This window comes from Theobroma cacao, chromosome 4 (assembly GCF_053813885.1).
Source record: "Theobroma cacao isolate CCN51 chromosome 4, ASM5381388v1, whole genome shotgun sequence".
Classification (NCBI taxonomy): domain Eukaryota; kingdom Viridiplantae; phylum Streptophyta; class Magnoliopsida; order Malvales; family Malvaceae; genus Theobroma; species Theobroma cacao.
The window spans coordinates 34,258,675-34,496,511 of NC_142642.1; the positions used below are offsets into that span (position 1 = coordinate 34,258,675).

General features: G+C 34.1%; 26 protein-coding genes, 1 non-coding gene and 4 pseudogenes across 43 annotated transcripts; 13 read left to right on the plus strand and 18 right to left on the minus strand.

Annotated features, from left to right (window-relative positions):
* Positions 1-3,766: 3,766 nt before the first annotated feature.
* Positions 3,767-23,474, plus strand: LOC18602553 (putative NAC domain-containing protein 94). The gene is made up of 4 exons (XM_007034014.3): positions 3,767-3,911; positions 4,444-4,697; positions 6,271-6,537; positions 23,373-23,474. The coding sequence occupies exons 1-4, from the start codon at positions 3,767-3,769 to the stop codon at positions 23,472-23,474; spliced, it is 768 nt and encodes a 255-aa protein (XP_007034076.3).
* LOC18602554 (NAC domain-containing protein JA2L-like) lies at positions 14,512-17,505 on the minus strand. Its single transcript, XM_018119085.1, has 3 exons — positions 17,361-17,505; positions 16,647-16,900; positions 14,512-14,949 (listed from the first exon to the last, which is right to left on the minus strand). Exons 1-3 carry the CDS (start codon positions 17,503-17,505, stop codon positions 14,512-14,514), a joined length of 837 nt encoding a protein of 278 aa, XP_017974574.1.
* A 2,243-nt stretch (positions 23,475-25,717) lies between the features above and the next one.
* Positions 25,718-29,626, minus strand: LOC18602555 (ATP-dependent Clp protease adapter protein CLPS2, chloroplastic-like). 2 transcript variants are annotated; one of them, XM_007034016.3, is made up of 4 exons: positions 29,236-29,623; positions 28,375-28,473; positions 27,999-28,108; positions 25,718-26,162 (listed from the first exon to the last, which is right to left on the minus strand). In XM_007034016.3, the coding sequence occupies exons 1-4, from the start codon at positions 29,477-29,479 to the stop codon at positions 26,082-26,084; spliced, it is 534 nt and encodes a 177-aa protein (XP_007034078.2). In that variant the 5' UTR covers positions 29,480-29,623; the 3' UTR covers positions 25,718-26,081. The 2 variants fall into 2 exon arrangements, with proteins under 2 accessions (XP_007034078.2, XP_088662109.1); XM_088805983.1 differs by lacking the exon at positions 25,718-26,162 and adding an exon at positions 26,187-26,916 and having other exon boundaries at positions 29,236-29,626.
* Positions 29,627-31,440: 1,814 nt separating this feature from the next.
* Positions 31,441-43,419, plus strand: LOC18602556 (uncharacterized). Of its 6 annotated transcripts, none has more exons than XM_088805708.1 (11): positions 31,441-31,607; positions 32,270-32,474; positions 33,074-33,635; positions 35,047-35,314; positions 36,385-36,495; positions 38,309-38,678; positions 39,367-39,591; positions 39,864-39,933; positions 41,511-41,689; positions 42,662-42,748; positions 43,023-43,419. In XM_088805708.1, exons 2-11 carry the CDS (start codon positions 32,337-32,339, stop codon positions 43,041-43,043), a joined length of 2,031 nt encoding a protein of 676 aa, XP_088661834.1. In that variant the 5' UTR covers positions 31,441-31,607; positions 32,270-32,336; the 3' UTR covers positions 43,044-43,419. The 6 variants fall into 6 exon arrangements, with proteins under 6 accessions (XP_088661834.1, XP_088661831.1, XP_088661833.1 ...); XM_088805705.1 differs by having other exon boundaries at positions 42,662-42,728; XM_088805707.1 differs by having other exon boundaries at positions 32,293-32,474; positions 42,662-42,728.
* Positions 43,420-43,936: 517 nt separating this feature from the next.
* Positions 43,937-55,320, minus strand: LOC18602557 (cell division cycle protein 48-related / CDC48-like protein). 2 transcript variants are annotated; one of them, XM_007034022.3, is made up of 11 exons: positions 55,151-55,320; positions 53,240-53,522; positions 51,921-52,022; positions 49,975-51,810; positions 49,701-49,889; positions 49,386-49,528; positions 48,683-48,928; positions 47,683-47,869; positions 45,969-46,034; positions 45,628-45,874; positions 43,937-44,569 (listed from the first exon to the last, which is right to left on the minus strand). In XM_007034022.3, the coding sequence occupies exons 2-11, from the start codon at positions 53,462-53,464 to the stop codon at positions 44,187-44,189; spliced, it is 3,624 nt and encodes a 1,207-aa protein (XP_007034084.2). In that variant the 5' UTR covers positions 53,465-53,522; positions 55,151-55,320; the 3' UTR covers positions 43,937-44,186. The 2 variants fall into 2 exon arrangements, with proteins under 2 accessions (XP_007034084.2, XP_007034083.2); XM_007034021.3 differs by having other exon boundaries at positions 43,937-44,572; positions 55,151-55,319.
* A 511-nt stretch (positions 55,321-55,831) lies between these two features.
* On the minus strand, positions 55,832-58,248 carry LOC18602558 (protein NRT1/ PTR FAMILY 3.1-like). Its single transcript, XM_007034024.3, has 4 exons — positions 58,125-58,248; positions 57,798-58,015; positions 57,134-57,696; positions 55,832-57,019 (listed from the first exon to the last, which is right to left on the minus strand). Exons 1-4 carry the CDS (start codon positions 58,246-58,248, stop codon positions 56,113-56,115), a joined length of 1,812 nt encoding a protein of 603 aa, XP_007034086.1. The 3' UTR covers positions 55,832-56,112.
* Positions 58,249-60,357: 2,109 nt separating this feature from the next.
* Positions 60,358-64,827, plus strand: TIF3H1 (translation initiation factor 3 subunit H1). Its single transcript, XM_007034026.3, has 11 exons — positions 60,358-60,567; positions 60,660-60,776; positions 60,879-60,982; positions 61,235-61,301; positions 61,985-62,118; positions 62,201-62,249; positions 62,797-62,868; positions 62,963-63,064; positions 63,147-63,214; positions 63,626-63,778; positions 64,403-64,827. The coding sequence occupies exons 1-11, from the start codon at positions 60,478-60,480 to the stop codon at positions 64,458-64,460; spliced, it is 1,014 nt and encodes a 337-aa protein (XP_007034088.1). The 5' UTR covers positions 60,358-60,477; the 3' UTR covers positions 64,461-64,827.
* A 460-nt stretch (positions 64,828-65,287) lies between these two features.
* Positions 65,288-68,990, minus strand: LOC18602560 (Leucine-rich receptor-like protein kinase family protein). The gene is made up of 2 exons (XM_018119238.2): positions 66,993-68,990; positions 65,288-66,882 (listed from the first exon to the last, which is right to left on the minus strand). Exons 1-2 carry the CDS (start codon positions 68,549-68,551, stop codon positions 65,406-65,408), a joined length of 3,036 nt encoding a protein of 1,011 aa, XP_017974727.1. The 5' UTR covers positions 68,552-68,990; the 3' UTR covers positions 65,288-65,405.
* Positions 68,991-72,876: 3,886 nt separating this feature from the next.
* Positions 72,877-79,573, minus strand: LOC18602561 (putative WD repeat-containing protein C2A9.03). Its single transcript, XM_007034030.3, has 10 exons — positions 79,433-79,573; positions 78,801-78,934; positions 78,524-78,691; positions 78,343-78,429; positions 76,339-76,473; positions 76,094-76,204; positions 74,695-74,786; positions 74,504-74,609; positions 74,126-74,212; positions 72,877-73,504 (listed from the first exon to the last, which is right to left on the minus strand). Exons 2-10 carry the CDS (start codon positions 78,915-78,917, stop codon positions 73,091-73,093), a joined length of 1,317 nt encoding a protein of 438 aa, XP_007034092.2. The 5' UTR covers positions 78,918-78,934; positions 79,433-79,573; the 3' UTR covers positions 72,877-73,090.
* A 1,094-nt stretch (positions 79,574-80,667) lies between these two features.
* LOC18602562 (zinc ion binding/nucleic acid binding/hydrolase) lies at positions 80,668-90,263 on the minus strand. Of its 3 annotated transcripts, none has more exons than XM_088805631.1 (15): positions 90,002-90,263; positions 89,750-89,903; positions 88,969-89,474; positions 88,751-88,855; positions 87,607-87,871; positions 87,459-87,521; positions 86,338-86,412; positions 86,127-86,245; positions 84,698-84,768; positions 84,512-84,599; positions 84,272-84,418; positions 83,975-84,201; positions 83,106-83,379; positions 82,754-82,987; positions 80,668-81,277 (listed from the first exon to the last, which is right to left on the minus strand). In XM_088805631.1, the coding sequence occupies exons 1-15, from the start codon at positions 90,092-90,094 to the stop codon at positions 80,984-80,986; spliced, it is 2,715 nt and encodes a 904-aa protein (XP_088661757.1). In that variant the 5' UTR covers positions 90,095-90,263; the 3' UTR covers positions 80,668-80,983. The 3 variants fall into 3 exon arrangements, with proteins under 3 accessions (XP_088661757.1, XP_088661756.1, XP_007034094.2); XM_088805630.1 differs by having other exon boundaries at positions 80,668-81,371; positions 90,002-90,260; XM_007034032.3 differs by having other exon boundaries at positions 80,668-81,371; positions 84,278-84,418; positions 90,002-90,259.
* A 761-nt stretch (positions 90,264-91,024) lies between these two features.
* EMB1692 (Ubiquitin carboxyl-terminal hydrolase family protein) lies at positions 91,025-92,931 on the minus strand. The gene has a single exon (XM_007034037.3). It carries the CDS (start codon positions 92,554-92,556, stop codon positions 91,090-91,092), a length of 1,467 nt encoding a protein of 488 aa, XP_007034099.2. The 5' UTR covers positions 92,557-92,931; the 3' UTR covers positions 91,025-91,089.
* A 249-nt stretch (positions 92,932-93,180) lies between these two features.
* Positions 93,181-97,766, minus strand: LOC18602564 (uncharacterized; annotated as a pseudogene). Its single transcript, XR_016025915.1, has 3 exons — positions 96,892-97,766; positions 95,363-96,110; positions 93,181-93,507 (listed from the first exon to the last, which is right to left on the minus strand). The product of XR_016025915.1 is annotated as an uncharacterized LOC18602564 (transcript).
* Positions 97,767-97,987: 221 nt separating this feature from the next.
* LOC18602565 (voltage-gated hydrogen channel-like protein) lies at positions 97,988-98,949 on the minus strand. Its single transcript, XM_018119242.2, has one exon. It carries the CDS (start codon positions 98,947-98,949, stop codon positions 98,245-98,247), a length of 705 nt encoding a protein of 234 aa, XP_017974731.1. The 3' UTR covers positions 97,988-98,244.
* A 5,012-nt stretch (positions 98,950-103,961) lies between these two features.
* On the plus strand, positions 103,962-106,849 carry LOC18602566 (auxin-induced protein PCNT115-like). Its single transcript, XM_018119244.2, has 4 exons — positions 103,962-104,663; positions 104,756-104,928; positions 105,001-105,103; positions 106,108-106,849. The coding sequence occupies exons 1-4, from the start codon at positions 104,244-104,246 to the stop codon at positions 106,444-106,446; spliced, it is 1,035 nt and encodes a 344-aa protein (XP_017974733.1). The 5' UTR covers positions 103,962-104,243; the 3' UTR covers positions 106,447-106,849.
* A 149-nt stretch (positions 106,850-106,998) lies between these two features.
* Positions 106,999-109,491, plus strand: LOC18602567 (putative aldo-keto reductase 2). Its single transcript, XM_018119240.2, has 4 exons — positions 106,999-107,563; positions 107,673-107,845; positions 107,940-108,042; positions 108,768-109,491. Exons 1-4 carry the CDS (start codon positions 107,144-107,146, stop codon positions 109,104-109,106), a joined length of 1,035 nt encoding a protein of 344 aa, XP_017974729.1. The 5' UTR covers positions 106,999-107,143; the 3' UTR covers positions 109,107-109,491.
* An 8,754-nt stretch (positions 109,492-118,245) lies between these two features.
* On the plus strand, positions 118,246-120,763 carry LOC148763333 (putative aldo-keto reductase 2). Its single transcript, XM_007034043.3, has 4 exons — positions 118,246-118,916; positions 119,026-119,198; positions 119,294-119,396; positions 120,104-120,763. Exons 1-4 carry the CDS (start codon positions 118,497-118,499, stop codon positions 120,440-120,442), a joined length of 1,035 nt encoding a protein of 344 aa, XP_007034105.3. The 5' UTR covers positions 118,246-118,496; the 3' UTR covers positions 120,443-120,763.
* An 8,245-nt stretch (positions 120,764-129,008) lies between these two features.
* LOC148763334 (small nucleolar RNA snoR8a) lies at positions 129,009-129,101 on the minus strand. The gene has a single exon (XR_016026093.1). It is a non-coding gene; the product is annotated as a small nucleolar RNA snoR8a (small nucleolar RNA).
* Positions 129,102-130,244: 1,143 nt separating this feature from the next.
* On the plus strand, positions 130,245-132,619 carry LOC18602572 (putative aldo-keto reductase 2). Of its 2 annotated transcripts, XM_018119239.2 has the most exons (5): positions 130,245-130,853; positions 130,966-131,138; positions 131,224-131,326; positions 131,448-131,542; positions 132,059-132,228. In XM_018119239.2, exons 1-5 carry the CDS (start codon positions 130,434-130,436, stop codon positions 132,126-132,128), a joined length of 861 nt encoding a protein of 286 aa, XP_017974728.2. In that variant the 5' UTR covers positions 130,245-130,433; the 3' UTR covers positions 132,129-132,228. The 2 variants fall into 2 exon arrangements, with proteins under 2 accessions (XP_017974728.2, XP_007034107.3); XM_007034045.3 differs by lacking the exon at positions 131,448-131,542 and having other exon boundaries at positions 130,257-130,853; positions 132,059-132,619.
* A 173-nt stretch (positions 132,620-132,792) lies between these two features.
* Positions 132,793-135,904, plus strand: LOC148763335 (putative aldo-keto reductase 2). Its single transcript, XM_007034046.3, has 4 exons — positions 132,793-133,620; positions 133,741-133,913; positions 133,992-134,094; positions 135,308-135,904. Exons 1-4 carry the CDS (start codon positions 133,201-133,203, stop codon positions 135,644-135,646), a joined length of 1,035 nt encoding a protein of 344 aa, XP_007034108.2. The 5' UTR covers positions 132,793-133,200; the 3' UTR covers positions 135,647-135,904.
* Positions 135,905-142,169: 6,265 nt separating this feature from the next.
* On the plus strand, positions 142,170-146,356 carry LOC18602573 (putative aldo-keto reductase 2; annotated as a pseudogene).
* Positions 146,357-146,650: 294 nt separating this feature from the next.
* Positions 146,651-148,629, minus strand: LOC18602576 (putative xyloglucan galactosyltransferase GT12). Its single transcript, XM_088805945.1, has 2 exons — positions 148,338-148,629; positions 146,651-148,220 (listed from the first exon to the last, which is right to left on the minus strand). The coding sequence occupies exons 1-2, from the start codon at positions 148,573-148,575 to the stop codon at positions 146,872-146,874; spliced, it is 1,587 nt and encodes a 528-aa protein (XP_088662071.1). The 5' UTR covers positions 148,576-148,629; the 3' UTR covers positions 146,651-146,871.
* Positions 148,630-150,176: 1,547 nt separating this feature from the next.
* Positions 150,177-152,750, minus strand: ABCI14 (trigalactosyldiacylglycerol 1). Of its 4 annotated transcripts, none has more exons than XM_007034052.3 (3): positions 152,472-152,750; positions 151,599-151,661; positions 150,177-151,489 (listed from the first exon to the last, which is right to left on the minus strand). In XM_007034052.3, the coding sequence occupies exons 2-3, from the start codon at positions 151,643-151,645 to the stop codon at positions 150,484-150,486; spliced, it is 1,053 nt and encodes a 350-aa protein (XP_007034114.2). In that variant the 5' UTR covers positions 151,646-151,661; positions 152,472-152,750; the 3' UTR covers positions 150,177-150,483. The 4 variants fall into 4 exon arrangements, with proteins under 4 accessions (XP_007034114.2, XP_007034115.1, XP_017975896.1 ...); XM_007034053.3 differs by having other exon boundaries at positions 151,599-151,666; XM_018120407.2 differs by having other exon boundaries at positions 151,599-151,669.
* Positions 152,751-155,901: 3,151 nt separating this feature from the next.
* Positions 155,902-169,197, plus strand: LOC18602578 (chloroplastidic phosphoglucan, water dikinase (ATGWD3)). Its single transcript, XM_018119819.2, has 19 exons — positions 155,902-156,243; positions 156,682-157,282; positions 158,062-158,148; positions 158,228-158,359; positions 160,029-160,154; positions 160,242-160,420; positions 160,859-160,943; positions 162,232-162,381; positions 162,458-162,510; positions 163,969-164,177; positions 164,292-164,410; positions 164,756-164,826; positions 164,980-165,097; positions 166,366-166,452; positions 166,544-166,630; positions 166,735-166,811; positions 166,948-167,113; positions 167,218-167,329; positions 167,756-169,197. Exons 1-19 carry the CDS (start codon positions 156,065-156,067, stop codon positions 168,658-168,660), a joined length of 3,543 nt encoding a protein of 1,180 aa, XP_017975308.1. The 5' UTR covers positions 155,902-156,064; the 3' UTR covers positions 168,661-169,197.
* On the minus strand, positions 165,743-166,201 carry LOC108661787 (large ribosomal subunit protein eL32z pseudogene; annotated as a pseudogene).
* An 849-nt stretch (positions 169,198-170,046) lies between the features above and the next one.
* LOC18602580 (rho GDP-dissociation inhibitor 1-like) lies at positions 170,047-172,468 on the plus strand. 2 transcript variants are annotated; one of them, XM_018118685.2, is made up of 5 exons: positions 170,047-170,441; positions 170,836-170,902; positions 171,473-171,694; positions 171,783-171,907; positions 172,114-172,468. In XM_018118685.2, exons 1-5 carry the CDS (start codon positions 170,187-170,189, stop codon positions 172,198-172,200), a joined length of 756 nt encoding a protein of 251 aa, XP_017974174.1. In that variant the 5' UTR covers positions 170,047-170,186; the 3' UTR covers positions 172,201-172,468. The 2 variants fall into 2 exon arrangements, with proteins under 2 accessions (XP_017974174.1, XP_007034119.2); XM_007034057.3 differs by having other exon boundaries at positions 171,476-171,694.
* A 1,548-nt stretch (positions 172,469-174,016) lies between these two features.
* On the minus strand, positions 174,017-182,406 carry LOC18602581 (MACPF domain-containing protein At1g14780-like). The gene is made up of 7 exons (XM_018119950.2): positions 181,768-182,406; positions 179,655-179,893; positions 177,605-177,806; positions 177,440-177,517; positions 177,153-177,336; positions 176,050-176,216; positions 174,017-175,033 (listed from the first exon to the last, which is right to left on the minus strand). Exons 1-7 carry the CDS (start codon positions 182,014-182,016, stop codon positions 174,341-174,343), a joined length of 1,812 nt encoding a protein of 603 aa, XP_017975439.1. The 5' UTR covers positions 182,017-182,406; the 3' UTR covers positions 174,017-174,340.
* A 1,980-nt stretch (positions 182,407-184,386) lies between these two features.
* LOC18602583 (oil body-associated protein 1A) lies at positions 184,387-190,864 on the plus strand. The gene is given in 6 exon segments (XM_018119362.2): positions 184,387-184,407; positions 190,007-190,119; positions 190,212-190,224; positions 190,226-190,616; positions 190,700-190,811; positions 190,813-190,864. Coding segments are annotated over 6 exon segments (702 nt in total).
* Positions 186,298-188,775, minus strand: LOC18602582 (P-loop containing nucleoside triphosphate hydrolases superfamily protein). Its single transcript, XM_018119856.2, has one exon. The coding sequence runs from the start codon at positions 188,636-188,638 to the stop codon at positions 186,575-186,577; it is 2,064 nt and encodes a 687-aa protein (XP_017975345.1). The 5' UTR covers positions 188,639-188,775; the 3' UTR covers positions 186,298-186,574.
* Positions 190,865-198,245: 7,381 nt separating the features above from the next.
* Positions 198,246-200,368, plus strand: LOC18602584 (uncharacterized). The gene is made up of 2 exons (XM_007034067.3): positions 198,246-198,501; positions 199,676-200,368. Exons 1-2 carry the CDS (start codon positions 198,379-198,381, stop codon positions 200,024-200,026), a joined length of 474 nt encoding a protein of 157 aa, XP_007034129.2. The 5' UTR covers positions 198,246-198,378; the 3' UTR covers positions 200,027-200,368.
* A 4,187-nt stretch (positions 200,369-204,555) lies between these two features.
* LOC18602586 (wall-associated receptor kinase-like 1) lies at positions 204,556-209,200 on the minus strand (annotated as a pseudogene). The gene is made up of 5 exons (XR_016025683.1): positions 208,328-209,200; positions 207,379-208,155; positions 206,732-206,944; positions 206,139-206,600; positions 204,556-205,289 (listed from the first exon to the last, which is right to left on the minus strand). The product of XR_016025683.1 is annotated as a wall-associated receptor kinase-like 1 (transcript).
* A 13,672-nt stretch (positions 209,201-222,872) lies between these two features.
* On the minus strand, positions 222,873-226,804 carry LOC18602587 (wall-associated receptor kinase-like 1). The gene is made up of 4 exons (XM_018120305.2): positions 225,901-226,804; positions 224,941-225,720; positions 224,294-224,506; positions 222,873-224,162 (listed from the first exon to the last, which is right to left on the minus strand). Exons 1-4 carry the CDS (start codon positions 226,595-226,597, stop codon positions 222,964-222,966), a joined length of 2,889 nt encoding a protein of 962 aa, XP_017975794.1. The 5' UTR covers positions 226,598-226,804; the 3' UTR covers positions 222,873-222,963.
* Positions 226,805-237,837: the final 11,033 nt, after the last annotated feature.

Here is a 237,837-nt window from a genome sequence, read left to right on the forward strand (position 1 = left end):
CCATGTGTGCTCTATCTGTTGCTTGCGTTTACTGTTTTCTTTTTAGCTCTTTGTGACTGATTTGGTGAACGTTTTATAGGGTTATTGTTTTTGTAAAGTCTGTACATAGTGACGCTGATTTAATTTGAGATACTGTAGCATCTTTCTGTATACTGCGTAGGTAAATTTTTGTACAGGGATATCTTATCCCCCTCTTTACACATATAATTTATATCATCATGATCTTTTACCTTTCAAAAAAAAAAAATTGAATGAAAATTAAATGAATTAAGTGCTCTTGTCACGTTAAAAATATGAAAATTTTGTATATTAATCATGTTGATACGATTAATATACGAAAAACGATTAATATATGAAACACAATTATCTTAAATTCAAATTTGATTAACTTCGTCTTTTATGCAAAATTACTTGATCTAACATTAAGCAAAGTTGGTAATATTTTAATAATGCTTTTAGCAATATATTCAAACTTGACCCGTTATATCTCAAATTTTCTAAAATGAATTCCACTATATTGAATGGTTATTCTTGTCCAAAGAACTCTTTGATAGAGAAATGGAATTACATTAATATAAATGATTTTGCTTTTATATAATTAATTACGTTATTATTAACGTCACATTTTACTCATGTATCTATAATAGCGTTGTCGCAAATATAAGTAGTGGTTAGAACTTTGACATTTTAATTTGACCAAACATTCAATTTTAAATGACATATGTAAAATAATCTCAAAAGAAAAATATAAATAATAAAAGAACAATTAAATTGAGAATTGAACTCTCAATTACTTTTTAATACAGTTATCATCATATCGTTCACACGTGTACGTAGAACCGTGATGATTAAATATGTGTTAATTAAAAAGTCGTCCAATCATAGAAAGAAAATTAGTGACGCTATTAATTACTTTTAATATAGTGTTTTGTTTGAATGCTGGAAAAAGAAAAACAAGAGAGAGAGAGAGAGAGACCACAATCCGCAGAGTCAGAAGAGAAGAAAACGTTGGGCAGTGGAAAGTAAACAGTTGGCTGTTTGGGGTAGACCAAAAGAGAAGGAAGGAGACTTTAATAGGGCAGAATTGAACCATGTCCAATTGGAAACGCATGCTGTCCGTTAAAATGCAGCAAAAATACAGACAGGATATTCCCAAATTTCTTCACTCTAATCAATAGATTGATTATTGGATTCAGCAACAAAGACTCATTGACTCCAAATCCAATCTTTTTCAGGCTTGAGACTCTGCAACTATTACTAAATATTTCCTTTTCTTGTACTCTTAATTAGCCTTATATAATTGGTTGATTTGTTTTTTTTTTTTATTTAATTTGCATTATGAATGGATTGTAATATATACATATATATATATTTGAAAGGTGTATTTTTTATATTTATTTTTTAAAAAAATTATATTAAATAAAAAATAATGCTATCATATTAACAGGACAAACACAAATTTCTGGTTCTGTCTCCACAGGGGGTGCATAACAAAGCAAAGGCAACATCGCATGTGCAATTATATTACATATATAGAATATGTCTGAACAGAACATGGCAATGACTCCAAACCAAAGAAGCCCAGACAAGTTATAATAATGGATAAAACAAGGCAGGCAACTGACTTTGAAGTTGCTTTTGGAAACCTTCGCCTATATATATATAGTATCCCAATCTAATTTTGTTTTGCTCAGCAGTATCCCAATCTAATTAATTCTTCTACTCTAACTCCCTCAACTTACTATATATAATAACCACTTTGTCACCAATAGAGAGTAATTTCCCTGCCTTCCCAACCTAATCATGAGTTTCCCTTCTAAGTAACTTATTACAAACGAATGTGATATATTGTCAGAAATTCTATTGTCGATTTATCATTTTTAGAAACTTTAGAAACACAAAAAAATAAAAAATAAAAAAACACCAGTCTAATAACTTTAATTAGTTATGTGAACAAAGAAAAAGCGACCTTTTTTATTTCTATTTAAACCTAATTTTTCTATTATAACCATTCAAAAAGTAAGAACCTACTCCTTGCCTAACTTTCCACGTTATGCCTTTCAGTTCCCTAAAGTCCATCAAAATAGCAATAAAATACTTGTGAGGAGACGGATTATGAGTTAATAAAGAAATTTGGACAACTTTTGACTCTTATATATATATATATATATATTATACAAGTCGTGCCCTTACGACATGCTTATTCTTCTGTTTTGTGGTGTTTTTGTTTGGAGTGGGAATGGGATGCAGCTGTGCGCGGACTGTCTCCCGCTTGAATGTTTTTACGGCAGGTTCGGTGAGCTTTATTTCTACCCAAGTGTCGTCTGTATTTCCATGGTCTTGCTTGGCGGAGCGTCTCATTACTATATGATGCTCAGAAATTTTAAAATTTTTTATATATTATATATTTTTAATAACATTTAAAATAATTTCTTATTAAACATTTAATATAAATAAAAAATAATAAAATAACTTCACAAATCTCATCTACCTTTATCCTAACTCTTAAATTTTTTCTTAATTCTTTTCAGTTTCTCCACACCTCTTTCCCTTTCTTTCTTTTTCTATTTCTCTTCTCTGTTGTCTCTTATTGTGAAATTATGAAGAGGAGGGAAATTTTTTTATATTTTTTTTCTATTTATGTTATTTTTTTTTTCAATTCAATTCTATTTACTTATATGTTCTAGGTTTTTATAGATTTTCTTTTCCAAATTTTTACTAACCATCAAACATATTCTTTTACTTGCTATGTTCTTTTTTTCTCTTTATGTGGATTTTATTTTTAATGATTTTAGTCTTTAAAAATTAAAAAAATTATTTTATAATTCTAAAAAATGAGTTCTAATTTTGTATTATTGGTTGTTGCTTAAAATTTTACTAATATATTATTTTTTAATTAATTCTTATTGTATAAGAATAAATTATCTTGAACATATCTCTTTTATATGTTTTACATTTTACATTTAATTGTAAGGAAATTATCTTTAAATATTTAGTTTTTAAACAATTTTGATTATATAAGAAGAAGTGAATAGTTATTGCAGAGTGTTGGATACTGAAGTTTCGAGGTCTCTTACTAACATGTGGTGTAAAGACTTTAAAGCTTCCTTTCGTAAAGCAGGGACCCTCTCCCTGTTGCTTTTGATATCTAATGAACCTTAAACTTTCAAATATATATATAGAAGTGAATGACGTTATCAACAGATGAAGCTAGCATGTGCTCTGAACGTAAAAGAAAGACCCCGCGATCTTATATAGCATAAAATTGCAAGGCGGAAATATGAATACAGCCGCGTATCTGGGCTCAATATTTGTTTTAGTTTCCATGCATCCCGATGCCTTGAGTCAGCCTAATTAATATCAACAAACATATATAGACTAATGTTAATTTCCTCCAAAATGAACCAAAAATTTCTTGGTCTTCTCTCAACTCGAGTCTCTTTTTGTCTTCTTTGCAATTTCTTCTCTACTTCCTTCTCTCTTTATAAAGACCCATTTTTACTCTACAACACTTCATTTCATAGATTTGCATTTAATTCTCTACTTCCTTCTCTCCTTATAAAGAGCCATTTTTACTTTACACCATATCATAGATTTGCATTTTTTTCTCTACTTCCTTCTTTCTTTATAAAGAGCCATCTTTACTCTACACCATTTCAGAGATATCTAATTTGTTTGGAGCAAATATTCAAAGTTTTTTTTTCCCTAAATAGAAAAGAGTGATAATTAAGTTTCAGGTTTCTGTCTTTACTTTAAAGAAGAGAAGATGATTTCAACTGGATTTAGATTCAACCCTACCGATGAAGAGCTTATCGAAATCTTGATAGAAAAAGTATCTGGGAATATAACGATGTCTTTTGATTTCATTGTTGAAAGAAATATTTATGAATTAGAGCCGCAAAATCTTCTATGTATGACATTCTTTTCTTCTTGCTTAATCATACATTAATTCTTGTTAGCATCAAATGCAAACCATTAATCTCTTTTTTATTTATTTTATCTTTATATGTTTCCTGTTTAGCGGCATGATGAGACTTTTTAGCATATAAAAGTGAAATATTAATGCGTAAAACTATCAATTTAGTCGTCCTAGGGTTCTTTTTTTTTTTTTTTTTGCTAAGCGTCCTAGGGTTCATATATGTCTGAGGGTGCAAAGGAACAGAAGCCCGTGTTTCATGGAACATTGGAACAATCAGATCACAACAACAATCATACTTCCTATGTTCCATCCATCAACTTAATTGTATCATCTCATCGTCTCTACCTCTACTGAAACGACTCCCTTCCCTTGCCATGGCTCCCAAAATCCCACAATTTGTACTATATATAACGTTACTACAGTACAAACCAGTGCATGGAAACTTAATATCTTTGATGGTTTTATTTCTCAGACTAATATTATATATGCCTAGCCATCCTTTGTTTTAATTATACTTTGTGCAGGGATTCAAAGCGTGGCCTTAAACAATAACGAAAGGTATTACTACTGTAAGAGGGAGGGTGATTCTAGAGAGGTGTCGGGTCGAGGATGGTGGAAGGCCACCAGTCATGTCAAGACAATTTCTGCTAATGGACGAGTGGTGGGTTACAAAAGGCCCTTAACATTTCACAGGTTTAGGGATAACGAAAGAAAGCGCAAAGGTGCGATCAAGACTGACTGGATCATGCATGAATATGCCCTTCACTCTATTCCAACTGTTTGTGTCCTCCTTCCCAAAGTTTGATGCATAAAGCATGTCTTCAAACCATACATGCACCCTCTGTCCTTTTCCATATCAGCTAATTAATTTATTGCTGGGTATTTTTCCCCCAAGCAGTTGTGAGAGTATGAAACTATACAAATTATTAAACAAACCTGTTCTTTATAATATGGTGACAGCAAGAGCAAATCTGCCTTTTTACAGCCTGGGGGAGAAAAGAGGAAACATATGTAATCTAGGCTTTTGATTTAATTTCTTGAGCTATCATCGTCCAAAATCCGATTTTTTAGATATCCATAGACTTCCCTCTTTTCTTCTGATGCCACTACAAGGATTGTCTAGTCTACACATGTGAGCTTATAGCTATACGAGGTTATTACCTTTACATAGCAGAACGACGTTAATTAGGCTGTGGGGAGCCAAATGGCAGGTAAATAATTGGGGTCCTGAACTTCTAAATATAGTTAGATTATCAGATCAATAATATCTCTACAGCATATATAGCAGCTAGCTAGCAAGTAGTTCATAAGTTTAATCCTTTTCATCTCCCCAGTAAATTATACTATCATATATAATTATCCTCAGTTTCAATGTTTTTAAATATTATGATAATTTCTAACCAGACAATATACTAAATATAATTAAGAATAACAGTACTATACTTGTTTCTGCTAAAATTTTCACTATCAGCTCTCACTCCCTTAATTTTAACCATAAAAAATATAAGGATGAACAGGGCTGCATCTGTAAGCAAGGGAGTTAGAGAGTGAACAAGATGTATATTTTCATTGATATTGATGGCTGCCTACAGCTCTATGATTTTAGGCATAGGCAGTATGTTTTTTGTTGTATGAACTGCAGTGACCTTGGTCCATGAGGATTTCATATATTTTTTTAAGAAAAAGAGAATTTGTATCTAATTCTTTAAGTAAAGAATATATATATATACTAATTATTGAACCAAATAAAAATGAGATACTCAAACCATTATAAATCAAGAGTTTAAATTTAATCCATGTACACGTTTACTTCAATTTAATATTGGATTTTTTTTAATTATATAGTACTATTAAAACTTAACTTATTTTGGTTGGTTTTCCTCCATTAAAAGCTAGTATGTATAATTTGTTTGTTTTTCTATCTAAACGCACTTTGTATTTTTCTTATTTATGTAAGAAAAAAAACTAATAACAGAAGTTCTGATTAACGAGAGGGAACTTTAGTTGATTATATATATGTTTTCTACTTGATTACTTACTCTTTTTACTCTTCAAAGAACAACTGCAGTGAGGTAGGAAAATTCAATGAACATGTACTGTGTGGAAATAACAAGACCAGACAAGGTATGAGATATGCTTAGCATTTGTCAAGGAATGAGATGATACTCTTGCTTTGCTTTATTTGCACGTGTACAAGTTTTAAAGGGTACAAAAGATTTGGTGTAGGACAATGTCAGTGCAGTCATCATTGTGGTTTTGCATCTCACTTTGCATTGTTTAGCATTTTAGAATAGTAATTCGCATGATTCTACCTTGACTTTCTTCTTCTTTTCTTGTTCTTTTTAATGTAGGACTGGAGACTCTGTAAGATTAAGTACAAAGGAAAAGAAAGGCTTGAAGAAGACTTGGAAAATATCAGAAATAGTTCTGGTCCGATGAGTTTAGAAGCTGCTGGTGGCTGTAGTAGTTCCATAAATCCCATGCAGTTGGATCAGTTTGCTTTTAAGGAACAGCAGCTGCAGCCGCAGCCATTGCTGCTGCCATTAACCCTTATTAACAATGATTATGAAAATTATTTTGGGTCAAACTCAAACTCAAACACAAGATTTGAAATATCGGTTGGTGTGCAGCAGCAAGGAATGGAGCTAATCTCCTTATTTGATCCAAGTTGGATGCCGCTGATGGCTACACCAAGCCACATGGCATCCCAACAACACAAGCAATCGGCTGAGCCCAGGGAAGCTCAATCTCCATTTCCAGACCTGTGGTCCAGCTGGGAGAATTGGCATCGACCCCCTCTTTCCTCCAAATATTAATTACTCAAGCAGCTGGTTTGCTAAGGGCCTAAGGGGTTTTATTTAAACCCCAAACTTAAATGGTTTAATGTTTCTTTTCCTCATATAATGCATGTGATTAGTACTTAATATAATTTGAAGCCCCACATATTAGGCATTTCACTAATACATCTCTGAATGAGTTCAAGTTGGGGAGGTTCTTGACTCCACCGGCGTAATTTGCATCTGCTATTTGCTGAGAGAGAGAGTTTTGGAAGATAAAATATTGTTATATATCTTTCACTATCATGTGATTCAAATTTAACTAGAAAGTTTATTTACATGCTTAATGTTACTAAGGAAAGGTAGATTTGCAGGTCACCAAAATAATAATTGTTTGTGTGTGTATATATATTGTACACACAAATTTTTCGTCAAAATTTTTTAACTTGAAAAATTATGAGACAAATACAAATATTTGATGTGAGTTATAATCTCTAAAAATTCCTTTGATTAATTTCTTCACTTCGTCTTCCTTTGTAGACAATGATGATTTATTTCCTTTCTCCTTTGACGATTTTCCTTCATTTCCTTAATCATTTTTGGGTTGTACCTCTTCCACAAAGGTACTTTCCAAATAGAACTTAACATTAGCCAAATGTAGCTTTGCTGTAATAAATGGTTTAGTGTCAGCAATGACTATCTTCACTTGACCATTTCCACAATATTTTAAGCATTGATGTAGCGTTGATGAAACTACACCATTTTGATGCATCCAAGGTCGCCCTCACAACATGTATGTTGTGTTAGAATCAATCACATGAAACAATGAATTGGATTTCATGTTATCAATGAAAAGTTGAAGTCTAACTTTTCCTACAGCTCTTTGCCTTTCAAGATTGAAACCTTAGTTCATCAAATGACTCTTCGATAATTCGTTGAGAGACATCCTAAGCTCTTTCATTGTCTTTAGTGAGAGCAAATTGACAGTAGATCCATCATCTATCTAGATTCGATTGATCTTCTGTTCACGACTATATCCATGAACAAAAAGAGATCAATTACAAGGGATAGACCCCAACAATAAGTTTTCATTAGAAAAAGTAATTTTTGCACTATATGAGAAATTAGAATCAAACTTAATTTTTTCTTCATTCCCAGTATCTTCATCAATTTGGAAACATGATGTGGGACTTGAATTTTGATTTTTGAATTGCATTGGCATGAAGTCATTCAAGATGATTGGTCATCTAGTCCGTTGCACCACTAAATTTTCACACTTGCTCGAACTTATTTTTCTTGTCATTGCCTTTGGCATTACTTTCCTAGATGGTTGTTTCACCATTTTGGATTTTCTTGGTGCTCATTTGTCTTTGGAAAGATTTTTTTTTCCTTTTTTTTGATGAGTAACTAGGATCCATCCTTCGTAGTCTAGATCCTTAATTGTATAACAACAAGGATTGCTCCCATTATCTTGAGGATTAGATGTTTCCTCTACATTTGGGGTCGACATTATATAGTCGAAAGATCCAAATTTTATATTTTTACTCCCCACATTAAGTGGAGAAAGCATGCTTGTTGCTGATGCTATATTTGCTGTCACCATTTCTTTTTCAAACTCGATTTTCCCATATTTGCATAGTCCCATGATTTTGTCTTTTAAGCGATAATAATTGCTGTAGTTAGGGTCATTTACTCGATCAACTTTTTCAAGTCGCTTCATCTTTAGCAATTGAATAAGCTTAGCCTTTAGAAGTTCTTCCAACATTCCAACGATATCTTAGTAAGGGAAATGATACTTCTTCTTTTACCTTTCTTTCAAAGACACTTTCATTTTATCTTGCGAGGGTTCAAGCTTCGTTTCTTGGGTTTTCTTTGAGTTGATAGTCACCTTAATGGGTTTGGTTTTCATCGTCATAAACTGTTTTCCTTCACCCTTATCTGTCAAAGCTTTGCCCCTTTTATGGACATCTTGCTTGCCTTTCCTTGGTTCTTACATTGAAGGTCATTGATTTTCAACTGTTGAAATGCTTAATTCCATGTCAGGGGCACAAGTAGCTAATTCTTCAAAAGTTTTAGGCTTAAAGCCTTGAAGAATGTAGCATAATCCCCAATTCATCCCATGGATGCACATGTCACAAGCTAAGGACTCAGATAATAGCTTTTTACAATTGAGACTAAGATTTCTCCACCTGTGAATATAATCAATCACAGGCTTATCTTTCCATTGGCATGAACTTGTGAGTTCAATTATGCTCAACACACTTCGAATGTTGTAAAAGTCATTAAGGAACTCACGCTCTAATTGTTCCCAATTATCAATCATCCCAAGCTTTAATTTCGTGTACTAATAAAAAACGTTGCCCTTTAAAAAATGAACAAATTGTTTCACCATAAGATCGCCATAAGTGCCAACGTTGTTGCAAGTTTCCACAAAGTGTGTAGCATGTTGACAAGGATTTCCTTTACCATCGAACTGTTGGAACTTTGGTGGCTGGTAATTAAGTGGCATCCCCATGCATTCAATTCTCTAAGAGTATGGCTTGGCATAAGTATGTAAGGGTTGAGTGACACTTTCCATCTGTTCCTTGATGGTTTCTTTGATGAGTTCCTTCAAGTAATTGGTGATGACCGCTTCAGTGGAGTTTTGTTAGAGATTATTTTCCACTTTTGTAGTGGAATTCTCCTCATTATCTTCTTGATTTTGGCACTGATTTTAGCCAAGATCAATTAGTGCCTTTCTAATAAGGCTGTTAATTTTTACCATCATTGAGGCAATTTGTTCATCTTTTTCTCTGATGCTTGTCGTTAGAGATTCCACAGTCTTCACAAGAAGCGCAACTTGTTTTTCTAGAGATGTAGTTCTAGTTGTCATGATAGCCATCGCTCCATAATTCATTTTTGAAACAAAACTATTGCTTGAATAGCCATCATGTTCCTTGAGTTGATTTGCACTTGATCCTTTAGAAGAAGCAAGTTGTATGGAAGAAATTTCTTCAGAACTCGAGGAAAAAGCATCATATAAAGGGTTTTGGTTGAGGACTGGGAAAGTCTGCTCATACAATTTAGTAAGAGCTTCTGTTTTTTCTTCGAATACCATATGGATGTGTTAAAACATCCGTACTTGATGATGAGGTTGGAAAGACTACAGGATTTGCTCGAGCAGGCTTGACAATAGGTTTATTGACGAGATTCTTGTTAAAAGCCATTTCAATTTGGAAATATTTGGAGATTTCTTTGAAGAAAGAAGATGAGAGGCAAAGATTGTCCCACCGGGCGTGCTAGAAATTTGTACATGCAAATTTCTGGTAAAAATTTTTGACTTGAAAAATTATGACACAAATACAAATATTTGATGTGAGTTATAATCTCCGAAAATTTCTCTGATTAATTTTTTCACTTCATCTTCAAAAGTTACGAACTCGGACTTAGTCTTGATCACGAACTTTACTTAATCTTCGCTTCAAGAGTCTTCACAACTTGATCTTGATCACGAACTTTGCTTGATGACTTGATCACAAACTTCGCTTAAGGACTTGATCACGAACTTCGCTTCATACCTTGGTCACGAACTTCTCTGTCACTTGACATCTTGATCACGAACTTCCTTGCTACTTGATATCTTCACTTCAGAAATCTTCTACTCTTCTCAATCTCCAAAATGCTCTCAACCTTTGAATGCCCCTAAATGAATGATAATGGCTTGAGACGCCCTTATTTATAATGTTAGATGAGAGGCTTTGATGCAAATGTAGTCTCTTTAAATTATCTCTAAATCATTTTAATTCAATTAAAGATAAATTTTGATAACTCACTTAAAGCTTTTGATTGGTCGAACTTTGAATCCTTGAATTTTGATTAGTCGAAGTTAGGCATTATCTCTAAATTATCTTAATTTATTTAGAAATAAATTACATAATCAAATTTGATTTTTATCTCTAAATTATCATAATTATTAAAGATAAATTAAATGACCAATAATTAAATTTTGATTGGTCAAAAATATGAATATTATCTCTAAATTACCTTGATTTATTTAGAGAGAAATTGGATGACCAATAACTAAATTTTGATTGGAATATATAAAATATAGGCGAATTGGTTCCACTATGTATTTTTTAAATAAATCCAACTAATAAATTAATTACATGGTTATGACATCATCAAGTCTACATGGAGACACGTAATTGGATCATAATTTTTCTCCTTCTACATATATATATATATATATATATATATATATATATATATAATTCTTCAATTGTAAAGAGGATCTAAAGAGAAAACAGAAGATGTACAATTTCAAGTATTTAACAACGGCATTAATTGTGTAAAGACATTTTCAAATTTTAAAGGACCTCAATTTCACCATGATTCGATGTCATCTTTCAAGAAGAGAAGAAAAAGTAAATAAGAAACAAGGCATTATTAAAGATGGAGACTAATATGTGGCAATATTATAAAAGACAGATACAAGCGTTCAAATCAAAATAATTTATAATATTAAAAAGAGAGTTTCACTATGATCAAAATATAACTATTTCGGTCAAGTAACTCGCACACAGTAATTTTTCTCACAATTCTTTTAAAACATTTTTAATATGGTCCCCACCACTTCTCTATACCATATAATGTTTTTATTTAAATTTTCTTTGTACATATAATATTAAGTGAAAAGTTACCTTCATGTAAATTTTGTATCATCTGTTTTAAAATGAAATCTCAAAACTTTCAAATTAAAATATCAACTTACCGATTGTGCCGCTTCCTCTTAGAGACTTGAATATAATCTTTTGACTAAAGCCGTATGATTAATTACATATTATAATAGCAAAAAAAAAAAAAGTGTAACTTACCTCTTGTAGTTGATAAAAGGCTATGAATGCAATGTGATAAGGCTATTGGTCGACCACTCAAGTTAAAAGGCAGTAAAATAATGGAACCCCATTCTGCTTTCTCTTTCCACCAAGCAAATGCGAGGACACTCTTTATTACCTACTACAAGGCTTTTCCAAAGGCAGAGTTACAACCAAAAGAAACGAAAGTGAAAGAATTTTTGTTTAAAACAAAAAAAGCACTGGCGTGCTTTGTATAGGAAATTAAAAAGTATATATATATATATATATATCTACCTATCTATATCTATATAGATTGGAAGAAAAATATTTCTCTCCTTTCTTTTAATTAAAATAGAAAAGAATAAATTACACCAATTACTACTCACAATCGTAAATTTTTTTTTTTTACTTTTTTATGCCTCTTTTCATGTCCTATGTATAAATTTTTGGTAATTGTCTACTTGATGTTTGTAGTGTAAAATATATTATTTTGTATCTAAATAAACAGTAAAATTAAACACTATCGATGAAAAATAAAGTAAAATAATTTCATCCCATCATTTATCTTATCATTTTTTCCTCTTTTAATCACTTATATTTTCACGATATTTCTCTCATCTTAAAATTTAAATGCCGGACTAAGCAGTGTTTTATTTTTTTTTTCTGGGCCTGCTTAATCTTGGTAAACTTTTTTTTTTCCTTTCCATTAGCTATATCTCTATTTTAAATTTTAATCTTGTAAATCAAAATTGATATATATATATATATATATATATATATATATATATATATATATATATATATTTTATGGAAGAGTCTTTTCTTCCTTGAACTTTGGGTTTTAGCTATAAATCTTTTTTTCCCCTAATTTTTGTATGGACGGCTGCATTTTGATTGAAGGAGGGAAGAATGAATAGACAGGGGCGGAGGGTAATGTATCTTTGGGGGTCATTTTTATTTATTATATATATATTTTAAATGATTTCTTTAAAATAATTTTCTTATTTAATAATTAATACAAATAAAAATAATAATAACTTGACCTTACAAACCTTACTCAATTTTATTTTAATTCTTAAATTTCTCCTCACCTCTTTCTCTCTCTTTCTTTTTTTTTTTCTATTCTCTTTTGTTTTTTTATTTTTATTTTATTCTCTTATTTGTAACTCAATACTAAAACACACTTTATTCTTCAAAAGAGATTTATGAGCTTGTAAACTTGGATAAAGAAAAACTGAACCACTCATCACCATTATATGAAATTAAAAGGAAATAAAGTTTTTCTTCATCTTTTTCTTTCTATTTTTATATTTTTTAACTATTTATATATATTTAATCATTGTATGAAATCATGTATATTTAACTTTTTAAAATTTTATATATTATAATTTTATATTTAATATTTTAAATTTAAATAAAAATAAAATAAAAAATTAAATATTGACTGCATTCATTTTTTTTAAGTTTAGTTAAAGAATGAGTACTTAAAAACAATTGATAAATTTTTTAAAATAAAAAGATGTAAGTCGTCCAAATAATTTTCTTACACTTAAGCCATTAAGCCATCTAAACTCAATTTTAAAAAAATTATTGATTAAGTTCAACACTTTAATTTTAAAAATTTTTAACTTTTATTCCTCTTCTTCTTTAACCCTCTTAATAAAAATTGACTAATTTCGTGTTTGGGGACAGTAGAAAAGAACAATGATGGGAGAGGATTGGGATTTTGCATTCCCTGAGACTGTTGCCGTCTGCAAATGCTTACATGTGTTTTCGACTTGCTGCCAGACGAGGTTCTAGGAATGTACAGGGGAGTTTTGACACTTTGATTCATTGTGCTGTGTTTTTCTAGAGTTTTTGTCAATGTTTTTTTGTGTTTGTAATTTAATACGACGTGTCGTTTAAGTTTTAATTGAGTTAGAAAACGTTACCTGCTACTGTTAAATCTTTATCGACAGTTTTTCATAAAAAAAATAACAACATTATATTTAAATAAATTTTTAAATTATGTAAAAAATTTAAATAAATTTTTATCTTTTATTACGTTTAATTAAATCTCTATACTTTTGTTTTGGTAACTAAACCTTTACGATTAATAATTAATTAATTAATATTAATTAAAATATCACTTATCATTTTAACTATAACTTTTGCAACAATTCAAACACAAATCCATTAACATATAATGATTGCTAATTCCAACTAGAGATATACTTTTAATAAAAAGTTGAAATTAAGATGATGGATTTTTTTATTGTTGTTGTTAAGGTAACATAAGTCATGAATTTATTTGACAAGTGATATTTTAACTAATAATAATTAATTAATTAATTAATGAAAATTGATCAATTATTAATTGTAAAGATTTATTTTATTCAAAATAAAAGTTTAGAAATTTAATTAAACATCATAAAAGGAAAGAGATTTAATTAAGTTTTTTATATAATTCAGGAACTTATTTAGATATTTAATTAAAGTAAAGTAAAATTGAAGCAAAGAAAAATGAAAAACTTACATGAAGGCTAAGGAAATGGAAAATGCCTACTTAAAAAGGAAGAAATAGTAAATCGGAAAAGGACTGTACCCAAAAAGAAAAATAACAAGAGATTGAAAAGGACGGTAAAAAGCTATGAGAGACATTAAAAGTAAAATCTAATATTGTTACTTTAACTTATTCGGTTACTCTATCATGCTTCATCTAATTAAAAGTTATAAGATACATGGTATAATAATATAAACATGACAGGAAAGGGGCACAGGATGGGGCATATGATTTTCATTCAGACCCCAAATTAGTTAAATGCCCAATATGTGGTTCTTCAAATTATATTAATTACTAATCACATGCATTACATGAGATAAAGAAACATTAAACCATTGAAGTTTGGGGTTTAAATAAAACCCCTTAGCAAACCTACTGCTTCATTTTATAACATCCTAAGGAGTAATAAATATTCGCAGGATTAAAGGAAAGAGGGGGTCAATGCCAATTTTCCCAGCTGGACCACAGGTCTGGAAATGGAAATTGAGCTTCCCTGGGCTCAGCCGATTGGTTGTGCGGTTGGGATGCGATGTGGCTTGGTGTAGCCAACAGCGGAATCCAACTGGGATCAAATGAGGTGATTGGCTGCGCCATTCCCTGCTGCTGCTCGCCACTGGATATATGAAATCTCGTGTTTGAGTTTGACCCAAAATAATTTTCATAATCATTGTTAATTAGGGGTAAAGGCGGCAGCGATGGTTGCGGCTGCAGCTGCTGCTCCTCAAAAGCAAACTGATCCAACTGCATGGGATTTATGGAACTACTACAGCCTCCTGCAGCCTCTAAACTCATTGGACAAGATCTGTTTCTGATATTTTCCATGTCTTCTTCAAGCCGTTCTTTTCCTTTGTACTTAATCTTACAGAGTCTCCAGTCCTACATAAAAAAAGAACAAGAAAAGAAGAAGAAAGTCAAGGTAGAATCATACGAATTACTATTCTAAAATGCTAAACAGTGCAAAGTGAGATGCAAAACCATAATGATACGGCACTGACAATTTCCAAACACCAAATCTTTTGTACCCTATAAATCTTGTACACGTGCAACTAAAGCAAGGCAAGAGTATCATCTCATTCCTCGACAAATGCTAACCGTATCTCATACCTTGTCTTGTCTCGTTATTTCCACACAGTGCATATTCATTGAATTTTCCTACCTCACTGCACTTATCTTTGGAGAGTAAAAAGGGTAAGTAATCAAATAGAAAACACATATGTAGTCAACAACAGTTCCCTCTCGTTAATCAGAGCTTCTGTTATTTGTTTTTTTTTTTTCTTACAAAAATAAGAAAAATACAAACTGCATTTAGATAGAAAAACAAACAAATTTTACATACCAGCTTTTTTTCTTTTTTTTTTTTGAAAGATATACATACCAGCCTTTAATAGAGGAAAACAAACCAATAGTTACAACAATAAGTTAAGTTTTAGTAGCCCTATATAATTAAAAAAAAAACCAACATTAAATTGAAGCAAACTTATACATGGATTAAATTTGAATTTTTGACCTAAAATGGTTTGAGTATCTCATTTTTATTGTTAAAGTTAAATCTTAGTTGACAGCTAATTAGTTTTTGGTTAAATATTTAGTATATGTATTCTTTACTTAAAGAATTGGATATGAATTCTCTTTTTCTTAGAAAAAAAATATGAAATCCTCATTGGCCAAGGTCACTGTAGTTCATACAACAAAAAGAATACTGCCTATGCCTAAAATAATGGAGCTACAGTCAGCCATCAAAAATAACGAAAATGTACATCTTGTTCACTCCCTAACTGATCCCTTGCTTACAGCTACAACCCTGTTCATACAGGCAATAGACACAGGACTTAACTACCAATCTTCTCCTTATATTTTTTATGGTTAAAATTATGGGAGTGAGAGCTGATAGTGAAAATTTTAGCACAAACGAGTATAGTACTGTTATTCTAAACTATATATGGTATATGGTTTGACTAGAAATTATCATAATATTGAAGAACATTAAAACTGAGAGTAATTATATATGATAGTATAAGTTATTGGAGAGATGAAAAGGATTAAACTTATGAACTACTTGCTAGCTAGTTACTATATATGCTGTAGAGATATTATTGAGCTGATAATCTAACTATATTTAGAAGTTCAGGACCCCAATTATTTACGTGCCATTTGGCTCCCCACAGCCTAACGTCGCTTTGCTATATAAAGGTAGTAACCTCGTATAGCTATAAGCTCGCATGTGTAGACTAGACAATCCTTAGAGTAGCATCAGAAGAAAAGAGGGAAGTCTATGGATTTCTAAAGAAGTCGGATTTTGGACAATGGTATCTCAGGAAATTAAATCAAAAGCCTAGATTACAAATGTTTCCTCTTTTCTCCCCAGGCTGTAAAAAGGCAGATTTGCTCTTGCTGTCACCATATTATAAAGAACAAGTTTGTTTAATAATTTGTGTAGCGTCATACTCTCACAAATGCTTGGGGGGAAAATACGCAGCAATTAATTAATTAGCTGATATGAAAAAGGACAGTGGGTGCATGTATGGTTTCAAGGTATGCTTTGTGCATCAAACTTTTGGAAGGAGGACACAAACCGTTGGAATAGAGTCTAGGGCATATTCATGCATGATCCAGTCAGTCTTGATCGCATCTTTGCGCTTTCTTTCGTGATCCCTAAACCTGTGAAATGATAAGGGCCTTTTGTAACCCACCACCAGTCCATTTGCAGAAATTGTCTTGACATGACTGGTGGCCTTCCACCATCCTCGACCCGACACCTCTCTGGATTCTGTCTCCCTCTTACAGTAGTAATACCTTTCGTTATTGTTTAAGGCCGCATTTTGAATCCCTGCACAAAGTATAATTAAAGAAAGGATGACTAGGCATATATAATATTAGTTTCCATTTACTGGTTTTTACTGTAGCAACGTTATATATAGTACAGATTGTGGGATTTTGGGAGCCATGACAAGGGAAGGGAGTCAGTTCAGTACAGGCTACAGACGATGAGATGAGATAATTAAGTTGATGGATGAAACATGGGAAGCATGATTGTTGTTGTGATCTAATAGATGAAATGTTCCATGAAACACGCGATTCTGTTCCTTTGCACGCTCAGACATGAATCCTAGGACACCAAAATTCATAGCTTTACGCATTAATATTTCATTTTTTTATGCTAATAAGTCTCGACGTGCAGCTAAACAAGAAACATATATAGAGAAACCAGACAAAAAAAGATTTATGGTTTGCATTTGATGTTATGAGAAAATTAATATATGAGTAAAGGAGAAGAAAAGAATGCAGACATTGAAGATCTTGCGGCTCTAATTCATAAATATTTCTTTCCACAATGAAATCAAAAAGCATCGTTTTATTTCCAGATACTTTTTGTATCAGGATTTCGATAAGCTCTTCATCCGTGGGACAGAATCTAAATCCAGCTTGAAACATCTTCTCTTCTTCAAAGTAAAAATTGAAACCTGCAATTTAATTTATCACTGTTTTCTGTCTAAGAAAAAAAACTTTTATCATTAACTCAAAACAAACCAGAGATATCTCATTTCTCTGAGATGGTGCTCTTTATAAAGAGAGAAGGAAGTGGAGAATTAAGAAAATGCAAAGAAGACAAAAAAACTCAAGTTTAGAGAAGACTAACATATATTTTTGGTTCATTTTGGAGGAAATTACCATTAGGATATATTTGTTAATATTAATTAAATTGACTCAAGTCATCTAGATGCATGGAAACTACAAATATTGAGCTCAGATATGCGTAGTCATTCAGACGCCAATGATGTGTCACAAGTTAGGAACGTGGGAGTGATGATGATGCTAAGAATACATTGCATTTGTCAAGCTGTATGCGCATTGCTTTTGTCAAGTTGTCAAAATTTCTTTATTAACATATGCTCCTTCCCCTCACATGTACGACTAGGAAAGATGGCCTCTATGGAACGGTCTGGTTAAAGAGGTTACCGGGATGAATTTTCAGTCACGGAAATGAGTCTTATGAACTGAAGTTTAAAGATTAAAGGAGAAGGAAGTCACTTGATTTGAGAGCCTTTGGATTACAAGATTTTTGTCAGGGTAAATATCCAGTCACTTGGAACGGTAAGGGAGGAGCTTCACGAATTTAAACTTCATCAAAAGGGACTTGGATGATCTTGTTTTTTAGCATTTTGTGGGTTGGGTTGCATTACTTTTGTCAAGCATGTACCAATCCAGGTTGTATGCAAATGCTTTAGCCACCTCTAAAGCTTTCAACGTTGTGGTTTGCTGTGACAAGTCTTTGATGTACAGGAACAAAGCCTTATGGCAGCAAGTTGTAACCATCTTAATGAAATATATACATATTAAGCCTTTCAAAAAAAATGTTATTACTTATTGTAGTACTGATATGAATGGGATAGTCTTTGGTTTTGAACAGGGAGCGCTCTTCCTTTTGGATGGATTTGTGCTTGTATGCCGCAACTTGTGAGTGTTGTTCCATAAATTCACCTCTTTTATAAAGCTCTTGGTGAAATTTTCACCAAAAGAAATGAATTCCAGTTATGACCTTTCAAAAAAAAAAAAAAACATGAATCGGATAGTAATAAAATTATTGCAATGTTTGTTTTTATTTACTTATTTTGCTTCTAAAGTTACTAAAAATGATAAATTGATAATAGAAATTCTGATAATAAAATCCATTTGCAGAAATAAGTTACTTAGAAGGAGAACTCATAATTAGCTTGGGAAAGCTGGGAAATAACTCTTGATGACAAAGTGGTTATTATATACAGTAAGCTGATGATCAAACGGGGACTGAGTTGAAAGCCAAATCACTGGATCGATGAACCAGCTGATGAGTAACCGAGAACAAAGTGGAATTAATGTCAACAGGGTAGTTCAAAACAAAGGAAAGCTCTCATCAACTTATTGAATTCTCAAGGCTCGAAGTTGATTTTTGTGGCCTGCATGATTCTGTCTTGTGTTGATTCGTTTAGGCCTACTTACGACTTTCAGTATTTTTCTGTTTGCATATGTGCATTAGGAAATTAACTCAAGCTTTTGTGTACAGTACAGGTCTTAGTTGAGAGTAGGTGCCAACTTCTTATTGAGCATCTGAAATCTTTTGTAACTGTAGAGAGTTTTTCTTATCACAAAGCTAGATTTCATATGCCACTAGAAGTCTTCCATCATGGTTCAAGACTTGTGATGGTACACTAGCTGGAGGGGCCTTAATAAAATTTCACTTTTCAAAGAAAAAGTTGATGTGCTTAGAGTAGAAGAATTAGATCGATCAGACAACTATGGGCAGCTCACATCATGGAGCACGCCTGTACGACTGATTATGGGTCATGGCTTGTGTCCAAGCGAAACATTTGTCGTTGCGCTTAATTACAAATCCACAATTGATTATGAATCAAGCTTTATCAAGTCTCAAATGGATAAGCAGCCTTTGTTCATGATGAAGTCGTGGCTCTCAAACTTTCTTAATAGGATGACTAAATTTTCTTAATAAGACTTAAAGAGTACAACAAAAGGAAATATTAACTAAAAGTTGCAGAGACTTAAGCATCAAAAAGATTTGGAATCGCCTTTTTGGTAAGAAGTAGTAAGGAGACAAATCACTTTTTGTTTTTTTCCATTGTTACTGAATCCGATAATCAATCTTTTGATTAGAGTGGAGAATCTGGGAATATCCTGTCTGGATTTTTGCTGCATATTTAACCGACAGCACGCGCTTGCAACTGGCCATGAATCCTTAAATGTCTCCTTATCTACGCAACTGTTTAGTTCTATTGCCTAACAGCTACCAACCTGTTCTTCTCTTTGGATTCTTCCAATTTCAATCTTTTTTTTTTCCATTTTCAGCATTCAATTTTTTTTTTTACCCTTATTTGAAGTCTACCTCTAATATTTAGTTACCAAAAAAAAAGGCTATATTAAAAATATTTAATAATATTATTAAATTTTTTTAAGATCTCCATTATTTTTTAATACATATTTAATCATCATTCACATCACATGTATTATTTTCACAATTAATTAGTTGATGTTGTAGGCCTGAATGGTGACGATCCCGATGAATTCTTTTACTATTATTTTTCTTTTGAGATCTTTTTAGAAGCTGCAGGTGGCTGTAGCAGTTCCCTAAATCCCATGCAGTTGGATCAGTTTGCCTTTAAGGAGCAGCAGCAGCAGCAGCCATTGCTGCCGCCATTAAACCTTATTAACAATGATTATGAAAATTATTTTGGGTCAAACTCAAACACGAGATTTGAAATATCGATTGGTGAGCAGCAGCAGGGAATGGCGCAGCCGATCTCCTCATTTGGTCAAGTTGGATGCCTCTGATGGTTACACCAAGCCACCACTCTGCTTTCCGACAACACAACCAATCGGCTGAGCCCACGGAAGCACAATTTCCATTTCCAGAGCTGTGGTCCAGCCGGGAGAATTGGCATGGACCCCCTCTTTCTTTTGAGATGTTATAGGAATGAAGCAGCTGGTTTAGCTCAGGGGTCTTATTCAAACCCCAAACTTAAATGGTTTAGTGTTCATTTCCCTCATGTGAGAAGTAATTAATATAATTTGAAGATCCACATATTGGGCATTTAACTAATATGGGGTCCAAAATAATTATGCGATCAAAAGACACCTTCATTTATGCAATCAATTTTCAAAATTATAAAAAATCTAGATTGTTTGGAAAATGGTAAGGTACTGTTGGAACATTTTCAACAATAATAATGGAGGAATGAAAGGAAGAAATTCCTTTGAATAACTATGATTGTTCAAGAGTTATCTTTGTTCAAATAATTATGTTAAAAAAATAATTATATTTGTTGGAAAATAGACAATTGTGTCTATTGGAAACAAACAATTGTGTCTATCAAGAAAAGGAACCTTTGCCTATAAATAGCACTTTCTAGTTTCTTGAAAATGAATGGAAAAAGGTAAGAGAGAAATAATTTCTATCATTCTCTTTTGTTTTTAAATTCTTTTTAGATTGCTGTTATAGTGTTTTGCTATAGCCAGACTCTAATAGGAGTTTAATAATCTTGTCATAGCCGAATGAGTGCTCCGTGGATTAATTTCTTTAATGCAAAACACAGTCAATCACTGCGCTTCACTATTTTTTCAAAGTTTATATACTGGTAACTCTTTTGTATACTATAAGTAGGAGTGAATAAAACCTTAAATAAAGTGACATTGTTACACATCTTAAAGTCATTTCTTGATTTTCTAATTTTGTGTTCTAACACATATATCTACCTTTTGCATGTGTAGTAACACAAAGAGACAAAAAGAAAATTAAAATGCTAATTAAAAATAATAATACATGTAATTATCAACAGATCAAATCAATGCATGTATCTAAATGAATTCTGAGTTAGGTAAGTGCTTAACTCTACTTGAGTCATTTGCATCTCCTATGTGTTGCAAAGTGAAGGAGTTCTAGAATATGGAAGATTGTTAAATATCTTTCACTATCTCGCTATTCAAAATCAACCGAAGATGGTGGATCTGCAAGTCATCAAGATAATAATTGTATATATATGTATATATATATATATAAAATATATATATATAATTCCTCAGTTGTAGGGAGGATCTAAAGAGAAAGCAGAAGATGTATCAACTTCAAGTATTCAACGACAAGAATGTCCATGTCCTTTCAAGTTTAATTGTGTAGACACATTCTATCTCCAAACTCCAAAGGACCCACAATTTAACTGTAATTCGATGTCATCTTTCAAGAAGAGAATCAAAAGCAAATGATAGCATACGACATTATTAAGAATGGAAAGTAATATGCGATGATATTATTAAAAAAATATATACATTCAAATCAAAATAAATCGCAACATCAAAAGGAGAGTTTCATTATGATTGAAATGTAGCTCATTTACAATCATCTTCCTCGAAATTCTCTTAAAACATTTTTAATCTGACCCCACCACTTGTTGAGACTATATAATTTTTTAATTTATCTTTTTCTTTATGCATATAATGTTACGTGTTGAAAGTTATTTTTTGGTGAATTGTGAACCATTTATTTCAAAATGAAATCTAGAAACTTTTAAATTAAAATACTAATTTAAAAATCATCCCACTTTCTTTTAAAGACTTAAATATAATCTTTTGATTAAAGTTGTATGGTTAATTACATATAATAATAGTAAAAAACGTGTAACTTATCTCTTGTAGTTGATAAGTTTATGGATCAACCACTCAAAGTGAAAGGGCAGTAAAAATGTAGTGGAAACCCATGCCCCTTTCTCTTTCCACCAAGCAATTGGAATGCGAGGGCACTCATTATTTTACCTCTACTAGTAGGCTTTTCCAAAAAGATTTGAAAATGAAAGGATTTTTGTTAAAATATAAAAATATAAAGCACAAGGATGCTTTGTACAGTAAACTAAAACTTATATATCTATAGATAGATATATAAAGAAATTGTTTCTCTCATTTCTTTTAAGTAGACTAGAAAAAATAAATTACATCAATTGTTACTCATAATCATAAAACCTTTTACTTTGGTCACTCGGATTTTGAAAAGTACATTTGCTAACTACTATTTCTTCTCCTGAGAATGTTAATGATCAAAATGTAATTTTTACAACAAAAAGTGCTCAAATAATTTTTTTATAAATTTTAAATTTATTATTATTAGGGTTTAGGGTATTAACCAACTACTTCACATCTATACATAATATGAAATTTCATTGAAGGTAAGAGGGAGGTGAGGTGGGATTAGGGTTGAGTTTCAAAGGAAAACCCAATAAGCTGACTCATGAACATTTCTACTTAGATGTAAACCAAAAATATTGCTACAAGAAGAGATAATTAGAGAAATGAATCCCTCAATAATATTAGCTAGTGAATCTTAAACTTAATCTCAACTTGTGAGTGATGATGATGATGCTGTTGCAGAAATGTAATTAGAAGGTGCAGGCTTGCAATGGTGATGTGTAGATAATTGTAAGTACCAAAACTGATAAAAAGCAAATCCAATATAAAATTGTATTACTATAATGACTAAAAATAGTATATTAGACATAAAGCTAAATCATTCACATGTATGATTTTCACAATTAATGTGTTGATCTTACATGCATGAACGGGGATGACGACGACGAGTTCTTTTTCCTTTGAGATGTTTTTAGAAGCTGCAGGCGGCCTTAGTAGTTCCATAAATCCCATGCAGTTGGATCAGTTTGCTTTTAAGGAGCAGCAGCTGCAACCGCAGCCACAGCCACAGCCATTGCTGCCGCCATTAAGCCTTATTGTCAAACTCAAACACGAGATTTGAAATATCGATTGGTGAGCAGCGGCAGGGAATGGCGCAGCCAATCTCCTCATTTGATCCAAGTTGGATGCCGCTGATGGCTACACCAAGCCACATTGCATCCCAACAACACAACCAATAGGCTAAGCCCAGGGAAGCTCAGTCTCCATTTCCAGACCTGTGGTCCAGCTGGGAGAATTGGCGTTGACGCCCTCTTTCCTCCAAATATTCATTGCTCAAGCAGCTGGTTTGCGAAGGGCAAACTTAAATGGTTTAATGTTTCTTTTCCTCATGTAATGCATGTGACTAGTACTTAATATAGTTTGAAGACCCCATAGATTGGGCATTTCACTAATTTGGGGCTCTAAATAATTATGACTCTATATCTGCAACAAAGCTTTTCTTCTCTTTCTCTAATTGCAAATATCTATCTATCCTCTGCATGTGTAGTAACATAGAGAGAAAATAGAAAATTAAAATGCAAATTAAAAATAAAAATACATGTAATTATCAACAGATCAATGCATATATCCGAATGAGTTCGAGTTGGGGAGGTGCTTGACTCCACCTGAGTCATTTGCATCCCCTATTTGCTTCAGAGTGAAAGAGTTCTGGTAGATGGAAGATCGTTACATATCTTTCACTATCATGCTAATCAAAATCAAGTGGATATCTGCAGGTCACCAAGATACATACATAATTCCTCAGTTGTACAGAGGATCTAAAGAGAAAACAAAAGATGCATCAACTTCAAGTATTCAATGATAAAAATATTCTCATGTCCTTTCAAGTTTATTTGTGTATATACTTTTTGTTTCTAAATTTCAAAAGATCCATGATTTCATCGTAATTCGATACCGTATTGAGAAGAGAAGTAAAAACAAAAGCAAAAGCAAAATCAAATGAGAAACGAGACATTATTTTAGATGAAAAGTAATATACAATGATATTATTTATAAAAGATACACGTATAAATCAAAATAATTCGTAATATCAAAAAGAGAGTTTTATTATGATCGAAATATAATTATTTCAATCAAATGACTTGTTTATTGATTTTTCACACAAATTAGTCTCACCACTACTCGATATTATATAATTTTTTAATTTAATATTTTCTTTATACATATAATGTTTAACGTGTAAAGTTATCTTTTCGTGAATTTTGTACCGTATATTTCAAAATGAAATCTCTAAACTTTTAAATTAAAACATTAATTTAAAAATAATCTCACTTTCCCGTGAAGACTTGAACATCTTTTAATTAAAGTCGTATGATTAATTACATATAATAATAGTAAAAAAACCTGTAACTTATCTCTTGTAGTCCATGAATTTATGGATCGACCACTCAAAGTGAAAAGGCAGTAAAAATATAGTGGAACCCCATTCCCCTTTCTCTTTCCACGAAGCAAATGAAATGCGAGGGCACTCATTATTTTGCCTCTACTAGAAGGCTTTTCCAAAAAGATACGAGAGTGAAAGAGTTTTTGTTAAAGATAAAAAAGGCACAAGGATGCTTTGTATAGTAAAACTAAAAATTATAAATCTGTATATAGATATATAAAGAAATTGTTTCTCTCTTTTCTTTTAAGTAGAATAGAAACGAATAAATTACATCAATTGTTACTCACAATCACAAAACCTTTTACTTTGGTCACTAAGATTTTGAAAAGTACATTTACTAACCAATATATTTCTCCTCCTGAGAAGGTTAAATTTACTATGTTAATGATCAAAATGTAATTTTTACAACAAAAAATGTTCAAATAATTTTTTTATAGATTATAAATTTATTATTATTATTATTAGGGTTTAGGGTATTAGCCAACTACTTCACATCTATACATAACATAAACGTTAATTAAAGGTAAGAAGGAGGTGAGGAGGGATTAGGCCCAGTAAGCTGACTCATGAACGTTTCTACTTTGATGTGAACCAAAAATATTGCTATTGGAAGAGTTAATTAGAAAAATGAATCCCTCAATAATATTAGCTAGTGAATCTTAATCTCAACTTGTGAGTGATGATGATGATGCACTTGTAGAAATGTAATTAGAAGGTGCAGGCTTGCAATGGTGATATGCAGATAAGTGTAAGTACCAAAACTGACAAAAAGCAAACCCACTATAAAGTTTCATTACTATAATGACTAAAAATAGTATATTAGACATAAAGCTAAACGAGCCTTCAAGGAATTGTTACATATATCTTTCCTATTACGTAATGTCAGCTCCTTGTTCCACGTCATAAGCCACAAATGGCATTCACCCTTTCACATGAGAATAAAGGAATATTCATCTGTTTCTTCCCAATTCAAGTAATCCTAGATTAAAGAAAGAGATAAGTATTGGGACCATTTCTAAGAGTCAAGAAAAAGCAGCATCAAGCATAAGAAAGTAAGCATTTTACTAACTCTGCACCCTGCAGCATACTAGAGTATAACCACCAAGTGGTTGAATAACCATTTTAGGGTTTCCTTGTTTTTTTCAACATATGGAAGAGATCAACTCACAAAGCTATCATTGGAACAAAAACTGTACACAGCAGACGACAAAATCTGCAATCTAACTGCTGCATTTGAATTTGAGGTCATCAAAGTCCTCATAATGAAGTATAGATGCTGTATACAATCTCTCTGCATTTCATCTAATTTTCCCTTTACTATCTGGGTCTGAATCAATTTCCAAAATTGTCACTGCTAAGTCTTTGCTTGTTGCAGTTCATAGAACATATAATCTTGACTGCTTTACAGTACACTTGAATCAGGCTCAATAGTTGATCGTAATCCCCCACGAACCATCATTTGTGAATAAAATTCAGCATGCTCCTGTCAGTTAAGGTAAATCAAAGATCATTATTCATCCCTATATAAACTGGCATCCAAGTCAACTCACTACAATTCAAACACTTGAAAAGCAACATATAGTGTTGGTAAGCACACTATTGAAGTCATTGCAGTTTATACATCTTGTACGTTCAAGCATGTCAAATCTCACCCTACAAATCACAGTCTAATGGAAGAAAAGGTTCTAAATATGTTAATCCCTGTATGGAAAATTAGGACTTAACTACAATAGACAAAATTTAAGATCTCAGCATTGATTTAAAAAACTTATATAACTGTATATTTTCAATATTGTTTTTTGGCCTTCTTAACTGTGTTTTATCTGTATCCAACTGTATGATGGACAAAACCAGATTATGCTATGCTTAAGTTATTGACCATATATATATACCAAAAAACAACATAGTCATCATGCTGCCAAGCAAACTAAGAAATCTAAGTCATCACAGCTCCTCAACATACCTACTACCATTTAAGCCTTCAGAAAACTGTTCCATAAATCAGTTTACTCATTTTAACAGCATGATGACTTGCAGGAAGAGAGCTCACATGGAAATTAATTATATTTACAACATAATAATGATTCATATGTTGAACAAGGACGTTATTGATTCTTACACATTGCAATTAGCTTTCATAGGTATGTCAATCAGAAAGCTCAGTCAAAGTACTGATACAGATGCATCAACCAGTAAATAATTATTCATAAATTTTCAAAACCACCTCTGACGGCCTTCTGCAAACATAAATAGAGGACTTTATCATGTTACAAGAATCTTAGTTATAGAGAATATCACTTTCATTTCAATAACACTAGACATCCAACAAAATGGTTATTGATTAAATGATCGATGTGTCACAGTGGCGCACATAAATGCAACTTAGGAAACCTCTAGCTAGTGGATCACTTAGATCCCTGAGATTGCATATTTCTCTAAGACCATAGTGGTTTCATTGAGCCTTTCACTATTAGCATAACAAACGGAGGGACAAGCAATTTTTAAACTTGATAATAACAAGACAGCCACTTCATTATGAAAATCATATATGCAACAACAAAAAGTCACATAAGAGACAAGACCAAATAAGTAACTACCAAAATCAACTTCAAATGGTCATTGAATATCCATGTCACATTCATGTTTAAAGCGCATAAAGAACATTTGTACTTAAAATGTTCATTGAACATCCATGTCATATTCATGTTCAAAGAACATAAAGAACATTTGTACAAGGAAATATAAGGGTAAGGGCATATGTCTTTTTGTGTGAAGATGCATATGAGCATATGGAAGATTACTAGCTTAGTGCATTTTTTAATTGAATATTTATGGTAAAATCTCCTTAAAGTAAAGAACTGGCATATCCTTATGAGAGTGATCAACTTTATATGACTATATTCCACAATGGTGCTTCTAAAAGCAGAATTTAAACACATCTAAAATAAACAAAATGATTTAGTATAGGGGGGCAACATAGCTGCCCTAAGACTAGCAAAATATATCAGGACTTTAAGGCAACAGTAAGCTAGATACTTGCATCCTTAACGCTTAATCAAAAGCTTGATATGTTCATTCAAATAACGGAGCAAATGCAAAAACAAAACATACAAGTCTATGAACGTAGACCTAGACAAAGTAAACTTAAACATACAAGTAGTAGGCTTAAATGAATATCAATTATTATTGACAAAAAGAAAATAAAATAAACCAAGAAAAAGGAAAGAATGAATATAAATAATGCACAGAACAATATAAAAAACAAGCCAAAAATCCACATCATAGAAATAAAGTTCATAACACCAAAGAAAAAACATACCTTAACTGTGACGATTACAACTGCCACTCCATTCTCTCGCGATACATGAAACAGTTTTCTTGCACCATCAGGTGTAACAGATGGAACAATTTGGGGCAAAACCTTTGCAACTGGAAGAGAATCACAAGAATAAGACAAATTATCACAAGTCTTGCCCCATTTGTTAAAAATGCAAAAGCAAACACAAACTGATGGCAATGTCATGATCAATTTTCAAATAAGACCAATCTTTTAACTGCTTAGTTTGTTTGATAGAGAGGTGAAACATGTGGTTTGTATAAAAGCTGCTTAACAATGAAACTTTAGATATTAACTTCTAGACTACATCAACTAATTTCATTTTTACACATGCTTAAAATTAAACAAATAAAATTACCCAAGTTTTCCGAATGGCGAGTATCATCAATCAGCAGAACTCTATAACTGTCTCCTCTCCCAGTGCCTTTCTGATCCCTCAGGCGCCCAATATCACCACCTGCGATCATAAGAAATAAAATTACTAAGCAAATGAATTATCCATCGAGGGACTGAAATGAAGACATCCCTTGCACTATGGACTGAAATGAAGGCATCCCTGACATGCGAAAGCAATGAAACAAAATATGCCATTCACTCTAAAACATGAGTTTCCTACCCGGGATCAACACAAATGATACAACTGGCTAATATTTTGTCGAAAGATAGAAACAAGGGACTAATTGGATAAGTCTTTGGTTGTTTCTTGTTTGTCTAAATAATAGCTACATCCTTTGAGGAAAAAAAAAAGTACTTTTACATACGAACAAAGCCATCCTTTATTAATATAAAAACCAGAAAAAGATTAAACTTTCATGCTTTGTATTAAAAAAATGATGAAAAACATAAGCGAGCAACAAAAATGGAACCGCGTCATCGTAAAGGGAAACATCACAGACTCGTTCATTTCATTTGCTCCAAATGAGAAGATTCTAAAAGTTGAACTCCACAATTTTCCATTTCTTTCCGATCTTGTCAATCGTCTGTTTCTTACTAGCAATTGTGTTGAAGGTTAGTACTTAAATTAGAGTAAAACCATTGTTTTTTATTCAAAAGAAACGAACATTTACATTAATAATTCTTACAATTAATTAAAATGAAAAAAAAAAGTAGAGAAAACAAAATCCCAAATTAAGATTTCCTATGTCCATCTTCTTTTAACCAGAAGAAACGAAACCGTTGACAGGAAAATCAAAAGCAAGAAAAAAAAATCGAATCTTACCTTCAAGAACTTGAGTAGAAGGGTCGAACTGGGACTGGTCCAAGCTGGGTCGTTCCAATACACCAGCACCACCACTCTTGAAAGAGCCAAACTTCGCTTTCACACCCAAAAATTTCGAACCTAATTTTCCTCCTGGGTTTTGCTTCCCAACCCCGGATTTCCTCCAAGTAGGAGCTGACGGAAGATGCTGAAGCTTCACCAGAGTGAACGACGACGTGGTTGCTGTCACTGCAACAACCGCCATAACGGGAATTTGCCTGCTTCTTTTGTAACTTCCTTTCTCTTTTGCTAAAACGGCTCTTAACAAATTGCAGTTATTACTTCGGTGAAGCAAATGGAATAGGAAATCGGAAATTCTGTGCTTTAACTGCTCATAACTCTCTCCTATTTCCCTTTTTTTTTTTTCTCCTTATTTATTTTAATTTACTTTTATTAATGTTGGGTCCCACCAGATCGCGGCGTGATTGGAAACGAGCGGATGGGATTCGCTGATGCAAAATTTTTTGTTTCTGGAAGTTTCTGGGGTCTCTGGTTTAGCGTGATAATTTTTTTTTCTCTTTTTCTTATTTTTTGTATTTGTGGTGAAAAATTTATAAAGAAGAGAAGATAAAAATAAAAAAGCATGGCAAACAGTCGGACACTTGTGACATAGATTTATGTTTCGTGGCCTTAGTTAGTGTAAGCGTCGCGGATCGTCGAAAATAGATTAACATGTCTATCGGGTTGAAGCTTCGGAATTGTGCTTTAAGTGTTATTAAATTTTAAAATATAACTAAATGTTCAGTAGAGTGAGACACTTGCAAAAGATTTTAAGATTAAGATAACTTCAATATATATTGTGTCATAAAATTTATATTAGTAAAAAATATATAAATTTTAGATTTAAAAAAAAATAATATTTATTAAATATATTTTTTGAATTAAAAATATAAATCTATAATAAGTGGTATCAGGCTCAATATTTTATTCTATTTCACACCAAACATCACCAAGACAGAGTAAATAAATCACTTCAAAAAATAAATAAACAAGATGCTTTCAAATATCATAAATCAAGCGTATCAGGTTTTCAGATGCTTTACAAGCAATGACATTGCACCATCAAGTTAGCTTTTTATGAAAAGGATATTAGCTCGATGACGGTATCATAACAAATTCAAATCTTTATTAATGTAGGATTCTCATGAGTGATACAAATGTACCTTTTCAATTGTCAAACATATATATATTATTAGAGTACACATTATTAAAGAAATGTCATGAATTTTATATTGAAAATATAATTTGAAACCTTGTCCATAGATATGGACCCATAAAATTAGGTTGAAAATACAAATACAGAGTCTTTTACATGATGACTTAGATAATTTTCAATTCAAAAATATTCTCATAGGATATGATAGTTTAATTAAATGAATAAGATATTAATTAAAAATGAAATTAATCTTCTTAAAATATCAATATAAATGTGTAAAAATAATAAAAATCATAATATATAATGTAAAATAGTTAAAACCATAATATATGATGTAAAATAGTTGAAAATCGATATTATTGTCTTAAAACTTCAACTATATGACAATTGTGAATGTAAAAAAAGAACAATAATAAGGGTAACATGATGTTATTACACATTAAAAATATTTCAATATCAATTTGTTTCCTTTAAATTCCTTTTTTTGAAAATCATTAATTGTAAAAGGTCGTTAAAAAGTTTTAATCTAGACAAGGAAGAATAGGTAAAATAACATTCTATTTTATATAAAATAGGTAAAATGTGGCAGAATTATGCTAAAATTTTTTATTTTGAAAATTTTATTTGTAAAAATAGGTAAAAAACGTATAAAATATATTGTATATTATTGTATTAATAAAAATAAATCAGATTAAATGTAAAGTGAAAGTTCTAATAAATATAAGTATTAGTAAGATAATATATTATTTTTTACTTTACATTGAAATTAAGTGGCTAATTGAAAAATATACTTAAATTTAAAAAGATGAGGATTTCTTTTGATTGGTTAGATACATGAATATGTTATTTTTTATATTTAAATTTGACAAATATTATTATTAAATTAGGAAAATCCAAGAGGCGTTGGCGCCCTTTTCGCGTGAACATGAAAGGATCAAAGAAACGACGTCGCATTGCATCACAATAAATTAGTAAATGGCCTTCCGTTACTTATAAAGGCAAACGCTTTCTTTGCTTTCCCCGGACTCTAAAAAAGGACAACAGTGGTAAGTGAGAGAGCTCACTCACTACATTAACTCTCAATTTCAACCAAAAAAACAAAGAAAATCAAAAGCCCCAAAATCTGTTTTCATCTCTCTCCCTCCCTCTCTCTTTTATTTTTTAAAGAAAAAAATTGGTACATTCTCTATTTTCTCTATTTTTAATCATTATTTTCCATTTTTACTGGTGATTTCTTGCTTATTAAGAGCATTTTTTTGGGGTAAAAACAAACAAACATCTAAATTGTTAGGAAGTTTTGGGTTTTGTGAAAAAGAATTGTAAATTTTTCTTGGATTGCTTTAATGTGTTTTTTTTTTTCTTTTGCTTAAAGTTTTCCTTGGGGGTTAAATATTTTATATATTTGGAAAAGGGAAATTATTCTAGACATAAAAGATTTGATATTTGTTGCCATGATTAGTTTTTCAAGTTCAGAGGTAACATTCAAAATTTGGGTTTTCTTTTTTTTTTAAAAAAAAAAAAGAATTTATGATTTTTCTTGGACATTTTTTGTTGCTTTAATTTGTTTCACACATGCACTTATTGGTTTTCAATTTGTACTGTTGGATAAGCCTTAGGGAAGGAATCAGGGGTCTTAATTTTGTTATGTGATTTTTCTTGTTGATGTTTGAGCATGTTAGTGACTTAGAAATCTTCAGAATACCTTAAGAATTGAACCTTATTTGTAAATAATATGCGTTTTAGCATAGTGTTTGCTTACTTGGACTGCTATTAAATGTGTAATTCAATAGGTTTCTTTTGATGAATAAACCCTAAAGAGACTAACGTGTTGATTTCCAGAAATTTTCTTTGCTGGTGTATAGATATAATTATTCGAGGAGAGTAGTGCTTAGGCAGGCTAGAGAGCATGGACACCTCAAATGTGTGTCCAACCGAGGATGCTATTCAAGCATTTTTGGACTACTTGGTTGAGCCTATGCTACCTAGTAAATATTCTTTATGGGAAACTCCAACACTAGATAAACAGCAGGCAGTCGCAAAACAGGTGCCTTTCCTTCGCATCCAAATACTATATTTTTGTTTTGTTATGCACATCCATAATCTATTACATACTCTGCATGGCAGGGGATTCATGTTTTTTGATAAGATAAATTGCTTTAGCTAATCAGTGATGGAGAATTTTTATGCTTCTCCTCTATTACGTCCTTTTCGCATTAGTGAATTCTGGACACAGATTAAGTGAAGAAGAATGAGGAGAATGCAATTCAGTTGGTGCAAAATTTGGGGTTCTAATACTATTAGATTGAAATGGGAGTATGACTTAGTAGACTATGTGTGTTTTTCTTAATATATGCACTTTTAATGCTTTGTTTACGTTCAATGTGCATTCATCTTAAATTTTACAAGGAGAGGAGGTGTGAAAAGGTTCAAGAATTGCCTGGTGGTGATTTGTTAAAAATGAGCTTGTACCATGCAGGAATGACTAGAAGTAGTTATTTAAAAAGGTTTAGTCAGGAGCTGATGTCTATGCTAGAGGGTTGTAGAAATGCACAAGCACCCCCTTTCAAGAATAGATGCATATATGTGTGGTCAGTATAATCCAACTCTTATATTTGTTCTTTTTCTTTTGTAATTCTCCTTTAGGTGCGTGCTGTTGTGTTGCTTTACAATTATTATCACCGGAAAAGACATCTGCACTTGGAGTATCTTGGTTTTGAGCCATTTTGTAAGTTGGCTTTAGTCGCGAAACCAAATCTGAAGTCATATATGAATCTCATGCTAAGGTCTGATGATACTGAATTGAGTGACCTTGGGAAGCAGATTTCCTTGACAGAGAAAGCCATCAAGGATGCATGTGATATATCTACAAGTTTAGATGCATCAAGGGAGGTTCCAAGCACAAAGGGATGGCCAGTTTCAAAAGTTGCTATATTTTTAATTGACCTGAGGAAAGAGAATTGTGCCTTGCAGAATGGTAGCATTGCTGAGGGTGTATGGTCAGTGATTGAAAAAGATGTGCCTGTGTTCTGTTGCAGTTCAGATGGTTCTACTGAGGCAAAACATATGAATAAAAACCCAACAGAAAAAAAGCATATGAACAAAAGAAAAAGAACCCCTAATAAACCTTTGCAAGATGAATTGGGTGCTGATGAAAGTTGCTTCCAGCAAGTTGCTTTCTCAGCTGTCAAGGAAGCAACAAATAATGGTAAACTACCAACACTTTACACGTTAATTGTTGAATAATTTGTTAAATATGGATTCCAGGCAGTTAGTAGTAAAGAATCTCATTGTTATCCTTTTAGTGTAGCAAATATTAAAAGCTTAAAATATTGAATTTAAAGCAGTTGCTTCAATTAAAGTCTTGAAGAATTAGCATTTAGCAGTATCAACTTTGAGTTGACTATTGTCTTGTTTGCATCTTGTTTGACAGAATAATCATGTTCCTTGTTGGAAAAGATCAATGGTTGCCAAAATTTTTTTTCAATTTGAAGAATCCTTGTTTTCTCCTAACAAACCAAGTTAGATGTTGGCTTATACACATTTGACATGATATGTTTAAATTATTTAGCAATACAATTACAATCATAAAAGTATTATTAGGAAAAATGATATAACCATTAAATCAGCAGCTTGGATTTTAAGGTAAAAGATGTTGCTTGAAAACCTCAAAGGATTAGGATTAGGCTGTATTAAACTGAATTAATTTCATTTATGCTGTTTATATCGAGGAATGTAGTGAAGGACTGATTCAAGAAACTAACAGTTAGGTCTATACTGGCCTAGGGTTGGAAAAGCAGGTTTTAGGTTTGTTAGTATAGAGAATGGAGTTCAGCGTTAATATTTAATTGCTGTTTAAACTGGAAGAATTTAATAACAAAAAATTGGATGGGATTGAATGAAGTTGTTTGTCGGAAATTGGGAGTAGTGGCAAGATTACAATACAGCAGGTTCATTGGTGCTATTCCCTTTTTGTCAGCAAGAACTACCCAGATACTGTAATAATGGAAAGTTGAAAGAAGAAAAAGTATGCAGGGAGAAAACAATGTGTCTATATATATTATATGTATGTATGTATATGCTAATTCTAAATTGGAGCTGCTTTCCTGAAATCATCTGATAAAGGAATAAAGCCCTATTTATTTAAATTAAAGAGTTAAAATAATCCTAATAACTAACTACACCCAGGATAAGACCTAGTGGACCAAAAGCAAACGTTATCAAAGTAACACTAGATTTGAAAGTTGATAAGCTGAAAAATAATTGCACTAGTGACCTAGCAAATTCCAATTATGCTTCCTAGGATCAGAAAGGCTTCTTTGTTCTTGAAGAATTTATGATTTTGGCTAAATTTGTGTATCACTAGTAGCCTGATGCCTCGACTATGATGTCCTTTTAATGTACACTTACACTAGCCAAAGAACCCACAAACCAATACAAACACATGCATACATCTTCACACACATAGACCATGTATTTTATGATCAGCTGCATCATTGAGTTCGTTGGACTGGGAAATAGCTGTTACATAAATTATTATCCTTTTTTTTTCTAATATGGTTTTAATTGTTGGACGATTTGCGGATAAGTTGGTAATTAACAACTTATGCATGGAACAGGCATCAGTCAAAGTGACCTCACCATCATAGAGAGCCATATTGTATATTCTTTGAGTAAAGAGAAGACAGCCACTCGCTTTTACATAATGCAGTGCGTTCATGCAGAAAAAGACTGTTCTCTTTGGATACCAATTAAGGATGTTATTAACAGGTTTGATTTTAGTGAATGCCATTTATTTTTATCTTTATTTGCTTGTCATGTGATCTCTGTTTTCTGGTATTTCCTCTCTGGGTGGTGTCAAAGGGATGTTTTGAAGATATTAATTGGGTTAGTGTTATTCTCTTTCCAAATGATATGTGTTTGGTTTGGTATTGTACATGAGCATATTGTAGAGTTCACCTATCTGTTTTTAATTTCTAGAGTCCAGACTGGTTAGTGAATGCTTATTTAGGTAACAAGATTTCATGCTTGAGAGTGATATTAATTACATCAATAGAGTGATGCACTTATTATAGAGATGAAGATGGTAGGCTGAATGCACTTTATTGTCACATGCTTTCACTGCAATTGTCTTCCAGTCGTAAGTTACATCATTGTGAAAGTTTTCAATATCATGAGGTATCATTGTAGGAACTGGGATAATGCACATTTGCACGGTTGTGATAGGAACTGATACCAGTTGGACATTTGTATGATTGTGGCAGGACTTGATACCATGGACCATTTTATGTATCAAGTCTTTTCTTTTGAATGATGATTAAGTAAGGCTTCACTTGGTCATTGCTTTTACAACTTGTTTTTGCTCCCAAAAGCAATAAGTAAAGTGCGTTTGCATCTGTAAGCAAAAAAAAAAAAAACTTTTTGGAAGATTAAAAACCTATCATTTGACTTTCACGTGTAAAGAATGTGTACTTTTACTTCTATGTAGAACTATATGTTCAAATTAGTTTGGTCACTTACTCATCTTTATCAAATATAATTTTGCCTTTTACTACTATTTGCTTTTGCTTTATGATAACTTTTTTGAACACAAAACGTAAGTAATATCAACTAAAATGGATCCTAAGTGTATGCCAACAGAATTTTTAGAAATAATACAAAATGTTAAAAACTGATAAATCAAGTAATAGAAATGGTTAGATAATGTAGGAGAGTGACAGTTTGTAAGTACCTACTTGCAGAGGAGGGAAAAATTGGGGTACCACTTAATTTAGTAAAATAACAGATCAAGCTGGTAAGAGACTAACTCTGTAAAGTAGAGTTGTATAAATAATGTAAAATAGAGCTGATAGAACATGGATGAATTGGCTACCATTTTATTTCTTTGTTTCATATTTACCTTTTTGAATAAAAAATTAACACTGTAAATTTGCTGATTAAGCTTCTTGCATTATTAGCTTGCAGGGTCCTTTAGTCAAAAAGAATTCCTCCCACTGGATGCACTCTTCTGCTGTTGAATACTTCCACCTGCTTCCTTTTGTACGGATCATTTCTCAATGGTTCTTGAGGTTTGTGATATTTATTTAATGTAGGCTAAATTACATCCCCTTGCATAGTGGGAAAAGGCTTAGATTGTTGTTTTTGTATGATAAGTTGAATTCTCATACAGGTTGCTCCGAAATTGTGGAGACAACTACTATATACATCCATTAAATGTCATCTGGGAGTTGTTATTAAATGATAAATTTGCTCTATATTGTAGGTTAGTGCTTCTGTCTGTTAGAGGACAGATAAAATCATATTTGTAAATGTGGAAAAACCAATATCTGTTTCAATCTAGGAAAATGCAAATGTTTGTCTACTTAGAAATATTACGTATGATGCCAAGTGTGTCATGCACAATTTGCTATGCGATACAAAGTTCATTGAACTGTTAGATTGGGGGATGCTTGATGTTTGGATTTAATCATAAGGACAAACACAAAAAATAAGGATGGGAAACATTGTTTTTGAGATGTTTGGTTGATCTGTAATTAGAGGAAAAATATTGAAGATTAGTATATATGCTGTAATACACTATTATCTGCATGCTTTTAATTTAGAAGTTATGATTTCTCTGCATAAAGCTCTTGCAAGTTCGATTTGGATTTCGTGGAGTTCTCATCACTCACCTGAGCACTAGATCTTAATATTTGGGAGTATAGGATTTGTCATCATCTTGAACGTTTCACTTTACCACATGTACCATTATATTGATACTAGAGTTTAAATATTTGGCTAAGCTTTTCTGAAGAAATATTTATATCCCTATCAAACTCTGTTTTCCCTAACAGGAAAATAATTGTTTTAGAAGTATGCCCTCGGTTTGGCCCCCGATCAGGCTTACCCTCCTTAGGTGCTTCGCATTTGTTTTAGTATATGCTTGGAAGATTATTCGTTCACACTGTGATATGGGACACTGAGCTTGTTTGGCTTTTAAAGTTACTTGCAAGGTTCTTTGAGGTTTAAAAAGATAATAAAAAATGGTTAAAATGCATTCTGGAATCAAGGTCAAGGGAGAAATTGGGGGTCTAGCTAGTTGTTAGGTGCTGTCCAGGTTTTACAAACAGTGCCTGAACAGTGTTTGAATTTAGGGTTGAATTCTATAGGTGAATTATTGTAGGTAGGACTGGGGTCATGAGAAGTAGTATTTATGGTTTTACTGCAAAATCAACTTATTTCAGTTCTGAATTTTAGTTAAGACTCAACAAAATTGAATAGAAGGAGAAGAAGAAAGTTCCAAGCTGCACAAGTAGGTTTCCTTGGGCATTACACCTTTGGTTGACTGCTTCATGCATTCACAAAGGGTACTAATTCTGAAATCCTTGAAAATAGGTTTCTATTAGTGAAAGCATTACCTTGTTTGAGATCCAAAATAGAAACTAACAAAATTGACTTAAAACCATCTCCTAAGCTGCAAAGGAGAACCCAATAACATAAGAAATGCCTAAAATAAGACCCTTGGACTCAAAATCTTGTGTTTATAGCAACTCTGAAGTTACCAGAGTAGTCCCTAACACTTGAAACTGAAGAAAAAGGACCTATGAGATCAAACCTGCAATGTTTAACTTGAAGAAATATAAATTACATGACAATTTTAACTAATAAAGCCTCCTTGAGCTCCCAACCTTAGCCTACCTTCGGTGGCTGCTATCACTGGACTTGAGTTCACTTACCACCCAAGTTTCCTATTTAAATGGATATTTGTATGGATTACTTCTGCCATATCTCACTAATGTTATTTATGTTTGTGTGCCTGTGTATGTATGCATGTGTCTTCCTTTTTTACTTTTTCTGATTATCCCTTTACAATTTCTGTTGCGGGGATGTTCTTCCAAACAGTTCACAGGATCAGGAGTCAGTACTGGAAGTGGTAAATGAATATGGCCCTGAAATGACAGAAAAACCTTGTGAGCCAGAAGCTGTTAATAACAGAAATAGAAATATGATTAGTGGTGGAGTAGTAGAGGCTCTCAGTAACAGCACCAATGCTGAATCAGAAAATCAGAATGAGAAGAATGAGCTTTGTACAGATGGCATCTTGGATGCTATTGATGGGCCTTGGAATATGGATGTCAACGACAATTTTGTGGTTTACTCTGAACAAACATTAACATGCAAAAATCTTGCTGAGAAAGTCCAACATGATGCTCAGCTAAAGATGAATTCTTTTGCAGAGAGCGATTCCGATGGTGCAACTAATGTTGCTAAGGTGTGGGCTAATAACTGCTTTTGATTTGTCAACAATTGAAAAATGCTAATTAGATTAGAGAATTTTTGTTCGATAACAAAGGAACTAGATACTGTATTTCTTTGCAGTCAACATGATTCACTATGAATATTTTATATAATATCAACTTCTGGAATTTTTTTCAGCCCTTAGTACCGGAAATTTTTTCAGCACTTAGTACTGGAAATTTTTTCAGCACATGGTACATAACAATGTTGAGTTAACAATTGAAAAATGTTCATTAGGTTTGAGAATTTTTATTATTAACAAGGTACACTAAGGATGTTTTTTATTTCAGCACTCATCACTTAACCATGCTGAGTGGATCTACTGATGCATGCCAAAATAACTATATAAATTAAAAAGAGTATTAGTTTGTCAGTTTTTGAAGGGGGTTTGTTGGGCATACACATGGAGACCAGACCAGTATCTCTGTACCACATTGGCAGAAATCTCACCCCCTATTTGGTTCCTTGTAAGCCCCTTTGTAAAACAACTTTTTAGTTTAAGAAGAAGCCTATGCTATGGGTCAAACAGTCCAAGGAAGCTAGGCTTTTGTTTATCATTCAGTTATTTGTTGGTGCTTTGTTTAACCTTTTAAGCTTCACTATTCTTTTCTTGTCTACTTTTTAGTTATTGTATCAAATGTAATCCTGAAATTTGGGTGCAGTTTGAGGTGGTTGATTCGATATTTCAAAGCATTTGTCATTCTAGAAAAGCAGCATGCAAATATATGCCTTCTTGTCAGGATGGGATGCCTACAGGCAATCATGCTCCAGTTATTCATGAGTCCAACTCCGAATATTCTGCCAAACTACAAAATATTGTAGCCTCAAAGGAACACATCTTGTCAGAAACTGCTTGGAGAGTTCTACATAGAAAAAGGGATAAACTGGTATGATTTTTTTTTTATTATTTTTTTCATTTGTCAAATGGTGCTTAAAATGCATGCCTTCTTTGACTAATCAATCACACAAAGACAGTTGAACTTGTAGTAGTATGCTGACCACATTTATTCTGTAGATGATATTGGTAATATCTAGTCAGATAACCTGTGTATAGGCAGCAGTCTTTAAACATCTGAATACAATCACCTATAATTTATCCTTGAAAGTCCCATTTTGAAGTGATTCATTCTCCTTTATCTCATATTTGTTTCATCCTTAGGTTCGTCAGCTACGCAATATTGGAGATGAGATTGCTCAGTGTGATAAACAGATCCAAACTATTTTGAGTGGTATTTTTTTCCATTGCTCTTGTTTTATGCTTCATCTTCTTTAATCGATGATATGCTCTGTTCTTTCCTATTTTTCTTTTATAGTTCTGTATTTTTGATTAACGGTTAGTGTGCCACTGTGCTATAACACACTAAAATGGATCCAATTTTTGTGTAGTCACAATCAACCAGAGTCATCTGCTTGTGTATATATATTTTTTTTGAAGGGCATGAACATTTCACTGAAAGAGCTGGCAAGGGGGTTGCCAGAAAAAAGCAGAGAGGGTAGAGAAAAATCCCTTCAGCTGCTAATCCCCTGTTACAAAGAGACCTTATGGGCCACACAATTCAGCCACAAAAAAGCAACAAGTCCCCATTACAAGGGTCCTAAATGGCAACACAGTTCAGCCACAGAACACAAGAAAAAAAAATGCAAAGGGGCAGAAAATATTCATGCCAACCTGTACATGCAGAAATACCCCAAAATCAGAGAAAGACGGGTAGTTTTTGCTTTTGGTTTTGCCCTTTTTTTTTTCTTTTGAGAAGGGTGTGAATGTTGGGTGAACTGAGTGGGTGGGTGGCCTTGAGAATGACAGTCTGAATTATGCGTATTGAGTCAAAGTAGTAGCCACATGGATTTTCTGGTGACCAGGAATTCAGTTCGCTTTTCCAATGTGAAGTTCCGGTCATTTTCATTGAAATACAACAAATGGTAATCACATTTTGGATTCTTATTTTAGATTTTTACCTTTCCTAATCCTAATATGCTGTTTTAGCTATTGCTAAATGCGCAGCAACTAAATGGGTGATTATATATACAAGGCTTACTGTGCCGATAGACTGTTTAACTCTCTTTACTATGCTACGAGTTAAAGTCAAGCATTATGTACTTTCTGAGATGTAAATTACATTTGCTAGAGGGGCTTCTGAAATTTAGTTGATGATTGTTTTCTCCAGGACTCACCTTCTTTTGCTTGTCTCCTTTTTTTTTTTTTTTAATTTCTTTCTTTTCTTCTTGTCTTTATTTTATTGCCATTCTGGACTCACCTTATTTAAGTTCCATTACTTTCTCTTGTCGGTAGACCATTACTTTCTAAGTCATAAACAGCATAATTAAAGTTAATAAACAAAGTTTCAGACAATTACTTACTTGGAATGTGTTAAATACAATCTATACGGAGATTCCATTACTCTTATGAGGTTCATTTAGCTTTTAGGGTTTACCTGAAGTCACAAATCCTGTTCAGCAAAGTATGTTAAAAATAGCATGAGCTTTAATGCATTATGGAGTTCTAATTGCTTTAGGAGATAAATTCCAGTTCAATCACTTAACTTAATAAGTCAGTTGTGCAGAGCAAGTCATTGAGTGCAAGTTCTTTTATTTAAACCAGAAGAGGTGCACATGCTTACTAATTTCATAGTCTTTATTGATTGATCCTTTGCTATCTCAATGGAACTGTTAAGGCAAGATCAAAGGTTACAGGTTAGAAAGTTGCAGGTCCCTTTACTCTATGACTTGGGTTAAACAACTCAGGGTTTGGAGTAAATTTAAATAGCTCAAAGCTGATTTGTTAATATTTCTTTCCAACTTTGTATAGGTGGAGAAGATGATTTGGAATTAAAGATAGACTTGATCATAGAAGGTTGTAATGATGTTTGTCTAAGGAGTGCTAGCCAAGGGAGGACATCCCATGATTATGAGGACCAATGTTCAACTCATTACATTAAAAGAAACAGATTGTCAGAGGAAGCTCTCAGCACCCAAAATCCATGTCAGGCAAGCTTAGCCAAAAGACTTCTTCTTTTCTTTCCATTTGTAGTTCAAATATCATTTTACGGTCCATTTGGTAAGTGGAAAAAAACTTCGTTGGGGAAAATTTATTTGTGTAAAATATTTTATAGGAAAATTTAATGTTTTCTGTTATATGGATAAACTGTCTAAAACATTTTTTGTCTTTTGGATCATCTTGTAAAAAATATTTTCCACCATGACTCTAATTTTAAAAATTTTATACAAAGGGTACCTTCTAAGAAACCATGGATTGTTAGACCTAAATCATTATTAGGATTTTTAAATCTAAATAATTCTCAACGTTCTTTAGATCTAAACCTTTTTTTAGTTCTCCGGAGATGTGGTCAACGGGGGTTTTTCCCGTTGAACCGTAGACTGTTTTACATCTGGAATAAGTTTCAGTTTTCCAAACAAGTATAAGTCCTGAAAACTCTTTTTGGAAAATATTTTACGTCAAAACAAACGAAGCCTTATTCTAGAAAGTGATTGCTTTAACACAAAATGTCTGAATACCAGTAAATATAGGCACCCGTTCACCTGGAGATCTATTGTGTGCTTTATTACAGAAGTTATAATACCTCTTTCCATAATCATTGTCTCCATAAAAAATGACACAAGCTTCAAAATAAACTTAGAAGTTAAAGTTGTCTTCCAAAAACTCTCCTTTAGCAAGCAGAGTATAAGAATGCGCAAATCTCAATGTGATCTTTTGAAAGGTAAATTGGAAAGTAAAATACCTAAAAGTATAGCTCTTGATAAGTGGTAAGACATTGATTATGGGAATCCAAAAATTAAAGAAGTGGTAATTCCTTAGGGGATGGGGTAGTATCTTAGTATTGACCATTTTTATATTTTTGAAGCCCTTAAAGTAGTAGCTTAAGCCGTAATTCCAAATTGGAATTTTTATGCTTTTCCCTTGTTTAGCATATAATGATTAAAATTTTTCTCATCCAGCAGGAGTTGGATGGTATATGCAACAAGAACAATTGGATGTTACCAACTTATCATGTATTTCCATCAGATGGTAAGATCTTTCACTTCAAGGTACATTCAGAAATATGTTATACAATTTAATACGGTATAAATGCTATAGCTGCTCCTGTCTCTCGATCTGTAAATGATGAGATTTTTGAGGAACGATTGTTCTGTGATAGGCTTTTGATTGCTTCCTTCATGTTCGAGTCATGTTTCTCTAACTGTGAGATGTCTTTAACAAATTACCTTATTATCTAGTGTATGGCCATTAATTGCTTTGGAATGAAGTGTTAATAAAACAAGAAAAATGCAAGAACTAATGAGTCTATTTTGAATTTTGAAGGTGGATATCAAGCCAAAGTAACTGTAAAAGGGGTGAATATTGAGTCTTCAAGTGTGGGCGATGCTTGTCCTAAACCCTCAGAAGCAAGAGGATCAGCTGCAGCAGAGATGTTGGCCAAGCTGAATAGCATGCTAACTCCAGCCCCTTAGTTCTAGGCTGAAGGTAGATGGGGCAAGGACTGATGATGGTTTTTGTTTGTTCCCATCTAATTAACTGTTTAGAGGACATCTACAGTCCACCTAGGGTTAATCGAATTAAACTGCTTATATAGTCTAGTATTTTCAGTTCTATAGTTGGTGTGCCTTGAGTGGAGCACTTACCGGGTAAATCGTTGGCTAATGCAGATTGGTATTGGCTCAACCTCTTAGTAAACGATGCAGCTCTTATTTTTGCTTGAGTCGAACATCTTACTTTAGTTTCATTCTGCGGGAGAATAGAGAAAAATATAAATATCTATTTTTAGTACGAAAAAATATCTGATACACGTCATCAAATCTTAACACTTTATTTATAAATGATCATTTTTTTTAAAAAAAACTAAAAAGTTAATATTAAAATTTATATTTTATTAATTTTTTATTTCTTTTAAAATAATACTTCATTGACGATGAAACGTGAATTTAATAACATGACAGTGTATAAAAACTATGACAGCACATTTCTGAAATTGCTTATCTATCAAGAGTTGCATGTACGAGTATCCCACTGCCTGGAAATTTGAGCTCTGGATAGACATCGAAAAGTGGGAGAGAGCCTCCTACGACGTGCATATTTACCCCTATGAAAGAATATGCTTCATCTCAGCCTTATATCGTGGAGGGGCTGGACTATAAAAGACCTAAATAATATTGGGGGGTATGCTGTATTTCTTAACATGGTACTACTACGTAACCTGAATTTGGAGCCTTCCAAAATGAAGATGGAAATTGAATCATGGCTTGTATTCCTAACAAGCATGTCTGCTTGAGCGCACACCATATACCACACGCACCCAAAGAGACACACACAGATTGCCTTCACTCAATAATATGAATTGAAAAAGAAAAGAAAATCCCGACTTTACAGCTACCTAAAGGGTTTCCTTTTTGTTTCCTTCTCTCCTTTTTTTTTTTTTTTGGTTTTTTTGTTTTGTTTTTCTTTCTCTGTGAGGAGAGGCATTTGAGATCAGAAATTGGCCTCATCCTCAGCAAATTTCAATAAGAACTTCAAAATTGAAGGCTTGGGATCATCTTCAACTCCTTTGTCCCTGGTTTCAAAAATCCCTTTCATAATACGAGTGTACAGCCTTTCCAGCTGAGGAATACTGTAGCTTTTGGTTCGCTCCACAAACAGTTGCTTGGCAGATTCCACTTGGTTTGAAATCTCGTCATCTGCCATTCTAATGTCCTCGGATCCACTCCCATTTATCAGATCAGAAGCTTCTGTACAACTTTCTTGCTGGTTGCCATCACCACAAGTAGATTCAGGCCTCTCACAGTTTATCTCGTTTGCCTCCAGGGCTTCAGATGACTTGGTTTGTACTGAATCTATGATCCTTGATTTTTCCTCTACTGCAGCACAAATGAACAGATAATTTGATAAGTCATGACCATTGTAACACTTCTAACTAAATTATGAAAGAATAATCATCAGTAAGATAATTGTTATAGAAAGTGCAGAAACTATAGGGTGATCAAAGAAACTACAAAACAATGATAATTTGCTTCTTTTCTTTATTCTGGTAAGGATACTGTGGTTTTGAACCCGCATAAAATATCAAAATGCGGTATGGTGGGCTGGAGGTAGACAGAGGGATTCATTCCATAATTGATTCCCATCTCATACTAGTAATCAATATTAAGCCTGATACAAACTCCTGTTTTAAATTCAAAGGCATGAAGAACATTTTTAAACCATCTGCAGCTCTGGTACTTTGAAGGAGGCCATCTCCAAGCATGACTGGCTACTGCATATACCTTTGTAAGTAAACACAATGATTTTCACAATATACTCTACCCTGTTTCTTAACTCATTGGCTCCCACCCTTTGGTGGGTGATAAATCACATATTCTACACTTCTTAGGATTAGGATTTGGAACATAATCAAAACCATGATTTGCAATGAGATTTCTAAAATAAATATGACGGAAACTTATTGCTTACAATGAATGACCAAAATCAGAAAAGCGAAAACCTTCTACTTTTAAGATACTCCACGTTATGGGGCAAATATTAGCACTAGAAAGAAACCACCAACCAAAATCTAAGTACCAGATTCTTTTACCCTAGAAATGGTATTATATATGGATACTAATTATTAATCAAAAAACACTGACACAGCTGCTTTAAGAGCCTGCCAACTGTTACCTTCTGGTTCTTAAGTGATTCCAAGATATGATTTAAATGAATGAGTGATAACGTTGAATGCTTAGAACTTTTGAAAGGGAAAAGCCCCTTCATAATATAAATGTAACCATATGCCTATCCTGGTATTGGATGCCAATTGAGAAAACTAAATCCAAATCTTAGTAACAAAATATGTGAACTTATCCTAAACCCACCTGATCATGCACCTAGTGAGAGTCAGCTAAATCTATGTATACACACATAAGAGACATCCAAATACCTGCAAGGACAGTATCAACATTCTTCTTTGGCCTTTTCAAAGCCTCATAACTTTGAAGATTGACCTCTGGCTGGACATTCCGAAGTCGGGCACTTGCTCGAGTGACAGTTCCAAGCTGCACAACAGGTAGCAAGGGGAGAGTAGACACCCCTATATCATCTGGCATATGTGCTGGACCCCCTTGGACAGCTATTTTGTCACAATAAGCAACCAGTGCAGGGTCCATCTGTGACAGCATCCCATGTACCTGATAGAAAAGAAATTAAGATTATGAAAAGAAAAAAAAGTAAGCCCCAGAGTAATGAGAAGAATATTTGGAGCAAAAGAACGAGTAAACGTACTGCATCCCGTAGTTCATAAGCTCTACTAACAATCCTAGCACCATTATAATCATCTCCGTTATAAGCCTGAAATTCAAGAAAGCAAAGCAAATCAGGCACAGGAAACCTTATGGGAACAGAGCAAGACAAAAAGGAAGATAATGCAGATAATATTTATTACTAAGTCTTTCAATATGTTTCCAGAACTTGGCACAAAGAACTGAAACATATAATACATGACAAGTGTACAATGGAAAAAGACAAAAGCATCCACAGGGCTAAAAAATCCAAAGCATGCAATACAAAGACATGCCCTGTGCATGAATTTTGTCAGTAAGTCACCTTCCACTAATTTGTCACATCCCCACCTAGTGGAAAAATATATCAATGAAGTACACATTAGTTCATGTTATACACAGGATATCAGGAGAAGATTGGAATATTTGTTATAAAATTCCAGTCTCAACAACAAGAGAAGATTTGTCTACTGTGTATAGTATGTAATAAAACCAAACTTCCAAGTGATCCTTTACCTGACATAAGAAATAATATCTGCATTTAACTTAATGTCAAAGAAGATTACAACAATAGACTGACAGTAAAGATAAATAAACTAGCAAATTATTCAGATTCTACTCTCATGTACATAGCATGCGACTGTTGGTTTTTTTGTAATGCATGTGCAGTTTAGATGCATTCATGTGTACCTGTCTATAAAATGCATCTGGTGAAGAACCTAATTCCTTTCCCTGTTATGTAATTTCAATTTTAGCAATTAGGATTTTCATATTTTTGGATTCTGGGTATTTTTGTAAATGGTCAGAACTGTAACTGTTGCAATTCCTCTACCCTTTGCTTAGTTATGTTACTTTGACGAGTTTAGATTATTATAGCATTTTGCAGTGGTTCAGGTTTATTTTCTTGGTGCCTAACTTGGTTGTTTACATGTTTAGTGGTTACTATCCTATTATGAATCTTCTTTTTTTTTTTTTGAAAGACCTATTATGAATATTTTGAATATTTTGGTTTCTTGAGGCATGGATAACGAGGAATATCTCGTGCCCCCTTCTTCCTCCTTGATTCTCTACATGCATAGACCGGTGAAACTACTGTTCATAGTGTTGCTGCAAAGCTTCCTTATTTATTCTCTTCTCCCTTCCTTTTCCTGTTCTTTATTTTTTTACTTTTTTTATTGTTAGGGGAGGGGATTTAAACTTAGGACCTCTATTTCCATGGTGAGGTGTGGGTACCACTGAGGCAATACCTCGCTTTTTCACTTTTCATTTCTATTCAATCCTAGATCCAACCCATTCTATAGACTACTTCAGAGGCCCTAAACCCACAATTTTTCTATCCTTCTCCCACTTAAATAGCTCATTGTAAAATCAGTTTCAAAACCACAATTTTGCTGCTGCAACAAAATTCCTTGGAATCTCTTTCTGCTGCCAGCCACTCTTTTGCCCTTAAGTTCCAATGAATTTGAGCCCCTGAATATAACAATAAACCTAAAATCCCAAAATTTTCAGCCCTAGGTATCTACCCTACCATAGATCCTAAGCAAACAGATTTCCCCCACTCTGTCCTACATGCATTCATACACGTTAAAATGTTAATCCCCCAAATAATCCACAGTAAACCATCATCCATTAGTGGCAAGGTACATGTTCAACCAAGTTAAATTAATAAAAATGGAAATCAGAATAGATCACATATAGAAATCATAACAAACCCACACCTTTGCATTGGTTACAATCAGATCAACATCTTGCAGAAAAGCTGCACAGGTAAGATATTGCCCAGAGTCAACCCGCTGCAATAGAGTAGCCACATCCATAGGGTTCTGGATTATTGAGCGGTAGTTTGGTGCGTCCTCATCAGTGACTGGGTAATGAAAGACACTAAATCTTTTATCGTAAAATATCCTGCAACATGATCAACCATCGTCTAAACAGCTTAGTAACTGTTTAATAAAACCCTTTTCAGCCATAAATCAAGGCCTATATATCTTATTTTGTAAGCTCATATAAAGATAACAACAATCAACAATAAATTAAAACCTTCAAGCCCATTCTAGAAGCAATCTTCTTCGAAATTTGAGGTTTTCCCAGCTATATTAACTTTGGAGATAAAGCAGGAGTAAATAAGGGTAACAAATGTAAGTTGATAAATAGAATTACATGCAAAGGAGATCTTACACCCAAAACAAATTCATGGACCATTAGGAAACATCCAACGATAATTATTTAATGAGCCAAAAACCACACTGCAATTGGGAGAGATATACAAGAGCCAGCTTCATGTCTACAGGTAGATTTTCTCTTTCTTTTTCTTTCTTTTCTTCTTTAGTCATAGTTTCAAAATTTTTTTCACTAGTTTTTTTCATTTTCTTAGCTAATAAATTTCTCTCAAGGTCACCGAACTAAGCAGTTCTACAAGAATACACCTAATATGCCTTGGGCAATACTTTGAAAAACTTTAGATCTTCTTCCAATCTTAGTTATAGTTTTTTCATTTGCAAAATTCCAACTCAGCACTGAAACCTGAGTTCCAGTTCCCTCGTCTATTTGTCCTAAATTTCACCTGAATCGATTGAAATATGCTTCACAGAGATTATAACGCCAAGATAAAGATAGAAAGGCAGGATGAAGGGGGCAGAGGGAACAACAAAAGAAAAGGATGCCTAAGTTAAAGGGTATACTATAAAATGCGTTTCTGATAGGACCATGGTAACTTACCGGTTGCAAACATCTCTAAGGCACATCCGTAACCGGCGAAGAGCATGTTGCTCAGCTTCTACTTTGGCCTTCAATTCTGAGACCTTTGGTCCACTTGCCACTTTTGGCACCTTGGGAAGTTCAGGAAGAGATTCTGATTCCCGGGACTTTTTGGTCACAGCCTCCAACAAGACTGACAAAGCAGCTTCAATTAAACGGTCAAAAAACAAAGATCTGTCTTCAGTTGATGGTTTGTCCACTTGATAGCTGACAATAAAAATTAAATACATGACTGTCAAACTAAGTTTTAATCAATAAAAAGATAAGTAAATAAATACCTAGGACGATTTGGAAAAAGTAAAATTCCTGCTCATCAATATCAACAAAACAGAAGCAACACCACAAAATAGAAAAAGGGAATACAGAATGCAGTTGGACTGAATCTGAGATGTTCATCGATATTATTCTATTCATACATTGAATTTATAAAACAAAAAAGAGTGAATCTGTGATGTTCCAACAAGATCTATTACTTGCAAGATCTATAACTTGCAAGAAAGGCCAAGAAGGGTTTATTTATTCAAAACCAAATGTCATGGCGACAACAATAACCAGCCCAGATTATGAATAATAACTGCCAATGGTCAAAATGATACCAGAATAATCACAAAAAAGAAATGGTAGAAATGCATAAAAGGTTACTTTAAGGGTTAGTTAGACATACACACTACGCTGAGGAAATACTGAATATGGATTCCCGTCAAATTCAGCTAGTAAAATTGAGGATGTTCCAAGTAACAATATAGGTAAGTCCGAAGGCAACTCTTCTAAAAGAGTAAGCAGTACGGCCCTTAGCTGTTCATGTGCCTGCAATACCATATTCATCAAACTCAGAAAATAAAGAAAGGACAGAAATGGACTAATAAACTGGACCTGAAGCACCCAAAAAATCATCAACTTTTAATTGAGTGCACTCAATTGAACTAATACTTAATCAGAATCAGATATGAAAAATTACTCAATGAAAGGAAGCACTCACGTTATCCCACCATAGATTAAACTGGGGTATATAGAGTATAGATGGTGTTGTTCTTCTTGCTTCGCCAAATATATGAACCAGTGCTTCCTCTGGTGTCTTTGCACTAGGATCCGAAAGAAGTGATGGAAGACCAAGAGAATGTACAGGAAATTTCTCTAGCTCATGTAAAATTGCAGGTCCAAGATGATCCTGTAGAACTAGATCAGTAAGTATATTCAGTTTTTGGTTCCAACATTTGCAGTTATTAAAAATCAAGAAGATGCAAAATATTTACCAAGCCAGAACCATCACCACCACACAACAGAAGCCGAGGCCTATAAACAAGAGGAATTGCAGATCCATATGAGAGCATAGAAAGCTTAGTCAACTCAGATGACACTGTTAGGGGAGGAAATATGTCAGATATATAGTTCATGGCTTTCTGGAGATGTCTTTGCAGGCACGGTGCAACTACCAAAGACAATGGCCTAGAGTGAACAATGGAACCTCTGTGAGCAGCGGGAGTAATTGTTGACATGGCCTCTACAAAGTGATACTTTTCAACCTTCACCGAGTCAACATCTATCAAAAATTTATCATCACTAGTGTACACTTGAGGATATTTTTCACGAAATGCACGAATGGCAGCTTCAGTGCATAGGGCCTTCAAATCTGCACCGCAATATCCCACACAACTAGCTGCAAGTTCCATTTTAAGTTCCTTAGAAGGAGGTTGCCTCCACTTCCGAGTGTGAATATCTAATATTTCAGCACGTGCTTCACAGCCAGGCAAAGGAAAATTGAATTCACGATCAAATCGCCCAGGGCGCCTTAAGGCTCCATCAATAGCATCAATCCTGTTGGTTGCTCCAATCAAAACAACTTGTCCACGAGAATCAAGACCATCCATGAGGGCAAGCAAAGTGGAGACGATTGAATTGTGAATCTGCTCTTGTTTGCTAGACCTCACAGGAGCAAGACCATCTATCTCATCAAAGAAAATGATGGAAGGCTGATTCCTTTGTGCCTCCTCAAAAAGAAGTTTCAATTGTCTTTCAGCCTCACCAACCCACTTGCTAAGCACATCAGCACCCTTTCGCATGTAAAAACTGACTTTCTGACCTGCCTTTGAAGCAGCACATGCTAATGCTCTGGCAATCAATGTCTTACCTGTGCCAGGAGGACCACACAACAAGACACCCCTAGGTGGGGTGATGTGATAACTTGCAAAGAAATCTGGATACAACAAGGGAAAGAAAACCATTTCCTTTAAAGCATCAATATATTCAGAAAGCCCGCCTATTTCATCAAAGCTTACACTCTCATCAACCTGTAAGGGTTGAATATCTGCCCCTCCTTTAGAACTTGGTCCAGCAGTCTGAATCCCAGAAGTCAATGTAGCAAAAGCATCACTTTGATGGCCCCAACCAGATGCAGCAACATTTAATCCCCATGGTGTTGTCCCATGCATGTCTAGTCCCCCAAACAGCCAAGGTGGTCCAGATCTGCTCCCACCTCGACCCCAGGGAATAGCAGGCCCCTGATCCAGCTCATCCACAAGAAGAGAATCATCAGAATCCTCGGCTCTTGCTAGACGATGACGCTTATGAACTCGTGATCCACCCTTCCTAACATCCCTGCTGACCTTAGTCCCCATTCCTTGATGCAAAACCCTCCGAGGAGATCTAGCTCTTTGCTTGCTCTCATCCATAGAAAGCCTGCGTACATCAGCACGATTTCGAAGATCATATCGCCTCCTTCCTTCCTGCTCTTCTTCACCCTCCTCGTCATCACCATCATCTTCTCCTTCATCTTCACCCTCAGCCTCTCCATCACCCTCATCTTCAGCATCACCCTCTTCCTCATTTTGGCCATCATCTGCAGCATCGTCATCTAAATCATTCCCATTTTCAGTTTCATCCTCGCCAACTTTCTCCTCTGAAGTGTCCTGCTCATCACCAAAATCCAAATTCATTCGTTTAATTGCAGCTGCTTTTGACCGACGAGGGCGCAGTCCTTCACGCCGAGGAGTTTCTTTAGTCTCCATAGTCTTTTTACGCTTGGGAGAAGGAAACTCATCTTGACTTACACTGTTATCAACCTGGTTCCTCAAAGGTCGATATGAAGGTCTCTGAAAAAAAAAATAGTAAGATGTTGAAATAGAATACACTTTCTGTGATGCGTTAATATTGATATCTCACCAAATCCGAGAAAAGAAATTGATTTTCAAAATTCTGTTACCATCATGTCTTCATCCTCTGAACCGGAACTGTCAGTATAACCAGTAAGATTCACAGAAACTCTCCTCTTTCTTGACGAACGTCGAAGATTGGGTGTGCCTGACTGCAACAAAAGGATGACTAAAATTAATCAAATTCAGAATACATGACATCATTTACAAAATGAATCATTTTGATGTAATTGGCTTCAAGAGAAGGGGCGGTGATATGAAAAGCATGCAAAGATGCAACTTATTAAAGAAAACCTATATGGCACATGGCCTCCTATAAGAATGCCTGACATAAAAGAGAAATAGGAATCTATATTTTAATCTAGAAAGCAGCAGAACAAGGAACTAGTATCTGAAAATGCAATATGATACAGCTGCAACACAAAATTAATGTCACCATAAATGTTATGATATCAAGTGTCAACAAATAATTAATGCTTACAGTCATACTAAAATCATAAACAAAATCTATGCCAGGTTAGGAATGGTTTTAGCACGAGTAAACAGTTTGCAATGCCGTCCGAGTTCATCTCAACACTGCATGGACCATCCTAGGTTCAAGAGATGTAGACACAGCAAAAGCAGTCAAAAGGTTGTAGGCATAACAAGAGAAAGAAATAGGTTATACATATGGCGCAAAGTTGAAATAAATCCTTTCCATTTAAAATAGTCTTTAAAGTAATCTATGTTGTAATTCCTAAGCATTTCAAATAGGTGGTTGGTGATGGTTTCTTGCATATCTGTTAGGAAACAAATGAACCATTTTCAAGTGCAAAATAATAGCATCAGCTAATACGTTTCTTTTCTTTTATAATGGCAGCAGAAACTCCTTAAACTCCTTTTGGCTGTTGCTGTTTGCTTCCAGAAGCAAAAAGCAAAAGAGCGTGCTTGGATATAAAGTCAAACAAAATCTTCAAAGAATTATAATAAAATATTTAATTTCTTTAGATAACAAAATGCATGATTCTACTTGATATAAACTGATTATGTTATATTGGCGTTATATTTATATATGTCCAATTTTTAACCAATTATGATTCTGCATTTTAACTTTTTCTTCTACTTTATAGCAGCTTTTCAAGAAGCAAATGGCAAAATTAAAGTAGCAAAAGCAACAACAAAACAGAGGCTTAATGTATGCAATATAATTATAAAACTACTATAATCATGTAAGAGAAGAAGATTTATATTACCTAATCCCTTTATAATTTTATGATATCTACAGTCTAGACAAACTTCACATTGAAACTGGACGAGCTAAAACTTTTCTCTAAACTGCTTAAAGACTATCAGCATGATATATACATTTGGATAAGAATGCATAACTTACATTGTTGTTGGAAGTCCGCACTGGCCGATCCCCTGAGCGCAACATTTTGGCAATGCGAGATGCTGCCGTCCTTGTCTTTGTCTTGCTTTTCCTAGTTCGAATGATGGTTGGAGTGTAATACAAATATGGGCGGCCATACACTTTTGGCCTTCTTCTAAGCCTATCACTTGTGCGCACAGGCCTAGAAACTGGCCCATCTCCTTGACCAGATCCTTTTGAATACATAGGCAAACACTAGCTTTGATGATTGTATTCTTCCATAAACTTCCAAGTGTAACAACACCTTGAAGAGGAAAGTACAAAATAATAATAAGCAGAGAAATTGCTTTGCCTAAACATTCTTGCATGTATAACTTTTCAATTATGCCATTGTTAATGGCACATGATTCTGGACAATTATCAACAGTTATACTTTTCAAAGAATAATCTCAATTAAACACGGGCAATTATGAAGTCATTAACTACATAGAAACAAGAACCTCTATCAAACGGTAGAGTAAGAGAACAAAACATTGTAACAAGTAAACCTATTATATCCTCTTTTAAGCTAAATGCAAGCAAGAACAATCTTTATGAACCAAATTATCTTTCCATTACTAGATAAAATTCTAAGTTCTCAATGGCATGTGTATTAAGCATGCATATTGATGATACCTGATAGCTGCTGCAGATTAAGAAAGACCCTTCAGATGCTATAAAACCGCAGTAACTAAAACATTCAAGGACATTACCAGAAAATATCTTTGTTTTACCATGTTAAGAAAGAACATCAAAAGGTATGATGAAAGATATCACAGAAAGGTAAAAATGTCTTCTTGAGAGGCCGTATTACTCCCTGTTAGGAGCTACACATTTCCTCTGAAGTATGTGGAGTTTGAGGACCAAGGATGCATACTGGTTACAAAGGAACTTCTTCAACAAGGAGCTCAGACTAGTTAGAAGGATCAGTTTGCAGATTGTGCTCAGAACCACGCTTTAATAAGAGATTGGTTAATAAAAAAGAGGTAAATGGGCAGGGGAAGGGCACAAGATGGGCTCAAAAGACTGATAGAGAACTATACATGCCTAGTTGTCACTTTCTAATCATATATGCCAAGAGCATTTAATAACTCTCTCCTTTCCAAAAACATTCCAAGTACAAACATAGAAAACAGATTTAAGGCAACTCTTTCTCCATACCAAGATGAGCTGCGGCTCAATTTCAGAAAACAGACAAGTGTCTCCATCCTTCAAGATCTTATTTTTGAAATTATTCCCGCTCTGTTTGTTTTCAGAAACTTCAACAACATCATTCTTCAGTTAACGTACTAACATCCAATTTTCATAGCAGCAACATTTTCATCAAAAGCTAAGGTATATTAAATCATGAACTGTTCAATGCTTATTCCACATTCAATTAAATTAAAGACTTCGTCCTAAGTAAAATCTTCAGTGTTTACTTAGAGGAGAAAACGTCAAAACCTACACCTAAAAAAAAAATCCTTTGATTATTGCAAAGTGAAATTAACTATTAGCACAACAAAAAAAAAAGATCAAATCAAACGAAGCAAATATTCGAGGTAATTCCAAACTGTTCGTGCTCCTCCTTCAAAAATAATCCCATTGGAGTGCTAAATCTAGCATATTAATCAAAAACGAGCAAAGCAACAGCACATGCACATGCACATATAAAGAAAAAAAAAAGAAACAGAGTTGCTGAAAACAGAGAGAAAAAAGCATGTAAATGCAAAATGAAAAAACAAAAAATAAAATTTAACCAAATCAAATAACGTATAACAAAAAAATCCTTCAAATTTAGTAATAAAAACAAAATACTTTGACATTTCTTCTTTGAAATGAAACATAACAATACTTTAGTTCGGAACAACGGAGAGAAATGTAAATTAAAGGCCGAGATTTTGTGGTTTATACCTAATCAGAGATCTAGCTGAGATGAGCTTCCACCAGAGAAGAGAAAACGCGAGAAAGTGCGAGAAAGTGCAAGGAAAGAAAGGGGTTAAAACCTCGAGGAGCTTGTAAGAGAGCTCAAAGTATATAAACAAAAACCTAGAAAGAGAGAGCTAAAGGAAAACGAGTTCCCTGAGTTATTCGACTCAGTGAGCGTCCGGCTCGAGTCACTATCTTTTATTTTCTCTTTTTCCCAAAAGGGACCCATTAAAAAGCGGGTCCACGCTGACACTTAGATAAATATGTTTGGAAACTGTAATGATATTAAGCAAACGGCCAGTCAATATTAGCCACGTAAGCTAAATGTGCTTTGTTTCGACATTTAGAAAACGGAGGTTGCATTTGCTGAGTTGGCTGATAATCATTGGTTTTGTAATTTGGGAACGGTTAGATACAACCACACCTAATTAAGATTCCTTTCTTTCACGGTTTGTTTGTGTCCACAGTGGCAGAACCATAAATTTTATAAAGAAATTGAGCTTAGCCAAAATGTTTAATGTTGGGATTTAAACTTTTCCATAAAAGAAAATTTTTGGGATTTGAGATAGAATTTTCATTAATTAAGAAAGCTTATCTCTTCAATTTGGTTCAATTTTATAACCCACTTGTATTTAATACACAAGTTAACATCACCAAAACCCTACTTTCAAAAAAAAAAAAACATTACCAAAACCTAAAAATGAAATACTTATCATTAAACACATCCTCTTAGGTAAAGATAGAATTATAGTTTGTTGTTGGTTGCTTGGGCTTTCAATTAGAGTTTGAACTAATTGCATCCTAATTAACAGAAAGCTTGAAAATAGTTTGTAAACGCCTTCATTAGCATTAATTACTGATCCATCCATGGTGTTTGACTATACATCCGCTATGCATTGCCATCCGACTGGACAGGCACCACCTGCTTCCCTGGAGAAGCAATCTAACTAAGCCGTTTCATTTCTTGCAAGCTCCGATCCATTTTGTGAAATCTTATTTTCATGGAATTCACCACCTTCTTCCTTAACTTCTTCCAATGGCTTGTAAGTATAAAGCCAGGCACAAATAATGTAGTAAACAAGATTCACAACTTGGATGCCACTAACAAGCCAATAGTAGTACTCTAGTCTTCCCCTGTTGAGATTCCTGTCAGGCAACCAATTGTTCTTCTCTCCGGTGTACTCATGAACAAGTGATACCAGCAATGTTCCTATGTAGTTCCCCACCGATGTTGCTATCCAATACAGTGCTGCAGCTGTGCTTCTCATGCTTTCTGGTGACTGGTCGTAAAGAAATTCCAGGTGCCCGACTGACATGAAAACTTCTGCTATCCCATGAAGGCAAAATTGAGGAACTAACCAAAACACACGGATGGGAATTATGGCATTTGGGTCATCCAACAAGTGGTGATTGGCTGCAACTGCTTTCCTTTTCATCTCGACAAATGATGCAACAATTGTGGCTAGAATGTTGACCGTGAAACCAATGCCCATTCTTTGTAAGCATGTTACTCCTGAGGGGTTTCCGGTGAACCGTTTAGCAAATGGAACGAAGAGGCGTTCGTATAGAACAAGTCCAGAGAGCATGGTTAGGATGCCAAAGATGGACAAACTGGCTGGTGGGATTTCGAAGGAGTGGGATAGGTGACGGTCCATAGTTCGAGCTTGTTGGATGGTGAAGCTGTGCTGGTGTGAGGAAGAGGTGACAAGTAAAATTCCAGCTGCCCAAATTGGCAACATTCGGATGATGGTTTTTAGTTCTTCCACTCTATGGACTGTGGCTAGCCTCCACAGACTTGGTGGGTTGGAATTTGTAGCCTCACTTTCTGTTACTATTGCAGCTCTGTCAAACCATCTGTGGATAGAGATTAAAGAAGCGATTTTAATCATTCAAATATATTAAATGTCGGATATTATTAGCTTCTTGTTACTGTTACAAATATTTTTTTAATGAAAAACCATAGCTTACTTGTACTGATCACTATGTACAAGTCTTCCATGAACAGAAATAGCTGCATCAAGCTCTTTGTTCTGATACAAGAGCTTGGGGTCTTCAGGTGCAATTTCTTTTCTTTTCTTCACAGCCGCAACAATCACTTGAGCCAATCTAATCAACGGACTTCCACCTGGTTTCAATTTCCTATAAAGCGTTGAACCTATGAGGAAGGCTATGATAGATATAGCCATGGCTATGGTTGGGATCCCAAGACCCCAACCCCAGCCCACATTGTCTTGGACGTAAACCACCACAGTCAAGGCAGTCAACGTGGCTATTCCCATGCTAAAATAGTACCAATTGAAGAAATTCCACTTTCCTGATCGAGCAGCACTTGATTTGTCCATGTCAAACTGGTCAGCAGCAAATGTAACAACACAAGGCCTAATGCCACCGGTGCCAAGAGATGTGAGGAGAAGAGAAATGTACAATATCCAGAGTTGAAACGTTGAGGCTGCCTGGCAGTTCTCTTGAGTTGGGCACGGCGGGGGACGGAGCGATGGTAGCACTGCCGATATGGTGATGCTAACCAAGCCCTGCAACAAGATACAGGGCAATGGGTGATCAATTGAATGAATTCATAACTAATGGCACAGTCCTCGAGTAAATAGCAAACTAAAAAGAGTGAGAGGGAGACCAATTCATAAATAACGGAACCAACAATGATGGTCCAAAAGCGACCAGCAAAGGAGTCAGCAATCAAAGCACCAATTAGGGGAGTAAAGCTGGCTGTTCCACCAAAATTGGTGAGGATGTTGGAGGCTTGAACCAGAGGCATGTTTAATTCCCGAGTTAAGTATGTTATCATGTTGCTGTGGAACCCGCTGGCAGCAAATCTATCACATATTTCATTTGCTGTCAAAAATATTGAAAGAAACCAAGTTAAATTGTCTGGCTAACAATTCGTTTGATCGTCAAAAATTTTTGCTATTGGAAATGCTGGAGTTCAAAAAGTTAAACTTACCAAGAATGAATGGCATTGTTCTAATGCCTCCAAGCTTCTTGCTCTTGCTCTTCTCCTCTTCTTTCCCATCTTCCTCAGCCTTCTTCTGGCTAGCCAAATCCATCCCAGTTTTCATGTTGTCCATGGTAGCACCTAGCAAGATCTGCAAAGGGCCATATATAAAAGCTGCTGCCTAGTGATTGAAAATAGTGGTGTAACTGACAGGATAGTGAGGTAGGACCGCTTAATTGACTTCATTATCATCTGACGTCTGATCTTAGGTCATTATTTTTTAGCTCTACTGCAAATGCAAATTGTCTTTATTGCAATAAGTATTTATAATTCTTGTTACATTACCTTTCTTTTTTTAGATTTTCAACATTAATTTCCTTCTTTATTTTTTTTTATTTATGGAAAGTTATCTGGTATAAACTTTCCAATATATGTGTACTGTACATCATGTGTCATATAACATTACATATATAATAATAATAATAATGAAAAAAGAGACAAAAAGAGAGATAAATAAAATCAAAAGAATCTTTGAAAAAACACAAAAGAAAAACGACAATTCGTATATGATTATTGCTAATGGCATTGGCATCCACGGGTTGATAATAGGTGTCATGTGCTTCAGTAGTTTGTATGATCCGTGAATGTGTGGGAATAACCATTTCTGGAGACCAAACTGCTTACTTACGTCTCTTATTGTCACTCTCTGCCATTATAGAGGGCAATCATGTTTCCTTTTTCATTCCCAAACGGGAAAATATAGGGAGTAATTAACCCTGAATCTGAAATCTAAAGATTTTTAGACCTCTTTATCGCCATAGAAAGGTCTTGTTAGCTCGAAGAATGAGTGACCAGGGAAAGACAACCATATATAACTTAACTGCTCAACACTATAAAGAAGTCAGGTGCCTCCTTTGTCGGTGCAGGTTGGATATCTAAGCATTAAAAGCTTGCTTCGCCAGCTTGTGCGCAGGGTATACCAGTCCTGCCTGCAAAGTCTACAGAGGCCATGTTAAGATAGATACACATATTCATCCTTTTTTTTTTCCTTCTAAAAGTTGTTATGACCACCATTAAAGGTATCTCCTTCAAGATATATAGACATGTCTTGTAAATTAGGTATAGACCCACATCTTTGACAAAACACTTACAAGGTTCACAAAGCTGCAGCACATATCATGCTTCCATCAATGGTATGAAAGCCAACCTTTTCTCTTGGCGATATTTAGGGCAAATGGGCAATATGGCTCGTCTTTCATAGTCTCTCTGGTAGCCACCCCAATGCCTATATGTCATTCTAACGTTGTATCAACCACTGCATTGTAAAATTTGGTATTTGGTTTTGCACTTGTCTTTGGGTACTCCTCTTTCTTTCTTTCTTCCTCCTTTTGTATCAATGACAAAGAGTTGGCTTTTGTTGAACTCTTCCATATCCTTCCCCCACCGACATAATTACAAACTCCTTTGTTTCTTTTGCTTGGCCTGCCCCACGTCACCTCTTCCCCATTACTCATTCCATACTCGCTCAAGTAACCATAAAACCTAAGCTCCACTCAAATCTCATTTTTCTGCTTGCTTCATGAATCCACAGCCCTGTGGTTTCAAAAAATACTTTAACTTCACTCTCTGGGTTTAAAAAAGAAGAAGTTAAATGTTAATATTTTAAGTAGTATATATATTTTCAAAACATATAGTTTGCGTTATGAAAACCATTAAGTTTGTGTTTTAAACAATTAGTAATATGAAAAATAGCAACTAAGCAAAGTGTTATTTAAAGGTTAAGTTGCATTTTGGGTAATTACACTTTTGGTCTTAAAATTTCCCACCATTTTGCAATTGAATCCTAAACCTCTTTAACAATATCTAATGAGTTCTAACATTTTTAGAGCATGTTTGATCTGGGGAGCCTTTCCCTCTCTATTTTTAATCTTTCTTTAATATTTTATTTCATTGAAAGAAATGATCATTCACAATAACAATTACTTTCTTATTTTATTTTCATAAATCAAATTATATAATAATTATTTATTATTTATTTTAATTTTACAAAATAATTATCCTATTCTCACTATATTTTTTTTTTCCGATCCAAACACAGGTTTTTGTAAAGTTTATCTCAAGAAAACCATGCATATTCGACTTACTTTAGGAAACAGGTTGGACTCAAAGCCCAAGTTTTACCCAAACAGGATCACCGCCAATAGGCCTACAACCATATATCCGAATCCGACCTAAAAAAGAAGCGGAAAAAAAAAAACATACTAAAAAGCAGAAAGCAAACCAAAACCTAGGGCTACTCTTCTCTCCTCACGGTCGTTTAACTAACAGAGCTTTTCTTCGAAGACACTGCCAAAATTCAACAATGGCAAACTCAATGGCTAGGTCGTTCCTTCAGGTTGCAGCGACGGAGGAGGTTGCTTCTCCTCTCCGAGTTGTCCAGATCGAAGGACTGGTATTCCTCCTTTCCTCTTCTAATCTTTTTTCCTATTTTTCTATCAATTTCTATTTTCTTATCAATAATTTTTATAAAATTTGAAAAATTAGGTGATATTAAAAATAATCAAACACTGCAAGGAGTTTTCACCGGCTCTGGTTACAGGCCAGCTTCTTGGGTTGGATGTTGGCAGTGTCCTTGAAGTTACCAACTGTTTCCCTTTCCCGGTAACTTGGCAAATCTCTTTTAATTTTTAATTTTTATTGTTTTATATATATATTGTTTTCCTTTTTAAATTTGGGTGTATCGTGTTTCAATGGTTGGGGCAGATCCGTGAGGAAGACGAGGAAATTGAAGCTGATGGAGCTAATTATCAGCTTGAGATGATGAGATGTCTAAGAGAGGTTAACGTTGATAACAACACTGTTGGATGGTATGTCTGTCTTTTTTGTATTGCCAAGGACATGCTTTATTATTATTATTTTTTTGGTTTTGTTGGATTGTTACTTTTTTTCATTGCTAACAGTCAGTTCAGTTCATAACCAATTGTGATTCCATTATTGTAGCGTGGACAGTATCTTATTAGTTATAGTTATTCAAATAATTTGAACTTTAATTTATGGTTAAATTATGCACTCATCTACCTTTTATTTTGTGAAGTGAACTTTGCCTTGCATATTTTCAGGTACCAATCTACAATTTTGGGTTCATATCAGACAGTTGAATTAATTGAGACCTTCATGAATTATCAGGTACTGGATTTAAAAGTGCCGCTTCACCTTTGTTACATTTCCTTGCAATATGGTAATTTCTGTAAATCTCTGCATCAATTTTATGTGTCTCCCCCTTCGTGCTTCTGTGGACCCAGCATGAGCGTCGCAGCTAGAATAAAATCTGATTTTAGTGATGTAGACATGCCAGTGCCTGTAAAAAGAACATATGTCTTGCTTTAACTTGAATAGGAGTACAGGAAAATCCTTGTCATTGTTCAGTGGCAGTTTTTTGTGAATCTCCTGAATTGTGTGTAAATGTGTTTGTGGTGATGAACATGATGTTTCTCTTTAAACTATGGATACAAAAGGAAAAAAGAAAAAGAAATAGAAAAGCTCAATGGCCTTTTTTTTTTCAACTTACAACTTTTGTGTTGCTTTCTAAATGGTTTAGATATTGTAACTTGTTATAATACTTGCTTTTTGGTTTTTAAGAAAAAGTATAGAATCAGAATGAGACTTCATGGTTGCCATTAAACATAACTTCAATGCTGAATGAACCTAAAAGTGAGTCAATAATTGAATCTTATGGTTCAGTCCTCAGCATTTTAGCACCTGCCACCCCCCCCTTTTTTTCCTTTTAGATTCGCTTGCAAAGTATAGCTCATGATTTTATTTTTTTTATTGAATTATTTATTTCTATGTTTAATTGTTAATCATTGCAGGAGAATATTAGGAGGTGTGTATGCATTATCTATGATCCTTCGAGGTCCAATCAAGGTGTCTTGGCTCTCAAGGCTTTGAAGCTATCTGATTCTTTCATGGAACTTTACCGAGCTAATAGTTTTACCGGAGAGAAGTATGGTTTCTTTGTGCTGTCAAAATTTCATAAAAGTGAATTTAATGTGATCTCATATCAATGTTTTCTTTTGCTGTTATAGGTTGAGGGAGAAAAACTTGTCATGGGTGGATATTTTTGAGGAAATTCCTGTAAGCTTCTAAGGCTTCTGACTCTTACTGATTTGATGAACTATTGTAATCTATCATAGAGGTTGCATTATCCTTCACTATCATCTTGTGTGAAATAACCACTAGTCTAGTGCTACCTGTGACCATGCTGCTGCAAGTTCAAATAAGTTAACGATCCTCATATCATGAGCAAAGTCACAATGATGTGTGACCGTGTTCTTTCAGTGATGTTGGAATGTGCTGTAATGATATAGAAAGTAACCAAAAAAACCCAGTTTGCTGAAATCCTTTAGGATTTATCATATTTTATCTTACATTATTTGAATTGTCACTGATTTGTCAAATGAATGGATGCTCTTGAAGATTGGGCTGGCCTTATGTTCTCCAAAATCTGTGTTCTTGCACTTCTATCTTCAGAATTTATTAAGTTTTTCACATGTTTCTTGATAGTGGGGTAGTGATTGTTTGGGATTGACTGTTGATTTTTATTTAATTCTGGTTTTTTCTCGAATGAAACAAATGTGGTTCCTGCTTTCATGTTAATGGTAGTGCTGCTATTCTGTGGCAGATCAAAGTTGCAAATTCTGCCCTTATCAGTGCCTTTATGACTGAACTGGAATCTGATACTCCAGTCACACAGGTGAAATATAAAATGTTGATGGCATACTTTTCAGTAGTACTTTGGTAAAAGACTGGGACATTTGCCTTCTTCTAACTGTAGTTTTCTGTTTTAGTGTGATTATGACCGTCTTCAATTGTCAACTACTCCATATATGGAGAGGAATATGGAATTTTTGATTGAATGTATGGATGATTTGTCAATGGAACAACAGAAGGTTTGTGTTCCCCTTTCTCTGATATTTCACTGCCTTCATTAGCTGTTAATTTATGTTTGTAATGTAAATTGCCTTTTTGCAGTTTCAATTTTACTACAGGAGCCTGTCACGTCAACAAGCCCAGCAACAGGCATGGCTTCAGAAAAGAAGGTAGTATACTTAAGCTAACCATGTTATTTAAATAAACTCCATATGCTACGTCATTAGTGAGTTCGCTGGGAAGAGATGTTAAAGGAAAAACCCTTTTGTTTATAATAAAATTAAAAATGTTTTTAAGTGTGTGGTGACCTTGAAATTTCTGAGGCACAAAGTTTTCAAGTGTCGTAGGTTGAAAAGTTAAGTTGATGGCATTATTTGATTGTAGAAGCTTTGCAATATAGCCTGTGGGTTTACTGCCTAAGCATTAAGTGTACTAAGTTTATTGAAATTCCCCTCTCTTCTCCTTTTGGTGGAGTGGTTTTTGTTTTATGAAAAGGCTTTATATTGTGCTTTTGTTTTCTTAATTCACGTAATTATTGTATTTATATGGTTATGCATGTTTGTTCTGTCTTGTATCTGTAGGTCAGAGAACATGGCACGGAAAGCTGTTGGGGAGGAGCCTTTGCCTGAGGAGGACCCCTCAAACCCCATCTTCAAGCCAATTCCTGAGCCATCACGGTTGGAGAGCTTTCTCATAACAAATCAAATTGCTAATTATTGCAACCAAATCAATGGGTATGTTGTCTGTTTTTGATCTTACCTATTATCTTTCCGGATAGCCTGACATCTTAAAATCTTCTGCAAATTGACATTTTGAAATCTATGCAGTCCTAGTTGTACCTTTCAGCCTGTTTTTGTGTTTCACATATAGTGTCTTTCTTTTAGACTTGCATCAATGCTTAGTGTAAGATAATTGAAAAGCTTGCTCCTCTTTGCCTTGACTTCCCCTAATCTATCTCTTTGTAAGGCTTTAGTAATTTGATTGCATTCAATTTGGGCATTGTAACCGATACAATTTTTCCTTGGTTTGTCTTCTGCAACTATCTGGCCTGTTATAAACTTGTAGTTGTATTTACTGGTGATTGCTACTTTAACATGTACTGGTAAAATTTTTATAGACCTGAAAGGAAAACAACAACAACATGTCCTATATGTAATCTAATTCCTTTTGGAGCAAAATATTAAGTATTATTATTAGATTTTTGTTTTGCTAAAAAAGGAAGAGAGAGAGAAGAGGGAAGATATTACAGGTTCTCTGTGGGTATCTACAAGCAGTTAAAAATGTTCAGTTATTTTAATGTCTAAAACAATCAATGGCGTGACATTCTGAAAATTTATCATTGTTGAATAAATTTGCAGGGTTGCCGGGCAGAGCTTCAACAGATTGTATTTAATGAAGTCCTTGCATGATAAATGAAGCAAATCTAGTGATAATTGTTGTATGCATTTTGCTGGTATAGGTGCATTATCTGGACTACAATTACAAGAGAAATTCAATCTTGTGAGGCATATTGGAAGCTGAAATTTTTGCAATGTCTGAGTAGAATGATAATTTATGGGTAGCCTGTAACTTCTTTTCGAAGATGAACAATTAAGACGCTTGGCCTTTTTTTGAGTTTTTTCTCAGTTTAGGAAATTATTTATTTACTTCACCTTTTGCCATGAAAGGATCTATTATGTACTATTATTCGAACCACAAGGAACATGTAGAGCGCCCTTGTCTGCTCATAGGCAGGCAAAGCATCATTACTATAAAATGTCGAATCAATCATGTTAAGAAGTAAGCCTGATAAAGTCATTCATGTTTCAATCAAAGCTTAAGAATCTTTGGTCAAATCATTTACTGCACAAAAGGTGAAATTTGACCAGAAGGAAAACAATTCAGTAATGTTTTAAGTAGAAATGATTGGGTATAATGTTTTAAAAAAATATATGAATTTTATTTAAAAATAATTATTTATTTTATTTTATTACCTTTAATTAAGTTTTTGTCTTAAGTATTATTGTGTCCCAGAATTTTCGAGATAATTGTAACAGATTTCATTGAATATGGAAGAAAAATAAAAACTAGACCTCTGTATAAGATATTTTTCAAATTTATGAATAAAAAATTGATGCAGCAGAAAAAAGGGTAACTGCATTCCCTCATAGACTTAAGGAAATCTAATCAAAGGACGATGTATATATATAGATATAGATAGATAGATAGATAGATAGATAAAGAAAAGGCAGAATTCCAACAACTGATAGCAGAAATCTTGCTAAATAGTAGGAAAGAGCAAGAATTAAGAAATAGTTTTGGACAAGTGTGGAAATAAGTTGGTGGTAAAAGCTAAGAAAAATCATGGGACAAGTTTAGTTCTCAGAATATTTCCATTCTGTGTGGAACTGGGGTCTTGATAACTTGCAGTATTTGCACCACTTCCGCCATGGAAGGCCTACTGGACGGTATCTGAGAGGTGCATACCAGCGCCAATTTGAGCACCGGCAACACTTCATCCTCCGGATAATCACCCATACTCACGTCGACACACTCTAACACATTCCCTTGCTCAAGCAAAACTCTTACGTGGTCGCTTAGTATCACCACATTATCCTCTCCATATTCAACTGGCCTCCTTCCTGTCACAAGCTCCAAGATTAACACCCCAAAACCATATACATCGCATTTCTCATTAACCCTTAAGCTCTGACATGCCAGCTCTGGTGCCACATATCCTAGCGCACTCTGAAACCTGTTGCTGATCACATGCCTTTCGAGCTTCATCAGAAGCCTTGCCAGTCCAAAATCTGAAATCTTTGGATTGCTGTTCTCATCTAGCAGGATGTTACTTGGTTTTATGTTGTAGTGAATTATTGGTGGCCTGAAGGAATGATGCAAGTGAGCAAGTCCCTTAGCTGTCCCAAGAATAATTTTGAACCTGTTGGACCAAGAAAGTGGTGGGGCCGAACCTATTCTTTCATGGAGCTTTGTTTGCAAGTTTCCATTAGGTGCATACTCCGTCACCAGAAGCTGAGACTGAGGAGTCCAGTAGTACCCTTCTAGTGATATCAAATTTGGATGCCTTGCTTTTCCCAACACGCGAACTTCTCGATCAAAGTCGTCTGGATATTGGATTATGTTTGATGTCACAAGCTTTTTGATTGCCACAATTCTTCCTTGAGCACCCAATGGGACCTTGTAAACGGTTCCAAAGACTCCTTCACCGATCTCAGCAGCTTTGTTAAGTAGGACTTCAGGATTGCCAATCCTATCAGGTGATAACTTTGAATCAAACAGAATGAGCTTGCCTGTGGGCAGACTTCCTGATCTCGTAGAGCTTGAGCACATGCTTTCCAGTGCAGTCTCCACAAATGCAAGTCTCCTTCGAGCAGAAACATTTAAGAGGCTTATAATTATCACCCCAGATACAATCAGAATAGCTGCTGAAATTGCAACAATTGCAGAAACACTGAGGAACATGTGACGATGGAATTTTGTCGGAATTGAGGATTCATTTATTTGCCTATGACCACCCATTTGGCTGTTGTAGGCATCTGGATCAAGAACTAAAGGTTTTGGCACGTTCATCTTACATGGTCCCCTCAACAAAGGTGAACAAATTCCCAAATTTCCCTGCAAAGCACTTTGGTCCAAGCTTGGAAATATACCTCCTACAGGAAGCCTGCCTGTGAGTTGGTTGTATGATATATTTACAGCAAGAAGGTTTTGCAACAGTCCAATCTCTTGTGGTATTTCTCCACTTAGCTCATTGAACTCCAGTTTAAGAATCTTAAGCTTGCTTAAATTCGAAATTGTTTTGGGGATGGAACCACTTAGATTGTTGTGAGACAAGCTCCTACAAATAAGATATTACAAACGATATTAGTCCAACAAGGCATGACTTGGATATAATATAGGTGAGAAATCAAAGAAGATGAAAGCAAAAAATCAATGAATATAACTTACAGCATGTAGAGAGATGAACAGTTCCCAATCTCTTCTGGAATTGGCCCAGTCAATGAATTTCCATCCATTTGAAGAATAGCCAAACTTCCAGATTCACATATGTCCCCTGGAACAGCACCGTATAAGGTATTGTTTCGAAGATCCAACACGGTTAGGTTCTGAAATAACCCAAGCTCTGGTGGTATCCTTGACTGAAGATTGTTCCATGATAAATTCAAGTACCTCATGTTGGCAAAAAGACCCATTTCTGCAGGGATACTTCCTTGGAGACTGTTTCTAGAGAGATCTAATTCTTGGAGAGACTCAAATAGTCTACTTGAACCACGTGGAATTGAACCTGTTAACGCATTATTGGAAAAATCTATCTCTTCCAATCCCAGGTCAAACAAACCAGCCGGTAAGCTACCATTGAATCCATTATCCCTTAAGTGGATAGTTGATAACTGGAAGCAGTAACCTAGTGATGTTGGTATATTTCCAGTAAGCCTATTATTTGACAACCTCAAATAATTTAGTGCTTTCAGGTTACCCATTGATGATGGCAGGCTTCCTGTTAAACTGTTGCTGGAGAAGTCCAGGTATGCCAAGTTGCTCATGTTACCAATCCCTTGAGGAAAATCACCAGTGAACATATTGTTTGATAAACTGAAGAAAGACAAGAAATTTAGCCTCTGGAGAGAGTCTGGGAGTGGTCCAGTGAAAAGATTATAGCTCAAATCCAATGTATTTAGATGTGGGCACAATCCAATATCTAGAGGCATTGGTCCTGAGAAGCGGTTATCCTGTAACAGGAGCTCTTTTAAGTTATGCAGGGCGAAGACCCCTTCTGGCACTGTCCCAGAAAATTCATTATGGGATAGATCCAAAGTTCGAAGCCGCTGCATATTATAAATCCCAGAAGCAAAATCTATGTTACCAGAAAAATGGTTTTTAGAGAGATCAAGGGTGTTCAAAGAGAAGCATCTAGCTAGTGTACTAGGAAGTTGCCCTTCAAGTGAATTCTCAGCTAAAGAGAGATATCGAAGTGATGAGCAGGTTTGAAAGAGATCATCAGGGACTGAACCTGAGAGAGAATTCCCGGAAAGATCGAGAAACCTGATTGAATTCATATTGACAAAAGAGCTTGGAATACGTCCTGAGAGACTATTATGACTAAGGTTAAGCCTTTCAAGACTGCCAATAAGACCAATCTCTGGACTAATGCTACCACTAAAATTGTTATGAGAAAGTGATAATACCTTCAAATATTGCAACTTTTGAAGGCCTTTACCAATCTTTCCTGATAAACCCAAGCCATTAAGAGAGACCTCGGAAACTCGACCATTGACAGGATTGCATTGTATGAATCTCCATGAACACGGCGAGTTATCGTCTTCATTCCACGAGTCAAGATAAGAAGAAGGGTCTTTAATGTCTGATTTGAAGACTATCAGGCCAAGAACGTCATCATTAAGTTGAATAGAAGCATCATCATTTCCCATGCAGCCATGAAGCACAGCCATGGACAGAAGCAAGAAAACCACCAGCTGGCGAAATCCCATCACCACCATCTTTCTCATCTCTATCTTGACCCAGGAAGCTATCAATGGCAAGACCACGAAAGCATCATAGTTTCACTAAAGAAATGCAGGGCTGTCAGTGATATAACTGCACTCACGAGAGTTTTTTTTGAGATAAAAGGGTCAGTCTGGTCTGGTATACCAGTCCTTGGTAGAAAGCTAATTAAGCCAGGATGGGGAAAACGAGAAAACGGTGAATCGAAGGGGAACTGAAAAAGTGAAAACAGGAGCATCAACGAGGACCAAGGTGAGAATGTTTAGTGGGACTGTGAAGTGATGAGACAAACAAAACAATTGGTCCAACATTGGCATCTCTGACATATTCCCAACGCATACCAAGGCCCTTTTTTTCTCTTGTCTGGAAGCTTAATCCCGCTCATCGTCTTCGCTGTGACCCAATCTGTCGCTTCTTCCTTGCCCCTCGTGCCTCACCTTTCCATATCTGAATTGTCAATGATTATTTTTACTATGTGTGTTACTATTTTCCACACCAAACGTAATAGCAACCACTAACATAATGGGTAACGCACAAGTCTGTTGTATACGGAAGAACCTTTGGGGGAAAATGACTTGCTTTGGGGTCCCCTTCACATTTTTGGCATAGAATAACTTTACACTGAGTTTCAAATTTAAAATTTTAATTTAATTTTTGTTATTATATATAAGTCGAGATAAATAAATTGTTCGACCCTTCCAGGTCACGGAAAATGCGAAGAATTCCCATTAAATCTTTGAAATTGACAACCAAGATTGTCGAAATCTACGGATTTAACTAATTTATTATTAGTCATTCAAAAATTTTTATCTTACCTTACTATTTGAGTAAATTCAATTGATTTTTATCACCTCGTATGGAATATTTACAACTTGGGCAAAGTTAACCAAAACCATGTCGTATTTGGGAGAATATATATATATATATATATATATATATATATAAGGCTTTGACTTACCATTTTCCTCCACTCATACTTAAAACAAAATAGGCTAAGTTAAGTTTAATTTTCTATTTTCAAGAAAAAATAAAAAGCTAAGTGGAGAGGCTAATCCTGAGATTTATTTTATTATCAATTAATTATATCTATCTACTTTCAAGTTAATCATATACATATATATTTTTGAATGGTAGTATATTTATTGATATAAGCTTAGTATATAATGCCACATTTTCTTTAAAAATATTCCTGTCATTAATATTGAATTTTCTTATAATCACTAATTAACTATTAAACATTTAAATTTCGTTTGTCATTAAAATTACATAATCAATTTTTAACAAATTTTTACTTAAAATAAATATAATGTGCACAAATAATACCTTTCATGTGTTTTTTAAATGATTCTTGGCTGCTAAGTTAATTTATAATATTGTAGAAAGACTATTTCTGCAACAATTTTAACGTCATTTTGCAAAAAAAAAAAAAAAAGGTATCATATACATAATATAAGGATAAATAATAAAACGATAAGGAGGCATATTAATCATGTTAATTAGAATCATTGCAGAAATATCGTTAATGATTTTGCTGTCCCTTGAGTAACATGGTCGGTGATTGTTGTCTATATATATTAATAAAACAGAAGCCTTAAAAAAAGTACAGGACTTAATCAATTTTCTTAAATTTTTTAGCTGGAAAAATTTCTTAACATATATATATATATATTATGTAAAAATTACTAATACTACATTTTATATATTTGAGAATTGTTTAACCAGTGAAAGAGAGTTTGATGTGTTCAAATCCATAATTAACTTGTTAAAAATTGAGATGAAGGTAAAATGCTTAATTTTTCTTATTCAACATTAATTGGTATGGAATTGAGAATGTAATTAAGAGAGTTTGATCCGGATCAAGTATCATGTCAAGTGCTTCAAAAAATAATAATCAGGTTGTTTCAATTCTACTTCAAGCGAGTTGAGAAATTTTGAAAAATTTATAAATGTGAGTGTTATATATCTTATTAAATTAACATTTTGAGATATAATAATAATTTTGTGACAAAATCGTATTAAAACAGATTTAACTTAAAATTGACTCACGTCAAACACCTCTAAAAGAGAGAGACAGGATGGATGACGGTGACGAAGACACTGCTATATTGAGTGACAGAAAATATTAAAATGTTTTTAAAAAAGTAAAGTAATTTATAAACATGGATGCTGTCCTCCTCGTGATTAGATTTAGACTAATTTGAACTTCCATAACAAAATTTAAGACTATGTTTAAAATTTGTCTTAAATTTGAAAGTTATGGTGAATCACGGACTCAATTTCTTGAAAATACAAACAAAACCAGAATGTTCAACGTTGTGCAACCGCCTCTTTTTTCCCTCCAACACATTGCCTTGACTCTGCAAGAACCCCCGAGTAAATCGATCTCAGTGGAGCTGTATTTTTTTTTTTTTTAGAAAAAGAAACCAGAACTGGATTTCGCAAAATGACAAATGAAGCTACTTCAGCTTAATTTAAACTTGATTATCTCAATTTAATAACATCTAATCACATTAAACCGGATTCACTTGGATACTTCAAAAAAACTTACTAGGAGCTTACCAGTGGCTTAATTTAAAAATGGATTAAGCAACCCTAAACAGAGTAGCGGTAAATAATTTTGACTTCTAGTCCAGTCTAGTCCAGCATCAAAAATAAAATAAAAAGGGGAATTGGAGCGGTGCGGGGGTCCAACGCAACGTGCGCGGTGCTCACAAGATCCAAACCAGGGTCACGGGTTGCGTCGGCGTTAGCCTTTTTCTAGCCATGGGATGTGGGCACTGGGGCCCCTTCCAGTTCCCCTACCTTTTTCTCTCCTTGGCCCCTCACCGCCTCCGCAACAATTCCATTTGCCTTGCATTTCTGGACTTTCCTTTGTCTCTTTCATCCTTTAGATAATACCGCTAGTAGGGAAAAAGTGACACTTGGAAAGTTTATTAGTAAGTTTGGGAAGAAGAAGACAACTTTTTTCTCTTGTTGGAAAATTCAGATAAAGCCCCCATTCACATACGCTTTTTGGCATTCAAGGGTTAAATTATGTTTTTCCTCTTTTCAACCATCAATTATATGAAGCCAAAAAGCAAAGGAAAAAAAAAACCCATCAATTATATAACATTAACAAACAGTTTGGTTCAATTAATTTGTTATTGAATCTTTTTGGAGAACATTTAATTTGCTTTTTTTTTTTTGTTGGATGAATGGGCTGTGGTCCAATGCCATTAAAACTGTACCTTGGGACCAGCTGGCTTGACCTGGTGACCATTGTAGCCTCCTTAGGAAGGTGAGTCCTTGCAAGTTGAGGTACGGATCCTCTCTATTTTTGTCTTCCTTAAGCTTTTATAATCCAGCCAAATAGAAAAAAGGAAAAGGGTATTGATGCTATTAATCAATCAATTCAAGCATGCATGAGAAAATATCAAAAGATTAATTGGATTTTACTTGGAAAAATCAAATCAGCTCACGGGTGATATCTCGATGTTCCAACCAATGATGCAAGGTTTTTGGGAGATTAATCAAATCAAATCTACTTCTTTAAGATTTAAATTCAATTCATGCACAAAACCAAAGCAATAAACAAAAGACCCATCCTTCCTTGGGAGCAACAGGAGAATAAGAACATTAGTCAGCCAATACAGTGAGATTGGGTACCCACCTGTCTGTTCTAACTTGAAAAACCTTTTCATGTAATGTAGTGTAATCTCATTTTGATCTCGAATCTCTTTAATTATTATATATTGAGGGTCTAAACTTTTCAGTTACAACCCTAATTCATCTATTAGAAACTATTAAGCATTACATGTAATGTCCCACGTTACAACCGGACCAAGTGGACATCCTATCAACCCCATCTCCACGTCTTTAATTCTTTTTGAAGTTCCATCTTTCATTGTCAGGTTGTAAGCTGAATGAATCTTCTTCTTCTTCCTACAACTTTATAGACAAATCAACCATGAAAATCATTGTTGTCCAATAATCTTTATCATAAACCCATCATCGGTTGGGTTCACCAAAATCTCCATCACAATATTTAACAACCAACTCGTCCCAATTTTACCAAATCCAAAAGAAATTGCCACATGCATAAGCCTTACTGATACCCCACCTAGACCTAGAACACCTAATGCACATAGGAAATTTTCTTGCGGTACTCCTTGAATCATTTATTAGCAATCGCCTTCTGTTTTTGAACTTGTGGAACAAGAACTAAATTTGACAAAAGAGGTACCAACCGTTATAAAGGCTTTTGGAAGTCTCAAGTAGTGGGCTTTGAACTTGTTTTCCATCACAGAGGCCAGCACGTGCCTCCCTCGTGCTACCTTAGCTAGAAGAAGTATGGATATAAACTTATTGTCGTAAGACATTTCATTTCAAGGATAATATTTGTCCTGTACATGCTCCTAGCAAAGTTATAACAAAAGGATACAATTATTCTACTGTCATATTTGATCTTCACTCAAATCAGCCTACATAACAAAAGAGAATACAAAATGGGTGCAAAAACTACAGCAGCACGCAGCACACTCATTCAGGAGGAATCATTAACATAATCACAAGTATGAATCTAAGTAGCCGTAAGTGTGTCTTTTGTTATACTGCAGCAAACTAGCATAAGTCCTGTCCCATATTCCTATATACAGAGACTCATCATCTGGACTTAGAGATACCCCAGAAATCTCACCGAAAAAGTCTATCTCTTGTCTTTTCCGGTAATCGGCCCCTGTACTATACACATGAACAAAATCTGCCGGTTCAGCAACCACCATGAATTGGCCATCAGATGAAAAGCGGATTGACCGTACAGCACCCAAGTTTCCTTTAAGAGTTACAACTGGCAATGAGAGGTTTCTTATGTCCCACACTCGGCAGGTCTTATCCTGATTTCCTGTGGCAAATAAGCGTCCATCCGGATGCCATGCAGATGCAAAGGAGTAGTCTAGATGACCTACCACCGCGGCCACAGTCTGAGACCACAGAAAATGTGTTTCAGTTTGAAATAGCTCACTAATTCTTACTTTTCTACATTAGAAAGATAGCACAGTTTTAAGTGTTTAAAATTCAATACTCTGACCATCCACACAAATCATTGGTTAAAGCTTTGACCAAGAAAGTAGTAAAGAACAAGCACATGCAATGGTGCTTGCACCTGGTTTTGTGCAGGACCTTTCATTTTTTCTCAAATGCACAAATGGAACAAATGATTATTACTAATGTCAGAAAAACTACCAATGGCAACTTGGCACGTGACACTTGTAAAGAAAGAAAAGTAGGTTAAAACAGACATGCACAGACACTAAGATCAAAGTATGTTTATTGCTGTAAGATTAGTAATTTATTTGCTCTTTATGGTAGGCTCGCCATTTTGTCTTCGGCCTTCTCCAAATTTAAATGATTCAAATGAAGAAAAGGGCCATTCCAATACTAAAATGGGGGAGCACAGTGCATGACAGTCACATACATAACCTCAGCCCTGCTTTCAGGGAAGGCTATTTCCCTAATTTGAACCCATAACTCATTAGGACCTTACTGTTGCACCAAGGCTCATATGCACAGTTCCAATATCATCTAGAAAATTATTTTTGTACCTTTCCATTTTGCGAATCAACAAGCAACCCATCCAAGTGATCTCCAACAACAGTAATAAGCCTTCGATCGGGGCTCACTGATGTATGCTGCATCACAATAAACAAGCTTAGTCATGCAAATAAAAATTAAGGTAAGTCATTAATACATACTTAAAAAATTTAGGTTTGCTTTTTTTATTATGGAGCAACAATTTCTATTGCCTTTGATGTGCAGACTCCACAAATCAATTAAACCATTTATCTCCATTATGTGAAAATATCATTTACTTCAATAACCACAAGACTACACTTAGATCTTTGCCGCTTTAAAAGAGCACTGAAATATATGAATATACGATAGAATATGAGAGGTTAAGAAAGAAGAACTGAAGGGCTCACATTTACTGGCCAGGGAAAACGAAAATGATTCAGAAGTTGGTATCTCTCTGTATCATATTCTCTCATGCTGCAGTCGTTATTGGAGGCCATAAAATTAATTCCACCCCTGCAAAACAGCTTCAAATTTCAATCTGTATTTTATTCAATATATTGTGTCCAGTCAAACAGCCAATCAGCAAATATCATGTTACCTCAAGCTATCATATATCTCAATAGCGTTTGTAATTGCATTATCATCAAAGGTTGTCCGTGTACAAAAGCTTACTCCTTTTCTGTCCAAATGCTGCATTAACAATAATTAAAATTGAACAACATCAACAAAAGAAAAGGGAAAAAGCAAACCAAGTATGCCAAAAGTATTTTTTTTGCATGACGATCCATGTCACTCTTTCTAGAAACCAGCCAACATTTATCAAGGATTTTCTAGAATTCATTTTCTTGAATTCTATCAGAACTCAAAATTAAAATTAAAGAACATTTAAAAGGTTACTAGAAATGTAATACATCCCAGGTTATGTTATGGGTACAGAGATGGGGATGCAGTACTTGAATATTTTAGGATATGACACATTTCATGATACAAAAGGGGTACGCTTGGCGGGTTGACATTTTAAACAAATCATGGTAAAACTTACAGCATCATTCAGATTGTAGTTACTTTGGCAAGTGTAAAATTACATATGCTAATGGATATACCTTCAAGAGCATAACTTTCAACTGATGAATAATTTCTTTAAGACTTTATACTTTAGAAAATGAAGGCATTTGGTACTAGGTTTAATTGCCTGGACATGAAGAAGTTATCTCAGCCCAATGAGTAACAAAATGAACTAAACTCACTTGGCCAAATATGAGCAAATCCCAAAAACCAATAACAGTATAACACAATAACACAAAAACTCCCTCCGTGTCTCTCTCTCTCTCTCTCTCTCTCTCTAGACACACACACCCACACATACACAAACACACATGCACATGCATTCTCATGCACATACACACTAGATGCTGTACAAACACAAACACCCTCTTCTCCTCATCATAACAAACGAAAAGATCCTACAGAAGAGATAGTTGACGGCACACACTCTCTCCCAATTTAGTAAAATGACTATCCAAATGTTTATCATTTCTTGCACAGGTTTGCAAGATGATTAAGACACTAACTATGAACAATATGCAGTTCCTCCAAAGTTATTTTGGACTAATCACGTATAACAAGTCATCATATAACTGATAGAAGATCAGATGAATCCTAGATGGTGTTCAAATTAGTTTGAGCATATACACAAATAGTAAGGGTTTCAAAGTCATCTCAGATACTGTCACTAGCTTACTTAATTTAGAGAGGAAAACTTGCTGGGGTTATTCTGATTCTATCCCTGAAGAACAAGCAATATCCTCTGAATTTCTAACAAGGCTTAGGTTAAAACCAGGTCTCATACACTTCTAGGGGCATATTCCCCAATAGCCAATGAATTTAAAAAACCCAACCATCAATCAAAAAATTAGCATTTCTATATCATAAACAGCAGATCCAAAAGAAACCAATATTAGCAAAAAAATAGGAGAATGCTGCAAATATTAACTTACCTTAATAGTAAGCTCTCCCTGGAAGCCTCCTGCAACCATAAAATTGTCCTTGACAGCAAGCGTACTTATTTGAGTTTGTGTAAAACCTTCTAATAGACTTCCCGGATGTTTCTAGTTATAAGGCAATAGAAGTTAGCAGATATAAATAGACTAAAATTACTTCAACAATTAACTATCCTCAAAATCAATCATGCTGAAAAGGAAAAGTTATAAAGCAGTAAGGCTAATAAGTACAACTGTAATACCTCGGTAGGTGCTACATGCCCCGAAAAATTAAGGATCTCAGACAGATTGCATGACAATGATGACCAATGCATAACTGAATAGTTGGACATGAGGTAAACATCATGCTTTGAAGTAGCCCAAACCAAGTTTCTAAGCTGCAAATTTGTTCGACAACAGGTTATTTAAGCTCAAACAACAAGTGTCTAGATACAATTTCAACAACAAATAAATGCTCCTTCAAACTAGAGATGCCACAAATATATCATAACACAATAATAAGATTCTATGACTGAATTTCAATACAAAGAGAAAATGAGTATTTTGCTCAAAAATCATATGTTTTAATAAGCCTTCAGAAACAGAATATAGCACAAGAGACACATCTCCAAACTAAGAGATATCAGAAATATATCATAACACAATAACAGGATTTTATTACTGAAACTTAGATGTTAGAAAAAAAATGAACTTGGGCATTTTCTGTCGACAATAAAAGAGAATCTCACAAAGGATATGGGATAAGCAATGTGATATATTACAATTTAAAAGATACTTTTTAGTGATATCTGAGAGATTAAGACTATTAAACAATATGACATATCAAATGAAGGGTATAGGTTGTTAGTGCCACCTAAAACATCAACAGCAACTCTGTTTAGGTCAGCCAGCAAAAACATTTCAGATCAAAATCATTTAAACAAAAATCCAAGGGTATTAGAGTTTTTGTTGAACGTGATGTTGGAATATGGTTGTTGAACATGATGTGGGAATATGGTTTGAGAGTGTTAATAAATATACCAATGAACAACCATGTGAACAGCAAGAAATTTGTTTAAATGGATGGGATTTTGGTGATTATATTAGAACTGAATGGATTTTAACTGCAGATTAATAAAAAAAACAATAATCCTAACTTGATATCAGTGGCCTTATACATCACACCTAATGTTGAATGTGGACACTACCACCTAAAAGAGTTAATTGCTGGAAAGTTTCACAGATAAATAGAAAGTGAGTGCACATACTAATGGTCTTTAGTATTCTCATCATATATAAACTTAGTCTTCAACTCCCTTAAAATATGCACCAACTGCCGAACAAGATCAGAATACTATTAAACAAACCCAAAATGCCTCTTAATTTCTAACATAAGGATCACTAAATAAATTCGGCAACTTACCAAGTTGAAAGACTAAGAATCAATACAAACAACTAAAGCCATTGTTAGGTCAATATTAGCAACTTTAAACTTATCCCTAATCAGAAAAGCAAACCTTAAAAATTAAATAAAATCATCACTTAGAAGTTTGATCAGTATTTAAAACAGACATATGCATACATGCATCTATGTGTGTGCACGTGCAGATTGATAAACACACACACACACACACCCACCCACCCAACTAAGCCTTTGATCTCAAAGTAGTAGTTGTTGGCTACAAGAATCCTTCTACCAAACTAAGTATGGATAAATGAATGCATGTATGGGTCCGCTGCTACCACAGTAATTTTTATGTGTTCCTACTTGTCTACTGAATTTCAATAATCAAAATACATATTAAATTTCTAAAAAAATCCAGGAATGTCTTCCAGTGTTCTTACAGGGAAATTATTACCGTGTACAATGGCAAAAATACCATGGGTCGCAGGGAGAAAGAAAGAGACCTCAAACTAAATGAAACGACATGGACACGCACAAGCACGGACACACACACAAAGATGTAGGTTCAAAAGTGTAAATATCACCAATCAACCCCATAAATGAGATACGACACTAATGGATACCGTGTTTGAAACAAAAGAAGAAAATCAAGTATCTTTATAATTGCCTGTGCACAAAACTGAACCAAGTAAAGTGATAAGGGAGGCAGTCTTTATTATATATATTATAGCTATTTCACTACTTAAAAGAAAAAAAAAAATAAATTCAACAACAACATTGTTTGACACCAAAATCAACATCATCTAAAAGTAAATATAAATGAAAGTAGAAAAAGAAATAAAACACTTTCTGAATTCCAAACCTGAAAATGGAGGATTGTGGGCTTAACCAATCTAGTGTTGTGGAAGAATTCATAGTAGTTCCCACCCTTTTCCATCTGCTTGCATTCCTGAACGACAAATACCAATTACCATTAAGTTTAACACACTATCCTCCTAGAGAAAAACTAGTTCATTTTTGAGATGGTAGGAGAAGGAACAAACCTTGTCGACAGCTTCACCAGAGGATGGGATATTCTCATAATTTTTATACTGTTCAAGCCTCGTTAATCTATATTTTTCCCTAGTTATGTTCAATCTTTCCCATGGAATCCCCTGAATGTCTTTCCCCTTCCGCGCTTGTGCAGAAGATGTATCAGTCACCTTGGTCAGCTGCTCAAATTATAATTAGAAAGTAATGAATATCCATCATTCAATTTAAAATGAATTAAAGGGAACAAAAAAAATTAAAAAAGAAAAAAGAAGAAAAGGAAAAACAAACCATGTCGTATTCATCAGCATCCATGTCTCCACCACCTCGACCGTAGTTATCTTCATCCATGTCATCAACGAAATCTTCAGCCATGTAATAGAAATCCTCCACTTGCGGATAGGACATGCTATATTTGCATCCAACTGCAAAATTATCCAATTATCACATGCCTTCTTTTCTTATCCTTTCCTTTTGACAAAAATTAAAAAATATTTTGGAACCCTAAAGAGATATTTACTAATTGAAGCAAAAGGGTATTCCTAAAATTCACAAAAAGAAACTTATTTCCAAACAAAAAAGACAAACTGAAACGTTACGTATCTTTTCTCTTACTCATCCCAAAACAAACAAAAACTAAACCAAGTTGAATCCCTAGAAGGAAATGGAATTTGGAGCAAAAGGGTATTCCCGGAATTCAAAAAAGAAACTTATTTGCAGACAAACCGACTCAACAAAAACCGTAAATCATGATAAAAATCTTATCCAACATAAAAGTCCGACATGAGAAAGAAATAATCAAAAAAAAGAAACCCAGAATCCTTAAAACCCCATCAACAAAGAGGAACATATTATTTACAGATACATCTATTCTTCTACACAAAAAATAAAAAAAAAGAAAGGAGAGAGATAGAAATTCTTACATGAATGAAATTTGGTCTAGTGGTTGGGGGAGGGGCTTTAGCCTTTAAGTGGTTTATTGATAAATTCCTTTCTGTTTAATACATTCAGATATATTTAGATGAGATGAGACTTGAGAGTGGATTTTATTTTATTTTATTATAATTTACTTTCCTTACGCAAGGCGAGGGCAAGCAGGAGGAAGAGAGAAGGGAGTAGAGATAATAATGAAAAGAGTTTTTGGGGTTACGTTATTGTCGGCGAAAACGCCCTTTAATTGATGGGTATCGCACGCAAACGCAAAGCCTGCATGGTTTTGTGTGTTGTGGTTTTTTCCTCTTCTTTTTTTTTTTTTTTACCACAAATAGTTATTAAACAAAAGACATAATTAGTGTCTAATAAATTATCTCAGTGGGGAGAAAGAGCATGAAAAGAAAGAGATGATGCATGGATGATGGATGATAGCTGTGGGGCCTATGATGGTTGAAACATAACATACACTCATTACTTCCAACCCTAATCTAATCTTCTGATCTAATCAACGCTACACGGAGAGTGAATGTGACCACTCAATACACAGTGATGTGGTCCCCTTCTCCCTCCCTTCACCATTACATTTACACCTCCATTTCTTTGTTTGTTTCTCTTTCTTTCTTTCTTTCTTTTTTTTTTTAAGGATAATTATCTCATAAATTTGGAAAATGGAAATTCTGAATTTCTCAATTAAAATTTAATTTTTTAGTCCACTCAACTTTGGAAATTAGAAGGGTCTAATCAAAGCTTTTTTTATTAATTCAACTAAAATTTCAACATATAATATCACCTCTTCCCCTTGCTAGTCAATAGTCATGCAGTGGTTTGTCTATGACATGATTGCATCATCTTATTTCCAAATAGATTTTTATATGATAATATCGAAGAATCAACAATGACATTATTAATTTTTCTGTCCAAGTCCAATTGGGTATGAAGAAAAGAAAACTCATGTGGGACTTAGGCTTAGATTTTAGTGTCTTTTAGAGAAATGATTAGTAGGTAGGAATGCTATTGTTTCATTCAAGAATTACAATTAAGGATGTTGAGAAAAATATATACTAAATAATTACAGGTGAATGCTATACCATGTTTATTACTGGGAAAAGGGTAAAATTTTCTATCAAACGATTGCAAGCTCTCCATGCCATTGATACAAGCCCTTTGATTTCATTTCTAATGACTTTGATGCTTTTGAGGGGGCAGATTCATTTCCAACACTCACTTGAAAATAAGTGAAGGGCACTATTATTACATCAGAAACCAAATGATTATATACAACTTATTCAGTTCTGTTGTCATAAGGGCAGACCTCCATGAAGAATCATTTGTTTCTTGACGTTTCGTGAAACAATTACACAACAATGGACAATGAATTCCATGGTAACTTATTCACATATTTGTTGAAGAAATTACAACAGTGGACTCATGTCCTGGAAAGATTTGATTTTTGTCACAAACAACATAGTATAGTAATTTACCTCAAGTGGATGTTAGTACAGGGCTCACCTTACAAACCTCTGCTTTGAACCCACAATCCATTAGAAGCAGCAACCAAGCTCTTTGTTGTTCAGAAAGTTGATCTCTGGGACCCTTGACCTCAACAAGTTTGGCTTCACCTCTGTAGTCTCCATGGAAGCGCCAAAGCAACAAATCTGGCATTCCACTGGACCAACTCCGGTAATCCTGAGCAAGATGTCTGCAGAGAGAAGCCAAACAAGGACCTCCAATGCATGAAACAGCTGCTCGAAGGTCAGAGAGGGAGTGTCGGTCCCAATTAACTCCTCTACAAGCTGTTCCCATATGCAATTCCCATGAAGTGATGAGAATCTCTTCTGCCAAACCATCATGAATTTTTTGTAGGTGAGACTCTATGAGGCTCATTCTCGCTAGATAAAAATGATCAGTCTCCAAATCCAGGGGACCAGTCTGTGAAAGGAAATATCTTTACTTCTTTGTAGAACCCACTTAGACACAAATTTAACAACTATAACTCATCCAAAGAAAAAAGAACAGGAGATTTTTCACAGAATTCAAATTCATTATTGAGTCAAAACTATTTCCTCTTTCAAATGTTTGTTTTGCTTCCTTTTTTCTCCAAACACACACATATTTGAATGTTTTATCAGCATTTATCATTTCAAGGGTGGAGAAATTTTCAAGTTTCCGCATTCTTTCTCTCCACCCTTCTCAATTTTTGCAATATATAACAGCTAATTTCAACCAGAGCCCAGCACTCCTCGTGTCTTGAACATGTAATCACAATATGATCCCAGCAACATGAGCAAATTCTACAGAGTGACATGCTCACTTCATGTATCATAGGAACATAAACAACACCAAACTTGATAGTTAATACCTCATATGTTGTTAAGCTGACAACTTTAAAGTAAGAACATTTTATTTGTTCCAACATTGTTTAATTGAAACAGCCTATAAAAGCTATCTGTTTCATTTTCTAGTAATAATAATTTACACCCAGCCTTCCAAAATATCCCACAACTCTAACATCATCCTTGGCATTACATAGGTTTTGTTTGGATTGAAGGAAAGGGAGGGGAAGGGAGAGGAAGGTAAAGGAAGAAGAGTGCATTTCCTAATTTAAGAAAAGCTCTAAACACAGGGGAGAGATTTGTGGCTGACAATGACTTAATCATAATGTACATAATAAATTATTATTTCCTTCCTTTTCTGCTCCTTAAACAAACAAGGTTTCTATTGTACTCCTTCGTTTCCTTTCACTCTTCTTTTTATGTAATCCAAGCAGGGGAACGGTGCCCTATTTCTTCTCATTGTCTCCATTCTCCTCTTCTTTCCTACCCCTCTTAGCTTGCAAACATAGGGTTAAGCTGTCACAGCTCCAACACCAATTCACTATGGTAAACTAATTTGGAAAATTAAGGCACAATGACATACAATAACTTAATTATATTCTAAGGATAGAAGGAACATTATTTACAAAGGTAAAAGAGCTGATAAAATTTGCCCCTTTGGTTCAAACTTACTCTCCTTCCTATGTCTATACACCACCTCTTACATCCTAACTATAATAACAGTATACAGTTTGCTTCAAGTTACCAAGTTAGGTTTCAGTTAATAAAGACAGGACCTGTGCTAGAACGGTATCCTGTAATGGCAGTTGCACTTACATTTGCAAAGATCCCAACTCATAAATGTTCATTGCAATTCAAATTAACATGTAAGCATAAAGAAATCACATACTTGCATGTAAAGAATTACAAAGCACCACCAGTTTGCAAAAGCAATCCAAAATAACATGAGAGTTTGATGACAGATTTTGAGCATCATACCTGAAATCTAGTGCGGAAAACATTTGGTACATCAGAAAATAACACATTCCACATGAGAAGCCCAAAAATAGTCAACCAGATACCACTCTCTGTATGGACACCCTGCCATCCACCTCCTTCTGTGGCATAATACTGCAGAGCGAGCTGTTCTACTCCACATTGCTCCCCATCTTCCCCATAGAACCTGCTTTTTCTACCAGCTTCACAATTCAATGGTCTACCTTGAATATGAACCTGTATTTGCCAGAATCAGAAATCTAATATTAGTTAAATAAACTTAGTAACTTCAACTTCAAAGTTTAAGGAGCATTTCAAGACCTGAAACCCACAAAAGGATAAAATTAAGAAATACCTCTGTTATGTTCCTCTTAATTGACTCAGGAAAGCTTGGAGTTTTCCAGCGCCTTGGTGGTTTTCCCAAGCGAAGAACTCGCCTTTGTAGTGCCATTCTTGAACCAGCACGAATCCAAGGATCTAATAATCCAGTTTCAGCAACTGAAAGACTCTCATTGGGGCAGCCCATATGCTCCAAATCAATGGACAATCTTACAGTCCAATATCCTCTTCTTCTATCACAGGTAAAGCAATTGAGCAATCGCCTTAGTAAATGTATTGCATCATTGTACCTGAGCCAAGTTAACATTATAAAATTCTCAAAAACAAAAAATTTCCTTAGATGTGGATGTTTTCTTATGCATCAAGATCATTACTCTTTACACACAGATCAGGTTATTGAGTGTAAGGAGCACCATGCTCAATGATATGTTAAGGTTCACTTGTGAGTTTTCCTCATTGTACGTTAATGTTTTCATCATTGTATCATTGACGGTCATATTATTCTTTTTGTATACCAATACCACCAGCATGCCACTATTGCCACTTCTGCTTTTGCTGGAACTACTCCTGCCACTGCTACCACTATTACTATTGCTACTACTACTGCCCCTACTACTATTGCTACTGCTACTAACCAAGCAAAACCACCACTAGTATGACTGCTACTACTACTATTATTTTGAAATAAGAAAGACTTTTTATAAAATAATTGATGGTCGTACACATACACATGCAATGAAACACAATGGCAAAACCTAGAAAGATATAAGAGTTTTAAAGACAATTAGCTCCTTAATGTCCTCTCAATATATGTAAGACAATTGGAAAAGATATAAGGGGAATATTACCAAAAGAAGCATGTGATCATAGGTTCATAATCCATACCTCTGCTCACGCTCAAGGAAGGAAATTCCTAACAAGATCACTTTGGAATACACCCATGAGGCTGAGAAGCATGATAGAAATGTAGACATTAATTCAGGAGTAGAGGTTTCAATCAATTTCTCAGAAGAGCTGGATATACGGGACTCAGCTATCATGATGCATCTTAAGACCAATTCAAAGTTGTTTTCATCAAGAGATTGATCCATTATTTGAGCCACTCCAATCGCCTGCAACACAAAACGATTACATGTGGTAAAGGCAACAAAACTTTGGCTGCATTTTCACAAAGAGAGAAACCAAAACCTCTTCATAAGCAAGCAAGTCACTTTTACTTGAGAAAATCTGTTCAGAAATTATGCAGTTGTAAGTAGGATACTTGACAATCCCCAGATCCACCAGTAGGAATGCTGACAGATCCTGTTCTCCATTTAGGAAGAAAAGCCTCTGCGGCAAAAAACAAAATTTATTACATTTAATAGTTATAAACCATATGAAATATCACTGCAATATTGAAGGGCAGAATGGGAGTACACAGACCTCAGCACGCCAAAAAAGGGATTCAGCTTCTGAAGATATCCTAGTACAAATGTCAGTTCTCTCCAAAATCAAGTGTGGTAGAACAGGGCTGCAAATTAACCAAGGATAGGAAATCAGAATTAACACAAACAGTTGGACTTGCAAAATACATAAAATTGATGAATTTTTGTCATGAAATCATATTACCATGATCCACCTTTATAGCAAGAAAGAAGAGACGCAATAAGATTTTGCTTTCTTGAACCACGATTACATTTCTGAAACCTCGACAGAATGCAGAGGATCATCAAAGGAACAAGTAAGAAACACATACTTCATGTCACAACTATAAAATAGCAGCTAAACTACAGGCCCATTAGACTGTTACTAAGAATTTCAGTACAACAAATGACTGCTTACAACTACCAAATATGAGGAGCATCAACAACCAAATTAATTGGATGATTAAAATATATAATATAAGCCAACCATGCCCAGACTATTAAAAACTTGTATTCTAGTATGAATATTTGATCTAAATGTGTTTATTCACTTATGCAAAATCACATGTCTATGTATTGTTACTGTACTAAACATAAATAAAATGTTTGACCCGTATCTGTCCACACAGTAGATCTCTTAATGTGTAGTCATCGAAGGCCAATCCATCACTTTAGGAGCATAAACTATGGAATCAACCAAAATTAGAAAGACCCAACCAAAATGCTCCATTTACTACCTGTAGTACATTCTAACTTAAAAGTGCTTTAACTACAGGTGTTGACCTCAGATCATGCTTTTAAGTGATGATTAATGGTAAAATGACACCCTCAAGAACGAATAGAAATAAGATGGGATAAAGGCATGTGTTTTGGTGCCACATTATATCAAAGAAAACCTAAACAGTTATAAAATACAATGTGATCATAATAACTTATGTAAGAAAAGCCCAATTGTCTGCATTAGATTACACAGTTTAATTGATTTATATGCACAGAAGACCTTAACATGTTCAAATTTCAATATCATACAGATACGGCTGGACCATTCACTATTCGTACTTTAGCTATGTAAAACTGTTGCTTCATATGTACAAAAACAAACACGACCAGATACAAAAGTTCCAGTGAAGAGTATTATCAAAGTGAAAATAAATTATTTAAAGAGAAGACAGTATTTGATTGCTCATGATCCAATAAGCGCTTTTAGCATTAGAAATTTAGTGGCATCATGTTCTTATAGATTCTATGCAGTAAAAGAAAAGGAAAGAATCAATAATAATTATATAGCTTGTGGTAGGGAACACCAGTTTTTTCTTTCTTCCTTTCCCATGAAACAATTGCATGGCTCACCTTTCTTATTTGCTTTATCAAAATATATAAAAAAAAATGCAAATATTGCTATCAACAACATCTACACATGATAACCCAAAAAGAGGGAAAAAAATTTCTAGTGAAATGTTAAGATAACCATACTCCCAAATATCTTGGCCTAAATCAAATGACACTGACAAATATCATAATTACATTCCAAGCATGATAACACCATGCCAATGATCACTATAAATGCTTTTAAAGAGTATAGAAATGCCACACTGCCACAAAGAACAAAAAGAAGATGACATAAAATGTCAAACCTTTTTAAGCGTACATAAAATGTCACGAAGCTCAGAAACAGTGAGCAGACTCAAAAGGTTCTTCATGTCATCCTCAGGTAGTTCAGTTATATCTTCAAAGAGACATATATAGCCATTTGCTGCAATGTCACACAAATTATAAATTAGTCAAGGACTACAATTATCAAAATTTGGTAAAGAAGTTATAACTAATATATTTGCAATAAATTACCAGATAGCTCCTTGACAGCTTGTTGACAATTACATACTTCGGGGTACATAATGGTCGACAGTCGAAACCATGGTCCTGAATTGAAATCAGAATGATAATGAAACTTACTGGCCTTGGAAACAAATGAGAAAATATTGGACAAGACAAATTAGTAGATTAACCACTTCCTGTAGCACAATGTCAAAGACTCATTAATTATGAGTATCATACATAAGTACAAAATCCATACCAAAAGAATTTATCTTTATGGAAGCATTAGTCTATATTTCTGTTTGAACGTGTTGAGTTTGGAGTAAATGTGTGCATGCATTTTGTATGTATATGCCATAGACCAAGCATGTATTAGGTGAACATGATAGAATGCAATTTTGCATTTCAGCAACTAAGGAAACCACAAGGTCAGTCATAAAACTTTGCAGATTTCCTATTTTCCAGGTTTATGTTAGCAAGATGTGACTATAGTTTATGCTGGTCACATTTTTATTACAAAATGCTCCTCCTCATAGATGCAGAAGGAGAATAAAAAGAAGGAATGAAGTGAGATAGAACTATATCAAAATATCACAGATAAATGTAGTTATGAGGACTCCAATTCTAACCATCTTTATGTTGGATAATTGTAGGGAGAACCCACCAACTAACTTGGGACTAGGGCCTAGTCAAGTTAAGTGCACACACCAGGCATTTCTGATGGCAAATAGCTGCTAAATAAGCAGAAATCAACTCAATATGGAAAAGAACCCCAGTAATGTTCAACGATTTTAGCCATTATACATCATCTATTCACATTAAAATGAACTCCTTAAAACTTAGTTAGCACAAAGTGAACAAGTGAGTTATAATAATCCAATGCATAAAATCTTGAGTAGATCAATGTTCAAAGTAATGCAAGCAGCATATCCAATTTATAATTGAGCAACACATAATGATAAACAAGTGATGAAGATCCAGTGCCTAACAGCTTACATTGATCTAAGTTCAAGGTTTAGCAGCTAGTAGAGCCAATGTATAGGGACCAATAATGAAGAATGTAGCCATACATACAAGGATAAATCAAAATTTGAATTTGGGGGGTTGTAAGGGGAAGATATTATAGAAACTTAATCTTGTAAATGAAAAACCTTTCCGCGTATAAAGCCGAACAAAAAGCCTCCGACTATCCTCTGATAATGAAGTGAATGATTCTGTCAACAGATGATATAGACATTAAAATCAAGTAGAACTTTAGATGACAGGAAGAAATGATAAACCAAGAATTTGAATCAGTACCAATGAATTTCTTTTCATCATCTGTGAAAAGGTGAGGGCTACTTCTTAGAACCTCCTGTAGTAACAGACAAAAGTTTTCCTGATATTTTGTTGTATTAGGTGGGCGATTCTTTGCAAATTCAACTACTTGAAGAACTTTTTGCCACAAATGTTTGAACACCTCAAAATTATCGCATCCTTTTTCACCATTTAATATCATGTTCTGACACACAATCTGAATTGGAACAGCATGAAGAGAACTTCTAGTAACAGCAATCACACATCCCTGCAAGAAGCTCTAATGTAAGATGAGGATAACTGGAATCTTGTCAGTTTCCATAATTTTACCAGATCTAAGAGTGTGACAAGTTAAGTGAAAATTTCTCAAGAGACAGAGGGAAAATAGAGCAAGTCTGATAATGTACAGTTAAACATTTTTGTTAAGTTAATTATATACTGCATATATCAAATATATAGCACTTTTCTTTTAGCTAGGTATACACAGCCTACTCAATGTTACTTAATCAAAATGTTTTAAAATAAGCAACACATATATTTGATACTTTAGAAGCATGTCATGGAAGTATTTTCTTTCCTATATTTAGAAGCCTGTGAGGATAAAATGTTGATAACATATGTGGAACTTTTAGAGAACAATGCAGTAACAGATACCAATATAGGGATGGGAGTAGGGATGATGATGACTTTGTAGACATTAATCTAGGATTCTTTCTCTCAAAAACAAAAAGGAGTCAACCTAGTTGATTGAGAACTTAGGCCCCGAGAGGAATATTTCTCTGGTGTGACAGATTTAGCACTTAGGTCCAAGAGGAATCAAAATAAATGAGTGACAGAGTTTGTTTTATTCCTTATCACTCTTTTTATTAGTTTCTCTATTGTTCTTCAATGATGCCAATAAACTTCTATGGCACAGTCCTCTCATTTTCCCCTGGACTTCCTTTGCCCATTGGTAGGTTGAGGCTTTCTACGCATGTTTGTTTGTTTGCATTATTTCCTTCGGTTCCCATTAAAGGAGCAATTTACTTAAGTTCTTTGCTTATTCTTTTTATAGTTCATAGAATACTGAAGATATATGAACATACATACATAATAACAACCAAACAAAAAAGAAAAAGGTGAACATGTTTCTTTCCGGCTACATCACCTCAAAGGTCAAGCAGTACTTCTCAATTAGAGGAGATAAATACTGAGCTAGCTCTCGAGGGAGGTAACCAAGCACTTTACAGCATGCAGAACTTGCGGAAAGAACCTGATTTAAAAATAAAAACCAATTAGGATTAAATTTGGAATCAGTAGGTTTTTTTTTTCTCAAAAGGGTGAAAAAAAAAAGTTATGCAAAAGCAAAGCCGAAAGCAAGTGGACCTTGATAGCATTAGAATCGTTAATATTATCAGGGTCCCTCAGAAGAGATATGCTCGCCCCAAGATTTAAGTACTTTACATCACTAAACTTACGGCCAACTATAAAAGTATCAATAGGCACCCCAGATATGTCATCTACAGTTTCATCCATAAGATGTCTAGGCTCCTCATTATCTGCAGACAATGCAGGCACATCAACCATAATTTTTGCTCTTCCATCACTGATTGGATTTTCTGTTGAACCAGCCATGTCAATTTGTTTAACACTCTCCGTCTGTAGAAATCGTCTCCACTGATCATGGCTTTTTCCTTCACTTGGACTGACTTTAGAGAATCCACAGGTGGCCTTCTCCTCAGAGTCACAAGGACTCTTATAAAGGTCACTAGTCAGCAACTTTTCTGATTCACTGGAAGAAACTTGAACATTTGATTGAGAACAACCAAAGTTTAACTGAAGAAGTGTCAGCTGTGTCAACTTCCGCTTAGTTCTTCTAGAAAGACATCCATCTGAATCCATTAATTCACATATTAAAAGATCTAAAATGAAAGAAAATAAAAGAAAGTAATATCTTCTTAGCAACCCATATGTTATCTGATCAATAAGATTCACATGAAACAGAGTACATTTTGCAACCAAAGTACAATTACAGTCTAAGATGCAATGACAAGGACAGAGAACACTTTAATGTCATTCTATAATATAAAAATATAATCATGAGTTAGTAATCTATTGTCAAACATATTGTTTGTGTTTTTGTCTAAGCATAAAAAAGAAAATATACCTAGATGAGAATTGAGAATGCAATCTTCACCAGGAACTTTGTTCCCACACACAGGGCAGGTTACCCAATCAGAACTGGACATTTCAACCTTGCCTTTGGAACATTGGGTCTCAGCCAAGCTCCCATTTTTATCAGATGAGAGATTCAAAGAGCCCTAAAAAAGTCAATCAAAGGGGACAAAAAACTTGTTTTCTTAAGTTTCTATGAGATAAAGAAGCAAATAAATGGAAAGAGAGGAGGGGGGTGGTTTACCTGGATTGGCGAAGAGAGAACGGATTGAAGACTGGGGAGAAAACGGCGCCGTTTGCCAATTAATCTGCTCAAACTTTCTCTTCCCGTTAGCATTTCTGTAGAATACTTGGGATTATTTTGTCCTACACATTTTAAAATCTGCCATTTACAAGTTCGACATCTCCATTTTCAAGCCCTACCTTCCCTCGTAAGCTTGGTGCTGAGAATTGAGTATTATATCCTCCTTCTCCCGCCAAGTCGGGGGCTGTTTCAATGTGGCGCAAGTTGATGATGTTGTGTTGCTGGCTCATGCCAAAATGCTTCTCTGCCGTACGATGAAACTTGATGCGCTGGGATGAGATATGTTACTGTTACATCTACACCGCCAATATTATTATATTTTTGGTGTTAATTTATTAATATAATGAGATGCAAAAGTATCTTACTCATCAACAATCTAATAATTGCTCACAAAAATAAAAGCCATAATGTTATTATCTTAATTATATAGTCAATCATCATATGGATCAACAATCTAATTATTATCTTTATTTATATAGTCAATTAATTGAAATTGCAAATAATTCTAATCATTAGAATATTCCTTTCAAGATTAACTTAAATACAAATGTAGTGACATAAAAATTGAACAAACTATAAGATAAAAGGTTGCATGGCATAGACAACAACCAAGGTATAACTACATTAATTTAATCTTTGAAGTCAAAATTAAGACATTATTTACAAGTAACTTCTTCGGTTTCACAAATAATAATGATAAATCTGTAAGCTTATATTTTTTTAAAGACAAATTTTACTTATATCTCTTATGGTTTCAATTTTTCATATTTGTTTAATAAAATTATCAAAATACTTAGTCTATCTATTCATATTTAAAGATTTTTTTTGTAATTTTAAAAGATAAAATTAAAAGTCTAACTTCTTGTAAGAATAGAAATTATTCATATAATATTTATTAGAAAAAAAATATATCCAGAATGTTTTAATTGAAAAAAAAAGAAACCACAAAATATCATGTAAACATAAACACGAAAAATGTAATTTATACTTTAAATTCTAATATGTACGTTTTACACAATCATTCATTATTACCAAGGTTCTGAATCTCCACCCTCATCACCAGAATTCTTATAGGAAGCAAGGGAAACGTCAGCAGTCCAAAACTCCCCATTTCCCCCATTAAAAGACAACTCATTACTTTCATTATTGTCATCATCAGAATCATAATCCAGGTCTGAATCTTCAGAGTCAAACAAATTCTCAAAACCATCATCATAACCATCATCGTAATAAGCATCTTCATCATTTTCATTGTTGTCATAGTCACCAACAATGTTGGTGTTAATGCTAGCCTTCCTCCTTTCACGTCTCATCCTCTTTCCTTCTGCAACTAATGCCATGAGTTGATCTCTTATCACCATGCTTTCATCTTTTTCTAAAAGTACACCTTTGTCATCAAACCCTTCCACTAAGAACACAGAATCCCTCAACCCTTTCAAACTCACATAGAACAACTCCGGGTGCCTCACAATCATTGCCCTCAACTTATTTGGTAGCCCAAACTCTTTCCTGAAATGTGTCAAGTGGTCTATTAATGTCCTCTTCTCAACCATCATCCCTAACACCTCTCTCACCACCCCACAAGCTCTCTTCTCAGCCTCAATGGATGGCTTCGCAAAGTCTTCTGCAGATGTATTATAAGGACAAACATCAGGCAATTCATTAAACTTCATCAAAAACTCCCGATGACGTCTCTTTAAATTCAACCCTCTCCGAAGTCTGAGCTGCTTAAACTTCAAAGGCCTATCTACAATCAACCCGCGGTTCACTTGAGGAAACTTTAACGGAACAGCCAACTCAGGGTCCCAACTCACGAGCTCAAGCGCCCTACCATACGAGGTATCTACAATCTTAAACTTATCTGGATGATCATTACAAAGACGGGACCTGAAATTCGGAGATAAACCAAGATGCGGACCAAGGTGAACAAGCTTAGACAAAAGAATACGTCGATGGGAGGAAAGCATGAGGAGTTTTTGTAACTTGTTTGCCAAGAAACCCGACATAGCTGACTTAAGGTTCAATTCTTGCAAAGCAAGAGATTGAGCAGCCGGGGTTAAACGAACACAGAGTTGGTATCCTGATTTAGTAGCATTAAGAGGAGTAGGCGGCATGGGGATAGTAAAGAGCTCGAAAATCGTGGGGTAACGATGGATCATGGAGAGGATGGAACGAGGCTTGTGGATGGAAAGGTAAGAGCGGCATTTGGAGAGAATATGGATCGGAATGAAGTGTTTTGGTTTGGAAAGCAACAGAGTTTTCAGCTTTTGGATAAAACGGATTTTGTTTTGTTTTACTACATGTTTGTCTAGTGAAGGACTACGAACGATTTTGATGGAAGAACACGAAACTGAAATAGAGAAATTTCGGGGTTTATTACAAATGGTTTGATAGTTCTTTCTAGCTTTTCTAAGGGGAAAGCAAGATGGGCTTGCCGATGTTAGGAAGTTGGCGCTTAGCAAACTGTCTTTCTGGCAGGAGACAGAGAGCAACATGGTCGGTCGTGTAATATGATCAGGATGCTAGTAAGCTGAAGTCAAAGCTATGGAAGAATAACTGAAATTCGTTCAGGCATAAAATCAAACATGTTGAGAGCACCGTGGTTGGCTCGGACAGGATAGCTGAACCAGGAATATTCCATCAGAGGGTATAGGAAATCAATGCTCGGGCAAAAAAAAATGTAAGCAAAAATCAGAAACGAATGACATGAGAATGGTTTAGCTCAGACAAACCGAATATATCTAAGCGGAAAACACGGGCAAGTGAGAAGACAAGCAAATGAAAGTGCAAAGTAGGAAGTAGGAAAGCTACTTTGTCCACCCATTGACTGTCTTCCCTTGTTTTGACTCTTCTTTTTCGGCCGTTGGGCTTGGGGCCCTGCCCTCCTCATTTATTTATTTCTTGTTTATGAATTAGGCCCTAGTTTAAGAACCTACTGTTTTTCTTATGTAAGAAAGATAAAATGAATATAAAATTCATAAATGTCATTAAATAAATAAAATTTCAAATGGTGAAATAATAATATAATTTATGTGTTTTGCGATATATATTATTTTGAAAGGAAGTATTTATTTTCGATACTAATAGATTCAAAATGAATTAAAGTGAAATTTTAAAAATGTAAAAGTAATTTATACTTTTTATATATATAAGGAGGAATTGAAAGGTATACATGGATTACATATTGCCTAGCAAACTACAAAAACTGCTATTACTCCAAAACTATTTGATTAAAGATTTACAGATTCCCTTGTGTCTGTGACATCTGCTGCAGTTCTTATGAGCTTACACCACTCAACATTTCCTTTTGAAGTACTGCAAAAAGCTTGAAGCTGCCCATCCATGCATTCTGATCCCAGGAGCCAAGACATGACTTTGTTCTGAGAGAATTTAGAAGGGTCATCAACTAACCTCAAATTCGACTCAGATTGCCTGCTGCCTGGAGCCTGCAGAAAAAACAAAAAGAATGCATGTCTTTATTCAACCTGAAAACTACAGCAGTTGCAGAAATCTAAATTCTTTTGTGTATAACATTCTTATCTCATACGCAGCTATTCTGTGATGGCAAAATTATCACAAGGTTCTGTGGCCACTTTCCTAGCATGCTGCTGATTAGTAGTGAGCATGCATAAAATCATGGTTAACTGTTGAGAAAAAAGGTCTGAGCACAGAAAATAAGAAATGACTTGATTATTTTTTCTTAAAAAAAATAATGAATACCAGTTAAAAACTTGATTGTTAGTTCTAATTGCATCACCTGACCAGTCCAGTCTTACGAAAAGAATATTATATTCACCTATCAAATTATTGCTGAATATCTTATGTTCTTTCATTTTTCATTCCCATCTTCCGGAGATGAGAAGAAGTAAATGGAATTAGAAGATAAAAATAAATAGACAGTGCTCCTTCATTTTTCATAGCAGCTTTATTCAAACTAGTTCTAACATCTATGTTACCCCTTGACTAAAATTTCCAATATCACTCCTGCTATGCTAAATAAGACCATGATTCAACAACAATCATTACAAATCAGGTACTAAAAATTTAGCAGATCATGCTATTCACTAACAAGTAAAGAAAGTGCAGCAAGCAGATAGAAGTTTCTAAATCCACTAAGAATAACCAATAATCCCAGGGACCCTTTGTTTCTTCATCAGCTGTTAAACATGGGAATGGGCAAATTTGCGTAAGTAACATAACAATACTTTGGCATTCTTCATTTCTAGTGTTACAGGTATCTATTATGGGTTCAGAAGGAAAAATTGAAGGGGACTAAGTAACATTTTAAAACTTTTAACTGTTTCTTAGCGGAGGATATTTGCAGATATAAACTGCACCACTTACTAGAAGGAAAAAACATGAAAAGTAAATTTACATATTTAATTAACAAAAGTATAGAGATGAGGACACATAACATGTTTCCTGAAAAAGTGTGACATATATGTTTTTAAAACACCTTTTTTTACCAATATAATAGCTGATATGAAGAAATAAGCAGTCAGACCATGATTTATTTTTGGTGAAAGCTGTCAGTCTTTTGTGTTTGTAAATGAATTCACCTAGTGTCTATATTGTTAAGTATAATTGGGAGTAGATTTGGCAATCTCATGAATTCATACATTATTAGTAGATTTTTCTGCATAATGCCAATTTAGTGTATGCTCACATAACATATATCTATCACGATGATGAATGCATATTGAAAAAGGGCACTTCATCTGTATCAGAGAACCAGAACATGTGATCTGATCTTTTTGGTTTCCCCTTTTGAATAGGGCTATAGAAATTGGTATCGGATCATATTAGGACAATGATTAAACAAAACAAGGCCAGATCATGAAGATGTAAAATATGATATTTTTGGATTACATGGGAAGTTCAAAATATAAAAGAAAGCATGCAACCAAAATATAAAAGAAACAAAGTGGAAAATTGCAAGAAATAATGAGATGTTGAAATCTAATACAGATGGTGAATATGCAAGGACCTTAGGGTCAATATCTTGCCAAAATGCAATGCCTACTCTGAGTGTACTGCTATGCTTATCAACACTACCTATCCATCCTCCTCTTTTTACCGTTTCCCCTCTTACTATCTCAAAGGAACAAGATCACTCGAGTGACCCCCGGACATGAGAAGAATAATTACTTCAATCAGGAATACAAAGCAATTTTCTTTTCAATATAACCTAGATTTATAGAAATGATTTCAGGGTTGATTACTTTAGAAAGCTCTCAGAATACAACTAGCATATTCACAATTAGCCTAAATTATAGCAGGAAAATAAAGTAGAAAATGTACCTTGAATTTTGTAATCACTTTAATTAATGTTCATGACTTGGATATGCATCCACCAACTTAATCTTTAGTACCCTAATCTCTTTGCTAGAAAATTGTCATTATTGGCTTCATCATCGTCCTCAACATGTGCCATCAGTCTGCTTCTTTCATCCCTATCATTAGCGAGGTTTATTGAGCTGCATCCAATTTATAGAGATCCTCCAAAGTACAAGGCTTCGCTTTCGCTAAAATATCCAACATTGACCGTTTCTTTTGTCTCCACTTATATTTTCTTTGCTTATGTCTCAACCTCTTGGAAGAAAGTGTATTGGTTCTTGGATGAACATTGAGATCAGAACCTTCTATGGAACTTGATTGCCGATTTAGTGGAGCTATGACATTGGAAGTGTAATCAAAACTTATGTTGCTTTCATCTTTATGCTTACTACTATCATCCAGATGAGATTTAAGGAAGTCATGGCAGGGGGCCTTCAATAACACCTCATCATAGAAAGAATTACACTCATCTTTGATCAATTGCTCCTGCACAATGATATCTCTCACTTTATTTTCAAAGGAAACATTCTCTTTATTCTGTTGAGAGCACATCAAACCTACAGTTTCTTCTGTTGTTCGAATAGCTGGATTACATGGTTCAAAGGGTGGCAACACGTTGCTAATACCATACTTTAGACAGATATGCAAGTGCTTCTGCTGAAATGGCCAACAAAGAAAGACATCTTTCCTCCTAGTAGCCCCAACAAACTGTCTGTAAAACAAAATGTTAAATAGAATTGAGATGCTAATTTCTTTTCTATAGAAAGAAAAGAAATCAGCATTTTATATCATTGAAATATTAACTTAAAATTCTAAATTAAAATTTGTTATCATGCACTGCCGCTGAAGGAAAAAACATCATTATACAACAGTGAGGAATAATACAAGAGCTAAAGTACATAATCCTAAAAATCATATGCAAAACTTAGAACAATACACGGTTCAAAACATAAAACCCCACTTCTGGAATTGAGGAATTATAGAACAGAGTTCATCAGCAGCTGAGAAAAGTTAAATATTTTTTGTCAAGATGGGTAACCTAATCAAATATTTCATTTCTTTTAAAACAACATTTGCCTTGAAAATTAACGTCTGGTGCAAAACCACTCTTTTATAACAAAGTGCAGAAAGCTTGCCGATTTCATTTACTGGATATGCTGCTACATAAACCCCAATTGTTATCTTTAAGAACAAAACAAAAGAATGACAGTAATTTTCAAGAATAGTCTAAAGAAAAATGAAACGGACAAGACAGAAACAAAACTAGGTGAAGCTTTAATACTGCTAATTTGGAAAAACACTATCCATATGCATAAAATGGAAGAATAGATAAAGCTACATAACCAAGATATAATGTACATGTAGTAAGCTGAAGTTCAAAGGAAATGCAAGGCAAAAATTCCAAAGCTACATCTGTAATTAACTACCATGCAATAACGATATAAAGCAAAGATATAAAATCATATTAAGGCATGGTAAAAATGGGAAATCACCTTATGGAAAATGGGTTAGTAACTGCTTCACCATTGACATAGCTATCACAGCCCATTTTGCTCCAAAGAAAGTGCTGACAAACCGTACGTTGAGAAACAACAACAAACACAGTTTGGATAACTCAACGAGGATCAAAACAGGAGCGAACCCAGTTTAAATTATAGTCCCAGAAGTCGTCTTGAAGATAAACACGGCTGAAAAGTACATAAAATTATGAGCTTTATGCCAATAGTTGAAGACCTAAGAGGGTTAAGAAAACGAAAATGGAAGCAGTGGATGAAAAAAAAAGGGAAATTTGGAAAAATGGGGTTGAGAAAGAAGACGTTGAAAATGATGATTAGAAGGGAAATGGATGGCAAAGTATAAATAGAAAGAAGATGGAGTAGGAATGAAAACAGCAGGCTTTAGCAGAAGGAGAAGATGATGAGCTGCAGCAACACCTTTTTATCAAAGGAGGGTTTTAATGTAAAATCGGGGAAGAATTATTCATGGTGAAATCCAGGAGTAAGATTTGCTTAGAGAGAAAGATACAGCAGTGATTTCTTAGTATCAAATTTGCTCAAGAACAATATGGCGATTCGCCAAGACATAGATAGGGAACAGGGAAGTTGAAGCTGGAGAGGCACTTCCTTAAAAATTCTAACATTAATTGAGAAAATTAAGAAAATTTTCAAGTATTATTAGTAAAATTTTTAAATACAAAATTTATAGTAATGTAAAATTATTTGTTATAGCATTGAGAATAGAATATCAAATAAAGATTTTGATATAAAAATTTTGGGTTTTTAATATAAATTATTATATATTGATCAAAATAATTTTCGTTTTCTCTCACTTTGCAAAAATTATTAAATAAATCATTCTTATAAATATAAATTTTTGACCTATAAAATGCCTTTACATAATGGAATTATGTCAATTTCTCTCATTTCATATTATATATATATATATATAATTACTCTTTGATGTTTATACTTTATATATAATTTAATCTGCTTATTTTTCACTTAAAATATGATGCTATGATTTTTTTATTATTAATTCTTTTTTATAATAATTTTTGAGTAGATAAAAAGTGATCATGGTATAAAAATGACAACTAAATAATAGGCTAAGCACCCCAAGCCACTTTGGTATATATATGATAATTGAGATTGCTATTCCAAGACAAATTCTAACAAAGGAAAAATAATTGTAGAAAAATTATAAAACGAGTTAATTATTTAAAAAATAAATTAAAATCAATAAATAGAGTGTTTTTAATGGAAAAATAACTGAAGTGTGTGTACATATATATATATATATAAATATAGATATATACTTTTGTTCAGGACATTGGACTCTGATCGCAATCATGCCTGCCTATATTCATCCAGTTCTTTCTCTAGAGTCTCTATTATCTGATCCTTTTGGGCAATGGTCTCCAAAAGCCTCGTATTCTCCTCTCGGAGTGCCTCGAACTGGCAAACGATCCCTTCAATCTGTGCTTCAATGGCCTCATCACTCAACTCCATGGCACTTTCTACCACCCTCACAACACGCCACAAACTCACAATCGCAAGCAAACCTCCTCCTTTCCTCTCCAATAATGCCTCCAAAAGCAATGCCCCGACAACAACTATGCCATCGACAAGATAGCCTGGCCGTCTCAAGAAGGCACTGCCAAGCCCCACAGCAAGAGCCACTGTCTTGGCAGAAAGCAGCGCCAGGATGGAAATTCCTACCCAATGGTACCAAGCTTTATCTATGTTAATACTACTGTTCTTGGGTGAACAGGAAAGTATAGTGGAGGATAGCTCAAGAATGGTGAGGACTAGGTCTAGAAGAAGCAATGATATTGCAACGATGCGAAGTTGGGTTGATTCTAGGAATTTAGCCAAGTGAGTTCTCCAGGGTGCTCTGCTTGATGACACTACTAGTTCTAATCTTGGGTTGAAAAAGTGTTGCCATCTCTGCCTTTTGTACCAGCTTTTGATGAGATTTTGGATTGATATCTCAACAGATTCAATGGAGACTGATTGAGGAGAGGGGCCATGTGTGCAATTAGTTGGGTTCATTTGTTGGAACTTAAGTGTTTGGGGGCTACATCATAAAACAAGTTAATTATATAATTTGGCGGAAGAAGAAGAACAATGACGGTATATGCTTGCATCAAAGGCACATGAAACGCAAGTAAGCTTTGAAGAATTGCATGCTTCAGGGTCACGTTGATAGTCACTTAACTGTTATGTATTTCATCATTGAAGATAAAGCTTCAAGCAAATCCCAGTGTGGCAAAATGTACATAGCCTCCAACATCACCACCTCATGACTCCATCAAAATTCAAAGCCCAAATGGCAGCCAATGATCGGTAAAAGATGCGTCAAGTATCATAAAGCTTCACTTTCCAAGCTTTGGATGCTCACACTACCAACCAATCCAATTTCTCAACATTGCATGCCTGTTTGAATTTATATGCAACCGAAACTCTTTTCTTTACACCTCATTAATAATTTTTATTGAAATTTCCATTTTTCCTTTCATTTTGACTTTCAGATTAAAGATGTTAAAGATAATTCAGATTTTACCAAAAACTTTGTGATTCTTTTACATGACCTCAAGCCCATAAAACATATAGAATATAGACTTGATGTATTGTTTCTGGTTATGCAGTGCAGACATGTTTGTATAAGTTATTTAGGTGAGGTTAATTAATTATGTCCTTTTCACACATTAATACTGTAAAACCCGATCCTATAAACACATGTCATGACATACATACACTGAGTAGCATGTTATTACGCTAGGAAAGTTCTTAAGAATAGACGAAACCCGGTATTGTACCTAACAGTATACTTGAGTTGATTTAACCTCGAACTAGTTCAAATAGGAATCGTAGAATGAAATTTAATATTTTATAGTCCAAAAATGACTAAAAATGATTGTTCGGAGTTCAAGGATTCATTTGGAGAAAATTTTAAAATTTTGATGTTCAGAGGTAAAATCGTCATTTTGCTATCTAAGATAATAATTTGATCATGGAGTGAAATTTTTGACCCAGATTAACTTTTTGGAGTATAATTTAATGATAGGAAGTGAAAATTTTCAATTTCGGCAATTTTCGGAACATAGGGGTAAAAAGGTAATTTTGTTGTCCTGGGGTAAAAACCGTAATTTTCATCACCAAAAACTTGTCAAAATCGTAGGATTTATTTATTTTTGGTATGAACAACTATGGTATGTTAAGTGGTGAAAATTTGAAGTTTAAAAGACGAAATTTTAAAAATGGGCTAATGGGAAAGTGACACATGACACTTTTTAATGATTTAATATTATTGTAATGAAAAGTCGGGCCATTTAAACCCCATTTTAAGTGATGGTCGGCCATAAGGGAGAACAAGAGAGAAAATAGAGAGGAAAGGAAGAAAAAAAGAAAAACCAAAGAGAAACAAGAAAATTTAAAAGGGAATTCGCGTTTTTCGCTCGTTTACGTGTCTAACGGTAAGATTTTTGGACTTTAGCTTGATTTCTACCTTTCCTATGCCTTTGTTTCCATTTAGCATGCTTGAGGAGAAAGATCTAAAAGTGACATCAAGGGCTGGCCGAAATTCATAGGGGAGGAACTTGAAATTTTTAGGTTTTGATTTTTAGTTAAATTGGTAGTTTTAGTTAGTTAAATGTGTATAGAAATTAAATTGGGCAAAAAAACATGAAATTTTCACAATAGCCACCCTTGGCTGAATATGCATTGATGTACAATGATGATGAACTGATTTTTATTCTAAAAGAAATGAAGAGAAAATGATGAAAAATGGTTAAATGTGATAGAAAAACAAAGTAAAAAATTTACCGAGTTAATGTCCCATTTTTGGCCGAATTTTTCAAGGAGGAAAGTAAACTGATTTTGGTGATTTTAGAAGGTTATTGGCTGATATTTAATGGTTAGAAATGTTGGAGAGAGAATGGGACGATTTAGAGCTAAAATGGAGCTCGTTAGCAATTTATCGAGTAAAGTGTCAAAAATAGGTTAATAATGCGTTTAAGTCGTTTTAGGCTATTGCATTTCATACCATGCATTAGTATAGGATTTAAGTCAATTATATAGTGATTTAGCATCAATGTGATGAATTGGATAAATTTTGCAATATGTTTAGGAGGAGAACCTTCCGGTAAAGGTAAGGAAGTCGTACCCGACGAACAGTGATCGGGGCACTTAAAAATCAATTAATTTGTACAAAAGGTGAGTAAACCTATTATTATTGTAAATTATCTAGAGTTTATTTTTAAATGCTCTTTATGTATTTTATGAAATGAAAACGAGATTAAAACGGGATTTTTGATGTTTTAGAAATAAATGTGACAAATAAAAATATATTGTGTTGATTATGAAATTGAGTAATTGGAGGCTACCAATTGTCTTGAAAAATATATTTTCTTATGAATGGCATATGATATATGAGTATATGTGGCTATATTTTATAATTGCATTGGGAATAGAATGTAAGCTATCTTTTACTATGCAAACTGGATAAATAAATAAAAGTCGCGTTATACTGTCGAAATTATATTAAAATTGGTGGGTTTAGTCACTGTAGTGACGGGTTTTCGTGGACTGCCTATTATAGGGGCACGGTAAACCCGGTTTCATAGTTACTCCGGTTGTAGAGGCGAGGAGGGTAACTCACGGGGTAGTGTTAGAGTTCAATTCACGTCAAACCCCCACGTGAATGTGTAATTCGGTCAACGCCAAGGAACGACTTGTTTTCAAAACTAGAATGTGTTTAACATGTAAATATCTTAACAACCTTGGCAGACTCGATTAGATGCCTCGGCCAAGGTATCCCCGATGACTAGATTTTGGCTTGAGCCATGTTTTTAATAAAGGTTATAAGCCTTGACAACTGTTTTGGTAAATTATAAATGTTTTATGGTTTAAGAAAGAAATTGAAAACCTTATGAAATCGTTTGTGATTTGTTGTTTAAACTTGCCTCAATTTTACTCCCCTTTAGATATTTATGATAATGTCTGTTTACTCATTGAGATTGCAAAATCTCACTCACCTCCTTTCCAAACATTTCAGGCCTGTGGTAGCTTGTAGATATCCGATTTTGTCGAGGATTCCAGTTGACCCCTCTATCTCATAGACAGTAGGTTACTATCATCAATACTTGGTGTACTTAGAGGCCACTTGTTATTGTAATTATTATTGTACATTATAACTTTGTAAATTGTAGTATATATGAATTTATTTTATTCTCACACTACAAAAATTATTTATGTATAGTTCTATAAAAATTGTTTTATAAGAAAATGAAATATATTATCAAATATTTATTTAGTTTAATTAACCAACTTTTCACTCTAAATGAATGATTTAGATTACAAAAATTTATTTTTAATCGGCAGTGGATATTTTTCTACCATACGTTGTATCTTTATCAGGTTTCGAAATTTTCTGATAAAAATGACCAAAATACCCTGTGTGACGAAAATTTTATTGTGATTGTTTTTGATCTAAAATAGTTTATATTATCTTAAAACTCGATATTTAGTAACTATTGCTCACAAGGGAAGTGAAAAACTAATGCAAGAGCCTTGCGAGGTTTCGGTGTGGATATACCGGGTAATGAAAGTTTACAGAGACTTTGCGGCGGTTGTCATGGACCCGAGAGAGGTTCCGGGTCGTGACAAATACTTTGTATTTAAACAATCTTACAATCTTCCCACAAGCTCCTTACTTTATTTTTTTTTTCTCAAGAAAAAAGCAAGATGTTATGTGTCCAGTCCGGCAGAGATACAAAGTGCTGGTGCAAGTCTGTAGCAGAGAACATTAGCAGGAGACTTGTTATGGCAGATTACAACCTGCAGGTGTGTTCTAACACTTAACAGCAATTCAAAACATCAGGGAAATGGACCCAGTAAGCTGAAATCATTTGCAAGCCCCTCTCACTACGGTAAAGCACTAGCGCACAGTGCTGGACTCGGAACACAGCCACCTAACAGCCACAAAGCCAGCTCTAAACACAGACAAATGATAAAGCATGTTCCACCACCACGAAGCACCTCAGACAAGTTGGGACAATAGCAATAATTTACTCAATCCTTACCTAGTCTGGATATGCAAGGAACTATTTATAGTAACTTATTTTTTTCGCCATCACACTCATAAAATTTGGTACAAAGCAAATTATGAACTAAGTGTAATGATGTGATTCCAATGGGCATTAATTAAATTATACATGTATGATGATAGGTTGCATCACTATTTTTTTTTTTGTTCTTTTACTTTTTCTTTCATTTTTTATTGAAAATCCAAATAAACAAATTACTCAATCTCCAAAAACAAATTGAATCAAGAAGTGCACATCTCATAATAGTCATGAATCCGAATTTTATTTTTAATGAAAAGTTGCAATATGACTTTAATCTAAAATCACTTATTATCAAAATAGACAAATATATACATCAACTATTGAATTAAATACTTTTAAACGCATAAAAACTTTAAAAGAAAGTTAATTAGTGAGACACCGTTGTTGTAATCGAATTAAATGGATCTTTACTCACAAAATAATATTGACAAAACGAAATAAAAAACAATACCCAATGATTAATGTTTAACCTGCTAAACTTGCATTGATTTGGAAGACAATGGCCTTAGCATTTTGACCATTCACATAATTGATTCCAAGTCGTTGCATTTGTTTTCTATCTAATAAGAATATAATTGCCGAAATTATTATCTGCAAGTAACAAAATCAGATGACATTCATCTGCTTCAAATTTGCTTCACAAGTCACAATAATTAATCCCTTCAACTTAACATATCTTGATGTGTAAAACTCAAGAGAAATTCATATTAACACTAGCATATTAAATTTGCCACTTTTTCCATTAATGAAACCCGATCGTATGTTTATGAGACATCACTTATGATTCCTTCTATAGAATTCATTTATGAATGTCCTTCAAAGGTGCAGAGGGCTTAGAAGTTGAGTCCATTTTCTGCTCCCTCGATTCTCCGTACTTTGCAATAACTTTTTCAGTGCTTGCAGTTACTATTTCCTACCTATGTCGTACTATTTGTCTACTTCACCGGCAAAAGGATTCAAACAACAACAACAAAGAAATGAAAAGTTTCCATAAAACATAGTTACTAACGTCTTTCGGTTTCTGAGACATGATAGCATCGGCAATTCCGTCGGTTTCATAGTTTCCCTGTTATTTACGTCACCTTCCTTACCTTTCAGTGATACTGGTATAAATTTACCCCATGTTGCTAACTCTACACTTCCTGGAACTGTTCCCGCAGCTTCGGCTATTCACTCTAATTAACCGCTATTCGGCAGCCAAATTTCGATAGAAAAACAATGGCAGCAACAAAAGTTGGGAGGATCAAGCTGGGTTCTCAAGGCCTGGAAGTATCAGCTCAAGGTCTTGGCTGCATGGGGATGTCAGCAATTTACGGTCCTCCAAAGCCTGAAGCTGACATGGTTGCTCTCATCCATCATGCTATCAACTCTGGGGTTACCCTTCTTGACACCTCTGATGTTTATGGTCCCCATACTAATGAAATCCTTCTTGGCAAGGCCTTGAAAGCTGGTGTCAGAAACAGAGTTGAGTTGGCTACTAAATTTGGTATTCACTTAACTGAAGGCCAAAGGGAAATCCGTGGTGACCCTGCTTCTGTGAGAGCGGCTTGTGAGGGTAGCTTGAAGCGTCTTGGTGTGGATTGTATTGATCTTTATTATCAGCATCGTATTGACACCAGGGTGCCTATCGAAGTCACGGTTTGTTTTGTCTTTTGTTTTGCTCCGTCTCTAGTTGCTTTTCTTTTAAAGAAAAATGAGAGTTCTTGATTTTGGTATTGATTGACACCCAGATAGGAGAACTTAAGAAACTAGTTGAAGAAGGTAAAGTAAAGTACATTGGTTTATCTGAGGCTTCTGCTTCAACCATTAGAAGGGCACATGCTGTTCATCCAATAACTGCAGTGCAGTTGGAGTGGTCATTGTGGTCCAGGGACGTTGAGGAAGAAATAGTTCCTACTTGCAGGTTAGTTATTTTTGAATAATTAGTGATTTCCAATCCTAATGTAGTGTCATCTCATCCCTTTTAATTTTTTAGGGAACTTGGGATTGGGATTGTTGCTTACAGTCCTCTGGGAAGAGGATTCTTGTCATCAGGGCCTAAAATGGTGGAAACTTTGTCAAATGATGACTTCAGAAAGGTTTGTAGTTATTTTACAGTAGCAATTGTGCACTAGAAATAACTATCTGTTACTTTTAGGCATATCAAAATTTATAGTATGAAACTTGTTCTATAATTTTTTTTTTTGTTGGTGACAAAAATGTTGATCAATTTCTAGAGAAAATCTACATCAATACAGGCATAAAGAAACATTAGATGTTTTAGATTCGACAGCTACGTTGCTCTGCTAGATTTTCATCTTTGTTAGCCTATTCTGAAATAGAGATCTTCTGCCTGAATGTCAAGCTTCATGATCCCACAAAGGATATTCTTCTCAGAAATATGGAAAACATATTGGGCGGTAATCTTCATTGAACTTCTTACTGGCACACAGTTAACCACCTTAATGTCCTAATTTGCCTGTAGCACAGTCCTCCCCTTTAGTTATCTAAGTTCTCTCTTGTGGTCAATTTATCAATATCGTGAAGGTGAAGTTTCTACTATGGCAATAGTTTTACGACTGTCTAAAGCATCTTTCAATTTTCAAATAAAAACTTATTGAAGCTTGTGTATCTACTTCATCTGAGATGTGGCATGTGTCATCAATGACGGTACAACTGCAACATGTATTTGGGAATTTTGTGTCTAGCTTTTTCGAACTTAATTACCAAGTGATGTTTAAATTAGGTAATGAGCAATAGTCCTAATTTCAAAAAAGTAAAGTTAATGACTGGATAGCTACTTGTTTAAGACTTAGGATTGCATTGAAATCAGTTTGAAAAGTGCATTTAGTCTTGTATTGAAATTAAACAGCATCATTTGAAGATAAAATACAAGATCTTTTCTGTTGTTGGGCAATTAAATAAAGTGAGGTCTATTTTGACAACTAACTATGGCATGAGCTGAGAACTAAATCTTGAAATTAAATTAGCTAAAAACAACTTGAATTCCAAAATTGTACCATTTGCAGAAACTAATGCCCTGCTGCTGATTGTCTTTTTGTTTGATGACACAATCATTGTAATGGATATTCATTTATGACAGTATCTACCAAGGTTCCAACCTGAAAATCTCAAGCATAATGAACGCCTCTATGAGCAAGTTAATAAGATAGCAGCAAGAAAGGAATGCACCCCATCACAGCTTGCATTGGCCTGGATCCATCACCAAGGGAATGATGTCTGTCCCATTCCTGGAACCACCAAAATCGAAAACTTCAAACAGAACATTGCAGCTGTTGCCTTGAAACTAACACCTGAAGAGATGGCTGAGCTAGAATCCATTGCTTCAGCAGATGCCGTGAAGGGAGACAGATATATTGGAACTTTCGCTACCTACCATGAATCTGAAACTCCTCCCTTGTCTTCTGGACAGCCTGTATGAGGATTCAGGCCCTTCCACTCACTCACCACTTTGGTACAATTTTCATCATGAGTTATCGACTTAGCTAATGTAATGCCAGAGTGATGTGCTTTAAAATTTTGGTGAGTTTTCTACTTTATGTTTGGAAAATAAAGTGTTATATTGGAAGAATCATAGGTCCTGTGGTGATTGATGGCAAACTTGACTGTAGGTATCTAAGTTTGTCATGTTGAGATTGTCCACGTAAAAGAAAGTCTGATGTAAAAATGGGGACTTTATTTACCATTTCCTTTTCCAATGTCATCAAAATAATAATCAAACAAATCCACATATTTAATAAGGGCGAAAAGTATAATATTCTGGATGCATTATCCTCTTTCCAGATCCCTCATTTTATAATCCGTCGGCTAACTGGTAAAATAATTCTTCCCAACTCTTTGGTACTATTTGAAAAGAATTCAAAACAATATATAGTAAATTAAGAAAAAAAAATGGCTCCACGGTCAAATGTACCATAGTCTCTTAGACCTTTTGAGCCACTATGACATCGGCCCTTATGTCATCGGTTTCAACTTTTCCTGTTTTTTTAAGCCTCCCCTCAACTTTACACCTACTACTTAACCGTTAACACAGAACCGCGACTTCCTCGACACAACACTGACTGGAACTCCGCTGTCAGCCGCAACTTCAGCTAGCTATTCACTCTCGCCGGTAAAACATGGCAACTGCAAAAGTTGGGAGGATCAAGTTGGGTTCTCAAGGCCTGGAAGTGTCAGCTCAAGGCCTTGGCTGCATGGGGATGTCAGCTTTCTATGGTCCTCCAAAGCCTGAAGCAGACATGATCGCTCTCATCCACCACGCTATCAGCACTGGGGTTACCCTTCTTGATACCTCTGATGTTTATGGTCCCCACACCAATGAAATCCTCATTGGCAAGGCCTTGAAAGCTGGTTTTAGAGACAAAGTTGAATTGGCTACTAAGTTTGGTGTAGACTATACTGAAGGCAAGAGGGAAATCCGTGGTGACCCTGCTTACGTGAGGGCTGCCTGTGAAGGTAGCTTGAAGCGTCTTGGTGTGGATTGTATCGATCTTTATTATCAGCATCGGATTGATACCAGGGTTCCCATTGAAGTCACGGTTTGTTTGTGTTTTGTTTTCCGTCCCCTGCTTTTTTCTTTGTCATGATCTTGTTAAAATGAGAATTCTTGATCTTTTTATTGATTGTTGCCCTTTTCTATTTACCCAGATGGGAGAACTTAAGAAGCTAGTTGAAGAAGGTAAAATAAAGTACATAGGTTTATCTGAGGCTTCTGCTTCGACCATTAGGAGGGCACATGCTGTTCACCCAATAACTGCTGTGCAGTTGGAGTGGTCTTTGTGGTCTAGAGATGTTGAGGCCGACATCATCCCTACTTGCAGGTTACTTATCCATAAGACTAACAATTCTTTTTTTTTTTTTTTAAATTAGTGATTTAGAAATCTTATTCTAGTGTGATTCCTTTTAATTTCTTAGAGAACTCGGAATTGGGGTTGTTGCTTACAGTCCTCTGGGGAGAGGATTCTTTTCGTCAGGGCCTAAAATTGTGGAAACTTTGTCCAATGATGACTTCAGAAAGGTTTGTAGCTATTTTTCACAATTGCATTTTTTTTCATAAGAAATACTAATCATCTGTTACTTTTAGGCATATCAAATGTTATATGGTATGATAGATTTTCTTAATCATGAAATGTGATCAATACTTGCATAAAAAAGTTTAGTAGTTTACAGAAATGACAAGAATTTTTTATATCTGACGGCTAAATATTTTTAATGCTCAAGTTGTACCGAAACATCTCCTCTTTGTTAGCCTAATCCGTATGAAGAAGCCCCGATTTATAAGTGCTTCAATGCTAGTAATCTTTTTCTTTCTAAGTTGGTGGGACTTACATGTGAATTGGGTTTATTTACATGTTGGTGTGTACTGTCTAAGTGTATATTCTCCAACTGTGCACTTGGGTAAGGGTAGACTAGTTAAGAATCCAAATTTGAGTATGTTCATAACCTGTTCCCCTTCTCTTTCAAGAAAACTTAATTTCAAAATGTAAAAACATGTTGGGTAGTAAATCTTCATTAGCTTCTTCTTAATAACAGAGGGCTGACAGCTAACTTTACCTTTATGTCCTAGCTAGTTTGCCTTTAATAAGCACCTTTCCCTTAAGTTATGCAAGTGTGTCTTGTGATCCATTGATTAAATGTTTTGAATCGACAAACTTGTATGACTTACAGAAATTGATGGTCTGTGGCTGATTGTCTTTATCTTTTATGACACAATCATTTGAAATGAATATCGAATTGTGACAGTCACAACCAAGGTTCCAACCTGAAAATCTGGAGCATAACAAACGCCTGTATGAGCAAGTTAATGAGATAGCAGCGAAGAAGGGGTGCACCCCATCACAGCTTGCATTGGCTTGGGTCCATCACCAAGGGAATGATGTCTGTCCCATTCCCGGAACCACGAAAATCGAAAACTTCAATCAGAACATTGGAGCTTTGTCCGTAAAATTAACAGCTGAAGAGATGGCTGAGCTAGAATCCATTGCTTCAGCAGATGCCGTGAAGGGAGATAGATATGGTGAAGGTATCTCTACTTACAATGACTCTGAGACTCCTCCCTTGTCTTCATGGAAACCTGAATGAGGCTTATACTACCATATTGATACAATCTTCATGTGAGGTAACACCTTGTATTGTGTTTTAAAATCATAAGTCTCTCCACTTTGTATTATGAGAGTAAGTGTTCTGTCACAAGTACAACGGGTTTTGTGGTAATAGATTGTAGCTGTCGAAGTGTGTCATGTTAAGATTGTCTGTTCCTAAGTAATTAAGCAAAATACAATTTTTATGATGAGGCAACACCTTGGATTGTGTTTTAAAATCACGAGTCTCTCTACTATGTATTCCGAGAATAAATATTCTGTCAGAAGTACAACGGGTCTTGTGGTGATAGATTGTAGCTATCTAAGTGTGTCATGTTCAGATTGTCTGTTCCAAGGTAATTAAGCAAAAGTTTGTCAGAAAATAAGGTGTTATATCAGAACTATCCTTGGTCTTCTGATGATGGCTGGCAACTTGATTGTGCGTTTCTAGGACAGAGCATCTGTCGGTTACAACCGAGCAACCGATCAGAACTGATTACAATAGCAACCGCCGGCTCAGTTATTCGATGGTGGTTGCTGGTGTCGGTTGTGACTGACGGTCTTGGGACCATCGCGGTTCAGCACTGAGGGCACTCTCCCCAACCGAACCGAACCGATAAAAAAACCGAGGAAACCTTCTTGCCACTCAACAACCTAACGTTCAACCCCTGATTCGAGCTTGCCCCGAAAAACAAGATCAAAGGCCGACCAAACTTAAGTGCCTCGATAATTGAACTCCAACCATAGTGAGTTAAGAACCCCCAACAGAGGAGTGAGCCAATATCCGTAGTTGAGGTGCCCAATCCTTCAACATCAAGCCCTTATCAGAAACTCGCTCCTCAAACCCTAGAGGGATTAATTTATAGTGTATTTCTTGAATTTAGATTAATTACATTACATAAATTACTAAATTATATTAGGTATAATTTATGAAAATTTTTTATTTTATTTAATATTTTTGTTAATCAATTTAATATATAATGTTTATTATTTTTAAAAAAAATAAATTATTGATTTTACATTCTTATAAATAATAATGCGATGTTTATTATTTTTATTAAAAAATTATATAGTGTTTACTTATATGGTTAAAAATAAATTTCATGGGTTAGACTAATTATTTAAACATGGTTACATGGGTTTGATTTTAATTAAAAATATAGATTTCACACACTTTTAAATCTAAGCCCAACACAAAATTTTCAACTTTTACTAACTTTGGACTATTTAAGTCTAGGTCTACTTAAAATTTCAACCAATTGAAATTGAGGTTGACTTCAATTGATCGGTTTTTCATTGTAATAGATCAGTTTCGGTCTATTGAAATTTTTCATCAATTTCATCGATTTTGATTTTTCCTGAAATCGACTAATACACTTCCGTATATGTTTTTGACTCGATCATGTTAAGAAAAACAAAGTGTTTCTGTTTTTCTCAAACATTTTGATCTCAAACATGCTTCCTTCTCTTTGATAATACGAGGAATCTCTCCCCCAACAAATTAATATTTGGTTTCACTGGACAGAGACTTATAGAAAATATGAGCATAGAAAAGGATAAAACGAAGACGGCCAGGTAATTACTCGCTGTGCATTCCAAAATGATCAAATAATTAGTTGCCTCCTTGGTCACTAAACATTATTATTTATTTATTTATGTATCCATGGGACCAATCTAGATCCTGTTGTCCCCACACCCTAAGCAATAGGTTTTCAATTAATTAATCCTAATTTTCCTTAGATTTTAGACCTTGGACGAGGAACTTAAGACTTTGGAACCACCGATGGATTTTGCTGGGAAATGGCCAAACAAAAACGAAATTGCCAAGATAAAAGGAATCCCATTACTACCTTAATTATTTGTTTTCTGCTTACCATGGACTCTCACAAACCACTAATTAACTTTTAAGTAAACATGTGTTTAGTTAATTGTTTTCAAACTTATTTGGAAAATCTAATATATTCGATCTAAAGCTACCAAAGTACGCAACTAAAAGTAAAGTTGCAAAAAGTTAAAACATTGTAATTATTATTATTATTATTATGTGTGAAATGATGAAGCGACATGCATGATGAACAGCTCTCTCTTTTAAAGTTTTTATTATACTTCCCACTAATTAAAAGGTGGATGATAAATAGATCATGCACTTGCTCACCGCAATGAAGAATATCATAATTTGGCCAAATATTACTACCAACTAGCTATTAAACCACCAAGCTGATCAACCCCTTCTTAAGGGAATGTATGCATTGGATTAATTCATTACTCTTTGCATAAGCTTTTAGGCTTCTAAATTGACATTAATATAGTCACTCTGATTATTGTTTTGCATAATCCAGAGTATAGGATTAAGATAAAATTAAAAAAAAATTGAGCCAACTATATATTCTTTAGTGTAGCGGCTGCGCCTTAAGATAAAACTTGAAGAGGGGATTAAACAATATTCACTGCAGTCAATAGAATAAACCATTGTCATGAATATAAAAAAAATATTAAATTATTAATGTCATAATCTAGCTAGTTCAGTTATACGTCTACAAAATCTTTTTGTTTGAATGGATTCATTAGCTAAAGCACCCATGGGCAGACCCCATTTTCTACTGAGCTAGCTACACTGGTTCATGAACCTTGTCCACAAGAGTTCAAACAGATTTTCCCTGGCCAGTCCCATGGCCGACAACAAGTTGGCATTGGCTTTGGTGACTATCGCTCATTTCGCTACTTTCTCTCCTATTAAATTCTTCCCACTCATTTAAACAAAAAGATTAATCTCGATTAATTTGTCTCCTTCTTTTGGTCTTTGGTAACGGTAATAATTATATTTAACATATAAGCATCGCATTTTCTCTATTTTTAATTTGTGGGACAGCAATGCAATGAAGTCACCACTCACCATCCCCCATGGATTAGGAAAGCTCGTATCTCTCTAATTAACATATAAAATACGAGATTAATTGAAAAAGGGATTGAGTTGATCGCTTTGATAGATCCACCTTTAAATATTTAAACATAAGTTGATCTTAAACTAATATAAAATTATGCAATTTTTAGTTAAACGAATTAGTCAAATAATCATCGTAGATTATCGTGGAATAATTTATTTTGTTCCCGAAAATGATTGCATTAAGACCCGATAGCTACCACATGCCTGACCCATGGCGGCTCCGGGATGTGTAGAAAGTCACTGTATGATTGCAATCTAGAAAGCCAGCATTGACTGGCCTCTCGTTAGTGCTTGGATAATAAAAAAAAAAAGAGATCAAATTATACATGTCTGAGTTTAGATACGGTGGCGGCACCATTTTCTTCTTCACCCTGTGACCACACTCTTTAAAGAGTAAATTAACTCTTCACTATATCTGCATTTATTTGTTAATACATGTATTTATACAAGAGTTGAATTGAGATACAAGAGTTGGCTGAGCATTTTTAAAGGGATTGGCTAACCTATCGGCTAAAAGAATTGGAGAAGATATGTACATATCAATTTGAGAAGATAAAGGAGAGAATTAAGGAGATATGGGAAAGGATAAAGAAGGAGAGGATTAAGGATAAAGGAAATTGCAATTGTTATCTTCATTACTCCCCCTCAAGTTGGAGTGTGAAGAGTTGAAGTACCCAACTTGCTAAGTAACTCATGAAAATGGTCACGCCCAAGTGCCTTAGTAAAAATATCTGCTAGCTGAAATTTTGAAGTGATAAGTTGAGGAATCAAAGTTTGAGATTGAATATGCTGGCGAACAAAATGACAATCAATTTCTATGTGTTTCGTACGTTCATGAAAAACTGGATTTGCAGCTATGTGGATGGCAGCTTGATTATCACAAAAAAGTGGAACTAGATTAGAACAAGGCACTTGTAGGTCTCGTAGTAATTGTATTAACCAAATGATTTCATTAGAAATAGTGGCCATTGCTCTATACTCTGCTTCTGTAGATGAGCGTGAAACAACTGTCTGTTTCTTGGATCGCCATGAGATTGGTGATGACCCAAGAAATATAATGTAGTCAGTAGTAGATCGACGGGTGGTAGGGCATCTTGCCCAATCTGCGTCACAATATGCCCGAAGAGACAATGAATTATTGGAAGGTAACAAGAGTCCTTGACCTGGAGCATTCTTGAGATATCGAAGCACACAAAAAACTGCATTTAAGTGTAGTTGCCGAGGATTATGCATAAATTGACTAAATAAGTGCACAACATAACTAATATCTGGCCTTGTGATAGTGAGATAAAGCAGGCGTCCAACAAGTCGTCGATAAAGCTCAGGGTTAGAACAAAGAGGCTCAGTGTTAGATGCAAGCTTGTGTTGTTGGTCTATTGGAAAGGATGAAGGCTTGCTGCCCATTAAATCACATTTGGACAAAATATCCAATACGTACTTGTGCTGGCTTAAAACTATGCCAGAAGGAGAACGAGCAACTTCTATGCCAAGAAAATATTTCAATTTTCCAAGATCTTTGATGCGAAACTTCTTGTCCAAATAACGCTTTAGTTTGACAATACGGTCTAAATCGTTCCCTGTGATTATCACATCATCTACATATATCAGAACAACAATGAAAGCTGGCCCTCGATGAAACAAGAAAAGCGAATGATCTGCACCAGATTGACAAAAACCAATGGCTAACAAGGCTGTAGTGAATTTTTAATACCAATTTCTCGAGGCTTGTTTAAGTCCATATAAAGATTTCTGCAACTTACAAACACGTTGCTCCCTCTTTCGAGTGAATCCTTGTGGAACCTTCATATAAACTTCCTCGTTTAGGTCTCCATGGAGAAATGCATTGTTGACATCCAGTTGATGTAATTCCCAATTCTGTACTGAAGCTACCGCAAGCAAGCATCTGACAGTCACTAGTTTAGCCACCGGTGCGAAAGTTTCATGAAAGTCTACCCCTTCTATCTGAGTATAACCTTTAGCAACTAGACGAGCCTTATATCGTTCCACACTTCCATCTGGGTTGTACTTAATTTTGTACACCCATTTAGAATTGATTGCTGGCTTCCCAAGTGGTAACTTACTCAAAACCCATGTTTTATTTTCTTCTAAGGTTGAGATTTCTTTTGCCATAGCATCCCGCCAATGAGTATGTTTTATTGCCTAATGAAAATTAGTTGGCTCATCGGTTGAAAGGATGGCCGCCAAAAAAGCATTGTGATCACGTAAAAATTAAGAATAAAAGATGAATTGTGAAAGAGGATATACCGTAGAGTTGGCCTTGGGTGTGGGAGTGTACGTTGAAAAGGACGATGTGAGAGAGGGAGGCAAGGCAAAATCATAATCTGTTAGTTTTCTAGGAATCTGACGAGCTCTTTTTCTTGTCATTACTGAAGTATCTACTATAACAGTAGTACCAGGAGCAGTACTTGGTTGCTCTATTTGCTGCCTAAGTGACCCATTTGCATCAATGGTACACTCTTCATTGCTTAATGAATGATGTTGTCCAATCTCGTCTAACGTGCCTGTATCATTTAATTCGCCAGATCTAGCTGTATCATATGACTCGCATGGCTCAGTTTCAAGATGGCCCCCACTGTCTCCGTGTGACTCGATCATACTCGATCCTTGCGCTAATTTATCAAATGGGTTCAGATAAGAACACATGAATGATTCATCAGAAGTGTGAACTTGGATATTAGGATTTGTTGAAGTCCAAGATGCCAGTATGTGTGTTGTTGGAGACCCATCAATTTCATTGCTTCCTTTGGTCAATGCACTAGGGAAAATATTCTTAAAAAATTGCACATCACGTGAAGTATAGATTTTCTTATCTTCAATATCGAATATTCGATACCCTTTTTGTCCATGGGGATAACCCAAGAAAATACCTGGTTTGGAGCAAGGTGCAAATTTATCACGTGACTTGTTGGTGATGAGTCCATAACACAAGCATCCAAAAGTTCTGAGATGTTGGTAGGTTGGTGATCTTCCAAACAAGATTTCGTATGGGGTTTTGTTCTTCAAAACTGATAGTGGCATTCTGTTGATTAAGTATGCAGCTGTTAGGACACATTCACCCCAAAATTTTATGGGTAGATATGCTTGGAAGCGTAGCACTCGTGCAACTTTTAACAAGTGTCTGTGCTTTCTTTCTACTCTCCCATTTTGTTGTGGTGTGTTTGTGCAGCTTGTTTTGGCGCTCAATTCCATTCTCATTGTAGTAGGTAAGTAAATCACTGTGTTTGAATTCCATCCTATTGTCGGAACGCACAATTTTCACCTGTGTATTAAATTGAGTTCGTAGCCATTGGTAAAAATGCAGTAAGTAATCACGTGTTTTTGACTTATGCTTCATCAAATATACCCAGGTGGCCCGACTGTAATCATTAACAATGGTTAGAAAGTAAACAGCCCCAAATAATGATGGAGTTTTATAATCTCCCCAAATGTCACAATGAATAAGTTCAAAAATTCGACTAGATTCATAAGTACTGGCAAAAAATGGCAAACGATGTTGTCGTGCTCTGCAACAAGCATCACAAAATTTATTTTCCTTAACATTAATAGATAAATCCCCAATAAAAGATAAGCGATTCATTGGCAAATGCCCCAGTCTCCGATGCCACATATCTGCATGCCTCATATTACTTGCCATTAGTGCCTTGCCCTCTCTTATTGGTTCCAAGTAGTAGAGTCCATCACGCACCCTACCCACTCCAATCGGCCTCCTCGAAGATAAGTCCTGTATAACACAAAATGTAGGTTAGAACGTGAGCACACAATTCAAATCCTTGGTTAATTTGCTAACAGATAACAAATTAAAATTAAAATTTGGAATGCCAAAGACTTGATCCAAGACCAATTGTTTATTCAATTTAACATGGCCTAAAGCTTGTACGGGGACCATTTCTTCATTGGGTATTTGGATTGGAGGAAAATTAGGCTTGTGCTTGACATTTGTGAAAAGGCCCAAATCCTTTGTAATGTGGTCTGTGGCTCCATTGTCTATGACCCATGGATCATTGTGTCTCTCTTTCTTACCCGCATTCTAATTGGTGGTATTGGCTACCTATGATGTCGATTGAAGGTTTGGTGTATTGCCCACACCCAACGCAGCAAGCACTTGAAGAATTTGCTATTGTTGTGCCTTTATTCCCGAAGTTGAGATCGAGGAATTGGTGTCTCCAATTGTGGCTGCAATAGCCGAACTGTTGTTACTCTGATCCACGCGTCTTCCTCCTCTGCTTCGACTCCGATCTGATGGCCGACGATTCCAATTTTCTAGGTAACCAATAATTTCAAAACATTGCTCTTTTGTATGCTTGGGCTTTCCGCAATGAGCGCAATGAGTGCAATGCACTAGTTATGTTTTCTCCTCAAAACGCCGATTCTGGCTTCTCTTGTTATTTGCAACAGCATGCCTTGACGTCATTGCTTGATCTCTGGTCACCTGTCCTGCCAAAAATGCAGCACCTTCAACAGTTGGGACTCGATTTACAGCTACTTGTCTTTGTTTTTCCTCCTGCGCTGCTATGGAGTATGTTTTCCTCAAACTAGGCAATGGGTCAACGCTAAGTATCTGAGACCTCACGGTGCTGAAGGTGTCATCTAATCCCATGAGAAAATCAAATACTTTCTCTTGTTCTTGCATATCTTCCATTTTCTTCGCTGCTCCACACGTGCAACCACATGTACATACAGGAATAGGATTAAAAGCTTGTAATTCACCCCAAACAGTTTTAAGCTTACCGTAATAAGATGAAATTGATGACTTTTCTTGTTGCAATAGTGCAATCGCACGTCTCAACTCGTACATACGTGGAGCCATTCTTTGTGTGAATCTTTCCTGCAGATCTGCCCAAACCTCATGAGTTGTGTCCGCATGAGCCGCGCTGCTTTGGATCTCCTTTGCAAGTGCATTTATTAACCAGAAAAGCACAATAGCATTGCATTGGACCCATGAGTCGTAATCTTGGGAATTGACATCCGGTTTGACTATGGTCCCATCTACGAATCCTGCTTTGTTCTTTGATCGTAATGCATTTAGAAAGCTGCGCCTCCAGGTAAAATAATTTTCACCATTCTCGTTAAGAGGGTGTGTGACAAAAGTTAAGCCAAGATGATCTGATGAATGCAAAAAGTATGGGGACTTAGTATCAATTGCAATGTTGTGTGATGCGTTTGCAGATGATACCAAGGTCACATTAACTTGATTTGCTTCATTCTCTGCCATGACTTAAAAAAATTTTATGTACCCTGCTTTGATACCATAAAGAGTAAATTAACTCTTCACTATATCTATATTTATTTATTAATACATGTATTTATACAAGAGTTGAATTGAGATACCAGAGTTGGCTGAGCATTTCTAAAGGGATTGGCTAACCTATCGGCTAAAAGAATTTGAGAAGATATGTACATATCAATTTGAGAAGATAAAGGAGAGAATTAAGGAGATATGGGAAAGGATAAAGAAGGAAAGGATTAAGGATAAAGGAAATTGCAATTGTTATCTTCATTACTCTTGTCACGTGACACAAGTACCTAATAGCTTTTCTTTCTTTTGTTTTTTATTTTGTTTTTTATTGTTTTCTTTCGTCTCTCTTCTTCTAACTCTATTTCTCGTTGGTCAGCGGCAGCCGGCAACGGTAGAGGCCCAGATTTGCCCCAAGCTCGATCTCTTTCCCCCGCCGGATAGGTGACACGGGTTAATTTGGCTCCAATCGTCATCAAGGCATCAATAAGGCTAGATCAGACCCTTTACTGTCATCTGCTGGCCCCTAGCTGATGGGACAGAGAGAACAAAGGAGAAAATGAAAAAAAAATCACATAATTTAATTTTTATTCACATTAATTATCATGCCAACACCTGATGAAAATATTGACAAAAGGACGTTTCTGTTTAACAGTAAAAATATGGGAATGAGTAATTTACTTTTTAAATTATAAAGATAAATATGATATGCAATTCAAATTTTGAGAACCTATCTGAATTACATTATTTTTGAGAATTATTTTCTTTTCCAATGTCATCAAAATAATAATCAAACAAATCCACATATTTAATAAGGGCAAAAAGTATAATATTCTGGATGCATTATCCTCTTTCCAGATCCCTCATTTTATAATCCGTCCGCTAACTTGTAAAATAATTCTTCCCAACTCTTTGGTACTGTTTGAAAAGAATTCAAAACAATATATAGTAAATTAAGAAAAAAAAATTGCTCCACAGTCAAATGTACCATAGGCTCTTAGTCCTTTTGAGCCACTATGACATCGGCCCTTATGTCATCGGTTTCAACTTTTCCTGTTTTTTTAAGCCTCCCCTCAACTGTACACCTACTGCTTAACCGTTAACACAGAACCGCGACTTCCTCGACACAACACTGACTGGAACTCCGCTGTCAGCCGCAACTTCAGCTAGCTATTCACTCTCGCCGGTAAAACATGGCAACTGCAAAAGTTGGGAGGATCAAGTTGGGTTCTCAAGGCCTGGAAGTGTCAGCTCAAGGCCTGGGCTGCATGGGGATGTCAGCTTTCTATGGTCCTCCAAAGCCTGAAGCAGACATGATCGCTCTCATCCACCACGCTATCAGCTCTGGGGTTACCCTTCTTGATACCTCTGATGTTTATGGTCCCCACACCAATGAAATCCTCATTGGCAAGGCCTTGAAAGATGGTTTTAGAGACAAAGTTGAATTGGCTACTAAGTTTGGTATTGACTATACTGAAGGCAAGAGGGAAATCCGTGGTGACCCTGCTTACGTGAGGGCGGCCTGTGAAGGTAGCTTGAAGCGTCTTGGTGTGGATTGTATCGATCTTTATTATCAGCATCGGATTGATACCCGGCTTCCCATTGAAGTCACGGTTTGTTTTTGTTTTGTTTTCCGTCCCCTGCTTTTTTCTTTGTCATGATCTAGTTAAAATGAGAATTCTTGATCTTTTTATTGATTGTTGCCCTTTTCTATTTTCCCAGATGGGAGAACTCAAGAAGCTAGTTGAAGAAGGTAAAATAAAGTACATAGGTTTATCTGAGGCTTCTGCTTCGACCATTAGGAGGGCACATGCTGTTCACCCAATAACTGCTGTGCAGTTGGAGTGGTCTTTGTGGTCTAGAGATGTTGAGGCCGACATCATTCCTACTTGCAGGTTACTTATCCATAAGACTAACAATTTATTTTTTTTTACAAAAAAATTAGTGATTCAGAAATCTTATTCTAGCGTGATTCCTTTTAATTTCTTAGAGAACTTGAAATTGGGATTGTTGCTTACAGTCCTCTGGGGAGAGGATTCCTTTCATCAGGGCCTAAAATTGTGGAAACTTTGTCCAATGATGACTTCAGAAAGGTTTGTAGCTATTTTTCACAATTGTATTATTTTTCATAAGAAATACTAATCATCTGTTTCTTTTAGGCATATCAAATGTTATGGTATGATAGATTTTCTTAATCATGAAATGTGATCAATACTTGGATAAGAAGGTTTAGTAGTTTACAGAAATGACAAGAATTTTTTTCTTTTTATCTGACGGCTAAATATTTTTAATGCTCAAGTTGTACTGAAACATTTCCTCTTTGTTAGCCTAATCCGTATGAGGACCTCCCGATTTAGTCTACAAGTGCTTCAATGCTAGCAATCTTTTTCTTTCTAAGTTGGTGGGACTTACATGTGAATTGGGTTTATTTACATGTTGGTGTGTATATTCTCCAACTGTGGACTTGGGTAAAGGTAGACTAGTTAAGAATCGAAATTTGAGTATGTTCATAACCTGTTCCCCTTCTCTTTCAAGAAAACTTATTTTCAAAATGCAAAAACATGTTGGGTAGTAATCTTCTTTAGCTTCTTCATAATAACAGAGGGCTAACTATACCTTTGTGTCCTAGTTTGCCTCTAATAGGCCCTTTCCCTTGAGTTATGCAAGTGTGTTCTGTGATCCATTGATTAAATGTTTTGAATCAACTTATCTGCATTATTGACAGAAAATGATGGTCCGTGGCTGATTATCCTTATCTTTTATGACACAATTATTTAAAATGAATATTCAATTGTGACAGTCACTGCCAAGGTTCCAACCTGAAAATCTGGAGCATAACCAACGCCTGTATGAGCGAGTGAATGAGATAGCAGCGAAGAAGGGGTGCACCCCATCACAGCTTGCATTGGCTTGGGTCCATCACCAAGGGAATGATGTCTGTCCCATTCCTGGAACCACCAAAATTGAAAACTTCAATCAGAACGTTGGAGCTTTGTCCGTAAAATTAACAGCAGAAGAGATGGCTGAGCTAGAATCCATTGCTTCAGTAGATACCGTGAAGGGAGACAGATACGGTGGCGTTCTCGTTACCTACCATGACTCTGAGACTCCCCCCTTGTCTTCATGGAAACCTGAATGAGGCTTAGACTACCATATTGATACAATCTTCATGATGAGGTAACACTTTGCATTGTGTTTTAAAATCACGAGTCTCTCTACTTTGTATTCCGAGAATACATATTCTGTCAGAAGTACAACGGGTCTTGTAGTGATACATTGTAGCTATCTAAATGTGTCATGTTCAGATTGTCTGTTCCAAGGTAATTAAGCAAAAGTTTGTCAGTAAATAAGGTGTTATATCAGAAGTATCCTTGGTCTTCTGATGATTGCTGGCAAACTTGATTGTATGTTCCTGACTTGATCATGTTAAGAAAAAGAAAGTGTTTCTGTCTTTCTGAAATGTTTTGATCTCAACTATGCTTCCTTCTCTTTTATAATACGAGGAATCTCTCCCCCCAACAAATTAATATTTGGTTTCATTGGACAAAAACTTAAAGAAAATATGAGCATAGAAAAGGATGAAACGAAGACGTCTAGGTAATTGCTCACTGTGCATTCCAAAATGATCAAATAATTAGTTGCTTCCTTTGTCACTAAACATTATTATTTATTTTATTTATTTATGTATGGTTTTACCTGCACCAATAGCCCATTTACTTTGTGGGTGACCCATCCATGGGACCAATCTAGATCCCGTCGTCCCCACACCATAAGCAATAGGTTTTCAATTAATTAATCCTAATTTTCCTTAGATTTTAGACGACCTTTGATGAGTAACTTAAGGCTTTGGAACCACCGATGGATTTTGCTGGGAAATGGACAAACAAAAACGAAATTAACAAGATAAAAGGAATCCCATTACCACCTTAATTATTTGTTTTCTGCTTAATATGGAGTCTCGCAAACCACTAATTTACTTTTAAGTAAATATGTGTTTAGTTAATTGTTTTCAAACTTATTGGGAAAATCTAATATATTCGATCTAAAGCTACTAAAGTACATAACTAAAAGCAAAGCTCCAAAAAGTTAAAACATTGTAATTATTATTATTGTTATTTTTATTATTTTTATGTGTGAAATGATGAAGCAACATGCATGATGAGCAGCTCTCTCTTTTTTAGTTTTTGTTATACTTCCCACTAATTGAAGGTGGATGATCACTAGATTCATGTACTTGCTCACCGCAATGAAGAATATAATAATTTGGCCAAATATTACTACCAACTAGCTATTAAACCACCAAGCGGATCAACCCCTTCTTAAGGGAATGTATGCATTGGATTAATTCATTACTCTTTGCATAAGCTTTTAGGCTTATGAATTGCATTAATATACTCACCCTGATTATCGTTTTGCATAATCCAGAGTATAGGATTAAGATAAAGTAAAAAAAAAATGAGCCAACTATGTATTCTTTACTGTAGCAGCTGCGCTTTAAGATAAAACTTGAAGAGGGGATTAAACAATATTTACTGTAGTCAATAGAATAAACCATTGTGATGAATATCAAAAAATTATTAAATTATTAATGTCATAATCTATCTAGTTCAGTTATACGTGTGCAAAATCTTTTTGTTTGAATGGATTCATTAGCTAAAGCACCCATGGGCAGACCCCATTTTCTACTGAGCTAGCTACACTGGTTCATGAACCCTGTCCACAAGAGTTCAAAAAGAGTTTCCCTGGCCGACAAGAAGTTGGCATTTGCTTTGGTGACTATCACTCATTTCGCTTCTTTCTCACCTATTAAATTCTTCCCACTCATTTAAACAAATAGATTAATCTCGATTAATTTGTCTCCTTCTTTTGGTCTTTGGTAACGGTAATAATTAGATTTAATCTACAAGCATCGCATTTTCTCTATTTTTAATTTGTGGGACAGCAATGCAATGAAGTCACCACTCACCATCCCCCATGGATTAGGAAAGCTGGTATCTCTATAATTAATATATAAAATACGAGATTAATTGAAAAAGGGATTGAGTTGATCGCTTTGATGGATCCACCTTTAAATATTTAAACATAAGTTGATCTTAAACTAATAAAAAATTATGCAATTTTTAGTTGAACGACTTAGTCAAATAATCATCGTAGATTATCGTGGAATACTTTATTTTGTACCCGAAAGTGATTGCATTAAGACCCGATAGCTACCACCCATGGCGACTCCGGGATGTGTAGAAAGTCACTGTACGATTGCAATCTAGAACGCCAGCATTGACTGGCCTCTCATTAGTGCTTGGATAATAAAAAAAAAAGAGGTCAAGTTGTACATGTCTGAGTTTAGACACGGTGGCGGCACCATTTTCTTCTTCACCCTGGGACCACACTCTTGTCACGTGACACAAGTACCTAATTGCTCAGCCAAAGCAGTTTTTTTTTTTATATATATATTTTTTTAATTTCATAAGTCATATTACATTGAAAAAGGGTGCAATAAAAAATATTTGTTTTAAATTATAATTTTATAAAATATATCTATAAAAAAGTAGAGTTTTTCTTTCTTTTGTTTTTTATTTTTTTTACTGTTTTCTTTCGTCTCTCTTTTTCTCCCTCTCTTTCTCGTTGGTCAGCGGCAGCCGGCAACGGTAGAGGCCCAGATTTGCCCCAAGCTCGATCTCTTTCCCCCGTCGAATAGGTAACATGGGTTAATTTGGCTCCAATCGTCATCAAGGCATCAATAAGGCTAGAGCAGACCCTTTACTGTCATCGGCTGGCCCCTAGCTGAAGGGAGAGAGAGAACAAAGGAGAGAATGAAAAAGAAAAATCACATAATTTAATTTTTATCCACATTAATTATCATGCCAACACTTGATGAAAATATTGACAAAAGGACGTTCCTGTTTAACAGTAAAAATATGGGAATTAGTAGTAATTTACTTTTTAAATTATAAAGATAAAAATTATATGCAATTCAAATTTTGAGAACCTATCTGAATTACATTATTTTGGGAGGTTTTGTGGATGATACCGCCTTATCTAATTTACAATATTGTTTAGAGTCATTTGTACCTGCGCTTTAAGGAAGTTCATTTGTTCAATCTATTTGGGTATAGTTATTGGTAGTATGATTCTAGATTAGTCCAAAAAATCACTTTGTTCTTGTATAGTTTTTTTCTCTAATTATTATTTAGGTCCATAGTTCTCCCACATCTCTCAGTGATTAATCTCATTTTTAGGTAGTGGTGGTATTAGTATTTTGGGTAGGTACAATTGGGACAAATCATGTATATAAATCTAAAGAAATGGTCAGATATGTGTGGTAGCTTCTATAAACCATCAAAGTTTTTGGAAGGAAGCCATGAAGGGCATCTCAATTAGTGCAACTGCAACATAATTTCCATTATCAAGGTTAAGGCTCTAGGCAAATAAAGGAATTATCAAGGTGTTTTAGGGGAATGGAGATGAATCTACTATCCTCGTTATCAGTGACAGAATTAGGATTCGTGTTTGAGGGGTAAAGACAATGTCCATAAAATAGTCACACCCATAGTTTAGTGTTTAACAAAAACATAAAATAATTTAGATGGAAAAAATTCATATAAAAATTATATAAATAACTCCAATTACATGTTAAGTACAAAATAAAGATATTTTTTTATAACTATTGCATGTTAAAATTGGATATTTTTAATTGAGCTTGACAATATTTTCATAGAGTTGAAGGCATTATTGAATTAATATCAAAATCTTGAATTATTCGAATTTTTAATAAAATCATTTAAAATTTTATTACGAGTCTCGTTCTTAACAAGTTTTATAATTAATATTATACACTTTGATGTTATATTGAAAACTAGAAGAGTCTACATCAATCTGTCAATAAGAAATTAAACTTTTGATATTCTCGTATTCTTTAACATTTGACACAATTCAAAAAGTATAAATACATTTTTCAAAGCTTGATTATGAAGAATGTCAAACTTGAATAGATCCAATTGATAGCTCAAACACATATTATCATATTCAGTAAAGTTACCAAGATAATATTTAATTACAAAGTTACAAATACTTTCAACATCAAACAATTTGAAATCATTATAAGAGTCCAAGGATATGTCAAGAGTGAGCAACTCCACCATATTCTTATAAATCTAAAATCTAATTCTTACAAGAGTGAGTTAATAGCAGAAAAAAACAACTCAACTCAATAATGGTGTTCAATTGTGCTATGATCCTTTTAAAGACGGCTTTTACCTTTATATCTAACTCCATGTCAAAAATCTTAATTTCGTATTCTCACAAAACTTCTTTACTGACACAAACAAAGGTTTCATTCATTTCTCCCAATTGTTAGAGACGTTTTTTAATAACAATACTAAACGAATTACATTTAATATGTCTTGAGATTTGAGTTGTAAAGCTTTTGAAAAGTCATTTGTTATCTCCAATAACTTTATCATAAGATGCAAGATAAATATAAATTTAAATGACATAATGATATGTTATAAAAATTATAAAATAAAAGAAAAAAATATAAAATTATTATAGAAATAAAATTCTAAAATTCTAAAAAACTAAAAATAGGTTATAAAAGTATTATAAAGATAAAATTTTAAAATTTTAAAAAATAAGAGTTGCTATAAAACCACCCTCCCCTACACCTCTATTTACGGAGGTGGTGAGGGTCGGAAGTAAAAGCAGTGGGCGTTGTGGGAAGACTTGGCGTGCACCTTGGGACAAGCGTTGTAAGTGTGGGTACAAGACTGCATCTACCAAGCGCAGAAAGTAGTGCTTGATCCATTTGGCATTTAGTCTCTTTTATGCAATTTGAACAATTTAATGTTGATATTAGACATATAAGTTCCACAATTAATTAGTTAATGTTTTAATTTTCTAATGACATGTCATAAGTTTTATATCTATTTGATCTTTCTATTTACTATTCATCGATCTTTTCCGATGGAATTGGGTGTCTGATTAAATTTGTACAAGGACTTTGCTTCCATTGGCATCTAATATCTCAAGACTCAGCTGGGTGCTCATCCTTCTACCAGAATTATCATTAAAATCAAAATCACAAAAACAATTTGATGCAACCTCACCACTCATTTATAGGCAGCTTATTGGGTACTTAAGTATCTTAAAAAGGCACCGGGATAAAGTATTTTACTAGCTTCTGATTCTGATGTTCAACTAAAGGTTTTTATTGATAATGATTGGGCTAGATGCTTAGATTCCAGACGTTCTGTTACTGGTTTTGGAGTTTTTCTTAGTAAATCTCTCTTTAATTGGAAATTTAAAAAGCAATCAGTTGTTGCTTGTAGTTCAATAGAGGCTGAATATCGTGCTATGGCTGCTGCTTGTTGTGAAGCTATATGGCTTTTGTCTCTACTCAAATATTTTGGTTTTTCTCATATTGCTTTAGTTCATTATTTTTTGATAACCAGTTTGCTATTCACATTTGTAAAAATCCTATATTTCATGAGAGGACTAAGCATACTGAACTGCACTGTCATTTTATTCGAGATAAAGTTCTTGAAGGAGTTATTTGTCCTTAGCATGTTTTTACTAAGGATCAATTGGCAGACATTTTTACTAAGGATCAATTGGTAGACATTTTTACTAAGGCGCTACCACTTGCACAATTCACCTATCTGTTAGGCAAGATGAGCATAGATAATATCCATGCTTCTCTTGAGGGGGGGTGTTAGATATTATATTTTGACATGTGCAATGGTATATTTGTAAATATTCTAACTGTTTAAGGTTATTATTATATTTTTGATTTTACATGAAGACTTGACTATAAAAAATCTGTTGTACTGACAATGTGAAGTTGAAAAAAAAGACAATACAATTAGAGCTTTATCCATCTCTTAACTTTTTCTAGATTTTTTTTCAGATTCTTCGTCTCTTTCTCAATAATCGACAAAACTTTCTCTAGATTTTTTTCAGATTCTTCGTCTCTTCCTCAATAATCAACAGGATTGAGGGGACGAATTTGGTTTGGTGGAGCAACTAAGCTTGGCGGTGGTGGGTAGGTGCTTAATCCAAGTGTTGCCAAATGTTTTGCCTGATTACCCGAGGCTTTGAAGTTAACGAACAAATAGGTGGAAAAATCCTTTAGGTAGAAATATGTAAAGAAAAGCAGAGTCTTATCCAGCATTCTAAACAAACAAAACGATTGCTCCAAAACACAACACAACAATTTAATTAAGTTTGTAAAATTAAAGTGACAATCCAAAGCCACTGGAGTTTAATACTTCATCTGGCATCTAGATGGTTTCTCTTGTAACCAAAAAAAAAAATGCAGAATCGGCTCATCCAATAAGAAGGAGAGAGTTTGAAAGTTGAAGGTGATTTTTTTTTTAATATTTTTGACTTTTTAATTTTTTGGATATTTTAATAATTTTATAAAATTCATTAGTGATGTTTAAAATTTTGAAACTAAGTGTATTTTTAATACTATTAGATTTAAAGTGAATTATGATAAAAAGTTAGGTAATGAGATAGGATTGTCCTTTGAAAAAAACACCTAGGGAACATTTTGTCTCCATTTAAAATCATTACTAAAAGAAATTTTGAAAGGGACAAAAAGAGCATCACAATTTACATCACTCAAGTGGAACACTTTACCTTAATGTGATGAAATTTATGAAGTGATGTGGCAATCTTTGGAAGGACTTTCAACCAATTTTACTCGAAAGTTGGTGGTAGACCTTGAATCTGAATCGGATTAGAAAGCTTTCAAGATATATAGAGGGGGCTGTCTCTCGACCAATCTTCAGATAAACAGTGATGGAAAGCACGCCCCCTCCCGCTTTAGCTCCAGTCATCTCTAGCAGACCGAAACTACTTGCATGGATGGCCTTTTTTTTTTTTTTTTTTCCACATTTCTTGGATGAGGAAAATTATGACTTAATTCATAAATTTCACAACGTGAATTCCAAATTAATTAGTTCCATTTGCAGAAAAGAATGCCTTGCTGCTGATTGTCTTTTTGTTTGACGAAACAATCGTTGGAATTAATTTTCATTTGTCACAGTAACTACCCAAAGTTCCAACCTGAAAATCTCAAGCATAACAAACGCCTCTATGAGCAAGTTAGTAAGAGAGCAGCAAGAAAGGAATGCCAACCCATCGCAGCTTGTATTGGCCTGTGTCCATCACCAAGGGAATGATGTCCGTCCCATTCCTAGAACCACAGAAATTGAAAACTTTAATCGGAATATTGCAGCTTTGGCCTTACAATTTATACGTGAAGAGATAGAGCTAGAATCCATTGCTTCAACAGATGCCGCGAAGGGAGGCAGATATATTAGAACCACTGCTACCTACCGCAAATCTGAAACTCCTCCCTTGTCTTTACGGAAACCTGCGTGAGGATTGACGGCCTTCCATTCACCACATTGATACAATTTTCACAATGAGCAGCATCATGTGCTTTAAAGTTTTGATGAGTACTCTGCTTTATATTCAGAAAATAAAGTGTTATATTTACAAGTACCCTAGGTCTTGTAGTGATAGATCGCAAACTTGATTGTAGGTATCTACGTTTGTCATGTTGACGTCGTCCGCTCCAAGGTCAGTAAGCAAAAGTTTATGAGACACGTGGAAATGGGGGTTGCATACATGATTTTACTTTTAAACAAAATAATTATAGTCAAAAGATCTATCAAGTCTTTATATTTTTTAATTTTATTTAATTTAATCTTTATACTCAAAATCGAAATAATTTAATCTATTGATTTTGAGAATTGTGTTAATTTAATTTGTTTTCCTAACAGCTTCCAATTTTACCGTTAAAAGATGACATCAGCACCAACGTGTCACATATTGATAACGTGGCATTGAGATGATGACATGGCATGATGATGTGTTAGATTAAAAAAATTTTTTACCATTTCATAAGGACTCAATTGAACAAAAATATATAATATAAGGATTAAATTAAATAAAATTGAGATATTGAAGGACTAAATTAAAAGAATATTTAAATAGATTATTGATATGCTTGTTAATAAGCTAAATATTTAAGTGTAAAAGATTATGGTGTTAATATATATATATATATATATATATATTTACTTGATTATTTGATTCTAAAATATGTAAATTAATTTATTTTTTTTACAAAAATTAAGTTTGAATTCTCCTTCTATAAAAAAAAAATTTGAAAAAAATTTATACCTAAGTCAAATTTCAATGAATAACTTGCATTATGTTAAAATAAAATAATATAAAATGACTAAATATGTTGATTTAGTTACAACTTTCATAATTTACAAATACACATTTTTTTTAAAATTATTCAACTTTTACCCAATTTACCTTTTATTTAAATTTACTCAAATTAGCAAAATATGTTAATTTAGTTACTACTTTCACAATTTACAAATACACATTATTCAACTCTTACCCAATTTACCTTTTATTTAAATTTTCTCAAAATTTTTTATAAAACGATTTTATTTAAATTCAAATACCACAATCAAATTCTGTTAAATTTAAATTTATATTATTAATTTAGATCTACAAAAAATTTATTAATAAAATAAAATTATACAAATATTTACAGTTATATTAACTTTATCAATTATAAATGCAGTCTTTAATATATGAAATTTTAACTTAAAAAATATAACTTGAAATATTTACAAAATAAAAACATAATAAATGAATAAATAAATAATTGAACAGATAGAACTTAGATTCTATGGTTGTAATAAGAGGTTTGTCATGTCCAAATTAAGCAAATCAGAATGAGAAATTATTTTTATCATCATTGTTAATTTCATATCTGCGTTCTTCATTTTTTTAAAAGAAAAAACTAAATCAACATATTTTGCTAATTTGACTTTAGCTCAAGCTAAAAACTAAGTTAAATAAAATTCAAATTTTTATGCTATTACAAATAGAAGAAAAAAGAATTTATTTAGTCATTTTATATTATTTTATTTTAACGTAGTACAAGTTATTTATCTAAATTTGACTTCAAGTATAAAATTTTTTCAAATTTTTTTTATGGAAGGAGAATTCAAACTTAATTTTTGTAAAAAAGATAAATAAATTTATATATTTGAGAATCAAATAATCAAGTAAGAAAATATTTATATATTTTTTTAATACCATAAATCTTTTACACTTAAATATTTGGCTTATTAATAAATATATCAATAATCTACTTAAAGATTTATATTTATTAATTTAGTCCATCCACATCTCAATTTTATTCAATTTAGTCCTTATGCTATATATTTTTATTCAATTTAATCTCTATGACTTAGTAAAATTTTTTAAAAAATTTTTTTAATCTACCACGTGATATTAACATGTCAACATATCAGTACCACGTCAACACTACCACGTCATAATATAATACCACGTGACATGCGACGTCATTATTTTAACGTCATGTCATCAAAATGTGACACATTAACGCTGACATCAGTAATTATGTCAGCACTGATATCATCATTTAACGGTAAAATTAGATGTTATTAGAAAAATAGACTAAATTGATGTAATTTTCAAAATTAAAATCCTAAATTATTTCGATTTTGAGTATAAAGATTAAATTGAATAAAATTAAAAAATTACAAACGTTGAATAAATCTTTTAACCAAATAATTATATCAAAATGGATATTATATTTTAATTATTTGTTTATTTTTAATCATTTTTTTAAATGCATTATTGATTATTATTTTCTTTTTTAAAACGCAAAATTATATCCACCCATCACCCACTTGATGCCATTGTAAGTCTTTAGCCTTGTCAGCCCAAGATTTTGATGGCATAGAAACTGGTGTGAGAAAGGAACTATACAATTACAAAAAAATCTCTGCACAAAAGGCGACACACCACAAGGACCACTTGAAACGAATGTATGAACAAAACTATTGATCATTATTGATCTGCCTTTTATCATTTCCTTTTCCATTGTCATAAAAACAATAACCAAACAAATCCATATTCTTAATCAGGGAGCAAAGTATACTGTTGTGGATTCCTTGCCCTTTCCGCTGACTACTTCAACAGATAACACTGAACCGCGACTTCCTCGACACAACACTGACCGCTGTCTGCAGCAACTTTAGCTAGCTATTCACTCTCACCAGTAAAACATGGCAACTGCAAGAGTTGGGAGGATCAAGTTGGGATCTCAAGGCCTGGAAGTGTCAGCTCAAGGCCTGGGCTGCATGGGGATGTCAGCTTTCTATGGCCCTCCGAAGCCTGAAGCTGACATGATCGCTCTCATCCACCATGCAATCAACTCTGGGGTTACCCTTCTTGACACCTCTGATGTTTATGGTCCCCACACCAATGAAATTCTCCTTGGCAAGGCCTTGAAAGATGGTTTCAGAGACAAAGTTGAATTGGCAACTAAGTTTGGTTTAGACTACAGTGAAGGCAAGAACGAAATCCGTGGTGACCCTGCTTACGTGAGGGCGGCCTGTGAAGGTAGCTTGAAGCGTCTTGGTGTGGTTTGTGTTGATCTTTACTATCAGCATCGGATTGATACCAGAGTTCCCATTGAATTCACGGTTTGTTTTTGTTTGGGCTTTCGGTCCCCTGCTTTTTACTTTGTCATGATCTAGTTAAGAAATGAGAATTCTTCATCGTTTTATTGATTGTTGCTTTTCTTTTTTTACTCAGATGGGTGAACTTAAGAAGCTAGTTGAAGAAGGTAAAGTAAAGTACATAGGTCTATCTGAGGCTTCTGCTTCGACAATTAGGAGGGCGCATGCTGTTCACCCAATAACTGCTGTGCAGTTGGAGTGGTCTTTGTGGTCTAGAGATGTTGAGGCCCACATCATTCCTACTTGCAGGTTACTTATCCACAAGACTGACAAATTTTTTAAAAATTAGTGATTTAGAAACCTTATTCTAATGTGATTCCTTTTAATTTCTTAGAGAACTTGGAATTGGGATTGTTGCTTACAGTCCTCTGGGGAGAGGATTCTTTTCATCAGGGCCTAAAATTGTGGAAACTTTGTCCAATGATGACTTCAGAAAGGTTTGTAGCTATTCTTCACAATTGGATATACGTTCATAACAAGTACTAATTATTTGTTACTTTTTGGCATATCAAAATTTTATGGTATGATAGATTTTTTTGATCATGATATGTGAATCAGAGAAAATCCACATCAATACTTGCACAAGAAAGTTTAGAAGTCTACAGACGTAACAAGAATTCTTTTATATCTGACAGCCAGATTTTTTTAAGTGTGTAAGTTGTACTGCAACATTCCCCTTTTTGTTAGCCAACTTCGTAAAGACCTCCCGATTTTAGTCTTGGGTGCCTCAAGGCCAGCAATCTTGTTCTTTCTAATTTAGTGGGACTTTCATGTGAATTGGGTTTATTTACATGTCGGTGTGTACTGTCTAAGTGTATATTCTCCAACTGTGCACTTGGGTAAGGGTAGACTAGTTAAGAATCCAAATTTGAGTATGTTCATAACCTGTTCCCCTTCTCTTTCAAAACTTATTTTCAAAATGCAAAAACATGTTGGGTAGTAACCTTCTTTAGCTTCTTCATAATAACAGAGGGCTAACTATACCTTTATGTCGTAGTTTGCCTCTAAAATGCCCCTTTCCCTTGGGTTATGCAAGTGTGTCATGTGATCCATTGATTAAATGTTTTGAATCGACGAACTTGTATTACTTACAGAAATTGATGGTCTGTGGCTGATTGTCTTTATCTTTTATGACACAATCATTTGAAATGAATATTGAATTGTGACAGTCACAACCAAGGTTCCAACCTGAAAATCTGGCGCATAACAAACGCCTGTATGAGCGAGTTAACGAGATAGCAGTGAAGAAGGGGTGCACCCCATCACAGCTTGCGTTGGCTTGGGTCCATCACCAAGGGAATGATGTCTGTCCCATTCCCGGAACCACCAAAATCGAAAACTTCAATCAGAACATTGGAGCTTTGTCCGTGAAATTAACAGCTGAAGAGATGGCTGAGCTAGAATCCATTGCTTCAGTAGATACCGTGAAGGGAGATAGATATGGTGAAGGTATCTCTACTTACCATGACTCTGAGACTCCTCCCTTGTCTTCATGGAAACCTGAATGAGGCTTATGCTACCATATTGATTGACGAGTGTTTCTACTTTGTATTTCGAGAATAAATGTTCCGTTAGAATTATAATCATAGATTGCAAACTTGGTATGTGGTAGCTATCTAAGTTTGTCATGGTTGAGATTGTCTATTCTAAGGTAATTAAGCAAATGTTTCAATACATTTTATATTATATGTATATATATATATATATAATATTATTGTGCTTGCTTTTTAGCCATTCTCCTATAAGTTTGTCAATCATTTTAATGCAATATATTATTGTTTGGTTATTACATTTGTTGTACATCTTATTTTTTGAAAGAAAAAAGAAAAAATATATTTAAAATAATAAAAAATTAAGATTATAGATGTTTTTTATATTATATTTTAATTATTGGTTTATTTTTAATCTTTATATTGGTCTTGCCTTATATCTTTTTTTGGGAAAAGTATATATCATATAATTTTGCTTTGTCATAAAAACAGTCACCAAACAAATCCATACTTTTTTATGGAGGCAGCAAAGTATAATATATTGGAGATTCATTACCCCTTTTCCCCAAATTCCCCCCATTTTATAATCCGCATAGTTTCTAAAAGAACACAAATCAATATAAATAAAAAAAAATGAAAAACATTGTTGCAGAATCCACATGGAACTATCGGTTCCAACGTTTTCCTGCTCTTAATGTCACCACCTACTATTAAGTACTACTCTAACAGTTGACACTGAACCGCAACTTCATCAACAACACACCTCCTGCCACTGTGCAACCGCTTCAGCTAGCTTAGCTATTCATTCTCACCAGTGACACATGGCGACTGCAAAAGTTGGGAGGATCAAGTTGGGTTCTCAAGGCCTGGAAGTGTCTGCTCAGGGCCTTGGCTGCATGAGCATGTCAGCTTTCTATGGTCCTCCGAAGCCTGAATCTGACATGATTGCTCTCATCCACCATGCTTTCAACTCTGGGGTAACCTTTCTTGATACGTCTGATAATTACGGTCCCCATACCAATGAAATCCTCCTTGGCAAGGCACTGAAACATGGTTTCAGAGACAGAGTTGAATTGGCTACCAAGTTTGGTATAAACTATTCTCAAGGCGCAAGGCAAATCCGTGGTGACCCCGCGTACGTGAGGGCGGCCTGTGAAGGTAGCTTGAAGCGTCTTGGTGTGGATTGTGTTGATCTTTATTATCAGCATCGGATCGACACCAGGGTTCCCATTGAAGTCACGGTTTGTTTTTGTTTTGAATTTTGTCCCCTGCTTTTTTTCTTTGTTATGACCTAGTTAAGGAATGAGGCATCTTGGTCTTTTTATGAATAGTTCCTTGTGTTTTTTTAATTTTTTGCCCAGATGGGAGAACTTAAGAAACTAGTTGAAGAAGGTAAAGTAAAATACATAGGGTTATCTGAGGCTTCTGCTTCGACTATTAGGCGGGCACATGCTGTTCATCCAATAACTGCTGTGCAGTTAGAATGGTCCTTGTGGGCTAGAGATGTTGAGGAAGAAATAGTTCCTACATGCAGGTTAGCCATGGATAAGAGTAATAATTTAAATCATTTGAAATTGTAAATTCTAGTGTCTCATTCCTTTTCATCTCGCAGGGACCTTGGGATTGGGATTGTTGCCTACAGTCCTCTGGGGAGAGGATTCTTATCATCAGGGCCTAAACTGGTAGAAACTCTTTCTGATGATGACTACAGGAAGGTTTGTAGCTATTTTTCACAATTGGATAATTGTTCATAAGAAATAATTACCTGTTACTTTTAGCCATATCAAATTTTATGGTATGATAGATTTTATCAAGTATGGTATGTGAATCAAAGAACATCCACATCGATAGACATGACCCGAGTTTTTATATCTGTCAGCTAAATTTTCTTGAAGCTTAATTTGTTCTGCAACATTTCCATCTTGGTTGGTCTACTTTGTGAAGAAGACCTCCCAATTTTAGTCTCCAAGTGCCTTAATGCTAGCGAGCTTTTTCTTTCTAATTTAGTGATATCTCATGTGAATTGGGTCTATTAAGTAAGTGGTACATTCTTCATCAGTCCAACTGTGTACTTCGGTCAGGGTGTACCAGTTAAGGACTGAAATTTTAGTATGTCCATAACTTTTTCCTCTTTTCTGTCATATTCCATTACCATTATGTAGTGAAGTCTTATGTATATAGGGTAACTATCTAGTGAAGTATTATGCAGGCGTGTTAAGCTTCAAATCCCATTAAGAATATATTTTTCAAAATGCCTACGTTCTTCTTAATAACAGAGGGCTAACCATACGTTTATATTCTAGTTTGCCTCTATTTGGCTCCTCCCCTTGAGTTATGCAGGCCTCTCTTGTGATCCATTAGTTAATAACCATTACTAAGGTGAAGTTTTTACTATCGCAACAGTTAACAATCTTCTAATGCATCTTTAAAATAAGACAAACTTAAGGCAAGTTTGTAGAGGATATCTGTTTACTTCGACTGATATCTGTGTCATAGAAGAGACATCTGCTACATGTGATTGGAAGTTTTCTATCAGATTTCCCAGTTGATTTATAAATTAGGTAATGAGCTTCAGTCCTCCTAATTTCAACAACTGAAGTTAATGACTGGACTCTGGAGTACAGGAATGCACTTAGGGAACTGCATGGTGATTGTTTGTTTTAAAAATTATACCCCTGTGAAATCTGTTTCAAATAGGCATTTAGCCTATATTTAAATTATATTTGAGGATAAAAGATCCTCTCTGTAGTTGGGCAATTAAGCAAAATGAGGTCCATTTTGAGAACTAATGATGGCATGAGTTGGCAAACACTAGCTGAAATTTCTTGAATCATGAATCTTTATTATTTACAGAAAATACTGGTTTGGTGCTGATTACTCTTTATGTTTTATGACACAATCAATTGAATGAATTTTCAATTGTCACAGTTTCTACCAAGGTTCCAACCTGAAAATCTGGAGCATAACAAACGCCTCTATGAGCGAGTTAATGAGATAGCAGCAAAGAAGGGGTGCACCCCATCACAGCTTGCGTTGGCCTGGGTCCATCATCAAGGGAATGATGTCTGTCCCATTCCTGGAACCACTAAAATGAAAAACTTCAATCAGAACATAGGAGCTTTGTCCTTGAAATTAACACCTGAAGAGATGTTTGAGCTAGAATCCATTGCTTCAGCAGATGCCGTGAAGGGAGACAGATATGGTGGAACTGCCGCTACCTACCCTGAATCTCAAACTCCTCCCTTGTCTTCATGGAAACCTGAATGAGGGCATGCTATCATATCGATGCAATCTTCATAATGAGTTACGGACTTAATGTAACACCTTGGGGATGTGTTTTAAAATCACAATAAGTCTCTACTTGGTGCTGAGAGAATAAATGTTGTGTCAGAAGTATCAATAGGTCTTCCGGTGATGGATTGCAAACTGGGTAGTCTAAGTTTGTCATGGTTGAGATTGTCCGTTCCAAGGTAATTAAACAAAAATTTGTGGGACGAGCACATGTTGATGTGCTTTTATTCTAAAGCCCTTTTCTCTAGCTTTTATGTTTTGGCAATGTGTTGGTAGGGATGTCAACGGGTCGGGTATCCTATAATTTTGAGATATCCGAACCTTAACTCTATACAAAATTAATTATCCTAACTCTATTAATTATTTGAATAATTTTAAAAATTACTACCTTAACTTTAACCCTATTACATTTTTACTACTTTATAATTACCCTAACTCGTTTAAAAACTCGATTAAATTAAAAAATTATTAAATTTTTTTTCATAAATATCCAATTACTCGAATTTGTATACATATACAATAATATTTATTTACGTATTTCATAAAAGTAACTATTAATTAAATTAATAAAAATAAAAATAAAATTATATTCCTTTGTAATATGATATGATATGATATTCATATTATTTAAACATAATTAATAATCTAATAATTTTTTATTTATATATATTCATATCATCACATTAGTTATTTAACTAACTATATTTTAAATATATTATTTTGACAATATATAACAAAGAAAATTGCTTGTTCAAATGGTGGAGACGGTGAGTGCTTTCCTGCCTGGGTTCAAGTCCTAACGCAACAATTTTATTCAACTATTTAAATAATAAAAAATAAATAAATACAAGGTATTGTAAACGGGTAACGGGTATCCAAAGTGTGATACCCTCACCCTACCCGAATCCGATTCGGGTAGTAAAATCACTACCCGAACTTGTTTCAAATCCATTTATTGGGCACCTTAACTCAGTGTAACCAGATCGAATATCAACGGGTACCCTATAATAGAGTACCCGTTGACATCCCTATGTGTTGGCCTTGACACCATTCACAACCTTAACCTCTCCAAAGAGAAGTTCTAACAAAAGCAGATACATTGATTCATTAGGAATGGAAGGACTATGGAGCATGGACAGTGGGAAAGCCATAAATAGGGTATGAGATTATGAAGAATAACCTTTCTTGCTTTTAGTCATATTTAATTATAATTTGATAAAAATATCTTTAAAACTATTTCAAATAAATTAAACCATTCATCATAATTTCTCTTCATTTGTGCTTCTGATTTTTCTCTCTAACCATCTCATCTCTTTAATTTTATCGATTTCTCTCTTCGGCATTCGTTTGCTATGCTCTAATTTCTCTCTCTCATATTTTCATATTTCTCTTTCTTACGCTTTCAAGACACCAAGTGATGGTTTTGATGTGCTTGGGTGGATGGTTATTTGGGGAATTTGATTTTTAGGTATTTTGGGTAAAACTAAAATGGTAAAAATGATAATAGATGTTTGAAATAGCTTTTAGTTAGATCAATTCGGGACCTAGACACCAATATATTCAAAATTTTGAAATTTATAAATGTAAGTTTTCAAAGCAAAATTTTTTTTTAGTTAAAATAGGTGTTTTAGATAAGAAATTTGTGTTTTGAACAACAATTTTTTTTCAACGTGGCGTGCCACATATTTTTGTACATGACGTACAACAACCTAACCATGGCGTGTCACATGTTTTTGTACATGGCGTGTAACAACCTAACAATGGCGTATAACAACTTAACCATATTGTTTTACATGTTTTTGTACATAACGTGTAACAATCTAGCCATGACATATCACATGTTTTTGTACATGACGTGTAACAATCTAACCATGGCGTATAACAACTTAACATGATGTATCACATATTTTTGTACATGGTATCTAACAACTTAACCATGACGTGTCACATGTTTTTATATACGACGTGTAATAACCTAACCATGACATGTAATTTTATTAAAGGTTATTTTATCTAACTTGATTAAAAATAGTTAAAATTATAAAAAGAGTTATTTTTAAAAACATCTTATTTATAAATATTATTTTTAAAAATACCCCTAAATAAAACCTCAACATTTTAACAGTCAAGTGTGCAGCAGCCATAACATAATCCTATCCAGACAGTGTCATGCAGAAAACCAGAAGCTGGTCAAGAAGTAGGCTACCACCATGCAAAGAACATAGTGTATTTATCCACACTATATTTTGCTAGACAATCAGCAAATGAATTCCCTTCTCTAATGGTATACTGGAAAGTGACATCCTTGGAGGACCCAGGAGAGGGCTACCTTGGAGTCATATTAGATGAGAAGTTTCTTTGTAGTTGCAAAAGGGACAAGGAAAAAAAAAGTGCAAAGCATGCTTAATTACCATAATTTCGACAAAGTTAAAATCCTTTCCAAAGAATATCACACAATAAATTTTTTATATTACGTTTGCTTCACGAAATAGAATCAAATAGAAATTTTGTGAAAATAGAATACGATAAGAATATATTGAAAATGTTATTATATAGTTTAATTGACATAATAAGATAAGATGAGAATTGCTATTATAACTTATTACAATGTTTGATTGATAAAAATAATTTTACAATAATAAAAGAATAAATGATAAAAAGATAATAATACTTTTTATTATAATATATAATTATTTATTAATAATTTTAAATATTAATATTTTATTAATAATTTTAAATATTAATATTTTATTTATAATTTAAATATTATTATGATTAAAATATTAATATTTTAATTAATTTTTTAAACTCTTTATTATATTATAATAAGATTTATTTTCATCAAAAACAAAAATACTCTTTGTGCCAACAAAATTAAGCAAAATTTTCTTTTTTAATCATTTAATTTTTATTTTCATTAAAACTTTAAAACTTTAGAATTCTAATAATTTAATAATTTATTATTAAAGTATTAGTATCATTTTTTATTTTTTATTTTTTTTCTCTACTTATATTTTCTATTTTTTAATTCATATTTTAATTTAATAATTTAAACATTATAATGTGTTGCATATGAAGAAAGGAATGGTTGATTCAGCTTTTTGTGATTGGTGCCAATTGGCAGATGAATTTGCTCTACACTTGTTCCGGGATTGTTCCTTTGCGAGGAAAATGTGGGACTACTGGCTGTAACCAATAGGTGATTTGCATAACTTTTTCAATTATGATTTGGAGAGTTGGTTGCGGCTTAATTGTATGTTGCAGATTAAATTTATGGATGATTGTACATAGTGGTCCCAATTTGTGGTGACATTGTGGGAAATTTGGGAAAGTCGGAATAGATAGGTTTTTGACAGTTTTGCAGAATGCCCAGAAACTGTTTGGAGAAAGGCTCGAATGGCATCTAAAGAAATTATGGAAGTTTTGGGTTCTAAGCAAGCACCATACAAGACACCGAAGTGGATTAAGTGGCGGCCGCCTGCTTTGGGCAGCTTTTTATTAAATACAGATGGAGCTTATAAAGCTGGCTTAAAACATGCTTCTGCAACGGGTTGATCCGTAACTCCAATGGTGAATGGGTGAGAGGCTTTATTCTCCATATTGGAAGTACTGATAGTTTGACAGCTGAATTCTGGGTCATTCGGGAGGGTCTACTATTAGTAAGGAGTTTACAAATTAGTCCATTGGGCTTGGAAGTTGATGTGTTAGTTGTTGTTCAGTTTCTTACTGGAGGGGTTGGATCTTCTCATCCTTATGGCCTATTAATTCAAGATTGTATTTCCTTGATTCAAAAGGGGTGGGTTACAGAGGTTAGACATATTTGTCGTGAGGGGAATCAATGTGCAAATTTCTTGGCCAATTTGGCCCAAAGTTGTCCTCTAGGCGTCACAAGATTGATAAATCCTCCTAAAGAATTGTGTTCCTTGTTTAGAATGATATGTATGATCCTTCTACTTTGAGGCACAAAATTGGGTCATCCAGCTCTTATTTACCAAAAAAAAAAATTATAATGATTAAAATATTAATAATTTTTTATTTTTAAACTTAAAATATTAATTTTGTAGGTATAGGATTGTAATTTTTGAAAGTAAAGACATTTCAATCCAAAATTTTTTTTGGACTCTATTCTCATGGGTATGGAATAGCTAATGTCATGGAGAGATGTAATAGCCATTCCAAGATTTTGTAAAGTTTTGAAGAATAACCATTCTAAGTAAAAAAACAAACCAAATGAAAGGAAAATTTTTTGAAGAATAGAGAGGGAATGACTAAGCCATTCTCTTGACCAAACATGCCATTAGAGTCTTTAACTACTCCTTAAAGCATCCTGATGGTCTTGATTTTCTTTTAGAGATTTTGTCGACAGTAAATTTCAAAGTTCCCCTCGGTGGTGGGTACCATTGCACATCCAACTGTTGGTGGAGAAGAGTGCGATGAACCCCTACTTTCCAGGACTCAATCCATCACCCAATTTCATCAACCAAATCCATGCCATCACATGCAAGCAACCAGAAAGCAGATCGCATACGGATAAGGAAAAAAATTTCCTCACCATTCCAACCTTTCTTGTTAAAGACCGATTCATTTCTAGCCAGCTGTAGAAATCATAGGTTGCACCAAAGGTAACCATCCAACATTTCTAGGTCGTGCACAGTGAAAACATGACGACCAACTCTGGATGCGTGAGGCTAAGGAGCAGGGGGCCACCCATGATAATTGCCATCAATCAAGTACATAACACCACACCATCCAACTAAATTGACAATTTAACAAAATGTGCCAGCAAGATTCCTCTTCGGTGCCATACCAAACACATTTTGATTACGTCTCATAAAGTGCTGGATTCTTCGTTTGCTAAGAAAAGATTCGTTGGAACAGAGTGTAGGATGGTAACAAAAGAAAACATTCGACCTTGGGAGAGATGGAGAGTTTCCATAAGGACGAGAACCATACATGTTGCTCCCTGGGACTCGAGGCAACTAGTGAGTTAAATGATTTGATAGAGAAAGTTCCCTTAGGATCATATTTCCAAACAAGTCTGTCTGTCTTTATCCAATAGGAGAATCAGCGTGCAAGTAAGTCAAGGAGCTTAGTATATGTATCATACTGCGAAGAGAAGAGGGTCCGACGAAATGGAATATTCAATGAGCCTCGATTCCAAAGGTTAGAGACTTTAGCTTCCTTGTTGACGCATAAGGAGAAAAGTCTCAAAAAAGTATTGCTCAGAAAAGGACCCATTAATAACCATTGGTCAAACCAAAAAAGAACATTTGAGCCATTGCCCACAATCCATTGGCATGCTTCGAATCCCGCAAGATTTTGAACGCCTTCAACAGATGAAAGGTTGACAATGTATTTCCACGTCGTTGACATTCTCCCGCTCTGTGAAGTCGATGGGAGCCAAGGGGATTTGCCAATCCTATATTTCTCAAGAAGTAAATGTCTTCAGAATGCTTTGTCCCCCACCCCATAACGCCACCATCATTTTCCAAGCAGTGCAATTTTTTATTGGCAAATGTTAACAACTCTGAGTCCGTCATATCTTTTGGGTTTGCATATGGCATCTACTGGTTTGGTCAAAACCTCCCTATAACGGATGAACAGGACGATGTTTGTGATACTTGTCTCCAGGGAAAGCAAAATAGATCACTATTTCCCAACAGCAACTTGACTCGAGCAACAGAAAGGCTTCAATTGATACACTCCGATGTTGGTGGACTTTATGGTGCTGTTATGGTGGATTTCAAAAATCATATGAAGTCTCAGTTTAAGATGAGTGATCTGGGCTTAATGTCTCATTTTTTGGGTTTGGAAATTCAGCTAAAGAAAGACTCTAAAAGCATACATCGAACCAAGTATGCTAAGGACTTACTGAAAAGATTTCAAATGCAAGCTTGCAAGCCAGTTGCAACTCCTATAACATTCGGATGCAAGCTTCTCAAAGAGGATGGAGGTGCTAAAAGAGATGTCACTACTTACAAAAGTAAAATTGGAGGCCTACAGCATTTGTCATCAACAAGACCAGATTTGATGTTTGCTACCATTTAACTCTCACGACTCATGCAATCACCTTTTGCTTTTCTTGTAGCTATTGCTCAGCGATTGGGCCGATTGCTATGAAGACTCAAGGAACAAAGTGGGTGTCTGCAACATAGACTCCAAAGAGATGTGTTGAAATTGAGGTCTGAAGTTGCAGAATATGGCGCTAGAAGGAGGCACGAACCTCCCCATGACGCCACTAACCTACTGGTTTATAGCTGTTTTCAGTTTTTTTTTCCTTTTATTTGTCTTAGTGGCTGCATGTTGTGTGCCCACTGGCCATGACGTAAAGGAACTACCTAGAACACGTTTAGTGCTTAAGTGGTTCCCCACTTTATTGCTTTCTATTTGCTTTGTTAATTACTTGTATTTAAATTGCCAAAACTGTTAATGCTATTGTTATCTTCTTCCTTCTTTTTGATAGTTTCTCTTTTCTGGTTTTTGAGGTTTCTCCCTTCAACAGATTTTTAGCACTCAACATTCTCTTAAGAATACTTAAAATTTTACTTTTCGAAAAAACAAAATACTTAAAATTCTAACAGATGCCGAGGTAATGAAATGGAAGTGACCCCACCTTGCACCTTAAGATGTTTACCATATCATTGCCCAATCCATCGCCAATCCCCACTGAACAGAGGCATGATTTATTAAAAAATTGATTTTGAGACCGGTAACTAGCTCAGAGCAACATATGAGATGCCTTATACTAACTACTCCCTGAAGACTCGGTTCCAGAAAGATGATTGTCTCATCTGTAAACTGCAGGTGAGAAATAGCCAACCCGAAGTCAGTGAGTGTGATGCCACGAAGGAGCCATGATTGTTCAGCTCAGATGAATAATATATAGAGCTTCCACAGTCATAATGAAGAGGAAGGGGGATAGTGGGTCTCTTTGAGGAAGGCCCTGCTTTACCGGGAATTCAGTCGATCCATTAAGAAGGACAGAGACACAAACTGTGAATATGCATTCAAAGATCCATCTACATCATTTCCTACTTGTTAGTAGTATAGCTTTTAAGTTTCTGTTGAAAGAAAGAAGAAATGGAAACGAAGGTTGGGAGAATAAAGCTAGGCCCCCAAGGCCAGGAAATTTCAGAGCAAGGCCTAGGCTGCAGCAGCATGTCAGCCTTCTACGGACCACCCAAGCGTGAACCCGACATGATCAACCTCATCCACCATGCCATCAACTCTGGAGTCACTTTTCTCGACACTTTCGATGTTTATGGTCCCCACACTAATGACATCCTTCTGGGAAAGGCCTTGAAAGATATCAGAGACAGAATTGAATTGGCGACCAAATTTGGTGCTTGCATTGTGGATGGCAGAAGGGAATTCCGGGGCGACCCTGCTTATGTAAGGGAGGCTTGTGAGGGTGGCTTGAAACGCCTTGGTGTTGAAAATATTGATCTTTATTATCAGCATCGGGTTGACACCAGGTTCCCATCGAAGTCACGGTCTGTTGCTTTCTGCTCTGCTCTTGTCTTTGTTAAGGTTTATTAGTTAAATAGTTATATAGACGTACATACATGCATACATACAAATATTTTATATGTTAAAATTGGGTGTTTAACTTTCATGTAAGGGTGTTCTCCCAGGTGGGGGAACAAAAGAAATTAGTTGAAGAGGGTAAAATAAAGTATATAGGTCTATCTGAGACATCTGCTTCAACTATCAGAAGAGCACATGCTATTCATCCAATAACTGCTGTGCAGTTGGAGTGGTCCTTGTGGGATTAGATGTTGAGGAAGAAATAATTCCTACTTGCAGGTTAGCCGTGGATAAGAGTATAACACTGACAATATTTAGCAATTTCAAATTCTAGTGTCTCATTTCTTTTCATTACTCGGGGAACTTGGTATTGGTATTTCATCATGGCCTAAACTGGTAGAAACTTTTTTCTGATGATGATATCAAGGAGGTTCGTTTCCATAACACTCTTTATTGATGTCCTTAAAAATTTTGTGTTTGTTAAATTCTTAGGCATATCAAGTTTTTGGACACTCATCGTATATCAAAGCATGAATTTCTTATACTGTAAAAGATCGTCAGGGGGTTACTTGTCCAAATACTTGCCTCTAATGGTGGTACGAATTAGAGTATCCGCTTCTAACCAGCAGAAGAATTTAGATATTCTTCGGACCAACTGTAAGATTTGAGATGATAACCAAAGTTTCCTGTGACTTAACAAGTTCTCAAATTTTTCGTTTTTGTTAGGCTTCTCTATAGGACTGCGGAGTCAACAGCTCCTAACTTCAGTCTCTAAATGCCTTCATTTTAGAACCCTTGTTCTTTTTGGTTACCTGTCAGTGTACTGGCCCTTGCATTCTCATTTTGCTTTCATCTGGTCATGAAAAATTCTCTCCAAAGTGTGATTTGATATGGGCTAACCATCTAGAGAAAACATCTGCTGGAATGTTAATTGTTCATGGTTATCTGCCAGTATTGGCAGCAATAACTCGCATATATATCTTAATCCTCCTCCTCATTTCATGCATTTTGTTACTCTAATGCTGTGTCATCCTGTATTCAAATCTCCCTACCTAATCAAGGAATTAAAAATCCCGTAAAGGATTTTAGTTTCAATATGTCAAAAATTGTTGGCAGTAATCTTCACTTTGTCTGATTCGTGATAAACAATAATGCTTTGTAAAATGCAATAGAGACATCTCGTTTCCACTAAACAAGACAATGCTCTAGAGGGTGTGTTATTTTTGTAATGCCTTGCTTGCTTGCCTTACAATTTATTCTGATGGACCACCCCATTAACAAAATTTTTTACGTTTTTGTTTCTTTAAAAATCACCAGTTTATTCTTGGAAATTTCTGATTACATCTGGATTCACTTGGTTTCCTTTTGCTTAAAATAAATTGAACGGACATTGAGTTCCTTTTTTGGGTAAATGGTTTTTTGTATTCATCCAAAGAAGCAAGCAAGCCGGCTACATAGAGAACAAGCTGCATAATGCAGCAAAACTGTTTGTATCAACATTAAAAAAACAAATAAGAACAGAAGACAACTATACAACTATACAAACATATTTTCCTCTAACCCCCAGTTGGTAACGAGCAACTTATTAATGCTATCCCCTGCTATCTGCTGCATACCAAGGAGCCTGCACCTAGCAATCAACCTCCTTAATGCAATTAAGAATTACAGAAGTGGAACTAGCCCTCTTGCCATAAGGTCTACTATTGTTTTCCATCCAAATGAAGTAAAGTTAGGCACCCCAAGCGAGTCTTGTGACTACTGCAATTAAAGGTTTCCAAGGGCCATTGAAATTTCAGATTTATCTGGTTGGTCTTTTCACTACGGACTGTCCTAAAAGTTATCTCACGCTTGCATCAGAATGGTTTTCTTGTTTCTTTCTTTTCGTTTCCTTTTTCCCTCGAAAAATTAAGATTTCCTAGCGTGCAAGAGTTGAAAAATCCATGGGTTTCAACTACTCAATGGATTCTTACTTTTACAAAGTTCCACTAACCTGAAAAGGAAGTAGTGTAAAGAATCACGGAAAAGAGAAAATTTTTCACCTTCAACATGTTGTCTTTAATCATTATCACCTTCTTTTTAGTTAGTGCTTGAAACTTTAATTTATTTTGCTACTCTTGATTCCCAGCATCAAGGTCAAGGCCCCGCTCGATTATCTATTTGCTTAAGCACATGGTTGGCATGCATTAAGCCTTCTACTCTGCAGAGAAGCATGCTCTTGTTTACTCCATGGTTGATCCTGGATATTTCCTTGAAAAGGGCTGCTTTGAATAACAACAGCCGTACTGCAGTTCCCACTACCTTAGTATTCTGCTCAGCTTTTCCACAGTACCATATATTTATTAGTTTCTTAAGAGATTAAGAAGCGACATTTGCTGATGTAGCAAATCCATTTTCCTATCTTCAACAAACTTTTATTCTTCAAGTTTCTTTCTTCTTTGCACCTTGATTAGGCTTTGCTTTCAAAAGTGCCAAGTAGTGGTTTTCTGATTTGCTCTGTTTGGTTTTTAGCTAAATTGGTTTTCTGCTATCTGCTTATAAATTGCTTATGTTTTTTGATGATAAAGTCACTGATTTCAATTGCCACGTTTCTTTCAAGGTTCCAACCTGAAAATCTTGGGCATAACAAACACCTCTTTGAGCGGGTTAATGAGATGGCAAGGAGAAAAGGGTGCAGCCCCATCACAGCTTGCATTAGCCTGGATCCATCATCAAGGGGATGGGATGATGTCTGCCCAAATACCTCGAACCATTAAAACTGAAAACCTAAACGAGAATATCAGGGCTTTGTCCGTGAAACTAACACCTGAAGAGATGGCTGAAATAGAATCCATTGCTTCGGCAGATGCTGTAAAAGGAGACAGATATGGGGACACTGCCCCAACCTACAAGAACTCTGATACCCGACCCTTTATCGTCATGGATACCTGCATGAGAGAATGCGTTGTCTGATATATGTACAATCTTCTAGATGAGGTATTGACTTAGCGTGCTACTGCCTTTGAGATGTTTGATACAGTGCTGAGTTCCTAATGTTCTGAGACCAAGGTCTCTGTCAAAAACACCAAATGTGGGTGTGAATCCTCAAACTGAGAAGTTCGTATGTGAAGTTTATCTTGTTGAGATATAAGCAAGTTGAATCTCAAAGAGCAAGTTTTTCAATGTTTGAGGCATCTGCATTTGAATAATTTCTCTGCATCTACCCAACTTGTCTCAAAGCCATTGTTAAATTTGGCTGCTAGCAGGATTTTTAAGCATTAGACTATTTTCTACTAGATATTTTATCTTCATTCTACTTTGATGGTAACGCTTGTTGGCTGTGTTAAGTTTTCAGCAATCGTTAGTCCTGCTCTGGTCTATCCAATCCTATCTCCAAGGTTAATTCTTTAATTAGAAGCCAAAGAAAGTCAATTTTTATGAGATTTCAAATACAAATGAAACATGGCAACATATTAATTCAAAGATCTGTAACATTGGCTACACATGTTTTCACATATACGTCAGAAGTCAGGACTACAAAGAGGATGAACAGATGATCAACCATCCATTAACCCAATACAAAAATTCCATCAAGGAAAAGAAATAAACAAAATGGAGATCCTCACCCCTTCAATTCCAGTCATATAAGTAATGCACTAGTTTTTGTCTAATCTTGCATTTCCATGCTCTTTGTTCTTTTAAAAGAATTGGTCCAACGGATGGTCTCCCACTATCCCAGATAATTTTAACTTCCAGCGGTTCCCTACAGCAAAATCAACACTAGGATCTTTTCCTTCCTTGGTATCTTTCCTTACTTTCTCAACTCTCTCAAGTACTCTTTTAACTGCAATGTCAAATGCATCCTCGAGTCTCTCCAATCTGGACCTGGGATCTGCATATATCATCTTCGGGATCAGCTTTACAGCCTGTTTTCTCATAGCTAATACTTGTTCTTTCGAAAACCGTGAAAGTGCCTCCTTGATGCTGACTGTGCCATCTTTTATTTCATTGGCAGGAATGTACACAGAATATTTAGTATAATTCTTTGGAAAGTACCATTTGTACTGTGCATAAGCAGAATAGGGATGGAAGAAAACAGGAATGCACCCTGCCAGGATCGAATCAAAAGTTGAACGCCGACTGTATGAATCCCCTGGAGGTTGTAAGCAGAAAGTAGAGTCTCGAAACACCTTAATTACTTCAACTGGAGAATCACACTTGTTTCCACCAGGCTGACAATTAAGGAGCTTGCATGTCTCTTCTGAGGCTAAACATTGGTTGATAATCTCGCCCCGGATTGAGTCATTCGCACCTGGACGTGGAGCACCAGCAAAAGAGAATAGATATCGCCTTTTTTGACTTCTCATTTTTCTCTGCCAACGAGTTATATCACTGTCGCTTGATGGATGGAAGTAAGTTGGATATGGTATTGCAAACTCATTGCTCCAGGAGCTTGACTCTATAGATAACATTGTCATGTTCATGGATTCGGGCAAAGACATAAGCCGGCTGCCCCAATCAGATTGAATTTCTGTTTGTCTCCGAAAATCCCAAGCTATCCTCCCTGCAACAAAGAAATGGTCTCTACCCCACATCCGTTTCCATTCAGCCTTTTTTCCAAGCCAGTTGACCAAATCATAAGCAGAAGAATCTCTAACAGATGTGTTAAAACCCCAGAGGTAACGACCAATATCTAGGCCAGCGTAGAAGGGTACAAAAATTGCTGAAGCCAGCGAAGAATCAGCGGTTAAGCACTTGTACTGCTTCATTCTGTGATGGAAAATGACTTCTAACAAGAACTGGTTTGTTTCAAACCAATTCCTGTCAGATAAAACCCCTTGTGGTCTTACAACCTTTGGACCAAGCCCCGAATTCATCAGGGATGGACACATATCAAACCATTTGACAAGCGTTCGACAATCTTTGAGCACGTCAGTATTGAATCTACTTGGAAGATGGTGAATGTATATGTATTTACCTGCACACGGATCCTCTCCTTTCCGATCATCACTAGATTGTTGATCAGCAACGTCCTGAATCTTGTTTTCTCTCTTTGCATTGGATAAGGTAACATTATTTTCCAGGGCAGGAATATCCTGTGTAGCTTCGTTAATATAACTGCTGGTGAAATTGGGTGGTGGAGCAATAGTTTCATTAGTTTTGCTAGTGAAATTGGGTGGTGGGGCAATAGTTTCATTAGTTTTGTCCACGGGAACGAGTTGGTTAGTTTTCTGGGTGTTGAGAGCATCAGCAAAGCTGTGGGCAAGGAAGGAGACTCCATTCTTGGCACCGGGTAGAGCTGAATAATCCAAGCAGAGCAATACCAAGCAAAAAACGAAGGAAATAAGAACAACAAACCAGAGTTGCTTATAACTCTGCTTGCCGATGATCGGCTTCTCCATTTTCTCCCCGCTGTGACAAAATTCTGAAACCAAAAACCACAAGCCACACCAGAAAACAAGATGACTTTGCACAAAGAGAAGACCACAGATGACTTAAGAGGCGTGGTCGATGAAAAAATCATATGGAGATTGTGTTTGAAACAAGAAGAAAACTGAAAAAGTAGTAACATAAACTTATTATTGTTAGGTCTAAGGCAAAAAAAACTAAAGAATACTCAAGGCAAGGCAAGGCCGCGTCCATTGATGGAAACTTCCAAACATGCAAATACCACGTATCCTTTTTGGATACATCGCATCAAAGCAATAAAAATTACTTAATATGTTTCCTTTTCTGCTGATTCCAATCTGTCTCATTTATAATGAGGAAGACAGTTGTATATATCATTGGTTTATTGTATCTACACAGCAGCTCACAGGCTCACACTAGTGAAAATATCGAAATTAATTTAAGAGAGACGGAATTTACTCTTCTTTCAAGTGAAGTTACCTGCTTGACCACCACATTTTATGGATCTATATCATCACTTGGGATCTTGCAACTTAATTTTTGGACTGGACATAACTTAGCACGTGGGTAAAAACTTTTCCAATTTTGTTAAATACCATTGCTTTATCTTAAAGAATTCATGGCAAAAGCAATGGATTTGAGGAAGATGCACGAATATCTAGCATATGGGTGACGGGACAGGAATTAGGGTCGTTTGAACGAGATACATAGTTAAATTAGTGAACAAATTTCAAGACATAATATTTAAAATTTTTTTGGATTATTTATAAAAATTTAAATAAATTTTTATTTTTTTATAATTAAGGTTTATATTTCATTTTAAATCAAATAGATGTTTATCATTAATAGTTGACTAATTGATATTAATAATCATATAATATTTTTCACTTTTTATGTCCACCAATGCCACATCAATATTAATGGATAAAAATAAATGATATTTTGAAATCAACCCTTAGTTATAAAAATTTATTGCATACAAAATAAAAATATAGAAGTTTGATTCAATGTAATGGAAGAATAAAAAATTACTGAAATTTTTTTGAATAATTCATAGAATTTTTAAAATATTATGCCTAATTTCAACCAACAAGAGGGAAAGGGAAATATGATGAATTTAAAGCACAATATAACAGTCTTTTCTTAATAATAATCACCATGCCAGATTGATAACTGTAAATTCATATACATGTCAAATTAATAATAAGCATATATTCATATATATTTTCGTTATAATTTTTTAATTAAAAATTTTACTGTGATTTGTCAAAAACTCGAAAGACTAACATGATATAAAAATAGTTGATAATTTCTCCATAACTTGATTTCAGAAAATTACTATATAAATCTTTCTTATCAGTCATAGGCTTTATCAATCAAATAAGCCCGTGTAGTTAAAAATTATTACATAAATAAACACTAATGAAACAAAGCTTTTTAATTAATGTGAAAATAAAATTATTATCGCCTTTTAGTTTGTTGAATGTTCCACTTGAAAGAATGAGTCAGGTGTTAGTAGCTGCAACTTAAAACTGATCTTCACACTTCTTTTCCTCTTACCTTTCTCTCCTACAATGACAGAAGAAGTTGACACTTTGTTTTTAATGAATAGAAAGTAGTTTTCATTGAAAGCAATTTTATCGAAATTTGGTGGCCTTAACTGACCCAAAAAAGTACATTTCTCTTCATTCTACTGAAATTACTTCAAGCATCGGGCACTTCAACACTGAGTCACTGAGAATTGGACATGGAGGGTACAGGCTGGTAATATTAATAAAACACTGCAGGACTTTCCATAACCTACGATTTTTACTTACATGTTATCTGTCTCTGTAGGTGCCATCCATCAAACAACACCATTGAGAAAACTGTAAAAGATGCCAACAAACAGGCCAGCCTCATTATACACAATTCTTCAAAGAATCTCCAGCTCCTTGGAAGAAGCAATATGAGAGTGCAAAATCAGCCATAAATATACCAACAAGAGAGATAACCACAGCTGAAGTTGTTGACTCGCCCACACCTTTGGCTCCTCCCATGGTGGTAACTCCCCAAGCACAGCTCACAATAGATATGATCATACCAAAAACCTGTGACTTGATCATTGCACTAATTATATCCCATGATTGTAGGGCCCTTTGAGCTGAATCTAGGATGATATTAATGCTAATCCCATAAACACTATCAGCCAGAAGGGCACTTGATGCCATGCCTACCGTGAAACACATCAGAGTTAAAAATGGTAAAGCTAAAGAGGAAGCAATCACTCTGGGCGTGACCAAATAATCAACAGGGTTCGACCCAAGAACTCTCAGCGTGTCAGTTTGCTCAGAAACCTGCATCGTTCCTAATTCTGCAGCAAACGCACTTCCAATTCGCCCAGCAACCACAACTGATGTAACCACGGGACTTAGCTCCCTTGAGAAGGCTAAGGCCAATACCCCACCAACTGATCGGTTCAAACCCAATCGGGTAAATTCTCTAACAAACTGAATAGTGAAGGCCATACCAACAAATGCAGAGGTTAGAAGGCAAACACCAACTGATTTAGGTCCAACTCTCTCCAGTTGTTGGAGGGTATTCCTCCAGTGGACTTTACCCTTTAGAGTCCTAATAATAACCTGTCCCGCAAGGACAAGAACAGATAATCCTCTCCATAAGTACCCTGGAGGAGACCATTTGCTAAAGAATGTCTCCGGTTCTGAACAGGGTGCATGGTTTGTATTGCTGTCTTCTTCTAGCACAGGGGCATATTGGTGGCCATCATCTGTGTTGGAAATCACAAACAATCTGGTTTTGTGGATGGGTGCTAGAAGTCTAAGACTCTCACCTCTTGCAGTGACACCAAGTCGACTTGAATTCCAACCTCCTAGTTTCATCCACCCATCAGATTTGATAGAGTTCTTTCTACAATATGTTTAAAGAAATTAAATCTCATGGATAAAGCATCAGCAGTAATTTGAATTTGGAATGACAGTAAATAATGAAATTAGAAGAGAGAGAGAGAGAGAAAGACCTGCTAGAAAAGAAAATTATAGGATGAAGTTGAAAGGCTGTTTGCATCTTTGGTCCCTCCTAACTGAACTTCTACAATAGGAAACCTCATGTAAGACCTTAAAGTTGGCTATTATACCAATCAAATTTCAATCAGACCAAAGATCTAAACAAATATTTAATTTTGCTTCTGTCAAAAAGCATTTTCACCTGAACATTAGCCAAAACAAAAATGTTTGTCTAGAACCATCACACAGATGGAAAATCAGCAATATAAAACCACAAAAAAAAAATGAGGAAAAATAAAAAAGATTGAAAATACAGAGTCAAACTTATATGAAGCTGGAATGGGTTTTCTTGATATGCTACCGCAAGACAGAAATGAATCCACAAGAACCAATGACAAATCAATTTCTCCAGTATTCATATATTTAAGATAAAAGCACTTATCTTTGTTAACAAGTTCATTTTCGTTGTTGAATTCCGAAAAACCAATAAGCTAGAGTTAAGTGCTTTGAGGGCTTTTTGTTATTTCTTTTTTAATCTGAATTAAGGAAGTGCACGAGTTTGAGATTGGATTGAAAAAAAAACCCCAAAAATTCAACTTTCCAGTTCACAGAAAGTCTCCAAACTTAGTATAATTGCAGAAATAAGCTAGTTAGTGCAATACCCAGAACCAAAATATCAAGATTTATCTCAAGAACGGTTCAAAATTCCACTACCCAGTCACCCCAAATATCTAAATCTACTGGGAAACTTAATCATAAACCCCAGCATTAAAAACCCAAATACAAATTTGCATATAACAATCTTAAAGTAATAAGTTTCTCAAGAGCGCATCAGATATAACCCTAAAATTCAAGAAAAAACACTTGTAAGAAGAATATATATATACCTTTGATTGAAGATGGAAGGAAATTATAGTTGGAAGTGAGGCAGTGGTGGCAGTGAGGGGAGACGGCTGCTCCTATCGTATAGTTTGACTCAAGTGTTTCACTGAATTGTTTATAAATTCTTTCCTTACGGAGAATGAAAATTGAGGTTCAGGAAATGAGGATTATAGTTCTTTTCTTTTTTATTTTTAACATACCAGTGTCTTTCACTCTTTTGCAGCTCCAAAATACCCCCTGTCGTGTTGTTTTGTGCATTCACCCAGGTAGAACTTGCTTTTTCATTTTCTTGTTAATTGGTATAATCTTATAGATTTTATAACACGTGAATATAATACTTTTTTTTGTTTTTAATTTTTATAAAACTGAAGATACAAGCTTTTTCTTTTATATATTTTATATTAAATTTTTTTTATGATAAATTCAATATTTTTTAATATAAAAAATAAAAATATTAAGTGTTAAAAAATTGTATATTAAAATATCTCAAAAAACAAAAATGTTTAAAAAGAAGGAACCAAATGAATAATTAAAATAATCATAAAGATGTTACAAACCCTGTATTCGAATGCATGGGTTTTGTTTGTCTGAAAATTGAGAATCATGTGAGTTTTAGACTTATGAATTCGAAATTAAGTCTGAATGGATTTATGTTGCCAAACCTAAGGTATATATAAAAATAATATATTTTATTATTAACTTATATGTTTATAATATTAAATAAAGAGATTAATTCGATAATAAAATATTATTTATACTCAACATAAATAATTTTTATTGCCACTTGTTTTGTGTTTCATTGTATCACGTATTATCACTTGTTTCATCACTTCACTTTCTATGTCTTGTTTCTCCACATCATCTCCTATGTTATGCTTCTTCACATAGAGAAACATGAAACATAAAAGATAACATGACACAACACATCTACAACAAAATACAATTCAACAAGTTGATGTGGCAGGACATATCATAAATAGTTGATTTACAAATAATGTTACAAAAATGACATATGGTAGGTGGCGTGACAGATAAACTACGATGACAAAAGATGTCAATACATGTGGACAATTAGGCTATGCATAGGACATGTCTGTATGAAACAAAGATGATATCATATTAGAAGAAAGAAAATTTTAATGCATTAAACCGAAATTACAATATCACATCACAATATATATGTAGATAAGGTTAACTTTATTTATATAGTCCAATTATAATTAACTACCAATATTGTAATATAACTCTAAATAGTATTGTATAATAACTTTAACTAAATAATTTGTGTAACTATCTTAATAAATTCTTTTGATAAAATCAAATTAAAAAACATATTTTGAGATTAAGATAGACTGCATTTGAGTGATAAAATGATTTTTTTCAAAATGGGATTGAGTATTAAAAATTATAATAACTCCTTATTGAAGCGAGATTGGAATGCTATAAAGTTGGGTCAAATTCGAGGTCCGTAAAAGCTAGCTCGTCCCGCCCCAGTATGATCCTTACTGATGTCTCATGCTTTTGTCTTTTGATTTTTCACATTAATATATTTTTTTTATTTCGAAGCTAATACTTTTTCAATTGTTTAAAGATAGTAGTTTAATGAGGAGTTTTTTTTTTAAATGGGCCTAATGCATAAATCGTTTATGACAATAGACCTCTTCATAATTTTAACTATTTTAGTTAAGAGAATTAAAATTTGAACCAAATTGCTTTTAATGAAACCAACTCATTTATTTGGCTCCGCATTTCAACTAGAAACCTATTAACTGGTCAAGTATGTTTAGGTTTGTACCTCAAATCGATTCATATTTTTTTAGCTTTCCACGTCAAACTATTCATTTTTGAAGTATTTTTTACCAAAAAGAAAAACGTTTAAGCATTTTGGAGTAGTTTTTAATATACAAAGAAAATCTTTGAGCGTTTTGAACATTTTTAAGCATTTTGAAGTGATTTTTTATATATGAAGAAAAATTTTTGAACATTTTGAGCATTATTTGTCAAGTAGGTATTTTCGTTAATTATATTGTTAAATGGAATATAGTATATCGTTTGAAGTTATTAATCTTATTAAACAGAATTTAGTAGTTTTGATGATTTTTGGGCATTAGTTGACTAGTTTTTGGGCATTAAGTGACTAGTTTTTGAGCATTACGTGGCTGATTTTGAATGTTACGTGACTAATTTTGGGTATTACGTGACTAGTTTTTAAATATTATATGATTAATTTTTAAGTATTGCGTGACTGGCTTTGGACATTACGTGATTACTTGATATGACATTGCGTGACTAGTTGATATAGTATTGCGTGACTAATTGATAGGCATTGCATGACTTGTTAGTAAAACATTGCGTTGATTTGTTAGTAAGTCATTGTGTGACTTAGGCATTATTCAAAAATCAGTCATGCAATGCCTAAAACTAATCTCATAATATCTAAAAATCAGTCAAGTAGTGATTAAGTCACGTAATACTTAAAAATCAGTCTCGTAATACTTAAAAACCAATCTAATGAATTTCAACTCCTTAACTTTGGGATTTTATGAATAAACCAATAAATTCAAAAATCTAAAATACATAATTTTATTTTTTCACTAAGCCATGAAATTGTGTATTTCATAAATGATATGTTACAAAATTCCATAACCTTCTAAAATAAGATAAAATATATCCCTATCAAGAGGACTTTGCTCACTCTCTTTATATAAAAACAAAATATACCCATTTTACAAAATATTATCTGAACAATTTTAATTCAAAATCTCATAAAAAAATTAAAATCATCGACAAACATGCTTAATAATAATTTCAATATCAGACACAACAAATTCATGAATCACCATATAACCCATTGAACATGCTTTAACTATTCCTTTTCCCTAAGCTCATTATCTTAACCAATCCGATCCAACTCATCAACACAGGCATCTCCATTGCAACACACGTTTCAAAACAAGTCATCACCAAAAAAATTCAACTACAACATTTATCATGCTGTATGTAATTACCATAAAAGAGTAAAATTACTGTTCATCACTCTTGATAATCTCAAAATACACTATTTAAAAAAATAAAATAAAAAGAAAAGTGCTTGATGTCATATCTATTTTTTAAATAGTGAGATAGATAATATTTAACGGGAGAAAAATTAATATTTAATTTTAAAATTTTTATCTGTGTGATGAGATAGAAAAAAATAAAATTATTTTAATTTATTTAAAATTATTTAAAAGATATTGTTATCAAATTATATAAAAAATTAATTAAAAATAATTAAAATTATAAAAATTAATACTTTTAAATTAAACTAAAGCTATTTCTCATAATTTTCTCTTTAATGACATATTTTTCGTATCTCAAGTGAGGTGCAGTGAAGTGATCGTGATAAATGCAAGGGGAGAAGGAAGATAGTTATAGATGGGTGATTGGGGTGTGTTGAGCACTCCACGTGGCGCAAACCCAGCACTTTAAAACACCATCTCTCTCAAAATCCCAATCATGATTCAGTGAGTAAACTGGAACTGGGGGAGGGAGATAGATACTTTCTCTCTACTTGCAAAAAGATCTCAAAAGTTTCCAAGACCAGCGAGGAAACACAATGGATTCTATTCCTCTACGCTCACTCCACCCTCAAATACTAGTTCGGAAGCAACTCAGATTCCTCCCAAACACCGCTCTTTCCAATCCCAGGATTTCTTTTCCTTTTCCGCCGGGAATCAACCGCCACCGTAAACACTCTCTTCCACTCTTTTTTGCCGTTTCCTCCACTCTCACTAGGTACCCTTTTTGTTCTTCTTTTTTTTTATTTTTAAACTTCCATTGTCATGAAATCTTTTTTTTTTTTTATAACTTTTTGCTGCTGCAGAACTATCTGAAGATGAAAGTAAATTAGTTCTATAAACTGTTCATTCAACTGCTCTTGCTTGGACAAATGTCTGAAAATGAAATTATTGGAATGGCCATTACTGCTGAAGTTTTACTTTTACTATGATGAATTACGGTGATTAAGTTTAAAACCTCGGTAAGCAGGTTTATAAAACTCGCCACGTTTTTTTCCGATGAGAAATGTCTGAAAATGGAATGGTTATTTGAGTTTTAGTATTTAATATGGTTTAAAAGCAAATGGCATTGCTTTTTTTTTTGTTTCTAACTTATTTTATCAAATGCTATTAAGAATGGGAGATGACTAAATTGGGTTTTTGCTTTTGGGAGCAGAGAAGAAGAAAAGAAGAAGATGAAAGCGAAACCAAAGTCTGGACGTGGCAAAGTAGGCCTTAATGTTTGTTTAGATCACCAGGTTGAATTTGGTGAGCATGTAGCAATTTTAGGGTCCACAAAAGAATTGGGATCGTGGAAGAAGCAGGTGCCTATGAACTGGACTGAGGGTGGATGGGTATGCGACTTGGAGCTGAAAGGGGATGAGTCGGTTGAGTATAAATTTGTGATTGTTAGGAAGGACAAGAGTGTAGTATGGGAAGGTGGGGATAACCGTGTCCTGAAACTGCCTCAAAGTGGGAATTTTGGGATGGTATGTCACTGGAATTCAACAGGGGAGACAGTGGAACTATTGCCTTTAAGTTTGGAAGAGTATGGAGACAGAGTGGAGGATGATGGGCATAATGAATCTACTGCTGAAGTCTTGGAAGTGGAGACAAGTCCTTTTGTTCGAAATTGGCAGGGGAGGCCTGCCTCCTTCATGCGGTCAAATGAGCATCACAACAGAGAATTGGAGAGGAAATGGGATACAACCGGTCTTGAAGGGTTGGCTTTGAAATTAGTTGAAGGTGATAAAAGTTCAAGGAATTGGTGGAGAAAGGTACAGATATTTATAATGTTAATTGCAATATTCATATTTATGGAAATTGTTCTAGAGATGTCATAATCAATATATTTTCTGTACCACCCTTGATTTTAGTAATTGAATTTGCAATTAACTTCACACATATCATTTGATGATTCGTAGTGTTGTGGGATATATGTGTAGTGTAGCTGTAGCATGATAGTATTGATGCAAATATTGACTACCAAGGGCATTTAAGCTTATTCTGCTGAATCCCCTTATCATAAGCCCTGAGTATGAAGTTACATGCAATCTGTCTAGCAGTTCACATGTTTGCACTTAAATACAACACTGGTTGATGATGTCATGTGTCAAGGCAGGCCAGTGAAGCTGTAAAAATGTGATAAAAATTTGGCAATAAGGAAACCCAAAACCATGGATTATTATTTTCTTTAGTGAACAAATAACACTGACCAGTTTGAATGTGTTTAAATATAATTTCAAAGCTAAAGAAGTAGGAAATTTGTTGGAGAATCCTTCCCTATTTCTAGGTAAAGTTTTTGTTTTTTCCTTTTGGGTGGTTGGATGCATGGAAGTTTGGCACATATGGCAGTTGGATAGTTGATAATATAATATGTGTCTTATCCTCCATGGCCTGTCTTTTTAACCAATAAAAAATGCTTATTTATATAAACCATGTCCATTCATTATTTAGATCATGGCTTAGCTTGTAAACTTCTGTCTTTGTGATTAATGCCATGATATCTTTGACCATTGACAGTTTTCTTTCTTTGTTTTCCTATTGCTTATGAAAGCTTGAAGTTGTTCATGAGCTATTAGTTGGAAGTTTGCAAAGTGGGGAACTATTGGAGGCTCTAATATGCTCTGCTATCTATCTGAAGGTATTTTACATATCTTTGTGTTACAGTTTATTTGGTGATTTATTCTTCCATGCTGCTCTTAGATCTTGTTCTTATGCAGTGGATAAACACAGGGCAAATTCCTTGTTTTGAAGATGGCGGTCATCACCGGCCAAACAGACATGCTGAGATTTCCAGGCATATATTTTGTGAATTAGAACGAATCTCAAGTAGGAAAGATACTTCACCTCAGGTGCTCTATTGCTGCGGTTTGCTGTATTGGTAGTTTTCATAGTTGTTAAAATTAAATGTGTAGTCAATGAGTATTGCGTTATTCCATGTATCCTACTCTAATTTTCTCAACAGTATTAGTAATGAAAGACATAGCCTTTTCCCATTACTTAGGGTCAGTTACATGGACTATATTTTGCCGTTGTGTTCAATTTAAACTATATCCTGAATAAGATTAGTAAACACACACTCCAGCATAGTTTATGTTTTTTTTTTCTTTTATGTCTCAGAATTGATATCATCATAGCACCATTGCTCCATTTTCTAAGTCTCTTGCTTGGTAAATTTGTGTTAAATTATATTTTGTCCATCCTTTTAGCATGGACTAAAGGCTTTTGCTTGTAACCATATGTGAGAATCTAGGAGCTATATTTGTGCATTTTTCACAGGATGATAGAAAATGATGTGTTAGGTGTTATTTAGGATTTCTTTACTTACGTTTATCATATAGTGGATTACCAATAAGAACTTTAGCAAAGTGAGAGAAAGGCACATTCTGGCTGAAAGGAGGATAAGGGTAATGCTTGTCTTTGTCTTAGAATTTGAGAGAATCCAAGAACATATTGATGATCCAGATACAGGACTCCTTGTTCACTTTATTGGTATTTTACTTTGCTCAGACTTGTCAAAAATGGTCTACTATGTTGATATGACATGATCTGGAGTCTAGTTTTGTAAGGGGCAGCTTAGATGTGAGAATTGGCATAAAGAATGAGTAGAAGGACGGTGGGTGAGAGGTAAGGAGAGAATGTTGAAGATGAATGAGTGACTTAGTTGTTGGAAAAGGAGAGGGGGAAGGAAGTTGGCTTTCATTGTTAGCTATTCTGCTTGGCATCCTCATAATCAGTTCAAAACCTTAAATGATGCAATAACTGATCATTGAGCTTAACTTAGTGGGAATAATTGTGTCTTAATGGGCATGAATCTGTTCTTTCATGAAATGTCAAAGCAGAAAGTCCTGACTCTTGCTATAGAAATTGTGATCTCTAACCACAAGAAACTCAAGGTACACATTAAGACTCGGTAGACAATGTGTTAGGTATTGGGACTCGAAGTAGCTTTATGAACATTAGACTCAGTTAATATTGTCTTAATTAATAAAAAATGTATATGTTGCTTTATCACTGTCAGTCTGACATTCTGTAATATTTTCTTATCACCAATTGCTTGGTCTTAGACTTTAATGGACTAAAGAGCTGGTGTAATAGAAGCCTAGAGTATCTCAAAATTTAAAATCCACTGGTTCCTTATGTTAATTCAATCATAATGGTTTTTTGGGAGGAGTGATTGGATGTAACCTTTTAGGATTTGCAGAAAGGGTTGCTATTATTCTTAAATAAGTGATTTTGTACATGTTCATGAGAGTTTTCTTTTCTTAAATTAACATATTTTACTAATTAGTCCCCTCTTTATTTTTGCATGTTTCCTTTATTAAAGCTTATATTAGGAAATTAGAATATAAAAGTATGTTACATGCAGCAAGCACCAAATATTGAAGAAATGGACAAATAATACAAATCTCATGCAGTTTCAACGATGAACATTTTTTTTCTTATGTTTTGATTTATGTGTAGCACACTAGTCATTTTGTCTTTAATTTTCTCAGTAACCTTTTTCTTCCCTAATTCTAGGAGGTGCTTGTTATTCGGAAGATCCACCCTTGTCTGCCATCATTTAAAGCAGAATTTACAGCATCTGTCCCACTTACCCGGATTAGAGACATTGCTCATCGGAATGATATCCCTCATGATCTCAAGGTCAGATTTTACAAGCACTTGGCAAGGTTTTTTTTTTTTTTTTGTGTAATTTAAATTACTAATTAATTTTCAATTTACATATTCCAGCAAGAAATTAAGCATACAATACAGAACAAGCTCCATCGAAATGCTGGCCCTGAAGACTTAGTCGCAACAGATGCAATGCTTGCTAGAGTCACTAAGAATCCTGGAGAATATAGTGAACCATTTGTTGAACAATTCAAGATATTCCATCAGGAACTCAAAGATTTCTTCAATGCTGGAAGGTTCGATTTAAATAATTTGTGTTTCTTACATTTACTCTTTCTTGGACCCATGGTTATACTATTGATATTAATTAAAAATTCTTGTTGAAGATAGTATTATGCAACATTACAGTAGCATAGAATTCTCTCTGATACTGATACAATCAATTGACGGTTTTTAGTTCCCACCCTATCTGTTTTTAACCCTTCTCTGTATTTTTCTATGTAAGTTGCCTTCATCAAGGAGAGTGGATTTCCTACTTGCTTTAGTCAATCATACATAGCAATGAAATTATGAGGCATAAAAGCTGTTGACCTTTGTAACCTTTTGTATTACTTAATTACAATGACTTTTCCACTTCATGGACTGATCCTGTTCTTTGTTTGATGCTTTGTCTTGAATCTTAAGACTCCTTGTTGGACATTTATGCAGCTATCTAAGATTTTATGTTATTGCAGCCTCACTGAACAGCTTGAGTCAATCAGAGAATCTTTAGATGAATGGAGCCTTGCAGCTCTTGCAATGTTTCTGGAGTGCAAAAGGGTAGATTGTTAATTTGTTGCTCATGGTTTCATTTATTGCCATGGTTTTGTAGTAAGAGTTTTTATGTAGTGCTTTATGGAATTTGACAGAAAGTTCATTTGTGAATTAACTATGCTGTTAATAAAATACCTGCATAGAGTTGCTGGCTTATCCATGTCAAGAACACCAGTGTCTATTTTTTATTTGATTATTTGAGATGGTAATTATTGTGCCATATATTAGTAGATTCATTTGGTTCAGTAAGGAAATTTCATGGCTTCTTGCTGCTTAAGTGAATAATATGCAAGTCTTTTTATAGCTATAATGAACTAGAACAAGGATTGGGATATGCCTAGACTCCTACTATGGTACTAATCTATGATTTTCCTTTAGAAGGATGATGCTTGAATGTAACAAATGAAGGGAATTTTTTCTGCATAATGGGAGGTTTTATGCATCAGTATAAGAGTAGAATCCATGGCTTTAATGGACTTGTAATGTCTTCACAACGTGCCAAGGCATTTTGGGTATGCTTGTGCCAATAAAGGGTTGACTAGGTCATAGAGTGATCTACGAGGGTAGCCTTATAAATGATAAACCTTGGTGTCCATTCTCAAGGGTTGGTTTTTCTTGGCTGTTTCAATGAAGTTGCAAAGAACTGGCTGAACCTCCTTAATGGGAGAGTTGGGAGAAACTGTGAGGTGATTTCCAATCAAAGATTCATTTAAAAGATCTTCTTTTCCTATCATGACATCCTCTGCGGTGACCTTGTTAAAAAATTCAAAAAAAGTTTAAAAGCAAGTATAATTAGGAAGAGATCTGATCTACCTTCTTTTTGCTGCAATATTGCAAGAACATAAACAATATTAGATCCAATGTATATCACAATTAATTATATTGGGAATTCTAGAAAAAGAATATTTGATCCATGTTCGTGAAGGTTCAACAATGTTTCTTGTGGCTGTCTTTTACCTAACACAATCCTCTTTATCTGGGCTTGATACTGATTGTAGAAAAGAAACCCATGAAGGGGGGAATGGGAAAATCAAAGAAGACATGGGAGGAAACTATCAAAAAATAACTTTCCTTAAATGATTTTACTTAGGATATGGTTCTCAATAGAGTGCAATAGCAGAATCTGATCCATGTAGCCAATCCCATATAGTGGGAAAAGGCTTGTTGTTGAACTACAAATGAAAATTTTGAAGTCAGTACAAAAAGGCTTTGTTGTTATTGCAAATTTATTTCTAAATGATGAATTTTTGTTGTACTCACCTAATTTCTCTAAGAGTCATATTTATATTTCCAGAGTTTGGATGCTGCAGAAGAATCAAGTAGCAGTTTGGATTTAATCAAGACAATGCGATCTTTGAGTGCTTTGAGAGAAGTAATATTGAAGGGTCTTGACAGTGGTCTTAGAAATGATGCTCCTGATGCTGCAATAGCAATGCGTCAAAAGGTGAGTCCAATTTTATAATGTTTCAGCATAAGCTTCAATAAACAGAAATTTGACTGTTGTTGTCTGCAACTGTCAGTGGCGGCTTTGTGAAATTGGCCTTGAGGACTATTCCTTTGTCCTCTTAAGCAGGTATTTATCTGAATTTCTTGGGTTGCTTTTGATACTTATTTCTTGTTCCTTACCTTGTAAAGGCAGAAAGCTTTTCGAAACATTCCAAATGTGTATGTTATGAGTTTATGTGATACTTAGTTTAAATGAACATTGGCATTTTATACAGTTGTTTACATAAGATCTTGTTTAACACGTGCATGACTCCAACTGAGACAACAAACTTCTTCATGCAGAAAACAAAGTGGTTAGGAAAAGTCAAGATTAAATTCCAAGAAGATTTTGAATACGGTCATTGTTTGATGTGGCTTTAGGGTTTAGGTCTGTAGCCTGGATCCCTTTTTCTTTGTTCTTACCCTTTAGTTTACAATATTGTTTTCTATTCCCTCCAGCAGAAACCAACCCTACTAACATCACTCTTCCATTGTTCACATGTATTTTCACAGTATCAGAACAGCCACTGAATAGCTTTTTAAATCCTTTGTTTCTTCATGCATTCTGAACCCCTTGCCTATGCTAATTATGAAGCCTAATTTTTCTTCTAGCTTCCCCATTGTTTTACCTCAAAACCTCAGTAGTTTTCACCAAAAATCCTAATCAGCCTATCATTTCACCTTTTTTTTTTTTTTTTTTTTGCTCAGCCCTATCATTTCACTTTAGTTACCAAATTTTTTGTCAGCCTCTTGGTGTTGTATGTCACTTTTCTATATTCTTTTCCTTGAAGAATTGGTAGTAGGCATCTGCATTACTCTTAACATAGGGAAGTTCTATAAAAGATTCTGTTTATGATATCAAGAATTCATGTTAATAGGATGGAATGATGTCATATTAATGTGTTTTTGTGAATGCAGCTTGGTGTTATATATCACTTATCTATATTCTTTTCCTTGAAGAATTTGTATTAGGCATCTGTGTTACTCTTAAGATTGGGAAGCTTTATAAAAGATACTATTTATGATATCAAGAATTCACATTAATAGGATGGAATGATGTCATATGTGTTTTTGGCAATCCTAAAGGGCAACAAACTGAAGCTAGAAAAAACTATGTCATGTTTTACTTGTGCTGGTTAGGCCAGTTAAACTGAGCTTCTAACCTCAGGACAGAAAGTCATTCATGTTGCTCTTATTTAACACATATATTTTCTGCATGGGTTTCACACAATACAATCTGCAATGTCATGCATGCAAAAAACTAGTGATATGCTCAACCTTGCAACCAATTCTGCAAAAAAGGCTGCTTAATAAAAGGTGATTATGGTCATGCACATCACCTATTCAGCCTCAACAGAAGCCTTTATTGCATTTGTAATGACAAATTTTTATTCAAAAAAAATAGTTTCGTGTGGAAACAGAATCATTTTACTTTCTGGTTTCCCACCTTTCTGTATATACTTTGTCTGCAAGCAATATGTTTAGTGTTATGCTGTTTTTCTCTCCATTTCTCTCATTCATGCAGTACTGACTTGCACTAAATTAGGCTACTCAACACACATGAAGCTATGGGAGGAGCCAATTGGCTTGCAGATAATCTGGAATCAAAAAATACGGGCTCTTGGAATAATCCACTTGCTGCCCTAATTGTTGGTGTTCATCAGCTTAATTTATCTGGTTGGAAACCAGAAGAGTGTGCTGCTATCGAAAATGAGCTTACTGCCTGGCAAGAGAAAGTTCTCTTTGAAAAGGAAGGTACCTTTCTCATCTTTTTGTCTCTTAGTTCTGGAAATGTTTTGCATGGTTGGTAGAATAGCTCTAGGTACATTGTTTATTTCATTTTCTTGGCCCCTTTTGTTTCTTATGAAGGAAGTGAAGATGGCAAAAGAATTTGGGCATTAAGACTCAAAGCTACACTTGACAGAACAAGGAGGCTGACTGAGGAATATTCTGAAGCTCTTCTTCAAATATTCCCTCAAAAAGTGCAGGTCAAGAATCTGATCTTCTTGTGGTAAAGAAATGTTTTGTGCTGTATGATGAAACTTTTGTGAATGATTAATACCTGAGATTGATGTAAGTTAGCAAATTGTTTTCTATGGAATAAAACGCCTAAATTCTTTTAGTACTAAGGTTAATGACCTGTTTTAGATCGTAACCTTTAGAGGCAATATCAGATAAATTCTGGAAGGCATTTGCAATATTCAATGTATCGATAGATTTCTTCCTCAATGTTTCAACCTCCAACTGATGCAGCTTCATAATATCAGTCATTTAATTTAAGGTTAATAAATGAACTGGAATTCTAAATGGAAGTTATTTCTTCACTCTTGAAGATGCTTGGGAAAGCTCTTGGAATTCCGGAGAACAGCGTAAGGACGTATGCTGAAGCTGAGATTCGGGCTGGGTATGGTAACATTTATCTTTCTGATAAATTTCTAAAGAATGTTGCTAGATAAGTTTGTATTTTTGTCGTTTAAAACTTTAGAAAACAAAAATCATACTACTGGCACATAATTTACATTTTTCTATTTTCCTAACTGGAAAAGTTCATTTGTAGGGTGATTTTTCAGGTTTCAAAACTATGTACTCTTCTTCTGAAAGCTGTTAGAGCAGCACTTGGTTTGCAGGGTTGGGATGTCCTCGTTCCAGGAGTGGCTTCTGGAACGTTGGTTCAGGTACCTCAATAACTTGAGTGACTGCATTTCATTATAAGGATAGTGTTGTTTACACTTTGTCTCTCTCATTTCATGGCTTACTTCTGAATCCACAAACACAATGTGTCACTGTCACTGAGCCCCGTACATTAAGAAGCAGATGTAGTTATGTTTTTGTTGTTGAAAAGAAGGTAGTGAGATGAGATTGTGTATATATCATTGTCCTAATTGCAACCAATCCAGTTCAAATATAGCTTCTATCTGCAAATTTTTTTACTGGGTGTTAAAAGTCTTTTATCTAATTTTATAAATAGAGAAGTATAGAACAGTGATGTCCAGTTTTTTTTTTTTTTTTGAAAAATGCGGGATTAAAGCTTTCTGATAACTTTTCATTGAGCACCCCTAATTCATCTACACAATAGGGCACAAGAATCAGTTAAAAGCCAGCCTCATTGAGGTGCCAAGCCTCCTCGTTATAAAACAGACTAATTAGAGGGCTCCAAAATGTACAAACTAAAAGAAAAGGGTGATGACCCACAACTTCACATTAATACTTGGCAAGTATTTTTAACAAAAAGAAAATATCTTATGTAAAATTGTAATGTGCTTGTCTACAACAACAAAATTATCCAAAATTGATAAGAATGTTAAACAAAGGAAGCTCATTACTAAACATAATCAGTACAATGGCTTATTCATCCTCCTGGCTACGCAACCTGGCAAGCTTGTTAGTGACAACAACGTCAAGTTGAGCTGCACTTTCAACAATCTCTTTCCTCCTCCTTGTGGAAACATCATGGGCAATCTCAGCAGAGTATGTCCTGTTGTGGATCATCAACAGTTCAAGCTCTTTGATGTTGTGCACAACAAATTTCTTAAAGCCATTAGGAAGATAGTGACGAGTCTTCTTGTCTGAACCATAACCAATGCTGGGCATCAAAGTGCATCCCTTGAACTTTCTTCTTACACAGGAATCAATATCCTTTGGTCTATGCCAGTTTGTCTTGACAGAGATTTTGTGGTCGCTCTTGGGTCTCTTGAACTTCTTGACCCTCTTCTTCACGATCTTCTTACTTAGAAGCAGCATCACCATTTCTTCTTATACTTCCGGAATGTTGGTTCACATGTAACTGGAGTTGATTTTGATGCGACACAGATATTATTATTGTGTCAGAATATAGCAATATTTAGTAATTGTTACATCATGATACTGTTTGGCTTAAAGGATGTTTCATATGATAATGACTGGACTTTTGCTTATATGTGATGCCAAATTACTTTTGCTTCAGGTTGAGAACATTGTCCCTGGATCACTGCCATCATTTTTGGAAGGACCTGTTATTCTTGTTGTCAATAAAGCTGATGGAGATGAGGAGGTTTGAGATGGTTCTGATCCTTGTATATTATTTGTCATTTTCTTGCGTGCAAGTAAAGTGGTCATCTAATCTCATTTGACACATTTGGCAGGTGACAGCAGCTGGGTCTAATATCACAGGAGTTGTACTTCTGCAGGAGCTGCCTCACCTATCTCATCTTGGTGTTAGGGCCCGACAAGTAAGTTCTTTTTCTTTTATGTCATTAAATTTATTTCAATATTTTTGATAGAAACATTGATAAAGTATGTGATAGAGACTGATAGAGTACATACTTTTGTGCAGGAAAAAGTTGTCTTTGTTACATGTGAAGATGAAGATATAGTTTCTAATATACAAATTCTTGCAGGAAAATATGTCAGGTTATTTCTGAACTTCTCCTCAATAGAATCAACTTTTGGCTTCATAAATCAGCTATTAAAAGTTAGCTCTATTACCATTGAGTCTGATACTTGAATGGTTTGTTTGTTTGCTTCTTGTGTTTGTAAAATCTTGAAGACTGGAAGCATTGTCAACTGGCGTGCATTTAAGTCCATCTTCTTTAGATGATCACAATGCTGATTCTGTTGCGAAAAATCTTTCAAGAAATGGTTCACCTGCTGTTGAAGTGCATGGATCTCATGATTCATCCAGGTTGGCTGTTAAAGCCCCAAACTCCAATCAGGCAAGTTTTGCTATCTGCTGTCTTAAATTGCAAGAAGTTAGCAATCTCGTGGTTATCTTTTATGTTGTCTATCAAAATGATATTGGTTTTTCCTTTTCATACAGGGTAGTTCTTCTGCCAGAGTCATACTGCTAGCTGATGCAGATACCCTAACCTCAGGAGCAAAGGCAGCTGCTTGTGGGCGCTTAGCTTCCTTGGCAGCAGTTTCTGATAAGGGTAATGTTTTTGTTCTTGACTGCCCTTCACCATCTTCCCCCTCCCCTTCCCCCAACACCTAAAGGGAGTATTCAGTCATAAGAAATATTGTATGTGAATCATGTTCAACAAGATCTTTTTCTTATGCAAAAAATATAAGTTATTGAAGTATTATACAAGATAATATATTTGTTTAATTGTTCCCCTTCTAATTGTTTTAACAAATTCATTTTGTATAAGTTGCATGAACTTTGATTGAAGATCATTTTCTTATGTAAATAATATACGTTATTGAAGTATTATACAAGATAATATATTTGTTTAATAGTTCCCCTTCTAAATGTTTTACAGATTCATTTTGTATAAGTTGCATGAACATATAAATTGTCATTCATTTATTGTCATTTTGCCTAATTTCTTTTTATTTTTTTGGTTTCTTTATGGTAGTCTACAGTGAACAAGGGGTGCCAGCTTCATTTCGTGTTCCTGCTGGAGTTGTTATACCATTTGGCTCCATGGAATTGGCTTTAGAACAAAACAAATCGTCGGAAACATTCATGTCACTTCTAGAAAAGATAGAAACAGCAGAACTGGAGAATGATGAGCTCGACAAACTATGCCACCAACTCCAGCAACTGGTCTCTTCCCTACAGCCCTCGAAAGATGTAATTGATAGCATAATTAGAGTATTTCCCGGCAATGTACGCTTAATTGTTCGTTCAAGTGCAAATGTTGAGGATTTGGCAGGGATGTCAGCTGCTGGACTTTATGAATCAATTCCAAACGTCAGTCCTTCAAATCCAACTGTTTTTTCTAGTGCTATTAGCCAAGTATGGGCTTCACTCTATACTCGAAGAGCAGTACTAAGTCGCCGAGCTGCTGGAGTGACCCAGAAAGATGCGGCAATGGCAGTCCTAGTGCAAGAAATGCTTTCACCTGATCTTTCATTTGTACTCCACACACTCAGCCCAACAGACCATGACCATAACTATGTTGAGGCGGAGATTGCTCCAGGGCTCGGTGAAACCCTTGCTTCAGGAACTAGAGGCACACCCTGGCGTGTCTCTTCTGGGAAGTTTGATGGGCTTGTGCGAACACTAGCATTTGCAAATTTCAGTGAGGAGATGGTGGTATCAGGTGCTGGTCCTGCTGATGGGGAAGTTATTCGTTTGACAGTGGACTACAGTAAAAAACCATTAACAGTTGACCCGATATTTCGTCACCAGCTTAGTCAGCGTCTCTGTGCTGTTGGGTTTTTCCTGGAGCGGAAGTTTGGCTGCCCACAGGATGTGGAAGGATGTGTTCTAGGAAAAGATATTTATGTCGTTCAGACACGCCCTCAACCCCAGTAATGGCTTCTACCGTCTCATCTATATGGAAACTAAGTACTTTTGATCTTTGGAAATGCGAGCATTATATGCAATTTCAAGCTTTCCATGGTCTACGTACCCAGTATAGATGCGGCTTTAAGCATTCTATGTCTGGCATAACCAGTGTAGATTGTATAATCACAAGTTATAGATTACACCACTTATACATGCAGGCTGAAGGACAAGGGAAGGGTTGTGGTACTACAATTATGTGCTAGTAATCCATGTTTTATTATCTGAAGACAGTGGAAGGGATGTCTGTGCGCTTTCAGTTGATTGCTCCGCCAGTCGGTTGACACGCATGTTAATCAGTGAAGCATCCAATGCTGCAAATCTCAATGTTGTTGTTTCTTATAATTATCATATCAACTATTGGAAAATGTTGGCAACTGAGGACTGATATGTCTTCGGCTTTGAGAATAAAGAGGGAACCATCATCCCTTCTATTGCAGATGGGGTGGATGTTCCTACGCTTGTTTACAATCTAGGTTGGAATAACAGGTTTGGATTCGAGTCCTATTTAAATCCAGTTGTTGGAATAATGAAAATGATGCAAAGTTTGGAATTGAATTGACCCTGGCTTTGCAGGGGAGGTATGAGCCTCTTGGCCAAAGCCCGACTCCATTTAGTTTTTGGTTATGGTGATAACAACCATTTAACATATTCACCGTTAATCATTCCTCACTCAACTCTATTTTACCGAAACGTGGAAAACTGAAACCAATTAGTTTTTGTACAAACCAAACCTACGAGGTATCAGGTCTATTTGTTCGTTACTCGCTCTTATTTATTAGGGAAAAAGGTGGCTATAACACATTTCGTCATCCCTTCAATCATTTTTTCTTGTATCTGAAGTTTATGATGACATAAACTCTATGTTAAGTTTCTTATTCTTAAAATAGATTCATTTATTAGATAGATGATTTCTTCAGTTTTGGTGAGAAAGAAAACAAACATAGAGGGTAGAGGGTGGAGTCTCCAAGCAAGTATGAATGTCTTCAAACGTGGGCCAGGCACAAGTGCTGGTTCAAGCCAAACCACTGTGCTAAAGCCAGTCTGGCCTCACCACACGTTGTGTTGCTGAGAGAGGTTCGACTACAATTATTAATCTAAACTCTTCAAGTCTCAAGGACCATTGATGCTATAAAGTTGAAAGGGGCGAAAGAGCAAAAATTGGGGAAGCTGGCAGACCATACAGCTAACTTTGTCTCAACTGCCCCAGCTATAGAAAGTTCTCCTTCAAACTTTAATAACCATCCTTTTTGTTCCAACTGCCTTTCCTGTCAGGTCTTGTGTCATGTATCAATGCCATGTTTCCCATCTCAACCAAGGTGTGTAGATGGATAAAAAATTATCAACTAGCATCCAAAATTTTTAGTTAACATCAACTAATTTGGTACAAGTTCAAGCCCACAAACCAACTTTAAATGTGAAGCTTCCTTTTAACTCCTGCAATTCATAACTGCTTCCCTTAGAGGTGGGTTTCACAGGGGCAAAAGAAAAAGCAAATGTCAGCTGCTGTAGGGAATTTCTCAGCATCCAAAGAAATTGGTTTCAATAAAAATGAAACAAAAAATGAAGATTTGAGAGATAACGAAAACAACAAGTTTGTCGATGAAGCAGAGGAAAATGATCATCATAAAGATGAGGACGATCACCATGAGAGTGAGCATGATGAAGAAGATGATGCCAAGCTGATATCTGAAAAGGCATTGGATCTTGGTCCTCAGTTCTCACTCAAAGAGCAGCTTGAAAAGGACAAGGTATGCATGATCTCATTTCCTTTTCATTTCTCTTATCTGCTTCATTTTGCAATACTATCAAGGTATCAAACCAAGCCCAGAACCCAGTACTACTCAAACTCTGTTCATTGGAGCTTTTATCAAGTGCTAACTCAAGCCAAACATTGAAGCGAAGCCCAAGCTTGAATTTTCTTGCTTGAGCTAGCTTGTCTATGTACTCATTTTATCTTAGTTTATTTTTACATGTTTGAAGTTCGAAACAATCACCCATCAAGCTTAAGTTCAAAGAAGTTTTCCAAAATAGCTTGTAAATAAGTTTTTTCATTTAATTTTCATAAACAAGCTAACTTGATTTGGCATCTAAATATAGCTCTGGGTATTTCTTGTTTGATTATTTATTACTTTGTTTCCAAAGGATGATGAGAGTTTGAGGAGATGGAAGGAACAGCTTCTTGGGAGTGTTGATATGTCCGCAGTTGGAGGTAATTTGCTTTTCTTACACAAGTTCTACTACAACCCTCATATATTTTTCCGTTGCATAGAATTGATATCTTTTCTAGGAATTTGAGAACATCCTGCACTAAGTTGGCTAGCTCTCTCTCTCTCTCTCTCTCTTCCCTTTCTGACAGTTCTTGTCTTCTTCAGTCACATTGTATAAGTTAGTGCAAAATATTCCGTACTTCTTTAAATTTTTCAGCAACATTTATACTGTCTGGTACCATGTTTAAGTAAACACACACACACACACACACAAAATTCTGACATTTATTCAGACAATGATTGTAAGATAAATCAGCAGCGCTTACTGCCACATTTGTTTACGATCATTGGAGATAACTAGAAACCTTCCTAAAGCCCTTATCAGTGTTTGTTGGGGTTCACATTTGCCTGCTGTCCTGCCCTACCTCCCATACAGGGAGCAGCTTATGATCTAGTAGTTTGTATTAGGTTTTTGTTTCTGTGTTTCTATTTTTTTTTTTTTTTTTGTATATGAAAAGTTTGCATTATAATTTTAAAATGCAGAAGCTAATAAAAATATATCTCCTTGAAAGCAGAGAGTAAGGAACCACAAGTTAAGATACTGAGCCTTTCAATCCTATGCCCCGGGCGGCCAGATATTATCTTGCCAATTCCATTTACTTCCAAGCCTAAGAGCAGTCTGTTTACACTAAGGGAAGGAAGCCGGTATCGCCTCAAATTCTCCTTCACTGTCTCCAACAACATTGTCTCTGGACTTAAGTACACAAGCACTGTCTGGAAGACTGGTGTTAGAGGTATTAAAAACATGAAAACGTACACTATGATTTCATTAACAAGGAGACATTATTCATTATGGTCATTGATCATGAAACTTTTTTGCAGTGGACAACACAAAGCTGATGTTGGGAACATTTAGCCCCCAGAAAGAACCTTACACATATGATTTGGAAGAAGACACTACCCCTTCGGGCTTGTTTGCTAGAGGGTCATACTCTGCAAGAACCAAGGTAAATCATTGAACTGATAATACTGTATGTTAAAGCTCTGTTTGATCATTACTTTTGTCACATGCTTTTCCTTTTGCAAGTAAAAAGTAAAAATTGTATCTAAAATACAACAACAATAGTAAAAGCAATGATAACATGGAATCTAGAGTAATTATTGAATCTTTCCTTTGATCATATTCTTGACTTTGTTAATTTGTTTTATGCAGTTTGTAGATGACGATGGCAAAGCCTATTTGGATGTGAGTTACCACTTCGAAATCCAGAAGAATTGGCCATCATCATCACGTCCTTGATCAAATACTACCACATTTTGGGTTCTGCAATCCATTGTTCTTATTTGGTTACATCAAAGACTTTGTGCTTGATGTGTTATTTTTCTTACCTTTTTCCTGGTAGCTTGAATTTCCTGTCAACTTTTTCCCTGTGTTTTTTGTGTATGATTGTCTGTCTGTCTACATGATGTCATGGCCTCCACATTCGCTTTAATCGAGGTTCCAAATTGTACATAAAAGTGCCACTTATTGATGAAATGTCCTTCCAAAGGAACTTTGCCTCCAACAATTGGTGAAATCATTATGTATGAAAATGACAGGGAAATGGAAACCATGTGCCATGATTTAGCAAACATGGGATCTGCATCTGCTTTTAATAACTTTAGTTTTGGTGTGCCTTCCATTGCAAGGGTTCCAGAGTCAAAGCCAATCTTAAATATATAGTGGTCCCAACCCTTTTTTGCAAGTATTTGGTTGTCACATGGCATGAAGTTTCATGCCTGGTAGACTCACCACAAACAAAGAGAGGAGAGAGGACTCTAGGACCAATAATGAAGAGAATACTTTTCAAAAAAAAAAAAATAATGAAGAGAAGTTTCCACCAACCGTCTTTCAATATCTTCATCATGAATATGAAGAAATCATAGAGTAAAAATCTACAAAAATCATGTACCTTATCTTCTGTGTTCAAACATGGCAAAATTGACGTGCGAGTTGTGGTCCACAGCAAGAAAATATATGAGACAAATCAGTTGTAGTTGTTAAAAAGAAGTTGGCATGTAATGACAGATACATGGCATTTAATGGAGATTTGAATAAGAAATCTTACATTCAAACCTTAATGTTCTGCCTTACGCAAGAAAGTATACATATAAAATGGAAATAAAATGAAAAAGCTGAATGCTACTTTGTTTATTCACACCAATCTCAAAGCAACCATTGACAGCTTAATTGGCAGTTGGAAAGCTAAGACCTCAATAATCAGCAAGGTAGTGGTTGGAAGAGTGCAATGGATATAGTTTGAAAAACAAGAGACAACCCCTCTTTTTTTCTTTCTATTAAATTAGAACTTCTCCTGGATGCTGCATCTAAATTTACAGGTTGCCATCATTTGCGTTTGCCCACTTTCCTCTCTCAGTCTTTGGGGGATTAGTTGCCCCAGAGAAAGCCACTTAACTTTTTCATAATTTTGGAAATAACATCATTTCCAATGAAGCTTAGTGCTTAAGTAAGTGTACCTGAATACAAAAAGTAAATAACAATATTTTAAAATGAAACAGGAATATCACATGACAGCCATGATTTGATCAAAATCGGACGGTTGGGATTAGGAATTGAAAGTAGGATATAGGTGTACCTCAATATATATAGATGTCTCATCTTAATTTCTCACACCAACTTTTCCTCTCTGTTCTATACCATGGCTTTCATGGCGCATGGCTCCCATGTTCTCCAAATGTTGTTTCTTTTTCCTGCAATAGATTCTCAATCTAAGGCCTCCTTAGCTCAATCAATGCTGTCTGTCTGCAGCTGAGCTTTAACTTGCATCCACCTCTTCTAATCATTTCACTCATGCCTCCTTGCTTACCCTATATAATTGCACTCTTTATTTATCTGTCACCTTAATTGCTGCTTAATTTAAGCATGGAAAAGGAAAGGAACATGAGAAATAGGATAGACCATAAAGAAACCTTTCATTGCTCCTTAGCAATGATGGGGATAACATGATTAGATTTATGGCTGGATTGTTTTATCAAAGAGGATCCTAAGAGACAGATAAGTTTGCAAGTACTCAATATAAATGCCCACTGATGTAAATTTCTAGGTAACTATGCTCTTTACAAACTGATGGCATGGCTTCTATTAAAATTTTACACTCAGTTACAAAAATGGAACTCTGTGAACAAAATGAATAGTTTGTTCCTTTTCAAAAAGAACAAAAGAAAAAAAAGGAAAAAGGATAACAAATAAACCAATGACAACAGTTAAATTTGCCACTTGGGATGCAGCTCAGGCTGTTGGAAGGGTAAGAATTTGGGGAGATTGGAGCTATAGCACTCTCCACTTGTACAGAGGGGATAGACAAAGAGTGATTCAACTTTCCTTTCTCTTGTATGGTTATATACCAACCTCACTCTATATGTACAATAGGAGCTGAAATTCATGGATAGTCCAACAATGCAAACTTCACTTGCAAGCTAATCTTACCACCCTCATTGACTAGCTTAGCTGCAGTTACCAACCAATGTCCTGGAGCATCATGTGGACCACGCACGACCTCAGATACATCTAAATATTTTAGCAGTTTTTTGGAGCGAATTGGTGTGGGAGGACCATCAGGATATACACCTGAGTTAAGTGCTGTTGGAGCCTGCTTTTGTTGCTCAGTTACTGCCCGTTGAGTGAATGTGAAAGTTGTGCTTAGATTTGTGAGGAAACCGGTCTTGCGAGAAGTTTCAGGTGCAGCTGCCCATTCTGTCTTCCGGATTGTGCAGTTGGGTATATGGGTGTAAAGCAGACGGAGATGCAAAACTGTCTTTGGCCACTTCCCTTTGTTAAGGAGCTGTGCACCAGTTACAATAAAAACTCCACTTGAAACTTCTTTCAACCAGTTAGGATCATGCTTAACAACTGATGTGCACACATTTGAGTATCTCTTCCATCTGACTGGCTCCAAAAATTGATCACTGGAATTATAGTCATCCGAACCTCGCCATTGACAAGGTCTGCCAGATGTGAATGTCATTATATTTGGAAGACTTGAGAGATGCTGCACATGTATCGCCAACTGGTTGCATTTCTTTCCTTCCAAGAACAATCGGAGGCCAACTATTGGTTTTAGATCACTTGAAACCTGAAATTGTATTAGATTATTTAAATTTATTTGTAGTAACAACAGAAGATAGGATGAAAGATGGCTGCATATCTATCTCAACAAAATATAGGATGAATGTTGTTAAATGAGAAGAGACAGTAACTCTGATGGGTCAAGAAATTTAAACCTATATTTAAACACATAGCACCTGCCTGTTCCTATACACACATGCCTACATTTTCATAGATTTAGTAAGATACATATGCATGTGACAGAAAGGCAAAACTACACACAGATATGTAAGACAAACTCTTGCAAAGCCATGTCACCAAAAGTACATACTTAAAATATTTTTTTGCTCATAATTTATCCTCAAAAATAGTTAAGTTGTGTTTGTTGTTTGTTGTTACCAACAAAAAACATACAACTCAACTTCCACTTTCCAGAAGTGGTGATTCAATTCAACTTTCTACCACACAATTTGACCGTGGAAAAAGTGACATTTCAAATAGTAAAGTTGTATCTGTTGTTACCAATAAAAAATTCAATGCAACTTCCAGTTTCCAAAAGTAGTACCTCAATTCCACTTTCTACCACACTTCAACCATAAAGGTTGGCCTTTTAATAATAATAAGTGAATACATAAAACCTCCCAAACCCCACCAGTGTTGTTAGTACAGTACAAGAACTAGTCATACTTGCCAATTGCCACACTAATACTGATTTCGAGCAAAACTGGCATGCTGATATTAATCTTACTTTTAGGATTCTCTGTGCTAGCATGATGCTCATAGAATTTTAGTTATGTTGGGCACAGATCCTATCATAAGATTTTAAATTATCAAGTGCATTGCTTACAAACAAGAACATAAAAGGTAAGCATTAGCGCAGTTTTTCCTTGACTTCAGGAAATATGCATTTCGGATCTCATGAGTCTTCTGTTTCACATGAAAATATAAAATTTTAATGCAGGTCACAAGACAATATGATGATGCAAAATACATAAAACCGATACCAACTACTATAAAATAATGCCTTGTGAGCTGTTTGACTACCTGTGTAGAGCTGACATGTATCTTAGGACCCATGAAAGAAAATTGCAGGGAAGGGCAAGAAGCTTTTTTCATCTGATGCCTAAGTGGCAGCTCACAGAACATAGGTGCCCACTGTCGTGGAACTTGAAACTCCAAGAAATACCTTAAATCCTCAGGAGTAGGCTTGTCTAGACACAGAATCAGCAAGTTAAAGAAACTTTACTATCACAAAAATTAGAATATAGAGAAGTATACTAAGAACATATGATTTGTAAGAGATTGTTAAAAGAATGATAAGGCTAAAGGCCTCTAACAGCTCTGTACCTAGGCCCAAAATTTCATGTTCCCTCTGCTTGAATTTTTTTTTTTTTAAATAAAAAAGTTCATTCCTGTAGTTTTAATTTTTGTGCAATCAAGTAAAATGATAACATATTAATGTTTTTCTGCTAAATGTCTTGACATGGCATTGATATGTCAAATTTAATGTCAGACAAAAGGATATGTGGCATTTTTTTTCCAGTGAGGACACAACAGAAGGTAAATCCCTACCTCTAATTGCCATGTGGCTTTTGAGTTTTCATTGCGAACTGAATTTTAAGAAAATAAAGTAAAAAAGAAAACAGATTAAAATCAAGTTTTTTTTAATAGATATTTGGGGGAAAAGGGATTCAAACCCTACTCTTTTTCAGAAGGAGATCATGCATCAACCAATAACCCTAAAATCAAGTTGAAAAGTGAAAGTGCTTTCCATAGCATGGCAATCAAATAGAATTCCTTGGATCCTCAAGTACTGTCTCACCAACCAAACATACCTCAAATCAAAATCACACAAATATATATGAGTGAAAAAGAAGGCAGTCAAACAAATGCTTTAATTGATTCTGAACAAGTAATTCTGTCTTTCCAACAATTTTTAATTACTAATTTAGAATTAAAATTCTAAATAAATTCGGTTTTTGTTTTCATTTTTTTTTCTTTCCTACCAAAATCCTTTAAAGATATCCTTGCCTTGCCGCCAAATTGTTATCATAGCCACAACATTTAGCTATATTTTCTAGTAGAGAAGGATTTCAGTCCTCTTCAAAATAATATTGAAGCATTTAGTCAGGCACTGCAATACTTACAACGAAGATACAAATTGATCGCATGGCTAAGGTACCCACTTCCAGGAATCCCAGTCAGAAGAGAAGTAATTGGTACAAACTTGAACAAAATTCCTTCTGGTTTAGCAGGTACTGTTTGCAGCCAGTTGGAGTGACTATGCAAGAACACATTTCCTCCTCTTTTTGAACAAATGACAGAGAGTCCCTATTCAAGTTGAAAAAAAAGGGAAAAAAATAATTCAAGGGCTGTAATGATTATTCTATGGAAAAAAGAATTATATAGAGTAATACTCAAGTTCTAGACTCACATCTTTGCTTGATGTTTCTGCAATGCTGGCCAACTGCATGGTGTTTGACTGCAAAATGCGATTAAAGACCTCGGGCACCTACATAAATAAATAGCATTTAGAAACAATATGATTTAAAAGACAAAAAGAAAAAGGAGCCCTTAAATTTCGATGAGGTGCTAATACTTTTAGTTTGCCATCTCTTGTTTTTCTCTGTAGTAATGAAGGGCTTTTCCCATCTGAAAACATAACATCTCCAAGATCCTCCAAATACCCTCTGAGCTCAGCAGGAGGAATTGTAGAGGAATTGTTCTGTCTGACACAAATTAAATCTTGACCTCCAATAGCCATGCCTACTATTATGTGTGTCCCATATGTCTGGATGAACCTGCCTAATACAATTTATTAGATATGTACTACATGAAACCAATAATAATAAAATTAATAGATGCCAAGTAACCAAAATTATTCTTTCTGTTTCTTACCCCCATAGGAGGAATTGGGGGCAAGTCCCCAATTTTTCACATTTAGATACTTCACTGATACAACACTATGACAGAAAACCTTAGTGGAAATTACACACACACACACACACACACATATGTAAATACATACATATTTAAGGACTCCCCACACCCACTTTTTTCAATTGGCAAGTGATGTCTTTAACCAAAATGTAGTAACAAACCTCTTCAGCATTCCTATTTTAATTTAATATTCAATATCTGTTTATACAAGAACACTACCCTAGCTCCAAAAAAAACATACATAAAGAACACTGAATATAATAAATGACATAGGACAGCTAGGGGCAGTTGCATAGTCTATTAGTGGATGGTTGCTTAGGTTTTTGAGGACCCTAGTCATGGATACAAGAGATGGGAAAGTTTTTATTGAATGAAGAAATCAAGGATTTAGAAAGCTATTTTGGGGCAATCTGGTACTGTGAATAGCACTTGTGAACTGCTAATTAGGGTTATTGTTGCAAGTTGGTTACTTTGATCTGAGATGGATAGAGTTTGGTAGACGAGTATTCAACTGAAAGATTTATGGCTGATCTTCAACCTACAACAAAACTGGAACTAAAAGAGGAAATGAGGAGGACATCTAGGCTACACATCTTAAACTTCCCAAAGGCTTCACACTCTCCCAAAAAGCATAATGCTTCTGATTTTACTATAAACTTGTTTCAATTAAATAAAATCAGTTACATTTTACCTATCCTACTTTTAGAAGTGCTTGAGAACCAAAACACATGAAACTATCACAATTGACTTAAAACTACTACTAAATTTAGAGTTAAAAATACCTGATAACATCAATAAAATATAACATGTGGTTCATAGAATGGAATTGATAATAGGGTGGAAAGACACTTTTAGAGTTCCCCAAAATATCATTTCCACCACAATCATATAACTGATTCTACTAAATACAGATTCATACATTACCTAAATTATGATTAACTGAAAACCTTCAAATCACAAACAGTTATTCAAAATCTTACTTGGAAACTTATCTATCATTTGTCCTGTGCGCGATAAAGCAAGAAAATTTCACATGACTAAACTGACCGATTTACTAAAATTAACTGTATCAGAACATTTAAATGGAGATTTAAACAATTTAGAACCCAAGAAATTAGAAATCTGCATGTTATGATACATAAAGACAGCACGCTAGACTATAATTATTGACAACAACAACAGCAACTGTTATAACATTAAGATAGTCCCAATTAACTTCTCCGTATTGAAATTTTCCAATTAGGTTAGTCAGACATTTGCAATGGAAGCACAATTACGGTACAATTGGTTATATGTGGAAAATGATAGAATGCAAGCATGTTAATTTAATAATAAATCAAAAGGATTCTACTAATTTGAGAGCAAAACAGTGAGAAAGTAACATTTTCTAAACCAAAATGCATTTCACAAGCAATCTGAAAATGAATATTGCAGCTCCTTCATAATCTCATATTGAATTAGTTATGCTATATTTTTACAGCGCACAGCCACATGATCAACCTAACCAGTTCAGAACCATGTTCATTTCTGCATAACCAGCAATATATTCCCATTAACATGGGCAAGAGTGTATAACATACAGTTGACAGGATTATTTCTTGATATTTCTTCATTCACACAAAATGCCTCCACATGATCCGTATGATCTCTCATTAATATAGAATCGTACTTAATGCCAAGGAATTGCATAAACAATACTGAAAAGCTACCTAGACAATGATGCTGGATCCCAGTGAGGAGGAACAGACTTCTTAACTCTGTCATGCAGTACAAGTGGAGATGCTGTAAGGTGTAAATGGTACAATGAGATAAAATAACCATCAAAAGCAAGATTTTTGGTGCCTGCAGCATCATGAAGCCAGTCCCCACTCAAATCAAAGATAGTGTTAAGATAGCCTGAAGGAACTTTTCCTTGTATTGAAGATTTCTGATTAAGTAACTCAGACATCTGCACAAGAAGTAAGATTTGGAAGCAAAGATAAGGTTTAACATCAATACAGCACCAAATATATATATTCAAAGTTATATAAGGCACTTAATCAGTACAGCATTGAACAAGGCGCAAATCCTAGATAATTTTCACTTTAAATCATGCTTTTTTTTTTCTTTATTTTCTCTTTCAGCGATAAGGTTCAGGTAGAAACCCATCCAAGATATTTTGAGATTAGGATATTTCTCCTACTTTAAATTTTCAAGAAGTTACCGGTATATTAGACACTTGCTACCTCACTAATATCAGTTGTTATTATGGATCAATAGAGTTCCTAGATGATGAAACAAATGATCAGGAACTCATAAAAGCAATTATTTTGTCTAAAATTGAGGTTCACTTTATATCAAAGTCAAGGTTTTATTTCCTATCTATTGCAAACCAAATGATTTAAGAAGAAACCTTGACCAAAAAAGAAACGAATTACTAGGAGACTGAAAACTGTTCGATAAATAAACTTCAAAAGTTGAAGCTTTTCCACTATACCAGTTCTCAACATGGTACATAATCAAAGGGCAACAATGTTATCATTATCCTTTGCTACTCTTTTAATTTCCTTTTGCACTAAAAGTAATTCTATCAAAGACTTTCTCAGTTATTCCCAACAGAGTCCATTACTCTTCAGCACCTCAAGGCCAACACTTTTCTTTAGAATTACATTCACAGAAAGATGCTTTTATATAACCCCTAATAACTAGTAATATGGTCTATGACATCAGATCCTTTTCCATTCTCATTTAATTTCAGCGAAGTAGATAGTATTATATTCAATACACAAATCATAACAGCCGTCAACAGGAAAATATTCCTATTTTATTTAAATAGGACTCCATTGAGCCCGAAGCTAAACTACATTTAAATCCAAACCTGGATAGGCTAAACTACATTAAATCCAAACCTGGATAGGCTAAACTATATTAAAATCCAAACTTCGATAGGCTTCCTTAAATTATGAATCATTAGACATCATATAAAAAATAAGAATGAAAAGTGGAAACAAATTTTTCTTATCCTCATTGACACCAGTAAGATAGAATTAACTCGGGTATCTCTGGGAAGAAGAGAAATTTTAAATAGTGAAAGTTCCATGAATTCAACTAGCCCCATCCCATCTTGTTCACATTTAGGAGTGTGAAAGACATGTTAAAGGCAAATCTAATAATCCATGCAAATACAACCTAGATTTCCTTTCCAACTTAAAAAATATCATTTAGTACAAATCCAATTATGCATGTAACCTATCCTTCTTTTCCAACTCCAAATCTTTGAAGTTGCATAAAAGGTGCCCTTAGTCAAAAGAGTGGAATAAACAAGTCTTTCCACATGTGACATAAGGTAACTTTTCATCCCCACCATTTCAAGGCTCATTCATAAAAAAATGAGGATAACTAATGCCCATAACACAAGTTAAGGCGCTATTTTTAAAAATAAATTTTTCATGAAATTGAAAACGAGACAATATTTTAAATAAAAAGAAAAGTATTTCCATAAATAACATCTTGTCTCACCAATAATTAAGGGTTCAGGCACTCGTTAGAATTTTACTAGTCAAAATTTTATACTTTTCTACCCGCAAATTTTGGCAACCTCTGTAGTTGTACAAGGTGGCCATTATCGACCAGTACTAAGCTAAATGTTTTTGACCCACTAAAATGAATCATGAAAAAAGAAGGTAAAAACTAAATCATGGGTTAATCAGGGAACTGATGCAAATCAAGTTTGAGAAAATTTTCTGAATTGGGTCTCCAAACTAACATCTTAATTATACTTCAAACACATATAAATCCCATATATTTCATCAAATAGAGAAAAGAGAAGGAAAAAAAAAGAACCTGATTGAATTCAAGAACATCAGATTTGAATCGAATACGATCGCCTTTATCAAGACGGATATCTTGGGAAACACCTTGGACAGTAAAAGCACCTGGAAATACAATGTCTCTTTTATTGGTTTCATCAAGCACCACCAATCTTGTTCCCTTGGCATATTTCAACCTGAAATCTCCACTTATATCAATCCCTTTTCCCAAAGCTTCCATAGCTCTAACCTCTATCGGCTTCTCAGTGTCCTCCATAACCATAGTTTTCTTCTCAACTCTCAAAAAGCCTCAAAGCCTGAAAGCAGCAGCAGGAGGCTTATAATTGGAGCTTTGGGTTGATTTTTTTTGGAAGAAAAGAGTAGTAGTAGCACAAAATTTGACCGTCAGCGTCATTATTATTCTTATAGGCCATTTTAGACTATCGTGTGAAGAAATGAAAATTATTTGGGTCGATGAAGAAGAGACGTCTGGGAGTTGAAAAGCATGTTTTACATTTTTTTATGGGTATTGAAAAGAATTTGAAAGGCAGTGGAAAAGGAATATGGATATCATCAATACGTGGCTAGAAGGGAGGCAATTTCCTGGAAGAGGGAAAGCTGTTGGTTTGGAGTATTTTGGTATTTGCCTTTTACCATTTCCACATGTTGAGGGCAGTGGAAAATTGATTTGATTTTAACAACGCCAAGCATGGTTTTATGACGTTTCGGGATTGGGAATTACGAGTGTTGGACAAAGTGGGGACCACGTGGTGTTGACCCCAACGCAACCAAATGTTTCCCCAAGTCAACCTTGATAACCTACCTACTGCTTACCTACTGCTCCTCTCCCTTGGTTTTTTATGCTTCTGCTGCGATAAAATAATCTAGGTATCGTTTCCTCTTTCTACTGATATTTTTCTTCCAAGCTCAGCTCCATAAATTGTTCAGTTGGCAAATCACACAAGAATTGTATTGTATTCTATTCTGAGATATAACACAACCCAAATTATTTATTTGCTGCATTATTACTGGGTTGTTGAAGCAACAGACGTTTTACAGCCTGGTGAATTATTATAATTATTAATATAATTGCCGAGGCCCAAATGAAGTCCTGTCCTGTCCTGTCCAGTCCAGGCCTGCACCAGGTAATAAATATTTTTATTCAAAATTGATCAATTTAGTTTTCATATTTTAAGATTTTATATAATTAAACGTCTCTATTTAATTTCGCACAAATTAATTGTTAATACGATTGACGTGACACTGACATAACCTTGACTTTCCTTCTTTCGGAATTGCACAGTGTCAATTGCCTCGCATCCATCCATCATCAGTCTCGCCTGATTGTGCGTATGAGACAGCATCGGGCCATCAATTTAACACTCACATCAACATTCAATTCCCACATCTTGCTTCCCTCTGGCCCCCGAAATGCTTGTTTTGTATAACACTGTTAAACATATGAGAAAGATAATTTTGGACCTCCAAACCATTGACAAGTCAAGCTACCTCCATCAGGATTAAGATTTCAGAAACGCAGGGATAAGTGCTACCGACTTTTGACTCCCCTTCAAATTCACTACAAAATACTGACAGTATTACCCGACTTTATGATTTTGTGCTAGTGTCTGATGCGAACTCACTACTTTTCATGCAGGTGATCCGATAAATCCTCAAACTATCTGTTTGTGCACTTACAGAACAGTTTGTTTCCAAAGCAAAGACAGTGACTCGGGTAGTACATACCATTTATTCTTACTGTCATACAAATCATAATACAATTAGTCTAATCGATCTATAGAAATTACAGGACAATACCTACGCAATTTTCGCAAGGCAAAGCGAACACCGCAGAAACCGCACAGAGAGACCCTCCAAACAAGTTTCCACTTCCCTACATTACCCTTTTTTAACTGCCCTTGCTCCAACCTGTCAAAATGCATATTGTCATTTTCATCTGAAAATTACATAAACTAAGACCTAGTTTGATGTCAATTTTTCTTCTCCAAACATGATTATCTGCCCTCAACAGACAATATGGACCCTGATTCTGATTATATACAGTTCCCATATAGCTATATCCAAAAGAGGCCTCAAAATCCAGCATCCATGCAGAAATCATATTCTTCTTTGCTATATTTTTTGCAGTTATGGTTCGTTTGAGGATGGATTCGGCATTGCTTAATCGGTTTTAAGGATCAAATGAAATTGGGCATGAACAACTAAGAATTAAAACTGAGCTTAGAGACTGATGATAGTGAGAATGAGAGAAGTTAGGAATTTTGTTGGTGGAGAATTAATGAGGTGGTTGGGACAAGATGGCAATGGGATTGAAGGAGTACCAGTAGAACAACATATTTCTTCCCCAGAAAGAAATATAAGAATTAATTTAAACAAATATTTTCATTTATGCTCCCACTACAACATGCACCACATACTGTTCAAATGATCACTTTTTCTCCCACTTTTCTGCATGCATCGCTGACTTCAACTTAATACAACTAGAAGGTAATTGGATGGAGTGATTCATTTGAAAAATAAACTAGATAAACCAGCAGTCTGTTCGTAAATAAAAACTAGACATTAATTTATCAAGAATTATGCACTACCAGTATCTTTTCTCCTCTTACTAGCCTCTGATTCTCTCGTCTCAATGTCAACAGCAGACACGCAAGTAACCACCAATGTTTAGGAAACAAGACCTTAAGCATTGTCTACCATGAGTGCATGAGCACAATTCACATGTATGCATGCCAGCTGGGCTGATAAGGAGATTCAAAGGAAGATCACTCAATTCAAATGGTTTACCCTTCCTTTAGTATGACTCTTTTAAAGAGCTTTATGTATGTATGCATGCATATGCTCACACACAATAAGAGAGAGGCATCATTGGCCAACTCAGTAATAGAATTTTAAGATTCACCATACAAATTGAAGTGGGCAACACTGGCAGATAACTTTCATTACAATCAAATAGATGAATTCAAGAAACATAAAAAAAAAAAAGAACTCCAATGGATCGTTACCTGCTTTACAAGCTTTATATATATCAGAAGACGCACCCAGGTACTGCAAGAGAACAGATTAATGAGATATCAAGTGTGCCAACAACCAAGGACAAAGCACCCCACATTTCATGCTCAGACAATTTTTGTTGAGAGTTCATATTTTTCAGGTTCAAGCTTATAAGATAGTTTTTTGCCGTGAATTTACCTTTCTGAAAATGCTAGTTTAGTGAACTAGCGTAGTTGCATTGGTTGGCAAATGAGTATGAGGAAAACCCAAAGGACATATCTTCATGAACATAAGCATTACAAGCATTAACATATATCTGCAAAATGAATAAATACATTGCAATACATAGCTAATGTCTGTAAACGACAATGACATACAGCAATAACAGGGAAAGCAAAAATAACAACACTCACGAAAGCTATTCTATTTGTTGTGTGTCGTCCGGCCAAAATAAGGTTAACACATTATTCAAATCAGAAAGCATAAAGCTAACAGAAAAGATCATATAGCTCCCAACCACCGTTCCAATCCACATATAAAGAGACAAGCAAATGAGGTGACTAAATCCTAGAAAACATAAAAGGATCCATTTAATTTCAAGGTATCTGCCTTTTAACTTTCATATCCCATGAAAGGATATTGCTAATTAGCACTATATTATCTGAAACAAAACCCCGATCACTTATTCAACTATATCACATTTGATGAAAAACACTAAATCCCATTTGAAATCTCCACTATCACGTCCTGTCCTAGCAACACATACAAATGTCATTTAAAACAACACTCACCCAGTTTATCTTCAACTGATCCATCCATACAATAATTCAGCCAATATTGGGTTTGAAAGTTCATTCTCAAAACACACATTTCAGCTACAATAATCAAGGAGAATTAGACAATGTACCTTGAATTATAGAAATTCCTAGGACAGAAAGCTTTCTGTTCCCAGGTCACTATAGGTTTCTAATTTTCTTTTCAAGGATAATCTTGATACAAATAAATACTCTCAACTATCAACACTAGTACACCTTTGTCAGGAAACCTTCTAACTTTAAAACTACTGATGTTGCATGAAAGTTCTTGAATGATACTCCATTATGAAGTAAGGACTTATATTCCATGCCAATATAATCTTCAATGATAAAAATAAGAATTTTCACTCACATAAATATCCAACCTCTACTGTGTTACCTAAATAAATTCCACCCAAGCTGTTGACGAATACCTCAACTTCTAGAAAAGGTGACAATTTTGTCAAGATTTACTTAATATGTCACAAGCATAATCAATGAGGAGATAGTCATTCAAATTGTCATGCAAAACACTTATAATCTATTTCATATATATCTAACTATAATAAATATATAGAAGGTATTCTTCTTCACTTCTGCCGTTGCATCATGCTTCGTGGTTTTTTCCTCCAAATATCCCAAGTTGAATTTCCATGCAAGCCAAATTTCAAAATTTTATGTTTGTAAACATAATACAGCAAAACAAGCTACGTAACATTATAGCAGTTATAAATGTGAATATCTGAAAGAATATATAAACCAGTAATCAGTGACCTCAAATTAAATATTTCAAAGTTCACCATCTTCCTATTACCCAGTAATACTCCTCTAGTGACAAATTAGCATGGTAGCAGCAATCCAGCAGCAATTAAAGTAAAGACAGCTAATAACACTTTCAAATTCTACAATTGAAGTGCAAAAAGAAATTACTTGTGAGAAGCAATGATCGATACTTCGGCAACTACAATACCACAGTACAGCAAAACATATTGGGGCTTTTACTTCTTACGTGCCAATAAAAACTCAAGTTTCTCAATGAGCGAAAACAGTGTCATTGCGTCTAGGAGGTCTGTCAGGAATCGATCCTGGTTTGAACTTAGAAGCTTCATGCTTTGCCAGCTCAGGAGGGACAGGGCTGCCACTTTGAACAAGCATCTGCTTGAGATCATAGAAGACATCAGAGTCTTGAAGAGTCAAAAATGTTGTGGCCACACCAGTCTTCCCTGCACGTCCTGTTCTTCCAATACGATGTGTGTACATTTCAATATTACTAGGCATATCATAGTTAATGACATGAGCCACATCAGGAATATCAATTCCACGGCCTGCAACATCTGTAGCAACAAGGACATTGAATCTTTTCGCCCTAAAACCCTCAAGGCTAATTTCCCTCTGCTCCTGCGACCTTCCACCGTGCAAGGTTGTTACTTTATAACCAGCCTTATCCAGATTCTTGGAAATAGTATCAGCATTCTTCTTGGTATTAACAAACACAATTGCGGTCTTATCCCCAAGATCATCGAGCAACTTCTGCAATCTCGAGAACTTTTCTGATTCCTTCATCATCATCACATGTTGGGAAATCAAATCGGTAGCCTTTCCAGCAGTACCAATGTTGACCACAACAGGATTCCTCAAATACTTTCTAGCTAGCCGCTCCACAGCTGGAGGCATCGTAGCACTAAACATATAAGTAGTCCGATAAATCTTTTTTTCATCAAGCTCCTCATCTTCATTCTCTGGTTTCAAATTACTAGATGGCATAGCATCCAAAACACCCACAACTTGGGGCTCAAAACCCATATCTATCATCCTATCAGCCTCATCAAGAACCACATAATTACACTGGTTCAATACAGCGTATCGTCTCTCTAAACAATCCAGCAGACGACCAGGTGTAGCAATAACAACCTCACACCCTTGTCTAATCCTAAACCCTTGTTCTTCTATTGACTGACCACCAACAATTGAAACAACTTTAATACCCAAATAATGTGCAAACTTCATAGTTTCATCCTCAATTTGCTGAGCAAGTTCACGAGTCGGGGCCATGACAACAGCATAAGGCCCCTCAGCTTCATTCTCTTCACTCATAGGTGGTAATCTGGATATATAAGACAACATAGGCAAGACAAAAGCAGCAGTCTTACCTGACCCTGTCTCTGCGATCCCAATCACATCCCTTTGCTGCAATCCCAAAGGAATCGCTGCCATTTGTATCGGGGAAGGCTTCTTATACCCAACTCTCTCCACAGCTTTCAACAACTCGGCACTCAATTTACTCTCAACCCAACTCCTCATTGGTCGTGGAATCTTCGACCCTTTATAGGAAATATTAAAATCTTCCCTAAAAATCCTCCAATCTCGTTCAGTCATTTCTTCAAGCTTCTTTTCAGACCAATGCTTATCAACTCTCATATCGAATGTATCGTAAGTATTCGCCGCTTCTTCCTTTAACTTCTGCGCCGCGGCTTCCTCTGGTTTCTCTTCAACCCCTTCTTTTTTCCTAATCTCTTCCCTCATCTCCTTCTCATTCTTCGCCGCGAGCTTCTTTTGTTCCCTCCGATCCATTCCAGCCCTAAACCCTCGTCCGAACAAAAGCTGAGCCTCGTGAGGGTTCTGGTACAACGAATTCATATCCCTCGAAGTATCTTCCGTGTTTTCCCAATCGAAAGAAAACCTAAATTTCTCGCTAGGTTTGATAACCCTTTTTTTAGGCTTTTTCGATCCGAGGTATTGCTCTTTAATCGATTCCAATTCTTTTTCCCTTTCTCTCTCCGCTAATTTTTCCAGCCGCGCTCGTTCTCGAGCCTTGGCTTCCTCCTCCCGCTCGCGTTCCCTTTCGCGCTCCCGGTTTCTCCGCTCGGATTCGCGGTCTCTTTCCCGCTGCCTTTCGCGGTCGCGGCGATCGGAGGAATCGGAAGAAGGCTTAGTAGAAGGAGAATCGGAGTTACTGTTGGTGGTGTTGTTAGAGCGGTGGAGCTCTTCGAGGCGGCGTTTCTGTTGGGCTCGTTGCTCTTCGAGGCGTTTAAGGGCTAGTTCTTCGCGTTGGGCTTTGGTTAAAAAGACGGGTTTTGAAAGATTGTGGTTGCTCATGGTTTGTGTGAAAGAAAGGAAGAAGAAAAAGGAAAATGGGTTTTCGCTTGGTTAATTGCAGGAGGGGAAAGGTAGAGAGATTTTCGAAGTAATGGAGGTTTCTAGGAATACTTCTGCAGCTATTACTCCTTGCTGCTCCCAGGTTTCCATTTTGTTTCCGCTGTTGTTTGTTGTCCTATGCTAAATTACCACATTTACCCTTGTTGTTCAATACACACAGCCAGTAAATTTTTATTTTTTATTCATATTGATAATAGCTAATGATCGATCGATTTTATCTCACATAATAAATATTAATATAATATATTGATGTGATGCAATAACATCATCACACGTGTTATTTTTACTATTTACATTAATATGAATTTAAAATAATAAATATTATTTTGATTAATTATAATAATATTTTATTTATTTATTTATTTTAAAAAAATAAAAAATTTAATTCAATGTAATAAAAAAATAGATATTAATTTAAATAATAAGTGATTTTAATATGATTTGATGGCACTAAGGCGGAAGAAGATTCGGCGTTCGAAATGTAGGCACTGATTGTGGGAAGAAATTTGCTGGATAGCTTGCATTTGTTTTTTCTTTCATTATTGCTTCCAACTCCTCTGTTTCATCATTTCAAAATGGAGGTAAAGCAATCTGTTTTTCACTTCACTCTTCTGGAGGGTGACATGAATTTTTACTGACGTGGCATCTGATATGACAGTAATTACATAATAATTAAATAATTTTTGATAAATATAACATTTATTACATTTACTATAAGATAACTGAATAAACTAATCAATCTAACATAAAAGTAAATCAAGTCGTGTACGAAGTAACCAAAGGCTTAATGCCTCTCCTTATTAGTGATGTAAGGCTCCAAACTATGTTTTTCTCTTTTACGAAATCACTTTTATGAATTTATGAATAGAAAATACAATTGCAATCACTTTCAATTGATAATATATTATAAAAAATAATGGACAAATCAATAGGAAAACAAATAAACTAAATCCAAATAAGATGAAATTCAAAAATTTCAAGACTTGTTTTCTATAGTCGAGACACAAATTAAGAATTTTAAACAATTGATTAGCTAAATTGCTGCCGATTTGAAAAGAAATGTTGCAGAAACATCTTCTCTCAACAGCTGTAGTTGATAAGAGAAGCCACTTCACAAGAGCAACGAGCCACGTTTATCATTTCCCTTTCCTCGCGTAACTCTGCATGCAAAAGCAATGTGGCCCAACTCATGATCAAGGGACCTTAAAACGAGCTGGCTAGGGCAGCCTTCACTCGTCAAACCCCCCACAATCCAAAACGACTCAAACCGCTCAGAAATTAGCCAGGCAAAGCAATAGAGCGATGTAGCACCCACAAGTTCCAGGAGAACCAACTCAGACCGCCACTTCCCTCCTTGAGACGGCCACTGGCACCATCCAAGGCTTCGCCCCCGTCAAACAAATCCATCAACATCTCTGCGCGTAATTAGCCCTTCTGTTTTGCTTGTTTTGTTTTTCCAAATTTCTAAATATATTGTCAATTTCTTCTAACCATGTTACTCGCATTGCTGTAGATTTCATTTCTATTGGGTACGACATCACCCTTCAGGTCGAGGCTCACCATTTCTGCGCCCATCAAAACGAAGAAATGCGGCAGTGTCTCATATACGACAGCCCTGAAGCAGATGCAAAGCTTATTGGATTGGAGTATATCATATCGGAGAATTTGTTTTTGACCTTGCCCGACAATGAGAAACCGCTTTGGCACTCGCATCTGTACTAGGTGAAGAGCGGGGTGCTGTTCATGCCAAAAATTCCGGGGCCAATCGAGAGGCAGGACCTTGATAAGGTTTGCAAGACTTACAGTTGGACGATCCATTTCTGGCAGGTTGATAGGGGCGGCAATCTCCCTTTTGGGCTGCCTCAGCTGATGATGGCTCTCACTAGGGATGGCCAGCTCTATGATGAACTTGCCCGAGGTAATAAGCCTTAGAAAATAATATTGTAAGACTTTATTTGTTTCCCAAGAGTTAACCATGCATTCAATGGTATATGCATACAGATGTTGAGAAGCGATTCGGGGTTTCCTTTGCGAAGGAGAGGGCAAACCGAGCTGAGCTGACTGGTCCGACACATGGGATTCATCCGCTGGCTAATGGCGGCGGAGAAGGGCTCAAGGGAGGTAGATTGCAAGCCTATTGATTCTGTTCCCCGGGTCTTTGTTTGAATTTGCACCTTGTAACGCAGGAATTACACGGCTTTCTCTAAATCCTAGTTGTTCCCCGACCTCTCTGAACAACATGTACAGGGCAAAACTAATAATAAAAGAAAAAAAGCCACACCACAGCAGTAATCCATACTATTGAGTTTGCTCCTAAAGCAGCTCTATCTTAAGACCTGATTGTTAACACTCGATAACTCATTACCAGGGGAGGGAGTAAAGATCAACTGTTATAGAAATGAACGTAACCGAAGATAACAATTTCGAGCGAATTGAAGTTTTATTGGAAACAACAGCACTGGAAGTTTCTAGCTTACCAAACATATTACTACAATTTTAATTTGTTTTATATTATAATATAACGAAATAATGGAACTCAAATGGCAATAATATAATTTGAACTAATTGAGGGCATTTTGGATTCCTTGCTCTGTATTTCTCATGGATGATGTGGGTCATTTGACTTTGGTAAGTGGGATGAATTTTCGATTTTAAGCATAAATTATGAGTTTTTTTTACTAAATGAAACAAAATTAGCAATATCTAATATTTAAAAATGAGAGCGTTTAGCTTTATGTAGGCATATAATTATCAATATCTACGTAAAATTATTTCAATTTTTTATATATTAGATATTATCATGAGGTCATATATACATCTCCACAATTTTTTATATCTTATTATATATTAGATATTACCATGAGATCATATAGATTGATCAAATTTGATCAATTATTGAAAGTGTATCAATTGATACATGTCTATGTACGATATATTTCGTATGCTTTATTCGTACATTACATAAAAAAAAAAATCTATCAAATTCTTTTTGGGTATGAGCTGAAATATAATAAGTCACGCTACTTTTTAGGTTGTAGACTTCGTAAAGGCTTTTAGAACTCTATACTTCATAAAAAATTTAATAAAGAGTAAAATGATAAAGATTATCCTTTGGGGTATTTTAAAAAATAATTTTTAGAAATAAGATGTTTTTAAAAGATAATATTTTTTAAATTTTTAATTAGTTTTAGTCAAGTTTAATAGAATTACTTTTAATGATGTTACATGTCATGCACATAATATTACACACTATATTAAAAAAATATTATTGTTACACATTATATATAAAAATATGTTACACATCATATATAAAAAAATTATTACACGTCATATTAAAAAAATATTATTAGTATAAGTCATAGTTAAAAAAGTTGTTACATATCATATTGAAAAAAAAAAAATTGTTGCAAGTCATGTATATAAACATGTTACACGTTATATTAAAAAAAATGTTATTGTTACACTCCATGTTAAAAAAACATTATTGTTACACACTATATTCAAAAAAATTTTGTTTTAGTCTAATGTTTAAAGTATTGTTGTTACTTACGAACTAAAACTTCAAATCCTCTCAACTCTTTTCATTTCTTTTTAGTTTTTTTTTAACAATTTGATACGGATTAAAACATTTCTAACATGTTTTCATAAATCAAAACATAAAATTTTTTATCTAAAATATCTATTTCGGCTAAAAATTGAAAAAAACTCCCTTAGATTTATAAATTTCAAATTCATTATTGAGTTTATTAGTATCTAGGTCATGAATTAATCCAATTAAAAATTATTTCAAATATATGTGATCATTTTTACCATTTTAATTTCATCCAAAATATCTAAAAATCAAATTTTCTAAATAGCCACTCAATTCAAACAAATCAAAACTATTGTTTGGCGTCTTAAAAGCTTGGCGAAGAGAGAAAATGATAAAATTAGAGAAAGTTGGATGGTGAGAAAAAAAATCGAAAACACATATGAAAAGAAATTGTGATGAATGGTTTAATTTATTTAAAATAGTTTTAAGAGTATTTTTGTTAAATTATGACTAAATATGATTAAAAATAATTAATTTTATTTTAATGATTATTTTTGAAATACTATTGTCAGAAGGGTTATTTCTTACAATTTCTTCTTATCCTTTTGACTATTTTTTTTTTTTCTATTCGGGTCTCTTTGCTAACCAAAATTCAAACTTAACCTTAACTTTGCACTCTTTAAAACTGCGACTATTTTAATTTTTTATTATAAAAATAATATATTGAAACTATTAAAAATTTTATTTATAATTAATAAATTATTTTGAAATATATATCTTATTTAAAATTATATATTTATTAAAAAGCATGTTGAGAGTTTAAATTAAAAAAAAATATTTTTTATATGTAATATGCATTTTGATTTAACAACTATGTACAGGTACAAAATTTACCGATAAGTAGGAATCCTCCACAAAGCAACCGACCGTTGGCAATTGCATAACAAAGGCAGACTTGAGGCTTGAGCAAGAAAAATAGTGGCATAGGGATTCCACTTCCCAGCAAGCAACATTGAAAAAGATTTCCAAGGTGGGAAGAACAGACTGCTTATTGCTGGCTTTAGACACTGATAATAAACTGTTAAACAATAACCGTGCATGAAATGTTAAAAATCAATTCATTCATTCAAACAAAAAAAAAAAGAAATGATGGAAGTATATATCATCAAAGATAAGTAGAAGGGAAAGGGTACAGCTACAACATATATTTGCAGCCTTGCTATGCGAGGAGAATCGGTATTGAAGCTCCAATCGTTCGCTTCTCCTATCACCCTCAATGTACTGAGCATCAAAAACAAAAAAGCTTTTCTCTTACATCAACTTTATATATATATACACATATTAGAGAATGACTCTGCATAAATTTCACACGAGTTAAATATAAAACACTCATACATACCCGATCCGCGTAGAGTTTATATTTCTAAAATTTATGTAAACAATTTTAAACTCTTTTTAAAAATACTGTTCAACTTTTTTAAATGTCTTTTAAAACAGACACGTTATTAAATGAATAAGCTCCTTTGAAATTTCCTTTTTTAAGTATGTTATAGATGCGTGAAAGGAGTAGAAGAAGGCAAAGATTAATTGGTAATTGAAAATGAAAAATCAAAGGCTTTGGATGGATGGTAGTAGAAGAGATCATGGATAAATGTCGGAGGGAAAGAATTGGGCCAGGCCTCTTAGCTAACTGAGATGCCAATTATTCACCCAAAGAGAAAGCAGGGAGCATTGAGCAACTCCAATTTTCTTAAGCTCATATATTGGGCCCATTGCCAGTCGTGCTATATAAATTTGGTTCGACTTGAACTAGATATTATGCCGACATCCAAAAGTTCAATTCGAGGGCATTTCACCGATTAATCGACATTTTCTGGACAAAATGATGTAATCATGTGATAACTAACATGGCACAACTCAAAACTTCGAACCATGAATTTGGCGAACCACAAAATCATTGCCTCCATCATCCAGAATCACCAAAAAGAACCTTTTGGTGCTTCTTTTCCTTCTCCTTTTCTTTTGATTGGGGTGATTTTTTGAAAAATTTCGTCTTTTTTTCCAAATCTCAAAAGATTGAAGATTTAAAACTCTCAGATTTAAGTTTTGTTTTTGAGAATAGATGAAATTAATCAGTGAAAAGTGTAAAGGCAAAAAGAAGAAGAGAAAAAAGGGATCGATAGTACCAAAATCCCTTCGTCAACAACTTGGTATAGGTTTTGTTTTCAAAAAAAGAGGAAAAAAAAGAAAGAAGGGTTTTTTTTTTTTTTCTTTAGAAAAGTAAACCAATTGAAAGGTAAAAGGAGACATGAGGAATCGAAACGTAGAATTTTTCAAATTTGATTGACGACGGATGACAGATGGCACTGACGATAGACAACGATGGTGGTCAGATTCTAGACAGCTCATAGGAATAGAGATGGAGAGAATGGGACGATAGAAAGAGGAAAAGGAAGAAGAAAATGGAAAGGCTTATATAACTTCCTCGAAATTAAAAAAAAAAATGAAAGAGATGAAGAAAATGTCACATCAATTGTCACTTGATTAATTAAGAGAAAATTTTCATTAAACATTAAGGACTCATTTTGATATAATAAAAAAGATTAGGGACTTAATTTAAGAAATGAGCATAGTTTAGGAGTTTTTTTTTACTATTTATATCTTTATTCTGTCAAACACCTAAAAATTTTGGAGAGTTTAACAACTGTCATGGCCCTTCTAGCCCGACCGTGGCTCTGATTTTGGGTGCTGCTATAGAAGTAGAAATGAGGTTAAATATATACATGAGATTAAAAGAATAGAAACATCACAAAAATATCAACATTATTACCTGCAAAATATATATATATATATATATATATATATATATATATATATATATATATATATAGAAAGAGAATAAAAGTCTAACAAGGCATCTGTTGAGGAAAGCAAATTCCAGAAGAGAAAATGTGAAGAGATGAAAATAGGGTCATGCATAATACATATACATGATTCAATGTATCAAGAAACTTGTGGCACCGAAAACTGATTGTCACCAAAGGATAGAAAAAGACAGAAAGAAAGGTCACTTCACCTTTTGGAATCATTGTTGAAATGATAAATATTGAGCCCCGACCATTCTGCCAAACAATGCCAAATGCGGGATAAAGGGCAGTCCTCTGGTAGGGCTAGACAAACTACATTACATGTGTTAGTGGTGACCATTTTCATTGCTGTTTTCTGTTGTGACCAAGAGCTATATATGCTTCCCAATGTACTGGGGTGCACTGTCAACAGAAAGCCATTCACTCAGAAAAGTGTTGGTTGGCCAATGAGGAGAAGTTACCCGGTTTCACAAGAAACTTGCAAGAATGAAATAATGGGACACGAAAACATATCGTGAGTCAATGCAAAGTTTGACACGAGTTCGACTGTTTCAGAGATTGTCTACTATGATGAAAGTTAAGGTAATTTAAGGTTCAAATTTATCAAGGAAGGAACAATCCTAGCAGCCCTGGCCCATTTATGGGGCATTGTTATTACTGTCACATTGTCATCAAGCTTTGGAGCAGCCTAACTAGGGTCTGGACCAGGCGACGTGGCTAATATCTGCAACAACCTGAGCACTATCCACAAGGCCGTCTTTTCTCTGCTCTGACTAGTCGGCCCCCCTCTTCCTATCCAGACCAAATTAGTGAGCATTACCCTAGCTAGGCCTAGCTTGAACGCAGAAATTGTTGAAACTTTTTAAATCATGCCAACCAGAAGGACGAGCGAAGTTTATGTGATCTTCACACTATATTATCGTCAACATATGCTTTTACCATTTCGTCGGATGGTTGAAAAATAAATAACAAATTCATACGTATCTAATTTTCTTTAAATAATTCACTGGACGTTTATTTTTTTCATTTCTCTTACCTTAATATCCATTTTTGCTACTCATAGAAGAAATCGTCAAAGAGTACTGAAAGACCCTAATCTTAAATTCTTAATGATTTAATTATTGCTAATTAAGCTATATTTTCCTCTATCTTGTTCCTGGGATTTTCATGGTTGTAAGTTGTTATTGTAATGCCATTGAACTATATTGAACATTTTCATTAAAACAAAAGGCTGAATCTTTATCAGAAGGTACTATACCACTACTACTACGAAGACTAGCCACTCTGAGGCCTAGGCATGGTGTGAGTAGTGAGACCTCATTGTTATTATTGGTGATCCACATAAATTTGTTTCAATTTTTTTGGGGGTGGAATCCCACCTGAACTTTGATAATAAACAATTACAATAGAAATGATGGCTACCACTTCCACCACTAATTATATTTGATGATGACTTTAGAGTCTTGGGTCAATATCCCATCTTTTAGAAAGTGATAAGCAGAGGCATCCTTCCATGGGCCGACAGTTTAATCTCCAGGTTTGACAAGTCGTAATTCCAAGCAGATTCTCCGGGTGCCTTTTGCTTTCCCCCTCTTACCAAACTATGTGCGATTTCCAATAACTCTTATATTCTCAATCCCCAAACTCGAGGGACATGCTTCCTTTCCTCTCCAACCGACATGCCTTGCCCTTTTTACATTTTACAATTTACACAGATAAAAATTATATTTGACTAAACTCGAGTAGATCTGTCAAAGATGAAAGATGATCATAACTTATAATAAAATCTAACTCTTTAAAACATATGGCAAGTTTAAATGCATTGGGGGGCGCTAAGGTTGCTTCAAGTATGCAACTCTTTTGAAAATTGTTCCCCCCCTAGCTCGTCCTCTTAGAATGATTGTTTTGACCTTAATTAATGAATTTGGACTCTACAATTGGTTGATAGAAAAACCTTTTACACCACATGAGGCATTTGATTTGATTTTAACCTTATATTGAGCCAAAGTTATAACACAACTAGTGTTTTCAGATGGCCGCGGAAGAGAGGGGCCATATGTGTGGCTCATGGCTTCCTTGTCAAACAACTGATCAATGTTTTCAGATCACTACAGGGTGCTGACATATGATGCACGTGACCAAAAACAAAAATTGAAATGATGGTGAATTGCCTAGCATTTACGGCGTTGCAATATGTATCTTTCAGGCAAACAATTTGTGATCACCACATGGTGGCAAGAAAACAGAAAGCAACAAACATTGCTTCTCTGGATTCTGTTTTTGCCCATAGAGTTCGTAATGAAGATGAGGTTTAACAATACTTGTGAACAGCCTCTCTCTGTTCCTTCTCCCAATTGTATCCATCTCCATCGTGCATGTAGCAATTGGGGTAGGAAGAGTACAATATATAGTTTGAGGTTGGTTTGATGTTGCCATTCATTGTAAGTAATTGAAAATTAATAAACGAAATCTCATCTACTTACAAATAACAATCAAAACCTGTTATTTTTGTTGTTTAGTTGGAAACTTGAGGATTGTGCAATTGAGCTTCAAATTGCATTACTACTATTGGTATGGGATCAAATTCATTTTCTTGGCTTCCTACACATATATAGTATTATTGTCTTCTTTTTATATATAGATATAGATAATAAAAACATTATATAGTCGTATCAAATATTTAAATTTGTAAGTATTATTAACTCATAGCATACCGACCCTAGCCATCGAATAAAAAATATATCTTTTGTTTATTGAATTGAAATTTCCATGAGTGGTATGGATTTTCTTGTCCCTATAATTTCTTTTCTTTTGTCATCAAAGGCTAGCAAACTTTATATAACCCAAATTTATATTTACAAGCTTATTATTATATTATATACCATTATGTTCTTTTTTCAAAGAAATAATAAAAAAAACAGGTGAGTATGCAATTAAAGAATTTTCCCACAAAAGGTACAACTCGGATTTGTCCCCCTAAAGAACACAGAAGTGGTCCCTTCAAATCCCAAGGCCACCAGGAACAAGGCCTAGAACCACTGAACTGCCACGTGTCCGTCTTCAAATAGCAAAGTGGTCCCACCTCACCGGCAATACCCAATAGTTCATCAGTCTGTCTTCACAAATTTCCCTGTTTTGCAGGGGCAAGCGAGTGTTAATAAAACGATGGGTTTTTTTAAGCTTTGTGGCTTTGCCTTAGTCTACCTGGGGTGTAATCTTGCAATTCTTCGTTTCGTTTCTGACACTTACGAAGCCCTGTTTGATCCTTGGGAAAACGAAAAATGACAGGCGTCCAGGAGAAAGAAGGGGTTACCCTGGAAGAGCTCAAGGAGAGAATGGCTGAGTTTGCGAGGGAAAGAGACTGGGATCAGTTTCACAGCCCTAGGAATCTCCTGCTGGCCCTGGTACAAAACTTAATAACGCTTCTAAGTTTTCATAAAACCCTAAAACATTTTTTTATATATCCTAAACCCATTTGAATTTCTCAATTACCCATTATACCCATGTTAAGTTTATCTGCTAAATGGTTTACTTCTTTTCTATCTTTTTTTTATTGGTTCACTCTTCTTCCTGCATCTATTATTTGTTTAAGTTGACTTTTGGATGGTTTTGTTCAGACTTTTTGGCCCATGTCCGTCTTTTATTTTTGTTTTGATTTGTTCTTTTTGAGTGAAGATGCCTTTGCGTTGTATTATGATAGACAAAGTAATAAACAGTTTTTCTTATGTATTTTACGACAGAGATTCAAGGGAATTGAGAGAAAACAATAAGAAAGTAACATTGGGCTTCCTTTGATCAGCCGTCTAAGTCTTTTTGTAGCTGCTAACAGTTGGTAATTTTTCAGTTCTTTTGCCCAAATCGACTTATTTATGTCTTGAGGAGTCTCTAGTAGTTGGTTTTAGACTTGCAATGGCATGCGGGTTTTGTGGCTAATAAAATTACTCCTTATCTTTCAATTAAAAAAAGAATGGACCGGTAGAATTGATTCCTTATCCACTTGTTAAGAATCTCCCTCCACGCTCAACAAGACCGAAAACACTATAGTTTATTATCTTTACTTTTATCTTGTAGAATGGTTTCCAGGGAAGTTCTTGTTCATATTGTTGGGTATCAAAAACCAAACAAATAGAGTCCCACTCAAAATTGGTTTTTTTAATATTGTTTTCTTGAAAACCCATTCTGGAATTTTTGGTCTTTGTCCCTTGTTTGGATTCTGTGAGATTCACTGCCATTCCATCAACTGTACAATCAAGAAATGTCATGAAGTAATGAAAACAGTAACAGAAGTACCATTTGCTTGATTATCTTTTGTCTGCTCCTTCCATATGTTTGAATCACTGTTGAAAGTAAGTAAAAGACAGGAGTGATGGAAATCACTTCTGGGCCACAAAAGTCATAAGTGAATACGAAAAAAAGAATCTTATACTGGTTGTTTCATATGATGTAACTCATGTCAAGACCCCACATTTTCCCTCATTTCCCGCAAAGGCACAATCCTGGTTCCCTGTTCCTTTGTCAGTCCCGTTGTTTCGCTTGTTCAGCATTCTCTACTCTTTACTTTGTATGAACATATTTCAGGTAGGAGAAGTGGGAGAACTGTCTGAGATATTTCAGTGGAAAGGAGAGGTACCAAGAGGACTCCCTGATTGGAAAGATGAAGAGAAACAACACCTGGGTGAGGAGCTATCAGATGTGTTGCTATACCTTGTTAGGCTTTCTGATATATGCGGGGTTGATCTTGGTAAAGCTGCTTTGAGAAAGCTGGAGATCAATGCCATTAAATACCCAGTCAAGCTTTGCAAAGGGTCTTCGAAAAAGCACACCCATATCAATGCGGATGAGAACAATTTTAATGGTGATAGTGGTAGTGCTGCTGCTACTGAGGGCATCCGAAGTGGCAGCAAAAGTAGCAGCGATGCTGATGTTTGAAATGTGGCTGTGAATATATTATGGCCACTAGACTAAAACTGGACTGCTTGGATTTTTAGCCATTTGTTTTTCTCATGTTATTTGAATAATTAATCTCATCCCATATACAAGGGCCTTTCTAAGCAGCCTATACTATATTATAATGGCTTTAGAGCTCTGTACTGTTGGTCCCTCTCTCTCTCAAGGGTGATTCGGTGGGACAAAGGGTGCATAGTTTTGGTAGCTTGTGCGTGTTGTTTTAGTGTTATTTTTTGTGTGAGCAGAATCTGGGGTCGTGTGCCACGCTGCCTGGAGTTAATAGTATATAGAAATGGTAATACTGTATCAGAGATTTTATGACTCTGGTCACTGTGTTGTACTGAAGTGTGTCCTTCTGCAGGGCCAGGGAGATGTCAACATTTTTTTTTGTTTCCGTGAGAGAGGTCGTCCATGACCATGATGGGTATGGTTTCCTTTGGACATTTGCCTAGATAGTAGAGAGGTATGATTCTTCAAGGTTACTGTTCTTTCGTTCTGCTTAAAGGTTATGACCGAGCAAAGTTGATATAATGCCAGGTTCCTGCTTGGCTCGATTAAGTAACTCAAAAGAACTCGAGCTTGAGTGGATTAAATAACAGAGCAAGCTAGGCTGGACCTCAGTTAAGTTTTATTATATATATATATATATATATATATATATATATATATATATATATATCAATTTGGTTAGAAGATGTAATAGACGTACTTGAACTCAATTGGATTTATATTTGAGTTTGAACAGAACATGTAAATTAATATTCTATTCTATTCATATGTAAAAGTCGATAGATTAATTGGACCGGAACTAACCACGCAAAACAGAAGGCCCAAAGGCTTCACCTTCAAGCAAAGGTGCCAACTCAGTCGGAGGAATATCTAAAAATATGATCCAATCAGATGCTAATGTGTAAAGATTTCACTATCTTAATAATATTTCTTCATTGGACTTAGGTCTAGGGTATACAAATGTAGGAAAACGGGCATTTTTCAAGTCTGAATTTAGTCCGAAAATTGACCTTAAAATTTATAAAAGATTATAGTCGTTGCCATTAAGCAAAGCAAAGAAACAAATTAATATGGACAAAAGCCTAGAAAGCTTAAAGATGAAATTTAACAATGAAGAGACTGAAATTAGCTGAATGAACTGATATTTGGGTGCGGTGAAAAGATTTGCACCCACGGGTGAAGTTTCTCAACCCGTTGGATCTCTTATTTAATCAGTCAAATACTTTATTTTTTTTAATTGAAAAAAAAGAGGTTCGAATTTTATTTTTTAAGTAAGAGATCATACATTAGTCAATGAACCAAATGCTTAAATACGGATGCCTTATTATTATTGATAATGCTAAGTTTGTCTATCAATTTCCATTGTCAAAGTAAATTAGAAAGAATTAACCACAGATGAAAAGGGAAAAAAAGAAAAAAAAAACAAAAGAGTTTTTGTTACTTTGATCTACGGACCTTATATTTCTCCACATTACTATTTTTATTATATATTTTCATTTTTATTTGTTTTTCTATTATGGTGTTTACCCAAACTCAAAAATTACATAATTATCCTCTTAGGAGTAAAGATTTTTGCTTGCCATGCCAACATGAGTTTGTTACAGAGGATGAGTTCATATTTATACTCCATACTCTTAATTCATTTAATTACATAGTTGATTAGTTACAGAGGATGAGTATTCAGTGTTCATTTCCGATGAAATGATTTTATCCCAAATGTTTTCTTTTATTAAAACTAATCATATTATTATTGCCCTTCGAAAAAGAACTCTTCATAATGCATAATTAGAGTCGTCATTTCCTAAAAGATCAGAAAACACAACCCAATGATGGAACTCGTGGAGTTTCTCAAAATCCCTTCACATGCATCCCATAGGCCTCAGTTTGTTTCTAATTGAACCATCTACATTCAATTAGAATTCATTCCCATTAGGAGCGTATCCTTTGTCTTGCAATTCCAAGATTCTGTCCACAACCTAATATTATCAACAGATTCATTTCATTCTATCGTTCTTATTCAAAAGAAAAATCCCATTTTACTCAAGTGAAAAACTGTCAAACTTTTTCATTATAAACTGTCTCATTATGATAAGTCATAGAGACCACAATGCCGCACCACTATTTCTTTTTAGAGGCCCCCAACCAACAACAATTATTCCAAGATTTAGTGAATGATTCCATTTGCACGGAATTGGAAGTAACCCAATTTAAACCCCCACCAACGAAACACATAGAACCAAGTTACGTTGTCCAAAAACAAGTGACATAAAATCAAAATATATGAACACATTCCTCCACTAGACCACACCAAACACACAAGCAATGGCCATTCTCAAAGTGTACCCAACGGGATCCCAAGAAGCTTTTGGTGGATATGCAGTTTAAAATGGACAATCCAATAGAACTTGGTTTTCTCTTTACCATTTTGTTCTTGAAAGTATTTAGTTTCGCATTGGTACACATTTCTCTTAATTTGAGAATTTAAGCTGATGTGAGTGTCATGTATCTTTGCTCTTTCTACTCTGATTCAAGTGCATCATAGGTTTCATACACCTTACCATAATAAGAAATGTTAATGTTTAAACGGACAACATTTGTTATTGTATTCGAGTAAACATAAAAAATTATTTACTGTTGATATTAAATTTATGACATAATGTTCAAATAAGTCTCTAAACTATTTAAAAAAAATTTAAATAAGTTTTTTATTTTTTATTGTGTTCAATACTTTTATTTCAAATAAAATAAGTTCATATAACTAATGAATGATTAATTGTCATTAGTCAAAATACTACTTGTAATTTTATATCCACATGGCGTTGATGTAGAGTATGAAAAATACCACATGATCATATTATCATGTCAAATTAACATGTCACATCATCATTAATTATGATATATTATCATACCACATCATTATCAATTATGATATATTAACATGTTATATTAGTATCATGTGATATAAAATGACAAATTGTATTTTGACTAAGTTAATTATTTGTTATAAAAACTTATTTAATTTAAAATAAAAATACAATGACTTATTTAAAATTTTCAGAATAATCTAAATATTTTTTTAATATTATTCCTTAATTTATGTTAAATGTCACTATAGTTAATCCGGGCATAAATATATTATTCAACAAACAAATGTAAGATAAATCAACAGTGCTCTGGCCGCCCGAGAGTACGCAAATGGTAAGATAAATGAAACCGGAAAGAGGCATGAGAGTTTGCCAATGTATTAGTACACAAATAGTGAGAAACTCAATGTCATTTGTGGCTTTCTCTGGCATAACTTTATGTTTTCTTCTAGTTGCAGGAAGCCTGCATTAATTGTTGTCACTACAAGTCCATCTATTGTCTTAACTATAACACTGACTATCAGCATCCATAGATTCAATATAGCATATTGATTCCTCCTAAGTTGTTTCTCCATTCCCGTTCCAGACATGGGGCCTTAATCTATCCCCATTCGTTCAATTAATTTAAATTTTATACAAGAATATTCTAATCACTGCCAACACTCTTCCCTCTGGTTTGGTCTCATGATGCTAATCATTATGGCATGAATGTAGACACAAACAATTAGTGTTTTTGTTTTTTTATTAGCATAACAATTTAATACATAAAGACTTATTTCATCACACTTTGGTAACGTTTGATATGAAGGAAGTGAGAACACATTCCCTGCAAGGTGCTTAATTAAATTACATTGCAATGTTTATTTTGCAACAGATTACTGCAATGTTAGATTACAATGCAATCACATTACAACTAAGGGATGTAATGTGATTGCAATCCAAAACCAATGCAATCACATTACATTACACTCTGTAATCTTATTAAAGACATTTTTACCCTTCAACTTTATTACTTTGTTTAAAATAGTTTATAATTTATAATTAAAAATAAAAAATATTAAAATAAAATATATAATATAAGAATCAGAAATTAAAATAAAATAAAATATAAGATATTAAAATTTATATAATATAAGTAAAAGAAATTAAAATAAAATATATAATATAAAAAATTATATTAAAGAAATGAAAATAAAATATATAAGATTATAATAAAAAATGAAAATAAAATATATGACATTAAAAATATATCTAAGAGATTATATTGTATAAAAATTAACAATAAAAAATACAAGTACATTAAACTTGCATTTTAATAAATAGAGGTAATTTTGAAAATTAACATTACATTCCCAATAAAGTACTTGTAAACCAAATGCTTCAATGTTATTTTTCCTGTATTTTAATCATTATTTTGCTTGCATACCAAACACTGTAATGTTATTTTCTCTGCAATCACATTACTTGCACTCACATTACCTGTAATCACATTGCATTGTAAAGTACCAAATGCCACATTTATTTCAGAACTTATTTCATGATTTATTTAGAAAAAGGATGACCAGAACTAAACATGAAGATACATTACACAAAGTACGCACTAAAGGAAGATTGTTTAGTGAGAGTTGGAAACAAGGATTATGCATCGGATGGTAAAGTTACACTGGTATTAGTTATAACTGACCTAGTTGAACAAGAAGTCATAGCACAAGGTTTGATCGTGTCATCTATGTCAGAATCTTCATCATCACTTTGTTTAATAACATTAGCTTCTCCTGACGCTCTAATCCGCTCCAGCTCCATCGCAACTTGTTTCATTGTAGGCTTTTTCTGTCCCTTAAGGTTCAAGCATCTTTTTGCTAACTTAACAACGGCTATAATCTCTTCTTGTGTACCATCATCCATTACTTGAGGATCAAGAATATCAAACAATGATTTCGCATTCATTGAAAGCAGAAAAAGGGCTACCAAGCTTTTCGCTTCCTCTGATTGTGTTGAAAAGATAGCTTTTTGTCCCGTTCAAAGCTCAACCAGAACAACTCCGAAACTATAAACATAGCTTTTCTCTGTAAATTGACTTGATCGAAAATACTCCGGATCCAAATATCCGAAAGTTCCTTGAACTTGAGTGGTTACATGAGTTTGCTCTATTGCAATTGATCTTGAAGTTCCAAAATCTGACAGCTTTGCTCTATATTTATCATCCAAAAGTATGTTGCTAGATTTTATATTTCGATGATAAATAGGGATTGGAGCAGAGCAATGCAAATAGGATAAAGCATTCGCTATTTCTGTTGCAATACGTAGACGCATTTTTCTTGTCAGTGGGAACTCTTCATTTTTATGTATAAGTTGAGAGAGTGTTCCATTTGAGACTGTAGATACTAGATTTTGGCTAATACTGTTATTTTAAAGAATTATGTTACAACATAATATTGTACAGAGAACAACCTGAACAAGTGAAGTGCTACTTCACGCAGAAAAACTAAAATAAGTAAAGCACTACTCCATATGGAACAACTAATACAAGTAGAACAGCTACTTCGAATAAAATAAGCACTTCACTTGGGTGACAGTGAAAGTAACTCGGAATAAGTGATAGGGTTCATGGGTTACTTTCATCTTGGGATGTTTCGGAGAGTTTAGCTTGGTGGCTCAGATATGGAGATAGTTAAGAGGTCTTCCTCTTAACCCTTACCTGAAGTATTGGTGTTCACCTTCTTACCTTGTTCTCGTATACCTATTCATGTATAGCTTCTTCTCCTATACCTATTCTCGTATAGCTTCTTCTCTTGTACCTATTCTCGTACAGCTTCTTCTCTTGTACCTATTCTTGTACACCTATTTTCTGTTATTTTTTACTTGAGAACAAATCTTATTACATTCAATTACAGTAACAGTTGCTCACATTAATGTTTTTCATAATAATGTCATTCATTAGGCTCATTAAAGCCTATTTTTGAGTAACCGCCACTTTTAGCTCTATATATAGAGCCTCACAATTCATTTAGAGGACTTTTCTCTCACAATTCATTAAAGCTTCTCACTCTAAATTCTCTCTCTAATTCTTTTCTACTCTTTAATCCTTTTTTTACTTTATTCTACCTGTCATTACACTCAGTATTTCAGGAACTGCTCCAATCTTCCTCTTTGCCGCCTCTGACGCATCTTTTTACTTGTTTGCAATGTTTTCTCTCCCTATCACAAGAACCCTTTTACAAGGACAAACTCGTACACTAACAAAGGGACTTTTGTTTCCAAGCAACATCCTAAAAGCTTAACCACATTTCTATGGTTAATTTGTGATAAAATTATCACCTCATTAATGAATTGTTGAACCATCCTTTCATCTAATTTCTTTTGATCCTCCACCATTTTAGACTTCTTAATAGCAACAATGCTTCCATCCGTTAACATTCCTTTATATACAATTCCTTGGCCTCCTTGACCAAGGATTCGATTCTCGTTATAATACTCCGTAGCCTTTTCCAATTCCTTTGAGGTGAACAACTTTATTTGATCAACATTACCTTCATTGCTGGACAACTGCTGTTGCAGTAGTAAACCTCCATTCCTTTTAAAGTACTTTTGCTTAAGTTTGCTACTTTTTCTTCTTTTTAGTACTTTGTACATACTCCATGTACCAAGCAGTACAAACAGTGTCCCAATACTTGTGCTACAACCTGTACAACGCAAAGATATATACATATAAAAGGTGAAATTGAAACCATTAATTTCAAACAAGAATTAAAAGCCATAAATATATTTCAATAATGGTGCATGTTTTCAATTTGAAAGAGAATTTAATACGCACCTATAATGATCGCCCCAGCTTGAGTCTTTTTGGCTAAAACTGTTGGTGATGAATAGTTATATTCTTTTGGCTTGCACACATCTTCGGTATGGTTATATTGATATCTAGCAGGGCATGGCGAACAAGACTTGCCAGGAGCATTCACACAAAGCATATGACAGTACTTATATTTAGAATACTTATTATATTCAGGAAATGCGCATTTGCTTGGTTCTGTCATTTATGAAATGAATAAAATAAAGTTATTTGCACATAAAAATATGTTAAGAACTACTATATCTAAATTTATATTCATACCTAATTGCTTTTCTTTTCTTCAAAGTTTGGTGCAAATTCACTATCTTGAAACAAGGAATATTGTTATACTCCCTCTATCCTATTTAAGTTGTCCTACGTTGATTTTTGTTAGTAAAAAATTTTCAACTTTAAATCTATTATTAAATATATTTTTATCGATTAAATTTTATAAAATATATATCTAAAAGTTTAGTTCATTCAAAGTCCTTTAAAATATTTTTTATATTTTTTATCAATAAAAAATATAAAATGAAAGAATTAAGCTGAACCAAAAAAATTAAAAATTAAAGACTTTTATTAATGAAAACTTAATATATGACAAATTTATTAAAAAATAAGCAAGTACATACCTTCGCATATATTAGTAAAGTAATAATCCTCGTTGGTGTGCTCTGTCATTCTGCAAACACATAGATGTGCGTAGCCCAAGTTTGTCCAACAATATTCTTCATCCTGGCTACATAAGATCTCTGAGCCTTCGTTCAACTTACACGGCGCAACTTTTGGTGTGCCCCATCGCAGTGTTGTAGAAAAGTTTTTCTTACTGCTTAAGTCAACGCGGTTTGAATATATTAATGAAATTTTATCAGTCAAGAAAGCAGATCCGCATGATCTATTGCTGCCATTACTAGGATAAATCTCTGTCATGTTTGCAACAAAAGAACTGAGACCCTGAGGAATACTCGTAAAGCAGCGACCGTAGGAAGTCACAATATTGCTACAACCGGATTGCAGACAGCCACCAATAAGATGAGTTTGATTGTGAAGAATAGTAGCCAAACTGCCGCAACCTACAGATACGAAATAATTGTCGATTGAGAAGAAAAACGGGCTACCTGTTAGGTTGACACTAACCTCATTATTATGTATATCCTGGCATTGGATATATGTTACAGGATTGTTCACTTGAACGCTTCCTAAGGAAAATGAAGAAGAGACTAGTTCCAGATTGATGCTGCTTAAGAAAGGCTTTTTCCCATCGGCGGTATCGTTGCAAGTTACTTTGAACCAGTCATTCATGTAACAGCCTACTTCTATTCCAAATGGGTATGCAATATCAACTTTTCCACAGCTTACTGTACAAGACTTCTGATCAGATAGTGCTTTTAATTCTTTGCATCGTGTGTCTGCTTATCAAAAAGAAATAAATTGCACCAAGTTAATACCAAGGAAAACAAATTCACAAATATTTTCTTTTTGGGTAGTTTAAAAAAATGAAAGTCATCGAAACAAGAAACAAAAAATAAAGAGACACAAAGATTGCTAGTTAATAGTGATAGTGAGTAGCTACATATTGACCTCCCAAATTGCATTTCACAGTATCGCACCGGAGCACTGCAGGAACATGCGTCGTACTAATGTTTACGTTAACGTCAAGGAGAAGCGCCGAATCTGTATCCAGCATGCCACTGCAAAACAAGAAAACAGATGATCTGCATCTCTTGCTGTCCTTATGATCAGGATACATCTCTGATATGGTTGAAGTATAGGATTTCAGATTTTCAAGAATTGAGGCGTGGCAGCTAGAATTAGAAGACACGTCACCACATCTTGGCTGCAGGCAGCCACCAATACGATAAGTTTGATTACGAAATTTAGTAGCCAAATTACCGCAACCTACAGACCCGAACAAATTGGATCTACTTGAGAAGGAAAATGGACTGTCTGTTAGGTTGACACTAGCAGCGGCGCCATTATTATCTTTATCGCCGCAGTTGACATAAGTTACTGGATTGTTGATGAAGACAGCTCTGGGGGTCGAAAACAGAAGCTCCAAATTGATGCGACTGATGAAAGGTTTTAGTCCGTTAGCAGTTTCCTTGCAAGTTACTCTAAACCACGTATTCGCATAACAGCCGGCTCCTATCCCAAATGGAAATAAAATATTAACATCCCCACATTTTTCCTGACAACCAAGCTCGCCTGGTTCTTGCGACGCTGCTGTTTGTATAAGCCATAGTAGCAAGATGGAGTAATACACCGAGTGAACACCCATTAGCTGTTTCTCCCTCGTTCGATTAATTTGTTTCTGTAAAGGGATTCTTGTGAGAAGGAGAGTTGAACTATTGCAAATAAGTAAAAGGATGGAAAGGAAAGGAAGATTGGGGTGATTCCTTAACTACAAAGCAAGTGAAAGAGAATAGGTGCAGTATAGTAATAGTTGATAACATGTTAAAAATAAGTGAGCAGAAGAAAATTAGAGAAAGAATATTTAGAAAGAAGTCCTTACAGACAATATGTTATTAACTTTAACTTTTTTTAAAAAAAAAGAACTGTGAAAACTCTATATATAATAAAAAAAAGTTACTCAAGAATAAAATTTAATTCACAAAATAAAGATCAATTAGTTGGGTGAATTTGTGAATAAATATATAGGCTCAAGCTTCAAAGAAATTTCTTAGCTCTTGCCCTCCCGTTTTCCACTTTCGGATAACATTGTTTATTGAAAGAAACAGTGCCAATATAGCTGGCAAGCAAGCCATATATTCGAAAATTTTAATAGCGGCGAGTTGATAGTTAATCGCATGGTCGTTGATAAACTATTCAGCCCACCAAAGTTGAATAATCACGAGGAATGTTGCTTGTCCCTTTACAATGTGTTTGGTTGAGGAGGGAAGGAATTTGGAGTTATCAGAGAATCCGAGAAGGAAAAAGGCAAATGATACGACACAAGGCTGAAACAGGCAAAGGCAATGCTAATATTAACGCACCGTCAGCTTTTGTTATTTTAAATAACCAATATGATATTTTAAAGAAAATTTTTTTAAATAGGTCTCATACATAAAACGTTTTTGACAATAAATCTTTTCATAATTTTAACTATTTTTAATCAAAAGAATTAAAATTTAGATAAAATTACCTTTAATGAAATCGATCAATTTATTTAGCTTTACGTCTCAACCTGAAACCTATTAACAGGTCAAGTATATTTAGGTCTACGTCTCAAACCCACTCATATTCTTTGAGCTTTTTTCGCTAAATTATTCATCTCTGGAGTATTCTTTATAAGAAAGAAAAACGTTTAAGCATTTTGAGTATTTTGGAGTAATTTTTGATACACGAAAAAAACCTTTAAACGTTTTGAGTATTTTTAAGCATTTTGGAGTGATTTTTTTATATATGAAGAAAACCCTTTGAATATTTTGAACATTCTTTGTCAAGTAGGTATATTCGTTAATTATGTTGTTAAATGAAATATGGTGTATCGTTTGAAATTGTTAATCTTATTAAATAAAATTAAGTAGTTTTGATGATTTTTGGGCATTACGTGACTAGTTTTTAGGCATTACGTGACTGACTTTGGACATTGCGTGACTGGTTGATATGACATTGCGTGACTAGTTGATGGGCATTGTGTGACTTGCTAGTAATGTCAAACCCTGTTCTATAAAATAATTACGACGTCGTTTACATGCTCAATAGAATGGTTACATATTTAAGAAGTTTGAGAAATCGTTAAAAGACGATATTACCCATAATGGTATCATTAAGTCGATTAAGCCTCAACTAGTTTAAATAGGAATTTTAAGGTGAAATTAAGAGTGTCACAGTTCAGGGATGACTCAAAATGGTAATTCGGAGTTCGATGATCAATTTGGAGTCAAATCGAAATTTTCACTATTCAATGGTAAAATGGTCATTTGCCACTTGGAGACAAAATGAGAATTTTTAGAAAAGATTTTTTTGATCCATTTGACTTATTGGAGTATGATTTGAGTATTGGAGTATGATTTGAAGTTTTGAAGTGAAAAATTTTAATTTCGGTATAATTTGGAGTATAGGGGCGAAATGGTAATTTTGTCATCTCAGGGGCAAATCGGTAAATTTTCACCTCGACATTTGTCCAGACCAAGGGATTTTATTCATCATGGAAATGGATAAACATGAGAAATGTGTGGTGGAGAATTAAAGAATTAAAAGTTAAATATTTAAAATTTGAACCAATAAGGAAATGCCATGTGTCATGTTTTTATTATTTTATTATTTCTTTATAAAAAGGAAAAAAATCAGCCCATTTCTCCCTTAGTGATCAGCCAAATCAGAAGAGAAGAGAAACCAAGGAAGAACAAGCCCTAGGTGGAAAAAATCAAAGAGAAAGTGTTGGAATTCAATGATTTGATCAAGCAAAGGTAAAATTTCTTTGATTTTGCTAATGATTTACCTTACCCATGCATTTTCCCTTAATTTCCATGGTTAAGTTACATGTTTTCATGATGAATTCATGGCTAGTCAAAATGGGTATGGAGAGAGAATGATCTTAGATTGGTTTGATTTTTAGGTATGTTAATGTTTTTAGGTGATTAATGATGTGTAGCATGAAAACAAGTGAAGAAAACCACCAAAGGTTTGGTGCCCATCAATAGCCGTCTCTAAGTGAATAAAGAGGAAGAATGTGATGTTATTCTAGGTGATTTGACTAAGAAATAATAGTTTTTGGTGTAGGAATTAATGAATTATGGAGAGAAAATTAAGTAGGAAAAATAACGGAGTTAGTGTACCATTGTTGGCCGAAAGTTCAAAGAAGAAAAGTGAAGATAAATTTTGCCTAATTGTGTGTTAATTAGTTGTGCTTGGTGAATTGAGGGATTGGAAAAAAAATGGAGCAAGTTGGAGCGAAATTGGACACATTGACCAATTTATTGGATGAAAAATCGACTTAGGTCAATATTGGGTCTAGATGGCTACTTGTGCATTTTTCATTTCATATCATGCATATATATCGAGCCTGAAATAACTTATAACTGCTAGACACAATTTAATTGAAATATGTGCCATGGATTATCGCTAGGTGGTGAGGCATTAGATACGAGTAAAGGACTGTACCCGCGGACTGAAAATAGGAGTATATCGACTCCTAGAACTGTGAGTGGACAACTTATCGTTTTAAATATCTAGAGTTATTATACTTGTTTGATGCTTTTATTGAATGATGAGCTTAAATTATAAAATATTATGTTTTCCAATTAAAATATTTTTTTTAATAAAAATGATATTTATATTGGTTTTGATATCAAATATTATTTTGAGAAAATTGAGTATATGGAGACTGTGTTGAAATTTATGATTTTATATGTTATTGAAATTGTGGCTTATGACACTATGGTAGCATGATGGCTAAATTTTTGAGGTTGGCATGAAATATATGAACAATTTTGGATTGGTCTCGGTAGACTGAATTACATTTTATTCGCCATATTATGCTACTGAAATTTTATGGATCTGGTGGTATATTAAACTGTCACTGCAGTGGTGGGGGTTTCCGTGGACTGTCTATGAGAGGGGTACGGTAACTCAATTATATACTTACCTCCGGGGGGAGATGTTGGGTGAAATATCTCCTGAGGTATGATTTTGAGTGCACATCACGTTCGGACCACCACGTGAGAGTGAGACTCAGCCAACATCAAGGAACGGCTGTGTGTCAGATGTGAAAACATGTTTATGGGTATGGGTCATTGAACAGCCTTGGCGGTCTCAGTGGGATACCTTGACGAAGGTACCCGCGAGAATGATTCTGGTAGGGGGGCCAAGTTTAAGAAATTCATAAGCCAAGAAATTTTGATGAAAAGAAATTATTTGGTATAGATTGAAACGAATTTTGTGTTATGAACATTATTGAGATATAACGTTTTTATATTGTCTCCATCTACTCAGCTTTTGATGCTTTTGATGGTAATTGTTTACTCACTGGGATTATTTAATCTCACTCCTCTTCCTATCCATTTTTCAGGCTCAGGACAGTTTATTGATAGTTGATTAAGACGAGAATTAATCTCGGAGTTGCATCATAGGAAATAAGGGTTCGTAGCTCTACACCTTCCTGGTTAGTTGAAGGCCCACGTGTCACTGTAAACGAAATTTCATACTTTAATTATCTTTATTACTATATGAATAAATTTATTTTACTCTTACGCTACAAAAGTTATTTTAGGAAGACTTTGAAAATATTGTGTTTTAAGAAAATAGAATATTTTATTTAATGTTTTTATTATATTCAAATAGCTATAATTTTACTTTAAACGAATGTTTTAGACTTCAAAATTTAATTTAAATCATGAAATATGTGTTTCCACTTAGATATTACATTTTTTTCGAATTTCGAAATTTCAAAAAAAAAATGACGAAAATGCCCCTGTGAGCTAGAAAATAATATTTTATTATTTTGAGTTGGAAACAACTTATGTTTTCTTGAAATGCGAGATTTAATAACTGTCGCTCACTGGGGAGATGCGAAAGTTAATGCTAAGCCTTGCGGGGTTTCAATCGGTATTCGGGGTAATGAGTGCTTATCGGGACGTCGCGGCGGTTGTCACGGGCCCGATGAGAGTTCCGGGTCGTGACAAGTAAGGCATTGCATGACTAGTTAGTAAGGCATTGTGTAACTTAGGCATTGCTTAAAAATCAATCACGCAATGCCTAAAAATCAATCACGCAATGCCTAAAATCAATAACGTAATGCTTAAAAACAAGTCACGCGGTGATTAAGTTATGCAATGCCTAAAAATCAGTCTCACAATACTTAAAAACTAGTTTAATCAATTTCAACTCCTCAACTTTGGAGTTCTATGAATAAATCAATAAACTCAAGAACATAAAACACTTTTTTTTTTGCTAAGCCATGAAATTGTGCATTTCATAAAAGATAAGTTACAAAACTTCATAACCCTCCAAAGCAAGACAAAATATATTCTTACCGGGAGGGCCTTGCTCACTCTCCTTACAAAAAAAATATATATATACTCATTTTACAAAATATTCTCTGAACAATTTTAACTCAAAATCTCATAAAAAAAATCAAAATTCTCAGTAAACATGCTTAACAATCATCCCAATCCCATATACTACAAAACCGTGAACCACCATAAAACCCATCAAACATGCTTTAACTGTTCCTTCTTCTTGAGCCCATCATTTTAACCAATCCGATCCCACTCATCAGCACTGGCATCTCCATTGTAACACACGTTTCAAAGTAAGTCATCACCAGAAAGCATCTAATTACCACATTCATCATGTTGCCTATAATCACCATAAAAGAGCAAAATCGTTGTTCATCATCCTTGAGAACCCCAAGATCCACCATCCAAAAAAATAAAACAAAATAAGAAAGAGCTTGATATCATCTCTGCTCATTGGATGGCGAGATAAACAATATTTTACCAGAGAAAGAAATCGAGATTTAATTTTGAAATTTTTGTTTGGATGGCGGGATAAAGAAAACTGAAACCATTTTAATTTGTCTGAAATTGTTTAAAGGGTATTGTTGTCAAGTCATGCCAAAAATTGACTAAACTTAGTTAAAATTTTTAAAAATGATATTTTTGAATTTGGTTTATAAAGAAGGTTATTTCTCACAATTTTCTCTATTTTAAGTGACCAATGATTTCCAAGGGCGTGTTTAGTTGGAGAATGAAGTAGGTATTTTTCTCTTATTCTCATTTTTAATATAAAATTACATTTGGTTCAATGAAATTGTTATTTTTCGAAATAGTCATTTTAAGAGGGGCCTGAATAACCATTACCAAAGTTCGCTTTGATAATGGCTATTTTGAATTGTTAAGAATAAGAAAAGAAGTTGATTAAACAAAAATACTCTTTTACAATTTAAAAAATTACCTTATAAAATATGATAAAATATCTTTACTTTCTTAAGTTTTGATCGAAATTGCACGGAAGTCTATTAGTTTTCGATATGGACCCATCATTTTAACCAATCCGATCCCACTCATCAGCATTGGCATCTCCATTGTAACACACGTTTCAAAGTAAGTCATCACCAGAAAGCATCTAATTACCACATTCATCATGTTGCCTATAATCACCATAAAAGAGCAAAATCGTTGTTCATCATCCTTGAGAACCCCAAGATCCACCATCCAAAAAAATAAAACAAAATAAGAAAGAGTTTGATATCATCTCTGCTCATTGGATGGCGAGATAAACAATATTTTACCAGAGAAAGAAATCGAGATTTAATTTTGAAATTTTTGTTTGGATGGCGGGATAAAGAAAACTGAAACCATTTTAATTTGTCTGAAATTGTTTAAAGGGTATTGTTGTCAAGTCATGCCAAAAATTGACTAAACTTAGTTAAAATTTTAAAAAATGATATTTTTGAATTTGGTTTATAAAGAAGGTTATTTCTCACAATTTTCTCTATTTTAAGTGACCAATGATTTCCAAGGGCGTGTTTAGTTGGAGAATGAAGTAGGTATTTTTCTCTTATTCTCATTTTTAATATAAAATTACATTTGGTTCAATGAAATTGTTATTTTTCGAAATAGTCATTTTAAGAGGGGCCTGAATAACCATTACCAAAGTTCGCTTTGATAATGGCTATTTTGAATTGTTAAGAATAAGAAAAGAAGTTGATTAAACAAAAATACTCTTTTACAATTTAAAAAATTACCTTATAAAATATGATAAAATATCTTTACTTTCTTAAGTTTTGATCGAAATTGCACGGAAGTCTATTAGTTTTCGATATGGACACATCGCCCTAAAAAAAAAATTTTTGTTGGACATGTAAGTCCACTAGTTAGTCAACCGTTAATATTTTCGTCAACTTGCTGATGTGGCAAGCGTAAGAAGATAATTTTACCCTTAATTAATTTTTAAAATTATTATTATATAATTTTATTATTTTTAAGTATTTTTATTAATGAAAAAAAAACCTCCCAAGATGAGGGGCATTGGAGCTCCCTTGAGGAGCCCCAAAGAGCACCTCATGCTCCCCTTCGTTGGGAGCATCGATTTGGAGCTCCCCTCCCTTGGGCCTTTAGAGCATCAGTCGGTGCTCCCCTTTTTTGGGGAGCACCGATTGGTGCTCCTTTCTTTCTTTTTTTTTTTAATTTTTTAAAAATATAATAAGTTTTTGAATTAATAAAAACAAAAAGAACACTTTAATCTTTTCATAATCTCTGTTAATGGTGTTTGCATTTTTGAGGCGGAGTGTTCATTGTGAAAACTAATGGACCCGCTTAAAATTTCGACTAAAACTTAGGGAGGTCGAAGTATTTTACTCTATAAAATAATACTAAACCTATTTTTTTTTCTCTCTCCACACTTTTTTTCTCTCTAAAGCACAGAAGACATAAAACTTTTTACTTCATTAAAAAAAAAAGGAAATGAAAATATTTAACTATTATTTAATATATTAATATTATTTAACTATAATAAAATATTATAAAGAATATTACTTAATATTATTATTTGAACATAATAAATGTAATAAAGAATATTATTTAGTATTATTTAAATTTAATGAAGAATATATTTTATCTTTTAATATTAAATATTATTTAATTATAATAAAAGGTTTAATTATGTTTTTAAAAAATTATTATTAAATTATAATAAAAATATGTTTGTATTTTGGTGTAAATATTATTTGATTATAATAAAACATATTTTGAATTTATTACTTAGAATATTTTTATCTTTTAACAAAATAAATTCTTTAATTTTAATAAAAGATATTATTATTATTTATCATTTATTCTTTAATTATTCCTAAAACTATTCCTGTCAACCAATTATTGGAATAAATCATAATAATAATTCCTATTTTGTTCAATTCTCATAAACCAAATTATATAATAGTTATTCCTTTCTTATTCCATTCCTATAGAATAACGATTTATTCTCTTTTTATTCTATTCTGTGAATCAAACGTACCTTAAGAATGTGTTTAATTCGTAAAAAAGAATAGGGTGGAAATAAAATAGTAATTCTATATGAATATAATAAGATATGAATAGATATTATGTAGTTTCGTTCATGAAAATGGAATAGGACGAGAATTGTTATTATTAATTATTTTAATGTTTGGTTGGTAGGAACAGTTTTAAGAATAACTAAATAATAAGTGATAAATGACACAAATACAATTTATTATAATAGTTAATTTTTAAATTAAAATATTTATTATTTTAATAATTTATTAAAAATATTAATAAATATTATTAAAATGTTAATATGATTATTTATTTTAACTTACAAAATATTAATAATTTATATTTCATTTAAAATAGTAATAATTTATAATTAAAATATTATTTTATTTATTTTATTTTATTCTTTAATTTTAAAATATTAAAAATATAAAAAATTATAATTTAATTTTTAAGTTCAAAATATTAACTTGTTATAATTTATAATTAAAACTTAAACTTTTTAATTTTAAATTCATTTTAATTTAGTGAGAAAAGGATAGTTGGGCAGAGAGAGAATTTTTTAAAAATAATAAAATTATATTTTATACACTATAGTAATTCTTAAAATTAATGAAGGGTATTTTTGTCTATTAATATTTTTACTCTATTTCTTACCTCATCTCCCTTAAGCATGTTTGGTTGGGGTAAATGGCTTAACCATTCCCTCATCATTCCTAAGGAATTTTGGTTCCTTTGTTTGGTTGAGAAATAGTAAAAATAATGGCTATTCTCTAAAATCCTCCAAAACTAAGGAAAGTTAATACCACCCTCTCCCATGGTATTAGCTATTCCATGGTTGAGGAATAAACTCAAAAAATAATGAAGACAAAACCGCCCCTCACAAGGTTGAAAAATTACAACATTATTTGTATAAAATATTATTTTCTCTCTCTCCTCTTTCTCTCCCTTGATTCCAACTTTTAATAAAATATTAATATTTTAAAAATATTAATATTAAATTATAAATAAAATATTAATATTTATATGATCAATTATTAATAAAATAAATTATAAATTATTCCTATTTAAAAACAAAATAAATTAAAAATAAATAAACATAATATCATTTAAATTATATAAACAATATTAATAATTAAATCATCAATTCTTAATATTTTAAATAAATTACCAATTAATAATATTTTAAAAATAAAATAAAATAAAAATTAATCATAATAATATTTAAATTAATTAATATATTAATATTTGAACTATCTATTAGTAATATTTTAAATAAATAATCAGTTATTAATTTTTAAAAATAAAATAAAAAAATAATTGATCATAATAATATTTAAATTAAATAAAATATTAATATTTTAAAATATAAAACATTAAATTATAAATAAAATATTAATATTTAAATTATCAAGTATTAATATTTTAAAAATAAAATAAAATAAAAATTAATCATAATAATATTTAAATTAAATAAAATATTAATATTTAAATTATCAATTATTAATGTTTTAATTAAATTCTAGATTATTAATATTTAAAAAATCTAATAAAAATAAATAATCATGTAAATAATAAAAGGTGTTTTTATCTTTTTATTTTCTATTCCTTTCTTATTCTAAAATTATTGTTACCAACTAAACACTACAATAAGTCATAATAATTATTCCTATCCTATTCCCATTATCGTACCAAACTAAGAAATAACTATTCTATTATATTCCCACCTCATTCTATTCTCACATAATAACTATTCTATTCCATTCTTATCTATTTCGTCAATCAAACGTAACCTTAATGGTCATTTTAAGAAATGATAATTCATTCTAACCAAATAAGGTGTTAAAGAAAGATTATGAATAAGAGATGAATGATTATTCCATTTTCCCAACCAAATATGTTGAAAAAGCTTTTTCTCAAGTTTTAATTGCACCAATTTCTTTTTTTAAAAAGAAAAGTTAAGTCAAAAAGGGTAAATTGCTTTGGACATCATTAATAATTGCTAGCTTATCTCTAAAGCTATTTGCTTCTCTAAAAATATTAAAAAAAAAACCTATAAATACTTTTTCTTTTTGGAAATAAAGGCCCCGTGAAGAAATTACTTTTTATTTGTCAAATCAGTTATGTATTGAAAAATGTTATTATTACCTAACTAGGTAAGATTTAATTACTTAATAGATTGTTCACCCCTTTTTTTTATATATATTGTTCAACAATTTTTAGAAAATGAATATTGGCTATTGCTTTGGAGAAAATGTTTGTGCATTAGTATAGGGCAGCAAAGTTTATAAATTTCTCCAACTATTTCACTTAGTTGCTTAACAATTTGAACTTATGGTTTATAGAGATACCAAGTAGTTTTTCTTAAGCCAAATTATTTTGAGGAATTAGTTTGCAAGTATATCGTTAAGTCTCATTGGAATATGATGGTTAAATTAACCACAACACTAAATGTTACAATTTTCTCAACACACTTGTTGTTGATGGATTTTAATCCTTAGCCATATTTACATTTATAGAAACGAACTTGCATTCCAAAATGGTCAATATGCCAAGAAATTTGTTTCATACACTCGCAGTGAATTACAAGAAACTTGAAAGGTTTTAAATGATTAAAAATTAAGCTAATATCCCCAAATTAATGCACTATTAGTTTTTTTTAAAATATTTCATTAAACAGATATTAGCTCGAAGTTAAAAATTAAATATTTGTTGAAAAGAATTTTTTATATAAATTAAAATTTGAAGACAAAATTAAATATGATGTTAATTTAGAACTGTACAAACGAATTAAGTCAAACTTTAAGAATGACAAAAAGAATGATAAACTTTAAAAATAATGGAAAGAATGACAGATAGATAATGTCACGACCCGGAACATCCATCGGGCCCATGACAACCACCGCGACGTCCCGATAGGCACTCATTATCCGGAATGCCGATCGAAATCTCGCAAGGCTTAGCATCAGCTTCCGCATCTCCCCGGTGAGCGACAGTTATTAAATCTCGCATTTTAAGAAATCATAAGTCGTTTTCAAATCAAAACAATATAATATTATTTTTCGGCTCATAGGGGTATTTTTGTCATTTTTCTTCGAAAATACCAAAACCCGTCAAAAACATGATGTGTGGGTGAATAACACATGTTTCATAATTAAAAGTAAATTTAGATGTCTAAAATAATTATTTGAAATGAAATTATAATTGTTTGAATAAAATAATAATATTCAATAAAATATTCTATTTTCTAAATAAAAAATAATATTTATAGAGAAATCCATAATTTAATTTCTATAGTGTAAAAGCTAAATATATTCATACGTACTTTAAAGCAAATAACTGAAGTATAAAATTACTTTTACAAGGACACGTGGGCCCTCAACTAACCAATAAGATGCAAGTCTGTGAACCTACAATTTTGTCGATGTAAGGCTAACCGAAGTCCTTGATGCAATCGGCTATCTACCAACTATCCCGAGCCTGCAATGTGGGGAATTGAGGGTGGTGAGATTATAAAATCTCAGTGAGTAAACAATTACCATCAAAAGCATCTAAAGCCGAGTAGATGGAGATAATATAAAAAACGTTATATTTCAATAATGTTCATAACGCAAAATTCGTTTTGATCTATACCAAACAATTTCTTTTCATCAAAATTTTCCTAGCTTATTTGTTTATTAAACTTGGCCCCTATCAAAATCATTCTCACGGGTACCTTCGTCAAGGTATCCCACTGAGACTGCCAAGGCTGTTAAATGTCCCATACCCATAAACATATTTTCGCATTTGACACATAGTCGTTCCTTGGCGTTGGCTGAGTCTCACTCTCATGTGGTGGCCCGAACGTGAGGTGCACTCAAATCTTACCTCAGGAGATACTTCATCCAACATCTCCCCCCGGAGGTAAATATGTAATTGGGTTACCGTGCTCCTCTCATAGACAGTCCACGGAAACCCCCACCACTGCAGTAACCATTTAATATACCACCAAACCCATAAAATTTTCAGTAGCATAATATGGCTAATAAAATTTAATCCAATCTATCGAGACCAATCCAAAACTGTTCATATATTTCACATCAACCCAAAAATTTAGCCATCTTGCTACCATAGTGTCATAAGCCACAATTTCAATAACATGTAAAATCATAAATTTAACACAGTCTCCATATATTCAATTTTTCTAAAACAATATTTGATTTCAAAATCAGTATAAATCTCATTTTTATTAAAAAATATTTTAATTGAAAAACATAATATTTTATAATTTAACTCACCATTCAATAAAAACATCAAACAAGTATAATTACTCTAGATATTTAAGACGATAAATTGTCCACTCACAGTTCTAGGAGTCGATGTACTCCTAATCTCAGTCTTCAAGCACAATCTCTGTACTTTTACTAGTGTAATTTGCTCACTACCTATCTATAATGTACAATACATAATTCACCACATTAATACTTGACCATTATAAAATCAATTTAAGCTCGGTGTATATGCATGATATGAAATGAAAAATGCACGAGTAGACATCTAGACTCAGTATTGGCCTAAATCGATTTTTCATCCGATAAATTGACTAATGCGTCCAATTTCACTCCAAATTACTCCATTTCTTTTCTAATACTTCAATTCACCAAACATTATTCAAATAACACCACTTTTAGCATCAAAACCTTCCCATTTCTTCATGGAAAAATTCGGTCATTACAGTGCACTAACACCGTGATTTTTCCTACTTAATTTTCTCACCATTATTCATCATTTTCTAAGCCATTTCTCTTGACATAATAACAATCCATCACCCACACACATCAAGGAAGATTCGGCCAATGAAGATTCATGGAAAAAATGGATTCTTTTCTTATTGTTTTGCTTCTAAATATGCTAAACTAACCTTAATCACTAACATAACGTAAAATCAAACAATTCCAACTTCATTCTCTCTCCATACCCATTTTGACCAGTCATGAATTCATCATGAAAACTTGTAATATAACCATGAAAAATAAGGAGAAATGCATGGGAAAGGTAGGTCACAAGTCAAAATCAAGAAATTTTAACTTTTGTCACTTGTTTTCTTGAATTTCCACACTTTTTCTCTTCAAATTCCCCACCTAGGCTTTGTTCTCTTCCTTTTCCCTTTGTTCTTCTTGTTTTCTTTGTTTGGCCGGCCATATGAAAGAAAATAGGCTGATTTTATGTTCATTTTAAAGTTAAATAAATAATGAATATAAACTTGACACATGTCACTACATTATTGGTCTATTTTTTAAATTCTTATCTTTTAAGCTTTAAATCTCTACCACACATTATTCAAGGGTCCAAAATGATTATTGGTGAAGACCTTGTGTTGGAAAAATATTATGGGGGTGCAAAATTACCGTTTTACCCCCGGGGTGGTAAAATTACCATTTCACCCCTGTACTCCAAATTATACTAGAATTAAAATTTTTCACTTCTAAATCTCAAATCATACTCCAATAAGTCAAATGGGGCCAAAAAATATTTTCTAAAAACTTCCATTTTGTCTCTAAGTGGCAAATGACCATTTTACCCCTAGATAGTGAAAATTTCGGTTTGACTCCAAATTGATCATCGAACTCCGAATTACCATTTTGAGTCATCCCTGAGCTGTGAAACTCTTAATTTCACCTTAAAATTCCTATTTGAACTAGTTCGAGGCTTAATCGACTTAATGATACCATTAGGGGCAATATCGTCTTTTAACGATTCTTTGAACTTCCTAAATATACAAACATTCTATTGAGCATGAAATGACGTCGTAATTATTTTTTAGAACAGGGTTTGACAGATAAAATTAAGATTTTCTATTCATTATATCATTCTAAGCATTTCGTGTTTACAAAATTTCTATTCTAAGCATTTCGTAATTTGTTTCTTAATTCCCGTTCCAGACATAGGGCCTTAATCTATCCATTCGTTCATTTAATTTAAGTCTTATTCATGAATATTCTAATCACTGCCAACACTCTTCCTTCTGGTTTGCCTTTTAAGGTGTGCTAATCATTATGGCATAAATGTAACCATAAACAATTAATGTGATTGTTTTTTTATTAAGATAACAATTTAATAATTAAAAACTTATTTTATGACATTTTATTTCAAAACTTATTTCATAATTTATTTAAATTAAGGATGACCACAACTAAACATGAAGATGTATTACACAATGAAGATATATTACACAAAGTACACACCAAAGGAAGATTGCTTAGTGAGTGCTGGAAATTAGGATTATGCGTCTGATGGGAAAGTTACACTAGTATTAGTTATAACTGACCTAGTTGAACAAGAAGCCATATCCCAAGGTTCGATCTTGTCATCTATATCAGAATCTTCATCATCACTTTGTCGAATAACATTGGCTTCTCCTGATGCTCTAATCCGCTCTAGCTCCATCGCAACTTGTTTCATTGTAGGCCTTTTTCGTCCCTTAAGGTTCAAGCATCTTTTTGCTAACTGAGCAACGGCTATAATCTCTTCTTGCGAACCATCATTCATTACTTGGGGATCAAGAATATCAAACAATGATTTCTCATTCATTGAAAGTAGAAAAAGGGCTACCAAGCTTCTCGCTTCCTCTGATTGTGTTGAGGAGATGGGTTTTTGTCCCGTTAAAAGTTCAATGAGAACAACTCCAAAACTATAAACATCGCTTTTCTCTGTAAATTGACTTGACCGAAAATACTCTGGATCCAAATATCCGAAAGTTCCTTGAACTCGAGTGGTTAAATGAGTTTGCTCAATTGCAATTGATCTTGAAGTTCCGAAATCTGACAGCTTTGCTCTATATTTATCATCCAAAAGTATGTTGCTAGATTTTATATCTCGATGATAAATAGGGATAGAAGCAGAGCAATGCAAATAAGATAAAGCATTCGCTATTTCTGTTGCAATACGTAGACGCATTTTTCTTGTCAGTGGGAACTCTTCATTTTTATCGTGTATGAGTTGAGAGAGTGTTCCATTTGGCACAAACTCGTACACTAACAAAGGGACTTTTGTTTCCAAGCAACATCCTAAAAGCTTAACCACATTTCTATGGTTAATTTGTGATAAAATTATCACCTCATTAATGAATTGTTGAACCATCCTTTCATCTAATTTCTTTTGATCCTCCACCATTTTAGACTTCTTAATAGCAACAATGCTTCCATCCGTTAACATTCCTTTATATACAATTCCTTGGCCTCCTTGACCAAGGATTCGATTCTCGTTATAATACTCCGTAGCCTTTTCCAATTCCTTTGAGGTGAACAACTTTATTTGATCAACATTACCTTCATTGCTGGACAACTGCTGTTGCAGTAGTAAACCTCCATTCCTTTTAAAGTACTTTTGCTTAAGTTTGCTACTTTTTCTTCTTTTTAGTACTTTGTACATACTCCATGTACCAAGCAGTACAAACAGTGTCCCAATACTTGTGCTACAACCTGTACAACGCAAAGATATATACATATAAAAGGTGAAATTGAAACCATTAATTTCAAACAAGAATTAAAAGCCATAAATATATTTCAATAATGGTGCATGTTTTCAATTTGAAAGAGAATTTAATACGCACCTATAATGATCGCCCCAGCTTGAGTCTTTTTGGCCAAAACTGTTGGTGATGAATAGTTATATTCTTTTGGCTTGCACACATCTTCGGTATGGTTATATTGATATCTAGCAGGGCATGGCGAACAAGACTTGCCAGGAGCATTCACACAAAGCATATGACAGTACTTATATTTAGAATACTTATTATATTCAGGAAATGCGCATTTGCTTGGTTCTGTCATTTATGAAATGAATAAAATAAAGTTATTTGCACATAAAAATATGTTAAGAACTACTATATCTAAATTTATATTCATACCTAATTGCTTTTCTTTTCTTCAAAGTTTGGTGCAAATTCACTATCTTGAAACAAGGAATATTGTTATACTCCCTCTATCCTATTTAAGTTGTCCTACGTTGATTTTTGTTAGTAAAAAATTTTCAACTTTAAATCTATTATTAAATATATTTTTATCGATTAAATTTTATAAAATATATATCTAAAAGTTTAGTTCATTCAAAGTACTTTAAAATATTTTTTATATTTTTTATCAATAAAAAATATAAAATGAAAGAATTAAGCTGAACCAAAAAAATTAAAAATTAAAGACTTTTATTAATGAAAACTTAATATATGACAAATTTATTAAAAAATAAGCAAGTACATACCTTCGCATATATTAGTAAAGTAATAATCCTCGTTGGTGTGCTCTGTCATTCTGCAAACACATAGATGTGCGTAGCCCAAGTTTGTCCAACAATATTCTTCATCCTGGCTACATAAGATCTCTGAGCCTTCGTTCAACTTACACGGCGCAACTTTTGGTGTGCCCCATCGCAGTGTTGTAGAAAAGTTTTTCTTACTGCTTAAGTCAACGCGGTTTGAATATATTAATGAAATTTTATCAGTCAAGAAAGCAGATCCGCATGATCTATTGCTGCCATTACTAGGATAAATCTCTGTCATGTTTGCAACAAAAGAACTGAGACCCTGAGGAATACTCGTAAAGCAGCGACCGTAGGAAGTCACAATATTGCTACAACCGGATTGCAGACAGCCACCAATAAGATGAGTTTGATTGTGAAGAATAGTAGCCAAACTGCCGCAACCTACAGATACGAAATAATTGTCGATTGAGAAGAAAAACGGGCTACCTGTTAGGTTGACACTAACCCCATTATTATGTATATCCTGGCATTGGATATATGTTACAGGATTGTTCACTTGAACGCTTCCTAAGGTAAATGAAGAAGAGAGTAGTTCCAGACCGATGCTGCTTAAGAAAGGTTTTTTCCCATCGGCGGTTTCGTTGCAAGTTACTTTGAACCACTCATTCATGTAACAGCGGGCATCCATTCCAAATGGGTATGCAATATCAACTTCTCCACAGCTTACTGTACAATCAGACTTCTGATCAGATACTGCCTTTAATTCTTTGCATCGTGTGTCTGCTTATCAAAAAGAAATAAATTGCACCAAGTTAATATCAAGGCAAACAAATTCACAAATATTTCTTTTTTGGGTAGTTTTAAAAAAAGGAAAGTCATCGAAACAAGAAACAAAAAACAAAGAGACATTGTCAAAGATTGCTAGTTAATAGTTGTGATAGTGAGTAGCTACATATTGACCTCCCAAATTGCATTTCACGGTATCCCACTTGAGCACTGCAGGAACATGCGTCGTACTAATGTTTACGTTACCGTCAAGGAGGAGCGCCGAATCTGTATCCAACATACCCCAGTAAAACAAGAAAACAGATGATCTGCATCTCTTGCTGTCCTTATGATCAGGATACATCTCTGATATGGTTGCGGTATAGGATTTCAGATTTTCAAGAATTGAGCCGTGGCAGCTAGAAGTGGAAGACACGTCACCACATCTTGGCTGCAGGCAGCCACCAATACGATAAGTTTGATTACGAAAAATAGTAGCCAAATTGCCGCAACCTACAGACCCGAACCTATTGTAGCTATATGGGAAGGAATATGGACTGTCAGTTAGGTTGACTCCAGCAACGGCGACGTTATTATCTTTATTGCCGCAGTTGACAGAAGTTACTGGATTGTTGATCAACACAACTGTGGGGGTCGAAATCAGAAGCTCCAAATTGATGCGACTGATGAAAGGTTTTAGTCCGTTAGCAGTTTCCTTGCAAGTTACTCTAAACCACGTATTCGCAAAACAGCCGGCTTCTATCCCAAATGGAAATGAAATGTTAACATCCCCACATTTTTTCTGACAACCGAGCTCGCCTGGTTCTTGCGATGCTGCTGTTTGTATTAGCCATAGTAGCAAGATGGAGTAATACACCGAGTGAACACCCATTCGCTGTTTCTCCCTCGTTCGATTAATTTGTTTCTGCAAAGGGATTCTTGTGAAGGGATTCCTGTGAGGAGAGTTGAACTATTGCAAATAAGTAAAAGGATGGAAAGGAAAGGAAGATTGGGGTAATTCCTTAACTACAAAGCAAGTGAAAGAGAATAGGTGCAGTAGAGTAATAGTTGATAATATGTTAAAAATAAGTGAGCAGAAGAAAATTAGAGAAAGAATATTTAGAAAGAAGCCCTTGCAGACGATATGTTATTAGCTCTAAATTTTTTTTTTAAAGAAATTGAACTGTGAAAACTCTGTGTAATAAAAAAAAGTTATTCAACAATAAGATTTAATTCACAAAATAAAGATCAATTAGTCGGGTGAATTTGTGAAAAGTGCTGATTTTTTTGAATGATTGTGTATTGCTGGTACCTGTCCCTGCACAAAATAATGATTTTTAATAGCGACAAGTCGATAGTTAATTGCATGCTCGCTGATGAAGTATTCAGCCCACCAACGTTGAATAATCACGAGGAATGTTGCTTGCCCCTTTACGATATGTTTGGTAAAAGAGGGAAGGAATTTGGAGTTATCAGAGAATCCGAGGAGAAAAAAGGCCATTAATATGACACAAGGCTGAAACAGGCAAGGGCAAAGCTAACATTAATGCACTGTCATTTTTTTTTTTTTTCAATAGCCAATTTGACGTTTTAAACAACCAATGATTTCTAAGGGCGCGTTGGTTAGAGAATGAAATAAGCGTTTTTCTCTTATTTTTATTTTTAAGATAAAATTACATTTGGTTTCTCTTATTTTTATTTTTAAAGTAAAATTACATTTGGTTTAATATAATAGTTATTTTTCGAAATAACCATTTTAAGAAGGGCCTGAATAACTATTGCCAACGTCCGTTTAGATAATGGTTATTTCAAGTTGTTAAGAATAAAAAAAAAAGTTGATTAGAAAAAAATATTTTTTTACAATTTAAAAAATTACCTTAAAAAATATAATAAAATACATTTATCTCCTTAAGTTTTAATCGAAATTACATAAAAGGTCTATTAGTTTTCGGTAAAGACATCTTGCCCTAAAAAAATATTTTTCACTGGACACGTAGGTTCAGCCGTTAGTCAACCATTAATATTTTTGTCAACTTACTGATGTGACAACGGTAAAAAAATAATTTTACTTTTAATTATTTTTTAAAATTATTATTATATAATTTTATTATTTTATTAATTAAAAAAAACCCTAACAAAATGGGGAGAATTGGAGCTCCTTTGGGGAGCCCCAAAGAGCACTTGATGCTCCCTTCCATTTGGAGCACCGATATGGTGCTCCCTTCCCTTAGGCCTTGAGAACACCGGTCGGTGCTCCCCTTCCTTGGGAAGCACCAACCAGTGCTCTTTCCTTTTTTTTTTTTTTTTTTTTTAAATATAATAATAATTTTTTGAATTAATAAAAAAAGAAAAAACTTTTTAATCTTTTCATAATCTCTATTAATAGTGTTTGCATTTTTTGGGTTAAGTGTCCATTGTAAAAACTAATGAACCTATTTAAAATTTCGATTAAAATTTAAGAAAATCAAAGTATTTTACCGTATAAAATAATATTAAACCTATTTTTTCTCTCTCCTCCTCACTCCTTCTCTCTCTAACGCACAAAAGACACAAAATTTTTTACTTTATTTTTAAAAAAAGGGTAATGAAAATATTTAAATATTATTTAATATATTAATATTATTTAACTATAATAAATATTATAAAGAATATTATTTAATATTATTATTTGAATATAATAAATGTAATAAAGAATATTATTTAGTATTATTTAAATTTAATGAAAAATATATTTTTTCTTTTAATATTAAATATTATTTGATTATGATAAAAGGTTTAATTATCTTTTAAAACAAAAAATTATTAAATTATAATAAAAATATGTTTGTATTGTGGTGAAAATATTATTTAATTATAATAAAACGTATTTTGAATTTATTACTTAGAATATTTTTATCTTTTAACAAAATTAATTCTTTAATTTTAATCAAGGATATTTTTATTATTTACCACTTATTCCTTGATTATTCCTACAACTATTCCTATCAACCAATTATTGAAATAAATCATAATAACAATTCTTATCTTATTCCATTCCCATGAACCAAACTATATAATAGCTATTCCTCTCTTATTCTATTCCTATAGAATAACGATTTTATTCTCCCTTTATTGTATTTTGTGAATCAAATGTACTCTAAGGATGTGTTTAAATCATAAAAAAGAATAGAGTGGAAATAAAATAGTCATTCTATACGAATAGAATAAAATATTAATAAGTATTATATAGTTTGATTTATGAGAATGAAATAGAACGAGAATTGTTGTTATTAATTATTCTAATGTTTGGTTGACAGGAATAGTTTTAAGAATAATTATATAATAAGTGATAAATGACACAAATATCATTTATTATAATAGTTAATTTTTAAATTAAAATATTTATTATTTTAATAATTTATTAAAATATTAATAAATTATTATTTATTTTAATTTACAAAAATATTAATAATTTTTATTTCATTTAAATAGTAATAATTTATAATTTAAATATTAATTTATTATTTTATTTTATTCTTTAGTTTTAAAATATTAAAAATATAAAAAATTATAATTAATATTATAACAGTTTAAAATATTAACTTTTTACAATTTATAATTAAAACTTAAACTTTTTTATTTTAAATTCATTTTAATTTAGTGAGAAAAGGATTGTTGGGTAGAGAGAGAAAATTTTAAAAAATAAATAAATTATATTTTATATACTATAGTAATTCTTAAAATTAATGAAAGGTATTTTTGTCTACTAATTTTTTTACTCTATTTCTTACCTCCTAGAATGGCCAATACTAAGAGCCTTATTATTGGCTGTTCCCTCATCTCCCTTAATAGTTATTTTAAAGAATGGTCATTCCTTCCAACCAAATAAGGTGTTAAAGAAAGATTATGAATAAGAGAGGAATGATTATTCTATTTTTCCAGCCAAATATGCTGAAAAAGCTTTTTTGCAAATTTTAATTGTACCAATTTCCTTTTTAAAAAGAAAAGTTAAGTCAAAAAGGGTAAATTGCTTTGCATACCGTTAATAATTGCTAGCTTATCTCTAAAGCTATTTGCTTCTCTAAAAATAATTTTAAAAAAGCCTATAAATACTTTTTCTTTTTGGAAATAAAGGCCCCATAAAGAAATTACTTTTTATTTGTCAAATCAGTTATGTATTGAAAAATGTTATTATTACCTAACTAGGTAAGATTTAATTACTTGATAGATTGTTCACTCCTTTTTTTTTATATTGTTCAACAATTTTTAGAAAATGAATATTGGCGATTGCTTTGGAGAAAATGTTTTTGCATTAGAATAGGGCAGCAAAGTTTATAAATTTCTCCAACTATTTCACTTAGATGCTTAACAATTTGAACTTATGGTTTATAGAGATATCAAGCAGGTTTTCTTACGCTATATTATTTTGAGGAATTAGTTTGCAAGTATATCGTTAAGTTTCATTGGAATATGATGGTTAAATTAACCATAGCACTACAATTTTCTCAACACACTTGTTGTTGATGGATTTTAATCCTTAGCCATATTTACATTTATAGAAAACGAAATTGCATTCCAAAATGGTCAATATGCCAAGAAATTTGTTTCATTCACTCGCAGTGAATTACAAGAAACTTGAAAGGTTTTAAATGATTAAAAATTAAGCTAATATCCCCAAATTAATACACTATCAGTTTTTTTAAAAAATATTTCATTTAACAGATAGCTTGAAGTTAATAATTAAATATTTGTTAAAAAGAATTTTTATATAAATTAAAAGTTTGAAGACAAAATTAAATATGATGTTAATTTAGAACTATACAAATGAATTAAGTCAAATTTTAAGAATGACGAAAAGAACAATAAACTTTAAAAATAACAGAAAGAATGGTAGATAGAGAAAATCAAGATTTTCTATTTATTATATCATTCTAAGCATTTCGTGTTTATAAAAATTCTATTCTATTACATTCTAAAATTCCTTTAAGAGGAGTCGAGAGATTTATAAATTCGTCAAATTTTTTATTTGAGTGCACATTAAAAAATTTTTGAGTGGTTCATTGTATCTTGGGAGTAGACATTATCAATTGTTATCACTCATCCGAAAAATTGTAAAGAATTTAAGGATTGACGTCTGTGATTGCTGCTTCAATGAACAATATGTTGATATAGTGACAAAGAACCTGTCAGTCGATAAGTTTAAGCTTATGAGATCAAATTTAGGAGTTACCAAATCAGATCTCAGAGAGGGGTGTTAGAATTACAGTAATGTTGTGTTTAGTATTTTATTTCGCTAAGTCACCATGTGAGTCACGTCAAGGTGCACAACGGATGTAGCCCCCATGCACCTGCTACTGTCGTTTTATATTTCAGTGCATCTTTTGTATTTTTGCTCCTTTGTGCCTTGGAGAATATGGCCGACCATGCCAGCTGTCTTGTCTACTGAATGGCCACCGTGACTTACTGGTATTGGTTCTCGTACAAAGCCAAATGTTCGAATGGATGAGGGTGCTCTGTTAGCCTCTGTTTGGTTACCTTCTTTCAATTTGTTTACAAAAGAGACGCAAAAGCTAGAAAGCAAGGCGCATTTTGCAAATTTTTAAAGGCGGAAAGCTGATATTCAGCCCACCAAAGTTGAATAATTACAAGGAATATTGTTGCTTGAACCTTTACAATGTGTTGGGTCAGAAAGGAAGGAATATGGAGGTATAATTGAACCCGAGGAGACAGAGGCAGATGATATGGCAGAAGGCTGAAACAGGCAAGGGTACTGCTAATATTGCAACGAGTCTCACAGATATGTGACTAGCATTTCTACAGCTAGCTTAATCAGGTCATGTTTATGGGCAATTAAGAATAGAAACCAGAACAATGGAAGACACCGGGATGTTTACACAGAACCTCTATTGACATTTAACGAAATTTGATTTTGACTGAGAAAAAAGAAAAGAAGATACCGGAAATTCAAGAATGGAAAGAAAATTTATTATGTGTCTAATGGAAAGAAAATTAAAATAGTAGAATATGGATGAAATTTCTCATGTGGTGCCTGTGAAGATACAAGTTTTTGTATATTGATGAATGGATGGATTCAAAAGATCTCAAATTAAGAAATAATCAAATTTTTAAATTGAAAATTGAATCAAATATTACAAATATTTCAAAAAATATATTACAAAAATATCACAAATTAATGAATAATTTATTCTCATAATTACCTTAAGTCAGAATAAAAATTTTAAAAGCTTGAATTCTTATTTTCACTCAATTTACTTTATTTTTAAAGAAAGAAAAACAATAACAACAAACTCATCTCATCCCTCTTTTCATTATCATTATATCATAAGTTGTTTCCATTAAGATTTTATTGAATTAAGAAAAGTATATATGCCTTTCCATTATTTAAAAACCTGTGGCATGGAATCTAGTAGATAGTTGCATAATTATAGTAATTTTAGCCGTTAAGCTAAGCAGCAACAAATAAAGTTTCCAAATATGAAATGTCAACTTCATTCTAAGTCCATTATTGATGGGTGTAAAGGGAGGAACTTTTTCTTTGTTTTTCTTCACCATATCCATAAGGTGGGAATAGGAAAAAGGAACATTAAAGTTATTCAGCAAAGCACAATACATTTAAAGTTATACTATAGGCCCAACATGTTTAGAGTATGTTTGATTCGTAGAATGGAACAAAGTAGTAATAAAATAATTATTTTGTGAGAATAGAATAAGAAAAAAATATTTATTTTTAATTTGATTCATGAGAATGGAATATGATATAAATTGTTATTATGGTTTATTCTAATGTTTAATTGACATAAATAATAGAAATAACTAAAAAATAAGTGATAAATGATAAAAACACCATTTATTATAATATATAATAATTTGAGTTTTAATTTTAATTTTTATTTTTAAAATATTAAAAAAATTTAATTAAAATTTTCAATATTAATTTTTTATAATTAAAATTTTAATTTAATTTTAAAATATAAATAATAATTTTTGGCTTTTTTTTTCTTTTATAATATTTTCATTTCTTTTGTCTTTTCTAACGAAGATGTAGTTGATGTAATGGAGCATTAGATTGCCGAATAGCTATTCTCTATTCTTGGAATAGCTATTACCAAGACCCCTTAATAATAGCTATTCAAATATCTTCAAGAACGACCGTTCTTTTGAACAGTCTTCTTGTAAAGCAAACAAGTTATTAAAGTTATACTAATGATACGTAACATTTTAAACAACTAATTACTTACTTTCAAAAGTTTTTTCACGAGACTTAATTGGACCAATTTTTTTTTAAAAGAAAAAGTTAAGTCAAAAAGGCAAATTGCTTTGGACCCCATTAATAATCGCTAACTTATCTCTGAAACTATTTGCTTTTCTAAATTTTTTTTTTTAAAGAAAACATCCTATGAATACTTTTTTTTTTTTGAAAATAAAGGCCTTGTAAAAAAATTACATTTTATTTGTCAAATCAATTATGCACTGAAAAATGTTATTATTACCTAACTAGGTAAGATTTAATTACTTGATAGATTGTTCACTCCCTTTGTTTTTTAATAGTGTTGAACAATTTTTAGAAAATGAATATTGGCGATTGCTTTGGAGAAAATGTTTGTGCATTAGTACAAGGCTGCGAAGTTTAGAAATTACTCCAACTATTTCACTTAGATAATTAAGAGGAACATGTACAATTTGAAGAACTTAAGGTTTCTAGAGATATTAAGCAGTTTTTCTTGAGCTAAATTATTTTGAGGAATTAGTTTGCAATTATATGGTTAAGTTTCATTGGAATATAATGGTTAAATTAACATAGCATTAAATGTTACAATTTTCTCAGCACACATGTTGTTGATGATTTGATCATTAGCCACCTTTAGATATATAGAAACAAACTTGCATTCCAAAACCGTGAATATGGCAAGAAATTTGTTTCATACACTTACATTGCATTACAAGAAACTTGAAAGGTTTTAAATGATTAAAAATTAAGCTAAAATCCCCAAATAAGCACTGTCAGTTGTTTCTCAAAACATTTATCATTTCATTAGATACATGTTAGCTCAAAGTTAATAGTTAAATATTTGATGATAAGAATATTTTTATATAAATTAAAAGTTTGAAAATAAAATTAAATATGATGTTAATTTAGATTATACAAACGAATTGAGTCATATATTAAGAAAGACAGAAAAAATGATAAATTTTAAAAATAACCTAAAGGATGATAGATAGGTAAAGTCAAGCATAGACCATGAAACATATATAACTTTACAATTGCGTGAGCTAATTTTACAGCAATGGTGATGAGACTAACTCACGCTTCAATTTGAAGAGTAAATCACCAATTTTGTTGCCCCCATGCTCTCCTTTTCTCTTGACATCAAAAGGATGAATATTATCATATCAAGCACAATTTAAAGTCACATCTCATCTTTTTATATCAACTTATTGAAATACAGAGATTAAGAAAAAGAAAGACAAAGAAAAATCTTCAAGTTCAATTAATTCCCTTTCTTAAAATTAAGAAAATAGAAAGGAAAATTTGTCATATGGACTAATCTTTTCTTATACATGATCATTAAAAAGGATATGTGCTTAAATGTTTATAATATAACCGATCAGCATGATGAAAATGCCAATTTCTTCAACTTCCTTTTTGATTGTTGCATTGTAGTTGATGAAGTCACCGTCCGTGAAAAAATCTGTTTGCAATCGATTTCCTCCACAAAAGCTGCCTCTTTTTCCTATTCTTCTTTAAAACTTTCCTCCTTTTTGCCACTTTGTTCAACAAATTGTATTAGATCTCCTCATAGAAGCACCAGTTTTTCCCCTTCACTTTTAGGGAGGAAGCAAGACTTGAAATCTGTCCACTGTTTGTTGCAGGGCTAAAGAAGCAAATAGGTTAATATTCTCCTCATTCCCTGCCATAAGAGTATCAATGAGGTCTTCGGGACTTTCTCTGGGGCTGCGGATTCCTCCCTCAATAAGGCCCTGGACAGCATTTGACCCATTATTTTCTGCAACCAAGCTAGGTCCATATTATGGTTTGATTGCAGCCCACAGGTTACAAATTCAATTTGCTCTTCTCCATACGCCTCCGAACTCTGTTGCGTTGCCGAATTTCCCTGACAATCACCTCTTCCTCATATGCATTCTGTGAGACCTCAATCTTTATAGGCCCGTAACTAAGTGTAGACGTGATAACACTGATCAGGGATAATTTCGTCATTTCTCATTGTGAGTCTCTAGAAGTAGGCTTTTAGACATTATTAAAGTCTAGGTAAATCTACGAAATAAATGAATGAGGGTAAAATAAATGAAAAATATATAAACACTGATAATTTTCATGGTAGGGGTAAAATTGTCATGTTGCACCTTAAGCCTAAATTTTTAAATTTTCATGAACTCGAGTACTTTTAGACTATTATGGACTTTGTCTCAGTATTAAAGGAGTAAAAAGAGTGCATAAAAGAAAAGAGGAAGACAAGTAGCCTTGTTAAAGGCATTATTGTAAATTGTATGAAAATTGGATAAACTTTAACTATAAATATCTAATCTCCAACAGCTTTTCTTCAGTTTTCCAGCAGCTTCTTTTCTTCTTCTTCTTCTTCCTCCTATCCTCTTCTCCATTCCATGTTTCTTTGCACCTTTCATGGAAGTATCCTTTGAAACCTTTAAAACTTCCCCAAATTAGCTTTATTTCTCATGCTTTTCTACACCCTTTCATAGGGTTTTTCATGCTCTTCCACTTTTCCACCTCAACAACCTTCAAAAGTCTTTCTTAAGTACATTCTCTCACTAGTTAGACATGTAGAGAGAGAGAAGGAGTGATTTTCTTTATTATCTTGGAAGAATTTTGAAAAGAAATTCAATTACAAATCCATCAAGGTGAGTGAACTTGCATTTAAAATATTTTGAAAAATGTATTGGTATTTGAATGAAGCATGTGAATGGTTTTTATTTGATTTTTCCTTAAAGATTATGCATGGGAACAAGTCTTTATTAAAAAGTTTTATGTGGTGAGTGTGCAATATGATGAATCCTTGTGCTCTTATAGGATGCTTGTATATATATGTTGTATATCGATATTTAATATTGTATAATAAATATAACCGTACGTGTGCGCGATGTGGGGGATGCACATGCCAGTGATAACGGGTGCGGGAGTGTGGATGATGATATTCCCTGTGCATGATGTAAGGGATGCACACGGCGGTATTAACTATGCACGATGTGGGGGATGCACATGACGACTCCAGCTATGTGTGCGATGTGGGGGTTGCACATGAGTTGAGTGAGGCGGTGGTGGTATTGGTGTTTATATATGTGTGTGTGTATATATATATATATATATATATATATATATATATATATATATATGTTTATATAATAGAAAGTTATGAATATGGTATATGGTTGTAATGTATGTGAAATCTTGCATGTTGAACCTTGAAAATTGCTAAGTATTTTCAAGTTGATTTTGTCATTGTAGCAGAATGGCTTTTTCTTGATATAATGAGAACTTTTTTTCTCGGTGTTCTATTTCTCGTTGTAGTGAGAAACTCTCAGGTGGGGAGGCTGGCTGCAGTCCTGTAACTCGCTGTAGTGAGAATACATTCTCGCTGCAGCGAGATGTCTACAGGTGGTTTCGCTGCAGCGAGAATTCATTCTTACTGCAGCGAGAAACCTTTTGTGAGAAACCCTTCATGCTTGCTACCTTGTTTGGTTTCTGCCATATTTTCTACTTTTTTAACATCATAGTTGATCATGGACTTCCAACATCAAGGAATTAATTAATTAAGTTTGAAATGAGGGGTTTTAGTGAGAAACCCTCGACCAGCTGACGATTTGAGCCCAAATTTTGCTACAGCGAGAATGCCTTTCTGCTGTAGCGAGGATCAGTCATTTCGCTTGACTTGCTTGAATGCTACTAAAGTTTTCACTCTTCAAATTCTTTGTTGTGCATGGATCCTTCATCATCAAGTGATTAACCAATTAAAGGTTTAATGAGGGGTTTTAATAAAAACTAAATTAAATTACATTGTTTTGAAAATAAGTGCAGCATGATTTCTTTAAACTTTTTCTTATCGTTTGCTTGTTCCCTTTCTTTATTCACTCACTGGATTTATACTTAAGTTCTCAACTTCATGTTTTCATATCAGGAGGTAGTCGATAACTAGATCGAGGTGTCCTCATAGATTCGTCTCCTTGGTAGGTATCTCGGCATTCAATAGTTGTACTTTAGCCTGGGTCTCTTTGTTGGAAGTCGAGTATCCCTTTTGTTGTGTATAGGCAAACCCGATGTAAATTATTAAGATGTATGTTTTAGATAATATATGTATATTTTGATGGGTAATGCCACTATGAGTTGGTAATGGTTAACATTATTTTGAATTGGAATTATAAAATGTGACTTTAGGAACTTTTGATGAAATGATGAACAGGTCATATAAATAAGCTTGCTTGGACTTAATGGGCTATGCCTATTGGGCCCATGCATTGATCATGGCTCGAAAATTGAGTCGTAACACATTCAACATCTTCTTCACCCAATGCTAAGCTTTTCTCCCCCAGTCGCATTAGTGCCAGAGTACTATTCATTTGAGAATGGCCCCGAAAATCCCATTTCACCCTTGTTAGTCATCAACCAAAATTGTCTAACCACATTAGCTAATGATGCCACGTCCTAATCTTCAACCTTCTATACGATAAAACATGGAAATTCTAAGGAACCTGTTGAGGATGCTGCTTCATTCGTCTCATTCTCTGCCCCCTACTTATATGCCTCCATAAATGGAATTCATTATACTCTCTTGGGATTCCTCCTATCCTGACTTTATACATGTTGGTAATCACAAAGATTTTGTTATATTTACAAACTTGAGAAAGATAAAACGAGAAAGAAAACATAATTGAATTCTAAGTCTCTCTATAGTTAGGGATGGAAATAGATACTCTATTACAAGATACTTGCAGATATCCGACCCTGTTATATAGAGTTAAGGTAGTTTATAATCAGGTTTTGGTAGGGTTTAGGTACCATCTCTTGGGTACTCATTACCCGAACCTAATTACCATTTATAAATATTTTATTATTATTGTAATAATTAAATTAAAAATATACAATTTTTACCAACTTTACAA

Excerpts from the sequence above, each read along its gene's own strand:
- LOC18602553 (XM_007034014.3), top strand. The coding sequence starts at position 3,767 with ATGATTTCAACTGGATTTAGATTCAACCCTACCGATGAAGAGCTTATC. Across the intron at positions 3,912-4,443 it reads AGAGCCGCAAAATCTTCTAT|GGATTCAAAGCGTGGCCTTA; the intron begins GTATGACATTCT and ends TACTTTGTGCAG. Across the intron at positions 4,698-6,270 it reads CCCTTCACTCTATTCCAACT|GACTGGAGACTCTGTAAGAT; the intron begins GTTTGTGTCCTC and ends TTTTTAATGTAG.
- LOC18602554 (XM_018119085.1), bottom strand. The coding sequence starts at position 17,505 with ATGTTTCAAGCTGGATTTAGATTCTGTCCCACGGATGAAGAGCTTATC. Across the intron at positions 16,901-17,360 it reads AGAGCCGCAAGATCTTCAAT|GGATTCAAAATGCGGCCTTA; the intron begins GTCTGCATTCTT and ends TACTTTGTGCAG. Across the intron at positions 14,950-16,646 it reads CCCTAGACTCTATTCCAACG|GACTGGAGACTCTGTAAGAT; the intron begins GTTTGTGTCCTC and ends TTTTTTATGTAG.
- LOC18602555 (XM_007034016.3), bottom strand. The coding sequence starts at position 29,479 with ATGGCGGTTGTTGCAGTGACAGCAACCACGTCGTCGTTCACTCTGGTG. Across the intron at positions 28,474-29,235 it reads TTCTACTCAAGTTCTTGAAG|GTGGTGATATTGGGCGCCTG; the intron begins GTAAGATTCGAT and ends TTATGATCGCAG. Across the intron at positions 28,109-28,374 it reads TCGCCATTCGGAAAACTTGG|TTGCAAAGGTTTTGCCCCAA; the intron begins GTAATTTTATTT and ends ATTCTCTTCCAG.
- LOC18602556 (XM_088805705.1), top strand. The coding sequence starts at position 32,337 with ATGGACACCTCAAATGTGTGTCCAACCGAGGATGCTATTCAAGCATTT. Across the intron at positions 39,934-41,510 it reads GATCCAAACTATTTTGAGTG|GTGGAGAAGATGATTTGGAA; the intron begins GTATTTTTTTCC and ends AACTTTGTATAG. Across the intron at positions 41,690-42,661 it reads GCACCCAAAATCCATGTCAG|GAGTTGGATGGTATATGCAA; the intron begins GCAAGCTTAGCC and ends CTCATCCAGCAG.
- LOC18602557 (XM_007034021.3), bottom strand. The coding sequence starts at position 53,464 with ATGTATTCAAAAGGATCTGGTCAAGGAGATGGGCCAGTTTCTAGGCCT. Across the intron at positions 46,035-47,682 it reads TGATTGTAACCAATGCAAAG|GCTTATAACGGAGATGATTA; the intron begins GTGTGGGTTTGT and ends CTTGAATTTCAG. Across the intron at positions 45,875-45,968 it reads CTTATGAACTACGGGATGCA|GTACATGGGATGCTGTCACA; the intron begins GTACGTTTACTC and ends CTTTTCTATCAG.
- LOC18602558 (XM_007034024.3), bottom strand. The coding sequence starts at position 58,248 with ATGGACAACATGAAAACTGGGATGGATTTGGCTAGCCAGAAGAAGGCT. Across the intron at positions 58,016-58,124 it reads AACAATGCCATTCATTCTTG|CAAATGAAATATGTGATAGA; the intron begins GTAAGTTTAACT and ends TATTTTTGACAG. Across the intron at positions 57,697-57,797 it reads GTTCCGTTATTTATGAATTG|GGCTTGGTTAGCATCACCAT; the intron begins GTCTCCCTCTCA and ends ATCTTGTTGCAG.
- TIF3H1 (XM_007034026.3), top strand. The coding sequence starts at position 60,478 with ATGGCAAACTCAATGGCTAGGTCGTTCCTTCAGGTTGCAGCGACGGAG. Across the intron at positions 60,568-60,659 it reads TTGTCCAGATCGAAGGACTG|GTGATATTAAAAATAATCAA; the intron begins GTATTCCTCCTT and ends TTGAAAAATTAG. Across the intron at positions 62,869-62,962 it reads CTGATACTCCAGTCACACAG|TGTGATTATGACCGTCTTCA; the intron begins GTGAAATATAAA and ends TTTCTGTTTTAG.
- LOC18602560 (XM_018119238.2), bottom strand. The coding sequence starts at position 68,551 with ATGAGAAAGATGGTGGTGATGGGATTTCGCCAGCTGGTGGTTTTCTTG. Across the intron at positions 66,883-66,992 it reads TGTTCATCTCTCTACATGCT|GAGCTTGTCTCACAACAATC; the intron begins GTAAGTTATATT and ends TCTTATTTGTAG.
- LOC18602561 (XM_007034030.3), bottom strand. The coding sequence starts at position 78,917 with ATGTCCTATCCGCAAGTGGAGGATTTCTATTACATGGCTGAAGATTTC. Across the intron at positions 76,205-76,338 it reads GGCATGTAGCACCTACCGAG|AAACATCCGGGAAGTCTATT; the intron begins GTATTACAGTTG and ends CCTTATAACTAG. Across the intron at positions 74,787-76,093 it reads AGGGAGAGCTTACTATTAAG|CATTTGGACAGAAAAGGAGT; the intron begins GTAAGTTAATAT and ends TTGTTAATGCAG.
- LOC18602562 (XM_088805630.1), bottom strand. The coding sequence starts at position 90,094 with ATGCTAACGGGAAGAGAAAGTTTGAGCAGATTAATTGGCAAACGGCGC. Across the intron at positions 86,246-86,337 it reads AGCTGTCAAGGAGCTATCTG|CAAATGGCTATATATGTCTC; the intron begins GTAATTTATTGC and ends GTGACATTGCAG. Across the intron at positions 83,380-83,974 it reads TTCCTTGAGCGTGAGCAGAG|GTACAATGATGCAATACATT; the intron begins GTATGGATTATG and ends AACTTGGCTCAG.
- EMB1692 (XM_007034037.3), bottom strand. The coding sequence starts at position 92,556 with ATGTTGCTCTCTGTCTCCTGCCAGAAAGACAGTTTGCTAAGCGCCAAC.
- LOC18602565 (XM_018119242.2), bottom strand. The coding sequence starts at position 98,949 with ATGAACCCAACTAATTGCACACATGGCCCCTCTCCTCAATCAGTCTCC.
- LOC18602566 (XM_018119244.2), top strand. The coding sequence starts at position 104,244 with ATGGCAGCAACAAAAGTTGGGAGGATCAAGCTGGGTTCTCAAGGCCTG. Across the intron at positions 104,664-104,755 it reads GGGTGCCTATCGAAGTCACG|ATAGGAGAACTTAAGAAACT; the intron begins GTTTGTTTTGTC and ends ATTGACACCCAG. Across the intron at positions 105,104-106,107 it reads CAAATGATGACTTCAGAAAG|TATCTACCAAGGTTCCAACC; the intron begins GTTTGTAGTTAT and ends CATTTATGACAG.
- LOC18602567 (XM_018119240.2), top strand. The coding sequence starts at position 107,144 with ATGGCAACTGCAAAAGTTGGGAGGATCAAGTTGGGTTCTCAAGGCCTG. Across the intron at positions 107,846-107,939 it reads GACATCATCCCTACTTGCAG|AGAACTCGGAATTGGGGTTG; the intron begins GTTACTTATCCA and ends TTAATTTCTTAG. Across the intron at positions 108,043-108,767 it reads CCAATGATGACTTCAGAAAG|TCACAACCAAGGTTCCAACC; the intron begins GTTTGTAGCTAT and ends GAATTGTGACAG.
- LOC148763333 (XM_007034043.3), top strand. The coding sequence starts at position 118,497 with ATGGCAACTGCAAAAGTTGGGAGGATCAAGTTGGGTTCTCAAGGCCTG. Across the intron at positions 119,199-119,293 it reads GACATCATTCCTACTTGCAG|AGAACTTGAAATTGGGATTG; the intron begins GTTACTTATCCA and ends TTAATTTCTTAG. Across the intron at positions 119,397-120,103 it reads CCAATGATGACTTCAGAAAG|TCACTGCCAAGGTTCCAACC; the intron begins GTTTGTAGCTAT and ends CAATTGTGACAG.
- LOC18602572 (XM_007034045.3), top strand. The coding sequence starts at position 130,434 with ATGGCAACTGCAAGAGTTGGGAGGATCAAGTTGGGATCTCAAGGCCTG. Across the intron at positions 130,854-130,965 it reads GAGTTCCCATTGAATTCACG|ATGGGTGAACTTAAGAAGCT; the intron begins GTTTGTTTTTGT and ends TTTTTTACTCAG. Across the intron at positions 131,139-131,223 it reads CACATCATTCCTACTTGCAG|AGAACTTGGAATTGGGATTG; the intron begins GTTACTTATCCA and ends TTAATTTCTTAG.
- LOC148763335 (XM_007034046.3), top strand. The coding sequence starts at position 133,201 with ATGGCGACTGCAAAAGTTGGGAGGATCAAGTTGGGTTCTCAAGGCCTG. Across the intron at positions 133,914-133,991 it reads GAAATAGTTCCTACATGCAG|GGACCTTGGGATTGGGATTG; the intron begins GTTAGCCATGGA and ends TTCATCTCGCAG. Across the intron at positions 134,095-135,307 it reads CTGATGATGACTACAGGAAG|TTTCTACCAAGGTTCCAACC; the intron begins GTTTGTAGCTAT and ends CAATTGTCACAG.
- LOC18602576 (XM_088805945.1), bottom strand. The coding sequence starts at position 148,575 with ATGGAGAAGCCGATCATCGGCAAGCAGAGTTATAAGCAACTCTGGTTT. Across the intron at positions 148,221-148,337 it reads CCCACCACCCAATTTCACTA|AAAACAAGATTCAGGACGTT; the intron begins GCAAAACTAATG and ends ATGCAAAGAGAG.
- ABCI14 (XM_007034052.3), bottom strand. The coding sequence starts at position 151,645 with ATGCAAACAGCCTTTCAACTTCATCCTATAATTTTCTTTTCTAGCAG. Across the intron at positions 151,490-151,598 it reads ATAATTTTCTTTTCTAGCAG|AAAGAACTCTATCAAATCTG; the intron begins GTCTTTCTCTCT and ends AACATATTGTAG.
- LOC18602578 (XM_018119819.2), top strand. The coding sequence starts at position 156,065 with ATGGATTCTATTCCTCTACGCTCACTCCACCCTCAAATACTAGTTCGG. Across the intron at positions 166,631-166,734 it reads TTGGTGTTAGGGCCCGACAA|GAAAAAGTTGTCTTTGTTAC; the intron begins GTAAGTTCTTTT and ends ACTTTTGTGCAG. Across the intron at positions 166,812-166,947 it reads CTTGCAGGAAAATATGTCAG|ACTGGAAGCATTGTCAACTG; the intron begins GTTATTTCTGAA and ends AAAATCTTGAAG.
- LOC18602580 (XM_018118685.2), top strand. The coding sequence starts at position 170,187 with ATGTCAGCTGCTGTAGGGAATTTCTCAGCATCCAAAGAAATTGGTTTC. Across the intron at positions 171,695-171,782 it reads CTGGAAGACTGGTGTTAGAG|TGGACAACACAAAGCTGATG; the intron begins GTATTAAAAACA and ends ACTTTTTTGCAG. Across the intron at positions 171,908-172,113 it reads CATACTCTGCAAGAACCAAG|TTTGTAGATGACGATGGCAA; the intron begins GTAAATCATTGA and ends TGTTTTATGCAG.
- LOC18602581 (XM_018119950.2), bottom strand. The coding sequence starts at position 182,016 with ATGGTTATGGAGGACACTGAGAAGCCGATAGAGGTTAGAGCTATGGAA. Across the intron at positions 176,217-177,152 it reads GATCAATTTGTATCTTCGTT|ACAAGCCTACTCCTGAGGAT; the intron begins GTAAGTATTGCA and ends TTCTGTGTCTAG. Across the intron at positions 175,034-176,049 it reads TACATGTCAGCTCTACACAG|GTTTCAAGTGATCTAAAACC; the intron begins GTAGTCAAACAG and ends ATACAATTTCAG.
- LOC18602582 (XM_018119856.2), bottom strand. The coding sequence starts at position 188,638 with ATGAGCAACCACAATCTTTCAAAACCCGTCTTTTTAACCAAAGCCCAA.
- LOC18602584 (XM_007034067.3), top strand. The coding sequence starts at position 198,379 with ATGACAGGCGTCCAGGAGAAAGAAGGGGTTACCCTGGAAGAGCTCAAG. Across the intron at positions 198,502-199,675 it reads GGAATCTCCTGCTGGCCCTG|GTAGGAGAAGTGGGAGAACT; the intron begins GTACAAAACTTA and ends AACATATTTCAG.
- LOC18602587 (XM_018120305.2), bottom strand. The coding sequence starts at position 226,597 with ATGGGTGTTCACTCGGTGTATTACTCCATCTTGCTACTATGGCTAATA. Across the intron at positions 225,721-225,900 it reads CGTGAAATGCAATTTGGGAG|ACACACGATGCAAAGAATTA; the intron begins GTCAATATGTAG and ends TTTGATAAGCAG. Across the intron at positions 224,163-224,293 it reads AGCTGGGGCGATCATTATAG|GTTGTAGCACAAGTATTGGG; the intron begins GTGCGTATTAAA and ends TGCGTTGTACAG.